Raw genomic sequence first — 207,745 nt, forward strand, 5'->3', positions numbered from 1 at the left:
AACCCCCAAATTGACCAGCAATTGAGCAGGCCAGGGCAAACCGAAGTGGGGGTCCCGATGATCTCTCAGCAGTCAGCAATCTGACCCACGCGAACGCCTTCATGTTGTACATACCTCTTACCTCCCGTCACTCGGCCTTGTGGTGAACGTGACGGCCAAGTTGGGGGGAACCAGCGAATGCGACAAAAAAGAAGCACCGAAGCTGGAAGCGAGCGCGCTCGGCGGGCGAACGAGTCGTGCACAACCCGCACCATCCAACTTGGGCAACAAGCGCGGAGCGGAGAGGTGGGTAACCGTGTGTGGTTGAGTGCGGGAATTGGGAGGATTGGGGTTTGACCAGGAAGTGACCACAGCGCCCGCCAACATTCCACTTCACACCGAGGGGGGGCACGGGGAGATCCTGACAAACTGCTATCATGGCCCACCCAAAAATGTCGGTCGTCGAGTCAAGCTCTGTCCATCCGCACCTTCCCTGGCCACAAGACGGGAGGTTTCCGTTCCTCGTCCCTCGTCCCTGCCCCGGGAAGCCCCTTGCGAGTCACGGCTGTCAAAAGATGCTTGAATGGAAAGTGTGGAGTATGGTAACAATGGTATTATTGGTATCGTAAGTACGATACTAAATAACATACGGGCGATGGAAACTATCTACGACAACCTCACTACTCCGAGTCCTTTCCATCATCATTCCCTATAAGCCATCTTGACACAACCTTAGTCATTCTTATATATGTGAGCTCTAATAGGTTCTTCAACTCACACCAACATCTAAACGAGCAAAGTCCAAAGCAAGATCAACAAGGGCAAAGCAGCAAACAGGCACCTCTTTTCTTTCCATACCACTGACACAGGTGATCGAAACAATGAAAACAATGGAAACTGGGAAAGAGCAAGGATAGGTCCTCTATGCAATGCAGTCACGGTCATGTATGTATGTACCTGCCACTTCCACTTTGCGGGTCCCCCATCCATCCACCCATTCCACCCGTTACTCGTTCCTGACCACGGGCAGATTGACTTTGGGTCACTTCGTTCAGTCTTTTCCCCCAAATCCCGTCCACTCACTGCCCAGTCTCATCAGAGTTTTACGCCGAGCGAGCAAGGAAGACAGGAGGAGGATTGACCGAGGGTCAACCCCCGGGCGAGGAGTGAACATCCGGATCAGCAAGAGCGAGCATGTATATCGCGCAAAAATCATGGGGCTACTAGTACCATTACCTCTACCGGTCGGGTTTCGTGTCATGGCACTGGGCACGTTTTCGGGTTCTACCGACCCGCTCTCTGGACTTCGTCTGTCGTCTGGAGTTCGTGGAGGAAACAGAACAGGGCCTGGATGAATCGGCCGAGCTTTCACTCACAGAGTCAGGCATCCAGTTGTTTCTGTCCTTTTCACCTCCCCCTTTCCCCCTTCGTCCTTTCCACCTCCAGTACTTTTACACATCCGAGACCATTGCTCCATTTTTCTTGCCAGGAAAGTACCTTATCAACGGTTTCTCTATTACCCATGACATGGCTTCTGTGGTTTCATTCAATGCAACTGCTGCTGGCGACTGGCACCTGCTCCTCTGGGCTTCTCGGTAGTATTTTACGGTGGTGAGAGGTGGTCCACAGCGATCCCTTTTCTCCAGGACCCCTCCCCTCTATGGAGCGGGAACCTTTTCCCAATGTAACAACGGAATCCCATCACCGTGGGAAGGTGGTCTTTGAAACCGACAACCTAAGACTTATGGAGAGGAAGAATTGGGCTCTGGTTCGCCGCTGTGGTTCGGCCGAGGTCGTTGTCAGGACAATTACTATCAAGGCACAGGTGACAGGTAAGTATCGATGTATGCGCCTTGGAAGCACCTCATGTGCACAGACATGCTGCGACAATGACACTTGACGCTCGTTTGACACTTAACATTTTGACACTGCTGCTCACGCGCCCTGACTGACAATGACAGATGCGAAAAACAGCTCACAATTGGGCAACGAAAAGGAAACTCGCTTGCCCTGCCAAAGTTCCCCTTTCCCCAGTTCGTTGTGGAGCAACATCAATGTCTTGAGTTGCCGCCCATCGTTTGCTGGTTGTTCGTTTTATGGCCGGTAGTCGATTCCCGTTGTCTTCGTCGTCTGCCTCGCTTCAAATTCGGCTCCGGCTCGCTCTTCACTACTGTCATCAGTGGTCCATCAATCTACCACACTACGGCGGCAGCATTGACATTTTGACATTGACACCACAGCAAAGCTACTGCACTGGGCCACTTCAGTACCGTCCGGCGTCCGTCCGTCCTTTTCTTTCGTTACCATCTGCGTTGGTGTCAGATCTCTTCGGCTCATTGGGTGAGATCGCACTGTACGGGCTTTGATCGCTGGGTAGTTCAGGTCTCAGTGTTTTGCTTTTTCTCATCTTCTTAGATCGGGAACCTTTCCCGCCGTGAGATCACCGTGACAGCTCGGATTTCCTGAGGAGTACCTACCTAGCTCTTGCTGGGTTCAGTGTTGATTTCCTCTCTTCTTGGGGTCCCTTGGAATAATCTTATTATGCAGGGATCTATGCTTTTCCTTTCCTTTTCCTTCCCCTTCCTCTGATCCTTCATTCCTCCTTTTGCTGTTTCTGCCGGGCTTTGCTACTGTATCTTTTTCTCTTGAATACATCTTGCGGTCTTGATTTCTTACCGTACACTTTCAAATACGTAATGCGGACTGACACCGTATCTTACGTTTCACCACTGTGTTTTCACATGCCCGTAACGTAAATTACGTTCAAATTTCTCACAAACGACAGACCCCGTGTTACATCAGTCTATTGACACCATCGCTAGCGCAACCAGATCGATCTCAAAACACGATCTCGAGAAGGCATGGTGAGGACAAGTGAGAAAGAGGCGCTGGACGGAAAGGCTTGTGTGACTTTCCCAGACCATATGGAAAAAGTCTTCGGACTCAGTTCCGTTCTGCTTCAAGCGCCTTGTCTTCTCCATCACATACAGACGACGACAACTTCCCGTCTTCTGAAGAGAGAGGGACAGTCACTTGTCCACTTCAGATGCTCGCGCGCCTACTGTTCCCGGCAGCAGGCAGAGCCGAGAGGAGAAACACAAAAAAGAAAGGACATCAGGTATCCATCCATTCATTCATCAAGACATCAGGACATGACAACCAGAAAAGGGAGTTAACTAAACACAGAAAACAATACCCGGGCTTGCTGCTTCACTGTATGTAGTGTACGCGCACCGGCCGGTGAGAACCGAATCACCTCACCAAAGACGGCCTAGTGGAACTGTGCGAGATCCAACAAAACAAATAACCGATCGACTGAATGGGGGGCCGGACGGACGGGCTGGCACATGCAGCCAGCAGCAAGCACGCTCAAAAAAAATGTCCGGTGATCAATCATTCGTCAACCACAGGGCTTTTCCCTGGGAAGGGTAAGGAAAAAGCAAAGATATCTCTCTCACAGTGCCACTCATGTGAGGAGGGAAGGAGTCAGTGGAAGCAAACCGAGGGACATGGAGCGCTCGCTCGGTGGGTGCCTAAAGAAAAGGAAGGAAGTGCAGAAGGAAGAAATCCCCTGAAACGGGAAACCCTTTGGTTACCTTTTTGGTTGCCATAAGGTTACCTTGAGCAGATGGATAGACAGGATGTGATTGGCCAGTGCGGAAACGAACATGATTGGATCTTATCGACATCGTGGCTGCCCGGGGTGGGAAGAAAAATGCCGGAAAATGGTTCGATGATGACGGCCCGGATGGGATTTCTTGAATCGATCGGATTTCATGGCACACATTCTTGAGATTCACATTCAACCTTGTGAGATGACCATGAGCAAGGACGAACACCGGATCACTTACTAACTGGTTTGTAATATGATAATAACGCTTATCGCGGACTCGCCTTTGGGGCGGCAGAATGACGCTGATTCTGACACGGCACGTCTTAACAACAACAACAATGGGGGCAACACTCGACTAAGAACGAGGGTTCTTGACGTATTGGTCGGGGTGGCACAGCTTGAGACAGAAGCGGGTTAGATTAGTGTTTTTTTTTTTTTTTTTCGATAACCGAATCTGCCCACACCCTTCCGTTCGTTTCTCGATCCGGGGGAATACATAGCCGGTCTTGGTACAAACTTTGTCTTATATCACGGACCCATTCACCCGGATCGGCGACTTCAGGGTATTCGAGGCAGGGCAATTGCAGGCTCATCATCCCCGAGTCCCCAACTTCCCAAACTCACCCAACCAACGAAGTTGTGTCTGTCTCACCTTGACGTGCATCTGTTGGCACTTTTTGGCACTTTTAACTTGCCTTGTCATTCCCCAATGTTAACCGCGCAACCACACGATGGGGGAATGGATCATGGGTGTATACGGCGTAGGCGTAGTATGTGTGGCAGTAGCAAAGAAGCAAGAAGCAAGCGCCTACCCACTCGCTGCCAACAAGGTAGTCCCAAGTTCATCCCACATGGCGTCCGTCCGACCGACCGACCGGTCCGTTGGCTAGGTTCACGGCCGGCAAGCCCGATCCGAGGGAAGAAGAGAGATTCTCTGTAGCCTTGCCGTCCAGCTGCTCGGTGCATAAACAGGGACCGCCTTGTGTGATGACAAGGATGGCCGGAAGGTGGGAGGACTGGCGTTCGCAGGCAAAACAGTCTCCGTTACTTTCCGAGCAATCGGGTTGACTGCTACCACTGCATCGACACTGGATGGTTTGTAGGGTGGTAAGGTCGTCCGTTGGTGGTGAAGGTGGTGAAACATTTGGCACGCCAGGCCAGGGTCCCTTCCTGTATGCACCTGGCTGCTTTTCTTGCTTCCACTGCTTGCTTCGGGTTGACGGTGGCGTTGGCAAGTCCCCGGAAAATGGAATGCGCCCTGCGGCCTGACAGGGACTTGGACACTGGCAACTGGATAGGCTACCCTTCACAGCCAGGTTCACGGTTCAGTGGTAACGTATCCTTCTTTATTTTCTTTAGTGATAGACAGTCCGTCGTGGTAGGGCTGTCGTTGTTTTGACTGACAACTGGAGTTGGCGATGTTTGGCAGTGGTGGCGGTGCTGCCGAACAAATCGGATCATAATGATGGTAATATGACGGCAATGCTGGACTCGGCGGACGGCAGTAGTATGGACTACGGCACCGGAACGGCGTGCTGCCGGTTTCCATCTCAATGCAGTCCGAAAGAGATCGGGGTGGAGTGGAACTGGAAGAGAAACTGCGACAGGGACTGAAGATGGGGATTGTGTTGTGCTCGGGGGAAACTGCCATCCACATGCTATTTCGGTACCGGTACGGCGCGGCACGGCCAGGCGGGGGAGATAGAAGGTTGTTGAGGAGAAAGAAAAAGAAAAAAAGGCGTTTTGCACAAATTCCCATTTCCAATCTTATCAGGAGAGGAAGGTAGCGCCGTGATAGACGCTGTCCGGTCTCAAAACTCTCATCGATAGGTCCATGACCTGTCATCGATGTCAACTTCAGTTGGAGGGTCAGTATCTGTCAAAGAACCCTGTCAGCCTGTCAACACGCATGTCTGTCACTCATGTGGATGTTTGGGCAAGCGCGATCTCGTGTAGGATGTCTAAGGGACGCGCGGCTTGTCAAGTTCGCATAAGGAAGGATGTTACCCGAGAAGTTGACAGGTCATCTTGACTCACGGATCGGATCTTTCCTCTTTCCCTCTCTCTCCTTCACTAGACCACAAACAGAGCAAGCGCTCCGGATCTCGCTCCTTCCCTTGAGGGGGCTTTTGCTTGCGTGATATTGGCTAGTGGGAAGGAGCAGGTCATGGGATCCTTGAATTTGGGGGGAGGAGAGAGAACTACGAGGAAGCTTCGTTTCCATTGTTTCAGCGACCGGTCGAGTATCATATACGCTCCATACCATACAGGTATTGACTGAAACTTTGCCTGCCGTGTCCAGGACTGGGATGGATGGATCTCTTGGGCTGCATCGGTTGACGAGCTGAGCATGCTGCTGCAAACAACGAGTGAGTGGTGATAATTGTGTCTCTTCGTGGGGGACAAGCGATCAGCAACTGATGTACTGCAGGTCACGTTTACACTTTGGCATATCACCAACCTGTAGGCCCGTGATTATTGTCGTCGTGTTGCTGTCTTGTTAATGTTGCCTAGCTGGCTGCCAAGTATGTGCAGCTATCCTGGAGGATAGGCGCATGTTTCTTTGCCACACTGAGTGGGTGAGGCAAGCCTTGTTGAACGAGAATGGGAAAGTCATCCGTGATGGTCTTCTTGTCCGGTTCATGATGGTACAAAGTGTACCTCTATGTGGCAGAGTCCGACTAGTCAACGATGGCCAAAGGCTTCCTTGACTGAGCAACATCGAACGACGATCTACAAGTGACACTTTCAATTTACTCACAACTATGCTTCCAACCGCCGTGCACACACTGAGCCAAAGAGGCAATAAATGCTCTAAGCAATGACTACGAATCACGGGGTCATCGCAGGGAGGTTTGCCTGTTGATGGCAAGGGAGTGGCTATTGATTCTGGTCCACAACCATGAGCCCATCCCATCCAACTTCATCCAAGCACCAACGGTTATTGAGAATGTGAACAGAAAAGTACCTACGTGAATGACTACATCCCAATACACCCCTTCACCCACTCTCTCTTCCTGACTAGTCTTGACGACCACCCCCTTCACAACTCACCCCTCATGCACGAACAGGTACACCACCTCCTGCACCTCCCATCGCTGCAGGACACTATCTCCTGGGGACATAACCGAGCAGTAACACCGTATGTAGCTACCAGTCTCCCAAGACGACACTACCCATGCAGTGTAAGTTGACAAGTCATGGTTGTTGGGTTAGTAAAAAAATGAGACTGGGAAACCGGTCCTCGTTGTCCTGCTGTCCGCCGTCGTTACATGGCTACAAATTTACTTGATTGTGACTGTTTGTCTGCTTGAAAAGCAAATCTGGAGTTTCAGAACAATGACCCCTATCAACTGACTGTGGCCGGTCAGTCACACAGTCACTCATCCGTTAAGTGACGGGTAGTGTCTCCCAAAGCCGGAGGTGGGTACCGTTCAAGTATCTGGAAGTATGTTCAGGTACACATACTGGTCACTTTGCTGTTATCAGCGCTGTTAATGTAACGAGCTATTATCAATAAAATACTGGCAAAGGGTGTGAAATCGTATGAGAAACATGTAAAGGTGGGTGGATTGTGACGATACCGTTCTAGAGATTGACAGCAACTATGGCACAGATCGAAAGATGCTTGGGTAAGATACACTAGGTGTAATCGAATGATACACAAAACTCAGTAAGGGTGGCAAGGGTTGTTTAGAAACGTATAAAATGGGTGTGGCCGGAATGCGGATCAATATCGAGTCCGTCGTTCGATAGCTATAGAATTGTTAGAGGTAGCAACGCTGGTGATCAGATGCTGCAGACAAACCCGCTTTATACGAAAGGCATTGCAAAAAGGTTTAGCAGAGTAGTTGATACAAGGCCGGCATCGAACCTTTTCTAGTTGAGGAAGCAACCCACAAGTCCTGATATAGTACTGAATATCGCGGATGAATGCGTAAAACAGTGACCGAAATACAAGATGGCTTCAAATGAACTGAACCAACACGTTTGACTACAAACGACACAATACTAGGAATATCTATCTCTGCAACCCAAAAATAAAAGAATCACATTTATCTCGCGATCATCGTCCAGCTCCCCTCAACCTTTCCCACAACGGCAACTGAGTCCTCTTCTTCACCTTCTTCGCACCTCCTCTCTCACCCTCAGTCGCCGTTCCACCAGCTCCTCCATAGCTACTCATCCCACTCTCATCCCGCCACTCTGGCGGCATCGGGGACACTGTCCCGCTAGCCATCCCCATGCCACCACCAACACCTTGCCAACTCTCAGAGATAGGGTCTACCGCATCATAGTAGTCATTGTAGTCATCTGTCAAGCCTCCTTGGTTGTAGGAGCCAACCTTTGCTGAACCGCAGTACGGTGTAGAGTCGTACTGATGGGAATTCGAATAATCCGCAACAAAAGCTGGGTCCGGGCTCATCAAACCCAAGCCCAAGCCACTTGCTTCACGCATCTTCTGTAGGCCACTGACCAAAGGCTCCACCAGTTGTGCTTTGTCGTATCCTCCTTGGAATTGGCTGTTCGCAGCTCTTGCTGTGTCTGTGTCTGCGGTTGGGCTAAACGGCGGAGGAGGTGGTGATTGCGGAGGAGAAACAGACTCGTCACCAATGTCGTCGGTTTGAGTAGCAGTTGATGGGCCATCATCGAGCCCTCCACGTCGATTTCCAAGTGTTTCGCCCTCAGCACCAGCACCAGCACCGTCACGCCTTTCACGTTCGCCTCTCATAGCCACCACCTTCCTCCACAGCGCTGGAAACCTCGTCTCAAGCTCCCTCTCCAGCTCTTGCTGTCTCTGATCAACCGCCCGGGCCCTCTCCTCTCTCTTAGCCGGGCCTAGCTCAGTGATCCGCCTCCCTCCCAGCCCTTCGCCGCTCTCATCAAACTCCTTAAGCCACTCCTCATACTCCCTATCTCTTCTCTGTCTTCGTTCTTCTTCCTCCGTTGCATCATTGTGGTACGATGATGTCCCACCGCCCCCTAGCAACTGCTCGGAACTGGATTCAGAAGCGGCACTCTTCCCCTTGTCCGTGATCCACTTGTCAAAACTATCCGCAAACTCCCTATAATGACCCTTCAAGATGAAACACTGGCCCTTCCAGCCCTTTCCGCGGAATTTGGCCAGTAGCGCGTTGGCGACGGGACATTCCCAGTCGAATTCTATGCATCGGTCGTAGAGTACCACGCAGCGGGACTGGTACCAGCCGTTGAAGGAGTGGCGGGAGGAAACGTCTGTGAAGGTGTCTTCGATCATCTCAAGCGAGGCATGCTGGATGAAGGAGACGGGGCAGCGGAGGTTTATGGCGGAGGAGATGTGGGACTTCTCGAAGTCGGTGGAGGAGCGGAGATCGAGTAAAAGGATGGCGCCGCGGTTGGGATAGATGGAGAGGATGGTGTTGAGGTGGCCTGGAAGAATCATACGAGCGGTGGCTTCTTTGCTGGTAGAGGTCTGGTGTGTAGAGTTGCGGCGATGGAGACTCTGGAGGTTGAGGGTTGTTTGTTCATGCTGCCGGCGCTGGTCGAACCAGAGCTGGTAAACCACATCAGTAAGTGAAACATGAAGACTAAAGAACATAGTAACTTACACCGACTATATTTGAATCTACGTTGAGTGTGGAGGAAAGAAGACCGATAATTGCTTCACTCGGTTGCGGGTCCTTCCGGAAACAGTCCTCCAAGTGGGCAATCGCTTCCCGAGTCAAGTTTTGGGCCTGATCTGTAGGGTCGCTCACATGTTCCGGTGGCCAAACTGGTGGTGTGCTTGTTACGTTGTCGGTGGTCCTTGTCAACGAAATGGCACTAAAGGATGTAGTTGACGAGTCTGGTGGATTAGACAGAGAAGGGTCCGGCGATGGCGACATGACAGAGCCAGCGAGCTGTCCCTCCGTATAACTGAGCACCGCGGGCCGAGAACCTAATTCATGCCTAGGATGTTTCATTTGGCGTGACCCAAAGTCTCCAGATTGTATGTGTGTGCGAGCTTGAGAATCAGTTTGATGAGTGTCTCCCGGGTAATTGGTAGTCATCTCAGATAACAAAGACTCCGTGTCAGCATCCATCGCCTGATTCTCCTCCTCTTCATTCCTAGCAGTTACTTCGCTTTCTGGCGGCGGCTTTGTTGTGTTCGATTCACGCAGAAGGTTGTTGGATCTGATAAAAGCTATAAAGGAACATGCTGGGTCATCAGGTAGAAGATCCCAAACCATGATAGGCAAAGAGAGGAGAAGCAGTGTTGAATGGCTTTTGAAGACTCCTTGAACTTTGACATATTTGGCGATGGCGGGAAAGCCGGCTAACCACTGCTCCCAAGCATTGAGATCCAACCTCTGGTCATCTTCGAGGGCTAATGAGATCATGACATGAGGCTCGTCCTCGTTGGGCTCACTGGTCATCGGAACAGACATACTAGGGAGAGATGGGTAGGCTGATCGTGACGACATCCCCCAGTCATCTTGTCGTGAACTGGAAACGAGACTCTGTTGCTGATACGGTGATAGTGAGCGTCTGGATTCCGGAACAAGTCGACCAATCTCTATGCTCGGTGCTTTGTGGTTGGACGTCATCATGAAATGCACAGGCGTTGACCTGGATTCAAAGTGTTTGCCATTGATAAGAACTGGTCTGGGATGCTTAAGACGTGCGAGAATCTCAGCATGTAACATGGCAGCCGAGAAGACCCTGTGCCGCCATTCCTGAAGGACTTCAATCAAGGCATTGGTGAAAGAGTATCGGCCAGGGTTTGGGGCGATGGCGTCCCAACTCGATGCCGAAATGGTTTCGGTAATGCTTTGACCACTTGGGAAGGTGGCACTAGCTGCTCCCGCGCAACAGTCAAGAAGAATCAAGACATCTGATGGGGATCTTTCGAGGAGTGTCTGAATAGCGGACCACCTATATTGCATAATGAGTAAGCTCACCTCAAAAGATGGTAGTGGATGGTACATATGGACTCACTGTAGCCATGGAGAGTTCGGATTCCGTGTTCTGATGGAAAGAGTAAGCATTAAAGACCATGCACACGGCGCACGGGACATATAAAAACTTACGCGCACCACGTACTCTGACGCGAATCATCAATCCGGGCATGGCCTCCATAGTAGACGATAAAGAGGGTCTTCTTGTCCTCATGTTGTTTGATCATGTCTCCGATTTTGAGCATTAGTTCGAGATGGGAGTTCTCGGTTGGGATGGCGAAGATATCGGTGTCATAGCGGTAGTCTTCTCGGAAACACTTCTCCAGATCCTCCAGTTCGGGAAGCACAAACAAGTCATCACAGGCCCAGTGAAGAAATAGAGCTTGGACTTTAGAGTACCGCTGCTGTGAAGATGCGGTAGTGGGAAATGCCCGATTGGCCGACTAACGGGCAGAAATCAGTTTGAGTCTGGGGACTTGTAGATAAGTGGGTGCTATGACATACATCTTCGAGGGCTTGAGCAAAAGTGTCAAGGTGTCTGACATGATAGCTAACACGACTGACATCGTGAGTTGCCGGGTTACATGATTCGCTGGCCGACCCGTACTAAGTATGTTAGACCATTTTGTTGATATGGCATGTTTTCGACAGTCCAGCCAAAGAAACGAGCGTCAACATACAGCCGAATCAGAATAATTCATAAAGTCATTTTCACTATGACGCGGCTGTCGGGTACGGATAGGGATAAATGCTGGAGTCGTAGAGTCCATCTGGGCAGATTGTAAGACGGTCAGGTCCTAACATGGACTTGAGGGTGTTGGACTGTGTCGATGGCCGTCGGATTGCTTGTGATACGGTACAACTACAAGGCGACATTGAAGTCAAGAATATCCGGTTGACGGCCTCAAGCTAAGCACGACAGAATGTGGCCAAGAAGGGCCCTTTTGTTTGGGTTGAAGGAGGACCACGGTCACCCGTTTGGGTTGAAGGAGGACCACGGTCACCCGTTTGGGTTTAGCCCAGGATCTGGGGGCGGTGGGGCTTATCAAGGCTGCCCCAGATTGACCCACCCTGTGATTAACCAATCAGAGAGCTTATAAGCTTCCCAAAAGGGATCGCTTCACGAAGAAGCACAGACCATTTTCTTCCAAGCGGCCGGACGGCGGGGAGACGTGGACTGTGGAGCTGGAGCTGTTGACAGCTGTTGATCGGTTCACCTCCAGCTTCAACAACTCCCGTCATCACGACATAAACAACACCACCCAGAGGCAGCTACTACATCCACAGAATATACAATCCTTCGTCTCACATATTTCCTGATCAAAATCAAACAGTCAATCAATCTTTTTATCTCCACAGAATATCGGTCCATCATGAGAGAGCGCATTACCTTCATCCAGAAGCAGGGCGACTCAATCGAGCCTACAACCCTCAAGATCAAGGGTGGTGATGCTGAGAAGGATGGTGCTGAGGAGGGCTCCGATGTCGAGAACGACATGGATGTCGACGAGGCTGACCTCAACGGCCCAGAGATCCAGGCTGCCCGTGAAGACAGACTCACCATTGCAATCGATGAACTACCGACAGACCTGCAAGCGCTCTTGGGAACAGCTCATGAGCTTCACATCAGATACGTCAGCTCGCAGCCATACGAAGCTATCACCCCCTTGCTAGCTAGGCTGCCGCCTGGCTTCCATCTGTTCTACACCCCGGCAAGGGAAGCCGATGCCACATCTCCAGCACTCTGCCTTGCCCTCAATAAAGTATTCGGAAATGTTCAGTGTGAAAACCCGCAGGTTGGTCTATTTCATCTCTCTTACCTACCTGATGGCGTTGGTGCTAATATCTTTACAGGAATCATTCGCGACTCTGCCAAGGGACCGTTTCTCTCACTCAGCTGCCTATCAATACTACCAGCAATCGGTAGACTTCTCCCCATTTATTGAATATGCCAAAGAGAGGCTGTGTTCATCTTCCAAGGACCAATCTTGCGCTTCCAGAGCCGACCGCTTAGCAGAGGCCAGCACGCTGGACATCTCATATGATGCTATCTCCCATGCCGTCAAGCTCACTGCAACATGGCCCTACCAGAAGCAAGAGGTGCACGCGACATCCCGTCCACAGACACGGACAGAGGTCGGAGTCTTGAACTCTGACCGGCCAGGACACGTCGAGCCTCATGAGCTGGCGATTTCCGGTCTCCTCACCGTGTTGGGGCAGGATAAGAAGCCGTCAGCGACCATGTTTGCTTTTGCCTCTCGACATCGTGACGCTGAATCGAGTTTCTCGGCCGAGTTTTTGGAGCCAACCGGTCTTCACCCTACCCTCAAACTCAACCTGAAGTCCAGCAAGCCACCTACTGAAGATGCCCACTGCTCACCACACGCATACTTCACCCTTCCCAAGACCATCTTCGCCGACAGACATCAACTATCAGATGACCTCTTTCTGGCCTCGAAGAATCTGACCGGTCTACGCTACATCTCTCAGCCCGTGGACCTCGAGGCTCCTGAATATGTTGAGAAGCGCTGGGGCTCTTCGCTTCTCTTGGAACTCTCGCCTCCCGAACACGAAAAATCCGAGTCATGGACGGCCCAAGTTCCCTTGCATTTGCGTTACCTATCCCCCGCCGAAGGTGGCTACACCGATATTGAGGTTCCGTACCCGGCTGTTTTCTGGGCCTGCACGGCTGAGGAGGGCACCAAGTTCCCTAATAATCCATTTGAGAAAGTCAACCTCGGCTACGACGGCCTTTTTGGTCCCAGAACGGTATTCTGGCATTTCGAGCCTCGCCCCGCAACTGATAACAGTTTGATCAACACCATCAAGGTGCCAGTTTTGGATACAAACAAGGCGGAGTGGGTAAGCGGCGGTACCGGGCTAGCGGTACTCCTTGGCTTTGCCTGGATTGTGTGGAAGTTGTTTGGAGTGCTCTCAAAGTCTGGATACCAAAACCAACCCGCTCAAGCTGCGGAAGCTGCCAAGATCAAGAAGAAGCAGTAATGGCCAAAAGTGGGATCAGGCGAGTGGACGAAGAGTACCTGAAGATAATGTAATTTTCAAACCATTCAATGTAAGTCACGCTAGCAAATTCGATGCTGACTGCAGTTAATCTAAGTACGCTCTGCTATTTTCGATCTGTATCCCGCGCTTGACAAAGTGGGAGAACAGCTTGGTGAGTGGCGTGTAAGCCGAGTGGTTTGTTCCAAGGTTTCATTGCATCCCGTAACTGCCTTTCACCTTCGCTTCATGGCAAGACAATTCCCAGGTCTTCTCCACCACCACCATCCTACCTAGAAAATAGACCCAATCTAACCGGGCATTTACTCTTTCCTTCATTCGTGGCCATCCTTCTGTCGGAATTTCGGATCGATCGACTTTCTTTGGAAAGTACTCAGCTTGCACCGCAGAGGTGGTACTGCACACTTTAGCTTCTTTGTCAACACACACCAACACCCACACACAGAAGCCCCCACGCTGAATGAAGCCCTCTGCAGCCGAGAAGGACAGAACAGGGATCATGTCAGAGAAGTATTGCCAAGGCCAATGACGTCGCCTCCCTCTGTTCTCAGGAGGCAAGTCTACACCACCCTTACCCAGTGCGTGTGTGAACAACCAAGTGTACTTGGCGACCTCTGAAATATCTCACCGAAGTGGCTCAAGTCAGCTGTGGAATGTCAGAATGTCTCGGGTAAATATGGAAACCAAGTCCAGGGATGACCGGAGACTTCTCACCTACTCTTGCCCGATTAGCTAAGAGTCGTACGAATCCCGCCTTTGGGTTCCTGTTCACATGGCAGGAGTACCCGTAAAAGGCCCTTGGATACTCCATTCTTTCCATGTAGTGAGCCAAGCGGGGAAAGATCATCCAGGGGACCTGCAGCTTGCTCTTTCGATCTCAACGTTGTCTCTTCGTTCTGGGAAGTTGTTGCGTCTGATCAGTCGGTGCCGAACATCCAGGTCCGGAACACTAGTTGTTATAAGTACAACACTCGTCCTCCCTCGTCTTATCATTTGTTTTCTCAGCATCTTTGGCGAACTCAACTTTCTGGCTAGTTGCAAACTTCATCCTCTAGAGGTTCTGATTTTGTATTCAACCCCGATTTCTTTACAAAAGACCGATTTCCGTCTAGCTACCAAGCAGCGGGAAAGCTTACTGAACCTCCACCAAACTCCTCTCTTGGTTCCAAGTACAGTTCAGTTACTACTCACTTCTCAAGAGCATAAAGATGGGTAGCAATCCGGATCGCAGACCAATCTTCGTGGCGACCCATCCTCGGGCTTGCTCCACGGCCTTCGAACGGGTATGTTCCGTCACTTTGAAGAAGAGACAAAGATTATAGGGAAAAGTCTAATCAAATGTCAACTACATAGGTATTTATGACCCGCCCAGACGCCCTGACTTGCGTCCACGAACCCTTCGGCGATGCTTTCTACTATGGCCCCGAACGCCCAAGCACGCGCTACGACCATGACGAGGCCGCAAGAGAGAAGAGTGGGTATTCGGAAGTTAGGTACGGCGATGTCATGGACAGAATATTGAAGGAGATGTTTGAAAACAACGTAAGTGTACACTGAAGCTTGTGTCTCACTCTGTCTCCTCCCGGGACATCATTTACCGATGACATTATTCATATGGTCTGACTCCCATTTGACTTTTGAAAAGACCCGCGTCTTCATCAAAGACATGGCCTACTACATCGTGCCTCCCAACGGCGACCGTCCCTTGGGCCCGGCGCACTCGCTCCGTCGCCACCCCCACCTGTTCGCGGATGAGAGCAATCCAACCTACATTCCCACCTCCCTTCTGATGCTATTCCACTGGACCTTCCTGATCCGCCACCCACGAAAGGCCATCCCGAGCTACTACCGCTGCACCATTCCACCGCTGAGCAAAAAGACGGGGTTCGACAAGTTCATGCCCAGCGAGGCGGGCTACCTCGAGCTCCGCAGGCTCTTCGAATTTTTGCACGACAAAAGAATCATTGTCGAGGAAAGCTGGTACGATACCGAGGAGCTGCGCGAGGTGAGGGGCACGATGTTTCGGCAGATGAAGGGAGACAGTATGTCGGCATGGAGCGGCCCTGATAGGGACGAACGGCTGGAGCAAGGCCCCGCGCTCAGCAGGCAGCTGGAAGACACACCAGGCCCTGTGAAGATCACGGTCATTGACGCGGATGACCTGCTCGACGATCCGGAGGGCACGCTGAGGGCTTACTGCGAGGCCATTGGCCTGGACTTTGACCCCAAGATGCTCAAGTGGGATGACGAGGAGAGCGAGAGGACAGCCAAAGAGGCGTTTGAGAAGTGGAACGGGTTTCATGATGATGCGATTGGGAGTACCGAGCTGAAGCCGCGGGAGCATAAGGCCGTAAGTGTTTTTCGTGCTTTAGAACCTCCCTGAATGCTTTGTGGCGGTAAAAGCAAAATGAAGCTGACAACATATAACGGGACAGAAAACACCGACCAAAGAGGAAGAGGACAAGGAATGGAAGGAGAAGTACGGAGAGGAGGGACAGAAGATAATCAGGGAGACGGTCGACAAGAATGTGGCCGACTATGAGTATCTCAAGAAGTTCGCTTTGAAGCCGAAGAAGTTGGAGCAGGAGTTCACAATGCTTGGATGATAAGACTCTGCTTGTAGTTTGGTCTGGGGATCATGTTTTGGGCCTTGAGCAGGTCGTGTACCTGAGTTATTATCATTAATCATTGAGGGCCCCCAACATTAATAACGGCAGAAGCAACAAACATCCAAGAGATCGTTTGCAAACGTTCGAATTGTATCAAGAGCATCAGAACATAGAGGGAACGACACTGAAGAGAACTGTTTTATCACCTCAAGGTGTGCAGTGAAAAGAGCAACGGGACGACACAGGAGAGGTTTCTGTGGCAGTTTAGCCACATCACTTTAGCTTGAGTTTACTTCACACATATCCAGGAACACTGCGGCTTTGCACAAAATAGTCATTTTTACAGAGAACTATGAATACAAACACAGGTCAGCGATATCAATCGACCGACCTGTTTTTACCCAAACCACACATATGATGATACAGATACAATTGTACACCCGGGGTATGATGGTTTATGGCCTAGAAGGGTGGCATGAAACTGTTCAAGAGAACTTTCCATTTCCAGGTTGGTTGTCCTCACTCACATCCACCCCGCTGTCTGCGGCTCAACAACCTCACATCTCCTTCTTCCGACCGGAGAGCACCTCAACGGAACTCGCACTCCTCCATTTCTCTTCCACCCCATTCAGCCCCTTCCATGACTGATCATCACCCTTTACTCGCTGCTCATCCTAATAGGCATCCTCTTCTTCTCGGCCTCGCCGGGAATACCAACCTCATGGCTGACGTTATCGCTCCACTCCCTCGCATGGAACTTATCCTGCTCGTTGGCCCAGTACACCGTCGCGCTTCTCAGCTGCCTCTTGACGTCGACAACAGCACCCTTTTCCACCGCCCCGCTCGCCTTCTTGATCTCGCCCACCATTTCTGACGAAGGCCCAACGCGAGACACCGCCCACATGAGGTTGCCCTTGCCGGCTCCCGCCAGCACGGCCGCCATGTCGGCCACGCTGTTGGGCTTCTGGTCGTTGAGCTCCTGGCCGCGCTCGCGCTTGGACTTGTGCATCAGCTTGCGGCCTTCCTCGGCCTCGTTAGCCCAGTCCAGCTCGTGCCGCTTCTTGAACTCGCGCAGCTTCTGGTAGATGGATCGGCCCACGGCGCCTTGCTCCTTGTCGGCCAGCTCGATCATGGCGAGCGGGCGCCAGTAGTCCTTGCGGATCTTGCGGGGGACGAGGTTCTTGCCTGTGAAAGGTTGTTGGCGGATGAGGTGTTGGTGCTATAGGGAAGGGTTTGCGCAATTGGTTAGTTAATTGGGACTAACTAAAAGATGATGATAAAAAGAGGGCAGGACAAGGGAGGGAGGGAGGTTGCGTACAGAGATAACAGGCTTGGTCGAGTAGATCACCTGGCCTTGCTCAATGTGGTGGAAGGCCCAGATGCGATCGCCATGGCCCTTGGGGTTTCCCTTGTTTCCTGGCTCTGACTTGAGCTGCAGCCTGGATGGGCTCTTGAGCTCGACAGCCGTCTCCTCGGCCAATGGGCTTGTCTTGAGAACGGCTGTGGTCGGTTTTGGGATCGCAGTGGTGGGGTGTGTGCTGGCGTGGCGCACGGCGCTGAGGCGCGAAACACCGAGGGCCAGGCGGCCTATTGTCGAGGTTGTTACGGAGTTCATGGTGGTTGTGTGGTTGTGTAGGTGGATGTGTAAGGAAAGTGTAGCACCACGCGCCCACGTTGACGACGACTACGGGAGTCTTCCGGCCTTGGACGGGACTGGGACTGGCGCTGGCGCTGGGGCGATCGGTCGGTCGGTCGGGGCGGCCGGTTTGTGGTCGCGTTTCGAGGTGTTGGGGTTAGGTATAGAGGTACTAGGCACAAGCACAAGCACAGGCGCAGGCAGGCAAGGCGCGGAGACGGAGGATCTGGAGACGGAACGGGACGGGGCTGCTCGCGCGCACGCCTGGAGCAGCAGTCGACTCGGATCGCGGAGGTCGGGACGGGACTCGGGGCTCAGAACATTTTTTGGTCCGTTAGGTTCCACCAATTCGGGCCCTCCAATGCGCGGGAATTGTGGGGCGGTGGGGCTTTTGCCTGCCGGAGCTAGAGCGGGCTGAATCCCTCCATGTACTTGTAGTTTGAAGCTCCCGCGGGACCATCTCCATCTCGTGTAAACAATCCTGCTCCTGCGTTTTGACTTCTCTGGTTCCAAATCGACAAGATTCGAGTTTCGTCCGAAATAAGCCAACCTTCCACTCATGCGGTTGAGGTTGAGGTAGCCATTGGTTTTGGGTGTGTGCTCAACCTCAACAACAGTATCTGGTACTCAAATAGACGGGTCCAGGAAGCCGGTCGGCACTTTGCCGAATCCCCGTTCCATGATACATACACACAAGACGGGACATTTGTTGCAAGGAACAGAGACTATCTTGTTCGCCCTTGTACTCAAGACTGGGAAACGGTCTGCTGCCGGTGCGTTAGACTGACAGCATGATCACATTGTTCACCATTTAGTCACTTCAGTTACACGGATTCAGCTTTGTTACCTAGTAGGTAAGTTGTATGATCTTTGCACTCTACACGGAAGAAGAGAATCACATGTCAAGGAACAGGGCGAATGTAATTATAGGACTTTGATTCTATTGGTGTCACTACACTTGAGTCTTCAGAATCAAATCTCGGCCTCCGCTATCCTTACACATGTCTACCTCATGAGAATCACAATGTCTTTCGTTCCATATTATGTAAAATATCTAAATATACAGGCCCAAAACTCCAAATGCAATGTGCGTGCTTCAAACCCCGAAGGCTATCCCATTTTCAAATTCCTCAAGTCATAATACCAAATTCCCGTCTCCCTTAACACTCGGGGCGTCCACGATTAGCTTCACTAATCCTCCTAGTCCACCTCCACGCCGTCGAACATGGCCAAGTCGTCTATCCTGTTAGACATCTAGTCGTCGTAAAGATCCTCATCCATCGAGTCCGGCGCAACCTCGTCGAGTGCATCATCCTCATCTATCATCTCCTCGTCCTCATCAAAAGCCTCGGGATGGTTGGGAAGGACCGTAACCTGGCCGTCTTGGACGACAACCCTGGCAACCTCGCCGTCGCGGATGGCGCCACGGAGGATCAGAACAGCCAAGCGGTTCAGAACCTCTTTCTCAAGCAGACGCTGCAGTGGTCTAGCGCCATAAGCTGGCGAGTAACCTTGAGCACCCAGCTTGTCTTTGGCTTCTTCCGACACCTCGATCCTGATATTGCGATCGTTGTCCTTGAGCCGCTTCTGGATTTCCGCAATGCGTAGATCGACAATCTTGCGGATTTCGCGACGAGTGAGACGGTTGAAGATGACAATCGAGCTGATACGGTTGAGGAACTCGGGAAGGAAGTAGTTGCGCAGGGCGTTCATGACAAGCTCGCGAGTGGTTGGATCAATCTTACCATCCTTGGCGTTGGGACGAGAAAGGTACTCAGCACCCAAGTTGGACGTCATGACAACAATGCAGTTCCTGGCGTCCACGACTCTGCCTTGACCATCCGTGATACGGCCGTCATCCATGAGCTGTAGCAGAACGGTCAAGACCTCCTTGGCTGCCTTCTCAACCTCGTCGAAGAGGAGGATGGAGAACGGCTTGCGGCGAAGGGCCTCAGTCAGCTGGCCACCAGAGTCGTGACCAACGTAACCGGGAGGAGCACCAATCATGCGGCTGAGAGAGTGACGCTCCTGATACTCAGACATGTCGAAACGGATCATGGCCTTGGGATCATCAAACAGGAACTCGGCAAGAGCCTTTGTGAGCAAAGTCTTACCGGTACCCGAAGGACCGCAGAACAGGAAGCTGGGAGGCTGGTTGGGGTTGGAGAGACCCGACCGCTGCAGTCTGATAGCGTTGGATACAGACTGAACGGCCTCCTTCTGACCGACAACAATCTTGCTGAGATGCTTCTCCATGTGCAAAAGCTTCTCCTTCTCGGTGGTCTTGAGGCGTGTGACGGGAATACCGGTCCACCGTGCTACGATCTCGTTGATCTGATCGGGACCAACGACATCAGTGATCATGGAACCACCGGTGTCGGCCGCATTGGCGCTGAGAGCAGCGTCGGCCGCAGCCTTCTCTCTCTCAAGCTTCTTGATAACCGCCTCTTGCTCGGGGATGGCGTAATACTGAAGGTCGGCAGCACGGCTGTGATCTCCCATTCTGCTAGCCTCTTCGGCCTTGACTCTCAAGCTCTCAAGCTTCATCTTGGCTTCCTGGATAGCCTTGCCTCTCTGTCTCTCCTTTTCGTATTTCTCGCGGAGGGGTCTGAGCTCCTCCTCCACGTTCTCGGCATCTTTCTTGGCCTGTTCAAGACGAGCCTTGGAAGCCTCATCCTTCTCGCGAGACAAGGCGTGGATCTCAATCTTGAGCTGGCGCAACTTGCGCTCCAGGGAATCGATGATCTCGGGCTGCGATTCTCGGGCGACTCTGACTGCGGCAGCCGCCTCGTCGATCAGATCGATAGCCGAATCAGGAAGTCTGCGAGAAGTGAGGTAGCGGGCCGCAAGAGTTGCAGCGGCCACAATGGCAGCATCGGAAATGGTGACACCATGGTGCACCTCGTACTTCTCCTTGAGACCACGGAGAATGGAAATTGTCTCCTGAACGGAGGGCTCCTTGACAATGACCTGCTGGAAGCGACGTTCAAAAGCGGCATCCTTCTCGATATACTTGCGGTACTCGGCCAGGGTGGTAGCGCCAATGCAGTGAAGCTGACCACGGGCGAGCATTGGCTTCAACAGGTTGGCCGCATCCATGCCGCCTTCTCCGGACGAGCCAGCGCCCATGAGCAAGTGGATTTCATCGATGAACAGGATGATCATGTCCTTGGACTCTTGGATCTCCTTCAGAACTCCCTTCATGCGCTCTTCGAACTCACCCCTGTACTTGCTGCCGGCCACCAGGGCACCGACATCAAGAGACAGAAGCTTGCAGGCGGCCAGATTGTCGGGTACATCAGCGTTGACGATGCGCTGAGCGAGACCCTCAACGACGGTAGTCTTACCGACACCAGGCTCACCGATGAGGACAGGGTTGTTCTTGGTACGACGAGAAAGGATACGGATGACTCTCCGAATTTCCTCCTCACGACCAATGACGGGGTCGATCTTGCCTTCCCTGGCCATGGCGGTCATATCAACGGTGAACTTGGCGAGGTTCTCGTGCTCCTCTTCGGTGTCGGCATTGCGAGAGTCGACGCGCTTGGTACCGCGGATGGCCTGGATAGCATCGGTAACGAGCTTTGGCTTGGGAATGTTGGCCTCCTTGAGCGCATTCGTGATCGACGGTTCCTCGGCCAGAGCTGTAATAAGATGGTCGACGGCAATGTATGTGTCTTTTTGCGTCTTCTGTAGCTCGTTGGCCTTGCGCAGGACTGTGGTGAAGGAAGGAGCCATCGAGACATGTTCGGGAGGAGGGTCTTGGCTGGGGAGGCGGACGAGTGACTTCTTGAGGGCGCGGTCGAACAGCTGGGGATCGCCATGGGCTCTCTCAATGACTTGGCGGAAGAGAGAGCTGGTGGGTGGGGCATTCTGCTGGTCTTTGCTCGGATCTGGGAGAGGGTCGAGAAGCGCGACTGCCAGGTGAACGGGGAGGAGTTGTGAGTGGGCGTATTGCTCTGCCAGGGCCATGGCATCCTCCAAAGCCTTCTTGGCCCGGTCGGTGAATTCCATTTTCGACGTCATGGTTGCTTATAGTGTGCGAGACTCTTGTTGGTCCCTGGAGAGTTTGTGTGGTGTTGTGCTTCGAGTTGGGTGTGTGTGGTGTTGTTGATGTAGAAAAGAGAAAGGTTTCAGAAGCTAGTGTGACGTAAGGCTTCAACCTTGAAAAACAGCTTTCGTGAAAATGTGTTTGGGGTATCTCTTGTACACTTTCGTGACGATGTTTTGATCCGGGGAAAAACGAAGAATTGCTGACCGGGGGGAGAGGTCAGACGGAGTGGAATTTATTCGTGAGCCTTGGTGGAGAGAGAAGCCGCGAGTTGATGCCCGAGCTGGCTGTGCAAGAGCAAAGCTGCTTCTCGATGGCCCTCGCAGCCTGTCGCAAGTGCGGGCGCATACGGGAAGAGAAACGACGACATCATAGTGACAAGCAGGCACCGGCAGGCCCCAGAAGCGACTCGAACCTTCAGCGGTCTTCCTGTCACCGTACTGGCTGCTGTTCGGGGCTGAGGGGTATAAAGTGGGTACCTCGAGGGCGGGGCACAAGCTTTCCAGTGGGGCACTTCCGGACTGTCTCTCCGTTCATTCGCAGTACCTGCATCGACAACCAAGCTGCTCATCATCAACAAGACAACCACAATGTCGGGATCTTCACACTCCAGCATCTCTCTTACAATGACTTTTCCCATCTACAGGTCTGGCCATGAAGGCACACCGAGGTCTTCGGATTGAATCACCTCCACTGCCATCACAGTATAAGGAAAGCTCCTTGCACATCCGTTCTTCCGATTTCTATGACGAGAAAGTCAAATGATGTTGCGGATCGTAGTGGGTTGGGTATCATGAGATGCCTCCGACCAAGCCCGCCCAACGTGAGCCAGCTTGGTTGGTCCCACTCCATACTTCTCCGGTATTCAAGGAACAAGGTCACCCACCAACGTTTAGGCCGTGGTGATGCTCGTATTAGGTGATAGTCTTTCGAGATGGATGAATTCTGTGACTTCGGTCGCGTTCTATATTACGATACTCCCACCCCTCGTTTGCCACTTATGTATTCATAAACACCTTCCCACTTGAGGGCCTCGGGAAGGAACGGTGAGATAGGTCAAAGAGTCTGAATGACAATCGATTATTCTACCTGTGTCAGTATACATGTTGGTGGTTGAGGGTCTTCAACATGTCTGATCGCAATCATGTCAGACCCTAACCCTTGCCCCTAAACAAAATAAACATCGCAGCACAACATCATCTGTCCAGCGCTCCCAAGGCTCAGCAAAGGGAGGGTAACAGTTCCATTCACGACTAGAAACACAAGCTTCCACTTCCACCGTCAAGTTGCCTTCTGCTTACGCTTTTTTCAGTCCAACAACTTTTTCGCTGCGATACCACTCCAGTATAACTTGCTCTGGAAAGGTATCATATACGGCTAATCCTGCCAGCAATCTGGATTACCAGGACGACTGTGAGGTCAGCCGGGCTCACCGGGCAGGAAACCACCATAGGTGAAGACCGAATACTGAAAGAGAGTGGGACACTGAATATAGAATCATCGGCCTCGATCGAGGGTTGTTTCTTCCTTCACACCGCAAGTCAGATGAACATGGCGATGCAGGAGTTCCCTCCGGAAATATAAACTTCATGGACGTCGGGTGGTAAATGCCGGCCTGTGACAGTGTCGCCGGGGCACGCCGGGGTCGCGCACGGCGAACGTAGGAGCGGGTAAAAGTGGGACTCGGCAATTTTAGCTTCGAGCATCCACTGAAGCCATTGCATCCAAAGTGGAGGATTGATGGGCTTGGCGTCCCCCGCATATCGGAGGAGTGGGTCTCCTTGTCGGTAAAAAAAAGTTCTGGCAGAGAAACGCGGGCGAACGTCCATCGGTCGCGGCCGTCAGAGCTTGGAGATTCCTATCGCATTGCATCACCAACTCCATCAATCCACAACACACCGACAAGATGCGCCCTCTTACAGAAACCGAGCAGAAGACCGTCTTCGAGAAGGTCAGTTCCAGTGCCGAAACAATCCCACATTATAACAAGGATGAACAACAGCTGACTGGTCGCATTGGCACCCTACAGCTTGCAAACTACTGCACCGATCTCAAGAGCCTTATCGCTCCTCTCGACGATGGCGACAGATACGTTTTCCGTCTGAACCACTCTCGCGTACGTTCCACCTCCCTCGCCTCCTCTCGGCCTTGTTCGATACACCGTCCCTTCCCCTCTGGCCGTGCGCCGCCGAGGACAACGACAACCGTAGCGACGACGACAACAGCCACCACACCACCAACCAGAATAAGGGCCAGATAGACTGACAAAGACGATGCTATACAGGTCTACTACGTCCGTCTCTCCGTTGCCAACCTCGCCACCAGTGTCAGCCGCGATGCCCTCCTCAGCTTGGGTACCTGCCTTGGCAAGATGACCAAGACCGGAAAGTTCAGACTTCACATCACTGCCCGTACGTTCCATATCCAATACCGAATCCTTATGCGGCTCCTGGGGCAGTTGGAATGTACCTGAAAGCTAACAACCTCATCACCAACCTTACAGTCCCTATCCTCTCCGAGCACGCCCGTCACAAGATTTGGGTCAAGGACAACGGTGCCCAGCCCTTCCTCTATGGCTCCAACGGTATGCCGCTCCCTCTCCCGATTTTCTAGCCCACTGGCTTCATAAAATTCTAACGAGTTTCCAAAAACAGTCGTCAAGGCCCACGTCGGCCGTTGGTCCGAGGACTGCCCCGAGCACTCCGGTGTCGTCGTCTACAGCATGGCCGATATCCCCCTCGGCTTCGGTGTCACAGCTCGCAGCACAACCGAGGCGCGCCGCCTTGATCCCACGGGTATCGTTTGCTTCCGTCAATCGGACTGCGGCGAGTACCTCCGTGATGAGGACACCCTTTTTGCTGGTTAAAGTGTCGGTCTGAGTAAGACGGATGGAAGGAAACAACGAAGGGTTGGAAAAGAGAAGGGCATATGAAAGTTTTTCTTAAGGAAGTACCATAAAGGCGTCCTGGCGTTTGCAACACTATACACTTTTGGTCAGAATCAGATACCTCCAGCATTCTTATCTGGGTAGATATAATTTGATCTTTTTTCTCGTCTAGCAAAAAGGGGTGGCCAAGACATGTCTACAGTATATATCATCCGTTGCGTTCGGAGCTTATCGACCCCGTCGTTCTTATACCTGTGAAAGCCATTGTTCGTCCAAATTCCAACCCACGCAACATACTCAAGTTGTTTCTGTTTACTTTGCTTTCAACATGTAATCCCAAGATGCAAACCCCGTCTATGTTTTTTCTCTGGTATAACCGCACCTCCTCTACCATACCATACCCTACCTCGACCCTTCAAGCCCGATGTCCCCCAACAGGACTAGCCGGCCTACTCACCGTATTATAGAAACTCACACTCTCCCTCTGCGCCACATACTCGCTATCCGCATACCCCAACAACTGCCCAATCTCCACGCTCTGGTGTCCCTTGATCCTTGCAATCTCCGCGCTCGCGTAGTTGGTCAGGCACCGGCCCACCTCCACCGCCTCGCCCTCCCACATCTTGCCGTCCGGACCGGGCGTAGACCTGCGCTTATCAACAACGCACAGCCGCACGGCCTCTTGCTGAGCAAAGAAGCCCTCGACGTCGACCACGCCGACGGGCAGCAGGCCGGCTTTGCCGAGAAGAGCCTTGTACGCGCCCTGGTCGATGTACAGAGTGCCGTGCGGGCGAAGGCCGTGCAGGATCCAGAAGTAGCGGTCGCGGACGGGCGAGGGCGAGGGGAGGAAGCGCGTGTGCAGGGGGATCTGGCTGCGATCGATGACGGCTGGGGCTTGCTCGATGCTCGGGGTGGCAGCCGCGGCGGCCGGGGTGGAGGTGCCGGAGCCGGAGCCGTTGTTGAGAGAGGCGAGAGCGGCGGTGGAGGGGTGGTTGACCTGGGTGGTGAGAGAGGCCGGGGAGTGGCTACCTTGGATGTGCTTGACGATCTTGTGGATGTTACCCGGGTTGGAAGAGCGGGTGATGACGGTGGTGACACCGGCGGAGGTGGCGAGGCGGGCGGCTACGATCTTGGTGGACATGCCGCCTGTGCCGAGCGATGAGCCGGCTTGGGAGACTGGGAAGTAGGAAGCACAGGTTAGGAAGGAGGTTCTGAGACACCGAGACGGGGCAGCGAAAAGGGGCCACTTACCATCGGCAACAAGGGCGCCGATATCTTCCACAACCTCGATCGGCTGGGCGTCAGGGTTGGTTCTGGGGTTCTTGTCATAGAGACAGTCGACGTCGGTCATGAGGAAGAGGAGATCGGCGTGGACCATGGCGGCGGTGATGGCTGACAGAGTATCGTTATCACCAAACTTGATTTCGGATACGGCCAGCGTATCGTTCTCGTTGACGATGGGGATCACGCCCATATCGAGCAGCTCATGTATAGTGTTCTGCGCATTGAGGTATCGTGACCGCTGAAGAGGAAGTCAGCGGAAAGTCGTTCATTCTAAGGTGTGTGATTCCCACTCACATCGGAAATATCGCTTCTGGTAAGCAAGATCTGGGCGATAGGCTGTCTAAGATGGTTGAACAAGCTATCCCATAGACTCATTAGGCGACACTGTCCGATAGCTGCCAAGGCCTGTCATGGTGTAAGTCAACTAAGATCCTTCTTGTTGTGCAAGTAGGAGGACTTACCTGCAACTTCGAGATATGTTTTGGTCTCCTCTCAACGTCCATTCTTTGGAGACCAACTCCAATGGCGCCGGAAGACACGATGATGACTTTGTGCCCATCTTTTCGTAGTTTGACCGCCGTCTCGACTATTAGGGTGAGAGTGGATAGAAGGGGTTCATGTGTCTTTTCGTCCACAATGGAACTGGTTCCTGGGGTAGTGCATGTTAGCCCATGAGCAGTGTGGCATGTAAGATCCCGAGTTGTTGTATGTGCCGTATCACATGAACTTAAAGCAGTTCATAATGCTTTGAGGGAAAACAAAAAGGGGTTTCCGCTCACCGAGTTTGATCACGACTCCAAGGGAACGAGGACCCCTCATGGCTGTAGCGAACAGAAGATATTAACACAAGCCCTTATACAACCACGCCACAGTCGTGGACTGAGACCGAATTTCATACAACGCCGAAGACAATCCTGGGGATGGGTGAGTGACATGAGAAAAGAGGTGTGTTTCTGCACTTACACACATGGTGATGTTGATGGTGGTGCGTCTCTGTCTCCATCTTATAAAATCCAAACTGTAGGTCGCCTGTACGCGTGTAATTTCACTCAACCCAAGCTTGACCAGTCAACAACCGTTTCTCGATTCGGAATCGATCCCTCAAGGTGCGTTCGGGTACGGGCATGCTTCCCTTCGGGTGCTTCTGGGGAACTGGAGTCACAGTGGGTGCCGCGACTTTGACAAAGTGGACCGAGTCATCGGATTGTTGATGCTGGCCGCGCCACCTGGCATTGGCCGACATCGGGGCATGGACCCTCAGGCCAAGGTTACAGGGTATTTCCAGCGCCCTTCAGGGACATACCGCCCCGGGCTTACCGCCTTTGTTGTCTCCGACAGGGCGTGAGATGCGGCTCTTGCGCGCTTCCTACCTAGGTTAGCAGGTCCCGAACTCCGGATGGAAGTCACACTCCACGTCCGGGTGGTGACGACATGCCTCTTTTCCGTGGTTGCTCCACTGTAAATTTTAGGTCACAGACTTCGGGTTAGTACAATCCATTGTTGCTAGCAACCCTCACAGCCGATACCTCCCCGTCAAGGTGCGCATCTCATCTCAAACACGATCCGATCCGATTTGCAGATCAAACGACTGGCCTCCATTCTCGACGATAACCTCCAGCTGCTGCCCAACACCCAGCCAGCCCATCCTCCGCTCGATCCCCGACTACCATCTTTCCCCAAGCAAACGCGACGTCCGAACAGACGACCACATCATAATCACCATGTCACCAGCGCCCACCACCAGCGCCGGCCCCGCGTCCTCGGGCATCCCTCCCTCCTCTCTCCCCACATCCACCGTCACCGAGAACGACACGAAACCTTCATCCTCTTCCTCAACAGCCAACGATCTCCTCCCGCGGTACCTAAACAACGACCCCGCCCGCACCGGCTACGACCCCTCCATCCAATGGTGGATGAACTACTTCAAGATCCTCACCGGCCAAATCACGCCCGAGGGCGTCGAGCACTACCGGGAGGACCGGTACAGAGCCAACGAGGCGCGCGACTGTGCGCGGTGCGAGGCCGACCGGGACTGGCTGTTCCAGAACTCGCCCGTGGTGCGGTTCCTGCGCGAGAAGGTGGCCGACCTGAATGGTGTTTTGGACGAGACCAATGTTGTTTGTCGTCGGTGTCCGAGCCGGATCGTGGTGATTCCCGGAAACAAGGAGAAGGGAGAGGAGGACAGGATAGAGGTTGCCAGACAGGGTGGTGGTTTCAGTCCTGATCATGGTATCCTGCTGTGCGCCAATGAGATGCGGAATCGAGGACACTTGGAGGATACGCTGGCGCATGAGATGGTGCATGCTTGGGATCATTTGAGGTGGAAGGTGGATTGGTTTGGGGAGAAGAGTTTGAGGCATGCTGCTTGTACTGAAGTGAGTTGACTTTCCCTTTCCCTTCCCCGTCCGTTTGTTCCGTCTCGAGCTGGAAGAAAAGTGGCTGACCTCCGGGGTGTTCTGAGCAGATCCGAGCATCAATGCTCAGTGGCGAGTGCAGATGGACACGCGAGTCTATTGTTAGAGGTAACTGGACGCTTACCCAACAATTCCAGAACTGCGTACGTATGCGAGCTATACAGTCGGTCATGGCACGGCCGACGTGCAAGGACGATGTCCATGCGACAAAGGTGGTCAACGAGGTCTGGGATTCGTGTTTTTCGGACAAGAGGCCGTTCGAGGAGATCTATAGGTGATCCCGAGGTTGTATCGCGGATGAAAGAGCGTTTTGTACCATGTACTGCTGCTGCTACTGCTCGATGAACAATCAGGGCTTGTACAATGATGATACCACTTCCACTTGAGGCCGCAGCTTTAACCTCGTTGCGCTAATGTCCACATTGGTTGAGCTTGTGATACTTAAACTACAGTCAACGTCCAGTCCGTTACTCGCTAGATGCCGGAACCTAGGTATGGATAGGCACAGATAAACAACTCATGAGCCCCTTTCGCCTTGATAACTTGAGGCAGCTTGATCTTGACCCTCTTCCTCTCGCTCAAACGCCCAGAACGCCGGTGATACAATATGAAAACAAACAAGCTGACAATGCAACTAGGCTCCACGCTTCCGCAGTGCTTGAAGAAAGTTCGAAAGAAATCAGACAAAGCAAAGGCAAACTAGAGACATATCCCTCAGTTGCCCATTTTGCTCGCCATCTTCTCCCGGTTCGCGGCCCTTTCTCCCTTGACGCAGTGCTTCAAGATCCAAGGGTGGTTCTCAACCTCCTCCAAAGGAAGACGTTTCTCCGGATCGAGTACCAGCAACTTATTTGAATTAGTTAGCATCGAAGGAGCATCCATGCGGGGAGCATTGACTTCTCACCTTCTTAATCAAATCCTTCGCCTCCTTGCTGACCCACTCGGGAATCGTCATATCCGCCCTCGCAATCCTCTTCTGTGTCATAATCGGTGTATCCTCGAACGGTGCCTCGCCGACCAGAAACTCGTAGGTCAACACGCCCAAGCTCCACAAGTCCACCTTCTCATTGTACCAGTTATCCTTGGACCCGCTCCGGATCATCTCTGGCGGCAGGTAATCCAGCGTTCCGCAGAGCGTCTGTCTCCGGTTGTTGGGCGCGTGCACGCTCCAGCCAAAATCCGATATCTTGATCTCCCCGTGGATGCCCACCAGAATGTTTTCCGGTTTGATATCGCGGTGGATGACGTGCTTGCGGTGCAAGTATTTGAGCGCCGAGGCCATTTGCGCAACGTACTGCGCTGCCTTCCACTCGGGGAAACGGTTCTCCTTGCGTAGGTGCTTGTATAGCTCGCCCTTGCCGGCGTACTCGAGGATCAGAAAGATGCGCTTGCTGTCGTGGAAGTGTCCGTACAACTTCAAGATGTTGGGGTGTCGTAGGTTCGACTGAATTTCGATCTCGCGGCGCACTTGCTTCTCGACTCCGGTGCCGTGTTGCAGTTCCGACTTGAAGAGCACCTTGAGGGCACAGATGAAACCGGAGCTGCGCTCCCGCGCGAGGTATACGCGGCCGAATTTGCCTTTGCCAAGCGGTCGACCGATTTCGAACATGCCAAGATGGAACTGTTTGGGGGATATCGATTGATCGTAGCCGGCACTGGAGGAAGATTCGGATGTAGATGTAACTGTCGAAGAAACGCTAGCGGAGGCCATTGGCTGGGAAAGTTCATCGTGATCATCATTGTCGACTCTACGGATGCCGGCGTATGTCGTGGACTTGTGAGCGGCGGATGAAACAACGGTCGAGGATTTCGTGGCAACGGGAACGGTTCTCTGTGGTTTTCGTGGTGAGCGAGGTTCGCTAGGGACGATGGGCGGATTCTTCCTTTGCGCGACTTGCGAAGGAACAGAGACGGAGGTGCTTACTACGGTATTGCCGCTTTGCGATTGAAGGGCTACTTTGAAGAGATTCGGCCTGCCGGGGGCGCTCGTGTGTGGTACTTGACTGGGACCTGCCTGCGATCGCGCATTTGAGTTAGACCAGCCATTGAGAAAACGTTGATGTATAGATCATACCTTTGACTTGAGCTCTCTCGCCTTTTGCTGAAGTCGAGCGCCATCGCTTGGATCATTGTTTTCGTCATGTATCGACATGCGCCCGAAGCGTGACTCCATCGGTTGGCCCGCCATCTTGGGCACGACGATTTCTGGGATCGCGAACGAGAAACGGTTGAGAGGAAGACTAGGTGGGATGTTGCATAGACGATGAAAGGATAGCGGGCGGGCGCAAGCAAAAGCGATAGACTTGATTCCTAGGGCGTCGTGTTGAAAGCGCAGGCCAGTTCAGTATTTGTTGGTTGAAGTTGGTTGTCAAGGTTGGTTGCACACAAGGCCAACGAAGTTGATGCTGATTGGAGTTGAGACGCTTCCCAGGTTGGTGTGCCAGGATTGGGGGTTTATTTACCGGGGCCCACAATTCCGTTGCCTAGCAACAGTCACTGCCCTGTCTGGCTGCGCCGTACTTACCCCCTGGGTCTCCTGAACAAACAACTGAGACCAGCAATTGGGAAGGTGGACTTGGGCTCAGTAGAGTTCACAGGATCACAAGAAGGTGCGCGCTTGAACTTGACAACCTGAACAGGTTTGGGGGTATTTGATACGGAAATGAATGTGACTGGATATTTTATTTGTTTAATTTTTTCTCAGATCTGGCAGAAGCACATTTGACGGCAGATGTCGTCGCAGCGATCAACCTGACATCCAAGCAATGCTCCAAGCCCTGCCGCCCCTGCAGGTGCGCGCTAACCCCGGGGCTGAACCGCTGAACGGGGCGAGCCCCGCTAAACCCCGCCAGATCTCCAAGCAGCTCCGAGCCTCTGACAGTCTCCAGTTCCACCTTGAGATAGAAAACACAACAGGTACATCTCGGCCTTCTTCGCACCATCAACTGCTGGGAATTGTACCAAGCTCGACGTTCGACCTCAGATAACGGTCCGACCTCCTAGATTGCCACAAGCACAGCAACAACTAGACATCAAATACCTCGAAACGCCCTCGACCTCTCCCGTACGCAGCAATCATACCTTCCACCAGTAGCACCGACCGAATCCCTCACCCGACGACGCCGCCCACCATGACGTCCGTAAAAATCAACCACATATCCTCGCTCAACGAGCCGTACCCCTCCCCCTCGGCCCTCGAAGCCGCCACGACGACACACGTCCAAGGCACCTTTGCCATCGCCACGCGCAAGCTGCCCATCCTGAAATCAGATCCCATCGACGCCATGTCCGCGCGGCTCGGGATCCCGATCCCCGAGATGATCTTCGGCGACAACCTGGTCTCGATCACGCACCGACCCACGGGCTGGTCGATCCAGTTCAACGCCGAGGACGCGCTCGACCGCGTCGACAAGACGGGCGAGAAGATGCTGCGGGTGGCGTACGCGGGCGAGTGGAGCTCGAGCCGCGAGAAGACGAGCGCGGGTATTAGTGAGGTGGTCAAGCCGTTTGACTGGAGTTATACGACGGATTATTGTGGGACGGAGAAGCCTGGCTCTGGCGGCGGGGCTGAAGGGACTGAAGGGAAGAAGGACAAAAAACTGCACGGGGATGAAAACACACCGGATATACCCATCGAGCTCCTGAAGCGCCGGGACCCGATCCTCTTCGCGGACGAGGTAGTCCTTTACGAGAGCGAGCTGGACGACAACGGGTGTAGTATCGTCAGCGTGAAGCTGCGGGTGATGGAGCATCGCATGTTGCTGCTGTGCCGGATGTTCATGCGGTTGGATAACGTGCTGGTGCGGGTGCGGGATACGAGGGTGTATGTGGACTTTGATAAGGAGGAGGTGATTAGGGAGTATACGGAGAGGGAGGATAAATTTGAGAATGTGAAGACGGTAAGTCCCAATGAAACCGAGAGAAAGGAAACGGTCTACAATGCAATGGCAGTTTTATTGACTTTGGTTGTGTTACGGAACAGAAACTCTTCATGCAAGGCCTCAAACTGGATCAGGTTACTATCGCGCTTCGTGATGCCAACCAGGTGGCGCCTCTGCTACCGCTCATCAAGCAGGGAGTTGAGAGCGTTATCCTAGGTCCCGGTGTTTCTGCAAAGACGACGACCACAACACGATTCCCAGGGCAAACGCAGTTCCCGCCACAGACGCAGTTTGTCCGTCCGCCACCAAGGTAGGGGTTGAGGGGCGGATTTCGACGAGGTGTCTAGAGCGTTGTATACAAGATAACACGGTTTAAAGGCAACACGGTTTAAAGGCTTTGATTTGAACGAAGAAACGGCGTTACTGGCGTTAGAATGGAGAACTGGGTAGGTAGAGACAGAATCGGGGCACTTGTTAATACCCATTGGACAGCCACGCCAGGAATACCATAAAGGATTCGTGACTATTCCTTTGACAAAACTTGCAATTCAAGACGCTTATCCATGCCAACCGCGTTTATGTCGACAATGAGCTCCTTCGGTAAGACCTGATGTAGACAAAACAATCCGGCTTTCCGCCAGTTGGTATACAGAACGCTAATAAACCAGACACCCGTCCGTCCCTCGTATAAAACAATAAAAACACTATCCACAACGGTAATTGCGTGAAAAAGTCATTTCACATGAAATCCAACCCCCTAACCCAGTTTATCCAACATCATCACATCACCTAGCATCCGGAACAGGCGAGCTCGGCTGCGTAACCTCCTCAAACGACAACTCCCACTTATCCACCTCCTTAAACTTCTTCGCCGCCTTCTGCAGCTCTTCACCCAGTCTCTCCGTCATCATCTGCGTCGTTTCCGGCAACTCCTCAGCCTCATCAAGGTCCATTGCAGAAACTGGTTCCTGGTCATTATCGTCCCCATCCTCCTCCTCATTGTCCCCGCTCCCACCCGCAGCAACAACACCACCATCAGCGTTCTCCTTATCGGAGCTCGCTCTGCCGTACGTTCGCTTTGGCTCCGAAGAGCCGGATTTGGATTTAGCGGCGGCTTTGCCGTTGGTAGTTGTACCAAGTGGAGGCTTCTTTTTCTGCTTTTCCTTTTCCTTTTGCTGCTTCTGCTTCTCGGCAGCAAGCGTCCTTTCCTTCTTTTTCCTGGCGGCAGTGGTGGCGACGTATGATAGTTCGTCACCGTCGGCGGCAGTCTCGTCTTCGGAGAAGGAGCCCTCGTCACTGGTGATGTCGTAAGGGTTCTCCTTGTTCCGCCCCTTTTTGTGCTTTTTGTCGGGTTTTGCGTGATTTCGTCGGGCGGGCAGTAAGCTCGTCAGCGCCTCTGTTGCTAGTTTTTCCTCTTCTCTCTTCTTCGCAGCTATGGCGGCCTTTTTTGTTGCTGCGGCTGCAGCTGCTGAGGCTTTCGCGATACTGGGAGCCTTGTAATTTGGTGAATGTGTGAGTGAGGGGGGTGATGAAAGCTCGGAGGACATGTCCGCGTCAATAGCTCCGACTGGCCCGGCGCCCAGACCTGGTAGTAACTCGGGGGTCTGAAGTCGCTCTGTGTAAACAGGTGCTGCTCGCCGGGTGTTGTACGACCTGTGCGTCAGGTTGTTGAGTGATGGCCAAGCCACCGGGCTTCCAGCTTCTGAGGAATCGCTTGCGGGTGGTGCGTTGACCGGGTCGTTAGGGTCGAGGGGTGGCCTGGACTGCCTGGGAGGACTGTATGGCATATGGTCCGGGACAGGCGAGAGGGCGGGTGTTGAGAGTGGCGATGACATGGGGCTGTCGCTTCCATCTCGCATCTCTATCGACTGGTGAATGACCTCATTTTCTTCCTCTTCGGGTTCAGGAACAGGTTGCTCATGTACCGATGATCTGCCTCGCTTGCTTCGACCAGAGTGGCTTTCGAGTGACTTGCGTTTCTTCGAGCGCCGTGACGGAGACCCGGTTTCCGTGAGTTCTTCATCGTCGACAGGCATTGCTCCAATAGAAGCCGGAATCGTGATATCAGCACCCGAAGCTGTACCTGTGAAAGCACTGGCACCAGACCGTCTCTTCGTCCTGTCGAGCGGTGTCGACTCGCCGTCTGGTCCTGAGTCGTCGTCTTCGACGGCAGCTTCTCGATCCACGTCCATGTTATCTTCGTCATCTGTCATGGGAATGCGTGACACCTGTGAGGCCACGGACTGAGATCTCTGTCTTCGTCCCTTCTGTGCGGTTCCCAAGATACTGGGCTCACGCGCTCGTCGCTTGAAAAGACCCAGATTAAGTGTAGACATGACGCTCGGTGTAGTTGGCCCCCTACTACTTGGCCTAACGGGTCCGTCATCTCTGCCTGATACACTGTTTTGACGTGGCCGGTGGCGCTGGAAGAGACCGACATCGAACGAAGAAGTGTTGGCGGACCGGTAGCCACCGGCATTTTTTGTGGTAATCGTAGGGTCTTCGAGGCTATCGTCAAGATCGAACATATCGTCATCCAGGTCCAAGCCGGAGGTATCGCCTGTTAGTCGCCGGGGCGCTCGTGGGCTCGGTCGGGTGGATTCCTTTTCTTCACGTCTGGAAGTCGCAGCATCGGGATTCTCGTCTGTGTCGGCAGTACCAGTTGTTGAAGTCATGTTGACCAGCCGGTCCATGGCCTGGTCTGCCCTCCGCGTCGAGTCCTCCAACGCCTTAACCTGGTCGGAATTCATTTGTCTTTTAGCTGCTTCAACAGCGGCGGCGCGCTTGGCACGTTCCTTTTCTCGATCACTGACATCGTATATATCGCTGCTTGGGTCTTTGGCAGTCGGTTTGGCAAGGACTGGTGGTGTGGCGGAGGAGCTGGTCGCCGTAGGTTGCGACGGCGCGACCCGTGATTTTCTTGGTCTGGGCATCGTGAATGTGTCGCAGGGTACTTGGCTGAGGTGGTCGGTGTCGGTCTTGGGTCTCGGGGAGTTTGGGAAGTTGGTAAGATTATATACTTGTATTAGGGCATCTCAGTGGCGGCGAAAACCATGGCAGACGGTGGTACATATGCAGATGATTCGGTGCTGTTCAATTTCCCGGAACTCCGCGTGGAAAGATTGGGTATTGATGCACGGTGGAGGTCGATGGGAGGAAAGTGCAGCGCATGGTGAGAGACGCGTTCCTTGATCAACACTGGGGTACCAAAAAAGACTGGGCCCTTCAAGCGCGTGGTCTGGAAGTACCTTTGTACCGTAGTGGGACCCCGTAAAATGCGGGGTGTGCCGTCGGCAGGCAAGCGTCTCCGCTCTCGGCAGCGATTTCCAGAGTGCTGGACCCAAGATGCAATCCAACACCTCAAGCTCAAGATATTCCTCGAGATCCCTGTCAGGAACCTCATTACGTCACTATCTGTAGCTAGCGTAGAGGTAGCTGGCTGCTGGAGTGGTGAACTGTTGAGCTCTCAAGCAGAGCTTCAAGCTTCCAACCAACGAACGAACGACATCAACGGGATCGGCCCAGGAAAATACTCCATAGAGGTAGCAGCTCCTGATCACTTACCTTACTCATTACTTCCCGCCTTTTCATCCTCACCAGCTATTTTTAAGGGTGCCAATTGCAACCACCATCTGTCTATGAAGGTGACACAACAAAATCTCACAATACTCCGATCTTCCACTTCCACTTCTTTACGTCTCATTACGAACTTCCATCACCACCAGAAACTTCCCATCACAACGTCCCGGACACAAATTACAACACCAAAGATGGCCACCCGCATAGCCTGCCGCGCCGCCTTCCGGCGCAACGTCGTCCCCGTCACCCTCGTCCTCACAACCACCTTCGCCCTAGCCTCCCGACAACAGCCTCTGAAGCTGGACGCTTTCAGCTCGCAGCAGTCGCGGTCTCTTCATTCCCAAAAGAACAACAAGGAAGAGTGGTTGAACCCGGAAACGATCAAGCAGCTTTCTAGTGGGAGTTTGGGCGGTATGGCTACCACCTAGCTCAAATATTGATTTCCTGTATATACGGGAGGCTAACATTGACTTTGTGTGGTCTTTGCAGGTTTTGCCACGGGTCTTTTGATCAGTGTCTTTTCCAAGACGCTTGTGTTGTTGGCTGGTGTTGGTATGGTGATAGTTCAGGTGCGTTTACTTTCTCTTTCTGAAAACAACATAAAAATGATGAGATACTGACAATGACGACGGCAATAGGTTGCGTCTCGTTACGGCATCAACCTGGTAGACATGCTGCATCTTCGGAACAGGGTGAACTCATCCAAGATTCTCAAGTCGTTGCAGCACAAGGTCGCCTTTAAGCTTGCCTTTGCCGTTACCTTTGCTCTTTCTGCCTTTATGTCATTCTAGATCAAGCAAGATTTAAAGAACGGGAAATTCATATTAATTCTACACGTCAAGATGCATTAATGGCGTATCACATAGGATTTTACGGAGTTGACATCAGGACATGTATGGTAATACATTGTATGTATTGATCATTTTACGCTTTTTGGAACTTCGGATATCCAATGTTTTGGGGCTGTCCTGGTTTTACAACTTTGAACATCCACCAAGCTTGGGATAGTTTGTGTGGTTAATTCCGGCACAGTAAAGTATTATTCGACACACTTGTCCACTGACACAGATCCAATGAAGGCTTGATGTGGACATTTTGACAGTCTTATCTTTATGAGGGTATCCAAAATCCGCAACGGCCGAACATCCTTCCAAACACTGAGCCGATCTCGCTTTGTACCCAAAAGGTCGGATTTCCCAAGCTCGGCTTCAAACAAGAACATCAGGCGCCATTTAGAATGGGCTCGTTTCCCGTAGCAGCCATTCCGTCGTGAGCTGATCTCCATCAAAGTAGCCTGCCATGTTCTTCCTGATCTCCTCGTTGGACTTATTCAGCCAGTCCTTCTCTTCCTGCGTCAGCAGGCTCTCGTCAATCAGCTTCCTGCAGTATGGAACCATGGTGACATGCTCGAAGCCCAAATACGGCTTGTCGCCGAATTGGTGCTCAGTCTTCACTTCGCGAACGATGGCCAGGTTCTCAATGCGGATTCCGTAGTTGCCATCCTCGTAGTAACCGGGCTCGATAGACAGCACGTTGCCAGGAGCCAGAGGGACATCGATGTATGCCTTCCTAGTGCCAATGCCAATGGGCCCTTCGTGAACGTTCAGGAAAGACCCCACTCCGTGGCCGGTTCCGTGGCGGTAGTCAAGGCCGTATTTCTAAGGTCATTGTTAGTAACCCATAAATATGATACCACTAAAAAAAGAGTAAGTGCTTACCCAGAGGAATTGGCGGGCCAAGGCATCCAAAGCGAAACCACTAGTTCCCTTGGGGAATACCGCAGTGTCTAGAGCCATGTTTCCCTTGAGAACCAGAGTGTAAGACTTCCTCTCGGCATCGGTTGGTTGGCCGAAATGTAGTGTTCTTGTGACATCCGTTGTTCCGTCATAAAACTGTGCGCCCGAGTCGCAGAGATAGATAGCATTAGGGTCAATCACAGAGCAGGACCCCCTTTCGGGCTTGTAGTGGATGATTGCGCCACTGCGATAATGTCAGCATTTTGATGTGAACGACGCATTACACGGAGAAACTCACTTTGGCCCCGTGGAAGAAATAGTGTCAAAGGAAAGACCAACAAAGTCGGATTGCTCGCTTCTGAACTTTTCCAGCTGGTCAGCGGCCTCCACCTCATCCAGCTTAGCCTTCTTGTTGATTAGCTGATCCTCAAGCCAGGCGAAGAACTTGATTAGGGCGGCGCCGTCACGGATGTGACACCTCCTCATGCCTTCAAGTTCCGTCTCGTTCTTGATGGCCTTTGCGTCCCCAATAGGACTCCTGACCTCGTCCACGTGCTTTTCGCCGCCCAATGCCAGCTTGAGAGCCCAAGAGGCTTTGTTGGAGACCAGGTACTTTGTGGGCTTGTCCGACTCGCTGGTGCTCTTGGCAGCATTCGCAAGTACCTCAGTGTCCTTGAAGAGGTCGGTGTAAGGCTTGATCTCGGTGCCATTCTCAGCCAAGTATTGCTTGACCTCGTCGTTCAATTTCGACTCATCGACGTACAAGGTTGCGCTGTCTTTTGTAACGATGGCGTAAGAGAAGAAGACGGGGTTGTATGGAATATCGTTGCCGCGCAAGTTGAAAAGCCACGCGATCTCGTCGAGCGTGGACACGACGAAAGCAGCGGCCTTCTTCTTCTCAAGCTCCTTGCGCAGGTCTGTGAGCTTCTCTGCTGAGCCCTTTCCTGAGTACTTGGCGCCAAGCAAGAAGACTGGCTCGCTGGGACGAGGTGGCCGGCTATCTCCCCATACAAGATCTACTAGGTTTTCGGTGATGGCCTTCAATCCTGCGCCGCCGTGCTTCTTGATATCGCCATTGAGTTTGTCGGCCACCGCTGGGGAAATCAGAGTGGGATCGATGCCGACAGTCTTTCCGCCAGCGGATTCGTCTGCTGTCCATTCTTGCCAGGTGGGGACATCTTGGAGCCCGGTCTTGAGCAAGTGCCAGTTCTCATCCAACTGCTTAGAAGCCTGGTTGAAGTAACGGCCATCCGTGGCCAAAGCGGCCTTGTCTAGCGTGACGACTGCTGTTCCGGCAGAGCCAGTGAATCCCGAGATGAAAGCACGGCGGGCGTCGCATGTGGCAATGTACTCGGAGGCATGGCTGTCTTCTGAGGGGACAACTGCAGGATTCCAGAAGGGTCAGCGGCCAGTGGAATCGTTTTGGCGGAGAAAGGCACGGGGCGTACCATAGATATCAACATTGCGCTCCTTCATGAGAGACCGCAGAGCGACCAAACGATCGGTTGTGTTGACAGTCATGCTCTCTTCGTCCGAAGTGGCTTTAAGATGTTGGAATAACCTTGATGTAAGAGAGAATGCTCTGGTCGAGTGTGTCGGCAGAGGGGAAGCAGTCGAGGCCTTGGGCAGACTATGTAGAACTCTGGAGGCTTGGGAGCGGATGGCTGATCGAGGGACGGAAGAGGTCGCAACTGCTGTCAGGCAAGAAGAGGGAAGGGACCAAAGGTTGCGCATGGAGAGGAGATGAGTTCCCGTAACGTCGCAAGAAGGACAGCCACGCAGACAGGACCAGAGGGGGGCAGTGATTTAATAGGATAACAGCTACCGAGAAGCTATCAGTCAAGTTGGGGACTTCTACTTTGGGCGTAGTTGGTGGACGGGACCTTGAGGGGCAACGGAAGATCCCATAGCAATGGAAGTGGAAGCACGTTGCAACGTTCTGGTCACACGACGGGATGGATCTCTACGTTATCGCAGGTACTTCTAGAACACTAGCGATACTGCACGTCAGTGTGACATGTGCAGGTACCTCCCTATCAGATTTGCTGGGTTCAACTCCATCTCGACGCGGGAGCTCCATTGGAGCTACTTTCCATTTTGAGCCATGTCACTCCACCTCCACCGGGCTCTGCGGCCGCCCTCCGCCGGGTGGTCCCGTCGCTACTGTTAGCGGAATCCCTACAATAGCGTGTATCCAGGGAGCTTTTACTAACAGATGGACCAAGCTGCTGGATGGACGCCAGCTTGTGTGACACAACACAAACACAACACACGACATGACAACATGATGTACGAGACACAATCCACTTGTTAATGATCAAACAAAGTTTGAAGCTTACCTCCGGATACCCGATCGAATGGTATAGCATATTCGGAAGGACTGGACGGGAAGAAGCTCGCTTAAGGGAAGCTTCCGGAGTTGTGACAAAAACTGTTTCTTTCTTGCCCCGCTGTGTCCGCCTGCCAACCCCAAGTGGCTGCGGAGCTGCCGCAGCGGCAACAGCCTGTTTTTTGTTTGGAGGGATGGGAGCCTCCCTTTGTTCTGATTTTGCCAACAGCAACCTCGAAAGATATCACAAGCCCAGTCAGCCATATCACTGGTTAAGCTTCACCCACACCATACTCTTGAGATAAAACCAAGGTCGACAATTACTTGTTACAGACCTGTCATTATTCAAAAATAGAAAGTCACCGAAGTTGACCTCGTCGACCTGATCAAAGACAGCTGGAGTTCAATCTCAGCTTGGGCACTTGAATCAAACACTGGCAATTCTAGCCCACCACAGGCTCCATCGTCTTTCATCACCGAAAACTGAAACAACAACCACAGACTTTGGTCTTGAAAACCTCTTCCCAAAAGTCAAGAGGCATCGCAAAGAGAAAAAAAAAGGAACAACACCAGCAAGGGCCCATCTCTCCGCTCTATCCTTGAATATCAGAGTGATAACAAACTCACGGTTCTGGAACCAAACGACCCACCGATACGATCCACCAGCTTCTCTTTATTGGCATTCCTCCTCAACACGCCTTCACTTTTCCTCGCCGAGTTTTTTACACTTACACTCCTCCTCACGACATAGTAGAGAATCAAAATGGAGCCACTACCATTGCCCACCAGTCTGGCCGAGGTGGAACAGGTAAGAGAAACTATGATAAGAGAATGGCGGGTTACGAACTACGGCACCCGTAGAGAGACCACGAGGCTAACACGCTGACAGTTGATTATAGCTCTCTATCAGCCGAATCCCCCTGAGACCGTCTCACGCATCCAGGAGGTTCTCCAGAGGCTACAAAAGTCCCCTGAGGGCTGGCAACTTTCCCAGAGTTTGATTGGAAACCCAAATGACAACATCAAATTCTATGCGGCCTTGACAATCATTGTCAAACTCAACAAAGACAGGTACCCTCGCCATCTCACTCCTCTTCCCTATTAGGCGTTGGCAGACTGACTGAGATCCTTCAAGTGCCAACCTCACCGACGATGAAGCAAAGGAGTTGCTCCAAAATATCCTGAGTTGGACAATAGCATCGTGCGCCCAAGGTGTTGCTCCCTTTGTTATCAAAAAGTTGTGCATTGCTCTCGTCACATTCTTCATCCACTTTTCTCAGCTATGGCCCAACTGCCTTCGGCACTTCCTTTACAGCCTTGATCTCGGACGGGCTACCCCTATCGAGGCATTGGACGACGCTGTAGAGACCACTTTCATCGTCAACAATCTTGAAATCTCCAAGCTCAAGGTCGCCATCTGGTTCGCAACCTCCCTTGTCGAAGAAGTCGGAAAGACGGATATGAACTCGATCAAGTACGTCCACGTACACGAGCGTCTCGTCCGTAATGCCCCCGACTTGGCTTTATTGCTAGCGCGCGGATTCCTCCCATCAGACGACACCTACCAGACCCAAGGGGAGTCGCTTGTCTGTTTCCAGGTGAGTAGAAGAAAGATATTTATCCAAGGACTAAAAGATCTCAAGGAACCGGTAACTGACAAATTAACAGGCCTGGATTCTCTACGCTCAACGACTGTCCTCCAATACCGATGTTCTAGTGACACATCTACGGGAACTTGTCAGTCCGGCTCTCAACTGCTTCGCCATCGACGATCTCTTCCAGCCAGCCTCCGAACTCTTTAGTGATGTACTCAGCAATTATTCGGGATTCTTCACAGAGTCACATTATGCGTCATTGGCCTCCTTATTCGACAGCGAGTGGGCGGCAGAGCACTACAACAGGGTCATTCACGGCGACCATCAGCTTGATGGCATTTCATTTGGCCTTCTGATGCTTGCGTATGGTGATGCCAAGGTGTCGGATCTCATGTGTAGCACAGACGAGCGGTCCCAGAGGTTTCTGGGCAGACTAGCTGGTCTTCTCGCTGCTGATGGCTATCTGGTGGGCGAGGATTCGATATTCGTCCCTGCCCTGGAGTTCTGGGCCACGTTTGTCGAAACCATGATCGACAATATCTACTCGGAAGAAGAAGCAAAAGTAAACGTCTGGCGCCCGCATGCTGAACAACACCTCAAGAGCGTCGTGTCGAACTGCTGGAGGAAGGCACAATGGCCCCCTGCAGAGACTTTCGCCGAGTGGGATTCCAACGAGCGTGTCGGCTTTACGGATGCGAGAAAAGACATAGCTGATATGCTACAGTCTATCTTCACTCTCGAGAATCTCACCCTGGTCTCATTTTTCTCTGGTCTTTTCCTCCAGGCCCTCTCTGTCCAGTCGTGGGCTGAAGTTGAGGCATCGGCATTCTGTCTCGGATCTTTGTCCGACTGTATCACGGAAGACCCCCAATATGACGTGGAGTTAAGCAAGGTCTTTGCTTCACCCTTCTTTGATCTTCTCGGCCAGGCTCAAGGCCCGGTCCCGCTACGTCTGCGCCAGACATGTCTTTTGCTCATTGAGCGGTACTGTGAGTACTTTGAGCGACATTTCGAGTATCTCCCTCATGCGCTCAACCTGCTATTTGCGGCCGTCGGCGACCCTGTTCTTGGTGGACCTTCTGCGAAATCCATCTCGACTCTCTGCTCATCGTGCCGCTGCATTCTCACGAGCGAAGCACCGGCATTCATCATGCACTACCAAACAATTCGTAGCAGACAAGTTCTCGACTCTCTTGCGGAGGAGCGTATCATCCTTGCCATCGCCTCCATCATTCAGGCTATTCCGGATTCGGACCAGAAGCTGGCTGTCTTTGAGAACCTCTACTCGATCATCAAAGCAGACTGCGAGCGTGCTGTCCAGCTCAAACATCAGCCCAGCATGTTGAACCTGTCCGACCCCAACTTCTTGCGCGGTGTTGAGCAACCGGGCGATGTTCCTTCTGCCGATGCAGTCTCTCATGAACTCGCCGTCCGCGCTCTCCGGTCGCTTCAAAGCATGGCCAAGGGTATGCAGGATGTCAAGGAGCATGTGGTTGACATTGATGCCGATCCTTCCTCCACCAACCAGGACCCGAAACTCTCCGCTATCCAGTCCGATATCCTCAACGTCTTGGTCGAGATGCAAAGAACTTTCAACACCAGCGGGGAGATCGTGGAGATAATATGCATCATCTTCCGAGCGGGATTTTCAGAGACTGAGTCGGGCCCGTTCGTGTTCCCTCCAGAAGTTGTGACAAACTTCTTCAGTCAACAAAGATTCGAAACCCCTAGGCTGGGCACTTTGCTCAGCACGGCATGCTCTTTTGTCGGAAGTCTGTACAGGGGACCGAAGAACATGATTCCGTCCTTACTGGCTCAGTTACTACCTTGGGTAATCAACATGCTCAGTAGTCTCCCGGAACCAGAAAGTGATACGGAAGTTGCGCAGAATGGCATTTGCTTTGTGGATAAGATTATGACAAGATATCCCGAGGTGGTGTTCCAGATCCAGCCGTCACAGATGCTCGAGTTCTTTTTCATGTTCTCGCTCAAGGTCCTGAACGGGAAGGAGCCGCTGCCGAAGACAGCGTCAGCGGAGTTTTGGGTATGTCTCTCCACGCCTGCTAACCCTCAACTCAAACGTTTTGTTGTACTGACACGCAAACCAGAGTAACTTCATTACCCTGAAATCTGAGTCCCCCGATCTCCAAGGAACCATCAACAACGCGATGGAGCACCTTGGGCCGCTTATATCACAGACTCTCATCCAGAATATCGGTGGAAACGCTGCTAGGAGCGAGCTAGACAAGCTGAGTGATCCTCTCAAGAAGCTTGTGGCGAGCCAAGTGCGTTCAAGGCAATGGCTCGAACAGGCGCTCTTCGACCAGAGTTTCCCCAGTCAGCAGGTAGGCAGCGAAGAGAAGTCGACCTTTTTGAAGAAGATTATTGGGTAAGTCTGTCATTTACTCTGCTGTTCCATATACAAACTGCTGACCTACATTCACACAGACTGAGAGGAGCGAGGACTACCAACCAGGTGGTAAGGGAGTTCTGGCTGGCTTGCAGGGGTTCAAACTTTTCATATGCTTCCTAAGCGTGTGCAATGGATTGTTACGAGCATTCGAACTTAATAGAGATTATGGAGTAACTTCTGTGACTTTTTCTGTGTAATAAGTTGAATCGCTCTTTCCTGTTCGGGTGATCTTAACAAAGAATGGCTCTTGAAAGCATTATTTGGACATGGTAGACAACGTTGAAAGCTGAACTGGGACCAAGTCACTAAAACAACTGTATTTTACTTGGAACGAGTACTCACGGTGTATATATTCTCTCCCCAATTCTTCATCATTAGGCACATATGTACCAATGAAATCGTTACTGTGTATAAAGGTAGGAAGCGAGCTCGGAAGGGCTCGAGGAGAGCTCTATTGCCTCTAGACGTGGTCCTAGCGTCACCCTCATAACTAACCCTGCCAAGCCCAAGTTGCATCAGGGGTGGGTTGTCATTTCCCATACACAACCCTCACTCTTCAACCGCAGTTCATCCCATCTCCAGTCGAGCTTCACCCAGACTGAATCCACTACGGCTCAGTGTAAGTCCAAATACCCGGTTACCATGCGCTCACTAAAGGAAGCTGCTTACTTTGAAAGCGTCCTTGAACCTTCATTTGGTCAAACAAGAACTGACACGCACGGCAGGACATTGGGATCGATCTTTGGAGGTGAACCCTCTCACACAACATGAAGTCCCTCACCAGGCCCTACGGCCTCATGTGCCGGCAAGGCCTCACTTCCCTCACCACCAGAGCCTCAACTCTCCAACAACGACCCTACTCTTCAACCTCCCAATCCGAGACGACCACAACAGCAACAACACCCACCAAAAAGCCGCAAAGACAAGTAATCTTCTCAGGCATCCAGCCCACAGGCGTACCACACCTAGGCAACTATCTCGGCGCCCTTCAGCAATGGAAGCGCATGCAAGACAGCGCAGATCCGGAGACCACGGATCTCATCTTCTCCGTCGTCGACCTGCACGCCATCACCGTGCCGCAGCAGCGCGGCAACCTCAAGAAGTGGAAGAGAGAGATGCTCGCGGCGCTGCTGGCCATCGGGCTGGACCCCAAGAGGTGCACCATCTTCTACCAGAGCATGGTGCCGGGGCACTCGGAGTTGCAATGGATTTTGAGTTGTACGGCTAGTACGGGGTATTTGTCTAGAATGACGCAGTGGAAGGTGAGTTCATCGTCCGAGAGGGAGGGAGTTTAGAACGAAATGCTGATGTGTGTGGGGGGCTTCAGAGTAAACTACAATTAGCAGACGACGCCAACATGCTAGATGACAAGGCCAAATCGTCTCTCAAGCACGGCTTGTTCTCTTACCCCATCCTCCAAGCGGCGGACATCCTCGTACACAGGGCGACGCATGTCCCTGTTGGAGAAGATCAGAGGCAGCACCTTGAGTTTGCAAGGGAGTGTGTGACCAACTTCAACCATGCGTACAAGGGCAAGGTGTTGGTAGCTCCCGAGACGATTCTTTGTAAGTTCCATCCATCCATCCTCATCTTGACCCATGGTCCCGTCCCTTCTTCCCTGCCTCCCCCTACATCCATCACTTCAAGTCACTCTTCCTTCCATCATCATCAACTAACAACATCTGAATCAAAACCAGCCCCAACAAAACGCGTAATGTCCCTCCAACTCCCCACCAAAAAAATGTCCAAATCCGACCCCGACCCCTCCTCCCGCATCCTCCTCACCGACACCCCCTCCGAGATCCACGCCAAGATCCTCAAAGCACGTACCGACTCCCTGACCCCTTCGTTGGGAATCACCTTCGACCCTATCCAACGCCCCGGCGTCTCCAACCTGTTACAGCTGCTCAGCCATTTCGACGCCGCAAACCGTTCGGCGCACGAGATCGCGGCGCAGATCAATGCTGAAGTTGGGAACCATGGGCTGGACGGAGAGGGAGAACAAAATCCGTTGAGGAAACTGAAGGAGAGGGTGAGCGAGGTGGTGCAGAGGGAGCTGAATCCCATTAGGGAGAGGTATTTGGAGCTGTTGCAGGGGGATGAAGGGAAGGAGGGGGGTTACTTGGATGAGGTTATTAGGGAGGGGGCGAGGAAGGCGAATGAGAGTGCGGAGAGGACGATGAGTAGGGTTAGGAGGGCTGTGGAGTTGGGTGCTTGACCGTTGAGGTCGCTAAGAGTGAAGGTTGTTGTAAGATAGGTTTTATGTTGTGTACTAGCTACAGGTTCGCGGGATAAAAGCTATATGGGAGGCCTTATATCTGTATGGTGTATTGTTTAGGAGTCCGCCCATCGTTCTAGTGGTGCTTCGTCGCATCGGCCTCCTCCATTGGTGAATTCCATCTATTCTTCTCTCGTGCACAGCACAGCACAGGCATGGCCGTCTCCTGATTTGTTACTATACATTTCTTATGCTACAGTATCTATACACGAAGGACGGGCCATATGCAGAAGAGACAAAAGGGACAAACCTGACCGAAGAGAGACATACAACAAGAACAACCACCCAGGCTGAAAGGACTTGAGACAGGACCAGTGATTGTTGTATCCGTTTAGCGTCCACCAGAGATCCGCAGTCTCTCCTTGGCAAGGAAGTCCTCGAAGTTGCCGACACCCTTCATGTCGCTGACATGGCTGAGGTGCTCCCACCTGGTCTCCAGAAGTTTCTCTACCTCGCCCTTGCTCTCGTCCATAGCCTTGCTGACACCTGTTTTGTTTGGAACCGTTGGTTAGCATATAAGCATTCCAAGGATAGTCTTCGTAGCGAAATCGCCAAACATATATACGTACCAAGCTTGCTGAACTCCCAAACGTTGGCCTTCATACCGATACCGTAGTAGGCATGCTTCTGCAGGAAGGCCAACCACAGCTGCACCGTCTCCGGGTGACCGTCCTTGATCTGGATCAGTCTCCTGAGCGTGACACGCTCAAAGTTTTCCTGCGACTTCTTGAAAATGAAATGCGACTTGGGCACGGTCCAGCGCTCGATCATGCGGGGCAGAGGGACGGGACCGAAGGCGGGCAGGCCGAGGTAGTAGGCGGCACGGAGGGCGAAGTCGCAGAAGAACTCGAGGTTGCGGATCGAATAGGACCGGAGCTGGAGGTCGCACGAGGGAACGCCGTACTCGGCTTCGCGACGAAGCGGCTGGAGGTAGAGGGCCTCGAGGGAGCGGGGCATGCGGGACATGATCACCTCCTGCTCTTCGGGTTCCGCGGCGGCGGCGGCCTTGGCCTTCTTCTTCTCGTTCTTGGAGGGCTCGGTGGTGGTCGTGATCTTGGCGATCGGTGTGGTGCTAGCAGGATATACCGGTCAGTCATTCTGCACCGTCTGGGCTGGTTCAGTTATGCGACGATAGACGAAGGGAGAGAGTGCGGGCAAATCGGCGGGGTCTTCGACGAGCGGGCGGGCGGGCAGGTTTCGCGGGAACGGCGACATTATCGAGGAAGACGGGTTGCGGTAATGGTTACTGACCTCGCCTCAGAGGCGGCATCGGGACCTGTGGTCCTACTCAACTGTTAGTTCGTGCCTATGTATACCAAAGGATCTCAGCAGCACTCTGGTCACTTACACCGAAGCATTGCGCCGGAGCTGGGGCAACGGCTGGAACACGGCCTGGGCGGACCGGAGGGTTGCGAGAGGCTGCCGTTTCCAAGCAGATTAGACGGCTTTCCCGCGAGCACACACATCATACAAACGCATGAAGAGAATTCTTACCGCCCGTCCCTGAAGGGACCGTACCACTGGCCTTATTATCATCTTCGCTCTGGGTGGTCTGGGAGGTTGAACGTCGACAAGTTGCCGTCGCGCGCGCGGATCAACCGAGTTTTTAGCGCGGGTTATTGGGGTCAATCTGGGGTTCTTATCGATAAGGAGCTTGTGACGCCCAGTTCATGGACTACGAAAACATCACCATCACATCAGAAGAGCGAACAAGGCAGACACTACAGGTCACTGGCAGGATTGGAAACATCATTTGGTTATTCAACATTGATTTGTTCGATTTCTGGGCTTCTCAAGACACTGGTTTTGTCAAACCGCAGCTATCTAAAAGGAGATTTCTCTATCCTTCCTGAAAAGTCCTGGCAATCTCTCAAAGACTAGCAGAGATGCCTTCTCTGATCGCTTCACGACGAGGGGTGCTGCTGTTGTGCAGTCGAACTAAAAGCTCAAGACTGAAATGACACACATAAATCCCAGACAATGTCGCCAGGCATGATGCCAATCCTCTGTCACGTCGACCTGAGCCGAACGACGAGGAGCCGGAAGCGGCGCTTTGACGTCAGTGTCGCATCGTTGCTAGCTGCAACAATCGTGTACACATGATGTTGTATGTGGTACGGTCGTAGGTGTGAATTGACCATGGGGCGTTCGGATCACTTGCGCTTTCTCCTGCCGTTGACGAGCTTCTTGTAGAAGTTCTTTCCTCCGCTCTGCTTCTTCTCCTGGATGCCGTGGTACTTGTTCTTGTACTTGTCAACGACCTGAGCACCGAGAACCTCCTCAACAATGGTCCGCTTCCTCTCCTTGCGGGTGAGTCGGCTGTCACGACCGTCAGCAGCACCAGCAATGATAGTGCCAACTTGAGAGAACTCGGGCACAAAGTCCTTGCGAGCATCTTTCTTGAAGTACTGCTTTCCCATGGCGACGACCTCACGCATCTTCAGAATTTGCAAGTCTCTCTTCAGCTCGGGGGTCAGATTCGTGCGGGGCATGTTGAACCAATCGGCGCCAGCGTCATTCTTGGGTCCCTGTTTCTCTAGTCAGCATACTGATCTGCGAAGTCGAAGAGCAGGAACAGAAGAGAAAGAACGGTGTCCAGTCAGAGTAACTATGAACATAAAGGTAATCATTATGGTGCAGACAGCAACCCCATGACGGGGCGCCGACCTGCGTCATGAAAAAATGGGATAGATTTTCATCATGGAAGGAGTGTAATGGGTGTCGAGGACTGCCGAACGTACCTTGGTCTTTTCCTTGGATTGGGGCACCCGGACCGACAACTTCTTGGACTTGTTCTCCAAGGTCGGCTTCACCACCTCAGCAGGAGCGGCCGAGGGAGCCGCAACCACTACGGGGGTTTGCGCTGCGGGTGCAACAGCAGCATCTTGCTGGGGAGCCGTTACAGCATTGGAGCTGTCCGGGTTCGCAAGGCGAGACTCGGCTTCAGCAAGGAGTTTGTCGATCTCAGCATCGGACAAGCCGAGTACGGAAGCCGCCATCTTGCTGGTAGTGCAAGTGCACAGTTTCGTCGACTGAAAGCTGTGGAAAAGCTGCTCAAGATTTGCAAGCGATTGGAGAGAGGGGAAGAGAAGAAAAGAAAATTCGAAGCTTTACAAACAATTGGGGACAAGAAAAGATAAATTTTGAGTGGAGCCTGCAGAAAATGTCCAGGCGTACCCCAATTCAGCCAAGGCTTGGCATTTCTTGTGCTGACTGCTGAGCGGATGGTCACGTGAGATAGATACCCGCACGGGCCAGGCCTCCAATGAGTTGGCAGTCCACAGCCCCGGGCCGAGCCTTGGCTGGCATCCGGCCGTGCGTCATAGCGCGGAGAAATGAGGCTGGAGAGTGCCAGTTGTCAACGGTTGGGCTCGGGGCCGGGGCGGGCGAGACGTCGAGCAGAGCTTGCCAGGTAGCGCGCCACAGCTGCCAGTCGCTGTCTTTCGGCGTCTTTCTGCTGCAGACTGCAGTGATGCTCTGGAGTTGTTGAAAGTCTTCAAAGGTTCACTGATGCCCAACCTTTTGTGAGTCTGACCGCTTTCACCAACAAATCATTCATCTTACCATCCTACTTATTTCCATCATCCGTCTCTTCACATCCTCCAGCGTCTTTTCAGTAAAGTCATTTGCTCTACAGGTACGTGCTTATCTGCTACTCTGTCCATCTCATCCTCATCCACCAGCACCCGCGAATAGCATTTCCCAGCCTTTGGCTTCAAGCCAAAAGACGGACCTACACCCCATTCTCACCAATCATTTCACCCCTTCACAAACCGGAGCTCTTACCCGTGTGGCTCGTCCCGAATTCAACGAGAGGCGAGCCCGGAGCAGCGAGTCGTCCATTGGGATTAAACTCCACAGTCCCGCCAATCACTCTGCCCAATCAAGCAGGATTTCTGAGTGAGAGTCGGTTTTGCCATCATCATTCGTCGGCTCTGTCCCAAGTAAACAAAGAGACCCCAAGGGGCTTGCCGACATCATAGATAGTTCTAGGCCCAACGCGCAGAAGCCAAATCTTCCTGGTTGAGAAAAACAGAGAGCTCTTCGGGAAAGCGCGACCATTACGCGACGTTAGCAAGACACTGAAGCTTCAGTTTTGTTGTGACAGACAGGTTTATTGACCCAAGTCATCCAATACAGTGAGGCCAGCGATTTGCGACCAACTAGTCCCGTCTCCCCGCAGCTCGCCAAACATTGATATCCGCCATGGATCCCCAAAATCCGTCCTCCGCTGGGCACAACCAGCAACAACGCCAGCAGCCCGTCTACGACACAAGCCAAGGCGGCCATTATGGTAAGTAGTCACCATCCAACGCTTCTTGTTAGCGAACCGTTCACTAACCAACATATTCTGTCCAGGTGCCAGTGCTGCGGTTAGTTGTCATCCTTTGCAAAAGGGCTTCTCAGTCCCATTACATCATAGCTCACAGTCTAACGCTTTTCACGTCTCTAGCTCTCCCAACAAGGTTTTGCGCCCTCAGACCTTTACACGGGAACATGGGCCAATGTCCATCAAGGTCTCCAGGGCAACTACAAGGAAATCCTGACGGCTTATTGGCAACAAACTATCAACCATCTCGAGAATGATACCCACGACTACAAGCTGCACCAGCTGCCCCTGGCACGAATCAAGAAGGTCATGAAGGCGGACCCGGAAGTCAAGATGATCTCTGCCGAGGCACCTATCCTCTTCGCCAAGGGATGTGATATCTTTATCACCGAGTTAACCATGCGCGCGTGGATTCATGCAGAGGAGAACAAGCGCCGCACTCTGCAGCGTAGCGATATCGCCTCGGCCCTGTCCAAGTCCGACATGTTCGATTTTCTCATCGACATTGTGCCCAGAGAAGAAGCTTCCACACACGCCAAGCGCGCGACCGGTCAGTCAGCCGCGGCCGCCGCGCAGGCTGCGCAAAACGCGGCCCAGCAAGCTCAGGGCATTCCTGGAGTTGGTGCTGCGCCTAACCATGGCGGACAGCACCCCATGGCTGCTCCTGACTACACGCTAGGTGGCCACGCAATTGCCCCCGAGGCCGACTATCGCCAGCAGAACATGTACTCGGGCCAGGTACAGCCGGGGGCCCCAACGGCGTATGGACAGCCTCAGCCTCCCATGTATGACGTGGATGGCATGTACTACTCAACAATGCCTCCTCAGCAGGTACGTAGATATGGGCTCTTCCGTACTCATCAGCAACATGCTAACTTGACCGCAGAACGCCTAGAACGCGCTTTCTGGAGGAGATGAGATTGGAGAGTCTTCTAGATCCCACCTGTCACGAACCCAGAGGCGGGAGCGGGAGTAATGAAATTACGGCATCAAGTCACACTGACATAGCTTCCACCTTGATCGCTTCTTTATCTTTATGTGGTTCTTCATCTTCAGCTGATAAGACTCAAAGACTGCCAACCGAACAATATACAATGGCGTGGCGTAAATACGGGTTATTTCGTTTGTTTCAGGTGCGTACCATGGACGGAGGAAGGGTGCTTGGAAGGCTGGTCGGTCGGTTATGGCACAAGGATGTTTATTATGTTTTGCTTTTTGCACTATTTGTTTGAGCGTCTCGCGTTATGGAATCCCGCTGCGGTTCTCTGGTATTTTAGTTTATGGTTCTGCTTCGCGTCTAGTGCATTATGCATAGTCAATATAGTGATGAACTGATAAGGAACCTGCACTTTGTTTTGGGAATCATGATTATGCTCTTCATGACATTGCGTGTCTCATTTTGTGTGAAAGACGCCGTAAGAGCACCTCGTCCATGACAAATCAACGCGCACTCAAGTCACAGCAACACTATTAACTTCCACTATCAAGGAAACAACGGTAGAAATGTGAAACAAATTGAGAATTTCCATGACCTCTTTGGTAAGGTAAGAGCTTAACTGATTCTCTTCTCATTTGTTCTTTTTGGTACATTTTGAATATTCAAAAGGATATAGGCTGTTGGACATATATGTCACTGAGTGCGCATTATTAAGTTGTCCTGGACGATGAGCACTCATAACTCGCAACAGCTACCAGATGTGGGACTGTGTGGCAGGAGGGTAAATGTAATTAAACCTGTTAAAACGAAAACATGGTCCTAGATATGGGGTATATAGAATTACAAATTCAAGTTTTTCAGCAGCAATACTATTAGTGCTCGACCGAGACATCAACGCAAACCGAAGCGCGATCCGAAGTTAGCGAGCGGCGCAGCGGCTCGGCTCGTAGTGGCACTCTCGATTCCCAGAGTGAGCCTAGAAAAATGAAAAGTAATATGGTTAGCACATCATCAATGATCTCTGGCGGGGAGATTATGCATCGTCAAACTCACTTTTCCAATAGTATCGGCCCGTTCATGGCATCCACACGGCCATACTTCTTGTTCCTCGTGGAAATGTCGAAGAACTCATCATGATTGTCCGACTGCATGAGCGCAATTGTCTGCTGAAGTTCGTCCAGGTTCTGCTCGAGCATGGGGGCATTTTCGAGGTTGGCGACGAAGGCAGAGAGGTGCTGCACGTCCATGGCCATGGCAGCAACGGCGTTGGCGTTGATCTTCTTGACGTCTGGGGATAGTGGAAGAGCCTGTGTGGTTATGGGACATTGTGTTAGCTTAGTTCTTGGATGTGCGAGGATAGCATTGGGTAAAGAAGGAAAAGGGGTCGAAGTTCGGTAGGGAATTTGCGTGGCTCAGGAGGTCAAGGCAGATGGGATAGCTCACAAGAATCTTATTGGCGGCGTGGCTGAGCGCGTCAAAGTAGATGAGCTCCTTGATTTCCCGGGGCAGACCAAGGAGTGTGGAACCCATTATGTTCTCCAGATACCTCGTCAAGGTCTGCATGTAATTACTAGGTTCAGTGGGCTTTGACGGTGTCATCCTATTGTGATGGTTAGTAGGCGGAAAGTCGCGGGGGGGCGGTAGGTCAAACGTACCAGTTGTAGTCGGAGGTGTCGACAAGGTCATCGATCTTGGAGTTGACGAGCTCAAAAATACGCTTCTCGGCAGTCTTTTTGTTGCTCCTAAACTCCTCTGTTGATTTGAGAGAGACAGGGCCGCCTGCTGACGTGGATGATCGTGCGCGGATCAACTCCTGCTCAAGCTGGTGGCAAGCTTCTTCGAAGTGTTCGAGGTTGATCAAGATCTGAACGATCTGACCTAGATATTGGGAGTTTAGACGTTCCACGAGGGTTCGGCAGACCTTCTCCGTCAAGAGCTCGTCCAGGGACTGACAATGGCATTAGATCTCGACACTACAGGGCGCAAAGGAGGGGGCGAAGTGGTTACCTTTCTGAGCGTCTCATCGACAATGTTGGGATGTTGAAAATGATCATTAGAGAAGAAGTAGAACTGGTTCAGGAAATTCCTGATATCAATGCAGCAGAGGGGGTACATCTGTGAAAAGGGGAGGACGCAGGGGAACCTAATTTCGTGTTAGTACACGAGCTCACTTGCAATGTAGGTGATAGGTGACATACGTGAGCTCTTCTGGAGCTTTCTCCTCGGTATACCAACTGACTTTGAGGACCTTTTCGTATTCCTCGGCGTTGTTGATTTGCATAGGCATGTAATCGTCGGTTGAGACAATCTCTTGGAAGTCATCGCTGAATCTGCGCTTAAGCAGCTCGGCATATTTGTAGAAGAGGGTTAACTGAAAGTTGTTCAACATGGAAACGGAATAATTCCAGCTCTTAAAGACAAGTTAGCGTTCCATACACCTTGACAGGCAAGAGAATGCTCACCTCCATCGTCTGTATGAACAGCGCAATATCCCCCTTGATTTTCAAAAGCAGTTCAGCATTGTCCACGTCTGTGAGCGATCTTGAAATGAGGCGGATGGCAGTCTGGCACATAGAATCCCATAGCTCGTCAACTTCGACTGTGGATCGCAGTTGCGGAGCACGCTGTATCGTTGCTTTTTCAATTACGGCGAATCCGGTGATTTGCTCCAGAAGATCACGAAGCTCTGAGTTTTCTTCCTCGTCGGATGACAGATTCACAGAACTCGGCATGAGTAGATCCTTTTGCTGACGCCGAGTGGCCGCATACTCGGCACGGAATTTGTCAATTTGACCTAGCGCCTCGTGGATATGAAGCGCTTCGTGTAGTGGTGTAAAGTCAACCTGGACTTCTTCGTTATCGAGAACGTCAAACTCATCACTCTCGTCGAAAACCAGCTCGATCGCAGAGTTCAGCTTGAAATGACCCAAGTAAGGGTTTTGTTCAGCGCGTTCCCGCTGACGGTCCAGCCGCTGCCTTGTGCCAAAGAAAGCAACCTCGCCAAGAAACTGCGATGTCTCACGAATGCGATACAGCCATGTGTTCAAATCGGTCATGACAGCCTCCGAGATGGTTTTCCGTGACGCGGGGATAGACTTTTGGATCAAATCGGCCAGCCGGTACTGGGTGGCATACTTGTTCTGAATGATGGGTACTAGGTATTCGTTCTGGAGGTCCTCCAGCGATTTGAGGGCGCCATAGTACTTCTTCTTGCGAATCAGGTCATGGGCGTTGTTGACAGCATGCATGATCTTGAGTGATTCCCTGAGCGCATCGGAGACGTCGGTGATGTTCTGGCGGACGCGGCGTGTATCGACCAATGCCTGTTTCTGCTCCGCCAACTTTTCGGTACTTGCTTGGATCGACTGGTTTAGATCGAGAATTTCGGCAGTTAGGGCCACAGTCTCCTCGCGTATCGTTTGTAGTTGGCTGACGGAGCCAAGGAACTCTTCGTGTTGCGTCAAGCCGATCCGTTCGATGTCGCCCTCCCGCTCCTCTGCATACTGGGAAAGGCTCTGGACGAGCGTTGCTGTTCGACCGCTTGCTGTCGCATCTTTGAGGACTGGAATCAGTTGATCGATAAAGTCGGAATCGGATGGTGTGAGAATAATCTAGGGCCGTGTTAGTTACTGGGCCAGCTCCGACATGGACGTTCAACGGGGGCCGCGCCAGCTATGGATGGTGTTGCGCAACGATGTATGTTGCGCCAACGATGACGGCGTTCGTACCTGGTCGACAGCGGAGTCGTAATCGTCCCACGTTTGCACTTTTCTGGGCATTTTGACCGGGAACCCGAATACGCCAGTCGACTCTTACATGGGTTTCCGAGATTGACGATGTTCACAAAAAGATGTCGTGGAAGAAAGAAAGGGTTCTGGGCTTAGTCGTAGCCTAGCCGTCGAGGTACCTTAGGTTTCCACTTCCCGCTACGCCGCACTCCAAGGACGGGGAATGGGGGAAGATCCACGGTGCACCTCAGTGGTAGTGGTGGCCCAAGCGTTGGGACTCAACGCCGATGCCATTTGCCCCTGGCTGGCATCTTGAAGCAGCTCTGTCTGTTCCGCTTGCATTTCAGCTCCTTTCCCGCGATACGGTACACATTGTGTGGGACAAGCAGACGTTGCTTTTAACTGCCCGGTGGTCTAAGAAATCTAGAGGTACTATACAATGACATATTCAAAAGGAGGGTCCTCTGGATGTGGTTGTAAGTAAACTCAGCTGTCAGTCTCCATGCCCCTGACGAATTATAGAAGTATGCATGGTGGCCAGCTGATGACAGCTGCCGCTATTCCTCTACCACCTCTTTTCAACGACATCCGACTTCGTGGCAGTCCAAGATTTTGAATGCCAACAGGTTGAGAATTTACGTCGTGGATATGATCCAGCGTGAGCAGGCTTGACGTTCATTACATTTCTAAGACTTTGCTGGCGATTGTTCGCTCTCTTCTTCATGGAGCTGTGCTGCATGCGTGATGCTGGCCAACTCCACGCGACCTGGATCGACTGTCATGGCCGCCATCATTTCTATCATGATGGATGAGCACGCTTGTTGTCCCGAGACACTCGTCAATTCCCAGCTGGTATTTCTTTCTTCTGAACTCGGTTGGTCAACATGGCAACTACGGCTGTATACACATGAAGAAATGACCGAGATAACTCTCCGTCTTCGGCCATGATTGCGCGTTTTGCGCTTTCCTTCGTTGATGGAGGAGGCACGCGCTAGGCGAGCAGGCACATGATAACAAATTCGACACTGCCTTCTTGATGCTAACATTTCTTCCTTCCTTGTTCTTTCCAGCTCGACTTCCTCATCACCGGTACCGGCGAGGTCCCCGATGGTAGGTTCTGGTTTCGATCATGACTCCCGGCTATGCAAATCGAGGAAGTCACCCACGCAGGGCGAGCTCCTGCTGCGCAGTCACGAACAAGGACGCCATCCCTTCAACCTTCAGCGATGGAAACCGCATTGTCGAGATGATTGATTTGACTTGACCATTGGGCTTCTACTCTTTGTCGGCAAGATAATCCAGAAATACCTCTACCGACTGGGGATGTCGTGGGGCAGCAAACCAACCTACAAGACCAGTTGACTTTCTGAGGACTGATGCCTTTGAAATTATCAAACTTCATCCCTAAACAACCCCCACCGCCAGCCTTTGCGTCATTCTTTGCGGTTCCGTATAGAATATCAAAGTGGCACCATTGAACGTGTGTCGGTACCGACGGGATGAAAGAGTGAAGGTGACCAAGGCGGTCGGTGCAGTCGGCGCCCCTCCCACCTTCCTTCCTCTTCTGCCACTACTTCTTTCCGTGCACACAACTCTTGAAAATTTCTCCCTCTCCTTCGCACTTTCCTCCCCTGCAATCCACCATCATCGTCAATCTCGGTCACTTGGGTGCAGACCTTTTTTTGGAGAGTCTTCTTGTCTTTCCCCTCGAGGCGGGTTTTGGATTGCCTTTCTCTTTTTACTATCCTCTATCCTCACTTCCACTCTCGTTCTCTCGTTTCCTGGAAACTCTTTTCTTTTGCGGCCGTGAAACTCGACAGGTCAGGTCCCATCTGTCGTCCATTCTTTCACCGCGCCCCTCTTTTGGCGAAACGACACCAGCGTGTCGACTGTCTTGAGCATTACGACGACGCGACAACTCCCATTCCTGCATCACACCATGGCGCAGGCACGAGACACGGGATTCAACCCCTCCTCACCTCACTCTTCGAGCGGCGGCGCCGACTCGTACAAGCATGAAGGTACTCCGGATACCAGATTGACCGCCTTCTCACCGGATGACAATTCGGCGAGATCCAACAAGCTGCTCAACCGGACCCTGACCCTCGGCACCGCTACCTCCCAGGATGCACATTCTCACCATTTCCATTCGCACAACTCATCCGATGGGTACTCTGTAGCCCCAGCCAGTGGCTCAGACAAGGATCCCTTTATTTCCACCTCGTCCATCTCCAAGCCGGACCAGAAACTGTCACCTACGGCCTCCTCATTCCTTCCTGTTTCTGTTTCCGGCCCCCTGGTCGCCCACGGTTCTGTCAACGGGGCACAGAATGGAATGCAGGGTTTACTGAACGCCGTGCAACCTTCCTATACCAAGCAGCACGGCTTCAAGGCCGCGGACAGGCTCAGCACTGATCTTAATCTCTCCCGTTACCTTGTCTTTTACTCGTCCCAGCCGATGAGGGTCGCTGGTGTTGAGGAGTATCTCCAGGTAGGTGTCTTTGCCTTGCTAGACCACACTCACATTGCCACTACAAGAAGAATGTTACTGACATACCTTCACAGAAGCTGGAGAGACTTGGTTCGCCTTTGCAGGGCAAACACCATGCCGTCCAAGAGGGAGGCAGAGTCTTGCTTCGTCTGACAGACATCCGTGATGCTCGCAAAGTCCACGACAATGTTCAACTAGGCAATCCCGAATGGCGTGCAACATACATTGCGCCTGTTGACTTTTTCCACGTAAGCCTCCTATGCACACGCATATCCAGTTCATCATGACTTACTTGTCCAAACAGATTGCATATCCGGGTACTTCGGTTGACCCAGTCTCTGAAGGGCAGCTCCTGGTTCTCGCCTTTCCGGGTTCGGGTTACGCTTTTCCCTATGCCCAGTCTCAGGTGGAGGCAATCGTCTACAACTTTCTCCAGGCTGAGGGGGAGTTGTTTGCCTTCCAGCGTCTGAATGATTCAACCCAAGGTCTCTTCAAGGCCATTGCGGAGTTCTCTGACGTCGACGTGGCCGTTGCCGTTGTTTCCAAGTTCAACGGTTTCACTGTCAATGTAAGCTACTACAGCCATTTCTCCATCGGTATACGTGATAGACTGACATTCAACGCTACAGGGTATTCAGCTACTGCTGACTTTGTGCCAGCCGGACACACCAGCTCTGGGTCTCGCATCAGCGGATGCCTATAATCCTCCCCGATCTCAGGTGCAAGATATCACCAACATCTTCCAGAACATGAGTGTTGCCAGAACTCCCCAGTCAACCCGTCCTTTGGTTGGTGGTGGACGCGCCACTCAATCGCCTGCAAGCATTTCTGTTCCCCAGCAGCAGATTGCAATGTATCCGGTGGTTTACCAAACTCCCATCAACAGTGGTAACCGCTATGTACTCGATCAGACCCCTACCCGCGGCCATAGCGTTGCACCTCTGACTCCTCTGACGCCGATGAGTGGTGGGGCCTCTGTGATGAATTCCTCCATTTACACGCCGCCCGCTACGCCAATGGCCATGCAGAACGACTATACCAGTCCTCGGAGCATGCAGCAGTTTGGACGACCGGATAGCCGTCGTCAGAATGCCATGCGTGTCTCCAGATCGCCGTACCATAACGTGGCTGGACATCATAACCACGTTGATGCCAACCGCATTCGGGAGGGTATCGACGTCAGAACCACGGTAAGTGATTCTTAGACGCGATGAAAGAAACAGAACTAACTTCTCAGATCATGCTTCGCAACATTCCCAACAAGGTCGATCAAGCCATGCTCAAGCGAATCATTGATGAGTCAAGCTGGGGCAAGTACGATTTCATGTACTTGCGCATCGACTTTGCCAATGACTGCAAGTAGGTGATAGCCCACCCCTTGTTGTGCGCAACGTTTGCTGACTTACTAGTGTCGGATATGCGTTCATCAATTTTGTCGATGTAAGTTTCCCTCCGTTTCCAACCTTAGTTTATCAATAGCTGACAACCTCAAAGCCCTTGGATATCGTCGACGTAAGTGTCAACCTCCGCATCACCGGATCAAATCTAACACATTATGTAGTTTGTCAATGCTCGGGGCAACCAGCGCTGGAACTGCTTCAAGAGTGACAAGATTGCGGAGATATCATATGCTAGTAAGTTTAGCTGAACATGTCTCATGAAACCGATGCTGATCTTTTGAAGCCATCCAAGGAAAGGACTGCCTCGTCCAGAAGTTCCGCAACAGCTCAGTCATGCTCGAGGCGCCCCACTATCGACCCAAGGTGAGAAACAAAGCCTCCTCTGTTGATTGTTGAGTCGTCACTAAAAGTTCGAAGTTGTATTTCACGTCCAACGGCCCCAGACCTGACCTCGCTGGACAAGAAGAGCCATTCCCTGAGCCGGACAATCAGTCCAAGATGAAGCGCAGCTGCGAGAATGCTGAGCACGTCGGTAGGTTGAGAATTACGATTCATAGATGAACCAATGTCACTTACACATGTGTCAGGTCTGTTTACCCCGAACGCGGGTCAACACTTCCGTGACGAGCAGCGTCGTCGTCGCTCGCAGTACGATCGTGGCACCAGACTTGCGGCTCTGGAGGAGTACGACTACGACACTCAGACCCAACCGCAGGCCATCTATCCGGCTCAGTAACTGGTCGCTATGGGCCAAAGTTGCCGTAAGCGTGCAAACAGGACCGAGCTTCAATATCATCAGACAACACGAAAAACAGCTCGAGACACCTTTATGCGCGATACATACGATATTTGACTTTCTTCAATCTTCGACAGTTTATGAGAAAGTGTGAAAGATTTGGCATGGAATGGCCGTTTTGAAATTGGTGGTCAGCTTTTTGACAGGTTTGTCAGATTTTTCGAAGCCACATGGAGAAAAACAGAAAAAGAGTAGCATCATTTTGAGCACCATGGGTTGTTGTTGGTTTGAGGGAAATCGGCGAAAAGGCGGATTCGGATGGTATATCGGCGGGAACCAGATTGGACTATGCCAAAGGGGTCATTGAAGGCCACGGCGGTCTAGGAAAGGATGGTTGGCCCATGCCCGGAATGCCTGTTTTGAGGAGTTGTGATGGAGAGTTGCTCCCAAGGGGCGATCAATAGTGTGTATTTTAGACCACAGTATGTGTTAGTAGCGTAATGAGCGGTTAATCCCCTTGGGAGAATTTGGTGTTTACATTGCGTTCAGGTAGTATTAGTACCCACTTCAAATCACCAGCAACTTGTTGTTCTTATATGCTCAAACGTATATTTTGCTATGGACTTGCTGGCATGCATGATCTCGCTGAACTCAACCACCAGGCATTAGGTTATTATGAACTTGAAGTTTCTGGTAGAGCAGGCAATGGCTTCACGGTCCCCGAGCCAAGGTGAGTATGTGGAGGCCTTGCTCGGGGCCGTAGTGTTTGCTGCTGTTGATCCCCAATGGAATCCACCGGTAGCAGACCAATATCGTCTTCCTCAACCCTCTCGCTTCTTTCTTCGGTAGATTTGGAACGGACAGGTACATTCGTAACTCCATTATGGATAGGCTCGGTGCTTTCTTGGAAGACTTCTGATGTTCTCTCTTGCGTGAACCCGCCAGACTCAGATCCAGATGATGAAGACTGAGACGACTCCTCTTGATCTGGGACGCATTCGGGCTCGGGTCCGAATGACGACTGCGTATACAACGGTGAATTACCGTCGACACCCTCTCCCGCCAGAACCTCGTCTATAGTCGTTGAAGTCTGCCGGAGTGGCGACGCGTGAACAAGTGGGGTCCCTTCCCTGCTGTCATACTCGGAGGTGGGAGTGAGCGGGAGGGCTTTGTCGTTGCGTGAGTACGCATATGAGTGTTGCTGTGTCTGTAACATGTGTTGGCGGTTATGATTGCCATTGGGGTGGAGCTGCTGTTGATTGTGTTGTGCTGCGGTATCAACACCCGTGCTTGTTCCCACGGCATCTGTATCCTCGCCCGAGCCCGAATGTGCTTCTGCTGCTGCGGCTGTTGTCGGTTGTTGTTGTAATCCAGATGTCGACGCCGTCGTCGAAAACGGAAACGGACCACTCACCCCCATGCTCATGCTCATATTACTGATCCATCCAGAACCAATAGACCGTCGCTGCACAGCCTGAACGGGGGAATCAAACCAACCTCCTCCTCCTCCTCCTCCTCTTGAACCCGGCCTGCCTCCTATCCCTCCATTACCTCCCAGGGCACTGTTACCCCCACCACCCCCACCGCCGCCGCCAGTCCTATTAAAAATAACCAACACCAAACAACTCAACAAAAGCACACTCTGCAAAATCGCCATCCTCTTCTGAAACACCACCTCATCCGCCAACACATTTAGTCTTCCACTCAGCGCCACCACTTCGCGCTCCGTCTGCTCGCGCTGCGTCTCCAGCGCGATCACCGTGCTCTGCCAGATCTGGTCGTACTGCTGCCGCACGTTGCGCAGTTCTGTTAATACCGTCTTGTTGAGCGTGTCGAGAAAGGTGTCGACGCGCGTGAGCTGGCGCCGCTCGAGTTTGGAGAGGACGTCTTGCAGGAAACGCGATTGTTGCTCGATGTATTGTAAAGACAAAGAGGTGTTGGATTCGAGGTGGGTTAGGCGTTTGTGCACGGTTTTGAAGAAGGATTCTTGGACAGTGGGGGAGGCGGGGGGTCCCGAAGAGGTGGGGGAGCCACCGGAGTTGGGCTTTGGTTGTTGGTTGGTTTTGTTGTTGTTATTAGGGGGGCTGCTGCCGCCGCCGCTGTTACCGCCGGCGTTTGCGTTGTTGCCGCTGTTGTCTTTGCTGTCGTTACGGGCTGTGGTGCCGGTCGTGCTGCCGCTGCTGCTGCCAGAGGGTTTTGCGGCGGAAAAGACCGAAGGAGCAGTCTCATTGCTGGCGGTATTGGGACGGGCTGGAGGAGCCTTATTGTGGTTGGGAGAACCCGTTGTGGTGTTGCTTGCTTGAGGCGGTGCAGAACTGTGAGAGGCAGCAGAGCTGGCAGGTTGGACCTTGGCTGTTTCCTGAGATTTGGGTGCTACCGAAGAAGCCTTGGACACTAATGTCTCGTGCGCAGCGCTTCCCGTTGAGGCTTGTTCCTTTGCCATATCGGGGTTTCCAGCGGAGATACCATGTTTGTTGTTGTCTGCTCCAGGCGAGATACGAGTGGGTTGACCAGTCGTTCGCGAACGCAAGGCGCAAATCTCCAGAGAAAAGTCACGATAGAATATTGGCTCCCAGGGCGTAAAGCCCAGCTCCACAACCTGAACGGACTCGGTTTCCTGATGCGTCTCCTCCTTCACCTCAGTGACAGTACTTGGCTCCGGCTCACTCGCAACAGTAGATTGTTCAACTTGAGAACTCGGCTGCTCAGGTTCAGGAGTCTGCGACAACTCCTCCTGCACCGGGGGGGCTTCAATTGTTTCCTGCTCATCATCGTGCCTATCATCCGGTTCTTTCCATGTATCCAGCATCCTTGTTCCATGGACTCTGAGTAGCGATACTGGGCAGTAATACTCGTTTCCGTAATGACTGAGGAACTCGATCCGGATATACTTGGTATAGATCTGAGGATGTTCCACCAAGAAGGCCTGAATGTCCCTCGAGTTCCTCGCCTCGAACGTTCCCAGCTCAACCCACTTGTCCAGCTTGACGGGGTAGCGGTCGCTCACGCTGACCTTGAACCGGCGAATCATGCTCGAGAAGAACTCAAAGTTGGCCAGGACCACCGTGTCAACGAGGATATCGTCGCTCAGCTCGACAATAACGAACTTGCTCTTAGCATGGCACTCGAGGAGCATATACGAGTCCTTGTTTTCCACCAGGATGGCTTTGGCGTTCTTGGCCCCTGGGCTGGTCTTGAGAACGGTGGCACCGGCGTCAAAGGAGGAGTACGAGAAACGCTCCTTGCATGTCTTTCCGGCATCCTTGCTGCGATAGTATTGCGTTTTACCATCCTCGTAGACGACTTGGTCGTCTTTCTTGGCTTTGCCGCTGCCGTGGTCTGTCGAAGGGTTGCCGGAGGGAGAAGTGGTCAGTTCCGAGACCTTTTCAGAGAGGGCGTCGAAGTTCAGCGAATTTTCACCGTCGTCGCCTGGCCCGTGGCCGTCGGTATCGCTGCTGGGGCCGTTCTGGTCGTGCTCGCCGGCTCTCTGCTGTCCCGCCTGTTTCTGGCCGCCCTTAGTGTTGGCGGGGTCGCCAGACTTGCGCAGCATCATCTCCTTCCATTCTTCAAACGACATGAAGGTGCTAGCTGCCAAGTCCTCATCCTCTTGCTCTTCCTTTGTCTGCTCCTGTGTATGTTCCGCCGACGGCTTGGGCTGGTCATGGTGTTGCTGCTGCTGTGTCTCGTTCGCTTGCGCCGGCGCTGCGGTTTCGTTACTGGGGACCTCAGAAGAGGTGGTTTCGGCGGCGACTGCGCTCGTGACGGCGGTCGGGGTCGTCCATGAAGTACGAAGACATTGTTGCGGTAGGGTATGGGTGATGTAGTTGACCGTCCTCGATTCGCATACCGATGCTGGTTCTGGGAGTGCCGCTGCAACTGCGTGGAGACCCAGCAAGCCCAGGAAAAGAGTTGGTGGGGTGCGCATGGTTTGTACCCGTTGCTGTCTCAAGTTACAATGGCGCGATGACAGCGTTGCTGTACTCTATCCATGGCGATATCGATCCTCCCCTTTTGGTGTTTAATCTTCCAAGGGGGATTGTAGGTGTGAAGTGGATTGTACAAGTGTGTACGCCGGTCGCGGTCGGTGTCGCGGTCGTGGTTGCCACAAGACGGTGTCGGTGCCTTATCGGGACCCAGTTGTTGACCGTACACTTGGACGGCGATGTCGTGATGATAATGGACACCGCTTGATGGGAGGAAAGGGCTTTGTTGTCATCAAAAAACGCCACCTTCGACTTGGAAGTGGAAAACCAGCCACTTTGCTAGGTTGTCGGTAGCACCCTCGCTTCGTGCCGCCTGGGTCAAAGGTGACGGAAGCCGTCCAAACTTTGTGTTGTGTCAAAGTGTCAAATATTGTTTGATCTCGGCAAGGGTCAAATGTCAAAAACTCCAGGGGTCGATCAGTGGCACGCAATGACGCTATCTGGGCGTGTTAAACCTGGCTGTCGGTACATGGAAATGCCACTCCGGGGTTAGGGTTAGGCGTGATGTACATGATGGTCACATTAAGACTTGAGAGGACACCTAGTTACCCATTTCCTTCCATACAACTTCAAACTATGAAATCTTTTCTCTCTGATGATGCCCCAGTGTAAGACATGTTCTAACTTGTCCAATCGAAGCACATGTGGCTTCTGATAATGCAGCAACCTATCTCCTATCGAAACCCCTTTCTCCCTCCCTCCGTCTATCCCGTCCTCTGTCCCTATCACGATCACCATACCTCTCATAATTTCCCCTTCTTCCGTCACCCCTTTCCGGACCCATATGGCGATCTCTATGCACCGAATCTTCCAAATCCCATCGTCTCTCCCGTTCCAACCTCGCCCTCTTCTCCCTCTCCTCCTTCCCAGCCCTCTCAGCCTTCTCCTTCTCATCCCTCACCCTCTCCTCTTCTTCCTCCTTCACCTTCCAATTCCTCTCAAACCCCTCAAAATCAACATGCACCCTCAACCCCTTCGCCACCATCGTCCCAACCACCGCCCTCAACTCCCCACTGCTCAACTCTTTCACCAACGCTCCGCCCCCACCTCCTCCTCCAGGCTCTCCAGGCTCTCCAGTAGCAGTAACAGAAAACACCTCCATATAAAGCCTCTTACTCCACGGACAGGCAGCAACGGCTCTGTAAAAGACGTCTTTGAGAGCCTTGAGAGCGCTCGCCGCTTGCGCATCTGTCTTCTTTCTACCACTCTCCCGGGTCCCTGTCTTGGCAGAGGATCCAGAGGAGGATAAAGCAAGGGCCTGCAGATATACCTGCGTGAGAAACCGAATGTAACCGATCCATATGTCGACGTTGTATTTGCACGCAGAGGGATCCGAAACGGCGGCTTCGAAGGCGGCTTTGGTGGAGTGGATTGTTGCGGTGCCGACGGGCCTGAGGCCGGCGCCGGAGAGGAGCTCGTATTCGATTGCGAAACGGTGGGTGGGTATTGGTACTACTGCTGTGATATCTCCTTGGCTGCTGGTATCTTCCTCTTTTGTTGAGGACAAGCTTTCGCGCAGAATGGTCCGGACGGGGTCGTCGATCCGGAGAGTGGATTGCTCTGCCCAGGCCAGAAGGGAGAGGAAGAGCGTGTTGTGGGGGAATAGACGGATGAATTCGTGAAGATGGTTGCGTAGGGTGGAAGGCTTGTAAGGGCCGTGGGTTGCGTGGTGATAGAGCAGGCGAGCGGCGGTTTGGAGGAGACGCTCGTGGAGGGTTTGGTGGCCTAGGGAGCTCAGCTCGGTGGCGAAGGATTGTATGTTCGCAAGGGCGGAAGCGATGTTGCCTTGGCTTGGGGACTTCGTGCTGCTGCTGTTTTCGGCTGTTGAGAGGTACTCGAGAAGGGCAAAGCTCTCGGCATATTGGAGGGCTGGTTCTAGTTGGTGAGAGGAGAGGGAGTAGTCCCGTTTGGTAGAGAAGCGAGAACGTGCTTTCAGGAGCAGAGCTGACGACACTGGCGAACTGGCCTTCACATCTATGGTACTATCCACGGAAGACAGCAGCCGAAGCAGAGCAAGTTGCTTTTTGCCCGCCTTCAGGTGCATCCATACCCAGGTATTCCATAACAGCTGGCTGTCGGCAGAATTTTGGCTTGTTGCCGAGAGTAGTACCTTTTCAGCCATGTCAACATTTCCGTTCGCGAACTCGATCATGGCATAGGCATTGTATAGTCTTGTGTTGGAAGAGTATCGTTTCAGCAGTCCCTTGGCGACCTTCTTAGCTCCAGAAGGTTCATTGAGCCATGCCATTGCCAGATAGTACTCAGCCAGTTGCTCAATACCACAGTTAATGACCAAGTAGCGCAGTGTCTCGAGTACCCAGGAAGGCTCAACTTCACCATCTGCCTCTTTGCTGAGATCAGACCATTGACCGAGATACTGAAACCAGTCTTGTCCGGAAAAGAGGAGTTCATGAGAGAGAGCCATGTTTCCACCTTGTTGCCTAAACAATGGTGGTTTCCTCTCTATTTCCACAGAAATCGAGGCATCATGGCGGCCTAGTTGATTCAGCGCAGATTCAAAGGCTTGTCCGCGAGGCGCAATGAATGGGTCTTTCAACGCAGAATACTTAGCTCGACTGTTACTTGACAAGCCGGCAGTGGGAAGTCGACAAAACGTTAACAAGGCGTCAATCAGCTGAGGCTGCGCCTGCGATAGCACCTGAGGCGGGAACCACAACACCAAGTCCTTGATATCCGAAAACATGATGATTCGGAATGGGTCATCATCTGTTCCTTCGTCCAAAGTACGAGCCGGCATTCTTGCATCTGCCGTCTCTCGCCGTTCCAGCGACGCCCAAGCTTTGAATGGATCCCTCGTCTGAGGCATTCCAGATAGTTTCCTTGTCATTGCTTCTGGTGGGTCGGCCATAGCGCCCATGTCTTCAACAAAGTGACGCCAACCCTTGGCATTATCCTCACCTATTCGCGGTACTTCGCTCTCCCAGAAGTCTGAGAAGTCCTCCATAACTGATTGGAAGTCCGACGCGTTACTAGGCCGGCAGAAGTTCAGTTCTAGAGTTGCTTGCCATGCCGCTACAGCCAGCTCGACATATCCCGAGTCCCGGAGGTAGCACGTTAACCTGACGAAAACGTAAATCAGCTGGCTGCAGAGCGTGGCGACAGCATTGTCATCCGAAGACGCGCTTGCTAGAACTTGGCTCAAGGATTGCAACTTTGTCACCATGACGCTCTTCAATTCATCGTATGTGAAAGTTGCCACCTGCGAGAGCTCAAAGTTTAGTCGTGAAACCCATAACAAGAAGCTGTCGGGGTCGGTCTTGGTGGTCTCTTCCCAGCGCTTCGCAAGCTGCTTGGGATCCCACACCTTTTCACCCTCGCGCATCATTCCGTTCAACAGAGTCTCCTTGAGAGAGATGTCGGTTGCGTGGGGAAGGGCCTCTTCATAGAGGGATAGCTTGAGTTCGGCCAGAGCTTTTGCCTGATTCCCAATTATCGACTGGTCCTCGAGTTGTTGCTCCCTGAAGAGGGTGTCTTGCAATCCAATTAACTCGAGCCAAGCTTTGGTGTCCCCGGGACGGTTTTTGATCTGGCGATGGAGTTCAAGAGACCTCTTCTTGGCGGCTGACATGTCCAAAAGATGACTGCGCACCTTATTTTCGTCCTCCAAATCGGAGGATGTATCGTCGCCATCAGATTCCTCATCTTCTGACTTGGCTTTGCCATAGATCGACCTGTAATCTGGTGTCTTGTCACCACCGTCAAGCCGTGGCGATTTATCGGCTCGTTGCCGTTTCCTTGGGGGCTCGAGAGATATGAAGTCGCCATCCTCTGCCGTTGATCCTCCATTTCCATCACCCTCACCAGGCTTGATATGTTTTGCGTTCGCTCCCTTCGCTCTGGCCCACGTCATCAGTGTTTTGTCTCTGAAGACCGAACCATTGCCCCTGCCCTCGCCAGTGCCTCTGATGGTGAAAACTTCTTTTGAACCTTCGAAATAAACGGAGAGATACCCAGGAGAGCCGATAACTTTTCCAGCACCAAAGCGACGATAAGATGGTATCTTTGAGCGCTCATTGCCGCCATAACGGAAAATCAAGGGGTCTTCCTTCTTGTCGAAGTAGAAGACATCGTTGCTCTGGCTGGTATTGGATGGTTCGTGACGTGGAGGCCGGGTTTCTCTAGACTGTGAAGCAGGGCTGGCTGACCGTCTGCGATGATGGCGATCTCGGTCATGATGTCGGCTGTGATGCCTGTCATGATGCCTGTCTCTGTCCCTCTCTCTTTCCCTTTCTCTGTCACTGTCTCTATGACGGTCCCGATCATGGTTCCTATGGCGATGCCGTCGTTCACGGTCCTCCTTCTTCTCCAGATTTCTTGATGAGCCTCGGTCTGTCGATGGTCGTTTTTCGGAGTCTACCTCCGGGGCTGGTGTGGCTGGTGCGAATGAGGTGAACTTGGGCACCGCGCGGCGTTTCACCTCGTTGGACGACATGGCAATTCGTTGGTCTCCCGAATTTCCCCCATAAGTTTCGATCAGCTCCACCGGGTTTCGAAGGTCTCTGTCCTCATAGGAAAGTCCGCAATATTGGTCGACGCGATGCCGTTGAAGGCAAAGGAGGTTAGATGATGTCAAAGACAGCTGGCAGTGGATGATTTGCAGTTGCCAGCGGTAACAGAGTGTTGGGTCTAAGGTCTGGCACAGTGGCACAGTGAGAGGTGACAGTGGACGCTACCTCTAGGACCTAACAGTGGACCCCGAGCGGACCCACTTTCACCCGCTGGGCACGGATTACAGCGACGCCGAGTGTGTGTGAAACCGCTAGAGAGTTCCACGGCCATGATGTACGATGGATGACCCTTCTTTTTGGACCAAAGTTTTCTTGTTTTCGAATCCCGATTGCGAATGTGAATCAAAGGGGATGGCCAGAGTGAGGCATCGTACGTATCATCACCTCACGCCAAAAACTTATCTCTTCCACCTTGACTCTGAGAGGTTTTTAGCGCCGTGTAAGGTACCCCGCATGCCAATTCCATGATGACTGACACGGCAATCTCCAAAAACCCAATTCGAGATGGGGGACAAAAGGAAGGGAGCTCCCGTCCACTGATCCCCAACCCCCAGTTTCTCTTTCCAAACTCCCGTTCAGTGTCTGATTTTCCTGACTGCTGAGATAGCAGATCTGGGTGTTCGAGATCAAAGCAGGATATTGTGAGACCTACTCGGAACCATGTCAGCCGAGCATGCGTCTCTTTTCTTCAGTCCCTCATCAACATGGATGGCAACTTGAATCCGAGGTGCCACTAGAGGTTAGCTCACAGGGATTCAAGGTCACCTCAAGTGCTGGTGTGACCAGTGGAGCATGCAACTACAGCCGATCCTCGGGCCGTTGTGGACGACGCTGACGAGCAGTCAAAAATGGCGTCTTCCGCTTATCGTACGACGACACCACCTCCAACCCTAACCCGTCTGAGATATTTTTCTTTAGTTTCCTTGGACCCCTCCGTCTCCTCCAATGATGAACGAGATGAAGCCCACGACGGGGTTCCTTCGGGGTCGCTCTGGGAACATGGGGCAGCCTGACCATGACATAATCAGGCAGCTCGACGACGGCCTGGACAGCTGCGTGGATTGGCGCAGGGGGAGGCCTGGAAAACAGCAGTGGGATTTGTGCCATTCACGCGAGGATTTCCCATTGAGCCATTGGGGTCTTGACCAGATTTGGTATGTAGTTGCTGGCGTTGCATGAGGATGAGGAATGAGGAAGCCATTCGAACCCCCGAACCACCCCCGCAACCCGAAGCTAATCCACCCCGGCGGGCCAGAGAGGTTCTCTTGTCCTGTTGTGTTCGCTCCCGAGATAAGCGATAGCGCGACAAGGACGGCAATCATGCACCGTCACGCTGAAGCGGGATGGATGATGTGCAAAGGGAAGGCGGGCCCCCAGTCACACCTTCCCGCCTTTGCTTTACATATATGTACCGCGGCATGGCTTGCTGCGGCCTGCATGCTTGACGTCCTTCTTCTTTTTTTTTTTTTCTCTCGATGCTCGGTGTATCGTCACTTGATGCTGCTGTCGCACCCTCAAACACCCCTACGAACTTCCCGTGATACCTTCGGAAAGCCCTTTTTGGCACAGTACTGACACCCAGTCACACTTACACGGGCACCAATTACACCGACACCCAAAGGAGCCATCTGACAACCCTTTTTGTTTTCCCTGACAGCTGCGCCTCGTATCATATCAGGGTGCGCACGTGGGACTAGACACTGCCGTCATACCGGTCAGCCCTTCCCATTCTTTGCGCTCCTTTGCCATCTGTCGTCTTCAGGTTGCCTCTTGCCCAACACCACCTCGACGTCCAAGACAACAAACTCTTACGACGGTGGTTTACCGGCTTCGAGGCCGAGGGCGTCGTTGCGACCAACGGAGATCGCGGCGGTGATCAGCGTCTGTCTGGTTCAGGCTTTGTAACCATAACCGACGTGTCACCCTTACAAGATTCGTCTGAAAAGTTTCGACATTGTTGCTTCCTGTTTTACGGTTTCTCGGGGGCCGGCGCTGTTTCTTGGTTCATCCAGACTGACCACAGAGCACCGATCACTTCTCGATAACAACCCATACCCAGCTTATATCTGACACCGAGTTCAGGGAGGGTTTCACTATCCCCCGCGCAACGTCACCACATTCCTGACTAGTTTCCACTCACCACAGCCCTGTACACGTCTTTCGTTGTTTCTCGTTACTTAAAGACGACGAGTCTCTGATGGCGGGGAGGAAACACGCGCCTCGGATGCGCGAGCTTCGCGATGGCCAAAACGACAGCAACCAAAACAGCCAGAACGACTCGGATGGTCTACTCTCGGTAGAACCCTCACAACAGTCATATCTCTCGGTTCCGAGCTCACCCTCGAGCTCTCGCCGCACACGACCCAACATGACGAGCCAAGCTGGCGGTGCCCCTGATGAGCGCACTTCCTTACTGGGAACTACCCGTTCTTCGCGCATCCGCATAGTTAGCGCCCATGGTACTCCCAGGGCACCCCATCTTTCTAGAAACCAGAGTTATGGCAGTACGTAATTCTCGTTTCCTCTGATCTCTATGAATGTTTTCTGACACGGGCTTAGCGGGAGAAGGGACAGAGACCGTGCGAAGCAACCCACCGACTCGACACCATAGCCGCGCAAACTCCTGGGGCGCTGCCCTGATACGCGCCCTTGCCGACCGTCAAGAGGAACCCGTCTCCGAATCCAAAGGGTCCATCTTCCCCGACGACCGCGTCTGGTATGACCAGTTCACCTCGACCGATTGGGTTCACGATAGCATCGCCGACGCCCACCGTGTCAAGGCCCTCCGCAGCCGGAAGGGCTTCTGGGGACGTGTTTACGTTCTGTTCGACGGTGCTCAGGGGTGGATACTCAGCGCTCTGGTCGGTTTTGTTATTGCTGTCTTGGCCTACGTTGTCGACGTCACCGAATCGACTTTCTTCGACTTCAAGGATGGTTACTGCGCAAGGGGCTGGTTGATCAGTGAAAAGAGATGCTGTCCACACGGTCCTTGTACCGACTGGCGGGACTGGGGTGAGGTCATGCATGGATGGCCGTTCGGAGAGCGCTGGACCGAGTTTGTCATCTACCTCGGCTTGGTAATTACTCTGGCCAGCGTATCTTGCTTGCTCACCCTGACTACCAAGACCGTCGTCCCCTCAGCGTACCGCTTGTCGACGCTGGATGAGAACCTGGCTGCTGCTCCGGTGTCACCTGGAGGCGATGGGGATGCAGGGGTTGACAGTCCCGATGGTAACGATACCCCCAGTCGACGGGCATCCGTCGCTCCGCCCGCCGCTGCCCCTCCGATGATCTACTTCTCGGCTGCTGGAAGCGGTGTCGCCGAGGTTCGCGTCATTCTCAGTGGCTTCGTCCTCCATGGGTTCCTGGGTCTCAAAACTCTCATCATCAAGACTGTCGGCCTCGTTTTGAGCGTTGCGTCCGGTCTGAGCTTGGGCAAGGAAGGCCCATACGTACACATTGCGACATGCGTCGGCAACATTGCCTGCCGTCTCTTCAGCAAGTACGATCGCAACGATGCGAAGCGTCGTGAGGTTCTCTCTGCCGCTGCTTCCGCCGGTGTAGCTGTTGCGTTTGGCGCTCCCTTGGGTGGTGTGCTCTTCGGGCTGGAAGAAGTAGCCTACTTCTTCCCTGCCAAGACCCTCTTCAGGAGCTTCTTCTGCTGCATCACGGCGGCGTTGACGCTCAAGTTCCTTAATCCCTACGGAACCCACAAGATTGTCATGTTCCAGGTGCGCTATTTGATCGACTGGGAGTACTTTGAGCTGGTTAGTTTTATCCTTGTCGGAGTTCTCGGTGGCGCGGCCGGTGCTCTCTTCATCAAGGCCTCTCGCAAGTGGGCGGTGACGTTCCGCAGGATTCCTATCATCAAGAAGCATCCTCTTCTGGAAGTCGTCTTGGTCGCGCTTGTAACCGGCCTGATCGGCTACTGGAACGGCCTGACCAAGCTGCCTGTTGCCAAGCTGCTGTATAACCTCGCGGCTCCATGCGATGACCGGGACAACAACCTAGAGGATCTCGGCCTCTGCCCGGATTCCAAGGCCGATATCCCGCCCATCCTATGGCATTTACTCTGGGCCTTCCTCATCAAAGGTTTCCTGACCATCATCACCTTCGGCATCAAAGTTCCCGCAGGCATCTACGTGCCCTCCATGGTAGTCGGCGGTCTCATGGGCCGTCTCATCGGGCACATGGTGCAATGGCTCGTCCTAGCCTTCCCCGACTCGGCCATGTTCAGCAGCTGCAACAAGGTCTCTTCCGTCTCGTGCATCCAACCCGGCGTCTACGGCCTGATCGCCGCCGGCTCAACCATGTGCGGCGTCACCCGCCTGTCCGTCACGCTGGCCGTCATCCTGTTCGAGCTGACCGGCAGTTTGGATTATGTGCTCCCCTTTAGTTTGGCCATCCTGGTAGCCAAGTGGACAGCCGACGCGATCGAGCCGCTGAGCATTTATGATCTTCTGACGGAAATGAACTCGTATCCGTTCCTCAACAACAAGCACAAGCCCGTGTTCACATCCGAATTAATCGACATCGTGCCCCGCGTGCGGCGCGAGCGCATCATCGACATCTCTAGCTCGCCGCTTGTGCCGGCCACGTCACTGCGCTCCAAGCTCGAGTCGCTGCACAGGGCCGGCGAGCTGGATGGCGGTTTGCCGATTATCAGGAACGATATCCTGGTGGGATTGATCCCCGCGCCGGATCTGGAGTATGCATTGGATAACTTGCCGGATGAGAGCACGGCGTTGTGTTTGATGGCGAACGTGCCTAGTATCGATGATAGCGATGATGAGGAGGGTGGGGGGAGGAGGGATCCGACGGATTTTTCGCCTTATATTGATCCGGTATGTCTTCCCACCAGAGGTGTTGAAAAAAACGTGTAGGCGGATGAAACTGACGATGGACGCAAAAACAGGCACCAGTAGCATTGGATATCCGATCCCCCATGGACTTGGTCTATGAGCTCTTCGTTAAGTTGGGGTTGAGGTACATCTGCATTTTGAGAGATGGTAAATACGCTGGCATGGTGAGTTGATTTTGATTCCCTTCCCCCAGAATCCCCGGACGTTCTAACAAAGCTCCCCCAACAGACACATAAGAAGACCTTCGTCAAGTACATGCGTGAGTTGGAGGAGAAGCAGCATAAGGAATGACTCCTTTTCTTGGACATGTTTTATGCCTATACAGAAGAAGCATGATGCATATTTTCCCATTTTGAAGCGGGAGGGCATTTATGGAAAAGAGTGAGTGAATGAGTGCATAAGAAAGAAAGAGATCGGTCGGATAGCATTTTTCGTATATCATTTTTTTGTACATGGATTTTTCCTGGTCTACATTACAAGAACATTTGGCATGGCGTCCATATAGGCGCTTCACGGCGTTTTTCAGGGCGGCGAGGAATATATTATACGCATCATCGTTTGCATATCGTCGTGGTCTAGAGATCAATCACTTTCGTTCTTGCATCTATAGAAGTATTTAGCGTAGATACATCTACCTTTCTTGGTCGCTTACAGCGTATCTTCATATGAACAGGAGAGGTTGATCGAATATCACCGATGTTAATCGGGAACAGACGCTCATGCTATCTCTTCCTAAGTGGTACGTGGTTACATACGTTCACCCTCTTTTCCGCTATGTAATCCCAACAGTCCGGGACTGTATTCATGACTTATACAATGGCCATGATTCTGTTTCTTCCCCAACGTTCATTTTCGCGGTATGCCAAACCTTTTGCCCTTCTTCCAGGTGGCCTTACTGAGGGTAGTAACGTCTTCCCTTCTATCATCCCAACCCAAACACCTCGCCACATCCAAACGCCCATCCATACATGGATGGGATCAAAACAACCCAAGCCACCCCCAGGGTTAGCAGCTAGTCTAGGTCCCCACAACAGATTTCCAACCTCTACCAAACCAACCCACCGTCATCCATCCCAAGCTCAGCTTAATCAATAAAGATCTTAGCCTCCAACTCCCCATACGTCTCCAAGAACCCCTTAAACAACCCAATAGCATGCTCAACATCCCAACTGCCTCCCGTCTCCCTGATCGAATGCATCGACAGCTGCGGATTTCCCAAATCCAGCGTCCTGACACCCAGCTTAGCGCTAAGCATAGGCCCGATCGTGCTTCCACACGGGCTATCATTCCTGACCACAAACACCTGCAACGGCACCTTGGCGCGCTTGGCCACCTCCTGCAGGAGCACGATGCCGGGGCTATTGGTCGCGTACCGCTGGTTGGCGTTGACCTTGATCACGGTGCCCTTGTTCATCTCGGGCCGGTGGTTGGCCTCGTACTTGCCGGCGTAGTTGGGGTGGACTGAGTGGGCCATGTCGGCGGACACCAAAAAGGAGGTGGCGAGGGTTTGCTCGAAGGCGGTTTCGGAGACGGGGGTGGTTTCGGTGGAGTCGGCGTTCAGGGAGGGGATGACGGAGAGGCGGCGGAGGATGGCGGGGAGAAGGTTGGAGTCGGCGCCGTGGGCGGAGAGAGAGCCGATTTCTTCGTGGTCGAAGCAGGAGACTAGGCGGATGGAGGTGTCGTTGTCTAGGGTGGACTCCGAGGAGACCGAGTTGATGAGGCCCATGACAGAGCAGTACGTCATGTTGAGGTTGTCGAGGCGGGCCGAGAAGATGAACTCGTCGTTGAGACCGCCCAGGCACGAGGGCTGCGTGTCGTACAGGATCAGCTCGAAGTCGACAATGTCCGAGGCGGACGAGATGCCGGCGGCGGAGGCGACGACGGAGAGGAACTGCGAGTGGTGGCGGTCCGTCATGGCCTTGAGAGGCTGGAAGTCGGCCTCGGCCTCCTCGGTCGCACTCTCGGGGGCAGCAGCCTCAGCGGGCTTGTTGAGCTCTTTCTCCATCAGACCGAGGATGGGCAGCATCTCATCCTCCTTGTTGGGGTCAAAGTTGGATTGGCGATGCAGGTGGATAGCCAGAGTGGGGACACGGAGGATGGGCTTGTCGACCTTGACCAGCTTCTGGACAAAGTTGCCGTCGCCATCCTTGACGAGCACGCGGCCGGCGACGCTGAGGTCGCGGTCGAACCAGGTGTGCCAGAGACCGCCGCCGTAGAGCTCGACGCCAACCTGCTGGAAACCGTGGGCGCTCTTCTTGCTGGCGGGCTTGACGCGCAGGCAGGGGGAGTCGGTATGGGCGCCGATCATGCCGATGGGGTTGCCGGGCTTCCACTTGCCGCCGACGGCGAAGGCGACAATGGAGGAGCCGTTGCGCGTCAGGTAGTACTTGCCGCCGGGCTGGACGACCGAGGCCCAGTTGTCGCGCTCGCGGATGAGCTTGAAGCCGGCCTTCTCAAAGAGGGCGGCGGAGGTGGCTACGGCATGGTAGGCTGTAGAGAGTGAGGGGTTCACGCTGGTCAGCTCACGAGCTCATGATCTCAAGCTTTCGATCACGACAACTGGAAAGTAAACAAACTGAAACATACGAGTGGGAGAGCCGTTGACAAAGTCAAGAAAGCCGTAGGCGGACTTGGGAGGGGCCATCCTTGCAGCAGTAGATGAGAAGAAGTGGCAGCGGACCACGTGGGAGCGAATGGAAGAAGCTGTGTTACTGTTGGGTCTAAGACTGAAGCTATGAATGGTGGCCGAAAAAAGACGCAGTGATGGTGATGCTCGAGAGGTGGCTAGCATTGAGTAGCTTGTCGCCGCGTGAGGAAGAAAAAGATATCGAGATCTAGGTTGTAGATTTGAGGTGTGAAGCAGGTGTGTCGTGACGTCTGATAGGCGGGGAAGCTATCATCTACCTAGGCAGGTACTAACATTCTCCTCTAAGCTCTTTGGAGCTTAAAGGTAAATAATGTTAGTCAGGCAAAGCGGCGGGAAGGTCCCGTCCGTTGCGGGGAGCCCGGGGTTAAAGCGGCCATGGTTCATGGATGATGGATGGATCGATCTCGGCAATGATATCGTGAACAAGAGCAACGGGACTTTAGGGACGTCCATTTCGCATCTCGCATTGCGTACTGAGTATTGTCTGTTTGTAAGTGTGTGTTGGTGATGATAGTCAGCATAAATCCCGTCACCAGGACAACGTCAACTCTCTTCTCTTTCACCAGTCTCTCTCTTCAGCGTGGGTTTGCTGTAGTGTCACTAAAATGATACCCTTGCCCATGTCCAACCCTGACAAGTATGTCACCCAATCCGATGCGATGCATTACTTACTCTTCACCTTCAACCCCGAAGCTGCCTCCTTTTACTTGAGGTTTCCCGCAAATGTGCTGGAGATGATGAAGGCATCATGCTTGAATCAACCTGGTGACGGCAGACAGACAGCTTGTCCTGTCTGGTGGGATTCGCCGGCGTTGCACCACCTCGTCTTTCTCTCTGCAATGAATGTTGGTCGTCCACGACCATTGGTCTATTTTGTATGCGAAGCTAAAGTGACAGTCCCCTTTGTTTGAAACGCTCTTTGCTGGACCCATTCGGCAGCGCTTTCTCTAACTTGGGGTGCAAACAACCAAACAATGCTCGATTTCGAAAATCAGGGGCAGCTAGAAATCGCTTTCGCCCCAGTTTGAGATGAGACACGATTGTTTTCCATGGGGGCTTGACTTGCATCACCACAACAACGGGCCTTTTCTCTTGCTCTTGTCTTGCCTTGCCTTGCCTTGCCTTGCCTTGCCTTTACCTTGCCGAATGATAACCCACCTCAACAGCCAGTGTGCCTGCTCAGGCCGAACCATTTCGGATAGCCTTGAGCACTGAGCCAGAAAGACTACAGATGGAAGCTGAACTGTGAACCCTAATCGCTGTTGAAAAAGGGCGACTGTGGGTGAGACGAGCTGAATTGTGTTGCCTTGGACCTGACGGACCTGCCCAATGAGCGAAGTTGGGGGCCAAGAGGCGAGGGGCCCTGCATCCGTGAGCCAACAACTGCCCAAATGCCCCTTGGGGCCAATTTCAGAAAGTGTCGTCCGAGAAAAAGAAAAGAAAAGTACCGAGTGGGAAACCAGGACAGGATGCTGATTCAGATGGGGAACTGCTGGAAGGTCAAAATCGGAAAGGTTTGAGTGCGAAAAGTGTCGGTAGTCATCCTCAAGCGGAGGGCTCGCACTTCAGAGTCTGCATATTGAGGATGACACGGATAACACGCCATACCCCGAACGGGCCGTTGTCAGAGCCAACTGCCGACCGACCCGACGACAACCGGTCGATACCGTTGTTGATTTTGTCAGTTGCTCCTACATCATTTCATTGTCAACCGGTCTGTCGTACACCGCTTCATATCGACAACCGGCATTCCATCTTGAACAATGAGATTGCAGCCCTGGGAGATGAGATTTGCTGTTCTGTCGAATTTCAGTTGTCAACGACTTGCGACGGGACCTAATACCGGTACGTACCGCTGCGACGACAATCGGTTGGCAGCGAAATAGCACATGCACCAATCAAAGCCCAAGAACGGGTCGCAGGAGGTCCCACCATGTTACACCCTCGCTCTGATCCCCCGCTGCCGTCAAGCCCATCAAGAATAGTGGCGCACTGTGTACACTTGAGGTTTTCCGCCATTTTTCGTTTCGGTCACATCTGTCTTATCCCATGCATCTTCACCCCAGCAAGGCCGGACTCAAAGACTTCATCAAGCTCATTTCAGACAATGGCATACAGCAGCCAGCTGCTATGAAATGGCCTTTGCCCTCAATCTGAGATTAACTGACATTTTTTCACTGCCAGGCTACGACATCTCGCAACAAGGCAACTGAAGGCAGCATGCTCTCGTCTGGAGGCAGTCGGGCACGTTTGTCGGTGAATCAAGGCCGTGACCACCTCACCGAATGTCGAGGCTACCAATACCAAAGTCAGCCAGGCACATTTTCACCGTCAGAAGGGCATCCAAAGGGAAGCCTAGATGGTACAAGGTGGGTTGCACAAGTCCTTGTTCTCGAGTTTTGGGCACATTATACTGGTTTGGCAAGGACACGAGACGACACGAGAGACGGGAGCCCCGTGGCAGGCGGACGCCAACCAACTGAAGGGAACCACAACCCGAAACTTTGAATTGCCAGAGCTACACGTGGATTTCCCGTCGCTGTACAGAGCTCACGGAGACACTGAACGACACAAATTCATGTGGTGTTAATTCGAGGTCGCCAATCCCATTTCCACAGTCGATCATTCTTCCATACCAAGGACCAGACGAGCCAGGTTAATGACCATCATCCGGCAGCAGCCTTCCCATCGACGGAAAGTCCCAGTGCCAGCCTGCCAGGGGTTTCAGGGCAAATTATCCAACAGACTCCGGACACTGAAATCAGGGTTTGGGTGTTACGTGCATAGGAGATCCTTGCGCGCACCTCTGCCACTGTCCACACCATACAGCACATAATCAAAGATGAGAAATGCCAGTGACGGCTGAATCCAAAGTATTTTGAACCACAGCCGTGGTCTATCTAATAAGGCTCGTGAGGAAGGCGAACCATTCAGCGCAACTTGTTACCGAATCTCGACACTTTAGTCCGAAAGCTCGTGATGACCCAGACCAACAGTCCAAAGGCTTCCGGTATTTGTGTTTTCGTTCCAGGCTGAAGGTCCCGGACTTCGCAGATGGTGGCGCTCTTGGGACCCAATCGCCAGCTTCCCTCTGCCGCACTTTGGTATCCTATTCTTCCTGGTTCCTTGACTGTTGCAGAGTATTTCTGAAAGGAGAGAAAGGCTGAGTGAATTCATTCCCTGCTAACGGGCAATTCGAGAGACGATGGGGGACGACATTTTCTACGACACAATAGCGGCGAACCGTCACACCAGCAGTACTTGGACTGAAGGGTCTAGATCTGGCCGACCTTGGCCCCAAGTTCCTTGATATTCAAACATGATGAACTTGACCCGCTCTTACCATTCTTGGAAAGCCTTGCAGTGGCTATCAGTCTTTACGCGGGAGCTTTTGAACTGCAAAGCCCAAGATTATCAGAACAACAAATGCGATCATCCCCGCAACGCTGCAATTCTCGACCTACAGATGGCATCCTCTTGTCCTTGTCTCTCTCCCGGCCGCCCAGCGTTCATCCCGCGCTCGCCTAAGAAGGTCTAGCAGCGGCACCTAACGTAGCGTGCGTGTACCTTAAACCCCGACTCTCAAGTCTTCGATTCCCGCCAAGTATTTGCCAGTCCAGTGTTATGCAAAGCTGATGCCTGTGCGGTGTAACAGACACAGATGACCCAAAGTGGGAGCGCGAAAAAGATGAAAGTAGGACGGAGTCCAATGATAGGTAGGCGAAAGAGATCTGCAACCAATTCACAAAGTTTCAACACACGGAGAAAAAGACATGGGGAATTTGGTTGGTGACTATATCCAAGCTACACTACGACACAGCTAGTCGAGCTAGTTAGCTAGGCTGATAGTCCGTGAAATTAGTTCATGGACCCTGACTCGCTTGAAACAAACCATTCAGGTACAGTACGAACGACCCCAGATCTTCCCAGGAGATCTGTTCCATGAAACAAAGCAGCTCTGAAAACAAAGACTCAGAGATACCTTCTCACAATGCAACAATGGGCATTTTGACCTGTCACTAAAATATTGCGCTCGAAGATAATTCATAGCACCTCGCGAAACGAAACGTTGGCGATCATACAACTCATGAACTCTTCAATCACCCTGCAACCCAAAACGGGATGAACGCCCCCAAGCCCCCAAGCCCAAGCGCCCAGGGGCATCAACCGAACCGAACCGAACCAATCCTTCGGCATTGCTGTTGCATTTTTACTATATTGTAGCATATTAAAGGTGACCTCGGAATTGCGATGAAAGTGCCATTTCCGAAAAGCTTACAGGGCATATCGGGAAGGAAGATCGCTCTTCAGGATACATATGTCAAGTAGATCATGCTACCTTGACATATTGTTCCGGTTTGAGCATTGATCAGTGATCGCTCGGAAGCGAACGGGGTGGGTAGGCAAGGTACGTAAGCGAATGCAAAAAGTACAAAAGGGTAAAATAGCTCGAGAATAGGTGCCACGGACGACCGACCACATGGCTGTGGACCACCGCTTGATAACCGGTTGTGCGAGGGATATGAAGATCATGACAATCCTTCAGGGCCCATATCAACACGATAATGGAAGGTTTTAACACTACGCTACACTGGTAAAAAAAAATATTAGAGACCATAAAATGCACAAAAGTTCACTGTGTCGCTCATCACCAACCTGTGATACAGAGATCTCCACCACAGCCGCGCGGTAGTTCGCAAGCGACCTGATCGGATCAGCAAGCGAAAGAGGCAAAGAGGCCGTTTGTTGTTAGCCGCCGAACGGTTGGCGCGCTGTATGTTTCTTTGTTACTACTCTAAGCTTGGAGGGAAACCTACGGCGGCTTTTTCCGTTCCGTTGGTGCTTCTGTTAGACGCGATACAGCGACTATTTGGGCATAGCTTTCCTGAGTTGGTAGGGAAGTAGATGTTCGTTTGTGGTCATGAAGCGAAAGTACTAGGTAGAAGACACTGACACAGTGCGTGTGAAAGACAAGAGGGGAGGAGGGCGCCGATACCCTTGGGTTGAGTCCTGAGCTTTTCTTCTGTTGGAGTTGGTTCGGTCGGTCTCGTCATCAACGAATATCCCCCGTCCGCTTTCATTCATCATTGTACCTTATGCTTGGGTCAGGATCGGAGGTCGAGCGAGATCTCCTCCACTGATCAACGGCTCGAAACATCGGCGGTGGTGGTTGTACTGATGTGCCACGTGCGGGATTCCAGGTCGTCCCGGTTGTTAAAGTCGAGCGAGTGACGTTTTATCAATGAGTTCCTCTGGGAAACGCTGCAAGATCTGGAAGTGACAGTGTAGAGGTGAAAGTTTCGCGGGTTCGGGTTGACCATGATTTTGGGCCCACAGGGGGCACCCCAATGGTGAGCGCTTGGAACCCCGGCGGATCGGCCCTTGCTTTTTGTTACGACAACCCCGACCGTCCTCCCGTCTCCGGCCGTCCTGGGTAGAGGTATGAGAGCTTAGCTGTAGCATGAAAAAAATTGGTAAAAAAAGTTTTCAAGTTGGACTTGTTATTCCGCAGTGAAGTGGCCTTGCAGTTCCACGAAGGTGAGCTTCAGCATTTGATGTTTTCATCTGGGGAATTGGGTGTGATTTCCTGGCACGGTGCCCTGACGGAATCCCATTCGTGTGAATCTAGCGGTTCCCCGGGACCCATTTTAATATGTGGTTGTTGGTGGAGCCCCAGGTCGTACCCTTCATGACTGTGAACTGTGTGAATGCGCCGTGCTCATTCTCCTTTGAAATGGTCAGTTATTTGACTGACCGTATGTTGTTACCTTCTAGATGAAAGCGAAGACGGAATTGATGCTGATGACACGAGAGAAGCGAAAGCGATCATCTTCAAGAGCAATGCGAGATCCAGATGCATCTTGCTGCGTACCTACGTAGATTCTTGCGCCCCTCCACCCCACCGCCGACGTGCGAAACCTTGTTGGCGCAGATCATCAAAAACAAAAGGCCTGGCGTTGGGGCCACCTCAGGGCCACCCAGGCCTGGGGGCTGCCAGGGCAGAACTAAAATACGATTTCAACTTCAGTTCCCTGAAACGTGACGACGATATTTTCTGCTGCATCTATGACCTGGAAGGTAGGAAAGAAAGAGATCTTTACACAATGGCGGGTTCTCAGATCCCCGTAACAAAGAGCGGCAAGACGCCACCTGCTTGGCCCTGTTATCAAAGCTCCAATAGGTACCTTACCGGGCACTGGACGAACAACCTTACTCCCCGTTCCTTACCTCTATCTAGCCAGGTCCCGGTTGCGCCGAGTTCGACTCATCTTGAGTGGAAGTTGCAGGTGCCTAGCGATGATTGTAGTTCGTGACATATGTTGCGAGACGCTGGTACCTTTACGCAGTCACTACGTACTCGGCCATGTTTTGGTCAAGGTGCGTAGGTAGCCCAGCTGGCTTACCTGGATGGGTACCTATTGTCAACTTGTGCCCACCTTATCGCCCATTGCCGTGTGATGTGCCCATCGTGCATGTTTCCATCAGATCCTGTCCACAACGCCCGTCTCCTTTCTCAACAATCCCACGACAGTCGACTCCGAACCGTAATCAGATTCCCAAGCTGTATGAGAAGTTGTCGATAGTCCTCCTGGGAGTTATGAGACCCATCGTGGTTCTGATGGATGTGCCGTACATCCAGCAGATCCGGCCAGGGTGACGATGCGACGCCGATCTTGGAGGATCTTCCTATGAAGGACAGACCGTTTAATGACCGTCATTATCCCCAGAACACCATCGCTGGCTTGGGGGAAGGTCAGTTTTTGTCAGTGCTGCCTACTCTGTAGATAGACAGAGACGATACCTAGTCACAGATCGGTCTGTTCGTTCCCTTTGTTCCTCTTCAGCCTACCTCTTGCTGGGACCGGGTTAGAGGAGCGTACGTGGTGTATCACCATCACTGACGGATCTGGTCGATCTTGGAAGTTAGTATTCTCAAGGCCTGGCGTAGTAGGTAAGTGGGTAGAAAAGATATCCATATAGTTAGTACGGCGCAGGACGAAACTCACCATATCTTTGACAACGAGGTAGGCACTTGGCCCGACGTTGCCTCTGTCGATACCAACCTGAACTTCCTACGAAAAGAAGGATGGCTCTTGCCAAGGTCAGTGCCTGAATTCTGAACTGAAATCTCTAGGTACGGTGCACAGTGTCGACATTGGTGTCCCTTGATTGGATCGCAGTGCAGAAATGGTGGGTCCTTGGCGGGCAACCAACGGCAGTCTGAGGTGACGACAAACCTGGCGGCCCTGCCCTGACCTGGGCACCTGGGGCTGCTGCAAAGGGACCTGTCCGCTGCCCTGGGACCCGACTCCTAGTCGTCGCATGCCCGCCGCTGCCCGTCGGCCGTCCGCCTTTCACCCAGGTAGGATCCTCTTTTCCCTCTAGCCCCAGGGCAGGGCCACCCCCCCTTCCACTTCACTCTTCCTCCACAACCAAACCTGGAGCACATCCACCCGACATCATCCTGGTTTTTCCCTTTCGATTGACACTCACTCCCACCTCTCTACCTCTCTACACCCTACCTTCCCTGGGCCTTGTCTCTTTTGCCCGTGACAAGTGTATGGAACGAAGCTTCACTTTCCGCTTCCGCTTCCGCTTCTAACCTAGTCACACCTTTTTTTTCCCACTTCACTTCCACCGACTCCCAGTCTTCCACCTCACCACCTCACCCCCCCAGCCCAACCAACCAAGACTGACTGTTTGGTCAAGTCAACACATCAAGTACGACGACGACCCTCTCTCTACTAGGCTGACTACTGCCTTCATTCTCGGGGTGCACTACGCTCAAGTTAGCAGGCACTCGTGTTACTTTCACTTTCCTCTCTCTAGGTTGGAGTCCGATCCTGTCCTCGACAATCGTGGACGGCCTCTTCTGTCAGCTTCAGATCATCTAGGCCGCGACCCTGGGATCTCCTACCCCCGACGACTTGTTTCTTATCTCCAGTGGAGGACGGATCTCAATCAACCAAGCATTCTTGCCGGCCCATTCTGCCGCGTCACTCCGTCTTCTACCCGACCTGGAAACCCTGCAGTGGAAATCCGAGGCCGATTGCTTGCTGGAGCCCCATTTTTGCCGCCATTCACGACCCTCTACCTCGATTTGTCCTGCCGTGCGCACACCGAGCCCAGATTTCGCTTTGAGTATACTTCGAATCCACGACCGGCATTCCCACAACCCAACCCCGCCGACCGCCTGACTATAGGCAGAAAGTAGCAGAGAGAGCCCCCGTCAGACGACTGCGAGTTGGCTTCAGTTGGACATCATCCAGAGGCCGCCGCTCTCTTCACCTGCAACCTCCGTTTCCGCCCTCCTCGTCCGAGCTCCTGCCTCCTCCGCGTCGGATGCCGAAACCGCACAACCCGATTACCTAGGTCGTCCGTATCTCCCACGATTCACCCCCGGTTGCTGTCGCTCTGCCTGACCGTTCAGTCGTTCGCACCGCCGGAACCGTGGTCGAAAACACCGACAGACGCTTTTGTTCCCACCGCCTAGGGAACTTTGTCTCGTCACTCTTTGCAGCGCATCACCACTAGTCGATAGGGGATTGACCGCCATCGGCTTTCTGCGGCCATGGCCGCTAACATGCCGCCGAGGGCCCAGGCCGGGCAAATGATGCCGCCTCAGCACAACCAAGTCACTCAAGCCGTTTTAGCTAGGTTGACGTCTCAGCCTACGCCAGCGACCGGCTGGCAGGCTACACACATCCAGCTGCCGGAACGCGTCCAAAAGACGTCAGCCTTGTACGAAGCTCGCCCATTACCTGCAAAAAGTCTAGAGGCTGACATTCACTCCAGGGCTACCAATCTTAAGTTGGCTGGGCAAGTCGAGACCTGGCCAGAGGCGGTGAATCTCGCGCTTGATCTCGAACGGCGGGCCTTTATGCAGTCCCCGGATAAGGTGAGAAGCCCCCCTCTGCATCACCAAACCGTCTTGGCTAACTTGGCTGACCAACCTCAGCCGACGTACGAGAACCTACTGGCTCAGCGATTCCAACAACTTGTAGAACAGCGGCAGGCTCGTGCTCCTCTCCTCCAACAACAAATGCAAGCCAATGCGATGAGGCAGGCACAGATGGCCCAGCAACAGCATCAGCTTCAACAGCACCAGCAGCAGCAACGACAACACCAGCAGCAGCAGCACCAGCAGCAGCAGCAGCAACAACAACAACAGCAGCAGCAGCAGCAAATGATGATCAACCAGATGGCCATGCAAAGGGGAATGGCGCAGCCAGGCTTTCATCCCCATCAACATCCAGCTCAAGTTACCACAATGCCGCATCAATCTCAACCGTTGCCCGTTGGTGTCCCTAACCCAACAATGATGCATACTCGGTTAGGTCAACTTGCCATGCAGATTACACAAACCCTTCCTACCGCGTTGATGGAGTACCATGAGGTTCAAAGCCTCACCGACCGGGACAGGCCGCACATCAAGAACTTCGCTTTGAAGAGATTCGTCGCCATTCCTGAGCCCCTAAGAGACCCACTACGGGAAAAGGTGCTATCGCAACTGGCTCCCCAGCACGCCCAACAGATTCGAGCAATGGGATTGGATCCGTTGATGATCTTCTTCGAACATCAAAGTTTGATGCAAGTGCGTCGGAGTTTGGCGGCGCAGTCACGTCAAGGCATGGCACCGCATCCTCAACAAGTTCCTCAACCGCACAACCAAGTTAATCCTGCTTTGATGAATCCGCCGGGCCAGTCTCATGGTGTTACCGATGGGCAGCTCCTCCCGCCTAACCTTGAGGCAATCCGAAACGAGCAGCAAATGGGCCTGCGTGCCCAGGAAGCCGGCCAGGTTGTCGTGCCAGCAAGTTCAGGTCCCGGGGCCCCCGGACGCAATGCCACCCCTGGCCCCATGATCAACCACATACACACGGCGGCTGCTCAGCAAGGACCAAACCAAACGCCGCGGCCACCGCCTTCGGCGCCGCCCGGATTCCACCACCAACAGGTCCGGATGGAAACGTTGAACCCCACACAGTTACAGGCACAGGCACAGGTACCGATAAGGGGACAAGGACCGAACCGGCACGCGCAAGGGCAGCCTGGAGGGCTTGGAGGACTTCCTACAGCTTCGCAGAGTCCCGCAATCAATAATATGGCGGCACCGATGCAACAGTCCCCCGCTCCCATGGCCCAGGGGATGAGGACAACGCTGAACCCGTCGTTCAACCACCACGCGAACGCGAGGCCGCCATCAATGCAGGGTAACATCAACGCCAGCAATCCTGCGATGGCCGCGATGCTGGGTAATCTGAATCCGAACAGTGGTAGTGTGCCGGGAGGCTTGCCTGAAAGCCAGATCAAGGATATGATGGCCAAGTGGGAACAGCAGAGGAACACCACGGGCAACGCTCAACAGTTACCCAAGCATCCTCAAGTGTCCGGCATGCCAGCTCAACACCAGCTGATGGGCGCTGTCAACACCCCCAACCAACCGGTGAACATTGGAAACGCTCAGCAGCCCGGTGGTATGATGCCGCCTGGTATGCAGGCAGGCCCTGGTCAACCACAGCTGAACGGTCCGCAGAATGCACAAACTGCGACGATGGCAGCCCTTACCACCAACCCTCGGGCGATACAAATGGTCGACAATTTGGATATTCCCGCAGATGCGCTAAATGCATTGCGTGGGATCGTACAGCCCGTGATCCTGCCTCCAAATATGAAGAAATGGGTTCATCTAAAGGCCTGGCACCAGACAGCAGGCCTACCTCCTCATGTTCAGGACAAGGTCGCCCAGGTGTTGACTACTTTCCAGCAGCAACAGATCCGGCAGCTATTACTTCAAAGGCAGCAGCGAGCACAGACTGCCTCCATGGGCGGAGCTCCGCAGAACCCCAACGGGCCCGGCCCTTCACAGCAACCTAACGGAATGCCGCTCATACCCCCAAAGACGAACGTTCCTCCTCATGTGCTTCAGATCCTCCCGCAGGAACTAGAGATGGCCCGCAATAGGTTTCCTGGCCACTCGGATCAGGCGCTTCAAGGTATGATACGGAAGCACAAGTATGATAATTTTGCCAGGAAGCTGCAGGCCATGAAAAATGGCGCCGGTATGGTAAACCAGAAGCCGATGGTGCAAATGCCCCCCGCAGGGTCTAACCAACCAAATACGGCCTCTTCTGGACCAGCGGCGCAAACACACGCCCAGTATGCCGCGCAAACCGGTATGCAGGTCCCAGGCCCATCACAGCAGCCCCCATCGTCGCAGCAGCCGCAGCAGCCGCAAGGGCAATTGCAGGCGCAACCACAGGCGCAACCACAACCACAAGCGCCACCACCAGCGCACCATCATCAACAGCAACAGCAGCAGCAGCAGCAACAACAACAACGGCAGCAGCAACAACAACAGCAACAGCAGCAGCACCAACAGCAGCAGCACCAACAACAGCACCAACAGCAGCAGCAGCAAGTGCAACCACCGGTCAATAACCGACAACCTGTTCCCCAGAAGCCGACGGACGGCGGTGATTCAACTTCTGCGACTCCCGCGTTGTCTGCCTCGAGGATTGGCCAGCAACCTCGAACTGCCCCGCCAAACCCATCACCGGTCGCGGCCCAAAAGAACCTCAAACGACCACATCCGGGTGATGTGACCGAGGTACCGCGCCAAAATGGCGTTCCCATGCAGCAAACCTTGTCGCAGGCGAAGCAACGTAGTGCCCCCCGTCAACCGGTCAGTGACCGATTCAAGAGTATATACGCAGATGAGGCAAGACAGGCGTCAAAAGAATATGAGCAGAGCCCGTTGCAGCCGGTTCACATGCCGATGGATATGTATCAATCTGCGGTGCTCAAAATACGCGAAGTCAACCAAAAGATGAATGAAATGACCACTATTCCGGGGGCTTTTGATCGAATGGCAAACGATGAAAGCTTGGTCAGAAAGTTTACCCGTTGTGTATGTTACCTTCTCCCCGCGAAACTAACCAGATATTGTAAGAAATACGCTGACACATGTACTACTTCAGACTCTGAAAATCAAAGCGCAGTCAGATAAAACGACAGGCCAGCCTCGTAACCCCTTACATATCACTGTCCATGAGATTGATGAGATTAAGCTGTTTTTCGATGGTCTTATCAACCAATTTAAATCAGGGGCTTCTCAGTCCGTAGCTCAGTCTACGGAGCAAGCAGCAGGCCAGCCTCAACCACCTCATCAACGTGCAGGGCCATCTACGCTGTCTAACGCTGCGCCCTCGGACAAGCAAACACAGGTGCCCAAACAAGCACCGAATCGGGCCCCTAACAAGACCACGCAACCTCCGGCTGCGCCGACCACGACACAACCACCGTTCGCGCTCGGACATGGCCCTGGGATGTCTCCCGCTGGTAATCCTGTCTATCTTAACAAACCTCCCATGGGAGCGACAGATTTGCAGTGGCCTCCTCGGAAGAAGGCCAAAACCGGTGGGCCTCAAACAACGTCCCCAGCGGCTCAGCCAACCGCCAGTGCCTCGCCCCAGATCCAGGCACCTTCGCCAGAAACAAAGCGACAACAGGCCCCAGAGCCGACGAAGCCGCAGCCGGATCCTTACCTCTGCCCTGAAGTTGGCTGTGAAGGAAGTGTGGTTGGCTTCGCGACAGCGGAATCGCGTGATCTTCATTACCATGAAGAGCACGTGAAACCAAATGAGGATCCTGTTAAGTTCTTGCAGGAGAACATGGCTCTGGGTCTAGGCTTGGACGCTCACGGTAACACCAAAGCGATTTCAACTGTTGCGGAGGGTATTCCTTCAGGCGCGTCCGGTAGGGCTTTGAATAGTCCTAAGCAAGCTCAGACGCCCATGAATAAGCAGGAATTGGCAGCGACTCCCATGTCTCGCGACGCCTCGATGAGGAGGCAGGGCAGCAGACTAGGGGCTAGGGGGCCTGACGCTGCGGGCACGCCAGGCAGTGGCAACGGGGCTCCTGTGCACACGACAATGACTGATGATGCGTGGGCAGCAACCGGAGTCAATCCCCAGCATCTTTCCAACTTGTTTGCGCCGCTTGACCCGGCCCAAACGTCTGACTTCAGCATGTCGTTGTCAGAGACACCGAATGACACGCCAGAGTCAAGTAAGACTTCTGAGCCAAGCAGCGATATATCGGACGGCGTGGGTCTTGATATCAACATGGACTGGGCCACCATGGACCCGGAATTCATGGAGAACTTGAACAACGTCAGCCTTGACGGCTATGAACCAACGGCGTTTGATAGGGAGATGATGGTTAACGAGGCGTATGCTAACGTGACGTTTGATGACTCGGCCACGGATTTTTCCAAGCCTTTCAAGCTTGACACGTCGCTCTACATGCTGAACACAAACTGACTGGCGCTCTGTGGTGGAGAAATGAAGGAATCTGGGGTATTGGCGGAGGATGACAGGAGAAAGGTTGATAGATGATTGAACGCAACGTCAAGGCGCATGGTTGATATTAAGGGTTTTTCTGGGGCGGCGTTTCGTGGGTTTGCGGATGCGGAATGATGATATCTTGATTCTTTACTTTCAATCTCGGCATTCATTATTGGTTCGTCGCACTTTTTCCTTTGCCATTCCATATTTGTGGCGCCTAATCATGGGATTCGGAACGCTTTTCCTGCTATGACGTGCTTTTTGGTGTTGGTGAAGCGGAAGAAGGGATGAGGGTAAAACGGGCAGGTGGGATCGCCAAGCGGAATCGGGGATATACGGCACAGCAGAGCTGCTCTGGGAACGAGAAAGGAGCGGAGAAGGCCGATTTATTTTCTGGAATTGATACCCGTTGAGGTTTTGCATGTTCACGAGCAACCTCATAGTTCCCAATGGTTTTGTTTTCTAACGTGGGACTTGGGCCTCAGCTGGATATTGAGGGCGCTGGACGAGCACGCTGTCAGGGGCTGTTGAAAATAATATTTACTTACTGCTGAATGTAGCTAGCTGTTTTCGAAGCGTACCAAAAAGCGCGTCTCGGTGGGGCCGAGGTTGCATCCCGTTCTCGCTTGTTCGTACAGTACACGCATCCGAGTATTTTTTTGGTCCCTGAAGTCCCTGCGCTTGGTCGTACATAGAGATAGTCATTGCGCAACGACACATTTTAACTTGCAACTCGGTCAAATACATGCACATCCTCCGAGTACTATAGAAAAGGCACATTGTGGCGTTCCATTAATATGTTGTTCGTTGGAGGGCTGTCAGACATTACGGTGTAAGATTGAGGGGATGTATGAGAGAGCAGCAGAACGTAAAATACAGATGGTGAATCAACAAAGATGTTACCTGTAGTGTGGATTCCCGGTAGAGGTACCTTAGCAGCACTGCATGAAGACCAGACCCTGATCGGTGCCACCACCTAGCACACTACGTTAACATCCATCACCTGGGAATTTTTCTCAGCTGTCTTCATTTTCTCAGCCCTCCTCAGTCAATCTGATTTCTTCTACGTGTAGTATCCGGATCATTTTGCTGATATAGTTATCCGTCTGAATAGTCGCCTTTGATGGAGGTTCGCACAGCTGGGATACTGTACACTACCATCCACCCAAATCCTTCTATTGCCACTGCACTGTTAGCGCAGCTAGGCACATACGACTCAGGCATCGCAACTGGAGCCAGCACAACACTGAACTTTAAACAATTTGAACCTCAGTTTTGTTACTGTACGTTACAAAAAGTACGACATCGCGTCTTGCCCTACACAACTCAACGCGCCTCTCCTTCCATTTTCCAGGTTTTATAACGACAATTCACACAAAACCCAAAGTGACTGATCAAACACGAGCAGGAACATAGGGCAGTAATAATTTTCACCAGGGCAGCTATGACTACCATCTCGCCGACCAAGCGGCGTATCCTCGGGTCATTGAATCCCAACGCGTCACCTTGTCCGGGCTCCAAGCCTGAGTTCGACGCCGGGCAACTGGAAGTGCAAGCTACCGAATCGTCTGTCCTTCCTGCGGGATATGATAAGGATCGTGAAGAGGAGCCAGCTAGGAAGAGGGTGTGCCTCGAGCGGGATCATCGGGGAGCACAACGCCACCAGCAGATAGAAGCTGATGGTCATAGGAGGAATCAGTCGAGGTCGACCTCTCCTCCTACCGAGTCTAGAGTCTTGTTTGGAAAGTCGACCACCAACGTCTCACAGTCCACCACGACTGTGATACCTGCAGAAATGGAGCACGAGAGAGAAAGGTCCTTATCAGTGCTACCAGCCCTTCATCCAACCCGCGTGGCAGCCGAAGGAGCAGCCTTTTCCGCCCCCATGGCAACCCAAATCGCTTACCCAGCCGGTCTTGTTGAGAACTTCCATAATCACAAGCAGCCAAAAAGGACAAACAACCCCCGTCTTCGTTTAGCAAACCAGGCGGCCAGACAGGTACGCCCGTGTTCTTTTCCCCTAGGCATGTGGACATGTATGCGCTGACACTTGATGAATTGTCAAAACGCAAAACAGAAAGCGGAAATCATCCGTCTCCGCCTTAGCCTAGCCGCTTACAAGATTCAAACGGGCCAGACGGACGTCCCGCTTGAGCAACTGGAGGTGCGTTCACTGCTACCGCCGGGGGCTTACCACCACAGTCAACGACGGCTGGCTGATGGTGCCTCATCAGAAGCAGCAGTGGACAACTATCATGACGGCAGCAACATCAACCCGGCAAGCTGGAGTTTCAGCAGCAGCAGTACCAACAGCAGCAGCCAAGGCACAGGTTACGTCCAGCGCGTAAACCACCTCCGCCACGCTGCCGGAGCAGCTATCGAAGCCGTACAAGCGAAACAGGAGCGTCGAACGGCATGGGGGCGGGAAAGGGAACAACAGTACAGGGAATGGTATGAACAGTATCGCCATCGTGATCATCAAGGTTCCACTTGGGATCATGCCGCTGAGCAAAAGAATCACGATGGATTTTCTAGGGATCAAAACCGGCAGCGTCAGCCGCAACATGAACCGCAGCAGCAGCGGCGGCAGCGGCAGCAGCGCACAAATCTCGGAAGTGGAAGGAAACCACTACCTGATCGACGGGCTCGTGAGAGCTGGAGTGGTTCTACTTCCACTGGCGGCACAGCTGCTATCGGAACCGCGACCACGGCGGCGGCGACTACGTCGCCTCATCTCAACCGTTTGGACCTCGCGGAACGCGCGTTACAGGCTCATCAGCGGCTTCAGTCGAGGGCGGTCACGGAAGAGCTACCGATGGAGCATGAGCATGAACATGATGAGATCGACTCGGAGCAAAACTCTCTACAACTCACACACCACCACCACCACCACCAACCCCAACAGCAGCAGCAGCGTCGACAATACATGGATCACGACCGCAATGGGTGGGTGGTACACCCTACTACAGAGAACGTCCCAGAGGTTGCCGATGATATCGGTGAAGGGCCAGGGAGGGGGGACCTGGATGACGAAGAGGAGGAGGAGATCGCACCATCCAGATCCAGGAGTCAGATGGTGGGCTCCGGCTCGGGTTACTCCACTGAACCTGAACCAGAGCCTGGGTTGCCGAGTTTGTCGCCGTTTCAGTCGCATGCGGCAGCGTCAGTTGAACATGAGGATCAGGGGGAGGGTGTAGATGAGGAGGAAGGGGAAGAGGAGGAGGAGCAAGGTGAGGATGGGGATGAGGCTGCTAGTGGATTGTTGAGCTTGTCGAGAGGGTGAGTCTTAAGAGTAGAGAATGGTTCTGGCTGTGCTTTGGGTAGTGGCTGTGGGATAGGAGGCGTTGAAGAGCTTTGAATCTTTTGGTTTATGTTTGGAAAACAGTGGCTTACGGAGTATGGTCATGGTCGGTATTCTAAAAGGCATTCAGTTAGGACTGTGTATTCGTGGTCGATATCTCGCAGAGGAGTTGGCATCATGGTGTTAGACGGTATCATATAGCATATATCTGTGTATGACTGACCGTACCTAGCGCCTTCGCATTTTGATTTTGATTATTCAAGGCACCACTTTTTGTTATCTGCCATGCTTGAATCTCAGAATCAACGGAATCATGACTTGCCCGTTCATGGCAAAGGGAGCCGATCAGGATTGCCGGGGTCACCTCAGGATCGGATGAACTCACCGAAGCCAGGGGGTCGGGTCGGACCCAAGGAGCTTCCGTTTCCCACGTGGCAGCCACATCTTATTTTCTCGATGCCGGTCGTGCTCCGATAACACGGTTCAACAATCCCGGGTAGGTATTGTCCAAGGGTGCAGCAAGGACCTGAACACATGTACAAGGCAAGCCTGAGGCATCATTGATCGGTTTGTCATTCCTGCTAATCTCAAGTTTAACCGTCTGCTTCTACTTGAAATGAGGGCATGTTCAGTCCAAATTAATGGTTCAAAAGCCATATGCACCCACCGGTAGACACCGAAGCCGAGTATATGACATGGACGGCCGGGCGTCGTCAAGACAAGACAAGGCAATAAAAACGTCAGCAGTGACAACTTAGATCTGCAACCAGGGAGGAAACATGAGTACGACTAGCGAGCGAGGGAAGATATCTGAAGCCGGGGGTGATGAAAACTTCTACCTAGCCTAGTGGTGATCACAAAAAGGATGACCAAAGGCAAAAAAAAAGTAACAGAATGGAAATAAAAGGAAAACAGAGCAGTTGTCGCTTAGCAAAAACGAAAAAAAGAAAGTCCAAAAAATTCAATTGGTTTTTAGCTGCAACTCGTTTCGATCGAGTGACCTCCGGGTTATGAGCCCGGCGCGCTTCCGCTGCGCCATGCAGCTTTTTTACTGTTGAAAAACTGTAACCAAAGATGACCTTATAAGCGTACACTAGATTTCTGGAAGAAAAAAAAAAAAAAAAAAAAAAAAAAAGGAGAATGCGAATGCGAATGTCGAAAGTTGCTATTGTCTTGACGGATGCAGTCGACCAGTCAGATTCTGGTCGTGAATGAGTCATCGACCTACTCAAGGCTAGGCGGGGCAACTGGAGTGCCTGTTCCAAAACATCAGTGATAGGCAAATGCTGGTTGGTCTTTGACCATACAACACACGTTGTAACTGATTATCATATCAAATTCCGGTCAAGTTGCAAGGTCTCATAGTTGGTACTTGAATTATCTTCTATATTAAATTATCCGTAAAAAATTGCGCTCTGTAACCAAACAACGCCGATGCTAATGAACAGTGTGGTATAATGGTATCAAAAGTGTGCAAATGGAAGAGCAGCCTCAAGTAGGAAACTTCGTAAGGCGTATGTGTACTCGACAAAAGCCACCAGTCGTATCGATACTCCCAACATCCCCCGTAGCCAATTAGTGAAGAGCTTGAGGTGGCTCGTATAGAAGAGCAAAAAAATAAGGGGCGTATGAAGGAATATTCACTACCCGTCAGCGGCGTTGTTGTAGCCCTGACGAGTAGGCGGGAAAAGGTTCAACGCCTAGATCGAGATGGGAGTCGCTCATAAAACAGTAACTGCTGGTGGATGTTGCGGGGGTTCGGTCGGCTCAACCTGTATAGCCCCGTCAGTCCCACGAGATGCACCTGGTGTAGGTGGCGCGGGGGCAATCTCGGGATCAGGTATTTGGATGTCCAACTACCATCCTCAGTTAGCATACAATCACAACAGGTAAGGATACAGTCTGGGGAGAGAGACGTACTGTCATGTAACCGGTCCTCTTGAGCGGCACAATTTTGGGGGGTATCGTGCCATCCTCACTACCCACCGTCTTCTCCATCTCCTTGTTCCACTGCTCAATCCACTTCTCGACTTTCTGCAGCCGTCCCTTGACGCCTGTAAACCCAAAGTCTTCCCATAGCCAGCCTGTCGCAAGACCTAAAACGCCGTCCAAGATGTTGCGCCAGTTGTATGGACTAAATATCGGCACAAGCTCCGAGTTCAGCTTTTGGATCACGCGCCGGAACTCTTGCTCTGATAACCCTGCCGGCTCCAAGATTTCCGGGTACAGGTTCGAGAAGGTAGGGGCAAGATCACCCTCCAAAAGCCAGTCCCGACGGACTCGAATGATTCGCGTGTTGATGTATTCCGGAGAGTCCAGGGGGACGTGAGGGTTGAGGTGCGGGTAGCAAGCGTGCTGAGGTCCCCATTCGTCGCCAGCGTCTGGTTGTTGGTCAGGATCCCCCAAAATGTCAGAATCGTCCGAGGAAATGGCAGAACCAATGCCGGATATCCGTGATCCTATTGACTGCCGGGCGTCCATCACATCAGGTCCTCGTTCCAAGTCGGGAGAAAATCCGGCCCTATCCCCCCCATCCTGCTCATTTTCCGTTGGAGCCATGCCTTCTTTCCCTTTCCCTTTGTCCAAACGTTTCTTCCCGTGGTCGAAGCTCAGTCCAACTGGTACCCGACTCTTGGTGCTTGATATACTTTGGCCCCGAGTCCTTCGTCCAGAAGTGTTCGATTCCGGAATTTCTTGGATAGCGCGGATGCGAGAGGATCCTGCGTCGGTTTCCTCCACTCGTTCAACAGGCGAAGGCGTTATGCTAGCTCGTTTCCCTTCAAGGGAATGTCGAAGTGTGCGCGGCAGAGGGGAACGTTGCCCACTGCCTGTACTACGCTCAAGCTGGAGACTGGCTCGAGCACTGATGGCGGAATGGCGTGCCTGTTGTTGGTTCTCGGGTACGGTCAACAATGGCTGATCGCCGGCGCCGGTAGCTGTTGGATATGATGGATCAAAATCGAGGTGGGGCGAGGGAAGCGAGAGAGGGATCGCGGGCGGCGGAGGCGATGACTGGCGTCTCCTCCGAGTTGCTGCAGTAGGAGTAGGTGGAAGCCTCGGGGTGGAGTTGGTCGGATTCCAAAGACGAGCAGGTAATTGACGATGAGGGGAATGGAACTGGGTGTATTGGCGGTTGAGGGGAGAGTTGGATGCCGCAACCGCGCCGCGGGTTCGAAAGGGTGATTGCAAGAGCGACACTGGAGGGTTATCGTGTGCCGTGCGCGGCGAACGGCCAAAGCCGGGCGCGGACGCGGACGCGGGAGAAAGCGCTGCGGGTGGTGGAGGGGAAAGAGTTGAGGTGTGCGCGCCGGGATAGTTGGGTTGTAGCGATGGAGATGGTAGTTGGGTATTCGTAGTTAGGGGGTACGACGGGTGTATTGTAGATGGCGTTGAGGTTTTGATGGCGGTCGAATCTACGGCGGCTGCTTCAAACGACGAGTAGTGGTGGGTTGGTGGTGCCGTTGGTGAAGCCGTTGGAACGAGCAATCAGTGGCGGCCGCAGAAACGGCCCCCTCAACAAGGTGGAAATTCCGTCTTGCGCTTGGTGGCCAGGCCCGTGTTGGATGCCGACTTGTGATTTGTTGCTCCTGTGTCAAGTCTTGAAGACGAGTCGAAATGCAGCCTTGTTCAAGCTTGACCTCGATCAACCCTGTACCCAGATGGCTAGGCTGCCTAGGCACCGTCGTCGTCGTCAACGGCGGCTCGGTCTTCGTCGAGGTCCACCGGTTCCTCCTGGCTCGCGATCGTATTGTTGGCTTGATCCCCTTATCTCGATTAATTCGGCGGTCGCGGCAGAATTCGCACTGGAAAATCGGCGTCGGAAGCAATCTGTACAGCGACAGATCCCGTAGCACTGGGGACAGCGCAGGGCAGCAATGGCAATGTCGGACAATTGCCAGTTCGTCGGTTGACAATGATTGTGAATTTCCAGCGATATGCAGGGCGCGGTGCTTGGGGTGCTCTGAGTGGCTCCTTTCTTTCGATTGATGTGGATGCTTGGGCTGCAGGTGGACGAGTGGGTGTGGAGGCGGTTGATTCCACCCTGACCCAGGGCCGCTCATCAGCCAGAGGCTAGCCGACCAAGGTCTTGTCAGCTGGCGGGCAACCGGCAGTCAACTACCACTCACCACTGTCTCTTCCACACCAACGTCCCTTCTTGCTTCGTTCTTCAGTCCAAACGAATAGATCGCTCGGCGATGTTGTTGAAAAGTCGACACAAGATTTGAGGCGACCGAACTTCCAACTTATTGACAATCCCTCATTCGAAATCGGTACAACATCACTATTATGAACGAATGCCGAATAGAAAGCTGCTTGATCAAGGAGTTGATGAATGAGTATGGGTTGGTGGTCAAGTTGGTCCTCCGCAGGACGCTGATGGGGAAGTCAGTGTTCTATATGAACTTTTCTTTCTGCTACCCCAAGCAAAGAAGCAAAGAAGCTTGGCCTTTCTTCGGCCGTAGGCGGTACACAGATGTCTTTCAGGATTTCCAGAATCTCTGCGTTCCCGGCAATCTCACTAGTCAGGGGTATCAACCACCTTCATACCGGGAATGTTACCCAACATCAGCGTTTTACAGCCTCAGCTCCGGTTGCTGTACGACGTCCATTGTCAATTTTCTACTAACTCGGCGTGCCCGGACATGGCAAATTCAACGCCTGGAGCGGTCATGCCGTAAGACTTGATCTCCGATGGCTATTACAGAAGTGCATGACACTGGAATATCGGATGAACTCATCGGAGCTAAACATGGACCCTTACATCCCGGTTTCGTAAGGTGCTCGGACGTTGCAAGTCCAAGCATGAACATGATAGTTCCCGTATTCTATCCCTCACAAAGATTTCTTCAAGACCGGCACTGACCAAACCTTATCTAAACACTTTCTTTAGATCTTTCACGCTCTCCTATTAGTTAGCAACGGAGGTCGCCCTGTCGGCAAGCAAGCAGGGCTTCCACATGGGCGTGTCTTGCATTAGGGCCAAAAGCCCACGTGCAAAAAGTCAATTGCGAGAGGACCTTTTGTCAGAATTATAGGTTGGCCGATTGAGCCACTACTCCGACAATGTCGGAGCTCCAATTTTGCTTGTTTGGCGCAGTGGTGCCAATCTGACAATTAACAGTCTGATTTGCGTATTTAACGATAACGCGACGAGTATAAGTAATATCCTTACGAAACTAATAACGTTAGTTATGTCTCTGTTAAAAGAATCTACCGATAAGGCTATTACGGTTATCCTAATACCCCTACTGACTGGCTTAGTTGGTATAAAGCTCTTAAGAGACTCGCTGGCAGTAATTAGGACTTTGGTAATTAGTTATTCAAGGGAGGACTTATAATTTAGAGGGTTCTACTCCTGAAGCCGGAAGACTTCTTCTTTATTAAGTAAGTAAAGAACCGTTTTATAGCGGTAAAGAAGGAGCTTACTAAATTTAATAGAGGAATCCGAGTTAAAAAGGTCTTAATTATAAACGCGATAACTACTATTACTTCTACTATTAATATTAACGGTATTATTACCGAGATTACTACTGCTACCTAATTTTAAGAAGAAGCTGCTACCAGCGCTAACGAAGATAATGAGGAGGGAGGTTTTGTAAAAGAAGAAGAATAAGAAGAAAAGGAGGATAATAAATACTGGATTGAGTAAGATATTAGGGAGGATATAGTTATTAACCCCTCTACTGACTTGACAGCTACTAATAAAGTAGCGTACGATTAAGTTAATAATATATATAATATTCGTTATAAATATTAGAAAGACTTCAACAATGCTAATACCTAAATTCGTTCTTAAATAAATACCTATATCGCCGCCTATTATGCCAATACTTCGTTTAAGTAAGATAAATCTACCCGCAATTGGTTTAGAGAAATTAAGAATTAGATTAATTACTATCCTATCAATTAAATTGTTAAAACCTATTGTAATTATTAAGTTTTTATTAAAGAGATTTAGAAGAAGGTATTAAAAGATTTTAAAAAATAGTTGTCCGATTAGGAAATTTTTATTACAACCGGTAAACGAATTGGAGTTAGCGAAGTTACCTCCCCCACCTCCTAGTTTACCGACTTTGTTGATATAGTTCGATTATATAAGCTTATTTAAGTTAGCAATTCCTAGAAATTTAATAACGAATTTGAGAATCTATCCTTGAGATATAAGGACGTATCCGTTAATTTTAGAAGGGTTAGGATATTAAAATATATTATTATCCTAGTTAATTTTAAGAAGGTTGTAGTTTGCAGCGTTTAGAGTATTAGTTGCTTTAATTCGTAAGAATTCGCATTTAATAAGGAGGACGCTTTCGATTTTAATTATAAAAAGAAGCGGAAGGTAGATGCAAGGAAGAAACGCAGCGTAGATAAAAACGTAAGAGATTTTTTACGGCCGAGAAAGAAAGGAAGTATTATACTACTTTATAAGGCTTATGATCGAAGCTCTTACTTAGTAATGCGCTATTAATATTTAATATTTAAAATTAAAGATAATCCTAAATAGAAGCTAAGCGACTCTATGTAAAAGTTTATTAATAAGAATTTCGAAAAATATCCCGAAATTAGTAAAGAGGTTGAGAAGGTTAAGAATTAAATGCGAGACCGCTTTATTACTTCTATATAAATTATTACATTGTAATAATAAAGGAGACAAGAAATCGGTACTTACAATTTAATATTTTTCGTTAAATAAGGTGCTTTTAATACAAATAATAGTAAGAGTAATATTTATCTGCTTAAAAATTTTATAATCCTTAATTTTAGGACTTTTATTTATATTTTTAATAAAATTAATTATTTCTTATTGTTTCGAGTAGCGTCCTTAAAGGATTGTATTTAGGTTAGAAGTTTTTAAATACCTATTAAAGGTTTTAGGACTGTAAACGTAGAAATATAAGGAGAAAGAGGAATTTTAAGGTTACGATTAAAAGAAGTAGCTTTTTACTTTGATTTTATTATAAATTTTATATTATTACGCCTATTTTGAAAGTAAAGTTTTTATTAGGATTATAAACCCCCTAATAATTACCTCCGTTAATTAAACGGTTTACTCTTTTATTTCCTTTAAGAAATCTATTATTAAATAGTTTTCGAATATTTACTCCTTTCTTTTAACTACATTGCTTTCTTTATTTATTGAAATCGCTTTAATTCATTTACTGGCCGTCGTATATATAAAATGCCAGCGAAATTCTAATATAAGCGATTTAATTACTACAGTCCTTAAATTTTCGAATATTTATATAACGTCGAAGGCGCTAAGTTTAGAGGCCCTACTATTTATTAATATAATGCGTACGGTATTTTAAAAATTAAATAATAAATTAAATAAAAATTATGCGACCGAGGGTTTAGCTCGGGGGAATATTTCGCCGTTAATTTCTTTAATTATAAAGAAGGGAGAGGAAGTTTTAAATACGTTATATTTATTATTTATTAGTAAATTAAATTCGTTTAAAATATTTATATGGCGAATAAACGAATTAAATTTATTATTAAAAGGCTTTTTTCAATTATTAATATAATTAATTATTAGTATAATATTAAGGTTAAATATATCGAATGTAATAACGAATTTAATAATTAATACGTTAAGTATAAGGGGGACAGCAAAGTATAGCATAGATGCTAGGCCAAAATAGGACCGATAAGGTTTTATAAAAAGGAAAGGAAGAAAAGTCGAGCTACAAAGCGGAGCTGCAGACTACAGCCTTTTAAAGGGGGCTGTAGGTACGTATACGGCGCTATAAAGGCGCAACGCCATTGCGAGCTACAAGGTATAAGCTACAAGCAAGCAATCAAACTACAAAGCCTAATATAAACCTCTAAATAGTAGCCCGTTAATATTAGCCCCCTCCTCCCAATCCAGGTTATTCTAATAACAAAAACGACAACGTAATATTATATACAAATAGTAGGTATACTTTCCGTCTCTATATACTCTACCCGTCTAATCCAATTTAACCCGTTTATTCCGTAGCTATTACCTTATAACCCAACGTATAAAAAGGTTTCCTTCCTTCCTCTCTCCCTTTCTCTCTTCTTTTCCCTCCTTTATTACGAATTTAAACGCAACTAATAAATCCCCTACCCCTTCCCTTACGTACTATCTATCTAACTACAAAATAAATTTTCGTAATAAATCCTTCCGAAAATTAATAATATAAAAAATTCTTTGCTTAGTAATAAGCCTAATAATAGTAAGCCTCGGGTTCGTAACTTCAACCTACTATACTGGTAATTCCTATTCCCGTGCCCGCTACTACTACCTAACCCCAACCGTTCGTAATTCCAATCGTTCAACTTTTCGTGGCCCTAACTACTTATTCTTTCCCGGCCCCTAATATTTAACCTATTTACCTTTAATAATATAATTACTTCCCCGGCTTCGGCTATTCTAATTATACCTAATTATAATATAGCCTAAACTTGTACTTCGCGCAACCTAACCCCGCTCCTACTACCTCTAATATTCCTATTATAGCTACCGCTCCTACTAATTCTATTCTTCCTATTGGTTCTACCCTTCCTATCGGCCCTAATACCTTAATCGCTATTTCTATAATCGGTAATAATAAAAAAATTACTAAAAACCCCTCTAACTATTATCCCTTCTATCTACGCTAATACGCAAAAGAAATTTTCCAAACTGTAAATTCGGACTACGGCCACTAATTATAAACCGGCGGCGTCCTAATACTAACCCTACCTTTCTTAAAATTACAAATATATTAAAGCGGATTTTACCGTATATAGAAAGTATATAATTTATAAAGCCGAATTTAAAAAGGCTTATCTTCTTACCTTCGAACTAATTTAGAATATTTATTATAATCAGGAATCGTATAATTATCCGGGTTCCTAGGCTAAAGGTAATAATATTATTACTTGCAAGGATATAATTTCTATTAATAAAATATTCGAATATAATATTTATTTTATAGTTTGTAGCTATTTTAATGAATAAGCCCTCAACCGCCTATTAATAAACCTAAATATTACCGCTAGCCCTGCCTCTTTTTTTTAGCTCTAATACTATCGCCGGCCCCGCTGTTACGCCTACTCCTATTATTACTATTACGCTTACTCCCGCTATTCCTATATAACCTATTATTTCTATTATACCCTTTATCGCCTCTCTCTCCTATAGTTTTACTACTTTTAAAGAATTAAATTAAGTTTGGGACGACGTATTGTCTCTATAGGGTATTATAAATTCCCTACGTTTGTAAATAGTTAAACTCTAATCCTAAAAGGATTCTTTCTTTTAAAATCTTATTAAACCTACTGATAAGCGTAATTCCCTTAAGGGAGGCATTTAAAACCTTTTCGCCGCTACTAAATCGCTTCTATAATATAATATTCGTTCGGCCTTTCGTACTAACCCTATTTCATTTAATATTACCGCCCTTCCTAATTTTATTATAATTACGGCCGGCTCGTTCTTAGAACTGTAGATTCCTAATAGGGATGAAATAGACGCCGATTACCCTATTAAGTAGTCTCCTTTAAAGGAAGAGAAAATTCCGGAGGAGGGAAGTCTTATAACCAATCTTTCTAACTTAAATATAATAAAAAATAATAGTGAAGATTTACTTACTAAATAAATTACTTATATTCCTCTCTATTTTTATACTTTTATAAATTAATTTTTTATATAAGGGATTAGCCTCTATATATCCCTTTATTTCTTGGAAAAAAGGACTCTTTAGCCTTTCGTTATAATTAATTTCTCTTCTATTTACTAAAGCAAATACTTTTCTCGCGCTAATATTATTCTAAAAGTCTATTATTAGTATCTATAAACTTATATCGCTATTTAAATTCTTCTAACGCTAGAATCTCCAAGAAGTCTTCTAATAATTCCTATATTATCTCTCTAAAACCTTTCTACTTAATAAAGACCTTCCGAATTATAAACCCTCCCTTCTCTATAAATTTATTTATATAAAAGATTTAATTTACTTCCTACTCTTTCTTTCCATCGATAATAATAGTTAGGGGTTATAAATTTATAATCGATTAATTTAATAAGGAGTCTTCTACAGCCCTACGGAAAAAATCGACGTAGAAAACCTTATAAGCAACCGTTAATAAACCTTCGAATTTAATAATATAAGGAAAAAAGACTTTAAATATAATGTATTTAATATAAATAGTATCCAATTTTTTCTTAGGCCGTACAAAGTTATAATTCTTAAAATTAAATTAAACCTTATCCCTGACGTAGAACTATTCTATTAGGTATTTAAAGTGATTAGCGAATTTTCTTTTCTATTATACGGCTGTAACTATAGTAATTTAGTATATATTTAAGATTTACTATAGTTTTTCGACGAATTTGTAGGCCTTTTGCTCGAGAATAGAGGAAATAAGGAGGTCTCTAAAGGGTTCTTCTACCGTAGGGATAACCGGTCCAATTTTATACCTATAGGTTATAAAGAAGGGAATTATATTAATAAAAGTATTTATTCTATTATTAATCGCTAATTATACTATAGGGGTTTAACGATCCTAATCGTTCTATAAATAATTAATATAAACCTTAAAAAAGGCGTATACTTTTTATTTTATTCTTTCGAACCTACCGTTGGTTTAGGGATAATATACTGTATTAAGGAATTATTTTATATATATTAATTTATAAAAACGCCTCCAACATTTACCCGTCCAATTAATACTTTTATTGCTAATTATCGAATATAACCAACCGTAGTAACGGATAAAATATTAGAAGAATCGTTCTATATAAAAATTAATATCTATCGAAAATATAGGTTCTAAAATAATATTTTTGCTAAGTCGGTCTTTAATAATTTAAAAATAAATATTACCATTCGCTTCTAGGAAGTTAATAATAAAGTCTATCTATATAGCCTTAAATTATTATTCTAAAACTAATAGTATTTATAAAAGACCCCTTTTTATTTCTCTCTAAACCTTTATAAAACTACAAACGTAATAATTGCGTAGGAAACGCCGTATATAGAATCCGAAGAATAGTTAATAATATTCTTTTATAAAGGCAAAAATTATCCCTTCTCTTCTAAAATAGCCAAATACTAAAACTTTATATACTTATTAGATTAGAGCTATACGTAGGGCGTCGAATTATTAGTCCTATTCGATTATTACTAATATTATAACCTTTAAAGAGGCCGGGGCTCCCGGAATTTAGAGCCGCCCTTTATAGCGTAAACGCCCTAACCTATTTATGGAATAATTAATAATCTATACTTTCAATTAGAAAGAAGGTTCGAAGGAGCGGGAATTTTCTTTAATTACGCGTAGAACAACCTAATATATAGAATTTTAGTAAATTACCTAGTCCTAAAATTATTATGAATCCGAATTTTTAAAAATTTATATACCCCCTGCCGAAGAGATAGAAGAAATAAAAATTCGTATATATTTTTATAAAACTATTTAGGAAATAAACTATATATTTCGGGCTTCGAATCTTCTTTAAACGGCTAGTTCTAATCTCTATAGGATAGGGCGTCGGGGACTACAGTATTTTTACCTAAGCAGTAAATAAAGTTGAAATTAAAGTAGGAAAGTATTCTACCTAGCGGGCTTACTATTCGGAGAACTTATAATACTCTATAAAGTATTCTAAATTATAGTAATCTATTAATATAATAAAGGCTTTGCAATTTTAGAATTCTATAAACTACTCCTCGAAGTAAGAAATAATCGCCAATATTTCTTTATTATAAATAAAATAATTACGCTCGGCTATAGAGAGTTTCCGAAAATAGAAACCTATAGTATAATAGGTACTATCTTCTATTGCTTAAATAATAACTCCGTCTAAAATATAGCTACTATAATTAATTCTAAAAAAGTTATATAATTGGAATCGAATTCTATAAAAATAAATACGCGGGTAAAAAAGTATTTAAATATTTAAAAACTTAAATTGTATTCCTTTATCTACTTAAAAGCGACTCCTTTTTTTATAAATACTATTAATAGTATAACTACTTTCAAAAATTATAATATAAATATCTAATAATAGTTTATAAAATTAAAGAAACTACGTACATCTTTCTATAAAGTAAGAACGAACCATTCTAAAATTACCTTAATCTTCTCAGGGTCTACCTATACGCCTATACCCATATAGATAATAAACCTAAAATATTTAACCTTCTTAATTAAAAATTCGTATTTATTTAAGTCCAAATATAAATTATATTCTTTAAATCTCTCCAAAACTTATATAACCTTCTCTTTGTAATCTTTTTTAAAACACGAAGAATAAATAAAAATATTATCTATATAAATAAAATAAAAATTATTTAAAAATTCCAACAAAATAGAATTAATATACTATTAGAAAGAGGCCGGGGCCCTAAATAAACCGAAAGGGACTACTAATTATTTAAATAAATTATAATGTATATAGAAAACTATCTTCCCTTCTTTGAATACAATTATATAAATTTTATAGAAGGCCTATATAATATTAACCTTAATATATTATTTTACTCCTTTTAAAACTCTAAAGATTTTATAAATAAAAGGAAAAGGATAGCGGTCTATACGAATAATAATATTAAAAGCCCTATAATTATAATAAAAACGCAAACCGCTGCCAAATTTACGTATAAATAAGACGGAGGCTCCAACCTCCGAACTATTTATATAAATATATCCTTTTTTTAAAAGGTCTTTAAATATTTTCTTTAAGACTAAAAACCCTTTTCGAAATATACTATATAAAGGACCGAAAGGGAACGGGAAATTTTAACCGTCTAAACCCTTCTTAAAACAAATCCTATAATCGACGCCGAATTTATTAAAATTAAATTTATCAATTTCATCCTTTATTTATAAGGGTAAGAAATAGTAGAAATATTTAAGGATTTTCGAACGGAATTAAATTTCTATATAAACTTTCTTAGAGGTTAAAACTTTCTCAATACCTTTTAAACTAATTATAAAAATATAATTTTTTATTATAACCCTACTATATTCTTTACGTACGCATTTAATAATTCCTATAAAAGTAATTACTATAATATATATTACTAACTTAACTTCTTTAATAAATAGGGTATCTTCCTTCTCTTTCCCTCCAATATAAAGAATCTAATTACTTATTATTCTTATATAGAAGCGCTTCTTATAAAGAACTAAATAAGCCCTATATATAACCAAGTATAATTTCCCTAAAATTAAAGGATATTCGAATTTTAAAACGATATAAGCTACTATCAATTTAATACAACTATTTACTTCTATTATAAGCTAAGCAAAGTTCTTAATAGAGGCACCTTCTATAATTATAAACGTACCTTTAATTTAATATATAAAGATAGGGATTATAAGGATTTTAAAATTTTATACGACCTTTTTACTAATTATAGTATAATATTAGTAACCTTCGTTAACGAAAACGTAGAATAAATTATAACTATTAATAATAAATAGAATTAAAATTAATTTAATTTCCAATTTATTTTCTAATTTAAAATCTTCTACCTTATTACTTAATACTTCTAAGGACTCCAATACCCGACTATACACTAAAATCATTCTTTTCCTTAACCCTCTAAGACTAATTCGTACTAATTATTTTCGTCCTCTAATATAAGGGAGGCTACAACCGTTTTAATTATATTAATACCGATTCTATTATTTAAATTTACTATAAGGAAGTATAGGTAGCACATAGTATAATAATTAAAAGTACTATACTTTATATAAAAATTATTCTCCTAACGCTTCTAACGTTTTTTGTTAAAGACCTATTTAATACAACGGGTAAGGCTGTTACCTTTACCTCCGCAACCGCCGCTACGTCTACGGGCGAGGCCGGCTATAATCCTACCTATAAATATATTAATATCGCTATTAGTATCCTTCGTACCCGGCTTAGTAGAGGTAAGGCTAGAACCGTTAATATTATTATTCTATAGAATAGCGGTTTAAGTATATAAAACTTAGAGGGTAATAGAAAACTAATTAGAAGAAATATAATTATAATCCTAATTCTTTCCTTTATTCTATTAATAATTATTCTATTATTTAAGGAATTTAAACCCTTTGGTACGCTTATAGCGAATAGTATTAATTTAAAATACCTTAATATAATTATCGTATTCGTCGGGGAAGGTAATCGTAAAAATAGCGTCTATAAATTTAATATTAAGGGCGTTATACAAAATACCTAACTTAGACTTATCGTTCTATGTAACGCTTCTAACCTTAAAGAATTCGTCCTCCTAATTAACATAGAAGGAAGAAAAAGTCTAGCCATTATACTATTTTATAGTGTACAACTGGGCGAAGGCTATATTATGGAAGTAGTAAGCGCTAAAAAAGCAATTAATCTATCCTAATCAGAATTAGGGGTCTATATCATTATTGATAGTATATATAATTTAGAATCCCTCTAATTTCTTTCTCTTATTATCGGGGAAAGTATTAAAAATTTCGATCTAAATAGCATCTTTATTTACGTAGAAGCCCGCTTTATTATTAATATTATACGTTTTAACGAATAAAATATAATAAAATAAGAAGGTTAATTATTAACTATCCTAAATAAATAGGACTAAAAGTTTCTATATACGTATATATCCGTTATTACCATTATTGTTACTAATTATAGAGCTAACGCTAGTTACAACCGGGGAAAAATTGAAATTAGGTTTTAAGACTGGAGAATAGCTCGAAGTAAAATTCGTAACTATAAAACGAAGGACTCGTATAAAGTCCAAATTATTAATATTAAAAGTATTAGTAATAGCTGTAATAAAGCCGGTCGTTATCTTCTCCAAGTTATATTTAAGAGTAATAATAATAATTCTTGTAGTTCCTATAGGATTTTCTATAGAGCCCGAAGGGGTATCCTAAAAAAAGGAGGTAAATACTATTTCTTCGTCGATATTTATAAGCAATCCGAATTTAACTATTCTAATAAACTAATATTTAATATCGCTGCGTACTAAGCTATAGGCTCTATTTAAATAAAAAGAAATAGAACCTAATATAAGGGGGATAATAGAATATAGTATAAATGCTAGGCCAAAATAGGATCAATAAGGTTCTATAAAGAGAAAAGGGAGAAAAGTCGGGCTGTAAAGCGGAACTACAAACTACGGCCTTTTAAAGGGGGTTACAAGTATGTATACAGCGCTATAAAGGCGCAGCGCCATCGCAAACTACAAGGTATAAGCTACAGGCAGGGAGTTAGGCTGTAGAGCCTAATATAAACCTCTAGGCGGTAGCCCTGTGACATTAGGGATAAATTAATTATACGCTTTATTATTTTCGAACATTTAGTATTTAATACTTAAATTTAAAATAGTAGTATTAAGCGTTTAGGGGGTATAATTAAAGAAAAGGCGCGTATAATAACGAATAGTATAAATTTCTTTTATAACTTCTAGCCCTAAATTATTTCCGTTGCAGTCTACTTTATTAACCGATTGCTTAAGTATTTTTATAATTAAAAGTTACTATACGAAAGATTTTATACTTTTATCGCTTATTATAAGGGGGTATAAATTAAACCCCACAAGTTTAATTTAACTTTTTATATATTTATGGTTATAAAGTATATATAATAACGGGTATTATATAAAAGAAAAAGTAACGGTTTGAAAAGTTTTAATTAAAAGCCTAGATTAGATTCCTAATCAGCTATACTACCTCCTCTATTTATTAAATTTAAAATCCGCAAATTAATTATCTTATTCATACCTCTAATATACTTTTTAACGAAGATTTAATTTATTTAAGGAACCTTAATAATTTTAAAAAAGGATTGAGGCTAATTAGTAATAAGATTACCGATTTAAATAATTGAATTAATTAACCGTTTTAATTATTTATACAATATTTCGAACCCTTTAATACGATTTAAGATATAGAAGATAACGGTCTTACCTCTCTTTTATTATTATTCTTTAATATCAAACTTTAAAAAGATAATAACGAGACTATTTCGAAATTAATAGAGCCTACCATTTAGAGTAAAATATTTATTAATTTTATATTCGGGTACCCTACCTTATTAAGTACGTTATTAACCTCTCTTATTATTAGGCTTATAACTAATCTATTAAAGCCTATTTCTTTCCTAACCTTTAAATTATAAAAAGCTGCGTTTAATATTAGGAGATTCGTTCAATTAGTAGGATAACGGTAGGGTAAGATAATTATAAAGGTAAAAATTAACTACTTAATTTCTAAGGGTAGTAAATTAGATTCTATTAAACGTTAAAACCTTCCCTTAATCCTAAAAATTTATTACGATTTCGAATATTATAATTTAGGTAATTTCTTTAGGTAAGTAGAGAAAATATATTTTAATAGTTATAAAGAAATAAAGTTATAGGTTAAAATAAATAAGGATATCCTCCGTATTAAAAGTTTTTAGATCTTCGATTATATATAGGTATATATATATAAGTTTAATAAGTATAGTCGGTTATTAAAGGTAAAAGTGCGCTTTGTAATTAGAGGAGATTAGTAATATAATTACGGTAAAGAGACGTATGCTTTTACATTAGTTAGTTATTTATTTCGATTAATTATTGTATACGCTATTAAATTTAATTTTAAATTTATTTAATATAACATAGTAAATATTTTCGTTAATACCTACTTTAATGAGGAGATTTATATACGTATACCCTTTAATTATTAAAAGTATAGTACTATTTTTAAATTTTTTAAGGCTCTCTATAGTCTCCGACGTATTCTCTTATTATAGTAGCAAGAATTTAACAATACCTTCGAAAGCTTAGGGTTTAAATTATTATTCAAAAACCCGTACATCCTTAAATATAATAGAATCTTAATTTTCTATTACGTTAATAATATCGTCTTCGCTTTTAATAAATTATAGTATGATAAAGCTATTCAGGTTACGAAGAAGTTAGAAGAAAAGTATAAATTTATTAGCAGTAAGGATTTTTAATAGTTCTTAAGAATTAAAATTATTCGAAATCGAAAAGTAAATTATATTTAATTATTTTAACGGGAATATATTGATAAAATTATTAAATTAATTAAAAACTCCTATACTTTCGCTTTAATTCTAATAAATAACGAAGAATTTATATTTTATAATAGCGTAGTTTCTTTTGATAAAATTCGGGATTATTAGGTTGTTATTAGCTCTATAATATATACTACCATAATTACCCAGCCTAATATCCCTTTCACCGCTAGCCAATTAATTCACTACAATTACAATCCTAATCCTTAGTATCATAAGGCTATTAATAAAGTCCTATATTATTTTTAATTCTACCCTAATTTGTCCTTTTATTACAGTATATTAACGAAATTAGAAATTACTTTAGATATATTGTACGTAAATAATTCGCTAAATCAACAGAATCTATATAGTTTTACCATTAAACTTTTTAATAGTTTGGTTTATTGGGGTACTACTAAATAAAAGACGATATTTACTTTAATAATAAAAGTAGAGTTGTTATCGATTTGAAACGTTGCTAAGGAGGTTATTACTATTATACGTTTGTATAAGGAGATTAATATTCCTTTCGATAAGGATATACTTATAATCGGGTATAATAATATATAGACGATCCGTATACTAATTGTCGAGGTAGCGAAGTTAATAATTAAATTGAAATATATTAATATTTATTGTTATTAATTAAGGTAGGAGATTATAGAGGGAAGGATTTAAGTTGAGTATTTGAAGATAAAGAAGATACTAATTAACGGTTTAACAAAAGCTTTGGGATAATTGGAATATAAAAAGTTCTAGAAATTAATAGGAATAACGAATATACTAGTTCGTAAGGAAATAGAGATAAATAAGAAGATTCCAGATAATAGTTTGGAGGATATTTATAATTTAGCTAGAGAAATTAACGTGCTAGAAGAAAGATTTTATAAATAATTTTATTTTTACCTTATTTAAAAGGTTTGTAAGTAAGAGGGTGTATTAGAGTAGAGGGTGAATTTTTGGGATTCTGGCTATATTTTATATAGGTTAGTTGCTTAGCCCCCTAATATTACCTGATTTCTGGGCATATCTGGGTTACCCTAGCACCCCCCCCATACTTTCTGGGGAGACGGCTCGAGTCAGTCACACACACTCTTCAATTAATCAATTCTGCACGGTCATATCTGATAATGTCGGAGCTCCAATTTTGCTTGTTTGGCGCAGTGGTGCCAATCTGACAATTAACAGTCTGATTTGCGTTTGAGGGGGTGTGGGTTCGAATCACGCTCGAGGCAGAACTTTTCGCCCATTCAAGCTCGTTCCTACACTTGCATTGCGCAGCACACTCGCCTGTAGATGAGTCCCAGAGACCTGTACGCAGGGAAAAGTATCCTGGTTAATCCAGCTTTCCGTGAGAATCGCGGTGCAGCTGAGGGGGTGTGTCAGAATTATAGGTTGGCCGATTGAGCCACTACTCCGACAATGTCGGAGCTCCAATTTTGCTTGTTTGGCGCAGTGGTGCCAATCTGACACCTTTGAATGTGCCATTCGCGTCCAGAAAAGATTTCAAAAATCCCAGCCGACCCTGATGCAGAGCCTCCTTACCTAGCCAATGAAACAAATCATTACGGCTTTTTGCAGCAGATATTCCGAGCTCTTTCGCAAGCGAGGCCGAGAACGTCGCCGGCCACCTGCCTTATCTGGAGACCCAAGCGGGGTTGAGAATCAGATGTCAGAAGTTGCACATTGTCACTAACAGCTGTAGGTGAGTCTTAGCAGCAAGGATGTTAGCACATGGACATATCATTCTCGATACCCAATGCCACCTCTTGTAACACAGCAGGAGAGCTGCTTTAGATTAACGAGCCAAGCCCAGGGCGGCTAGGGCCATCACTTATATCTTCTCCACTTGGTAGCATGAGGTGGTCGGTCCTCTCTCTCAGCTTCCCAACTCACCATCTTTTGAGTGAGATATCTCTTTACGCATTGCAGCAACATCACGTCGCCTTCATTCACGCTACTGTACGGATTGCAGCGTTGCCTGGATGACAGCTGTGCAGTGGAATTGGGAAGAGGCTGAATGACGTGCAGTCATCTGGCATCTGGCAGCGACGAACACATCTTCCCCGCAACTCCAATTGATTTGCAGACTACGTCACAGTTTCCCACCTTGCACTTACTCACCCGTCCTTGCTTCGAAACACGTTTGTGAGCTACACCCGACACCATTCTCTTGACCTAGAAACCACCCGTCGAATATATCACCCGTCATCATCTCGACTTGCGGGCAATCAGCTGCACATATACGGTGCATCGCGCTCGCCCAAAGGTGCTACATCCTACGCATTCGCTGTCCTGCTCGAGTCAATGACAACGCCCGGACTCCGTGATAACAAAACCTCATCCGATTCACTACCCGCCAAAGCTCCGAACATGGCCACAGTAACTTCTACCCAGACCGAGGCGACCCCCGCCATGTCGCCGTCCACTCCCGATATTCGTCCAATCCGCCGGGCCGTAACCGTCGACGAAGGGTCCCAGCAAGCCCAACTTCGCCGCCGCACCATCAACCCTCAGTCCACCCCAGAGACCCCGTTCGGACAATTTAGGAGACGCAGCTCAACCTTCTCGGACTACAGTTTGGATGCCGCAAGAAGGAATCTTCAACATGAGATTCTAAACCCGGCCAGCTTCGCTTCCGATGAGCAAGGACCTTCAGAATCCTCCACGATGCCTTTGGCATTTGCGCTACTGCCAGCCGTCGCAGGCATGTTTCACCACAAGGGAAGCGACTTCATCACCGATATCATCATGATTGTTCTCGCCGCTGTATTTCTCCATTGGTCCCTCACAGTACCTTGGTGAGCTTTTGTTTGTTTCCTCGTATGGCGGTCTTTACTTACACGGTAGCACAGGAACATGTACAAGTCTGCCCAACAAGTCCGCATAGAAAACGAGCAAATCGCCGAATCAGCCCTCGACGAAGATGGAGCATCACCTACGGTAACACCTCTCCAAACACCATCGGCCGAGGTCCAAGAACCACGTACACCGATCGAAAGCAAGCACACCACATCTTCAAGCGAGGAAGACGCTAGACTAAATATTCCGGAGATACCTATCGCCCAGCAACACAAACACCACAGTTCTCGCCACGCCCGCCGCGTTCAGAAAGCCCTTGGCGAGCTCTACACAATCGAATCGCTCGCCCTGGTACTGTGCTTTGTCTCTCCGTTGATGATGGCCTATTTACTTCAGATCATGCGCAACCAGTTCAAGTCAGAGGGCGGGCTCGTCTCTGACTTTTCCTTGACGCTTTACATCCTTGCAGCCGAAGTCCGGCCTTTCTCGCACCTCATCAAGCTCATTCAAGCGCGCACGCTACATCTCCAGCGCATCGTCCACAAAAACCCATATTCCGAGTCGGCCGTAGCTCCGACCAAGTTGCAGGAGATTCTGGAGCGGCTTAACGAGCTGGAACAACGTGCTACGGGCTCAAAGCCATCGAATTCCGACAACAATGGACAAAGCGACGGCTCGGAAGGAGGCCAGGATCAGCAGAACCTGAACCCCAAAGTCCGCGACGGGATGGTGCGTGAGGTTCGCAACACGATTCAGCCGGATTTGGACGCGCTCAACCGTGCAGTCAGACGCTATGAGAAAAAGGCTACTGTTCTGGCTTACCAGACAGAGGCAAGGTTGGGCGCGCTAGATGGCAGGCTGAACGATGCCATTGCGTTGGCGGCCGCTGCGGCCAAGGCTGGAGGCACTGGTGCCAGACCACACGGGAACAACAGCCGTGCAAATGGTGCTACGGGCTCTAATATCGGGTTCAGTATGCTCGGCATGCTTGCAAAGGCGCTGGATACCATTGTCTGGGCGGCGGTTATGCCCTTCCAGGCTTTGTTGGGTTTCGTTGTCTTGTTCCCGTTGAGGGCAGTGGCAGGCTTCCTGAAGGGTGTAACTGGGGGAAGCAGTAGGAGCCGGGTTGCCTCTGGTAAGGTTAGTGGCACCGGTAACTTGGGTGGCGCGAGGAAAGGGATGAATGGAAACGGATTTGCGACTGGACCAGGGAATTCCACAGGATACCCTCCATACGCTGGCGGTGGCGCTGAGTATGGCTACTCAGCGAGTGGTAGGAGAACGACATCGGGAAGTGGGAGCGGGGCGCGGTATTCGAGGAGATAAGCGAAGATTGATGACTGTAACGAAGGGATGAGCAAAAATTATGTCGGGTGGTTGGTTCAATAACCATGGTATGGCCCTTATGACATGAACGATACCTACGCTTTTTCTGTTGTTACAACGTACATACTCTGTGTTCCTTTTTGGTCATGCTTCTCATAACTTGTTCGGTTCAGCGCGAGAAAGCATAAAGCATTTGGCGAAGATGCCAAAACAAAACCTCCAAAAGCCGCATTATGATTACAGAATAGACGATACCTTTGACATCTCTTACTACAATGTTGCGCCACTCTACGCTGGACCCAAATGCTCCGCGGCCACCACTCACCGCAAGTACGCCACTCATATCTCTCTTAACGACCATGGCTTTTGGGATATCGGGATACGAACCCCCTCACGGTGAAGAAGCCAAAGAAACAGTCCATGTTCATGTAACGTGACCGATGAGGAAGGTGAGCTTCAATATTCTGCTTCCAGTGTCTCAAAACGTGGACGGGAGTCCGGTAGTCCGGCGGCAGCCCAGCGGTGCGTAGTCGAAGGGGTCGTCAAGAACCCACAATCCATATGTACCGAGCTGTCGGGCTCGGCGATTTCGGTATTTGATCCAAAATCACACAAGTTACACCAGACGGCTGGTTGCAGAGGGAAACCTGGGGTTCGGCACGCCGCATGTGTAATGAGGTGGTCGGTAAATCCTGCCGAAAGGAGGTTGGGATATGGGAAGGATATGTTAATGGCGATGTATGGAAAGGAAGGCAAAAGGCAAAAGGGTTGGGTAAGCTAGGATGGGAGGTAATATACACTCTGCAGCCGCTTATTGAAGGTGAAGAACAAGGTGAGAAGATGGTGAAGAGAGGCGCTGAGTCCTGTTTGAGACAAAAAGTGCCCGCGTGCGTGTAATGTGTCTAGCCTTTTCGCTTTTTCCGAAAGCTGTTTTTAGATATGGAACTGGGAGGTGCCTGGGAGTGAGGGTTCGTAGAGAAGGCCCGGGGGTTGTTGGTGACGACGGACGGGAAGAAGCGAGGGTATCGTGAATGCTTTTTGGGGATATAGCTGTGTGAATAAGCAATAGGTTTAAACTCTTAAGCACACTGTGATTTTCAACTCAATCTGATGATGAAAGAAAGATACGTGGGATGATCACCACCCACATTGGAGTCGTTCGAGATGAAGACGACACGACTGGAGGTGGAGTGCCCGAGATGGTATTGTAAAAGATGGGGCTGCAGCCAAGGCCCGCCCCGAGCCTCCACCAGGTCCGCATCTCCAATTGGGATGAGCCCCCCACCCGACCCAAGTCGCGCTAAAGCGGTGGGTTCAACAGGGATTTTAGTTCCAGCCCACACGTGCAAACTAACAACCCATGTCGCTAACCTCTATTTGGGTCTCAGCAAGCAAATGTGTGACATCACACACACCTCTTTGCGGCTGCCAAAAGAAAGCTGACAAGGTGGCATCGAGATCGAAATGAGAGGGGAGCTGGAGAGCTGGGGAAGCTGCAATTGGGAAGCTTGCCGTTCACCGGTTTCCCCTTTCCCGTCCGGAGGCTTTAATTCAGGAGGTTGGAGATATGAAAATGGTGTGGTGTGGTGAGGTGGGATGCCCTGAGGCGTCGTCACGGCCCGAGGGGTTCCCGCGTTCACGCCCTGTCGTCAATGTCCCCCATCCCGTCTTCAAACAACTTGGTGTTTTCCAGCCTTTCTCAATGGGTTTTGGGGTTGCTTGCTGGCATCTTGGTAGCCAATAGATCTGGGAGACCAAGATGCATTGATAAGACTCCTTCTCCTTCTCTTTGGCCCATCGCAGATTTTGATGTTCTGACAACAGGTTTCGGGCATGCATCCAAGGAGGAAATGTCTGTATTGGGGATGGAGGCAGAAGCGGAAGCAGGTCCCAAAGGCGTAGGTTCCACTTGGGTTTGGTTCGGACTCGATAACCAAAGTCAAACTTGAGATGATCTGCTCTTGCTTTGTTTTGATTGTCCCAGCCATCTGGGATTCGGACAATGGAAAGTGCGTTCGTCGGTGCATCTTGAACAAACGAACAACGGGAAGGAAGCTCCTCCAAAGCACAGAAGGCTCGGACCACGCGGTTGGAGGATGTGAAACTGTCAATTTGCGGGACGGGTTTGAACGTCGCATCAACATCTTTTCCGTACATCAGGCTCTTCCCGGCCTGCTTGCCTCCTCCTCGACCAACTTCTCCTGCGTCTCCTGCAGCATTTTCTAGTGTCATGCACCTTGGCCTTCATGATGCAGAATGGATACACACCTCTCCTTCAAGATTGGCTGGCCGGCTTTTGGTTGTCAAGCTGTCTCGGTAGTCGGGACGCTTGACTGGCATCCACGGGCGGAGAACCGAAAGAGACACCATGCCCAGAGGCGCTGCGGCGTCTCCAAGAGCAGGGATTTCGTACCCTTGGCAAGTAAGAATTGGATCATGGCGCCTCGATTCCCGGCATCCACCCAGTTTCCCGTCCTGGAAGACATGGCAGCATGGGTCCCAAGCTGGACCGCTCTCCCGGAGACAACAGAGCAGAGCTCCCAATACCTATGACACGGCAAGCCACCGTCACGTCTTCCACCGTGGCATACACATTGCCTCTCTGCTCAATGGTGATGGCCCAACATGGAGCTCTTCTTCGTCAGTCCTCCCCTTCAAAGAGCCTTACACGACGGGGGATAACAAGTCGTGTTACTGACGGTACCCATGTCATTACATGTTACTTAAACCGGTATACTTCTGCCTTCGCTATGATCTCGATCCAGGTTTTGACTATCGTTTGATCGGCCCCATTCAACCCCCTCCCATATCTCCCAGGCCAGTATCCTCCATCTGCTTGTGGGTACCCGGTTCTCATTTTTTCACACTATCATATCTTGTTTTGTTCTTGCCCATTGTTGCTTCCCTTGGCTTTCATCCACTGATAAGTCAGCCATGCCACTGGGTCGGATGGGATAGACTACCTGTGGAAGTCCCCAGGCTACATTCCTCCTCACTTGTCATAGACTCAAGCCGTCTCAGTGCGGTGCCGTCGACGAAGGCAGCAGAATGAGGGCCTCGACCTTGGTTAATGTGAGGCACTTGTTGTGCCTCTACCTCTTCTTCACTCTCACACTAGGAGGGTTGATCAGACCAGAAAAAAGGCAACAGTCAAAGATATCGACTACAGTCTCCCCAACTCAGGTCCCTACCAGTGCCATCGAAATCACCATAAATACGCCAACGTCAACATCAGTGATTCAAAGCTCATCGAAGAGTTCTATACTAGTCACTGCTACCGAGACTACCAATAGTTCTTCCGTTTTCCAAGGTATGTGATTATGTTGCCCAGGTGTTAGACGAGGCAACAGCTTACCGACTTTCAGTTACAATACCCCATGGCCAACTTCCCATCCAGCCGAGAATCACTCCTGGCTGGGCAGTTTCTGGCGCCATACTCATCGTGACAGGTATCGTCTGCGGTCTGGTCGGGATCCAGAAAAGATGGCTCCACACATTCCTTACCACCGGCTTCCTCGCCAGCTTAGGAACCACTGTTTTGATCCTGTACGTAGCTGATCCCCAAGTCAGTGACGCGGTCCAGGGAGCTTATGTCGTGGCTGCGGGCTGTACTGGCATGATAGTTGGCGGCCTAGCCATCATATTCCAGGACTTGGCCGAAGGTCTAGCCTGCCTGCTCGCTGGCTTTTGTTTCAGTATGTGGTTGCTTACTCTCAGGTCGGGAGCTCTAATTCAACACAGCGGCGGCAAGGTAGCTTTCATCATCCTGCTATCCTTGGCTGGCTTTTGCTTATACTTCACTCGCTGGACGCGCACCTACGGCCTTATCGCCTCCATCTCCTTTTCGGGTGCCACTGCTGCGGTTTTGGGTATCGATTGCTTTGCCCGTGCGGGTTTGAAGGAGTTCTGGGCATACATCTGGGACCTAAACGATGATATCTTTCCCCTCGGCACAGTCACGTACCCGTTGACCCGCGGAATTCGCGCCGAAATAGCAGCTATCATGGTTATCTTTGCTGCTGGGATGGTCTCACAGCTTAAACTATGGCGTCTGGTCAGAAACCGACGGGAATCAGAATTCACAGATCATGAAAGGAACTTGGAGGCAGAGGACGAGAAAACTGCACGGCAGCTGGAAGAGGCAAGAGCTCGCGATCTCCGAGAGTGGGAACGGAAGTACGGAGATGGGAAAATCAGACAGGTACCTCCATCGGAAGATTCGGGCCTCGGTGATATGGACAGCGAAAAGCGAGTGCTGCGACACAGTCAACAAAGCATATCGGCAGTTACGACGACCCGCTCCCGCTCCCGCTCAACGACAGGAACAGACTCAGGCACCAGCAAGTATGAGTACGCAGTTGAAAGGGCAGCAACACCCTCATCCTTGGCCCAGGCTACCGCGGCTGCAATGGCTTGCTCTCCAACTCGCAACCTCAAAGGTGCCATCAAGGCTTCGGATGACGGAATTTCAAGCGAGTCCAACACCGATATTGGAAGTCCCACAATCGACGAAAAGGAGGTTGAAGTCCGGGTGAGTGAAGCTGGCATTGATGGGCCACCCGTCGCCGTTGACGACGATGAGGGAAATGGGCTTGGACAAACAGCACAGCACCGGTCGACCACGGTGATCAGAAGACTTTCGAACAGCTCGGCTAAGCTCTTTCGAAATCTGTCACATAAACCTGCACACCGCGAAGCCGAAAGGAATCAACAGGCTGGTGAGAGTCGTGAAGGAGGGGTTGCGGCGACTTGGAAAGTACGAAACGACACGGATTCTGTCGCGGTAAACTTGGATGATTTGGGCTTTGTCAGTGATGATGATGAAAATGAAGATGACCAGGTGGAGGAGAGTAAGGTTCCTGGCTTTGAGAATCAGAGCAATGAAGACGCAGGCAAACGGATTGAACCGATGGCCGAACCGACAGAGGAAGTGACGGATAAGACATTGTCTGAGGTTCAAAGCCATGAGCAAGGTCACCCCCAAGCCCAACAGGAATCAGGCACCCCATCAACAAGCAAAGGATATGCTCTTATGTTCAATGAGCCGTATGAGTATAAGGGAGACAAGGAGAAGGATCAACCAATCCCGACGAACGTACCTGCGTCCGTGGGAGGATCAGAAGTGAGATCAAGCGGAACGCCCAAGTCAGATGAGTCCTCAGGTAACAGCCTCCTCAAGGATAATATTGCGCAGGAGCTTTCGCCAATCGCTTTGTACTACCGGACAAACGAATGGGCAAAGCACCTGGACGCTGCAGACTTGCCTGAGGAGCCCGTGACGCCTCAACCTATCGACGATCCTAAGGAGACGGACTCGAACCTTCCAAGCGAAAAACCAGCGCCGCTCTATCTCGTCGGTCTTCAACAGACAGCCACGAATGCTAGCGTGCCTCGAGCCATCCCCAGAACGACAAGCTTGGTGATAGACTACCTTGCTCAACAACGGGGTATACATCGCAGCAGCTCCAGGTCTCCGGATGGCATATATCATGGTCCGGACCTTATACCAAAGCCGGAACCTGTGGCGGCAACAAGGGCTTCTCCCTACCGGTCTGCTTCCGAAACTTTGAAAGGACTTACATCAAGACTGTTTACCGAAACTATCACTGAGGAGGGAGGTGTTCAGAGCCATCGACGTGGTACAGAACAAGTATCAAGAGAAAGCCATCAAACATCACGCCCCGTTCCTCCAGAGGCATCAGCGTTGCTATCTGCGATTGATCCTTACGGCCCTTCTCCTGCCCAAGGAGTATCTCGACACCGGACACCGTCGACATTAATCGATACACGCGAGGTTCTTCTCCGCAGCAAATCCCACGGACCTCTTTTCAACGCACCAGCAATGGAGGTCGTCTACAACGGAACGCCTGCTGCACAACCGCACTTGGTACAGGACAGTAGCTGTAGTCCGCCGATCGATATCGACGACATTCCCCTTTCACAACGCCGCAAAATCATTCGACAAAGCAGCCTAGCCTACGAATCCAAGAACAACCGATCACGAGATATACTCCGAGATCCGAGCCCAAACTCGAAGCTCAACCCCCAATCCAGGAATCCTTCCGCCCCTACCTCTCCCCAGCCGGCCCGACAAGCTAGTAATTCATCGTCGACATCCGATGCCGTCCGCCAAGCGAAACTCGCCAACTTCCGCAAAAGTGTCGCCGCTGACTTGCGGGCCTCATCGAGTCGCAATGCACTGAACAACATCGCCACTCCTATAATACCCCCATCATCATCATCATCACCACTACAACAACCAACCACCGTCTACGATCCTTATACTTTCGGTCATCAAGTCGGTGTCATGACACAAACACAACCACAACAGCAACAAATCCATCCAGGACTAGGCAGAAGGGTCTCAACACAGCGAAACACCTACGGGTATGGACAACAACAGCAGCAGCAACAAGATCCAACATCAACAGGGGCAGCAATAGAGATCCAGCAAAGACGAAGCAGCGGACAGCCACAGATACAAGTGGCACAAGCGCATCGAGCGCATCGAGCGCATAGGGACGCGATGAGGAGGTTGCAGGCTGGTGCCAAGGCGGATTGATCGAGATGTTTAGTTATTAATGCTGGTGGCAATGCTAGAGATAATGATAATGAAGAGTGTCCGGTGCTCAAGGGGGCTCAAGGGGGCACGCACTGGACGGTCGGTTGAGCGATATGCAAAACATTTGGGGAAGGAATAAGAACAGGACAACAGGACATACAAAGCTGTGGTCATCAGCAGATCTATTTTGTGCATATACATACATATTATCGCTGTTTTTAGGAAAGGGGGAAGGAAGGAGAAGGGCTTGGTTTGGTTGCTTGGTGGCTTGGTGGGTTGGTGGTTTGTGTTGTGGGAGTCGGAAGTCAGAGCCAGGGGCAGGAAGTTCAGGACATACGGCTTGGTTAGGTATGGTTATTGCCGCTCGAACTAATTCCATTCATCTGTTCGATCAAAGACAAGAGATCTCGTGGCGTCTTTGACTCTTGTGTACACCTGTTTACAGAGGAGAATTCGTCGCGCACCATGTATCTAGCATATGCAGGATTACATCGATGCTTTGACTGTGAAAACTTTGTGCAAAAACCGAGTTGACTTTGAACAGGACAGGTTGCAATCAATTTTTCATTTTACTTGCATTCTTTCCGCACTTTCCCTCTGACCTGGAGTGCTTGCACTACGGTGGTGGCGGCGGCAGCGGTGGTGTTAGGGAACCTCGAGGCGTAAGTAAATGCGTGCCTTGGCACTTGGCACCGACAATAAGAAAGCTAGTTGGACACCCTATTAATAACTGTGAATTGGACCGGTAGCTCAGGGGTAGAGCGTTCGGCTGCAGTCCGAACGGTCACGCGTTCAAATCGCGTTCAGTCCTCAATCCTCCCAGTTGCATTTTTTTTTCGTTGCTTTGTCTTTTGCTGTTATTTTCGTTGTAATGCGGCCTAGGCTTTTTTTTTTTTTTGCCCTCGTTTTTTGATTGCCTTTCTGGTCTGGGTGATAAGAAGCACCAGAGGGATACACATCTATGGTAGGAAATATGTACAACGGATTGCATTCCTGTCAAGGTGTTTCCAACTGTACAAAATGAAGTTTTAGTCAATTCATCCATAGAATTTTGCTTTAGAAGAACCCTCATTTTGTCTTCAATGCAATCCAATTCATAACATCGTTACTCCAGAATACCATGACCGCTCCGAGGTTTGCGCGCCGAAACCAAAAAAAAAAAAAAAAAAAAGCCCCCTAATAGTATATACAAGAACCAGAAAAACTCCCGCCTCCCCAGAATACAGGCCCGCACCAACAGTTTGTTCAGCTTCCCTTACTTCTTCTCTTAGTTGGGAATGACTCCGGTCTTGGCCCACTCCCGAAGCACGTTCTTCTGGATCTTGCCCGTGCTAGTCTTGGGCAACTCCTTGACAATCTCCACCTCCCTCGGCACCATGAACTTGCTGATGCTGCTGTTATGCTTGGCCCAGTCGATGACGTCCTGGCCCGTCAAGCTGGTCTCATGACCTTCCTTGAGGGTGATGTAGGCCTTGGGCCGCTCGCCCCAGTGGGAGTCGGGAACGGCAACGACGCCGGCCTCGAGGATGTCGGGGTGCTCGGCAAGCATGGCCTCGAGAGCTACGGAGGAGATGTTCTCGCCGCCTGTTATTTCAAGGTTAGTTCATATTTTTTTTTTGTAAAAGAAGACAGGGGCAAGGGGTAATTAGGGAAACTAAGTAGGTAACTCACCAGAGATGATAATGTCCTTTGCGCGATCCTGAATATGGATGCTTCCATCAGCATGCCAAACAGCCAAGTCGCCCGTGTGTAGCACGCCACCGGCAAACAGCTTCCTCGTCGCTTCGGGGTCCTTGTAGTAACCCTTGCAGCAGATGTTGCCGGTGAAACAGATCTCGCCAACCTCTTGGCCGTTCTTCTCCACGTCGATCAACACTCCTTCGGGCTGGTCGGGCTTGATGATGCGAGCTGGCAAGCTGGTGATAAAGCCATGTCCCTGCCGAGCCATCTTGGCGTACTTCTCATGAGGAGGAAGGTTATCCCACGAAGGAAGGATATAACCCCTCGTAATTGGGCCATAGGTCTCGGTAAGGCCATACACATGCACAGGGAAGAGGTTCAGGCTTGTCATCTGCTCGAACAGATGGGGGGTCGGGGGCGAGGCGGCGACAGTGACGCGAACGGGCTTGGGAAGAACCTCGGCCTCCTTGGCAGTGCAGAGGAGGGTGTTGACGGTGGGCGCGGCGCAGAAGTGTGTCACGCCTTCCTCCTTCAGCAGCTTCCAGATCAAGGGGTAGTCAATCTTGCGCAGGCACACATGGGTACCACGTACGGCACAGACGGCCCAAGGGAACATCCAGCCCATAGCGTGGAACATGGGGAGCGTCCAGAGGTACTTGGAACGGCCATCGGCAACGTTGAGTCCGGACTCGATTGCATTGGCGAGCGTGGCGAGATAGGCACCGCGGTGGGTGTAGACGCAGCCCTTGGGCTTGGAGGTGGTGCCGGAGGTGAAGGGGATGGCGATCATGTCGTCCTCGTTGGCGACGGTCTGGTTCTGGAGATCGGCCCAGCCCTTGCTGCCGGTAGCCCTATCGTAATTGAGACCCTCCATTACTGCCTCGTCGAAGGGGCCGCAAAGCGCACCTTCTGTGGCATCAGTGTCCTGTACATGGTGTCAGCGGTTTCTTCTTCTGGCTAATAATCGTCCCCAAAAGGCTACTTACAACATCAATAATAACGGGAACACCAGGGTGCACTTTCTTGTACGAGTCGAGAAGATGGGCGTACTCGGCATCGGCGATAATGGAATCCACCTCTGCGAACTCGAAAATGTAGGTAATATCCTCGGGCTTCAGGCGGATGTTGACAGGCACCATGACACCGCCAGCCGCTACGATACCATAAATGGACTCGAGGAAGGCCGGGGTGTTTGGAGCCAGGATGCCAACGCGCTTGTAGCCATGCTTGCGTAGGTAGTAGGCGAGACCGCGAGCACGATCGGCGAACTCAATGTAGGAACGCCTGAGTGTCTTGCCGTTGGCGGTGATGTGAAAGATGGCCTCAGCTTCAGGCTCAATGGCAGCAGCCCGTTCAAGGAAGACGGTGGGCGTTAGGTTGTGGATGTGATGTGCTGGTTGTCCATGAGGAAGTAGGTGGTTCAGGACGTTCCTGAGTCTGGATGGCGCACCGGACATGATGAAGTTGTGTGTGGTTGGCTGATGGGTGGTGAACAGAAGTAGTGTAGTAAATCGTCAAGTCGTCGACGCTGGAATGTTCTTCCTCCAAGACAATACGCTGGGCGTGTGGTGTAAGGACTGGAAACCAAACAAGTAGAACAAGACAAAGGGTATAATGATATCAGCTATCGTGAACTCAAAACTGGACGGGTAGAGAAAGCAAGCCGCTGTCCAAAACACTCGGAGCAAAAGCTGGGGCTGAATTAGTCGGGGATGACGGGAGTGATGGAAGTGAAAAACAGACAGAGAGAAACAACAAACAACAAATCAGGAGGTGTCGATATCTATAGACACACGGAGGACCAAGACAGATTTATAATTTACAAGGATCACAAGGCAGAGCCTCCTCACATCTGGGGAATGACGAGCAGGGGATACAGGGGAATTCGGTAAACGGGGTAACGGTGTTGGGCCTTGCTGAATCTAGGTATTTCCAGCTGTCCGGACTCCATCACATCCAAGATCCTCGGGCCAAACCAGCCAATCCCCGGGGCGGAGGCTGTCGGTGGACGTTCCAGTATCGACATTGGCGGAGTTGTCTTGGGTTTGTACGGGGTGACAACGGGGTTGCCAACGGGGCTCATCGGCCGCGCTCGAGATGGGGTACACTCCGCAATCTGTCAGCACGGCAGCAGGCACGGCAAGATGGGGATCCCCTCTCCCCGCGTCAAGCGTCCGTCAGGGGTCGTCCAAGCAAACCCCAAGCAGCCCGGCCAGGAACACCTGCGCGATCGACTCGGTGCATCACCGCGCTCTTGGCCGCTTTCGGAAGTCGGGACATCCACCTTTCTGAGAACCGATGTCGCACCAGCAGAGAAGCCGAAGCTGACCGAACAAGAGTTGGCGTTGTTGTTCTCCAGGTGAGTTGTTGATGACAGTTCGACACTGCGCTGCTTGACTGGAGTCTTCTGCTTCTGCCTTGCCCGCCAGTCTCAAAAAGGTCAAGGATGACATGTCAACCCCAGATTCGGCCCAACTGCCAAGACGGGAATAACACACAATTCTGGGGTCGGCATGGAAGATAAGGATAAAGCAGGGCGTCAGGTGACTGTAGTGGCTCGTGCGCATTGCTTCTCACCACTCAGCGCCCTCGGGGCAATTGACCTCGAATTCCATTGCGGAGAAAGGAGGGGCCCTTTGCCAAGTTGCCGAAACCGGACCTGATGGTCCTTACCCCACACTCGGCTTCCCCAACTCTCCAACTCCAACTCCTGTCCCTTGTCTCATGACTTCTCCAACTCAAATCACTTTTGTCCTAGGCAGATGAAACCCGAAACTGCCGACTCATCCTGAGTCTTGACATCTCTTTGCCCGAAATTCTCTACTCGACAGTTCCATCGTCTTGAAACCTTCAACACGTTCACTCGAGACAAACCTTAAATCAGTGCACCGGCACAGTTCGGATGGTGCTTTGCGTCATCCCGCTCGGAACGATCCTCATCGACCTCATTTCGCACAGCACAATGTGACCCTATCGCTGAGAGACGTCTTTTACAAAGCCCAAGGCGCCGTAAAGAAAAGCCAAAATGCCATGAGCACATTCAAAAACACCCAATCCTCATTTGCTTTACGGGAAATGCGTTGAATACAAGGCCTCGTCCCTATGGGAGAACACATACCTCGATACGCAAGATGCATGGAAAACATCACAGGATGGCCTGCTAACAAACCTTCAAGGTGTGTATCAAATACGGCATCGGGCACGCCTGCGGACACAATCATGTGTTGATGTAGGACACCAAACCTTTTACGGCTCGACATGCATCTGTTCGATTATCTGGGTGCTATGTTACCAGACAACGAACGCAATACTCGAATGCGCACTCAAAAAAAGGGGTAGAAAAACAGGACCCCAGAACACTAAACCATCGCAAATCCCTTTCCCTTGCTGACGCTTGCCCAATTCATCACAAAATTCATAACAGATATCCCGCCCATGTTTTCTTCTTGCCCTTTCCCCTCCTCAAAAATACCCCTTAATCCTTCTTGATCAACGAGTCGAAGAGCGGCTTCAAGCTCTTCGCGCTCTTCTTGGGGTACCTCTTCTGGTCGTTCTCATAGTCAACATAGGTAACGCCGAACCGCGTCTCATAACCCTCGGCCCACTCAAAGTTGTCCATCAAGCTCCAGGCGAGATATCCCTTGACGTTGACGCCGTCCTCGCTGCGCGCCTTGGCCATGGCGTTGACGTAGTCGTTGAAGTACTTGACGCGGAAGTCGTCCTCGACGATCTGCTCGAGCGGCATGTCGTTCTCGCCCTTGAGACTGGTGCCGTTCTCGGTCACGTAGATCTTGGGGTAGCCGTAGCGCTTGCTGAGCCAGTTGAGCAGGTCGCGGAATCCCTGGGCGTGCGGGCGGAGCCAGAAGGACTGGGTCTCGGGGCCGATGCAGTTGCCGTTCTTGTCGTAGAAGAGCGTCTCGAGGTTGCCGAGGAAGTCGTCCTCGGGAGGTACGCCCTTCTTGTGCTTGATGTAGTTGGCCGTGTAGTGGTTCATGCCGTAGAAGTCGTTGGAGCCCTTGACGAGCGCCACCTCCTCGGGCGTGAACTCGGGCAGCCGGTCGCCGAGCTGCTTGCGCATCGAGTCGGGGTACTTGCCGAAGTAGATGGGGTCTGCGAACCAGCTGATGGCGAACTCGATCTTGCGGTCGCACGCCTCGACGTCCAAGGGGTCCTCGGGATCCCAGGGGAGAGTGGCGTCGCCGTTCAGGGTGATACCGATCTCGCCGCCCTGCGTGGGCTTGAAGTCCTTCCGGTAAGCCTTGACGGCCCGGCCGTGGGCGATGAGGAGGTTGTGGCCAACGATCCAGGGCTCGCGAGCACTGTCACCAACGGGCGACTTGGTCCGGTCGGAAGTGTGGCCGGGGGCAAAGTAGCCCGAGTTGTAGCCGAGAATGGAGCTGCACCAGGGCTCGTTGAAGGTGATCCAGTGCTTACACTTGGGGATGGCCTTGAACATGACGCGGGCGTAGTGCTCAAAGTCGAGGGGGAACTCTTGACGGTTTAGGAGACCGCCGTAGCGCTTGTCGAGACCATCGGGAAGATCCCAGTGGAAGAGGGTGATGAAGGGCGTAATGCCGGCCTCGAGGAGGTCATCGACAAACTTGACATAGTGATCGATGCCCTTCTGGTTGATGGGGTCGTTGCGGCCACCGACGGGGATGATACGAGACCAGGAGATGGAGAAGCGGTAGGCGGTGGCGCCGAGAGACTTGAGGAGATCAATGTCCTCCTTGGTGCGGTTGTAAGAGTCGCAGGCGACGACGCCAGAGCTGCCGTCGGCGATCTTGCCGGGGATGTTGCAGAAAGTATCCCAGATAGAGGGGCCACGGCCGTCAGCGTGGATAGCACCCTCAATCTGATAGCTAATGCATGGTTATGTGTGTCAGTTGTTGAGCTCTGCACATATGGTCTTGCTGATAATAAGTCCGCAAGCTCAGCTGAGAATTAGCACTTACGCCGCAGTAGCGAAGCCCCAGAGGAAATCCTTAGGAAGAGACATGATGAATGCTTATTTCGTTGGACAAATAGGAGTTATCCAGAGATGGGTAAGGGTAGATATATCAGAATGACTCTACCAAACTGGTTATAAGCAACTCAACTCTTGTCGCTATGCAATGCGTCACCCAGCAGGGTATGTATCAGACTGGGATAGAGGAGGAAAGGGAATGAAGAAAAATGGAGAGAGAAAGGGAGCATATGAAAGAAGAACGAAGCTCCAACCGAGGGCGGGATGGTCATCTTATAGCCATGGCCCTTGAAAACGACCTAGCCCAGCCAGAGAGAGGTACTTCCCAAAGGGGACACTTATTGACCCCCATTCTCCCGTGTTTCGGACCGTTGACACCGAGAGAAAAGCTAGGCTAGGCATAGCCTGAGAGTAGATCAATGGTACCCAGAAGAGATCAGACAGGTCAATACAACATCACTAGTAAGTGTAACTTGTACTACACCACGATCCGTACAGTATGTACCTGTTCGTTTGTGTGGTTCCCAACCCTTCTTGTGTGCTTCCATCCCCACGCTTTTCGAATCTTGCCCGCATGGAAACATTGCACAACACACAGCAGCCTATGTCCTGGTAATCAGCAGAAAACCAAATCCGAAGCTTGTCTTAGATTGGTGTAGTGCTCGTAGGGAAAAGAAGGTGTCACCATTGCACACCAATGGTCACTTTTCCCACGATACGGTATGCTTCGACCGCAAGGAACAAGGACCCTTGCGTTACGTCCCGCTCCCTCCCCACCGCGGGGCAGTTTTGGGACCACGGAGGATGACGGACGACTGGGAAAAGTGGAAGGTGAAGAAGCCATGCACCAAAAGAAACGCAAGCTTGTGATGCATGCACAGTACGTGTGTAGGTACCTGTACCTGTTACCAGCTGAACGGGAGGTCAAGAGACGAGGGGAACAAGGACAAGAAGACAAGCACTTGTGATGCGTCGGTCGTCGAGTTGCCGGCTGGGTTCCACAGAAAAAGATATGAAGATCCAGCCAGTAAGCAGCTGTCTTTGACAAGCTATTCGACTTCGAGAAGCTCTCTTTTGACATGACAAACGGAATATTTTCCTTTCTCAGCTATTCGACATTAGAGTCATGATGATACCGTTTCAGACCACGAGGCTATTCGCAAATTTGGGTAGAGTAACAAGTCGGGGCACACTTACAGCTTACACACCCATCTTTCCTCTCCCTTCTTCTAAAGACCAGGCGTCCATCTGTGTTCTCAGAAAACGAGAGGACGAAAAGACAGCATCAATCATGTGCCCTCAATCTCGACATCTTTCCAACTCCACTCCCCAACAAACTGTGTCCTCAATTTCATGCCCTCTCTTGCTTTTACCCTTTTGTCTTTCACCGGAAAGTCGGGCCGCATACCAGCAGCCAGGGCAAAACTTCGGCAAAACTATTTCGCAAGCTTGGGAGTTGGCCGTAGCGCCGGTCGTTGTGTTAGAGAGCGGCTAGAAAGAAAGAAGCCCCGGCAGGATAAAATCCCCAAGCGGGCTTAACCCGGTCAGGTAATGGCCAAGGATGACGGCACGTGTCCCGCCAACGCCGGGGCCCCGCACCTTCCCCGGCGGCTTGTGGAGGTCGGCGGCCGGGGCCAATCCAGCCGCCAATTTTAGCTCACCTCAGCTGTAACTTGCTGCTGCAGGGCAGGCAAGGGCGCAAGGCAAGGCAGGCAGGGCAGGGCAGAACAGAGCCGCTTCAACTTCTCAAGTCTCAACCTCAACTTCATCTTTCCATATCGGGAACCTCGATGCATCATTGTTTCGACCATTTGAGCTCGAACTCAATCGACGATGGCTTTGAAACAGCCACAAACGTCCAGACCAGACAACTGTCTTTGGGGGCTTGAAATACTTCCCAAGCTTGGGAACGAAGTCCTAGGTTGGCCAAGCCACCTGATAATACGGATCACAGAACCGAGTCGGGTAATCCTCGGCCTCGCCAGCGATTGAAAACACAACATCGCCGCGCGGAGCCTGGTAGACTGGGCTCGGCTGGTAGAACTTGAGGCCCGCCTTTCCATTGCGCCGCCCCCCTTGTTTGCCCACGAGTTCACGACGATTCACTCAACTGGCGCAGTTTTCGACGGAAAGCCGGGAACGGGACGGGATCACCTATGTGGATGTGAATGTTCTGCTGATTGCCTCCTTTTAGTCCCGTTGTTGATCAAGCTAGGCGAAACGCTCGGTCGATGTCCACCTGAGTCGCTTGCGTACATCCCGTTTCGACTAGTATGTAAGGAAGGCCTCTTCCAAAAGTACTACTTTCACTCCCAAGCATCACGGTTTGTCTTCGTTGTACAAATGCTGCATTTTAGGACTATGTCGAAGGACCACGGGTTGGTGCACCGCCTAGCAGGAAACCTGCGACCCAACAACACGAAACAACAGGCCAATCTTGCCAAAAGCCTTCACAATGCCTATCCCTTGATGACCCTCTCATGAGTGTGGAAACGCCGAAAAGAATGCCCGCAAACCCAAGCGCTCTAATGCCCTTTTATGGTCTTGGGAGGTGCCTGGGTGTATAGATGAACCATGGCAGGGGACGTGATCCCACTGCAGGCTCATTGCTTAACGTCCTTCATGATAACGCTACAAGCTTCCGCTTGCCGTTTCCCTTGGAACCGCTTGGGAAGCCGCTGTCACCCTCGGTCCATTCCATCACTTCCCATTCGACTTGAACTGTGCCACTCGTGTTCTGGCTGCGACCTTTGGAAGCACGAAGAGTACCCAGTCGGCTGCCCTCGACCAAGGTGTCCAGCCAGGGTAGGCCCCCCACAGTCTGACGGCCGATATGCGTCACTGCTTCCTTTCCTTCTTGCTTCTTTGAAACATCTGCCTCGGTTTCACCTTCGCTTTCGAAGTCCGGCAACATACCCAAGTCCTCCAGGTCCGCTAGATCTTCTGGATGGAGACTGCCCAACGACAGTTGGATGAAATCGGCTTCGCTGCGAGGTTCCTCGGACCAGTAAGACAAGGGCGTACCGCAGAAACCGCAGAAGCGGCGCATAGAATGCGGTTCAAAGGGAGATGTGTAGGCGCGATGGATCATCGATGTCCTTTCGTCGGGAGAAAACCAAAGCGTCGTGCTGTGGTACCATGGCAAAGGCACCCGCAGGAAAGCAGCCAATGGTGAGCCATGGGAGATATCTGCATGGGCAACATTTCGTCAGTTGATCCATACCCGTGGGAAAATAGAGATAGTAATCAGAATTTCCTGACAGTCAGTGTCGCTGGACAGGTTCCTACATTGTGAGGGCGGTGAGTTGAAGATGACTTGTGCCTTTTGCGTAGTGTTTTGCGGAAACTGGATGATGTAACGATTGCGGCCGCATTGGCAGCCGCCACGAAGCGGACGCTCGAAGCTCATCTTTGAAAAGGTGTAGAAACAAAGGGCGGCGGCAAGAGTGTTGATGAAAGATTGATTCGAGCTTGGGATTCTTGGAGGTTAAGTAAGATTGCAAGTTCGAGATGTTCGTGATGCCCAAGGTCGAGCTAAGGTTTGATTGAAGCAGGCAAACAAACGCTCAGGCCGGCAACAAAGGAGAGCTTTCGTTTGAGCGAAACATGACGATCAGGGCAGGCGGGTGACGGAAGGAAGTCGAGGCGGGGCAGCTTGAGCGGGACACCACCAGTTCAAGCATGTAATACGTCAACCATGGCGTATAAGTGCCCCTCGTGGTCCGGTCAAGGCCGCAGGCTGGAACGTACACACTCGTGAACGAGTCCCCTTGTAGAATAACTGGTGAGCACAACAATAAGGAGACCGAAAGCTCTGTTTGTATGCAAGGGCAAACACAAACAATTAGACCACAACAAAGAACATCGCAAACGATACAATCCCATGTCATGAAACAGGCGCGGAAGACATCGTATGCAACCACTTAAAGCTCTACGCGCTAACCCCACATGCTTTTTAGGGGTGACAACATTGGAGAAGCTAGGGAGCTACCTAGGTCGTCAAACAACTCTCAAGTGGAAGCCAAGGGCAGTGCTATTGCGCTAGAACGTGTTGATATCGTTCAATGAATTGAAGGCGGTAACCCAGGCGGCATATTTGAGCCAGCTTCAACTTCAAAACGTGTTAAAGCCAAAAACGCCCATCGGGAATAGACACTTGTTCCGCGCAACAATGCGGCTCCGTTGGAACCTGAAATGCATATACCTAGGAAAAGAAGATGGAGCAGAAGACCAAAATTTTGAAAGTGACCAGTGAATGAACACTGACTCTACTAAGAGCAAAAACATCGTGTTCTCTCAGACCTGTGATAAAGAAGCTCGCAGTTGCCACGCTCTACAGCCAAGCTGTTGCCTGGACCCTTGCACTGCTATTGCCACCTGGCAGGAGCATGTTTCGTCGCCTAGCTCAAGAGAATGCCAGCTGCCAGCTAGACCTTCAATTAACGAACTGCCCAGTCGCGACACGGTCAACTTTCTCGTAGGCACGCGAACCTTGATTGTTCAACGGCGATTGCTTGCAACTAACACTGCAATCCGTCACTGCCACAACGCCAGACGCCGCCATTTCCAATCTGTCCATCAACCCCAACTCATTCTTATAAAGTTGGATAGAGGGGCAATATGGCTGCCATGTAAGTCGCATACCCTTTCTGGATTTCATGCTTTCGCGTGCTCTTGCTCTCCAGCCCTGCCTGCGACGGTGGACGTGCCCCGCTCCATCTACGCCGTAGGGCACTGATTTCTCCGACCGAGATCACAGCTCAGAGCCATTTCTAACACCATCGGTTACAGCGAGAGTTTTGACAATATCTACTTGGATTTGTCCAAGGAGAGCGGAAAGTCGAGATTTGCGGAAAATGGCTTGGGCTGGAAACCTGCTGGTGGCGGCGAAGCCTTCACTCTCGACTCGAGCAACATCGGCGGTGCCCAATGGAGCAGAGCGGCGAGGGGCTACGAGGTCAAAATCCTTTTGCGAAGCTCTGGCGTAGTCCAGCTCGACGGTTTCCACCAAGAAGTACGAAACCTATCGGTGCGCCTTCGAAGCGAAGCGATGCTGACGTTTTGCCACAGGATTACGAGCGCCTCAGCAAGATCTTCAAGAACTGGTACAGCGTGAACCTCGAGAACAAGGAACACTCTTTGAGAGGATGGAACTGGGGCAAGGCTGAGTTTAGCAAAGCCGAGCTTACCTTCAACGTCCAAAACCGACCGGCCTTCGAGATTCCTTACTCCGAAATTTCCAACACGAACCTTGCCGGAAGAAACGAAATCGCAGTTGAGTTCGCCGCCAACGATGGCGGCAAGTCGAACGGTCACAACGGAACAGGCGGAAAGGGCAAGAAGGCATCGGCCGGCAAGGATCAGCTGGTCGAGGTGCGCTTCTACATCCCTGGAACAACAACACGAAAGGAGGCCGAGGGCGGTGAGGCTGGTAGCGACGCCGATGAAGAAGAGAAGAACGCCGTGACTCTGTTCTACGACACCCTTATTGAGAAGGCCGAGATTGGCGAGACGGCGGGTGATACTATTGCTACATTCCTCGATGTGCTACATCTCACGCCCAGGTACGTGGAAACTGCACGTTGGTCGTTGATACTTTTTTGGTTCTAACTCCCCCGATAGAGGACGTTTCGACATCGACATGTACGATGCTTCATTCCGTCTCCGTGGCAAGACATACGACTACAAGATCCAGTACGATGCTATCAAGAAGTTTATGGTGCTCCCCAAGCCGGACGATCTCCACTTCTTGCTTTGCATTGGTCTTGACCCGCCCCTTCGCCAAGGTCAAACACGTTACCCATTCGTGGTCATGCAGTTCAAGTCGGACGAAGAGGTCACTCTCGACTTGAACATCACCGAGGAGGAACTCAACGGAAAGTACAAGGACAAGCTTCAGAGCCACTACGAGCAACCACTTCATCAGGTTGTGGCGTACATTTTTAAGGGACTTGCGAACAAGAAAGTCACCACACCCGCCAAGGACTTCACAACGTAAGTTTACATCCATTCATTTCATGGTTAAAAACGGTACTAACACAGTAACCTGCAGGCACCGTCAACAGTACGGCATCAAGTGCTCTATCAAAGCCAGTGAAGGATTCCTTTACTGCTTGGAGAAGGCGTTCATGTTTGTTCCCAAACCGGCAACCTACATCTCATACGAACAGACACAGTCCATTACGTTTTCACGCGTGGGCGGTGCGGTCTCGGCACTGTCGACGTTCGACATTACAGTCCACATGAAAAACGGCGCGGGCTCATCCCAATTCAGCAACATTAACCGTGAAGACTTGAAGGCTCTCGAGGAATTTTTCAAGCTCAAAGGACTGCGCGTCAAGAACGAAATCGATGATGACACCAACCTTATCGCCGCCGCCTTGGGCGATGAAGACATGGCCAGCTCCGACGAAGAGGCCGTCGGCCCCAAGGCTGACCGTGGCTCCGCTGACGAGGATGAGGAGAGCGTGGATGAGGACTTCCAGGCTGAATCCGAAAGTGATGTGGCGGAGGAGTACGACAGCAACCATGAGAGTGATGGGTCGGGCAGTGAGGAGAGCGACGTCGATAATCAGGTCGATGACGAGGATGAGGACATGGATGATGATGACGAGGGAGAGAAGCGTCCCAAGAAGAAGAAGAAGACGGCTTAGGTTTGTTTCCATGTTGGCGCGTCGTTACTTGTTTGATTAAAAAGGCAGATCACAGGCAGGCAGGCAGCTGGGTATTTGGGGCGTTCCGGTACTTTTGTGACGGGATTATGTGTTAACTCTGTATTTTCTCTACTATTATCTATGTGATCAGGGGAATTGGTCTAGTAGAGGTATCTCGGGCTCCATATGCCTCCAGTATGGGCGAGTGAGCGAGCTGATAGACAATGGAGAGCGACAAGCGTATCGCATCAGCCATGGCTCTACCAACTCAGAACATACCTGTAGTATGTCCCGACATTGGCAGGGCCAACAACAATTTGAGGCTTCTACCTATGCTCATTAAATCTAAAGTCTGGATGGCTGCCTGATAAAGTACGGGATGAAATGCAGCCTGCAGGCGGTTGGGCATCGCTCTAGCGGTCAGAAACCTAAGCGTCTAGGATATAGCGGTGGCCGGCGTGGCCCAGGGCAGTGGGCACGTGTGGTGCGGAGTCGGAGCGGCCCTGCTGGGTACGCTTCGGCAGAGTTCCCGTCCATTCACTTTTGATTCGACTGAAAAGTTGAGCCCCACCAAGGCGGTGGGTATGACCCATTTCCGCGTTTCTCCTTCGCCTTTGTTTTCTGTCGACCAGTCCAGAAGCCATTGGTGCCAATCGTCAGCTCACGGCCTCTTCTTGCTGCTGTAGTATCGGACAGTCGCACCTGCACGGTGATAAAATTATTCTCACTCGTCCTGTTGTTTTTGACACCTGATACTGCGCCCAAAGGAAGCATCTGCCTGTCTCGACCTTCACTTCCCGGAGCAGGGAAAAAATAAAAGTACCCGATCAGCACCGCAAAGGAGATTTACAATAATGGAAGCCAACTAAAAGGTCCCCGCCTTTGGAAACTATGTCTTCGACTGTCTCTTGACCATCGCTGCCCCAGGTTATTACAGCACTTTAACCAACAACCAAACCAGCAAGACAAAACCACCGCCGACGTACAAACCATACCGCGAACTCCTCCAACCGATTTTTCTTTCCCTTGAACTTTCTTTCAAACAGCCATACCATGGACGCCCAGGTAAGGCTGCTCTCCCCAACGCGAAAAAAAAATATCCCCCGCGCAAGCTTGCACTGGCCGACCCCGCCATATATCCATCCAAATGGAGGGATCAGAATGTACCTCTTTGGCACACGTCATTCCTCTCTGTCCTCTCGTGCTGACGATGGTTTCTGCTGCAGTTCGAAAAGGCGATTGAGATCGCCTTCGATCCTCGTTCCAGTCAGGCCCTGAAGAACCAGGCGCTCGAGTTCCTCAACCAAGTCAGGACCGACGTCCAAGCATGGCGTATCTGTGCCGCGCTCTTCACGCGAAGCCCCAGGGCGTCCGACATCGTCCGCCATGTCTCCCTTGAGATGGTCAACAACGCCGTCCACTCTCAAGGGCTGGACGCCCCCGATCTCGCCTTTGTGAGAAATTCTCTACTCGACTATATCACACGCACATATGGTCCTAACGCTCAGGACCAAGCCGACCCTGCGAACGTTCAGAACAAGCTCACACAAACCCTCACGTATCTCTTTGTCGCGCTCTACGGCGAGGGCTGGGAAACCTTTTTCGACGACTTCCTCGCCTTGACCAGCTCCCAAAATGGTACTTCAAGAGACAACCTCAGCGGCGTTATGCTGTACCTCCGTATACTAAGCTCCGTCCATGACGAAATCGCCGACCTAATGATCAGCCGCCAAGGAAACGAGTCGAAGAGGAACAACGATCTCAAAGATCTGATTCGAGAACGGCATATGCAAAAAATTGCCATGTCGTGGCAGGATATCCTCGCGCAGTGGACAAATAAGCATGATGGCGTGGTAGAGTTGACGCTCAAGGTGATCGGGAAATGGGTCAGCTGGATCGATATTTCCCTTGTCGTCAGCCAGGACATGCAGAGCTTGATCTTGCCCTTGGTCGGCAGGGCTAACAACACGAGCAACAATATCGATACCGTGAGGGACACCGCCATCGATACGTTGACGGAGATTGTCGCCAAGAAAATGGGACCGAGCCACAAGATGGAGCTGATTTCGTTCTTGAACCTCGGTGGCATCATCACAGAGCTTCTTGCGAGTCAAGGGTTGAACGAGTTCAAGGGCACCTCTCGTTACGACAATGACCTCGCAGAAGTCGTTGCGAAGCTCCTTAACACCATCATGACGGATGTAGTACGGGTTCTGGAGGACAACAAAGTCGACGCCGAGACCCGAGCAAAGGCCGAACGTCACCTTCAGGATTTCTTGCCGGCCCTTCTCCGTCTTTTCTCAGATGAATTTGACGAAGTGTGCTCGACGGTTATTCCCTCGCTTACTGACCTTCTAACGTTCCTTCGCAGGGTGGGGACACTGCCTGATAGCTATTCTCACATGCTTCGCCCAATTCTTAGTGCCATCGTTGCTAAGATGAGATATGACGAGACTTCTTCCTGGGGCACCGAGGACGCAGAGAGCGATGAGGCCGAGTTTCAGGAGCTCCGCAAAAGGTTACAGATCCTTCAGAAGAGCGTGGCTGCCGTCGACCAAACTTTATATATCGAATTCTTGAGTAACCTTGTGGGCAACATGTTCGCAACGCTCGAGCAGCAAGGCCCACAAATGGACTGGAGGGATCTGGATTTGGCCCTCCATGAAATCTATCTGTTTGGCGAGCTTGCTCTGCCGAACGCCGGACTCGCCCACAAGAGCGAACCTAACGCTGTTGCCACCGAGCGTCTTGCTGTCATGATGAGCAAGATGGTTGAGTCTGGTAAGAAGTTTTATCGTTCCTTAAAGGTCTGCTGGGTTCCGAGCTAATAACTTCGATAGGCATCGCAAACTTCCCCCATCCAGCTATTCTTCTCCAGTACATGGAGATTTGCGTACGCTACCATGCCTTTTTCGAGTCGCACCACCAATACATCGCTCCCGTACTCGAAAACTTTGTTCACCTCATTCATCACGAGCACCCTAGGGTCAGGACCAGATCTTGGTATCTTTTCCTCCGGTTCGTGAAGCAGCTGAGAGCCCAAGTGGGCAACGTGGCGAAGACTGTTATTCAGTCGATCAGCGACCTTCTCCCTATCAAGGCTGAGGTGCCGAGCACTGAAGCAGAGGACGATATGTCCTCGGATGAGTCTGATCACTCCGCCGACGCCATTTTCAATGGCCAGCTCTACCTCTTCGAGGCTATCGGCTGCATCTCATCAACATCCACCACACCGGAGGCTGATCAGGCTCTCTACGCTCGCTCGGTTATGGAGCCCCTATTCACTGACATGAGTGTACACCTGCCCCGTGCAAAGTCTGGCGATGCACAGGCTATCCTTCAAATCCACCACATAATCATGGCCCTTGGTACCCTAGCCAACGGATTTGCCGATCCGAACCAGTCACAGAACCCCAACAACCAGCGTACGCCACCACAAGCCGTCTCTGCGGAGTTCTCCAGGGCGTCTGAGGCAATCCTGGTTGCTCTTAATGAGCTTAATACCAATGGGGAGATCCGTGCCGCATGCCGCTCCGCCTTTTCCCGTCTCCTTGGTGTGCTTGGGGCTACCATTCTCCCACAATTGCCCCAGTGGATCGAAGGACTCCTTTCTCAAAGTTCTAGTAAGGACGAGATGGCGTTCTTCCTTCGCCTACTGGAGCAAATCGTTTATAACTTCAAGAGTGAGATCTATAACATCCTCGACCTTCTCCTCACCCCGCTCCTCCAGCGTGTTTTCGCCGGTCTTTCTGAACCCATCAACGGAACCGATGACGAGATCCAGCTGCAGGAGCTGCGTCGCGAATATGTATCGTTCGTCCAGGTCATCCTGATCAACGAACTCGGCGGTGTCCTCGTGAGCACATCCAACCAGGGTGTCTTCGAGTCGCTCGTGAACTCCATCATGACCATTGCTAAGACCATTGTCCACGGTAACATCGTGGCCAGTCGCATTAGCTTCAATGTTCTTGCGCGGATGGCTCAACAGTGGGGTGGTCCTGACGTCGCTACCATCGGCGAGAACCCTACCGCCAACGGAGTCCCCGCGCCCGCTTTTCCCGGATTCGACCAGTTCATGCTCACCCAGTTCCACGCTGCGTGCTGGGAAGTCATGCAGGACATCAACTTCAGACCTTATGCCGATGCTCAGACACGGCAAATCCTGAACGAAATCACCGGTTTGGAGCAGACCATCTACCTCAAGACGGGCGAGAAGTTCATCAACCACTGCCAGACGGTTACTTTCCCGGCCGTTGGCATGGGTGCCGAGGACTTCTTGCGTGCGCTCACTAGCTCTACGGACCGCAAGGCCGTGATGGTTTACTTGCAGCAATTGCTCAAGAGCCGGCGATAGAGTCGCATGTGTCATGTGTCTGATGATCCAACGGGGGTGAAGATTTGAGTGTAAGATGATGGGTGATACTGAGAAGGAGGAGATATGGCTAGGAGACGAGGATACCAGAGGAGGTTGCGAATGGATAGAGGAGAATAAGATTGAGGGAACTCAATGTGGATGATAGACTGTGGAGGTAACCTTTGAGAATTTCGCATACATACATACCTACCTATATATTTACCCTCTCTGAAAAAGTTAAATCATCTTACAGGCGTCAAGTACAGGCAGGAGTCATACCCGTATAGCCGGTTTCCCATTTCAAGGTGTCTATGGCTTGGTTAGTTTTGCACATTGCTTGCATGATATAGAAAATAGACAACTTGTACCTTCAATAAAACCCAGTGATTTCCAAATATGGGGTTTGTAAGATACCCTCTTATGGCGGCGGGACACAATTAGCGAGCCATCTTATAGAGTCGCCGTTGCATTAAAGTCAAAGCATGTACATACCGTACTTATGATTTTGTCAAAGTCGGTTTACAGGTCAGTCCGGCAAGCAGGGTTATAGCTCGGCCGTTTGCTTCTACAGCCACCGACGTACATAAAGCCAAACTCAAGTGACAGACATTTAATCCTACAGGATCCGCACGAGTACTATGCCTGATCTGTAAGCCGAGTCCGACGAAATTATACAGTAGTGCTGTACTTAAAACCAAAACAGAACCTGGTGTGGACAGCGCAACTTCGCATCCGACGGGTCACTAAGAACACCCATTCGGCAGGAACCCTTCCATGACAAGTACACTGGTGAAATATCTGTTAGAAGGGGTAGTAGAGCGTTGAACTTTTACATACTTAAGCATGTGCCTCACTAACAGAGGTACATCTGCCCCTCTCCCCTCTCCCTCGCTCCTTCCTTACTGATCCATCGTCCAGTTTCCTCTACCTGACCCGGACACCCTGACGGACTCGCTACCCCACGCGCCCTCCCCACAGGTTCAAGAGGACGACAGACGCGACACAGTCATTGCCTTCAATACATCGTCCTCTTCCCGACCCTCACCCTCGCCCTCTCGATGAGGACCACGGCGCGACAATGGAGTGCCACACCCGTCGACCTGCTCAGAGTTAGTTATCTCATCGATGTGTCTAACCAAGCTTCATGGCGGGTGACATGACTGACTCGGTTTCGTCTCTTGTTGACGACGCAACTCGGATTACGGTACCTTTTGCGTGGGAACCGACGGCTGTCCCTGGGTTGTGTCGTCGTGTGGTACTTAGATCATGACTACCTACTGACCCAAGGTTTTGTTAACTTCTCCCCCCGCCACCTACACCATCCCATTCCCTCTCGGCCTGCGGTATGGTTCTGAAGTTGTGTATCCTTCCTGGATGCACGGGCGTTCCGTCTCTGTGCTGGCAGTATACTAAGAGTCCGTTATCCATCCGTCAGTCGAGAGCCAGAAAAACTTGCCAACTCCTATCTACTAGGTACGATTGCGTCCCTGTTGGATGGACTGGGGTTCTTTGATAGGGCCGCGGGCAGAGGAGCTGTCCACTACGGCAATCTTTCTGCTGTCTTGCCTCCCGGTGATGGAGCCGACCGACAGATACAGCGTCACGCGAGAGCGGCAGGACTGTCCCTTACAATCACAAATAGAACCAGCTACCATCATCTGTGTGTGTATGTTGTCATGGTAATAACGAGTTGACCTACAGTTCCTACCGCGATGATATTACGATTATACCTAATGCGAGCCACAAGCCAGGACTTTGCAAGATCGATCTATCTGGCCAACTCGGTGTGGTGGTTTGGGATGCGTGGTGCTAATAATCAAGCACGAGACACATCGACACTTCAGTTTGGAACAACGTGCTCTTTTCACCCTTCGCGGCCCTATTGCTATCAGGGACGACAACCCCAACAGTGTCCATCTTCAGCGGTTAGAAGTACAATCTAGTGCTGGTTTGTTTGTTAGCTTGGTACCTACTCCTGGTATACTGGACGAGATCTCTTCCGAATTGTCCCAAACCTTTTAAGGACTAGATAAATGGCTAGGTACGGACCCGAAAGGTATTAATAAGATTCAATACGGTGTATTTTATTTTGGAAAAAGCATATTCACAATCGAATTACACTTTGGTCGAAGAACGCAACGAATCACTCAGACATGAAAACGCCTAGGGAAGTTGACCAGAGGTCTCAAGCTAATAAACAAACCAGTATTGGACTGTACATTAGTCAAGACGCTGATGAAATGTTATTTATACTTTCACTCAACTTCCTATTTTTCCCAAACTTTCACAGAACGCGGTGCAGTGTTTAAACCGCTGGAGATCGGGCGGTTCAGACCGCAGCGAAAAGATACCTCCGGCACGGGCCACTTTTTACCACCTCCCAGAAACGTACCTTTTCCCTGGACCCGGGGCCCTTCCAACAAATCACATTCAACTTCCATTTTGCCAGAATACTTGAGGGCCCGGTCGAGACCGTATCTCCAATCAAGGTCCGCTGGCTCAATGGCAGAGCGTCTGACTACGAATCAGGAGGTTCCAGGTTCGACCCCTGGGTGGATCGATTTCTTTTTCCTATTTTTGCCTTTTTCTTTACTATGTTTGGGTACCCCCACCATTCACATGGATGCTTGCACGAGGGCTAGAACGACACTTCGTTATTCCGCTTTTCGCTCTTTCTTCGGATCATCAATATTCTTCCTCTTTTATGTTCCAGGGTTCTGCGGGGGTGGTTCCGACGGTGATAATACAAAGTCGTAATGTCCAGTCTGGTCATATCTGCGGAACCAATTGATGGTGTACATAGATTGCTGGTATCTTGGGTTTCGATCCCAATATCCCATGAAATCCGCAGTTGAGCTATCGTGAACGTTGATTTCACCATTGTTGTAGAATACCAGGTTCTATCAGCACAGAGGGGCGTTAGTAACTAGATCGAGAGCGCACAGGGAACTGAAGGTTCTTGGTGAGGGCAAGGGACGGCCCCAGTTAGATATCTTCAGTCAGTTCAATCTGTACTTACCCGCATGATGAGTGCAATACTCTCACTTGACAAATAGCCGTCATTGAATAGGTTCTGGGCCCATTGCCGCAGGTTTTGCTGAAGCTGATCACTCCCAGAAGGAAGGCCCTCATCCGTGCCAATGTACCATAGCTCGTCTTCTGGGCATACGAAGCCGTCTCTTTCAACCCGCGTATCCAAATTCCTATTACCTTGAACTCGCCACGCACCCCCATTTGTAAGGCCGGTGGATTCGTGGGCGTGGAAGACTTGGATGCTTTGCACACCGATATAAGTATGCCCGTTGGTTTCTCTCAGGTACGGGTAATTGTCAAAATCCGCGTTGATGTGGAAGTGAAACACGACCCATCTATCTGGCTCGCCATGGTTGAGCGTGTGCGTGTCTCGATACCGGTCGTACTGGCTCCCACTCGGTTGGCCAGGGTTCGGTCCGATCCAGTACGCCATCTCGAGCATGGGACCGGTCCGCTGCGCTCCGTCAATCCACTGCCACCGGGCGTAGTGTGGGCTTAGATCGCCGTTCAAGATGCCCTCGAGGATGACGCCCATGTCGGGCTGCCCGTTATTTCCCGCATCCATCCACCAGACGTACCGGCTAACCAGTTTGACAGCCGCGCTGGAAGACCGCAACTGGATGTCGCGCTTCCTCTGCGTGCCGACATGGTGACAAAATGCTTGCTCCGTTCGCTGATTTTGCCTTATGCCTGGGCCAGCGCGCAAGGGGTTGAGGAGGACATAGTTGATGAGTGAATGTGGGTCCAAAATATCTGAGTGCCTGTTGAAATACGCCCGTAGGTTGTCAGCCTCAAGAGCTGTGTCGTAGTGGCCGGCAAAAATATCGTTCCATACAAGCGAGAATTGCTTAAGCACAATTTCTGCCGCCGTGAGCATCAGCGCGGCAAACTGTGCGAGCCTTATGTAGTGATCGAGCTTACAGTCGGAAGCTCTTCCATAGAGGACGCGGTGCTCAGCAGCCTCCAACTCCAGAGAACGTTTCTGGTTCGCAGCTCCGGTGAACATGTCACCAGGATCGAAAAAAAGAACGGTGGCTGGACATGTTGGGTTTTGCATGTAATCTTCCAGCAGCGTCTGGAACTCCTTATTTTGCACGCCGCCATAGGGATCATCGTCGCCTCGCGGGACCAAGGCCGCTGGCGGCTTACAGCAATACGCCCAGGCCCCGCCGATGCAGCCACTGTTTGTCCCGGAATAGAGGCCAGTGACTTCGGTGGCCACCTTGATTCGGTCCGGACCACACACGTCTTCGCAAATATAGTCGTTGCCGGGAAACTTTGCCGGGTTCCCCTTTTTGACCCATTCGCAATTGGTAAAGTCGGCTGGTGTAGGGTTCTGGCAGCAGTAGTGCTTGTTCCCAGAAACACAAGGCTGCTCACCGCCGTCGGCGGTGTTGGTCGACACTATCTTGTTCGGGAAGTCACTCGGGCAGTCCTTATTGCAGGTTGGCGCCGACCCGACCCATTTGCATTTCCCGTACGAGGACGTAGACGCTACGTTTGTGCAACAGGCGCTTTGGTGCTGCGAACTGCATCCGACGCGAAGGGAACCGATTGAGACCTCACCACTGCTGCAACCAGGTTGGCAAGCTCCCGAATTCCTGTGTCCTCGCCATGTGCAGACGGGCAGGTCCTGGTCTGAGGGACAGCAGAACAAAGACATACCGTCGTCAAGACAGTTTTCTGTGCTCAACATGGCCTCCTTATGGCCATCACGCTGCACCGCCTTGAAACCGTCGGGACAGCCACTATAGCACCCTGACCAGCGGCATGTCTTGACGGGCTGTGGAAGATCGCGGACGGGTTGTTTTATAGTCAAGTTGGGCGCTGCCATCTGTTTGCGACCAACAGACGATGTCAGGGCTTTGATATTGGTACCGTCTTTATCGTCCTGGCTCATGGCCCAAACCATAACGCCTGGGATACATTGATCCCTGATGATGTTGGCCTTGAGACGCCATGTCGCAGCGTCATCAAAGGTTACCCACTGGTCGCCCCAAGATACACTCTTGACGGCTGCTTCGCGGTCAAGTATGGGTGTCAGTTTACGGGCGCGGATCTCATCCTGGATCTCGGCGTGAAGAAGCACACCGGTCGTGCCAGAGCACTTGCCAGCATTACCTCCGGAACTGATTGCGCACCCAGGTGTATTACAGCTTTGGCTGGTCAGAGCAAAGCTACGGCTGTAAAAGGCCATGCCAAACGTGACTTTGGCAGGCTTGATGTTGTTGCGCCACAAAAGATCAAGTGCTTGTTGAATCTCAGTCATGTTGGTGTGTGAGTTGGCAAACGGACCGGTCCACTTGCTGTCGATGTCCCAAGAGCCATGCATATCGTATGTCATGATGTTGAACCAGTCCACATACTTTTCAAGGTTGACAATGTCAAAGTGTTGTAGGTACCAGTAGCTGGCAGGGAGAGTCAATGAAACCTGCTTCTTCAAGCCGCCGCCTTTCATCCTGTCGTACAGTGCCTTTTGGAAGGTCACAAAGTTTTTGTAGTCGATGCCTCTACCGTTGCGGTCCTCGGCAACTGGATACTCCCAGTCGATGTCAATGCCATCAAAGCCATACTTGTTCATCAATTTCACAAGAGAGTCGATGAACGTTTTGGTGTTGGCTGAAGACGCAGCGATGTCGCTGAATGTCGTCTGCGTTGGGCCGGGGTCATTGAAGGCCCAGCCTCCCACAGCTATCCAGATCCGGATGTCAGGCTGAATGAGCTTAATGGCACTAATACGCTGCATGTAATCGGCCGTTTTCGAGTCACCCGCCTTGATCTCAAACGAGTTGGGATCAATGGTGGCGAAGGAAAAGATGATATCGGTGTAATAGCCGTACGGAATCTGTTCGGGCAACATCCCGTAGCAAGGACGGTTTGTCGTTGACCAGGCCTCATAGTAGCCAATGACGCGCGTGATGGGCACGCTGTCGACACTGCACAATGGCCGCTTTGAATCCGATACTGTCAGCGAGTGGCTTCGATGAGGACTGGAGGACAGTAGGATGAATTACCTTCACCGGGTTGCCCTCACAAAATTTCTCGGTAGTTCCACAGAAGCCGTACTTGCTGCAGCAGACGTTTAGAGGACACTTCTCCGACTTGCTCCATTTGGTAGAGTTCCACGTTCCCGGGTTGCAGTCCGCCTTGCGATCACATCCGCTCTGGCATCCGGCCCTGAAGTTGATATGGTCAGAAAGACATATAGAGGCAGTAGTGGGCTGGGAGATGAAGTAAACGGATGGATATAATGGTAAAAACATGAACTTACCCGCAGAAATCAGGACCAAAGCCGCAATGCCCGGCACTGGAACAGCATCCTATCGGACACAAACTCGAAGCACTGCATTCTTGTTGAAGGGATAATTGCAACTGAAATAGAAGAGCAACCAAAAGAAGGAGGAAATTGGCCATGATGACAATGGCACTGCTCAAGGCAACAAGACTTCAACCGCCCCTTCAAAATTGAACACGATATATGTGCAGGCTGAGGGCTGCCGACATGTTTTTGTATAGGACAGGACCGTTTCCGTCTAATCACAGGTAGGAAATTCCTCAAGGTAGGCTCCTCTCATGTAGCATGAAAAGAGTCTCATCACCTTGTGGGCCATAGTCCGGGCCGCTCAGTCCGCCAAGCTAGACAATTGTAGAGGTATCCAAAGCGGCTGGAATTCGTGACCCGAGATTTCGCACCTATCGGGCTTCGGATGATAGTAATGAAAGTTGGAAATGTAATCTGGTGGGCATGAATCATGCAAGGTGTTTCCAATAATGAAACTCCATGTAGCATAGAGGTACTATCGCACTTAGTCAGACTGTGGTTGTGGTAGCGATATTGATCATGAGTAAAATGTAGCCGTTGGCGACACTACTTCAACCCTGCCATCAACAGTGGCAGGCTGCGATCTTCTTCCATTCCACCCCGACATCATGTGTATCAATCACAGTGTTGCAACCTCGTTTCCATGCAGTCAGAAAGGGGCACAGCACAGTATCCCACGTGAATGCCTGGGCGACCCTCAAATCTCCGTGGCGGTATCGCCATGCCGCGACAACCACGTAACGTAACAACGTGTAGTGTAGCTATCGTGTACGTATGGGAGTTGGTACTAAAGGAAGATTGACCCTTGGTCGTTGTTGGGCACCCTTCATGATCCAGCTTGGTGCAGGCGGAAAACACACTCAAGACATTTGGAGTGTCCGCGGTCCGAGTCTGGTGCCAACTGTTTGCCGCCGTTCTCTTCCTTTTTTTCTCGTCGACCATCGTGTGTCTCAAACTACAATGTCTTCTTATTCTTGCCGTCGCACCACGGCGGCACTCCTCGCTTTGTCGTCGTCGTTTGCAACCCTCGTCGCCGGACAGTTCCAGATCACTCCCACCGGCACCTTTGCTGGTCTAGGTCTCGCTGCCACATGCGAATCTGTCCTGTATCAGAGCATCAACTGCGATGCGTATGTCCTGAATCTCGGCCAGAAGGTTTACCACGGTTCGCCGGGAAACAAGACCTTTACCGACACCATCTGTTCTACGACATGCTGGACCTCTCTGCAAACGGCGCGGAGAAGAATTGTAGGCGCCTGTGCCCAGACGCCAGACCTGTTTCCTGGATACCCCGTCCTCACCTTGATCGATCCTGTCGTCTCCGGCTGGAACGAGACCTGCCTTAAGGACTCTGATGGAGGCTACTGCAATAGTGAGTGACCTTGTCCAGATGGGCTTCTCCGACCGTTCTCATTTTTCTTTTTGAGATTGAAAACCGAGGTTCGCTAACGCGCGGCAATGTTGGCTTGAATAGCCAAGATTGAGGCGTTCCCAGAGGTCGAGAGCATTGAGGATATGCCGCAGGCACAGCTTTGCTCCTTCTGCCTGGGAGCGAAACTCCGGCTCATGCAGTCATCACCCTACTCGGCCTACGATGAGCTACATGCTGAGAGGCTCGAGTATATCAACAAGCGTTGCGGAGCAGGGACAGGCGGCAGTACGAGTCCTCTACCTCCCGCAATCCAGCCAAACGGAACCACACCGGACACCTGTGTCTCGGGGAACAAGTACACGGTGAAGAACGGCGACACGTGCAACAGCATTGCACTCACAAATGCCGTGTCCTCATCCACCCTCTACTACATCAATCCCGAGCTCTTGAACTGCAGTGCCCCTGACGTTGGCTTGCAGCTCTGTCTGCCAGACAGGTGCGAGACCACATACACAGTCAAGGAAGCCGATGACTGCGTGACCATCGCCATCCGGGCCGAAGGCAGTGCCGCCTCTTCGTGGCAGGATCTCGTGGCCTGGAACGCGGGGCTGGACGATCGGTGCAGCAACATCTGGTCCCCGTCGAGCAGCCCTCGCTACTGGGGCAACGTGATCTGCATCAGTGCTCCAGGCGGACTCCCCTCAAATCCGGGTACGGAGCCTGGCAACGGCAGCGGTACCGGCAACGGTGACATTGGCGGACCAGGTGGCTCGGGCGACGGGTATGTCGACTTCCCCGTTCCTGTGCCCACCGGAGGCACCATTGCGCAGGGGACAACGACGCTGTGTGGAGCTTGGGTGCAGGCGCAGAGTGATTCCACCTGCTCTTCGCTGATTGTCGGGACCGCCGTGTCTATTAGCCTTTGGTTGCTAGCTAATCCATCGTTGCGGGAACCGGTGAACTGTTCTAAGCGGTTGCGTGTTGGGTCATGGTATTGTCTACATCCCGTTAGGGGGTTTGACACGATGCCGGCTTCGACCTCCACAACATTGGGCGCTTCTTCAACCTCAACAGCTAACGCTAGACCTTGAAGACCTTCAGGTTGTGCTTATGACTCGTGCTCATAACTGTATGGTCATTAAACCCCCAGCCGATCGTTGTTAGACAAAACCCAAATTTATCTGGGCCGTCGGATCCTGATTCACAGGCGCCGACGGTTTCTGCTTGTTCCACAAGCTGCTCATTGCCCCGTACAGGTGAAATGGTTCCTATAAGCCCCTATGCTGCACGCACAATGTAACTGTTTTGCTCGGATTAACCACGACGCGAGTGCAAGTGTGAAGAAGCTGTGTCAGTTACTGGTCAGACACAGTTGCCGCATCCGATGAGCGGAGACTCGACATCGAGGATTCGAAGTCAAGATCGCCTCGGCAACACTGAACTCCCGCGTCTGTCGGAGATTCACTTCGTATAACTTAAAACCCTCGTCCGACTGATCTTGACTCATTTCTTTCGTTTAGCGAGAAGAGCGGTGTTGCCACCTCCAACCTGGGGCTGACTGTCAGGTGCCAGTAAAAATCGGATGTGCATCGAAGAGTGTTGTAAGTACTATGGTCTGCACACTCATTTTTATTAGCACCTGACTGTCAAGGGAGTTGCACTCGATACTCCAAAGCGGGGATGAGCAGGAATAGAAAGGAGGGTATCCTAGACGCACCGATTTCCAAGGAGTGACTCCGTCGGTGTTCTCTCTGGCATGCCCTATCCGTCAGTCCATGCCAGCGTTGCAGTCGGAAATAACATCTGGCAAGGCAATTGCGGGATGATTTAGCCTGATTCCTTACAGACTGCAGGCCCTTGAACCGCGTGAGGAGTCTCGACCCATGGTATCGATGCCTTCCAAGGTCAATAACATTACCTTGTTGTAGTAGTAGGATTCTGCACCCATTTGACTGTACCCCGAACGGTTGCATCACTACAAGAATACGAACCGCGCCACGTTCCATCCAGAGATATGTGATGGTGGCCGTATATGCAAAGATGCTGACATCTCAAGATGAGGATTCCCAACTTTTGTGCTCATCATGCCTATTTGCACCAGGTGTAGCTCTAGTCCGAGATGAGTCGGTGGCTGACTGATGACGGGTACCAGGTCGTGTCAGGATGGGAAGTATTGATGTGAATTTCCAATGTTGGGGAAAAAGTAGCTTGGATGTTGAAAGTGGAATGAGGCGGACATCCAAACTCAGTCGGGGAATACGGAGAGCCGGTACCAAATCGACTAGAGCGCCTGGCAGCACACTGGATCTATAAAATGTTCTGCCAGCATTCATGCCACGTTGGTTGGTTTTAGCAGATCAGCCGCTCTCTTGGCCCTCTTTCCCGTTCATCATGAAGTCGTTCCAGCTCTTCTTCGGTGCCCTCTTCCTCGCCCACGGAGTGTGGTCGCAGTTCACTGTCCCTCCCGACACGACAGCCGATCCCAACACGATCAAGACGTGCACGTGGTGGCACGTGGCAGAGAGCAGCGACTCGTGCGCGAGTATTGCTTCCCTCTACGGGATCACGAGCGAGCAGTTCGCGAGATGGGTGAGTTCATGCCGCTGGAAATGTTCGACGGAAACTCGGACCGTTTGAACGGTGCAGTTCCGCCTGTAGCAGGTTATGACTGACTCTTTGGTGCGGTAAAAATTAGAATCCGTCCATCGCGACGGCCTGCAAGCTCACTGTAGGCAACTCGTACTGCATCGAGAACAACTTTGGCCAGGATGACGGACCAGGGCCGTCCACGTCGTCGTCAACGCTGGTTGGCACCACCACGGTATCTGTCACAGCCTCTCCCACAACTGGAAACGGCATTTCTACGCCCACGCCTACCCAGGAGGGCATGGTGGGCAACTGTAACAAATTCCATTTTGTTCAACCAGACCAGAGTTGCACCACGATTGGGTCCACCTACGGCGTCTCGCTCACGCAGTTGGTAGCCTGGAATCCCGCCATCGGCTCCCAATGCACAGGGCTCTGGGCGAACACATATCTCTGTGTTGGTGTCGTCGGATCGAGCACCACCTTGACGACGACAACGAAGGCGGCCACCACGACGAGCAGCGGGAACGGAATTACGACTCCGACGCCGACGCAGGCGGGCATGGTGGGCAACTGCGACCGCTTCCACCTAGTCAAGTCTGGAGACCAATGTGACACCATCGCGTCGACGTACGGCATCACGCTGGCCAACTTTTATAGCTGGAACCCAGCCGTGGGGAAGAGCTGCGAATCGCTGTGGCTCGATACGTATGTGTGTGTGCGGACGATTGGGTTCGTGCCGCCCAAGACAACGACAACGACGGCGACCACCAGAAAGACGACTACCACGACTGCGGGAGGTGTTGCAACGCCGACCCCGACCCAGCCCGGCATGGTCAGTGGCTGCAAAAAGTTTCACAAGGGTGAGTTTGTCTCTTTTTATGTCTGTGATCATGTCGCTTGGCCGTTGTTGCTAACCAAGGGGACGTGTAAACAGTTGCCTCGGGAGATCAATGCGACACCATCGCAACGCGGTATGGCATCTCGCTGGCCAACTTTTACAGCTGGAATCCGGCTGTGGGGAGCAGTTGCAAAAGCCTCTGGCTGGATTACTATGTCTGCGTTGGTCGTTAGTCGATGATACGACGGCTACCTCTTCTCCGTGTGCCTCTACTTACCTTGGCTGCATTGTTTAATGTACAAGTTCCCTGATGAAATAGCGGGCAGGGGCTGTCGTAGACAAGTAGAAATCCACCAGCTTCATTGACACGACGCGCCATGTCGGCCTATGTGTGACTGTAGTCGTAGGTAGGTACCTCTAGGTATGCGTGTATGCCTACGTCTGTCTTGAGATTGTTATTGTCTAGGCACGGCGCAGGTACATTGCTCAAGTGGTAGGAGGATCGATACCCAACTGGCAAAAAAAAAAACAAGCCATGTCCATATGGAGTCACCATTTGACAATGAATGGAAAACACTCATCACGCAAAGGCATCAAAGGAGGGTAAAAGCCTGGGTGCTGGAACGACTTCCAGGAGGGTTGTTTCGGTGGGCAAGGTGCTGGTTGATTGAAAGAGCTTAGTGTAGAGGAGAGATCATAAGAAATCAGGTCAAAAATAACTACGCCCCAATGCTAGGCGCGCAATGCACCTTCCCAAGGGCTCAACGTAGCGGATGTCAAACGTTGTAAGAGAAATGGAAGGAGCAAGGACATGGAAAATGGGAGGAGAAGGCAGAAAATCAGGCAGTGGGGCAGAACTGGAGAGGAAGGAACGTAGTTAAGAGTGTGAAACAGAGGAAACCAAACTGGGGCTTGAATTGGTGATTGATTGGCTTCCAGAACTAAAGAGGAGGAAGCCCGGAAGGCCCAGCTAAATACCCGAAGAATGAAAACTTTGGTGGGGTGCAATTTTGAGTGGAGATAGAAACAACCTAATCCGAAATGCGATGGACCTCTATCGCCTAATTATAAGAAACTCGAAGTGTACTCTAGCTACTTTCTAGATTAACTCTGGATTTCGAATTTTAATTATTAAACCCTAATCCCTTCGTGTCGGTATAATCTTATTAATATCGTTCTTCTTAAATAATTCTTCTCAAAGTATATCGCTATCTTTTAATACTTCCAAATTCGTTAATTTTCTCGATTTGTACGGGTAGGGAGGGAAACTCTTAGCTAGGTACCGTAGTAGTTAAGAACTTTATCGAAAAAAACTTTAGAGGAGGGGGGACTCTTCTTCTTAAGTAGAGAAATAGGAAATTATTTCGACGTTAGATAGTAATAATAATTTTTTCTTAGAACGTGCTTTAAATAGTAATTTGGAAGTTTCAACGTAAATATTGTAAAGGTCGGCGCAACGAGGATAGAATTTATCACTTATTCGGTATTATCTACTATAAAATAGAAGAAACTAAATTGGGGCTTGAACTAGTAATTAATTAGCTTCCAGAATTAAAGAGGAGGAAGCCTAGAAGGCCCAACTAAATACCCGAAGAATGAAAACTTTGGTAGGGTGCAATTTTGAGTGGAGACAAGTGGGGCATCACTTTACTGCTGTGTATATATCCAGGGAAGCTATCTAACTTCATGCAAGTTTAGCTGGGTTTCTATTAGTTACGGCCCGGGTTTCCGGCTTTAGGTATATAAGGGCCAGGTGTAAGCTACGGCTCCAACTACTTTTGCGATCCAATCCCGCCCCCCTGAGACTTACTTTTCCTAATTACGTGAGAGTTTGGGAAAAGTAGTTATAGTTACTGAGATTTGGGAGCTCCCCTCTCCCCGATTCTCCTCTTTTCTAATTAAACCAAATTGAGCATTCGGGTTTTCTAGTATTTTATAGTGGATAATATCACCGGATCGTAGTAAAGTCTCAACCTTTACTACTGGTCATTCTTTTTCAATTTATTTCAATCTTTTTCAATCTTTTTAAACGATTCTAATTATTTGCCTAAAGCGGCCAATCATTCTAATTAGTAATAAGAAAATTAGCGATTTAGTAAGCATTAGGCGTTTAGAATATATATATACGATATTAAATCAATATTGAGGAATTATTTTTATACCCCTTTAGTATATCGAATTTAGTTCCAGTCTATTCCAAACCTACCCTAAATAAATTACTTTATTAATTTTCGTTTTATCTTTTTAATATTGGACGGAAGACCGATAGCCTTCTTCCTACCTTTTCCCCGCTAATTATTTAATTTTCTTCCCGCTAATTATTTAGTTTTCTTCCTATTATATAATCTAGGGTTACGAAAGTTTTATACCTTTTTTTTCGAAGGTACTTTTAAACTAATTTTAGGGGTTTAATTTAGGTCTAATAAATCTATATATTCTAATATTTATAAATTTAGCGATTTTTAATTATTTTTATACTTATAACTATTTCTATACTTGTAAACTTAGGATTTCAGTAAATATACCCCGATAAGCAATTTAATAATAAGTAATACCACTATATTTATAGTATATTTTAATACGTTTAATACCCTACCCTTCCTTATATTTTATATATTCGTCATTAGGGCATACTAAAAACTCAGTATTTTTCCCTCTTTTTTTCTGTTCAAAGTATATAGAATTTTTTTTTTTTTAACGCTAGGGCAAGAAACCCCGTACTACTTTTATTCTTATAAGCCCCGTACAATTTTTATTTCTATAAGCATTTTCCTTCCACTCTAAGAATTATAAAGCAACTAATTATATTCCCTATTAATCTTATTTCTAATTATATTACTAAATTAGAATATATAAATAATAATAATAAGAAGATAGAATATTTTTCTATTATTTCAATTTTTCCAAAAAATTAGGAAATCTTCCTACAATTAAACTCTTTCATTTCGCTGATAATTTAAAGAGACGAATAAAAAATCTTTTTAAAATCGGGATTTTTATTTTTATAATATACATTAATAGATTTTCCGTTAAGTTTAGAATATTTCGACTATTTATTACTTTACGAAAAATTAGATGTAACCGGTATAAACTAATACGATTTTAATTAATATAATGTTAACGTGTGGCTAGTACTGTGCCTTGTAACTACCTTGTACTATCTTGTAGTATAGAAGGCTAGTTGAACTATTCCTTCTACGGAATCAGTTGACTCAGTCCCCACAGAATGTACTAGAATACAAGAGGTTTTGCCACTGTATTCTAGAGTCTTATAACTTAGCTAGCATTTCTTCCAGACTGATTTGTCATCACAGGATTCAACAGAAGCTTCTAGATGCTTAGTGTCCATGTATATAGAGACCTCTCCTCTCCTTCAGTTCGTCACTCCTTAAGCAAGCAAGCACAAGTCAAGCAATACAATATAGTCTTTTCTCACAGTGCAGAGTCCACTGTAATCTTCTGTCTTGAGAGCAGAGTCCTCTCTAAGACCTCTTTTACAACATCCTTTTATTGTACTTGCAACTACGCTGCTTCCTTCAGCATTGCTGTCGTACTTCCTACCGCTTCCGCTCCGCTCTGCTACAAGTGCATAGTTCACTGTAGCAACCTTGTACTGGTGCTATCATTATAGGCCAGTCAGGGCACCGCAGGAAACATATAATTTTATTAGAAAAACGTAGCTATTTTCGGATATGGAATTAGAATAAGCGGAATATTAATTCCTTTTAAATACTACTATAATTATTAATTAAGAGAACCTAACCGACTTTCCCCTACTAAACGGAATAGCTATTAGAGTTGTAACGCCGATATTATTTAATATTCGTTTTACTATATTAAAATCTTTGTAGCTAATATGTTTAAATTGCTATAAGGAACGCGCCGGGAATTACTTAAAGAATTTAGAAGTTAATTTACTATTTTATAATATTATTAACGACGTTTCTAAATTTGTTCTTCAGAAATCTCAATTTAAAAAGGGTTTTAAAGGAAATGTAAAAATTTAATAGAATAACGATATTAACGAACTTAATAAGGTTATAAAAAATTTTACTTATATTACTTTTAAAATTTATTTCCTTAACTGCCTATTATTGGATTTTATAATTGTTAACGAATTTCTAAATATTTAGAGGAAAGAAGAAGAGAACGTCGACGTTTATTTTAAAAGAATGGAGAAATTTTATTTGAAGGTTAGAATTCAAATACTAATTATATATAATATCTTTGGAAAAAAGATTATTAGAAGCGTAGTCTGTAATAGTATATACGAAGAAATTAATAAAGTATTCCGATTTTGTATTAAAGACCGGCTCTTAAATATATATTACCTCACTTTTAATAATAGAAGTAAATAAACCTTTAATATTATATTCGCTTAAATCAAATAAACTTTCAAATTTTATATAATTTCATAAAATAGATCTATAATAGACTTTTCGAATGAAAACAATAAGGATTACGTATGTAAAAGCAATATAAAGTTTCTTATTAAAAAATTAAAGAACATTTTCGAAGTCAGTAAATAAATTATAAATAATATTGTATTTTCGTTAATTTTAGTCCTATATTAGGCTTAAATTCACTTTATTATAGCTTATAATATAAACGTTAATTAAACTAATAATAGGAATAATAATAATAGTAAGCCTTGTAATAGTTATGGCAATTAGGCGGATAAATTATACTTCTATAATAATTATAGGTTTATTAAAAGAGATTATTACGATTAGTAATATCCCTAATTGCAAACGTTAAATTAAGAGAGGCGTAATAATATCGCGAAAAGAAGAGTTTAGAATATTTAATATTATAAAAATTAGTTTAGCGGAATTAATAATTAATATAGTTAGGGTAATAGTTAATAAAGTAGTAACTTAAACTACTAGTAAATATAGAATTAATAGTAAATTTAAAATAATAATTACAACCAAAGCGTATAATCTCCTTAAAGTATTTAGCCCTAAGCTTAAAATAATAAAATTACGCAACGGATAATATAATTCTTGTAGAGGGTATTTAATAATAAAATAAAAAGTATTATAGGATAATTCCGTACTTTATAAGTTAAAGTGCTAAATAATATTATTAATTATGATACGAATAAAGAATATAAACTATATACTTCCGAAGAGATACGCTTTAAGAAGATTACTAAAAGCGCCGAATAATTATTATAAAAACGTAAAAAGGTAAAGAATCTTCAACTAGAAAACTCTAAATTAAAGAAGGAAAATATATTTAAAAACTCTAATATAAATATTAATAATAATAATATTTTAGAAGAAGCTATCCCTAAGGAATTTCGTAATACGCCTAACGCGGTTCCTCCCGTAGTTAGGGAAATGTTAAAGAGCGCGCTAAAAAAATCGGTTAAAATTACTAAACCGGTAAAGAAAGTACCTTTAGCTAAAAAATTAATAGAAAAAGAGAAGTCTATTAGAAATTTAAAGGGAAAGAAGAAAAATAAGGATATTACTATAAAAAAGAATTAGAATATTAAAAAGGTTATTATAAAGAAGAAAGATAAGGATATTATTATAGAAAAAGATTAAAATACTAAAAAGATTATTATAAAAAAGAAGGATAGTAATATTAGTAAAATTATTGTAAAAAAGTCTTCTCTATCCCCTACTAAAGTCCGTATTATAAATAAAGATATTTAAACTTTATTAAATAAAACAGAAGAGATTTTAATAAAGAAACGTCCTTACAATTATGTTAACGCAATAAAGTAATTAGGCCTCGAACCGTTCAATATAGTAAAAGTACTAGCGGGAATTACTTCATTAATAAATATACTACAAATTTTTAATGTAATTCTACGTATTCGTACCGATTTTATAAAATCCTTTATATTTAATATTTATAGTAATAAAGGGAAGAAGAGAGCGACTAAAGAAGCGATTTTCGAAGGAGATGTAATTTAGGTAAAAAAGGAAAGTAAAGGAATAATTAATAGTATTATAAATAATACTAAAAATATAGGAAAAGTTTATATTAGCTTCGTTGAAGGACGAATTAATAAAATCAATTCCGACTTTCATATTAAATTCCGGAATTATTACCGAATATATTAACCTAACTAAAAACAAAAAGCTAGGCCTATAACTAAAAAGATTCGAAAAACCTTAAATAATATCGTTAGCAAACAACGCCCAAAACTTAGTAAATTCTTATATAATCGTAGAAATTGTAGTTAGAAGTATTATAATTATAACTTTCGTTATTATTTATAGGGATAGTTCGGTATACGACCTAGTTTTATCCTAAAGTTAGATATTAAGAATTAATACAGTACAAAATTGGAAAATAAAAATTCTAGCTATTATAAGTAGAAAAAGTGTTAACGTCTCCGTTTTATTTATAATAAAGTAGAGAAAGAATTAATATATTATCTTCCTCCCTAACAATAACTATAAGGATATAAAATTAATTTTATTACTAATAATTAAATCCGCGTATTTTAATACTTTAATTAATATTTTTAAAGATAAGGAGGATGAAATTTTCTATAATTATAAAAAGGAGATTTCTAAAGTAATAGAATAGTTAGAGAAGGAATAGGAAAACGAGGACTCTAATAAGATTTATTAATTAAATATAAATATTTTAATTAAATTAATCAATCATTACGAAGAGGGAAAGGCTTAGGCCTTTCTAGTTAGATTCTTATTAATTAGGCCTAAGTAAAAGAGTCGGAAGAAATTCCGGCACTTTATTTTTAATTCGTAAGAAAAAACTTTAGTAGAAGAACTTTATTAATTAATATAATATTATTTATAAACGAAGAATACGTTTCTTCCTATTTTATAAAATTAATAATAAAGAACGTTAAAATTACTTTATAATATAAAGTGGTAAGAATTCTAAAGGAATACCGATTACTATTATTACGTATTACTAAACCTCCGTTATTATTATTAAGAAATTTTCAATTATATTAATCAAATTATTTTATTAATATATTGAAAATAATTAAAACCTACTTTATTAAAATATTTAAAATAATTTATAAAGAAAAAGAAGTTAAAGATATTACTAAACTTCATTTCGAAAAATTAAGGAACCCTTTTTCTATATTCGAAGCCTCTTTATTAATCGACTTTACCCTTAGAATTGTAAATATAGGAAGCTAATAATAAGAAAAGGATTTTATCTCTAAACGTTATTAGACGGTAGTAGCGAAGAATTTATTTATTACTATATATTATAGTAATAATATTAAAGTAAAGAAAATCCAACGTAATTAATATTTTATTAAGTTTGTACCTATATTTAAGAATATAATTTCGATATTGAAAGATATTAAAAATCACTATTATTATTCTCAAAATTAATTCTATACTTTAATTAAGAAGTAAAAATTAAATTTAGGATAAAAAACCTATCCCAACCAAATCTAGACGACAAAAACGGGATACTTTTATTAAAACGATCTTTAGTTTCGGAAGTATGAATTAAATTTTTAGGGTTATATATAAGGAAGCGAAAAAGTAAGGGAAATACTTTCAAAATTTAAAAACATACTAAAAAAAAGACTGGTATTATCAAAACCTATAAATAATATTAATATTTAATAGTAGGAAATAAACATTTTAATAAGTAAGTGGGCCGATATATTAAAAAAATTAGAGTTAATAAAATTTTTTTACTACGCTTAAAAGGATTATTTTATAACTATATTAAAAATTCTATTCAAAATGAATATTGTAGAATATATAATTAATTTCGTTCTAAGAGTAAAATTAATTTTATTTAAATCGATACGCTATTCCAAAGACTAATGTAATTTTGTAAAAAGAATATTCTTAATAATAAAGGAAGTTAGGACAATCTTTAAAATAGAATCCCCTTACGTAATAAATATTTTATATTCTTTAAAATTAAATGTAAAAAACTTAAAGGAAGAGCGAATTGTTCATAATTTCTAGTTAATTAATAAAATATTATTAAGTTAAAATACTTGTATTACAATATAAAAGTATTAGTAAACGATCTTCTTATTGGAAAAATAAAAATTGTATTAAAAATTAACATAAAGAACGGCTATTAAAGTATTGGAATACGCCCAGAATATTAATATATTACGGGAATAAGAATGCTTTATAGAATATATTATTACGATTGTATATTCTAAAAAATAAAGAATATTATAATAATTTATGTAAAATTTAGGGATTTAATTTTTAACGAACTTCCTCCGAAAATAGCAGTTCCTAATTATTAATATTACGAATATTATAATAACCCGGTAGAAGGCTTTAAAGAGATAAATAAGTATATTGTAAATAACGAATAGGATTAAATATTAAAGAGACTATGGAAATAGATGGAAAAAAATATTAAAAAGTTTAAGGTAGTAAGAAAAAGAATAGAATTTTTCCCGGCCGAACCTTTAATCTTAAGATTTAGTAAATATATTAGTAATATTATATTTATCTATATTAATAACTATTATATCGCCAACTAGGAATTCTAAATTTATTTATAATTTCTTTCGGAAAAATACTTCCCCCGAATAGCTTTTAGGCTAATCCTGCTATTACTAAACAAAATTCAACTTTTTATAAATAATGTAAAGACGTTAAGTTTTTATAATAAGGAAGGAAGAATTATTCTAATAGAAAAGTATTGTTAAAAGTTTCGTAAATAAACGAACTATTAAAAAAAAAATACCCCCAAAAACTTAGGACGAAGTGAAAGATTTAATATATTTAATACTATTCGTACGAAAGTATATTCCAAGGAGAATAGACTTAATAAAAATCTTAAAGGAAATATTTTACGATAAAATATTTAAAATAATATTATTAAGCAGAGTTTTAGTTTAAAAAGAATAAATAAATGAAAAAAAGCTAGAATAGACAAAGAAATAATAATAAGTAATAAAAGTTCTATATATAATAATAAAGGAGAATATATTGTATAGAGTAAATTATAGAAAGAGCATTCATATTACGATTAATACATCAGTAACGGGATTAGGAGTAATAATATTTTGGATTGTAAAAGAGAACCTATTAATAGCCTACGACTAAAAGAAGTACTAGAATACTATTAAAATTAACTTATTTCTATCTATAGTATTATAAAATATTGAAATAAGATATACTAATCCGGAAAGGGAAATATTAATAATAATAAGAGCGCTAAAGGAAATTTAATAAATTATAAAGACTTTAAAATACCCAATCTATATTTATACAAATTGTGCTTCTATTATTAAAATAATAAGGGAAGAAGAAATCATATACTTAAAAGTAATAAAATAGATCAACGTTATATTAGAATTCGATATAAAATTCATTTATAGATTAAATATAAATAAAATTATTTTAATCGCGGATAGTCTAAGCAAAATTTTCCTAAGATTATACAACCAGCTAATTATAGAACTATTATAGAATATTGAAATCCGAAAAATAATATGTATAAAAACAATAGATATTGATAAGGATATTAATATATTAAAAGGGGAAATAATATTATTATTTAACGTAAACTTAAAAGCAAAAGTCGCTAATAAATATAAAAGAGAAAAGAGCCAAAAATAATATAGAAATATAATAATTCTTCTCACTTAAGGTATAGAAGGTATTCGATATTTATTGAAAGCTAAGAAGAATAAATTTAAGAGCCGTTCGAATAAATTCATTATTATATAAAAGAAATTATAGTATGTAGAATTAGATAAAATATATATGGAATATTTAATACCGGAGGAATTCCCAAGATTATTAAGGAGATTATACGATAAATACGGCTACTATATAACGGAAATTATATTTAAAGAAATTAAAAATTGGTTTTAATAACCGATTAAAGCGGTAAATATAATTAATTACTATCGGAATTGCCCAATCTATTAATAATATTCGAAATGTAAGCAAAAAGAGCTTCCCCGAAGTATTACAATATATTAACCGATAGTGCTACTAGGAATAGACTTCGTAGGACCGATCTACCTAGTATTTCTAAAGGGCTTGAATTATATTTTAACAATTATAAATTACTTTTTGCAATTCGTCTTTACAATCCTTCTTCCTAAAGTATCGGTTTTTTTAATTAGGTATATATTTGTTAATATTATAACCCCGATATTTAGCTAGCCAAAATAAATATATTTTAATAATAGTAAGCACTTTAAAAATAAGGTTTTATAAATTATATTTTCTAATTATAATATCTAAATATTATTTGGACTAATTATAAATCCTAAAAGTATTAGATTTATTAAAAAATATATAGGGTTAATCTTTGTAGAATTCCGGAAATAGGAAATAGCGAAAGGAGGTAAAATATTAGAAAAATAGCTATTAATTATCCCGTCGATCCAAAATAATATTAATAGCTAGTTTATTCCTAATTTCGGTACTAATCTAGCAATAAATTTACTAAATTTTCAACCAAATAGGTTTAAATATATAAACGAAGTATCGATTCAATTAGAAGAATTGGATAAAGCCGGCCTCGATAATGAAAATCCCGAGCAATTTAATAAGGTAATAGTATTCCTAATATAAAGAGAAGAGGACAAAAATAAAGTTAATAATATCTACACTCAGCGGGCAATTAGGAAGGAAGTTAACCTGTTACTAAAAGCTGAATTTAGGATTAGCGATTGGATTTGGGAGGAGAATAAAGGAAGTAAAGTAAACCCGAAGTTCCAACTAAAGTAGGTTAGGCCGTAGAAAATTATTAAGAAAATTACTCTATAATTATTTGTTGTGTAATATATTTATAAATTGAATCCTAAGAGAAAGTTATATATTAATTACCTCAAAGCCTATTATAGCTGATAAAAATAGATGGACGCCAAATAAATTAATACTTTAGTATTAAACCCTAGGAAGGATAATGAAAGGTTAGATAAATTGAAGAGAGATTTAAATTTAAGACAGGATATAGTAGTTAGGGTAAAGAGAGGCGTAGATTTATCGAAAATTTAAAACTAATAGAAGGATAGTAGTATAGTTAAAAAGGCGACGAAGATTTAGCAAATTAATAACTTTGTAGGAAGCGAAGAGAATAAAATTAGTAGTTATAATTAGCAGAGAAAGAGAGAAAGTGGGAGGATTCTAATTCTAACGAGAAAGTTGTGTAGTTTTGGTGGTTTTGGTTAGTTAGCTTCGAGGTTGAAGTATATTAGGAGGAGGGTATTCTGAGACCCACTTTTCCTAATCACGTGAGAGTCTGGGAAATGTGGTCATAGTCACTGAGATCTGGGAGCTCCCCTCTCCCCGATTCTCCTCTTTTCTAGTTAGGCCAAATCAAGCATTCGGGTTTTCCAGTGTTTCACCCCCTTCGCTTCTTTTCCATCTATGCAACGAAGCCTCGTACATCACTTTAGCAAAATCCAGTCACATTCCCATCATGGTTTCCTTTTTCGACGCATCCCGCCACTACTCAAAGCATGGCGACTTGGGGTCTGTCGAAGCCATGTTGCAGATCTGGAGGAACGAGGCCGAGTTGGATCTCGACGCCGACATGGGTATCTCCAATCTGCAGGGCGCAATGACGGATGTCCTTTGCCAGGCCGTTCGCCATGGACATGAAGCCGCCGTGCGGATGATGCTTGACGCCGGTGTCGACCCGACTCTTCACCAAGCCTGCGATCCAGGCTACTCCCCTCTCCAAGTTGCCGCCGAGTATGGCCAGCGTGACATTGCTCGCCTCCTCTGGAACGTGGTTGGTCCCCAAGGCCGCTTCCACCACCCTAGCCGAAGACAACCGTCCGACGCCATGCCGAGCTGCCTCGTCGTCGCTGCTTACAACGGACACGCAGATCTGGTCGCCGACTTCCTCGACCTCTACGACGGCTGGTCCACTCTTGAGAAGCATCAGGCCCTCTATCGAGCGGCTGCCGTGTGGCACGACGACGTGGTCGTCTTGTTGCTAGTCAAGTTTCACTACCAAGCTGATATCATCCAGTGTGCCCTGGAGAGCGCACTCGCCATCAGCAACCGCGACTACATGGATGGGATACCCGTGCAAAGGCGTGATGGAGTACCGCTAGCCGAGGACGGCCAGATCCGCCTTGTCCGTCGACTGCTCGATGCCGGCGCAGACCCTAATCGGACCTGCAATGACTGGCGAGGCTTGCCCATTCACGAATCCTTCAGGCGGCTCGAACTTTTAAGGTTATTACTTGAAAGGGGGGCAGACCCCAACGCAAAGGACGGCTATGGCCAAACCGTCCTTCACAAGGTCGCCGCAAACTTCAACAGAAATATCGTAGGTGGACGAAATCGGGCATCCATTAGCAAAGAGGACAGCTTAGAGGTCCTCCAGATTCTTTTCCGTCATGGTGCATCCCCTGAGGCCCCTGACAATGAAGGAGTCACGCCTCTTCACCTGCTTGCGGGCACCGGTACACCCGACGCATTCCGTTTATACCTCCAACACTGCGCCAATGCCTCCAGCGCCATGCGCCTGCTTAATAAGTTCGAGGAGTCACTGTTACACTATGCTGCCGCCGCCGGAAACCGAGACACCGTTGAGTATCTGCTCGGCCAAGGTCTGGATGCCGACCAAGCCAACGCCAACAAGTGGACGCCCTTGCTCTGCGTCCTGACGCCAGCCAAAGACTACTTCAAAGGCCAGGCCGCTGCCCGGATTGCGGTGGCCCGCCTCTTGCTCGAGCGTGGTGCCAGCGCCCAGGTGGTGACGGACGAAGGGTGGACTCCGTTGCATGCTCTCGCCACCGTCCGGACCGTTGACGCTACTGCAGAAGAGAGGATAGGGGTAGGAGCATTCGCAGAGGAGCTGATTGAAAGAGGCACGCCCGTCGATGCCGAAGCGACTGTGCTTCGGTACTGCTCGCCGATCTTTACATCGTTTCTGTACGGTACCTGGGGTCATCGGATGGCTGAGGTTATTCCCCAGCTGGCCAGCCGTGCCGAGGATCGTCGTCTGCAGGCGTACGATGACTATGAACTGACGCCGTTGCATTGGGCTACCCGTACTGGCGCGACTGACATTTTTGATGTGCTCATGAGGCACTTCGCGTCGAAAGAACAAACCCAGCCCGAGTCCGATGAAGGTGGCGTACACAGGTAGGTGTCGTAACCACCGAGGGACATACAGCTCGGCAAGGAGTATCTTGAGAGGTAGGTCTAGGTATGTGTACACAGTGAGACGGTAGGTAGCTAGGCTAGGTATGTCTGCTTAATAGCTCGTACTGTGAGCTTGCTTTGCCCTTGAGCACGTTGTGTTGGTAATCTCTTAAGGGCGGCCTCCCTTGTTTGTCTCCCCCTGAAGCTTGAGCCGCTTTCTTGGCAAGTGCCAGCCATGTCGTCACCAACTGACTTCTTCCTTAGACTGCGTACTTTTTAGGTAGGAACTTTGATTCTTTTTTAAGTACCTTATATCATTCCTCCCATCAGCCTTGCGTCCTTCTCATCACAAGTTCACAAGTGTAAAAACATTAACCGTTCGTTGGAAGTTTCCAGGTGCAGTTGGCTGCAATCCATTCAAAGGGCAACCGCCCGTGCCTATTCCCCGTCACGGGTCGTTGGACGATGGTTCAACAGAAGCGCTCGCAATTTAAGAGTTGGTAAAGCGGACGGAGAATGACTACGGTGATGGCGGTTATGTCCAAGTGGATTATCTGAGAGGCAGGTTGCCGTTTGTCTACATGTCTTGTGAGCTGCGAAGATCTGGATGAACTTAGGAGCATAAAGAGGCGCTGAGCCCACTTGCAAAGCATGAGTTTTCGCTCACTCGACATCATCACTCCATCGGGCATTTTGCGGCATCTTTCAGATCATTGATTCTTATCATCCTAAACCACACTAGCATTTGCGTCGAATTCCCGAGACAGTCATTATGGCGCTCCCACCTCCAGAGCTAGATGTCAGGACCCCTATTGATACTATCCAGCCTCAGTCTGAGGACTTGATATCAGATACTGAAGGACTTTTTGATTTTATCATCAAATCCCTTAAGACTCTGGCAGATCTATCGGATTCCAACACCGCCGGATGGAATGCTTTGGCCGGAAAGATGGCTGAGTGCAAGGTCAAGTGGGACGCTTGGTACGCCGGGTTCGTGGATCGTGAACAATTTCTCCAGAAAGAAGAACAATGGAATGGCAATGGGCGATACAGTTACCTGTATCTCACTCGGACAGCCACTAAGCTTTGCGATGCTCTTTCAGAACGTAAGAATGCCCTCAAAAGACATTATGAATAAGGACGCGGCTAACAAATTTTGGCCTACTTTCCTTTAGTGAATGATTGGGTTGATGCACTCGCCAACGCCTTTGCGCTCCTGAAGCCAGGTGTGAAGGTGACCATATCGGTACGTACCAACCTTTCGTTCTCTGAGTTTATAGTACGGAGCCATGTCGAAGCCGCGGCTAATGCGAACGGGCTTCTTGCTAGGGCCGTGTCCGGACCTACACCACTACATTGGAAGACGCCCCAGTGGAAACCGCCAAGATGATTTTCACAGTTGCGTGCCGACTTCTGGATTGTCAACGCTCCAACAACTTCATCCAAAAAGGTCAGGCGATGACAGACAAGCAACTAAAAGAGCTCGAAAAACGCACAGAGAACGCCGTAGTCGAGGAGATGAAGGGCGACTCATATCTTCAATTTCTCAAGAAGAGTCCAGCCCACGACGATGCCAAGGCGTGGGAAAAGTATCTACAGACACTCCGCCCGCAACCCATCAGTCAAGTTATTGAGGCCATGAAGAAAGAGCAAGCCTCTCAACGCGGCAAAAGCACTTAGTCTGATACCGCAGGATCTCAGGGAACGAGTACCAATCGGGCACGGGACCCCGGCTCGACTTCGGCCCTCTTTGGTGGACAGGTGGCACCGCGGTCCTAGGTCTACGAAGAGTTGCCATCAGGAACAGAACGTCATGTTCATCCTTCTTCTTTCTCAAGGTTTTCATCCATTGGCCACCCACCTTCGTCAATCTTTCTTTTCCGTTCAATTTCCTTTTCCCCAGGCATATCACATCGTATGTGTCAAACAGTCATTACCCCGAGTTGAAGTTATCATGCACGGATAGGACCGGCGGAGGAATATAAAGTCACAAACAGTATACACTCCTTTCCATTTTCTCTCTTGTTGTAGGCCTACACTGATAGTTTAGCATCTATGTCATCCAGTCGTTACCTCTGTCTTTGTCTGGTGGAAGAAGATGTCAGAGAAATAGAAAAAGGCAGCTTGCGGTGCAAGTTGCGAGAAAATTGGTCGAGTTCATGTTCTTACCTCTCCCCTGCCTCGCACCTTCCAGTTCCACGTGCTGTTGCCAACTTGCCCTCGGCTCCGTCACGCGCACGGCACAACAAAAGCATGGAATCTAGGGCAGGCACCATCATCCCATCTCCCGCTCCCACGGGTACCTTCCTTCCATCTACATGTACCTCTAGCTACCTCTCACTAGCGGTATATAGCCAAGGTCAACGCTGTAAGTTTCCCAACAAGGCGATACACCCCTTAGCAAACTTCGGGGACTCATAGCCGAGTGGTTTGTCAACGCACGTTGCTTCCCTGCAGGACGTGCGTTCGATTCCCCCCCCTTGAGACCGTTCCCAGTGCCGTTTATCGAAGTATGCAACCAGACCTTTTTCGACTTGTCGATGTTTGGAATATCTTGTCACGTTCGCGCGTTGCCCGTGGAGTCGAAGGCGGTTGTATGTATCGCCTGCTATTTCACTTTTTTTTTGCTTGTTTCTTTTCCTTTTGACTGGGGGTAGGTAATATGACAATAAACAGAACTGACCACAAACACTGGTATTCTGAGTAAGAAATGACGAGTAGACTGTGTTGGGCGTGGTATAATCATGGTAGATCAGGCCTTCACGCCGACGAAAACACAAAAGGTCGGTGTCCAAAACACCCGGATTACCTAACCAAAGGTGGCAGACCAAAAATATTCCAGGGCTGTGTTGTATCTTAGTGATGCGCAGGGTCAACACCGGCTTAGACTAGCTTTTGAGCGCGCCTATGAAAGTTAATGTATTCTTCTACAGGGCGGCAATCCCATTGTGCTTACTTTGCAGTCTTCCGGAAGAGGAAACCACAAGCATCACGCTCCTACCACTCACTACCGTGAATTGAACACTACTGCTTGGTGGCCGTCTCATCCTTCACCTTCTTCGCCTCCGCCTCGTCGACTACCTCAGTGTTACCCTCCTCCTTCTCGGCAGCCTTGGGCGTAGTAGGTTGCGTGAGAATCTTAACAGCATCCTTGCTATACACATAGCTAGCACCGCTCCAGATCGTCGTGACGGCAACGCCATACCTTTTATGACAAAGTATGTCAGTAATCTTCTCCCACCCACCAGAACATCACCCATCGCCCATCACCCATCACCATCATCAGGAGAGAAAGAGAGAAAACTTACTGCATCACCATCAAACTCCACGCCAAATCCAACGCCGGCACAACCGGCGCCACAGTCGTCAACCCCATCAACCCCAACTGCAACGCGGTATTATACTTGCTAATCGCCGTCGGCCTGACCTCCGCACTGGGCAGCGAAAAGTCCCAATACCGCGCCATCGTCTTAGGCGGCGGCAGCGAGATCCAGCGGAAGTACAAAGCAGAAATAGCCAGCGCCACGTCCCTCCCCAGGATAATGACGGCCAGCCAGACGGGCAGCAACCCCTTGGTCGCCAGCGTCACGGTAAGCACCGTCATGAGCGTCTTGTCGGCCATGGGGTCGATGATGGTTCCTACCACGGTGCCCTGGTTCCATCGCCGCGCGATCCAGCCGTCCAAAAGGTCGGTCACGCCCGCGTAGGCGAAGAGACCGAGGGTCCAGGCGTGATGGTCGTGCAGGATGCAGTAGCCGATGAAGGGGGCGGCGACGAGGCGCGAGAAGGTCAGCCAGTTGGGGATGGTGTGGATGTTTTCGCGCTTGGTGATGGCGCCGGTCTGCGGGAGGGCGGCTTTGAGAGCTGCTGTGGTCTTGGCGAGGCGAGAAGGGGGTTTTGTTCTTTGAAAGGAAGTAAGTGGGTTAGTGAAGCGTCGGTGTTGGTTTCTTTGTATCTGAGTTAAAGAAGATGGATGTTGGCGCGGGCGCAAAGTGTGATGGATTGAAGGCTGATGTAAGTGAAGGGTATGATGAAATGAGCCAAGATAGAATCAAACATCTTGGCCACTCATTCATTCATTTCTTCATGCCATGACATACCCATTCTTGTTGTCTTCCTGACTCCTCCACGACTTGGACACTGAAAAATGCCTAGCATGCACAGGCGCAACAGACAGTCTGTTGTTCATGCGTCCTCGGGTTGAACATGATTGCCATAGTGAATGTGACTGCAAGAAAACGATGGGTGTTGTTTTCAAGCCGTTGCAACCAACATGTTGGATGCGATGCTGAACAAATAGCCTCGACGTCGTCGACTGGGAAAGAGAGCCGGAGGAAGCGGAGCGCAGACCTAGCAAAGACGAGGCGTTAAGTCGCAACATGTCGAATGAATGAGTGGTGTGTGCTTGGAACTGAATGGATGTGGTGAAGGTCGTATGGAGATGTCTCTTTTGTCACTGCATTCTCGCCCCGTCGATCATTCGTCGCCCGTACGATTTCGAGAATTCTTAATAGGACCGGGACTTTGCTAGGCGTCGCAATGCTCCTTTTCCCTGTCGAGGTGGGCAACGAAGTCAAGATGTCGGTACAAAAAAAACAATGACAACAAAACTGAGGCGCGCGCGATGTTTCCAAGATACCCAACGACAAGACGGTCTTTTTACTTACGCCCTGCCTTTATGACGGATAGGTACAGTACAAGATAACTGGGATGACGATCCGCACCCATCCGTCGGCGAGGACGTTCGTTGGTGGGGTGTGGATGGAGTGCGCCGGGCCTTGTACCTCACAGTAGTTTTGCCGGCAATCGGGAGCACGGTGCACCCTCGCATTTTAGTGCATCAGCTTTGTTTCGGAATATGGTGGGTCCTCTACCATCGGCCCCGCCCGGCCGATAAAGTGGGTCTGACGCCGGCATCAGTCCGGAGCCCCGGAACTTGAGCATCCGGTTATGTTGATGGGTCTCACAGGACCCTACTCTGTCCTGATATGTTGCTACAGGCCGTCATCAATTCAAACGGCTCTCAACCTGAAACATTTTTCATACAATCGATGTGGTTTAATGTTCTATGTCACTACTGTCGGGTGTTTGGCATCTTCCACTTCATGCTTCCCTCCCGCCCCGTCAAGTCTTCCATCCCAACTCTTCAACTGGGCATGGGCCTGGGCCTCTGGCCCAAAGAACATACAAGTAGCCCGCAATCTAGCCCTTGTAGTAAGGTATATGTATTACTTCCCGTGCCAATAATTCCGTGGCAAGCTGGTAGGATGGTGCAGCGGGCACGGTTATCGGCCCCCCACCTTCCTTTCCTTCCCCCGGCTCTCGTGTACGCTTCGCGTTCGAACCCGGTAGTTGTAAGTCCACGTTTTTTTTTTGTTTTTTCTTTTGCACTTTTGTTCTTCTGATCGCTTTTTTACCAAGTATTATACATATTGACAAGTTCTACTCCAAAAATCAACCCAACCAATCCCAGCCCGGTATATGCTACGCTTTTCTTCAAATGCTATCCTTACACCACACACCTTACCACTTTTTCGTTCAGATCTTCGGTCACTTCGGTTGACAGATCAGAGATCAGCAGCCCTCGCCTTGGCGTCCACAGTCTCCATATCACCCTCAGCAGCAGTCAACGCCTCACCAACAGCGTCAAGGTCTGCTTCGGGCGCCTCACTGCTCAACTCGGATGCAATTCCCAGCCTGTTTCTCCTCTTCACGTACGCGAGCAACCGCATGCAGCCAGCAGGGGTGATCCCTTCTATCCTCCTCGCCTGCGCCAGGCTCTCGGGCCTGGTCGCCTTGAGCACGCCCTTCTCGGCCAGGGAGAGGCTCGGGATCTGGTCATAATCCAGATCAAGCGGCAGCCTCAGATCCTCCTCGCGCTCGAACCTAGCACGCTCCAACTCGTGCTTCTCGATCTGGGGCGCATAGAGCCCCTCGATGAAGGTACGCTCGCGCACGCGTTCCGAGAACTCCATCAGCTTGGGCACGACACCCGACTCGTGTAGCTTCTCGATCGACGCGCCCTTGAAGCATAGAATCTCCAAGGCGCTGCGCCTGCGGCTATCCGCCTTGACGTCAAAGCCGGCATTCTGCCAGGCTTGCGGGGACAAGATGGTCTCGCTGAGGATGCGGCGCAGCTCGGCCATCTGGCCGTTCTCGGACTGGAAGTGGCTCCAGCGGCGGTCGCCGACGACGCCCCAGCTGCGGCCGAGGGCGGTGAGACGCGAGTCGGCGTTGTCGGACCGCGTGGTCATGCGGAACTCGCTGCGCGAGGTGAACATGCGGTAGGGCTCCGAGACGCCCTTGGTGATGAGGTCGTCGATCATGACACCGATGTAACCATCGGCGCGCGAAAGGGTGACGGGTTCGAGACCTGTAGCGGCGCGGCCGGCGTTGATTCCGGCTACAATCCCCTGGCCTGCTGCTTCTTCGTAGCCGGTGGTGCCGTTGATCTGGCCGGCGAGCCACAGACCCCGGATAGCCTTGGTCTCCAGTGTGCGCTTCAGGCTGCGGGGGTCGACATAATCGTACTCGACACCATAACCCGGTTGGGTCATGACGACATCCTCAAGACCGGGAATAGTGCGAAGCAGTGCCAGCTGGGCCTCGGCGGGCACAGTCATACTCAGGCCGTTCGGGTAGATGATGTCGTTGTCGAAACCTTCGGGCTCCAACCACACAAGATGACGCTCCTTGTCACTGAAACGGATGATCTTGGACTCGAGCGAGGGGCAATACCGAGGTCCCTTAACCGTCTCGCGGATGTGAATCGTCTTGTCGAGATTTGCGCGCACAATCTCGTGTGTCGCATGATTGGTGTAGGTGGCCCAGCAGTGAAGCTGGTCCTTGACAGCGACAGCGTCGTTTAGGTAACTGAACGGGTTCGGCGGGTCATCGCCGTACTGCTTTTCGAGGATGTCGAAGTTGATGCTCTTCTTGTCTAACCGTGGCGGCGTTCCTGTCTTCAACCGCCCCAGCTTGAACCCAGCTTCCCTAAGCGACTTGCTGAGGCCAAAAGTCGCCTTCTCACCCATGCGGCCCGCGGGATAAGCTTCCATACCGATATGGATCTCGCCGCCGAGGAATGTGCCTGTGGTGATGATGACCTGGCTTGTGGGTAAGACCTCGCCAGACTCCAACCTGACGCCAGTGATTTTTGTTCTCGCTCCGGTAGAAGGATCATCGTTTTCGGAAACGACAATGTCGGATACACTGTTGTAGACCAGGGAGAGGTTGGGGTACGATTCGAGCTCTGCGCGCATGTGCTTCTTGTATAGCGCTCGGTCGATCTGGGCGCGAGGACCCCAAACGGCGGGACCCTTCTTGCGGTTGAGGACTCGAAACTGGACACCGGCCTTGTCGATGATACGGCCAGCGAGGCCATCGAGAGCATCAATCTCGCGAATCATGATTCCTTTGCCGATACCGCCGAAACTAGGGTTGCAGGAAGCGACACCGAGGTTCTCGACGCTGGGTGTCACTAACGCCGTCCTCGCGCCAGCGCGGGCAGCTGCAGCGCACGCCTCAGATCCAGCGTGGCCTCCGCCAATAACGACGACATCAAATGGCCTGGACAATATCGGAAGAACAGGTTAGCCATTGTATTTCTTTTGGCTTTGGAATGGATGGCGATGGTGTTCTTGTCGTCGACTGGGTGGTCAAGTGCTCACCTCGCATCGGATTCGACCGTTGCAAAGGTCCTCGTCTTGATGATGCCGGTGCTCCAGAACTGGTAGCGCGGCCGTCGAAGGGGCCGGCCAAGGCTCCTGGAAATCAGGAGTTTTGACATAGCTGAAGTTGCGCGGATCGCATGGAAGCGATGGAGGCGAAAGGACTACAGACAATAAACATGTGTGCAATCGCATGCGACACTGCCGCGGCGGCACTGACGGGGAAAAAAAGTGGACCAGGATTAACCTCCGATACCACGCCGCGGGGTTTGTCTAGTAGCGTTCGTCTGTTTGACTGCTGCTGCCCTGAAGCTAACCCCACGTCTTCGATCGAAACCAAACAAACGCATCGGCGTCCTTATCACGTGAATACGCGACCATGGTAGGTATCACCGTATCACTGTTTGATATCCGATACACGAAAGGTTTGAATATTCTAGCAGAGAGGTTGATGATGGTACATGGGTATAAAAGAAAGAGGTCCCGCTTCTCGAAGCTACGCACAGCGTCCTGCTGGAACCTAAATTTCGTAATTCGTAATCGACAGTCGTTTTTCTACAACGGCCGGACTCCATAGAGCCCATTCGTGAACCCCAACAGCAACTGTATCAACACCAGCAGCGAGCAGCAACTGGCAATTGGTCATATGCCAACTTCAGCTCAACTTTACTGCTGCTCCTGGGTCTCGCCCTCGGTCTCGGTCTCAGTCTCGGTGGTCTCGCGGGGGCCGGTGTAGGGACGGCGGAGGACCTCGAGGCTGCCTATAGTTGTCGTTGGTTAGCAATGCGCACATGTGAAATGGAACGGCGCATTGGTGTTGATGTAACGTACGGTGAACAATGTTGACGGATGTCCTGTTGCGACCCTCCTCATCGCTCCAGTTCCTCAGGGAAAGCTCGCCCTCGACGAAGACGGTGGTTCTGTCGCTAGCAGTCAGTTTTTATCGTTCAATGGCTAACTAGTAAGGCCAGGGTTACGCACCCCTTGGGGAGGGTCAGCAGGAAGTCGCGCGCCTTGCCCTCGGCGAAGCTGGTGATGTTGAACCAGCTGGTAAGGGGGCTGGAGCGGGGACCCGAGTTGCTGGCAATAGCATACTTGATCATCTCACGGCCGGTGCTGGTAGCGCGGACCTCGGGGGTGTCAGCGAGGTTGCCGATGATCTGGACGCGAGCCAAGCCGCGGGCGGAGGTAGAGCTGAAAGAGCGGACGGCCGGGCGGGCGGCGGCGCCAAAGACGGGGCGGAGGAAGGCGGACATGTTGAGGGCTTGACTGGTTGGGCTGGTTGGATGGGTGGTGTTGAAGCTGCTGTTGGAGCCGACTTGGAGGCTCGAATTTGGATGTTTAGACTTTAGCTTCTCCAGAGGGGTTCCGAGCTAGGCGGGCCCCCAGTTCCACCTCTGATTTCTCCATGCACGGGCCTGCTCCCGGTACCTGATCTGTTAGCGGTCGTCTATTTGCACACCATGGCGTCAAATCAACTTGTTGCCCACACTAACACTTAACTTGCACTGCAGACAACACCGTAAAACTTCAACTTAACCACCTACATACTTCCAGCAAAGTGCGATTTCTATTTTCCCATCAACCTTTTCTTCATCACACCAACCATGGCTATTAAATGATGGGAATTTCTTCTTCTAACGTGAACTTCGGAAGTTTCATGTCGATTTCCGAAATTGGATCCAACTCGACTGTTTGTTGACATCACTCATCACCAGCTACTACTATCTTTGCCTCCCTTGGTGGTTGACATATCACAATCTACGGCAAGGACGATGGCAACCAGTTGAAAGACCGGCAACAGGCAACCGGTTACCCACCGGAAGCCACCCAGCTTTCCGGGACCGGGCGTTAACAGCCAAATCCCGAGCGTGCTCTCGGTCGGCAGAGCACGTGGTTTGTACCACCACCAACCATGCTGAGGATCTCGGGTTACACTCAACGGCACTGAAAGCAGTTACACCAAGACGATTCGGCCACTTCTACTATGCCAATCCAATTGACAAATGGCAACTACACTCCATTTTCCAAGAACTGCGGTGCCATGTTTGCATTCAGGAAAATGAGTCTGCGACAACTTACACGTTCTTTCTTCCCATCTTTGGTTGAGGACCGCACTAAACCCTTTTTGGGTTTGAATAGAGCCTCAATAAGGATGCTCCATTTGAATACACTACTGTATAGTAGACATCGGATGGCAGACTCATTCATCACTTACACCAAACTTTATTGCTTTTGGGTTCGCTCCACCAGCGCGATTGAGACATCCCATCTTTCCCATTCACAAAATCTTCTCTATACGCCGCCATCGCTGAATAGACCAATAAATCATGCCATGACCCGACTACATCTTCGCCATCGTCGGCGTCATGCCTCTCTTGAACTTTCTTCTCTCACTGTAGCCTGTTTTCAACGCTGATATCGTCGTCATCCTCGCCTTTGTCGTCGCCCCTTTGATGCCACCCCTCATCTGCCGCCCCGTTACGCTACTTCATAAGTTTCTGTATCACTCGTGCATCGACAAATACACAAACATCCGTCACGGGTCTATGGGGAGGAGATTTCAAAATGAACAACACAGATTCCTGGCCAAGTGTCGCCAACAGTACCACCTCCTACACCACCACACCCGAAGAACGACTTGGCCCTCCCGCTCCTTACACCGATATTGGTCTCCAAGTCAACCTCTTCTTTAGAGTCTTTCTGGGAATCCTCGGAATCCTTATTCCTCTCGTTCCTGCGAAGCTATTATGGATCAACGGCGAATTTGGGGCCACGGTACATTGCATGTCAACAGTCACGCTCAACTTCCTTTACGTCGTCAACTCGCTCATATGGCGAGACAACAATGTCAAGAAGTGGTATGCTGGCTATGGGTGGTGCGATTTCCATACTTACGTCTTCTTCGCGGTTGAAACCACCTTTCACACCACTCTCTTCGACATCATGCTCGGTCTTGCCAACAAGATCGGTAACCCGCGAGTCACCAGCCTCAGCCCCAAGGAAAAGAAACGCAAAGATCGAATCTCGGCCCTCATCATCTTCGGCAATCCGGTCCTACAGGTCTTGCTCACTTACTTTGTCATTACTCAACGGTACAACGTCTCAACCCTTGCCGGTTGCAATGCCGTCTTCGACCCCAATGGCCTCTTCTTCGTTTTCTTCATTCTCCCATCACCAGTCTTCACGGTTGGTGCGGCAGGCTTGGCAGGTAAGATACAAACCCAAGTCCATGGCATGTTGCGTAATCGCTTACAATATACGCAGCGGTTTGTTTTTACAAGTATCGACAGCTGGAGAAACTCACTCGCGAAGTCATACCAAGTGATAATAGTATACGAACCGCGAGACAAAAACGCCTGAGGAGAAAGCTCTACTTTCTCACTCTCTCTATTCTCGTGTTAGTTGTGCCGATCGTTTGCGTCTTCTTCGTCTTCAACCTCATTGATGGTTGGCCGTGGTCGCTGCCGTTCGACCTCCATCGCATTCACGCCAACATCAACTTTGTCTCGTTCACAACTACGGAAGGAATGCAAGTCGCAACTGTCCTTACCAATTACGTTCCAGTGGTGAGCTCGGCGGCCATTTGCATCACCTTCGGCACAACAGTTGAGGCATATAACCAGTACCGCTTGGTTCTCGTTTTCCTCGGCTTTGGAAAGATTTGGCCCAAGCTGTATCAAGAATATGACCCCGATGACTCTGAACCACCATCTGAGCTTAGCACGCAAACAAGTTCGAAATCGTGGTGGTCATCCATGACGAAGAACAGCAAAAGGGGTACAGTCACAAGGTATGAGACTCACAAGCTTCCCAACATAACCATCACATTGGACTATCTGGACACTAATGTACAATTGAATGAACAGCCAGAGCGGAAACGACTTCTCTATCCTCCCTATTACTGAGGGCATACCTCTCACGAACCGATCAACACCTGCACAGACAACGGGTGAAGGTTCCCATACCATTCCATCTTCCTCATACGATGAGCTCAGAAAAGAATTCCCGGACTTGTACCCTACCCAGTCCTCACCCACAGCAAAAGCCAACCATAATCCCTGGCCCGATCTGTCAGACGACCCTCCCGCACCAGCGCGCAACCCATGGTATCTCCGACCGAATGCCTTCCATGTCCCAATCAAACTACCAATGCCGCTGTCGCCCATCTACATACCATCCCTGCACGTGGATCAAGAAAAGAAGACGGAGGGAAAGCAGAAACGGACGAGTGTCAACAGGCTCTCTCAAGGCTACACCGCGCTCAGCGGCTCCTCTACAACAATCCTGCCGTCCTCGCAGTCACCCACCTGCCCTCTTCCCCCACTTCCAACTCCTACATCCTCCTCAAGACATTCACCACAGGAGGAACGACACCGGTCGACGAGAAAGAAAGAAAAACAGAAAGAATCAGGGACCCAAGAAAGCACATCCAAATGGGGTGTATCGAAAGTACCACTAAAGCCAGCAACACCCTGGAGTCCCTTTGCTTCCAGCCACACCAACACCACCCTAGGAGTAGACACTCGCGTGTGGTCGCCCCAGAAGGATAACAATCACGCCAAAAATCACAAAGAGGACCACCATGCTGCTGCTCACCCACAAGATCCCCCGGTCGTCTCCCATTCTTCTCGCTTAACCTCAGGACCTCAGCTTTCACCGCCGCCATCGTACAGTGTCGCTGTCGGTGAACAATCTTCCTTTGCCTCCGCTTCTGATCGATTGACGGGACTCGGAATCAGTCCGCCTGGACGCGAACAGATCGGGACGGCGTTAGGACACCCACCGAGAGGCGGGGTGGTCAGGGTTGAGACGCATATAGCGAGCGAGATTGAGGTCATTGGTGATTTTGGACGTGATGATGGTAATGATGGTGATGGTGATCAACGGGGTGGAAGGGAGTGAGGGGGTGGTGGGTGGATGGTTGTTATGTGGGAAGTGGGAAGTGGGTGGGAGTAGAGGAGTGAGAGGTGAGGGGGTTGGAGGTGCGTTTTGGAAAGTAGGGGGTGGGTTTTGTGGGTTGTGCGTTTGTATGATAGCAGGTATCTTCGGGGTATTCGAAAAACTGAGGGTCGAAAAGGATTGCTATTAAGGTGGAAGGGTGAGTGTCTGGGTGGAAGACACGGTTGGGTTGGGTGGCGGTCTATTGAGATTCGTGATGGAGATACCCCTTTTTGAATTATTCTTTGAGTTGCGTCTATAAGCAGGCAGCCCTTAATCTTTTAGCCCAGCTTATGTCTATCCGCTCCATTGTTCATTCTACTTCTCTTCACTTGATTGCTCTTAGCTTGACGTACGATACCTATTCAAACAGGAATAAATGTCCATTCTCCCCCGTAACAGTCCGACATCCAATCAATGATGTGGCCACGACCATCCAGTTTCCCCTCACCCCAGTGATATAGACTTGACGAATGCAAATTCGGTCTTGGTTTAAAGAAACCTAGACATCCATCCTCTCGACGGACACTCACAAGTCAGTCCCACCATATCGCCATTTCCCAAAGATACCTTACCTAGAAACTGCTGATATTCAACCAAATCTGACTACCTATCTGAGCCGCAACTAAGACTTTCCCGCATATTTCAGGCAGAACAGCAACCGTATTTTATTGGCCAACTCTCAACTGAAACTATCAAAAAGTAAAATAACCTTTAACCTCTACATGTCATCAGAAGAAACGTGTTTCTGACTCAATATGGTGATTGTATCCCTGAAGTGACACACGACTGCGGAGGGAGGTATCTCTACGCGAGATACACCGTCTTGCAGTAGCTACCACTTAGACAATGATCCTTAGGTAAACTTTGTGGGAGCAGTATAGGTAGATTCATCGTTACCCTCCCCTTAATCTGCCGTGTAAACTTCTTGCGAGATTCATCTTCGGGATCTATGTGCCAGAACTAGGTGGGAAAATTTAGGCAAATTCACCATTCTAGAATACCTACCTACTCACGTCTCTTAGCTAGTGAACTCAAACTCCCACATAGGCACTCAAGCTGCGTCTCAATGCTACTTGCTATTGTTTGAAGGCCGCCGCAACTTCTACCAGATCCCGCACGTAGACAAGTTCTTCATGGTTATACGATAACTCAAATTTTTTTTTTCTTATTTTCCATTCCTTTTTTTTTCCTTCCACTTTTCCCCCGCATTTCTTCAATCCTCTCACACCATTTCATCTAAGACGAATTGGAATTTCCCCTTTCTGGATTGTGTGTTCAGGATTCCAATTCCTAAGGTTTGAACCGAACAAGAGAGCCTCAGTAGAGAGAGGTAAGTTGGAAATGTCAGGAAAAATCACACACACAAATGAAGAAGAGCCTCTCTTTCTTGCACTAACTTCCACAGAATTGCAAATACTGTGCCGATAAAGGGTACCTAAGTAGGTACCTCACCAACACATGACATACGTAACCCTCCTCCTCCACATATGTATGCACCCAAAGTAGTATAGATACTACCTACACAGAAGTATGCAAGTCATTTTTGTTGAATCCTACTCTACCACTTCTGTTAGTCGGTAGCGAACAACCCCATTGAGACTCTAGAACTCCTTGTTCCTTGAGTCCCGAGCGTTTCTGTTGTTGTTCAAGAATACTACGCTGGAAAAACAAAGCGTCTATTTCAGAATGGTTTGCCGTTTCCGAATACCGAGCGATGGTGGTCAGATGAATGGCGTCACATTTTGGGACGGGACGAGGGGGAAGGGTATATGATGGATATTAATGATATTGTTGAAGACGGCTTTAATAAATGATTGTTTGTTAATGGTCGTACGGTAGGCTCCGAGTGTTTTGTTTAACCCGAATCTTCGTATACACACGCCATGAACTAAAACATGGCAACATAACGGAGGACGAAGGTGATATGAGAAGAAAACAAATGGCATGCCGGTCCTCAAGTTCGGAAACAGCGCCAATTGACCAATCAGAGCTCAAGGGGACAGACTTCAGCTGCCATCTATCCCGACTTCGGGAGTGGTTGACGCGCGGAAAGAAAGAAAAAGAAATCAAACAACGGAATAAACAACAAGGTACGAGGCCACCATGTATGTAAGGCGTACAAAACGGACCAATTGTCCAATTGACTCTGCAAAGAAGCCGTCCGGTGTAACAGACTCCCGGTGCGTTCCGCAAAAGAGCCCCGGGCCGGGGAGAGGAACACGACGACAACAATGGGGGGAACTGCCGAACAAGAAAAAGGACATCCATCCATTCGCCCACCGTACCTAGTATTTCCTTCTCCCGTCGCTTTTCATCGTCGCTTTCAGCGCTTTTTCCGCCTCTATTGAGGTTGTTGGGCAATCGGAACGGAACCTGAGTCGCTTGCTTTCCTTTCTCGTGTTTGTTGTTTTTCGCTTCGCTCAGCTTTCTCATAACAGATCCAGGTGCGGCCCAACCCAGGAGGCTAAGAGCCTAGGTAGGGAGCTGAGGCTCGGAAGGTCAGGACTAGAATAAGACCTGTTCGGACGAGAAAACCAAACCAGATGGGAAACCGACCGAGTTCTTCGGTAATCCATCATAATCGGCTCGGATTTCCTTATTTGCAACTGTCGGTCTGCAGCGGTCAATCCCCTTGTTCTGGTTACCTGGTCCATAGCTCCTAAGGCTGGGTTTCTCTGCCCTGACGAGTAGACAATGCCACAGAACGGCCCGAACGGAGGACAAGGACCCACGCACGGCCTTATGTCTCACTTGTACATACCTTGACCCAGTCGCTGCCTTCGTCAGCTAGGGGATTTTGTCATCGAGATTTCGAGATAGCAATCAACGAACCCATACTAGACTCGCGTCGGTTACGTAGGCGACTGTCGGGTTTGTCGCACCACCCACAATCAACCCGGACGCTGTCGGCAGCGGTGTGACCGTTGGACCACGGAAACGTCTTTTCGAAGGTTGTGTCCCCCATGAGCCCCGTTCCGGAAAGTGGTCGAGATGTCTTAAAACAAACAGCTGTCAAAATCATGGCTAGACCCCAGTGATCGACAAATCTAGGTGCGACTTTGTACCACTACTGTCAGGCACATGTTGTACCTTGCACTAGGAAATTGCATTGGGCGACGCTATCCGGTTCGTTAATTCGACGGGAAAGGATGCAAACTTGGCATATCGGTGCCTTGCAGTATTGTGTGCTTCTAGCGTAGAGCTGGAAGCCTGATAGTGAGATAGGGCAGATAGGATGAGAAACTGTCAATCTGTTCCAATTCCACTTTAAGAACACATATGAAAGATAGTACAAACTACCTCTACAGTGGAACGGATTAGTGTAGTGCGTAGCTCGCGGCTTCGGGTGATCGGGTCCCTTCAGTTGTAACGGGGTGATAAAATTGTGCTCAAGTGCTGGAGCTTGACGAGGAAGAAGAACAAAGGATATTGAATTGCTGATAGACCTGAAGAAACGAAGGAGATGAAAAGGAAAAGGAAAAGGAAAAGGAAAAGGACAAAACTGCCTGTCTTGTCTTGATGTCTGTTGGCACTAACATGCGCTTGCAGTCTGCAACCACCTGCGGGCACAAAAGAGCCGTGCGTAAGCTTTGTTGCTGCCCATTGGAGGAACACAGCGCGACGTGTTGAAGAGCGACAGAGCCTCCCGTAGAGGCATGCTTCTTGGATCTCCAATAGGGAGATATCCAGGAGGGTTACAATCCTCCACTACTGGAGCTACATACCACGGCCCAGGAACTATATTTGACAACTCGTAGCGCCGTAGCTTCAGAGCTCAGAGCTCTAGCTAGAGCTTCCACTTGGTTGGAACCAGGAGACGCAAACTCATATGTTAACATAGCAGTGGCTAGTCAGTACCGCTGGAACAGTGAGGGAAAAAGCATTGAAACACCCAGCGAATAAGAAAACCGAGGTTCACCACGTTTGTGTTGCTAATAGAGACCTGCCGGCCCGACCATTGGGTCGCACAAAGTGAAGCTGTCAAATGCCGCCCCGGAGTAAGGTTCGGTACGGATTGCTATGTGCCGGATTTGGAGGGATCAGCTTGTAAGCAGGTTGCCTGTAAAAAGCAGGGACAGGCTCCGTCACGGACTCGCGAATTTTCGTCCCATCACACCGCATCTCCTCAACTTTGACTTGCGGGATACCTTGCTCCCCCACAGGCAGACTGACTGCTGGTTCAGGATTCCTGGCCTATACGCTGCCCACCACGAGCGAAACGGAAGTCTTATCGGCACGTAAACGGAGGGAGTCGACAAGCGTACGTACCTTTGTAGTGAGTTTGTACTTGTGGATATGATGCTGCAAAACTTTTTTTCTTGTCTTTTGGACAAACCACAGTTGTTGAAGTCCTTTGTCTCTTCTCCGTTACCCACCACTGGAATCCACGCCAGGCATCCACGCTTTCATGCACCTAAGTACGCCATGATCAGCGTTTACGTTAGGCGCGGTCGGGAACCTTCCCTTTCTCGTTTCTTTGCGGTTCCCTTTTCCACTTTTGCTAACGTCTTTGGACGAAGCTTCCGAGAGGCTTGTCGGGGCAGAGGTGGAAATGTTTCGCGTTCTTAGGGGCCGCCGGCACGCTATGCACGCGGTGGGTAAAGGAACCACGGAGCCAGCACGGGGCATCCACATCGTTGCTCCGTGTTCCACCAGACACGTTGGGGCCGCTGCAGGCCAGCAGCAGAGAAGCCCGAGAGACCCAGTAAAAGAAGAACCTTGAGAGCTTCAGGAAACCGGTTCTTGCACTCTAAATGGAAGTCGGCCGAAACTGTGGGGTAAACACCAAGGACCCTCCCTCCGTGAGGCAAGGGGGGCCTAGAAACCCCGGAACCGGTGTCGCGCGGGGTTCGGTTTCCATCGCGCCGGGTGTCCCTCCGCCATCAAACCTAGATGGCATCACACAAGCCCTAGTCACATACTATGTATGTATCCGACGCATTCCTAAATGGTATGCAAGAAGAACGGTACCGGAATAGTGAAATCCGCCTCAAGAAGGAAGATAGCTCGGCGTGCCATGCTCGTAGCAACTTCAGGCCCTTCTACGGCGCCGAGAGAATACCGAGGTATGGAGCCGGTTGCACATGCCCGACTTGTCACTATTTCCGAGAGGTGTCGCCGGCCTCGCGGGTTCAAAATGGAGTTTTGACCGACCCCCCACCGGGGATTCGCGGGGCTACAATGCTTGCATCCTCGGATCCAGCACGTGGGTTCCTCTGAGTTTCTGGATGTTTGACTTTTACGCCATCACCATGGCGGAGAAGTTGACATGCGGGATTCATGATGTTCCCCGTCTCCGTTAACGTTAACGTTACCGTTGCCGTTGCCAACATCCTCACATCGAGTTGGTTAGGTTTTTGTTCTTTGGAACCCAGCGAACAAAAGCACAATCGATATAGAAATCTCGCAAGAGACGCCTAATGGGTTTGCTGTATAGTCTGTGCAATATCAGCCTCATCAGACAGACGGCCTTGACTGGAAAAAGCAGCGTAGCTCTGTGGTAACTTCACAGAGCCAGGGCATACTTGAAAGTTGCTCATCGGCTGGCCGCTTCAACTTCTGTAGAACCAATGCTAGGCTTCGAATTATGTAAGTGGGAAGCAGACGCGTAACTTTTGAGAAGCTGTTAGTAAGTGCGTAATAGGCTCGTGCCGGTGTAAACTGCCTCGAGACTGATTCTGCTCCGGGGCACGGGCTCCGTGTGCTACAGCATACGAATGCATAGCGAATTAGTCTCTTCAAGTTGTCCGAATCAATGACCACGTGTGTTCATTGATCCTCTCGTTGGACTCTTTCTGTAGTCAATTTTCGTCACAGCCCGTGCCGAGGGTGGAATACGTGCGCATAGTATGATCTGTAGTGTGGTACAGGATGCTGGAGCCTGGAGCCAATATATTGGCATTCTCGGTCTCTGAGCGAAATTTGGACGAAGCGACGAGTAACTGAAGCGTGGAAAGATCGTAGATCCAAAAAGCGACTGAATTATGCATTCGTGAGGTACCTGTTTTTCTTATCAGATCTCGGCACTTGTGGGAAAACAAAAACTGTGCACTGACTCTTTTTTTCTTACTCATCCTCTCCACTCTTCGGTGGACTTTGTGGGGCTGAAAGGAAACGGATGCGAGCATGTTGACGCGATGGAAGAATCGTCAGGTTCTGGAGGCTCGCCTACTCGTTAGGGATTCAAAATCTCCCGTGACTAGTGGTGGGCACCCCTAGTTAAGTTCATTAATTCGTACACGCTCATTGATTCGTACCGAGCGGGGTACATCCTCCACCCGCCTTTTTACTAGCAAATAAAAGTCGCTCATCCGGAGCCAATATTTTTTTTAGTAATATATTTATATTTTCTAGTCATATACAATATCGCTAATGTAGCCAATATATGTAGCAATAGTAATAAATATCATTATTTTGCATATACTAAATCGAGTATGTTAAATTATTTACAACTATAATTATATAACTTTAACCTCCTCATAGTTAGAATTACCATATCCTTTTGAATTATCCTCTTTATTATTATCCTCTCCTATATCCTCGTTAATAGTAAATTAATAGTTCTAAATAGCTTCAAGAATATTACTTACATTTTCCAATCCTTATACATTAAATACAATATCTTCCAAAGTTTGTGCCTTAATTGCTTGTGCTTCGAATATAGTATCCTCTTTATTTATCTACTTATAACGTCTATTGTTAGGATGCTACCAATCTAGATTCTTTTGTAAATTAATAGGCTTATCATTAACAACTTTAACATTTGATAGTTTATTTTTAGTAACCGGTATTATATTAATTTCCTTATTAAATATTTAAGTATTAATAGCCTTATTTGCAATCCTCCTTCTAGCTTTATTAAATACCTATAGAGTACGTAGCTTAGGAGGATTATTAGGAAGTTATTAGTATATAGGTAGAATAATGTTTTTTATAGTACGTTTATTCTTTAATTACTTAATTTCGTTATTAAGAGCTTTTTCCTTTTACTTTTAAAAATAATACCAGCGGTTAACTCTCTCTTTACAATATTTATTAATTAACTAGTACCTATTAAATAATTATATAGTAAATAGAATCATATAAGCTTAAATATCCTTCTTTAGAGTCTTAATAAAACGTAATTATAACTTCTCTCTTATTATTTATACCTTACGAATAGTAATATAACCGCTAATCTATTAACGTAGTACAGCTTACTCTTATTGAAACTTACGAATATAAATACGTTCGGTTTCTTTTTTATTAATAGCCTTACACTAGTATTTATTAATTACCATATATAATCAGCTATTATTAATAATAACTATACTATTACGACGGAGTAGGCATTTAGTATTACATTAATTATATAGAGCTTTTTCAATTACTTTCTCTTTACGCTTGCGTTTAAGTTCTACCTCCTTTATTACTACTAGGTTAAAGGTATTATTTATTTTATCCCTTTTATTAAAAATATATATAATTATTAATAAAATTGCAAAATTCCCCTTAATTATAAACGATAGCCATTAATTAATATAGTAATTATATTCTTTAATAGTAGGAAGGTTGAATACTAGCGTAATTATATTACTCCAATCTTTATTAATTAGTTTTTTTAGTATAAAAGGCGGTGTTAGTAAGGGGGGGCTATCTAATATAGGAGAAGGGGGGCTGCTTAGTATAAGAATTTCCCTTAGGATACGAAACTATATTAGCTTAGATACTTTATTAATATCGATAATACCTTATTAATAAGGCGGGCAATATAATTTCGCTTCTCTTTAATAAGCTCGTTATTAATTATTAATATAAAAGGATTACGAAGGTTATTAAATATTAAATTAGGGTCGAATAGATTTAAACTATACTATTTCTAAATAAATAATATATTCTTCCTTTCTATTACCTTTTCCCGTATACTTTTAAACCTATTAATGAAATCTAATTTAGTATAGTCTACCTTATTATAGGATAGCCGTTTACATATATTTATTTAATAAAAGTATTTATATATTTAAAATATCCACAAATTAAAAGGTTAAAGAAAATATATTAAATATAAAAGCAAAAGGAATAATGTAGTATTATTCTTCCTATATAGTTTATAGAACTCGATAGTATAGTAACTACTATAGTTATTTAGTATTAAAATTCAGTTCTCCTCCTTATTAATAGGGCGAAAATATTCCTCCTAATACATAAATTAATTAAAGGTATATTAATTATTTATATAATTTTATAGAGATATAATAACAACGGTACTATCTTTAAGCTAGTTGTCGATATATTTATATATAATATTAATACTAGACAATATTATAAAGGGTAGGATCTTTTAATTAAATACTAAAATAGCCTTAAGTATAATAATAAACACTTTCTAATTAAGGTTAATAAATTTGACCTGTATAATCTTAAAGTAAATTTATACGTAATAAGCCTTATTTAATACATTAACCCTAAAATTAAATTTATTACTATTCTATGTATTATTTAATTTAATAGAGTATTTCTTAATAGTACAGTTGTAAAGATAAAAAATATCTTCTATATTAATACGAATTTATAATGCCTTATGTATTTATACTATTAATTTCGTATATACGTTGTAAAAATCTACCTGTCATAAATACTATCGTATTTATTAAAACGAAGTGCGAGGAATAAAGGTATTTTTATCGCTATTCGTTACAGTTAAATTTAATAAGGGTATTCGCAATTAATAATAACCGTATAGTATTAATCTCGAGTCCTATACTAATTAGTTTAATATATATTATATAATTAATTAATTAACTAATTAATATTTATACATTTATTTAAGTATATAACGCTAAATCCTCTTCTTTAGTTAATAGGGTATTATTCTTCCTATTTTCTATTTTCAAATATACTCCTTTATAACAGCTAACGATTTATTTATATAGAGTTTAAAATACCTTCGTTACGTTTACTATAGTTTTAAATCCTTTATTTTAAAATAATTTGTACGGTAGTTTGGACTTTCCCTTCTAATAGGAGAGATATTTATACGTCATTTATAATATCCTTTGTATTAGAAGGTATTTCGCGGGGCCTCGTTTTAGGGCGCGAGGAACCGTTGGCGGATTTACGGTTTGGGGGAGGTATAGTAAAGGAAATAGCGAAATTGGGCGTTTAAGAGGGTTTGTAGTCGATTAAAATTGATTGTACGTAAAGATGGGTATAATAATTGATAATATTGATATTAAATAGTTCGAGTATAAAAGGGGGATTTAAAGTGCAAACCGGTAGTATATATTTAAAATGTTGGGTAGTACGGGAAATTAGGCTAAAATTCCGTTATTATATCTAAAAAAAAAATATGCAGTTAAATAGATTTATATTGATTTGCTAGCAGATTGGCTGGTGCGGGATGTACTCCTTATTTCGGTACGAATTAATGAACGCGGTACGAATCAATAAACATGACTAGGGGTGCCCACCACTAGTCACGGGAGATTTTGAATCCCTAACGAGTAGCGCCTCCATAGTTCTCTTGTGGAACTTTCTGCTGGAAGTTTTCAGTGGGCTTTTGCTGGATTGGCATTCGTAACGGATGGATCTGCCCTGCAAGGGCAAGATTGAGAGCAAGGGAACCCTCGCAAAAAATCTGGCTGACATAATCATCTCATACCGTTGTGGGCTAGCCTTGGAGATGCCCACAAAAGCCCCTCGAAGCCCATGCCGCCGTCTGGAAGCCTTTGCCCCTTTCTGGTTTGGCTTGGCAAACCTGGTCAAGCTTGGTTTACGGCCATGCAGGGGCTGCGGCTGATACGGCCAGTCTCCCGCGATCCAATAAGCAGACGGGATTCGTGAAGAAAAGATGCAATCCTGCGTCTTCGCCGTACTGGTGAATGTTTGTGACCACAAGCCATACCAAACATCAACATCTCAAGGGGACGACGCAACCGTCCGTTGCTGATGACGAGTGTAGTAAAAGGCGACGGCATGGCAACGAGGAGATTTTGTTGCGTGGCGCATATGGCCGGTCTTTTGGTCTAGGGGGGTCGGAGAGTACCGTGATGCCTCTGTGACTGTATCTGCGTTGCTGATGTGCCAACCCGCGCTATTCTAGGCTATCGTCAGCAGTGTCCCGCAATATTTTAGGCCGAAGCTCCTACATATCGTGTTCCACTGCGCTACGGGGGCGCCGATATCTTGGTTGAAGACAGACCAGTAGAAGTTTCGATACGAACTCATTCTTGGACTAGGAACTAGCCAGTCGGGACCTTCCCAAGTGTCTGTGAGACATTGCCGCGTGCCTTATGCATTGGTTTGTGCCTGGTGAAGCTCTATTCCAGTGCGCTGGTACGTAGCTTTTCTCGTTCATTGGCAGCACGTGTGTCTGCGAGTGTTTGTGTGGGCACCATGACGCAGGAAAATGGATGCGAGCGATAGTGTTGTCCACCTGTTCTTGCGAGCTGGCGAAGGGTTCGTGGGAGATTCACTGATCACTGATCGGCGGTGTTTGGTGATCGTCGACTGCACTGTCGGACTGTGAGAAAAGATACTCCGTAAGATGCCAGTCCGGGTCGGAAAGCGGTCCCGTGGTATTGGGATGCCCGGTCGTGTTCGATAGGTTTGTCAAACATGATGGAGAATTTTGTTTCTGTACTGAAGATGCCGTTTGAAATGGATGACGAAGAATCATCGATGTCGTAGCCACACCACGGCAGTTTGGCAGAAGTCGCGTTGAATCGCTGTAGAAGCAGCCACCAGGGGCAGTGTGCCCTAACCCTTGCATAGGCCCTTGGCTGCTCCTTGCTTACGCAAGTTACGCAACAGTGCCATCGGCAACTTCCACCTTGGTAATTCAAAAACAGAAGCAGATACATGAGTAACAAAGGATCTGCTATTCATTAAAGAAATTAGTTAATGAGCTATCCGCTCTCTGTATCTTTTTTTTGCAATTCCAGTCCATCGAGAATGCCGTCTGGTGTCCACGTGGTCTCAGACTACATACAGATTTGCTAGAATGCAAGCCCGAGCTAGTTATTTGATCCGACGGGACCGAAGCTGAGACTGGAATGGAAGCCGCGCCCAACTTTTAATTTTTCCATTTTGCTTCTACGCTAGACCTTCCTTATATCGTAACCAGCCCGATCAGCACGGGCGACGCTGACGGCGGGGATGAGCGGCGTCTTTCCGCACGCAATGAAAACAGGTTGAGCCTTTGATAAGGATTTCCACTTTGGCAACTTGTTGAAGAGCCTCTTCACAACTGTCTCACTGTATGGAACTCAACGGTCAACGGCCAAAAGTCAACGGTTAACGGTCCAGCTGCGTGTCGGACCGTGTATCGCTGCGCTTGCTCTTCAAAGGGTATGCATGACCTACAAATAGGGAACCACGAATAAGTACACGTCTTGTCTTCAATCTGATCTTTTTTAAGTTTGTTTTGTTTCCTTTGGAGAGCATCGGACGGCGTTGAGTTTTGGGCAATGACGTCTGACCCCAGAAACGGACGGTCCTACATAGCATACTTAGGCACTATCCACCGTTTACAGCCCACTAAACATAGTAGCACACGAACTCGGACTGTGGGGGAAATTGCGACAACCCATTATTATGACCGAGGAAACCCCGTTTACACTTTTCACGCAACACACAATTGCTGTGATGTGGTGGACGTTGCGAAGAGCGTGGTGTGTTCCCACTCTATCTCTCACAGCATGCGGCTGTGGTGGTTGTATATCTCTCACCTCACCCACCGAAGGCTATAGTAGGCTGATCTGCTGACTGACCCTGATCAACAATAGAAAATCCTCACCAAGTGGGTGAAGGGGAAGAGCAATTACCTACCCAGGTGTTGATGGGCAAGCTTTGGAGTACATGGGCGTGGTAGCCATCGAGGTCCTCGGCAGATCAGATCAGCTTACACTGATTATTTCATTCCTAGTCGCGCCACGCCAATCGATCATATTTTTTGAAGCTCTCCTGGTCCCTGGATCTTGGACTAGAGGGCAAAACGCTGTGTAGATATGTGTGCTATGGAGAGAAGACTAGAGCTAAGAGGGAAAAGAAGTATGGAGGGCTAAAATATAAGAAAGGGTATGAGGGCATGGACCCACACGACAAGGGAGGTGGGATAGGACCTACCCGATAATACGCCCCCGTAGTCCGAAATAATTCTTAGAGACTATTATGAGTAAACAAACAAACTATCCATGGTGTTGAAGAATCCATAGTATTGAATACTTCTATTAACCCTAAGGGACTTTCTTTATTTCTAGCCCTAGTATTGAAATAAATTTGTTGTATTTATCCGCCTTCAACGGTTTTGTTAAACTGTTTATAATTATTTCCTCTCCCTTAATATGAATAATATTAAATTCCTTCGCTTCGACGTTTTTAATAATTTATTTGAATTTAATATTTATATACCTATTCCTTCCTAGTACTTTTTGATTTAAAACCTTATTTCGAGTATTCTTACTATCTGTATATAATACTTTTAATAGTAGTTGAATATAGCCTAGCTCCTCTAGTATATGTACAATTTATTGTAAAGACTTTATAGTTGGAATAAGGTTGGTAAATTCCGCTTCTATGGTACTTGTTATTACGAAGGCCTGTTTTTTTAATTTTTAGAATATTGGACCTTTAGTTAGAAAGATAATGTAATTGCTAGTATTGTAACGAATCGTTAGATCGTTAGTAAAAGAGGTATTTTTAAATGCCTTTAAATTTATATACCTTAGTAAAATCCTCCTACCTAAGACTATCCCTATATTTATTATTTTTAATAAATATTGAAAGAAGTACTTTATAACTATTATTAATCCGGTTGTTAATTTTGTATTTACTTCGTAAAGTTTATTGACTATAAACGTAATATCCGGCCGTACACTTACCGATAAGTAATTTAGATTGCTAGTCTTTTTAATATATTTTTTCTATTATTATTATTTTAGTAATTCGTCTTCCGTCTTATAGTCTTTAACCTTAGTATTTTAAGGCTATAGCGTATTAACTTTATAAAAGTTATTGTAGCTAAACTTTTTAATTAGGGACTTTGTATATTTAGTTTAAGATATAAAGATTGTACGTTCCTTCTTACTCTTTACAATATTAAAACTTAAGAAGGTCTTTATTTTTCTTAAGTATTTAAACTTAAAATAAGTTAATCATTGATCTCTAATATTGAAAATAACCGATTTTATTAGTACTTTAATAAGGAAATTATTAATATAGAGTATTAGTATTATTCCTAACTTTATATTATTGAATAAATAAGTATTATTATTAATTAGTTTAAAACCTAAATTTTTTAAGATAGGTAAAAGTATTTAAAATTAGTAAAGGAGATTTCTCTTGAAGCTATATAGCGCTCTTCGAAGTAGGTAGACCCGTTTATTCCGTTTTTCTTATAGTCCCTTTTCTAATTTTATTGGTTGTTCGACGTAATATTTTCTGTTCGACGGAATTAAAGTATTTAGGAACGTAATATTAAAATTAAATTGGTAATAATCTAGATTTAAAATTACTATAATAGTTAGAAATATTTTAACGCTTGCCGCGTTAATTACCGTAGTATAAATTTCTTCCGAATCCTAAGAATTTTATTTAAAGTTACTATAAATTACCTATTTAGTTCTAGCTTCCTTCGTTTTTAACTTTAAATTTTCTTTTTTATTATAAACTTATTTTCCGGGTAAAATTATTATATTTAGGGTAATTAGGATTAGGTTGTAGACTCCCCTATCTTTTACGGTTTAGATTAATTTTTTATAGTAGGTTTTTAATATTTTTCGAAATTTGGTCACTTTCTAATTCAATTATAGTTTTTAGGAATATTTGGGGAAGTTTCGAAGTCGTATATTATTTTAACCGCTGTTAAATATAATAGTTCAATATTTTGTTAAAATACCCCTCTTTCGTATAAACCGAAATAGAAAGAAGGAATTATTAGATTACTATATTTATTCTTTTAAATTGTACGATTATTATCAATTATTTTTATTTTATTAACTATATTTACTAATATTAGTACCGCCCGTTTTCAAGGCCTACTAGAGGCTATCGTTTCCGGCTCTATCGTTAAAACCTTCGGCGCTGTTGTTGGGATTTCTAATTCCGAAGATACTTAGTATTGTTCCGTTATTATAGCTTCTATTCCTAAGGATATTTTAATTTGGTTCGGGAATTTCCTATTGTCCTCTATTATTAGTCCCCTAATTAGAATATTAGGCGTTGATTGCCAGCGTAATTAGTTATAAGGAGAGGGAATAGGTATTTCTTTTTTAAAGTTATAAAGGTTAATAAAAGATAAATTTGTAAACGATTTATTAAATAGTAAGTTTTGCTCTTTGTATTTTTCCTTGTCTCTTTTTACTTTATTATTATAATTCCCGTTGTTAAATAATTTTAGTATATTTTTATTATTGTTAAAAGATTAAAATGATAAGTTTCCTTCTTTTTCGTTTTAGTTAATTAATTATATAATATTTTATAATATTAATTACTATAATTGTTTTATTGTATTTTTTGTCGGAATAGGTATATTCTTTTCCTCATTTCCTAATATTGAGCTTTCTTCTATTAATTCGTCCTCCAATCCTATAAGTAAACTTGTCGGTTCTATAGGTAAATTAATCGGGCTTATAGGAGGGGTTATTGGTCTTAGAAATGAATTTGTTAGTCCTAGGGGTATATTTATTGGGCTTAGAAGTAGTATTATTGGAATATTGGGGGGGGGGGGAGGGGAATGGAATTTTAAAAAATTAGTACTGGCGTAATATTTAGTAATAATATAAGTAAGGTAGTTATTACTTTTATAGAGTCGGGTTTGGTAATACTTAGTATTATTTTAAGTATTGGGTCTTCTTTCAGTTGATTTATTAAATATAGTTCCTTCGGTTAGCTATTAATAATTATTATTTATACTTTTCTTTTACTTTATAGTACTTCTTCTATTTATTTAATCGATTGGTTTAAGAAGATAATACTATAGTTAAGCGCTTCTTTATTTAAATTTTCTTTTAAATATATTTTCAAAATTTTCATTGCGTTAGCTTTAATAAATTATTTCGTTTTTAGATCCTAGATTAAGAATACCCTACTATTTAAATCGCTATATCCTATTAAATAGCTTCGCTTTACGCGTTTTATAAATTTATTTCCTTATACCCGTCTTTGTCTCTTAATATAATAGTACGCTATGTAGTAATACGTTCGTAGATATTTGATATTAAGTTTAGGGTTTGGAATATTAGCCGCCCTATTGAAGATTGTGTATAGATTGATATATTCCTTATTAGATTTCGTAAGGAGGAGATTTATTATTTTAATTACCGAGTTAATTATTAAAGGCTATAGTTCGATAGGAATATTATATTTTAGAATTATTGCCCTTATTCTTCTTATTATTACTCTCTTAGTTCTTTCTAGCGCTTTATTTATTTAGGGAGTATGTACTGGGGTCTTAATAATTTCGATACTTTTTTAGCGCCCTTAAGTAATTATTGAATCGTTTTGGAAGTCCTTGGAATCAAAATTAAATTTTGTACTACTATTTAAACTTAAAACCTTTACTTTTAAATTTGTTTGTAATTCGATATGTTTCTTCTATTCCTTAATAGCTATTAAACTATCCTTCTTTTCTTTAATTATTTTAATTTAGTAAAAACTGTCAACTATATAGATAAAATGAATTATATATTTATATTCTATATATTTTAGGATATTGTAATTCAAGGTATTAATCTTTACGAATTCTAAGAGCTTTATTACTATTAGGTTTGAAACTTTATATATAATATTTATTAATTTATTTCCTAACTAGGTATTATAATTATTTTAAGTATTCCTAGTATTAGCTAGCTTTATTCTAGTATTTTTGTGGGCTTTTAAGATTTATTTTTTTCCCGTATATATTAGGCGGCGGTATATAATATCGTAATTTATTATGCCGACTATCGCTAGGCCTGGCATTTAATGGTAGTACTTCTAATCGATCGATTCTAGTAGTGAAATTAGTAAGATTAGTAGGTTATCTATTTAGTAATATTATATTTATTATCTTTAATACTTCCCCTTATTGAAAGATAGTTTATTCGTTTTCATATTTTATACTATATTGCTATTAATTAGACCTATTATCGTTATAAAATTGGCCGGTATTAATAGAGAGAATATTGTATTTTTAATTTTAATAAGGATATAATCTCTTAATATCATTAATAGTCGTGATTTAACTATTTTAATATAGTATAATTTCGAATACTAGCTATTTCCTACCTAGTAGCTTATAGACCTTAATAAAGGGTGTAGTTCTATAAACTATTTAACGTTGTTGAAAATGTTTGATATATATCCGCTATCGAATATTATTATATTTTTATATAATAAATTTGAAGTTGCTTCGGGAGTTTGTTGGATTTTGACGAGATTTAATTGAACGTTAACGCTACTTTGTATATATTTAGAAATAATTGGTTCTAAGTCATTCGTTAGGAGCTTTAGTAAAAAATCTTTAGGAAATCGTTGTCGAAGGATAGGCTATTTAAATTAAATAATAAGTTGGAATTGACGGTAATAGTAGTTAGGTTGTAAATATTAGAGTTATTGCCTGTAATTATAATAATTATATTAGAACCTATAGCCTTATTCTTCTTTTTAATAGCCTTCTTCTTATTCTTCCAATTATATGGGGCCTTTTTGGGTTTATATTATTAATAGTCAGGAATATTAGGGGTATGATAATAATTATAAGAGAAATATTTCTATTTCTTTATAATTCTTTTATTATATTTATTGTAGGGGATCAAATCTTAACTGTTCCTTCCGGTATTTCCTTTTCCTTTATTACCGTTTTCGGTCTTCGTAGTCTTTATTTCGATTTTAGTAATGACTATATTATTATAGGATTTTTTAATATTAACCAAGGCTAATAATAAGCTTAAGAACTTCTTAGTAGTAAATTATCCTTTATTTAGGTTGGTAGCCTATAGTTTAGTATTAATTGGGTAGGAGTATTTAATAGCGTTGAAAAGGTTTGTTAATTCGATATTATCGTTAATAATATAGCCGATATCCTTAACGCGCTTATATAAGGCCTAGTAGCGTATAAGGAAAGATTCGAAGGAAGTAAAGGAAGCTCGTTTGAAGGTTTAATATTTATTAAGAACGTTATTTTTGGCTTCGTTGGTAATACTAAAAATACTATTACGAATTAGGTCGAATAGATATTTCGGGTTGTTGTTATCTTTATTTTAGCTATTAATTATTAGAATAGATTATATATTATTAGTATTAATAATTAAATAGATAATATTTATAACTTTAGCGCAATTTATATACTATTTGGCTAAGGCTTTCTCGTCTTTAATCTTTATAGTATCTTTAATTTTAAATATAGGGATAGTTGTAGTAATATATGGTTTAAAGCTAAGGGAAGCTAATTAGACCTTTAAAGTATAAGCTTAATTATTAAAGTTAGTTTTACTTTTAAGAGAAATTAACGTCGCAGTTATATTATACTTTATAATAAGCGTATCGTAATTAAAATTAATTAGTAAAGTTATTAAATTAGCGGGTTAATTCGCATTTTTATTAGTTGACGCTGTAGTATATAGGTAGGAAGTTGTATAATTGTTAAGAATCTTTATTCTTCGTAGCGAAGTATAGTCGTATTGTAAATTAAAGTTGATAATATTTATCGGCGGGCGGGGTTTTTGTTTCGTGGGCTAAGGTCGATAAAATTTGTTAGCGGGCGGGGTTTTGTAATTGATTTTTAGATACGCGCGACGGCAGTAATGCGATACGACGATGCGATTGCGAGTAGAGGGCTTATAACCTCTTGGATTAGAGGGCAAAACGCTGTATAGATGTATATACTATAGAGAGAAGACTAGAGTTAAGAGGGAAAAGAAGTGTGGAGGGCTAAAATATAGGAAAGGGTGTGAGGGTATAGACCTATACGATAAGGGAGGTGGGACAGGACCCACCCGACAACACTGGATCATGATTCGACCTCGATTGTCGTTGGGCTGTTGGCCCTCCTAGCTGAGAGATCTTCACCCGGCTTGAGCCGCTGTACCTGCAGCCAAGTCAGTAAGGACTAAGGCCAGGTACGCAGCAAGGAACTTTGGGTAAGGTACGTACCCCCGAGGCATTTTAGCCCTGAAAGTGAAATCCCGTCATCTTAACAATCTGCACGAGATGCAGCTCCGTAATGAGCTTACAAGAGGATCGTCACTGGTAGTGTTTGTAATACCCTCAACTAGTGTAACGTCCAATGGCCCAATGGCCACAAAGGAAGCTCGTGGGCAACGTTTTGTTTTCAGGGAAGCGATCTTGGGAAAACCGCGCGGGCGGTCGTGTTTCAAGCTAACGCACCAGACCGCGACTTGGGGTTGGATTGAGGGACCACCGGCGAAACCCTCAACTGGGACTTACCTTGGGAGGCACCACCTGCATCACCGACTTGCATACAGATCGGTATGCCTAGGTATCGTTGGTGCAAATACCAGAATCACTGAACATGAGGAAAACACACTGACACGGCAGCTTGGTCAAGTTCAGTTGGATGCAGACAAGACGACAGCTGCCTACCTACTTAACCTCGATATTAAATACCCGCGTGCAACCAAGGACGGAATGTCAGTGACATGGTACTGAGGATATCCCATGCTGCTTCCCCGCGCCGAGGTAGTAATAGCTAATAGGGTTGAAGCTTCAATTTCCGCGACATGATTTTCTGGAACAGCCTTCGAAAAACCCAACAGTCCGTCACCGTCTCGTCGAACGAGTCCTCGCTTGCGCGTAATGTCACACTGCAGTAGGCTGAGCCAATCCGACCTTGAGCTCTGGCCTAGACCTTGGGGAGCTGCACTGTGAATAGCATCGACACAATGTTTTCTTGGGGAGAGTGAAACGGAAAGCCACATGACGAAGGCAGCGTGCACTACCAGTTGAATCAAATTCAACGCATGAAGAAACCTAGGACCTATAGGCTTTTTCCTTACCTGCACCTCACAGATTCTATTTGTTCAGGCAGGCAGGCACATTAAATGCCTGATACTAATGGCAGGCAGGTGCATACAATATGCACGGACGTATGCAGCACTGCAGCATCTGCGTGTTGTGCCGGCTCGTCTTCGGTCCCAGCAACATGCAGATGTCTTGCCGGCCTTCCTTCGCTTCCGTTATGTGCGTGGACTTTTGCCCTTTTGATCCGGGCGCACGTTCGGTTCAGTTGCATCCGGCAATAAGGTAGCGTAACGACCCTGATTCACCCGTCAGCCTTCAACCGGCATGGTTTTCCGCCCAGTTCAATCCTTCGAAGTCCCACGAGGTCTTGTTTCTCTTGCTCGGTCTGTTAGCTTCTGTATAGCTTCAAGCCACAGTATCTGGGGGCCTGGGGGCCAGGTACGTAGAGAAACCGATCTTCTGCGCGGAACTGGGATGCGCTGATCCGTCACTTGTCCAGATCATCTATCGAATTTAATGCCCTGTGCACGGAGATATCATATAATCTTTTTTTGATTGGCCGTCTGAGTCTCGACGCTTCCAATTGGCAGGGTGCCTGTGTAGGAAATCGAACATGATTCGATACCAAGGGAAAGGACTTGAGAATGCAAGTGGTTCGAGTTCTCTCTCCCCGGCTAATTCAACAAGCAAAACAAAGCAAACACACACTCGTCGACAAGATGAGGCAAAATGACCATGATGATTGTTTGTTTCGAAAAAGTAATGCAAGACTTGATAGAACGTCTTGACCGCCTGCTCTCAGTACGGTGCCGCATGCCTCCACTCGGACGTTTTGTGTTTGGTGAGCACACTGCCAGACAAACATTTCAGAAAATACGGAGCTCAACACTCAGCTCCGTCACCAGCAGTGGGTTTCAACGCCAAGCATCTGCAACGGAAACGGACTCAGGAGCACAGATGCCGGTCACTTCCCACCAGAACCCACCACACCTGGCGCTAGTCAAGGGTTACCCCTGGCTCTCAGGGACCAGAAGGATTCCGCAGGAAATCAACGGACATCCTTGGGATTTTGGGAGACTGGGACCTGGACGGATTGGGGATGGAGGAGGACGAGGATGGATGGGCACTGTCATCAACCATGGCGGCATGGAGGACACACGCACTCACACACAGTCCGCTTGCTCACTCTCACAGTCTCACCAGGGGTAGAAATCACTCCTGCATTATATGGACCCCATGCCCGTCGCATCCCCCACAGTTGCGAGGTTTTCCTGAGGATAATGCTCTTTTGCTTTGTGACTTTCGGACTCTGACCCTGCTGAGCTTTCGTTTGGCTGACTATCTTACTGACACTCCCTCGAAACATCTCACTTGCTCACTCACTCACGTCAGAATCTCATCGCATATATACATCTCCCTCCGAAAACAACGACAAACCACAACAAACAACAACATACTTGGCCCGGAAACTCGCCAAGTCGATCCCCGTCCCGTCCCGTGTCCACTTCGGCCGAGGGCGCCGATTGTATCTGAGTGAGAGGAGCAGCGAGAGAGATCCACGGTCCCAGGTCCACGGGGCCCTGTTCGAATCCACCTCCACTATCCACTGTCCACTGTCCCCAGTCTGCAGTCCACCAGCTTGACACCGCCCACATCCAGTCCACCTCCAGACGGTGGCCCAAGTGTTGGCTATGATCAATTGAAAAAGTTTGGTCAGAAAATGGCCCGTTTTAGCTACAGGCATTAAGTACGCGCTTAGGCGCGTTAATATAGATTTTATATTACTAAACCCGTAGGTACGCTACGTATAGCAGCGGAATTCTACCGAAGGTAAAGAAATAGGGGTTGACAAATTCAGAGCACATTTATTATAAGAAACTAGGAATAAAGTAATAAAGTAATAAAGTAATAAAATAATAATTAGAGGTAACGAAAAAACTAAAGGTAATAAAAGTTAATTAAAATTAATAAAATTTGAAAGTTTTGAAGTTTACTAAAATTTAGGGTAGTAGTATAAATAGATCCTCCGGTTCTTCTTTAAATTTTGGTTAGAAAGTAAATGAGAGCTTTGAAGTTTGCTAAAACTTTTTTAAAGTAGTAGTATAAATAGATCCTTCGCTTCTTCTCTAAATTTTAGACTTTAGGGTAAAGTATTAATACAAATGGATTTCCCTATCCCTCTTATTCTCTCCAAGCAATAAGAATAAATAAGAGTTAATAAGAGGTATAAGAATTAATGAGAATTAATAGGAGTTATGAATGTGATAGATAATATAATGCCTTTAGGTAGGAGTAAATTTTCTAATTTGAGTATGTAAGTGATATGGAGGCGTTGATATAAAAAGGCTGGCAGTTGGGTGTAGTTGAGAGCTCGGACCAACTTTCAATTGACTATAGCCAACACTTGGGCTACCGTACCTCTAGTCCCTTTATAGCAACGAGCAACCAATGAATCTGTTGGCCGTCTCTTCCCTGCCCGTTTACTCGGAACGAGGTGCACGAGGCAGGTCGGAAAAGAGATCCAAGTCCTCTTCAGTTTCCGTCATCACTGCAAACCACCGAGTTGCACCAACTTCATCCACAACAACAAACCCGACTTCCACCACTTCGCCGGTACCGGCTTTCGCTCCTTCAAACAACGGCCACTTTCTACACCACGATCCTTCCGACTACATCCACAACGAGCTCCTGGAGCCAGCCGTACATGGCCCGCCGTCACCAGAGAGCATTCGACAGCTAAGCAAGCAAATGAAGAAGGCCTCTCAGAGAGACAACCACCTTAGTCACCATACAACCTCATCAGGTTCCTCATCACTACGCTCCTTAACTTCGACCGACTCACCCAGTACCGACAGTCTTTCGAGAAAATCTTCAGGACGGTCAACGAACAGCCACACCATGCCGAACGGAAAGGACCGCCCCGAGAGCGTCCAGATCTTTGGCAAGACGCTTTTTAACCGACGAGGCAGGCTAAAGCGTGAGAGCAGTTCTCAGAATCTGTATTCGGCCGAAATGGGCAGTGATGCCAATCTGCCGCTCCCTCCCACCTCGCAGCCAGCCCCAACGTCAGCCCCTTCGAGGGACTCGTTCTTCAGCCGCCGCCGGACCATCAAGGCTGAGAATGCCGAAGACTCTGTAGGCCAGAGGAAGATTCAGATCTCTGGACCCTACAACTTCCAGCATGTGGCTCATACCAAGAAGGGCAGCAATGTCGATGACTTGCACTTTTCCGACTTCTCGTCCGACTCTCTTCCCCTTGCCGACGTCGATCTGCCACCTTCGCACCGCCCTCCTTCCATGTCCGCGAAGCAGACAACACCACCTCGACGGCTCATCAAGCACGCAAAGTCGCAGGACTCGATGAGCATTGCGCCCCCACGTCCACCTAGGTCCCCGATTGAGGAGTCCATCCCGGTTCCCCCCATCCCGCTACGAGTTTCTAGCCGCGTATCAACACCGGCAGATGGTCTCGACCCATCAACCTTGGGCCGGCCGCTGACAAGTACCGGGTTCCGTCATGCTCAACCACTTGCCGTCGACACCGATAGCCCTACTCCCCCAGTGACATCACATGGGCACAGTCGCATGATGAGTGTCCCTGACAACGATGTCAACTGGCCGTTGCCCGCTCCCGCGAATCCCGCGTTTGATGCCGCTCCGCTACCCAATGTGCCCGAAGAGCAGGAAAGCGCTTCCATCATGAAGCCATCCCGTGCCAGCGTCATGAGCAACTCGTCGCTCCGCGCCAGCCAGTCGGTGCCCATGCTCCGGGCTTTCTCCCCACGACAGGACTGCAGCCGCGAACCCAGCGATACACCATTCACCCTAGTAGACGCCCAGCGCGCCCTGGTGTCCACCCTGGATGAGATGATCGGAGGCGATTCTTCGCTTCCGCGGGAGAGCTGGGAAGACGACATCGACTACTGCTACGAACACGCCGCCGAGGCAGACTGCGATTACGAGTGGGCTCGTCCGTCGATGGACATCAGCCGGGACTGTGGAAGCACCGCGCCCGTGGAGCACCCCTACCACCGCACGAAGCTGTCATGCAACCTCAATACTTCCATGCTCACTCCCGCCCAGCTGGACATCCCATCCCTAAGCCCAGTCAGCCTCAACTCGGCCACCACACCGCACGAAGCCATCACGCCAACAGGAATGACGGCCGCCCTCCCGCACCCCACCCACTCCCACAAAACCTCCAACTTTTCTCTACCAAGAATCGAGGCTCCCACCAGGTCCGCCTCCGACATGCTCAAGACGCCCGAGCTGCACGCGCGCAAGCCCTCGGACGCCTCCAGCTTCAAGGAATCGCACGGCTTCACCCTCTCCCCCTCGCTGCTGATCCCCACCGATTTCCAGCGGCAGATGCACCTGGACTCGCTCGACGAAGGCTTAGGGGCCGGAGCCGAAGGAGACTTCAACGACAGCCGCGGCGGGGAATACCCCTTTGCCGCCCACGCCTTCTCGTCCCTCAAGTACAACCCGCACCGGGCCTCTGCCTCGACAACCGCCACGTTGGAAAGCATCAATTCGGGCCGACACATGTCGACGGCTTCCATCTCGACGGACTTCACGAGGCTGACGCTCAGCACCAATTCGCTGGTGGATATGGAGAACTGCAATTACGAGTCGCCCGTTTGCGATTTTCCCAGCGGCCACATCCGCTCCGAAAGCGTCAGCGCCAAGGGCGGCGCCGCTGCCATGCCCCCCGTTCCCGAGTTCGAAGAAATTTCCGATGAATCCCTTCGCCGAGGCGAGAGTTTCCCTAACCTTGTCGGACTTGGTCAGGCGGCGCAGGATAGTGCCGATGCACCAGCAGCTGCTGGCACGAAGCAGCGAAAGGATTCGCTGCTGGGCGGCCTGCAGAGGCCAGGCAGAGGTCGCGCGAGGACGACCAGTCTTAGCACCCCGCCGCCTCCGAACCAGTTTTCGCTGTTTCCTAATGTGAGGTTGACGGGACCTCAGATCTAGTTTGTCTAGCTCCGTCAGCTAGAGGGGAGCTAGGACAATTATCGAAGCCAAGTTTGGCAAAACAGTCTTTACCATACACCAACACTACCATCAACATCCCGGTGTACCGAATTGTTTTGCTCGAAATAAAGCATACGCGGTAATCGCGCGATTTCCATCCCTTTTCAACAACCAGCCAACCTCCTTCCTCGGAAGAGGAAGGAGTAGCCGGCGTTTTTTCCTTATTACCAACCATCGTCATCCTCGTTATTGAGCATCATCATCATCAGCATCATTCCATTGTTCTTTCCCTTTTTCGTACCTATAGACCTTGGGAATCTGGAGGCAGACAGGCAGACAGGCAGGCAGCAAGCACCGCGCTTTTTTTTTTTCTATTTTCATATCCATCCTGCTTTTTATCGTTATCAGTCAGTCATTCAGTCAGTCCAGAAAGGGCAGTGGAGGAAGGAACGAAGGAAGGATGAAAGGGAAGACAAAACGAGAAAGGAAGGAAAGACGGAAGGGGGAATACCAAAATTTTCCGATTAACTCTTGCCTTTTACACACTTTTAATCCCCTCACTCACCGAAACCCAACAATCACTCGACATCATCACCACACACGCGATCAACACCGACCAACTATCCAATCACTCAACCACAGTTTCAACCACAGTTTCAACAACACACACACTCACTCGCAAGATTCCCAACACCACCACCACACACATTTCCTTATTTTGTCCTCTTCGATTCAAACATTCACGAAGTTATGACCGTCATGAAAGGTGGGGGGGGAAGGAAGGGGAGGGAGATATATATCCGGAGAAGTTTTTACATTGAGCCATTTGTTGAAGAGTCTGTGTCCATAGAAGAGTAGATGTCGCATGGAGCATGTATTGTAACAATCAATGTACCTACCTACCTACCTGTATCTGTTAAAAAAAAACCCTTTACTGGTATATGCTAAAATGTCTCGTTCACATGTTGTATCCGTAAAGCTTTAAGGAAGCTCTGAGACGCGAATCTTGCCAGTCGAGCTTGTGTCAGGGAAACTCGTTGACTATGTGCTCGGCTTATTTTGATAGCAACGTCGGCAGGTTCGGGACGACTCGGTAGAATTTGGATAGTTTACTTAAATAAATTTTCGCTTGTTTCCAAATGTTTTAGAAATTACTCGAGGGTGGTGGGTAGGGGCCGATATTTCCCGTAAATCTGGGATTTTTTCATTTCCTTACACTTTTTCTTACCGAAATTTCTGAAATGATCCGTGCACGAGTCCGTGCACCCACCCAGATTCTACACCGTATGCCAGTTAATCTTTGGCATACACACAATAGGGTAAATCGTTGGAATTATTATATTTTTGTATATCAACTTGCCTCTTACCCTCGCCGTTGCCAGCTCTTTGTTTATATCCTTGTTTATATTACGATGCTTGTTTAACGCTATTTCTAAGTTGTTTGGCGAGAGTTTACCTTCGTTAATAACCGTGGTTACGTTTATTAGACTGCTACTTGCCGTTATTGTTAATATTAAGTATCTGCCAATATTACCCGCCTTTTTCGCTATTTTACTAAGTATGAGAAGTATACCTTCAACTGCGTGTAACGGTAGGAGTGGGGCTGTGAGGATATGTGATGATACGCCTTATCGTTAACTAACGAGTAGAAGGAGAAGGTTAACTTCTATGCCGCTGAAGTAATCCTTCTCGATGGGGTATTAAGACGCCCCGGGCGTATAAGACGACGGCGCTGCTCCTATACGTTACAACTAAGTGTTCGATATTATCGAGAGTGCGTAGTTCTGGGGTAATATTGAGAAGTTTGAGCACTTCCTCTTACTACTTTACGAAGCCTAGTTCGCCTCTAAGGTAGATCGAGTGTACGTTGGCTATGTTATTAAGAAGTAGATTGAAGTTTAGGAGGTATAGAGATAGCTTTAATACTCTATACCCGTTATTAAATGGTAGGAGTTCGAACGTTTCTACGTGGCTAGGAGGACTAAGCAATTAAATTTCCTAAATTAGTTAGGGTTCCTTTTGTTACCTATTATTACTATAGAAGTAGTTGAGGCTATTCGACTTCTTATTCTAAGTATCCAAGTAATGGCTATTACCTTCCTCCAATAGTATGCTTATTGCTTTAACGTACTGGTAGTACGAATTATCAAAGATTTCTTTAATTTTAAAATCCGTAAGAGGATATATGCGCTATATATTTAAGTTTAGGGGTTTAATTTCGAGCTTAAGTAGTTCTGGGCATATTTAATAGACTGTCGATCCGTTATAGCGCCGTTTATAATAAGGGTATTTAATACGGTAGCGAATAGTGTCCCTTGTAAACAAGCCTTCTTGGTTATGAACTTTTTGGAGTTACTTATACGTAACCGTTTATTAGGGGAGAGGATGGATTAAACTACCTTTATTTTTATAAATGGAAAGTATTTATATAATTTGGATAGCTCCTTTACTACGCTAACTTATAAGGAAAGAGAGGCACGTGTGATAGAGATCGAGGAACGCCTATATAATAATATATTAAAGGATAATTAATTAGAATGATAAGACGACGAGTAGAAAGTAAATAAATTATTCGATGAGGAAGTAAGTAAATAAATATTATAAAAAGACTAGTCGATATTCATTTATGTAATTCTCTTTTTCTGTGAATTTTATTAATTCTAGCAAAATCTTTTAGTTAGTTTGCGTTGCCCTACTCGTTTTAGTAGGGAAAAAAACACGAAAAAATGTTATGTGATTTGAAAATTTGGTAAGAGATTTTATTTTTTTATTACTTTACCGAAATTTCGCTTTCTTACCGCTTATAGGAATTTCAGGTCGACTCCTAGTGGTGGGGGCTTTCTATTTGGGCGCCAAGGCTCTTCTACCCTCTCCCTATAAGGAGAGGGTGAAAAAGTTTTGGGATATGAAATTAATATAGGACACTCCATATAGAAATTTACTAGTAAAGTAACCTATCCCTATATTTAATACCTATACTATATATTACAATTTATTAATATAGTATAATTAGAAAGCTTAGTAGAGTATTTAAATTGGAAGTGTAGATACCAAACAATAGATTTAACGATTTATTATTATTATATAGACGAATATAGTACTGCTAACTAACTGTATAATCCTACCCTAACGAACCACTTCCTACTTTATTATTACGTATCTCCTATATTTTTGGGCGGACTTCGTTTTCTATTAACGACCTCATTATCTTTACCTACGTCGTATCTTCGAAATGGCATTCTCGTAAGAAGGATAAGTTGAATGATAAATTCATTATTAGTATTAAGGATAGCCTAGTTATAGAGTTAATTAGTTATATAATATTTAGGGTTAGTGGGATATAGAAATATCGTTTGGGTAAGGGAATTATTACGTTTGTTAGGAGGGTACGTTGTTCGTTTGGTAATAGTTATGCTTCCTTCTCCTTTTCTTCCTTCGCTTATTATAAATCCTTATAAATATTATTAATAAGGGTATTATTGTTGTTAAAATTATTAATTCCTATTACCTAAGAAGTTATTTTAATACGGAGTACGATAAGGAGGGGTAGATAAACGGTAGAGGGGTAAGGTTGTTATTTCGGTTTATTGCCTGTATAAATCTCTATATTATTATCGTTAGAGAGGTGGGGGTAATCAAATAGAGGACGAAGAAATTTAACTAAGTATTCTACTAACTAAAGGGAGTACTCTCTCCCTTCTATATTAATATAGAACTTTTATTCCTCCTCTTTAACGTAAAATATATCCTCTTTATTAATAAGGATAAATTCCTACTTTTTCTCCTCTTTATATTATTCTTAATATATATTCTAATAGACATTCTCCTTACTATTAGGGTTTTTGACTGTAACGGGTCTGCAAGATTATTGCACAGTAAAAAGTCGTATAAGGTTGAAATGCTATATTTGATAAGGAAAGCAAGAAGGAAGATTGTATTAGAAGGGTGTAGTCGAAATAGGGTTTTATAGTATATAGGATGGTAGAGCCTAGACGGCGCGGGGTAAGTAAATAAGTAGAGCTTAGCTAATTAGAAGGCTCGTATCGGCTTATATTATTGGGAAGCCGTATATAACCGGCTTGGCGGTAGTTAAGTTAAACCCTTGGGCCTTAGCCCTATAATATTACCCCCCTACTCCCCTAGGCCCTCCGTATAAAATGAAAAATACGAAAAAGACTAAAATTTAGTATAATTATACCTATATTAAATGTTCGCAAATAGGGAAAAGTTAATAATACTAAGAGAAGTATTTATATTGAGCTCTTAAATAAACGTTGTATAACTACCTACCCACTACCCGAATCGGTAACGAACGTACTCGCCGTTACCCTTATAGAACTATACCTAAAAGCTACGGGTATTAAGATTATAAGGGCGCTAGTATGGATAAGTCGAAGGCAAAGCTAGGATTCTATCTATAATAGAAGATTTAAAGTAAGGAGAAGAAAAGAGAGAGAACTAGCTATATACGTACAGACCCGAATAAATACTTTAATTATATAAGCGATAGCGGGACCTATATGTGGGTCGCTAATAGCTAATACCTTTATATATATCCCCTTTACCTATATAATAAATACTACGCGTGCTAAGATCCACTTTATACCTAGTTTTAATATAGTTAATTGAATAAAATATATCCCTTAGTCCGTACTATACCCGGAAACCTTTATATACTTTATTCTAATATCCTTCCTCTAACTACCTCGTATATAGTACCCAAACCCAATTTACTAGCGCCGTTATATTACCCCTCCCTATATAAAAAAATCGTTTACGAATTTTACTAAATAAAATATATTAATATTCGTAATAATCCAATCTTCCCCTTATTTGCGTATAATCCTTTATAATCGCCGAAATCCTTTAAATTTAAATAATTCGTTATCGTCGTACTCTTCCTAATCTTCATTCAATTAATTTATTAATCTTTTAAGCAGGCCCGCAATATTCGGGTTAATTTTATAAAAGTTTTAAAGAACCTTCGGGGCGTATTTGAAATTAGAGGCGGGATACTATTTTAAATTAGGGTCCTAATTTCTCTAGTCCGCTTAGTAAAAGAATTTCCCGTTAACGATTTTAAAAGCTATAACCTTATCGATTTCCTATTTAGGGTTGCCGTTTTTATCAGTATTAACTAGACTGAAGTATTTAGGCACTTAGCTGGGTAGTATATTATTATCGTATTTACGTAAACGGTTAGCGTAGAAAATATTAGTACCCTTCTAATTATTAAAGAATTTTAATTTGTAAGAATGCCCTACTTTTTCAATAATTTTATAATAATTATAAGTATTGGGGAAATCGAATTTATTATTAGACCGGGTTGTTATAAATTAGAACCGTTTAATAATAATAACCCGGTTTTTTTTATTTAAAATCTAAGTCCTTCCGTTTTTTATTCGCTTATATTACTTATTATTTATATATTTTAAATATTAGTTCCTTCATATATTCTACGTACTTTTAAATACATTAAACGTAATTCTAAGCTTATTCTTCAATTAATTATTCCGTTCGCAGGAAATTAAAGTTTCAAATATAAATTTCTTAATTAAACGGTATCCTTATTAAATATCCGAATGGAGATAGGTCTATATTATCCTAGGGGAGGCTATTTTATACCGTATCTAAGGCGGGGATAGCCTCTAATTAATTATTTTAGTAATAATCTACGAACGGCCATAAATATTAGTCAAAATACGCGTTTATTATTTCGGCTTAATTAGCGGTTTAGCTATATTTTATTATAGTTAGGTTCTATTTTATCCCTATTAATTTAAATATTTTATTAGTAAACGTAAATATAAATTATAGATTACAGTCCGAAATTACCTTTTCGGGCATACTATAAATACGGTAAGGACTTTCGTAATATATCCGGGCAATATTTTTAGCCGTTACTTTTTCCGTACAAAGAATAATTTATAACAATTTAAATAAACAGTTAATTATAACTAATATATTACCGAAGCTATATTTATTTTTCGGTATTTCTTTAAAAGAAGTATTTGCTTAGTGAAATTGTTTATTAATTTAAGTCTTAAGTTGTGCTTATTTGATTTCGATATTGCTGAGTTCGATATTGATCCTAGTGTCGAGCCCGACCTTGTCGACTTTAGTGTAGGACTAGAGGTTGAATTTATTATGGTCGATTTCGACCGTGCTGAGACTAGCCAGCTAGGTGTAGATAGTAAACACCAAGCACTTCGTAACAAGGGTAGTTAGCCGATTTTACAATATTAAAGAGCGAATTTGCGCGGCGTTAACAGCGAAATATGCATAGTACCGATCGGTACTATCCCACATTATTTCCCTATCCCAAAATTTTTTCACCCTCTCCTTATAGGGAGAGGGGGGAAGAAAGCCTTGGCACGCCCAAGAAGCGAACCCACCACCCTCGAGTAGGTAACGCCATACTCCGCTTCCCCTATCACCACAGACTTTGCGTCTCTCCAGAACTGATGCGACGATAGTCCATCAGGTTTTCAGCTCCAGATCAGAGGTTGGGGGCCTTTGCTCTAATGCAGAAGCAGAAGAGCTCAAGCTTTGACGTTCGGCGCGAGCGGAGCCGAGCGACCGAATGTTCCAGACGGAGACGCCATGGCCCAGGTAGAAATGCACGACATTGGTAGATCAGGGCTACCTTTGCACTTGACAGAAGCACCCCACTACTGTCCTGAAGCCTGGCAGAAGATCACGTTATTCCAACGACAACCCTTCCGTTGACGGCCAGTGTGCGCCTTCCATCATCTGAACTATCGCCGAGCTCGGTTGCCGTGGACGAATAAGAATGCTAAAGCGATCTGCCAGAGCCGCTGTCGAGGTCGTATTGCATGCCAGCGAAGGGCTCTAGTGCCCAGCAGACGCAGCGCGCCAGTACAGGAACAAGTCCATCGGGGATACGGAAAGCAAAGCAAAGCACAGCACCGTGGCGCCGAAGTGTTCCGTTTTCGAGTATCGGCGCAACTTGTTGAATGCTTCTGTTTGATGCCGCCATGCCAACGACCAATTCCCACGACGTATGTCGGCCGAAGCAATCAAGCGGTTGAACTCATTCCGAAACTCGATGAGACGTCGTCCAGAATCCCGATCTCAGCCTCCAGGACCGGGTGGCCCAACAGTATGCCTCGATACGCCTACGTAAGGGACGGGTCATGATCTTGCATTAAGCCGCGCAAATCAGCTTCGAATATCCCAGAACACTGTTTCTGTATCGCCAGGCAGGTAGCCGCATTCGTCTACATCGATTTGTGTTGTCCGACAAGCACGGATGAACGTCGGCCCTCCGCTTGGCGGCAGCACCAGAAAGAGCATGGCAGGCATCTGAAGGTTCCGTTGGCTCGAGGGCGAGGCATCTTTGTGTCTGGGCCAATCTCTGGGGTTCGATTCGGCGTTGGCCATTGCTGTGGTAAGGGGCCGTTTTTGTCTCGGAGTCAGGTGCGACTCGTGTTTACGGCTGTACCGCCAGGAACCATTAGCATTAATCACTTCCGGCTGCTATAACCTTGGGCTGACAGGGAACGGGATTTACTCAGAGACTTGAAAGTGTTTGCGGATGGGGAACCCGGTCATGTCGAGGAAACACATATCGCCTTCAGGTCGCAGGAGCCACAGCTTGGTCGAATCGAAGGGCCAAACGTCGAGGCATGAAGTCCTAATCGCCTTTAGCTGATAGACTCAGCCCGCAAGCCAATTCGAAGCCCTGATGATACCGCTTGAGGAACGTGAACAGATTGGACAAACAAAAAAGACAGCAAGAGACGTTGAATATCGATCCGAACAGGCAACAGCCCAGTCAAGGGACTTGGCCTGTAAAGCCACAGCCAGGGCCCATGTTGAGGATATCTTCCTTTCTTGCCTGGTATCTGAGCTTGGACAAAGAGCATCATGGCGGGGGGATGATGAAAGTGTCAAGTTCTGCTACAGGTTGAGGCGTCGTTGCCAGATGAAGAAACCGCGACGGGGGAGACTCCCGTCTTTCGGACTCCTGCCTCACCTGGTTGGTCAATGTACCTTCGCTTGTTCGGCTATGAGGACAGATGGCGGCCGACGCTGCCCGCGTTCTTGTCTTTTTGGTTCTGCCCTTGGGAAGGTTCGACTCTACGAGCGGTGGGCATCGTGGTGTGCCTGCATTTGATGAATCCGGGCCATTCAGGGATGGTCCTGGTTATGCAACAATGCGCAACAATGTCATTCATTTTATTTTTTATGAGTGGGCGCAGCATTGCATAGCATCGCATATCTTGGCTATGCAAAGACGGCTCGGGCTGTTGCTTGGAACAAAAGTTCCTGAGGTGTCCCCTCAGTTGCAACGCTCCAACAAATAGAGGCTGCCCTTCCGTTTCTCCGTGTTTGCCCTTCTTGGACGAGCAGGGCTCTTGACCAGGCTCTTTGCGATCTTATCCAGATTCGGCCGGGTTTCCTCGTCCAAACTCTCTGATGTTCACTCGACATCTCAATAACTCCCCAATAGCCCCATCTGGGGTGTATATACGATTTCAGGGAATTGAGGAGCGCATGTGACCCCGGTTCGTTGTGCTACGAGAAGAACTTTAACACTTGTTTGTGCGCGAAAGAGGACACAGTACCCGACCAAAAAGCCTGCCCATTTGTCCAATTGGGGTCATCATCTACTAGTCCATACGATCTGTAAGCCTAGTTGGGCGGGGATCGCCATTCGTACTCGCCAGTCATTCGGTTACTCGGGGACGAAACGCCGCGCACTTGAGCCCAGCACTCCAGCAGTAGTCAACTTTAGGTCTAGTCTGCACCTGGATTCCCACTGCCCTCTGACTCTCGAACCAAACTGCGATCAGGCCATATTTCCTTCTCTTGTCCTCCCCGACTTTTTACGAACAAACACATCCCACACACACGGAAGTCGGAATCGGCGACCAAACCGACTTCGATTGATGTTGCTGTCATGGAGTCACGGCTGGGTTAGAGGCAACTGGAAGTCAGGAAGTCTTCCTCAGACCGGGACTTGCTCGGCCGAACCGACTTGGCGCATAAGACAGTGGAGGCACCTCTACGTGGTCTCCTGAACTCTGGACTAGGTCACGGTATGTCCCGGGCTCCTGCCTCCTCCAAGTTCATCCAAGGTCGTAGCTGCTACCGACCAGTCTGCCGCTGCTCGCCCATAAAAA

The 207,745-nt window shown here is 48.1% G+C and overlaps 42 protein-coding genes and 3 non-coding genes across 45 annotated transcripts; 23 read left to right on the plus strand and 22 right to left on the minus strand.

Annotated features, from left to right (window-relative positions):
• Positions 1-7,391: 7,391 nt before the first annotated feature.
• Positions 7,392-11,508, minus strand: B0H65DRAFT_472501 (uncharacterized protein). The gene is made up of 6 exons (XM_062827148.1): positions 11,190-11,508; positions 11,014-11,115; positions 10,642-10,952; positions 10,550-10,579; positions 9,181-10,486; positions 7,392-9,125 (listed from the first exon to the last, which is right to left on the minus strand). The coding sequence occupies exons 1-6, from the start codon at positions 11,277-11,279 to the stop codon at positions 7,659-7,661; spliced, it is 3,306 nt and encodes a 1,101-aa protein (XP_062679408.1). The 5' UTR covers positions 11,280-11,508; the 3' UTR covers positions 7,392-7,658.
• A 374-nt stretch (positions 11,509-11,882) lies between these two features.
• Positions 11,883-13,512, plus strand: B0H65DRAFT_431147 (PIG-X; the record flags this gene model as incomplete). Its single annotated transcript, XM_062824927.1, has 2 exons — positions 11,883-12,305; positions 12,364-13,512. 2 exons carry the CDS (start codon positions 11,883-11,885, stop codon positions 13,510-13,512), a joined length of 1,572 nt encoding a protein of 523 aa, XP_062679409.1.
• A 1,126-nt stretch (positions 13,513-14,638) lies between these two features.
• On the plus strand, positions 14,639-16,345 carry B0H65DRAFT_260340 (P-loop containing nucleoside triphosphate hydrolase protein). Its single transcript, XM_062822604.1, has 4 exons — positions 14,639-14,813; positions 14,884-15,072; positions 15,176-15,880; positions 15,966-16,345. Exons 1-4 carry the CDS (start codon positions 14,739-14,741, stop codon positions 16,134-16,136), a joined length of 1,140 nt encoding a protein of 379 aa, XP_062679410.1. The 5' UTR covers positions 14,639-14,738; the 3' UTR covers positions 16,137-16,345.
• Positions 16,346-16,449: 104 nt separating this feature from the next.
• Positions 16,450-18,080, minus strand: B0H65DRAFT_472505 (transcriptional regulation of mitochondrial recombination-domain-containing protein). Its single transcript, XM_062827149.1, has 2 exons — positions 17,458-18,080; positions 16,450-17,358 (listed from the first exon to the last, which is right to left on the minus strand). Exons 1-2 carry the CDS (start codon positions 17,752-17,754, stop codon positions 16,798-16,800), a joined length of 858 nt encoding a protein of 285 aa, XP_062679411.1. The 5' UTR covers positions 17,755-18,080; the 3' UTR covers positions 16,450-16,797.
• A 606-nt stretch (positions 18,081-18,686) lies between these two features.
• On the minus strand, positions 18,687-21,931 carry B0H65DRAFT_260400 (heat shock protein). The gene has a single exon (XM_062822605.1). The coding sequence runs from the start codon at positions 21,799-21,801 to the stop codon at positions 19,030-19,032; it is 2,772 nt and encodes a 923-aa protein (XP_062679412.1). The 5' UTR covers positions 21,802-21,931; the 3' UTR covers positions 18,687-19,029.
• A 1,801-nt stretch (positions 21,932-23,732) lies between these two features.
• On the plus strand, positions 23,733-24,692 carry B0H65DRAFT_430770 (60S ribosome subunit biogenesis protein NIP7; the record flags this gene model as incomplete). The annotated part of the gene is made up of 5 exons (XM_062824901.1): positions 23,733-23,777; positions 23,856-23,942; positions 24,111-24,237; positions 24,330-24,410; positions 24,481-24,692. The coding sequence occupies 5 exons, from the start codon at positions 23,733-23,735 to the stop codon at positions 24,690-24,692; spliced, it is 552 nt and encodes a 183-aa protein (XP_062679413.1).
• A 293-nt stretch (positions 24,693-24,985) lies between these two features.
• On the minus strand, positions 24,986-26,956 carry B0H65DRAFT_260482 (Aspartate/glutamate/uridylate kinase). Its single transcript, XM_062822606.1, has 4 exons — positions 26,777-26,956; positions 26,459-26,646; positions 26,292-26,402; positions 24,986-26,235 (listed from the first exon to the last, which is right to left on the minus strand). Exons 1-4 carry the CDS (start codon positions 26,814-26,816, stop codon positions 25,129-25,131), a joined length of 1,446 nt encoding a protein of 481 aa, XP_062679414.1. The 5' UTR covers positions 26,817-26,956; the 3' UTR covers positions 24,986-25,128.
• A 353-nt stretch (positions 26,957-27,309) lies between these two features.
• Positions 27,310-28,978, plus strand: B0H65DRAFT_260590 (mitochondrial inner membrane protease atp-23). Its single transcript, XM_062822608.1, has 3 exons — positions 27,310-27,480; positions 27,577-28,372; positions 28,462-28,978. The coding sequence occupies exons 2-3, from the start codon at positions 27,719-27,721 to the stop codon at positions 28,687-28,689; spliced, it is 882 nt and encodes a 293-aa protein (XP_062679415.1). The 5' UTR covers positions 27,310-27,480; positions 27,577-27,718; the 3' UTR covers positions 28,690-28,978.
• A 147-nt stretch (positions 28,979-29,125) lies between these two features.
• Positions 29,126-30,599, minus strand: B0H65DRAFT_430915 (serine/threonine-protein kinase 6; the record flags this gene model as incomplete). The annotated part of the gene is made up of 3 exons (XM_062824912.1): positions 29,126-29,257; positions 29,316-30,425; positions 30,486-30,599. The coding sequence occupies 3 exons, from the start codon at positions 30,597-30,599 to the stop codon at positions 29,126-29,128; spliced, it is 1,356 nt and encodes a 451-aa protein (XP_062679416.1).
• Positions 30,600-31,448: 849 nt separating this feature from the next.
• On the plus strand, positions 31,449-32,842 carry B0H65DRAFT_260594 (TIP41-like family-domain-containing protein). The gene is made up of 2 exons (XM_062822609.1): positions 31,449-32,310; positions 32,394-32,842. Exons 1-2 carry the CDS (start codon positions 31,543-31,545, stop codon positions 32,604-32,606), a joined length of 981 nt encoding a protein of 326 aa, XP_062679417.1. The 5' UTR covers positions 31,449-31,542; the 3' UTR covers positions 32,607-32,842.
• B0H65DRAFT_260584 (uncharacterized protein) lies at positions 32,793-35,586 on the minus strand. The gene has a single exon (XM_062822607.1). The coding sequence runs from the start codon at positions 35,223-35,225 to the stop codon at positions 33,078-33,080; it is 2,148 nt and encodes a 715-aa protein (XP_062679418.1). The 5' UTR covers positions 35,226-35,586; the 3' UTR covers positions 32,793-33,077.
• A 476-nt stretch (positions 35,587-36,062) lies between these two features.
• Positions 36,063-36,662, plus strand: B0H65DRAFT_550930 (uncharacterized protein; the record flags this gene model as incomplete). Its single annotated transcript, XM_062829772.1, has 3 exons — positions 36,063-36,282; positions 36,361-36,440; positions 36,510-36,662. The coding sequence occupies 3 exons, from the start codon at positions 36,063-36,065 to the stop codon at positions 36,660-36,662; spliced, it is 453 nt and encodes a 150-aa protein (XP_062679419.1).
• A 441-nt stretch (positions 36,663-37,103) lies between these two features.
• Positions 37,104-39,713, minus strand: B0H65DRAFT_444480 (peptidase M24, structural domain-containing protein; the record flags this gene model as incomplete). Its single annotated transcript, XM_062825685.1, has 6 exons — positions 37,104-37,529; positions 37,590-37,851; positions 37,906-38,989; positions 39,056-39,168; positions 39,466-39,570; positions 39,697-39,713. 6 exons carry the CDS (start codon positions 39,711-39,713, stop codon positions 37,104-37,106), a joined length of 2,007 nt encoding a protein of 668 aa, XP_062679420.1.
• Positions 39,714-40,450: 737 nt separating this feature from the next.
• On the plus strand, positions 40,451-44,062 carry B0H65DRAFT_260705 (armadillo-type protein). The gene is made up of 5 exons (XM_062822611.1): positions 40,451-40,744; positions 40,826-41,007; positions 41,072-41,534; positions 41,605-43,575; positions 43,640-44,062. Exons 1-5 carry the CDS (start codon positions 40,700-40,702, stop codon positions 43,922-43,924), a joined length of 2,946 nt encoding a protein of 981 aa, XP_062679421.1. The 5' UTR covers positions 40,451-40,699; the 3' UTR covers positions 43,925-44,062.
• A 2,491-nt stretch (positions 44,063-46,553) lies between these two features.
• On the minus strand, positions 46,554-47,758 carry B0H65DRAFT_550934 (30S ribosomal protein S10, mitochondrial; the record flags this gene model as incomplete). Its single annotated transcript, XM_062829773.1, has 5 exons — positions 46,554-46,708; positions 46,792-47,294; positions 47,474-47,506; positions 47,571-47,641; positions 47,717-47,758. The coding sequence occupies 5 exons, from the start codon at positions 47,756-47,758 to the stop codon at positions 46,554-46,556; spliced, it is 804 nt and encodes a 267-aa protein (XP_062679422.1).
• A 617-nt stretch (positions 47,759-48,375) lies between these two features.
• On the minus strand, positions 48,376-49,221 carry B0H65DRAFT_430763 (Fcf2 pre-rRNA processing-domain-containing protein; the record flags this gene model as incomplete). Its single annotated transcript, XM_062824899.1, has 2 exons — positions 48,376-48,750; positions 48,964-49,221. The coding sequence occupies 2 exons, from the start codon at positions 49,219-49,221 to the stop codon at positions 48,376-48,378; spliced, it is 633 nt and encodes a 210-aa protein (XP_062679423.1).
• Positions 49,222-50,428: 1,207 nt separating this feature from the next.
• On the plus strand, positions 50,429-51,447 carry B0H65DRAFT_550936 (histone-fold-containing protein; the record flags this gene model as incomplete). The annotated part of the gene is made up of 4 exons (XM_062829774.1): positions 50,429-50,516; positions 50,582-50,595; positions 50,676-51,383; positions 51,439-51,447. The coding sequence occupies 4 exons, from the start codon at positions 50,429-50,431 to the stop codon at positions 51,445-51,447; spliced, it is 819 nt and encodes a 272-aa protein (XP_062679424.1).
• Positions 51,448-52,119: 672 nt separating this feature from the next.
• B0H65DRAFT_472554 (exocyst complex subunit Sec15-like protein) lies at positions 52,120-55,675 on the minus strand. The gene is made up of 8 exons (XM_062827150.1): positions 55,218-55,675; positions 53,952-55,100; positions 53,688-53,899; positions 53,497-53,632; positions 53,145-53,437; positions 52,933-53,089; positions 52,543-52,796; positions 52,120-52,465 (listed from the first exon to the last, which is right to left on the minus strand). Exons 1-8 carry the CDS (start codon positions 55,266-55,268, stop codon positions 52,381-52,383), a joined length of 2,337 nt encoding a protein of 778 aa, XP_062679425.1. The 5' UTR covers positions 55,269-55,675; the 3' UTR covers positions 52,120-52,380.
• Positions 55,676-56,814: 1,139 nt separating this feature from the next.
• On the plus strand, positions 56,815-59,929 carry B0H65DRAFT_260895 (RNA recognition motif 2-domain-containing protein). Its single transcript, XM_062822612.1, has 11 exons — positions 56,815-57,708; positions 57,783-57,956; positions 58,013-58,276; positions 58,338-58,898; positions 58,946-59,067; positions 59,118-59,148; positions 59,203-59,220; positions 59,270-59,342; positions 59,392-59,471; positions 59,526-59,640; positions 59,696-59,929. Exons 1-11 carry the CDS (start codon positions 57,157-57,159, stop codon positions 59,842-59,844), a joined length of 2,139 nt encoding a protein of 712 aa, XP_062679426.1. The 5' UTR covers positions 56,815-57,156; the 3' UTR covers positions 59,845-59,929.
• A 513-nt stretch (positions 59,930-60,442) lies between these two features.
• On the minus strand, positions 60,443-64,177 carry B0H65DRAFT_498137 (UNC-like C-terminal-domain-containing protein). Its single transcript, XM_062827809.1, has one exon. The coding sequence runs from the start codon at positions 63,767-63,769 to the stop codon at positions 60,518-60,520; it is 3,252 nt and encodes a 1,083-aa protein (XP_062679427.1). The 5' UTR covers positions 63,770-64,177; the 3' UTR covers positions 60,443-60,517.
• Positions 64,178-64,410: 233 nt separating this feature from the next.
• Positions 64,411-68,563, minus strand: B0H65DRAFT_472561 (NRDE-2, necessary for RNA interference-domain-containing protein). The gene has a single exon (XM_062827151.1). The coding sequence runs from the start codon at positions 68,278-68,280 to the stop codon at positions 64,495-64,497; it is 3,786 nt and encodes a 1,261-aa protein (XP_062679428.1). The 5' UTR covers positions 68,281-68,563; the 3' UTR covers positions 64,411-64,494.
• A 1,728-nt stretch (positions 68,564-70,291) lies between these two features.
• B0H65DRAFT_260984 (chloride channel) lies at positions 70,292-73,428 on the plus strand. The gene is made up of 3 exons (XM_062822613.1): positions 70,292-70,860; positions 70,916-73,200; positions 73,272-73,428. The coding sequence occupies exons 1-3, from the start codon at positions 70,554-70,556 to the stop codon at positions 73,389-73,391; spliced, it is 2,712 nt and encodes a 903-aa protein (XP_062679429.1). The 5' UTR covers positions 70,292-70,553; the 3' UTR covers positions 73,392-73,428.
• Positions 73,429-74,302: 874 nt separating this feature from the next.
• On the minus strand, positions 74,303-76,009 carry B0H65DRAFT_430289 (peptidase M18; the record flags this gene model as incomplete). The annotated part of the gene is made up of 2 exons (XM_062824871.1): positions 74,303-75,708; positions 75,805-76,009. The coding sequence occupies 2 exons, from the start codon at positions 76,007-76,009 to the stop codon at positions 74,303-74,305; spliced, it is 1,611 nt and encodes a 536-aa protein (XP_062679430.1).
• Positions 76,010-84,437: 8,428 nt separating this feature from the next.
• Positions 84,438-89,190, plus strand: B0H65DRAFT_510617 (uncharacterized protein; the record flags this gene model as incomplete). Its single annotated transcript, XM_062828418.1, is given in 21 exon segments — positions 84,438-85,252; positions 85,271-85,364; positions 85,389-85,460; positions 85,485-85,580; positions 85,596-85,823; positions 85,854-85,871; positions 85,992-86,038; positions 86,063-86,142; positions 86,158-86,252; positions 86,280-86,312; positions 86,334-86,358; positions 86,371-86,394; positions 86,428-86,510; positions 86,544-86,549; positions 86,562-86,615; positions 86,634-86,786; positions 86,796-86,881; positions 86,900-86,933; positions 86,943-87,042; positions 87,058-87,776; positions 87,847-89,190. Coding segments are annotated over 21 exon segments (4,206 nt in total).
• A 1,050-nt stretch (positions 89,191-90,240) lies between these two features.
• B0H65DRAFT_472589 (uncharacterized protein) lies at positions 90,241-92,782 on the plus strand. The gene is made up of 2 exons (XM_062827152.1): positions 90,241-91,213; positions 91,292-92,782. The coding sequence occupies exons 1-2, from the start codon at positions 90,659-90,661 to the stop codon at positions 92,495-92,497; spliced, it is 1,761 nt and encodes a 586-aa protein (XP_062679432.1). The 5' UTR covers positions 90,241-90,658; the 3' UTR covers positions 92,498-92,782.
• A 706-nt stretch (positions 92,783-93,488) lies between these two features.
• Positions 93,489-93,560, minus strand: B0H65DRAFT_t367. Its single transcript has one exon. It is a non-coding gene; the product is annotated as a tRNA-Met (tRNA).
• Positions 93,561-93,834: 274 nt separating this feature from the next.
• Positions 93,835-97,556, minus strand: B0H65DRAFT_559688 (Golgin subfamily A member 7/ERF4 family-domain-containing protein). The gene is made up of 3 exons (XM_062830131.1): positions 97,064-97,556; positions 94,436-95,937; positions 93,835-94,371 (listed from the first exon to the last, which is right to left on the minus strand). Exons 1-3 carry the CDS (start codon positions 97,080-97,082, stop codon positions 94,237-94,239), a joined length of 1,656 nt encoding a protein of 551 aa, XP_062679433.1. The 5' UTR covers positions 97,083-97,556; the 3' UTR covers positions 93,835-94,236.
• A 14,106-nt stretch (positions 97,557-111,662) lies between these two features.
• Positions 111,663-113,743, plus strand: B0H65DRAFT_261222 (uncharacterized protein). The gene is made up of 2 exons (XM_062822615.1): positions 111,663-112,315; positions 112,370-113,743. The coding sequence occupies exons 1-2, from the start codon at positions 111,822-111,824 to the stop codon at positions 113,640-113,642; spliced, it is 1,767 nt and encodes a 588-aa protein (XP_062679434.1). The 5' UTR covers positions 111,663-111,821; the 3' UTR covers positions 113,643-113,743.
• A 2,772-nt stretch (positions 113,744-116,515) lies between these two features.
• On the plus strand, positions 116,516-120,238 carry B0H65DRAFT_261255 (uncharacterized protein). Its single transcript, XM_062822616.1, has 2 exons — positions 116,516-116,952; positions 117,008-120,238. The coding sequence occupies exons 1-2, from the start codon at positions 116,691-116,693 to the stop codon at positions 120,202-120,204; spliced, it is 3,459 nt and encodes a 1,152-aa protein (XP_062679435.1). The 5' UTR covers positions 116,516-116,690; the 3' UTR covers positions 120,205-120,238.
• Positions 120,239-120,943: 705 nt separating this feature from the next.
• Positions 120,944-121,015, plus strand: B0H65DRAFT_t348. The gene has a single exon. It is a non-coding gene; the product is annotated as a tRNA-Cys (tRNA).
• Positions 121,016-121,373: 358 nt separating this feature from the next.
• On the minus strand, positions 121,374-123,535 carry B0H65DRAFT_261286 (uncharacterized protein). Its single transcript, XM_062822617.1, has 3 exons — positions 122,871-123,535; positions 121,876-122,809; positions 121,374-121,788 (listed from the first exon to the last, which is right to left on the minus strand). The coding sequence occupies exons 1-3, from the start codon at positions 123,339-123,341 to the stop codon at positions 121,472-121,474; spliced, it is 1,722 nt and encodes a 573-aa protein (XP_062679436.1). The 5' UTR covers positions 123,342-123,535; the 3' UTR covers positions 121,374-121,471.
• A 1,716-nt stretch (positions 123,536-125,251) lies between these two features.
• On the minus strand, positions 125,252-127,174 carry B0H65DRAFT_261322 (glycoside hydrolase superfamily). Its single transcript, XM_062822619.1, has 2 exons — positions 126,840-127,174; positions 125,252-126,746 (listed from the first exon to the last, which is right to left on the minus strand). Exons 1-2 carry the CDS (start codon positions 126,881-126,883, stop codon positions 125,360-125,362), a joined length of 1,431 nt encoding a protein of 476 aa, XP_062679437.1. The 5' UTR covers positions 126,884-127,174; the 3' UTR covers positions 125,252-125,359.
• A 2,017-nt stretch (positions 127,175-129,191) lies between these two features.
• Positions 129,192-130,417, minus strand: B0H65DRAFT_261293 (uncharacterized protein). Its single transcript, XM_062822618.1, has 2 exons — positions 130,139-130,417; positions 129,192-130,039 (listed from the first exon to the last, which is right to left on the minus strand). The coding sequence occupies exons 1-2, from the start codon at positions 130,257-130,259 to the stop codon at positions 129,471-129,473; spliced, it is 690 nt and encodes a 229-aa protein (XP_062679438.1). The 5' UTR covers positions 130,260-130,417; the 3' UTR covers positions 129,192-129,470.
• Positions 130,418-131,313: 896 nt separating this feature from the next.
• B0H65DRAFT_472613 (FACT complex subunit pob-3) lies at positions 131,314-133,898 on the plus strand. The gene is made up of 5 exons (XM_062827153.1): positions 131,314-131,481; positions 131,642-131,864; positions 131,921-132,414; positions 132,473-132,844; positions 132,903-133,898. Exons 1-5 carry the CDS (start codon positions 131,471-131,473, stop codon positions 133,501-133,503), a joined length of 1,701 nt encoding a protein of 566 aa, XP_062679439.1. The 5' UTR covers positions 131,314-131,470; the 3' UTR covers positions 133,504-133,898.
• A 235-nt stretch (positions 133,899-134,133) lies between these two features.
• B0H65DRAFT_590637 (Exportin-T) lies at positions 134,134-138,207 on the plus strand. Its single transcript, XM_062831073.1, has 3 exons — positions 134,134-134,568; positions 134,730-136,284; positions 136,344-138,207. The coding sequence occupies exons 1-3, from the start codon at positions 134,557-134,559 to the stop codon at positions 137,855-137,857; spliced, it is 3,081 nt and encodes a 1,026-aa protein (XP_062679440.1). The 5' UTR covers positions 134,134-134,556; the 3' UTR covers positions 137,858-138,207.
• Positions 138,208-140,345: 2,138 nt separating this feature from the next.
• B0H65DRAFT_t349 lies at positions 140,346-140,417 on the plus strand. Its single transcript has one exon. It is a non-coding gene; the product is annotated as a tRNA-Arg (tRNA).
• An 11-nt stretch (positions 140,418-140,428) lies between these two features.
• Positions 140,429-144,565, minus strand: B0H65DRAFT_261457 (uncharacterized protein). Its single transcript, XM_062822621.1, has 4 exons — positions 144,162-144,565; positions 143,905-144,067; positions 140,877-143,840; positions 140,429-140,757 (listed from the first exon to the last, which is right to left on the minus strand). Exons 1-4 carry the CDS (start codon positions 144,302-144,304, stop codon positions 140,560-140,562), a joined length of 3,468 nt encoding a protein of 1,155 aa, XP_062679441.1. The 5' UTR covers positions 144,305-144,565; the 3' UTR covers positions 140,429-140,559.
• A 607-nt stretch (positions 144,566-145,172) lies between these two features.
• Positions 145,173-149,244, plus strand: B0H65DRAFT_510629 (uncharacterized protein; the record flags this gene model as incomplete). The annotated part of the gene is made up of 7 exons (XM_062828419.1): positions 145,173-145,584; positions 145,687-146,575; positions 146,792-146,840; positions 147,982-148,173; positions 148,280-148,474; positions 148,673-149,033; positions 149,108-149,244. The coding sequence occupies 7 exons, from the start codon at positions 145,173-145,175 to the stop codon at positions 149,242-149,244; spliced, it is 2,235 nt and encodes a 744-aa protein (XP_062679442.1).
• An 11,033-nt stretch (positions 149,245-160,277) lies between these two features.
• B0H65DRAFT_261562 (ankyrin repeat-containing domain protein) lies at positions 160,278-162,515 on the plus strand. Its single transcript, XM_062822624.1, has 2 exons — positions 160,278-162,349; positions 162,466-162,515. Exon 1 carries the CDS (start codon positions 160,388-160,390, stop codon positions 162,071-162,073), a length of 1,686 nt encoding a protein of 561 aa, XP_062679443.1. The 5' UTR covers positions 160,278-160,387; the 3' UTR covers positions 162,074-162,349; positions 162,466-162,515.
• Positions 162,513-163,937, plus strand: B0H65DRAFT_261512 (uncharacterized protein). The gene is made up of 3 exons (XM_062822622.1): positions 162,513-163,175; positions 163,245-163,315; positions 163,399-163,937. The coding sequence occupies exons 1-3, from the start codon at positions 162,842-162,844 to the stop codon at positions 163,747-163,749; spliced, it is 756 nt and encodes a 251-aa protein (XP_062679444.1). The 5' UTR covers positions 162,513-162,841; the 3' UTR covers positions 163,750-163,937.
• Positions 163,938-165,093: 1,156 nt separating this feature from the next.
• B0H65DRAFT_429979 (CDP-alcohol phosphatidyltransferase-domain-containing protein) lies at positions 165,094-166,258 on the minus strand (the record flags this gene model as incomplete). Its single annotated transcript, XM_062824854.1, has 3 exons — positions 165,094-165,274; positions 165,378-165,971; positions 166,170-166,258. The coding sequence occupies 3 exons, from the start codon at positions 166,256-166,258 to the stop codon at positions 165,094-165,096; spliced, it is 864 nt and encodes a 287-aa protein (XP_062679445.1).
• A 1,378-nt stretch (positions 166,259-167,636) lies between these two features.
• Positions 167,637-170,995, minus strand: B0H65DRAFT_444509 (glucose inhibited division protein A-domain-containing protein; the record flags this gene model as incomplete). The annotated part of the gene is made up of 6 exons (XM_062825686.1): positions 167,637-169,638; positions 169,740-169,903; positions 170,244-170,259; positions 170,410-170,500; positions 170,571-170,665; positions 170,721-170,995. 6 exons carry the CDS (start codon positions 170,993-170,995, stop codon positions 167,637-167,639), a joined length of 2,643 nt encoding a protein of 880 aa, XP_062679446.1.
• A 1,134-nt stretch (positions 170,996-172,129) lies between these two features.
• On the plus strand, positions 172,130-174,649 carry B0H65DRAFT_261639 (pheromone receptor 1). Its single transcript, XM_062822626.1, has 3 exons — positions 172,130-172,950; positions 173,007-173,532; positions 173,609-174,649. Exons 1-3 carry the CDS (start codon positions 172,308-172,310, stop codon positions 174,642-174,644), a joined length of 2,205 nt encoding a protein of 734 aa, XP_062679447.1. The 5' UTR covers positions 172,130-172,307; the 3' UTR covers positions 174,645-174,649.
• Positions 174,650-194,877: 20,228 nt separating this feature from the next.
• On the minus strand, positions 194,878-195,388 carry B0H65DRAFT_472651 (uncharacterized protein). The gene has a single exon (XM_062827154.1). It carries the CDS (start codon positions 195,364-195,366, stop codon positions 195,019-195,021), a length of 348 nt encoding a protein of 115 aa, XP_062679448.1. The 5' UTR covers positions 195,367-195,388; the 3' UTR covers positions 194,878-195,018.
• A 682-nt stretch (positions 195,389-196,070) lies between these two features.
• B0H65DRAFT_430802 (uncharacterized protein) lies at positions 196,071-198,596 on the plus strand (the record flags this gene model as incomplete). The annotated part of the gene is made up of 1 exon (XM_062824902.1): positions 196,071-198,596. One exon carries the CDS (start codon positions 196,071-196,073, stop codon positions 198,594-198,596), a length of 2,526 nt encoding a protein of 841 aa, XP_062679449.1.
• Between the last annotated feature and the right edge of the window lie 9,149 nt (positions 198,597-207,745).

Source organism: Neurospora tetraspora, assembly GCF_033439725.1.
Source record: "Neurospora tetraspora strain CBS 560.94 chromosome Unknown B0H65scaffold_6, whole genome shotgun sequence".
Taxonomy (NCBI): domain Eukaryota; kingdom Fungi; phylum Ascomycota; class Sordariomycetes; order Sordariales; family Sordariaceae; genus Neurospora; species Neurospora tetraspora.

Excerpts from the sequence above, each read along its gene's own strand:
- B0H65DRAFT_472501 (XM_062827148.1), bottom strand. The coding sequence starts at position 11,279 with ATGGACTCTACGACTCCAGCATTTATCCCTATCCGTACCCGACAGCCG. Across the intron at positions 10,953-11,013 it reads TTGCTCAAGCCCTCGAAGAT|TCGGCCAATCGGGCATTTCC; the intron begins GTATGTCATAGC and ends TCTGCCCGTTAG. Across the intron at positions 10,487-10,549 it reads CCGAACTCTCCATGGCTACA|GTGGTCCGCTATTCAGACAC; the intron begins GTGAGTCCATAT and ends TATGCAATATAG.
- B0H65DRAFT_260340 (XM_062822604.1), top strand. The coding sequence starts at position 14,739 with ATGGGTAGCAATCCGGATCGCAGACCAATCTTCGTGGCGACCCATCCT. Across the intron at positions 15,073-15,175 it reads AGGAGATGTTTGAAAACAAC|ACCCGCGTCTTCATCAAAGA; the intron begins GTAAGTGTACAC and ends ACTTTTGAAAAG. Across the intron at positions 15,881-15,965 it reads AGCCGCGGGAGCATAAGGCC|AAAACACCGACCAAAGAGGA; the intron begins GTAAGTGTTTTT and ends ATAACGGGACAG.
- B0H65DRAFT_472505 (XM_062827149.1), bottom strand. The coding sequence starts at position 17,754 with ATGAACTCCGTAACAACCTCGACAATAGGCCGCCTGGCCCTCGGTGTT. Across the intron at positions 17,359-17,457 it reads CGACCAAGCCTGTTATCTCT|CACCAACACCTCATCCGCCA; the intron begins GTACGCAACCTC and ends CCTTCCCTATAG.
- B0H65DRAFT_260400 (XM_062822605.1), bottom strand. The coding sequence starts at position 21,801 with ATGACGTCGAAAATGGAATTCACCGACCGGGCCAAGAAGGCTTTGGAG.
- B0H65DRAFT_260482 (XM_062822606.1), bottom strand. The coding sequence starts at position 26,816 with ATGAGGGGTCCTCGTTCCCTTGGAGTCGTGATCAAACTCG. Across the intron at positions 26,647-26,776 it reads TGGAGTCGTGATCAAACTCG|GAACCAGTTCCATTGTGGAC; the intron begins GTGAGCGGAAAC and ends GCACTACCCCAG. Across the intron at positions 26,236-26,291 it reads CCAGAAGCGATATTTCCGAT|CGGTCACGATACCTCAATGC; the intron begins GTGAGTGGGAAT and ends CTTCCTCTTCAG.
- B0H65DRAFT_260590 (XM_062822608.1), top strand. The coding sequence starts at position 27,719 with ATGTCACCAGCGCCCACCACCAGCGCCGGCCCCGCGTCCTCGGGCATC. Across the intron at positions 28,373-28,461 it reads GGCATGCTGCTTGTACTGAA|ATCCGAGCATCAATGCTCAG; the intron begins GTGAGTTGACTT and ends TGTTCTGAGCAG.
- B0H65DRAFT_260594 (XM_062822609.1), top strand. The coding sequence starts at position 31,543 with ATGACGTCCGTAAAAATCAACCACATATCCTCGCTCAACGAGCCGTAC. Across the intron at positions 32,311-32,393 it reads AATTTGAGAATGTGAAGACG|AAACTCTTCATGCAAGGCCT; the intron begins GTAAGTCCCAAT and ends GTTACGGAACAG.
- B0H65DRAFT_260584 (XM_062822607.1), bottom strand. The coding sequence starts at position 35,225 with ATGCCCAGACCAAGAAAATCACGGGTCGCGCCGTCGCAACCTACGGCG.
- B0H65DRAFT_260705 (XM_062822611.1), top strand. The coding sequence starts at position 40,700 with ATGGAGCCACTACCATTGCCCACCAGTCTGGCCGAGGTGGAACAG. Across the intron at positions 41,008-41,071 it reads GTCAAACTCAACAAAGACAG|TGCCAACCTCACCGACGATG; the intron begins GTACCCTCGCCA and ends AGATCCTTCAAG. Across the intron at positions 43,576-43,639 it reads CAGCGTCAGCGGAGTTTTGG|AGTAACTTCATTACCCTGAA; the intron begins GTATGTCTCTCC and ends CACGCAAACCAG.
- B0H65DRAFT_472554 (XM_062827150.1), bottom strand. The coding sequence starts at position 55,268 with ATGCCCAGAAAAGTGCAAACGTGGGACGATTACGACTCCGCTGTCGAC. Across the intron at positions 55,101-55,217 it reads ACGACTCCGCTGTCGACCAG|ATTATTCTCACACCATCCGA; the intron begins GTACGAACGCCG and ends ACACGGCCCTAG. Across the intron at positions 53,633-53,687 it reads AAAGCTCCAGAAGAGCTCAC|GTTCCCCTGCGTCCTCCCCT; the intron begins GTATGTCACCTA and ends ACACGAAATTAG.
- B0H65DRAFT_260895 (XM_062822612.1), top strand. The coding sequence starts at position 57,157 with ATGGCGCAGGCACGAGACACGGGATTCAACCCCTCCTCACCTCACTCT. Across the intron at positions 57,709-57,782 it reads GTGTTGAGGAGTATCTCCAG|AAGCTGGAGAGACTTGGTTC; the intron begins GTAGGTGTCTTT and ends ATACCTTCACAG. Across the intron at positions 59,472-59,525 it reads CGCCCCACTATCGACCCAAG|TTGTATTTCACGTCCAACGG; the intron begins GTGAGAAACAAA and ends AAAAGTTCGAAG.
- B0H65DRAFT_498137 (XM_062827809.1), bottom strand. The coding sequence starts at position 63,769 with ATGCGCACCCCACCAACTCTTTTCCTGGGCTTGCTGGGTCTCCACGCA.
- B0H65DRAFT_472561 (XM_062827151.1), bottom strand. The coding sequence starts at position 68,280 with ATGTCGTCCAACGAGGTGAAACGCCGCGCGGTGCCCAAGTTCACCTCA.
- B0H65DRAFT_260984 (XM_062822613.1), top strand. The coding sequence starts at position 70,554 with ATGGCGGGGAGGAAACACGCGCCTCGGATGCGCGAGCTTCGCGATGGC. Across the intron at positions 70,861-70,915 it reads TAGAAACCAGAGTTATGGCA|CGGGAGAAGGGACAGAGACC; the intron begins GTACGTAATTCT and ends ACACGGGCTTAG. Across the intron at positions 73,201-73,271 it reads TTTCGCCTTATATTGATCCG|GCACCAGTAGCATTGGATAT; the intron begins GTATGTCTTCCC and ends ACGCAAAAACAG.
- B0H65DRAFT_472589 (XM_062827152.1), top strand. The coding sequence starts at position 90,659 with ATGACTACCATCTCGCCGACCAAGCGGCGTATCCTCGGGTCATTGAAT. Across the intron at positions 91,214-91,291 it reads CAAACCAGGCGGCCAGACAG|AAAGCGGAAATCATCCGTCT; the intron begins GTACGCCCGTGT and ends AACGCAAAACAG.
- B0H65DRAFT_559688 (XM_062830131.1), bottom strand. Across the intron at positions 94,372-94,435 it reads AGAGGACCGGTTACATGACA|TTGGACATCCAAATACCTGA; the intron begins GTACGTCTCTCT and ends TGAGGATGGTAG.
- B0H65DRAFT_261222 (XM_062822615.1), top strand. The coding sequence starts at position 111,822 with ATGACAACGCCCGGACTCCGTGATAACAAAACCTCATCCGATTCACTA. Across the intron at positions 112,316-112,369 it reads TGGTCCCTCACAGTACCTTG|GAACATGTACAAGTCTGCCC; the intron begins GTGAGCTTTTGT and ends ACGGTAGCACAG.
- B0H65DRAFT_261255 (XM_062822616.1), top strand. The coding sequence starts at position 116,691 with ATGAGGGCCTCGACCTTGGTTAATGTGAGGCACTTGTTGTGCCTCTAC. Across the intron at positions 116,953-117,007 it reads TAGTTCTTCCGTTTTCCAAG|TTACAATACCCCATGGCCAA; the intron begins GTATGTGATTAT and ends ACCGACTTTCAG.
- B0H65DRAFT_261286 (XM_062822617.1), bottom strand. The coding sequence starts at position 123,341 with ATGTCCGGTGCGCCATCCAGACTCAGGAACGTCCTGAACCACCTACTT. Across the intron at positions 122,810-122,870 it reads TTCCCGTTATTATTGATGTT|GACACTGATGCCACAGAAGG; the intron begins GTAAGTAGCCTT and ends CACCATGTACAG. Across the intron at positions 121,789-121,875 it reads AAAGGACATTATCATCTCTG|GCGGCGAGAACATCTCCTCC; the intron begins GTGAGTTACCTA and ends TTGAAATAACAG.
- B0H65DRAFT_261322 (XM_062822619.1), bottom strand. The coding sequence starts at position 126,883 with ATGTCTCTTCCTAAGGATTTCCTCTGGGGCTTCGCTACTGCGGC. Across the intron at positions 126,747-126,839 it reads TGGGGCTTCGCTACTGCGGC|CTATCAGATTGAGGGTGCTA; the intron begins GTAAGTGCTAAT and ends ACCATGCATTAG.
- B0H65DRAFT_261293 (XM_062822618.1), bottom strand. The coding sequence starts at position 130,259 with ATGAGCTTCGAGCGTCCGCTTCGTGGCGGCTGCCAATGCGGCCGCAAT. Across the intron at positions 130,040-130,138 it reads CAACTCACCGCCCTCACAAT|ATATCTCCCATGGCTCACCA; the intron begins GTAGGAACCTGT and ends TTGCCCATGCAG.
- B0H65DRAFT_472613 (XM_062827153.1), top strand. Across the intron at positions 131,865-131,920 it reads TCGACGGTTTCCACCAAGAA|GATTACGAGCGCCTCAGCAA; the intron begins GTACGAAACCTA and ends GTTTTGCCACAG. Across the intron at positions 132,845-132,902 it reads CCCGCCAAGGACTTCACAAC|GCACCGTCAACAGTACGGCA; the intron begins GTAAGTTTACAT and ends AGTAACCTGCAG.
- B0H65DRAFT_590637 (XM_062831073.1), top strand. Across the intron at positions 136,285-136,343 it reads GAGCAAGATGGTTGAGTCTG|GCATCGCAAACTTCCCCCAT; the intron begins GTAAGAAGTTTT and ends TAACTTCGATAG.
- B0H65DRAFT_261457 (XM_062822621.1), bottom strand. The coding sequence starts at position 144,304 with ATGGCCAATTTCCTCCTTCTTTTGGTTGCTCTTCTATTTCAGTTGCAA. Across the intron at positions 143,841-143,904 it reads GTGAGGGCAACCCGGTGAAG|CGGCCATTGTGCAGTGTCGA; the intron begins GTAATTCATCCT and ends TCGGATTCAAAG. Across the intron at positions 140,758-140,876 it reads GTATTGCACTCATCATGCGG|AACCTGGTATTCTACAACAA; the intron begins GTAAGTACAGAT and ends CTGTGCTGATAG.
- B0H65DRAFT_261562 (XM_062822624.1), top strand. The coding sequence starts at position 160,388 with ATGGTTTCCTTTTTCGACGCATCCCGCCACTACTCAAAGCATGGCGAC.
- B0H65DRAFT_261512 (XM_062822622.1), top strand. The coding sequence starts at position 162,842 with ATGGCGCTCCCACCTCCAGAGCTAGATGTCAGGACCCCTATTGATACT. Across the intron at positions 163,176-163,244 it reads TTGCGATGCTCTTTCAGAAC|TGAATGATTGGGTTGATGCA; the intron begins GTAAGAATGCCC and ends ACTTTCCTTTAG. Across the intron at positions 163,316-163,398 it reads GTGTGAAGGTGACCATATCG|GGCCGTGTCCGGACCTACAC; the intron begins GTACGTACCAAC and ends GCTTCTTGCTAG.
- B0H65DRAFT_261639 (XM_062822626.1), top strand. The coding sequence starts at position 172,308 with ATGAACAACACAGATTCCTGGCCAAGTGTCGCCAACAGTACCACCTCC. Across the intron at positions 172,951-173,006 it reads TGGTGCGGCAGGCTTGGCAG|CGGTTTGTTTTTACAAGTAT; the intron begins GTAAGATACAAA and ends CAATATACGCAG. Across the intron at positions 173,533-173,608 it reads AAAAGGGGTACAGTCACAAG|CCAGAGCGGAAACGACTTCT; the intron begins GTATGAGACTCA and ends TTGAATGAACAG.
- B0H65DRAFT_472651 (XM_062827154.1), bottom strand. The coding sequence starts at position 195,366 with ATGCCTGTAGCTAAAACGGGCCATTTTCTGACCAAACTTTTTCAATTG.